General features: G+C 42.1%; 2 protein-coding genes across 3 annotated transcripts in view; one reads left to right on the top strand and one right to left on the bottom strand.

The window, feature by feature from the left end:
- Positions 1-74,682: 74,682 nt before the first annotated feature.
- On the bottom strand, positions 74,683-249,332 carry LOC139581109 (follistatin-related protein 5-like). 2 transcript variants are annotated; one of them, XM_071410529.1, is made up of 16 exons: positions 248,872-249,332; positions 235,804-235,954; positions 208,824-208,857; positions 177,931-178,182; positions 148,449-148,645; positions 143,099-143,219; positions 116,701-116,867; positions 109,030-109,150; positions 103,937-104,098; positions 102,841-102,975; positions 95,721-95,747; positions 95,255-95,373; positions 92,229-92,378; positions 89,856-89,963; positions 89,153-89,277; positions 74,683-77,154 (listed from the first exon to the last, which is right to left on the bottom strand). In XM_071410529.1, the coding sequence occupies exons 1-16, from the start codon at positions 249,051-249,053 to the stop codon at positions 76,452-76,454; spliced, it is 2,754 nt and encodes a 917-aa protein (XP_071266630.1). In that variant the 5' UTR covers positions 249,054-249,332; the 3' UTR covers positions 74,683-76,451. The 2 variants fall into 2 exon arrangements, with proteins under 2 accessions (XP_071266630.1, XP_071266631.1); XM_071410530.1 differs by having other exon boundaries at positions 208,824-208,854.
- Positions 249,333-280,489: 31,157 nt separating this feature from the next.
- LOC139581108 (dihydropteridine reductase-like) overlaps positions 280,490-288,358 on the top strand; it is an 11,467-nt gene continuing 3,598 nt past the window's right edge. Inside the window, exons 1-6 of the mRNA XM_071410527.1 lie at positions 280,490-280,689; positions 281,002-281,094; positions 281,471-281,567; positions 281,778-281,918; positions 285,455-285,563; positions 286,893-286,976. Coding sequence (XP_071266628.1) covers positions 280,606-280,689; positions 281,002-281,094; positions 281,471-281,567; positions 281,778-281,918; positions 285,455-285,563; positions 286,893-286,976 — 608 coding nt within the window. The 5' untranslated portion in view covers positions 280,490-280,605. The remainder of the gene's footprint in view (positions 280,690-281,001; positions 281,095-281,470; positions 281,568-281,777; positions 281,919-285,454; positions 285,564-286,892; positions 286,977-288,358) is intronic.

Here is a 288,358-nt window from a genome sequence, read left to right as displayed (position 1 = left end):
CTGGTGGACAAAAAGGCGGCTGCCGCTAAAATATATTATATATATATAGGACAAAACACACATCATGACAAGAGAGACAACACAACACTACATAAAGAGAGACCTAAGACGACAACATAGCATGACAGCAACAAATGACAACACAGCATGGTAGCAACACAACATGACAACAACATGGTAGCAACACAACATGACAACAACATGGTAGCAACACAACATTGTAGCAGTACAAAACAGGGTACAACCATTGTTGGACACAGACAACAGCACAATGTGCAAGGAGGTAGAGACAACAATACATCACGCAAAGCAGTCACAGCTGTCAGTAAGATAACTGCTTAGGAGCTACCGTGTCCTGATACAGTATCTACAGTATATCTACCTGGTCCATACAGTATCTCAAGCTACCATGTCCATATTAGGACAGCCTTAGTGTTACAAGGAGTGATTCTGACACCTATGTGTGACTCTGAGGCTGTCCTATTATGAACACCTTATTTGGGTGGGTATGGTAGAATACAGAAGTGAAAACTAATTTCTTGCAGCTATAACTTTTTTGTTCTCACCCCCTCCACTACCCCCCCTCTTTGGAGGACATCTTTCATTTTTTTTTTTTTTTTTTTTTTTTACAGCTTTTCTGATTCATGTACATACATTTTAACATATACATTTTAGATGTACATTTTAGATTTACATTTTGCATACACATTTTACATACATGGTACTTTTATATAAAGCAGCAGTCACATAACAATACATTAACAAACATACTGTAAGCTCTTTAATCCCAACCCTCGGTCACTCTCAGCCCATCCCACGTATCATCATGAACCACCCTCGTTTGGTTTCCATGTGCCATATATTTTTCTACTGTGCTATGATGTTTTATATAAACATGTGCTTTATAAAGGGTGACATGTTGTGCTGAAGGATGGCACACGCTGTCAAGTGATGACATGTTAGTGACATTCCCGAAATGCGCGGAAGATCTGGTGGACCATATTTGGCCTTCATTAGTTAGGGTTAGGTTTAAAATCTCATTGTAAGAAGATCAATTGTGGAAACGGGCAGGGTTTAGCAATAATTATGACTGCTTGGCTGTGTTTAGTAGTGACGATGACAAATACTTTACTCAGTACGGTCACTCCTATAGATTTCTATGGCCACTAAGGCCAACTTTGAATGGTTGATATCACAGGCTTATATGTGTTGTGCAATAGCCTGGGGACGATGTTACACTTAGAAACACTTACCTTGATGAAAGCCCCCAAACCTAAAGAAATTGAAAGTATCTTTCTTCTGGAACCAAGTTCCTCAGTACACAAACATTCACATAACAAAAATGACCCGTAATGCGTGGTGCTGGGCCCAGTCAGGTCTTTGACACATTCACCCACTCTCCCGCTGGAAGATCAGCTACAAAATGTCGGCACCATTGTAACAGGTAATAATCAAGTCCTGGTCCAACATGGGAACAGAAGAGGAACACCTTGTGTGTTAGTCTCAGGTTGGACTACTCCAAATCATCTTGGTTGTGACACACACACACATACAAACACAAGCTTTGCAGGTCCATCAACCCATTTAAATACCTCTCACACACTACAGTAACCTGTAGATCATGAGAGAACCTTCATAAATCAGTAGAACGTTAACAACCTATTTATTGACACTTTATATTCCCAATCTGGCCCTCAAACCATCACGGTCACCTAAGAATCCCCAGTTTACAATTGGCTCATTCATCCCCCTCCTTTCCCCTGTAACTATTCCCCAGGTCGTTGCTGTTAATGAGAATGTGTTCTCAGTCACCTTACCTGGTAAAATAATGGATCAATTAAAAATTAAACATTTTACATTAAAATGTAGTGTCCTGTAATGCTTAGTTTGAAGTGAGACACCTTTGGTCATTCATAACACATCCATAAAGGCGCTATATCACATGACACTTTACTTAATTTAAAGTAAGACCACTATGCTCATTCACTACACATACATAAATTCCTTATATAATATGATGCTGTACCTACCATAAAGTCAGACACCTTTGGTCATTCACAACACATACATCAATTCCTTATATAATATGATGCTGTACCTACCATAAAGTCAGACCACTATGGTCATTCACAACACATACATAAATTACTTATATAATATGACGCTGTACCTACCATAAAGTCAGACACCTTTGGTCATTTATAACACATATGGCCAGGGCAATACATTTCAATGTCCGTACTGTGAGACGCCTAAGACAGCGCTACAGGGAGACAGGACGGACAGCTAATCGTCCTCGCAGTGGCAGACCATGTGTAACAACACCTGCACAGAATCGGTACATCTGGACATCACACCTGCGGGACAGGTACAGGATGGCAACAACAACTGCCCGAGTTACACCAGGAACGTATCCCTCCATCAGTGCTCAGACTGTCCGCAATAGGCTGAGAGAGGCTGGACTGAGAGCTTGTAGACCCTGTTGTAAGGCAGGTTCTCACCAGACATCACCGGCAACAATGTCGCCTATGGGCACAAACACACCGTCGCTGGACCAGACAGGACTGGCAAAAAGTGCTCTTCACTGACGAGTTACAGTTTTGTCTCACCAGGGGTGATGGTCGGATTCGCGTTTATCGTCGAAGGAATGAGCGTTACAACGAGGCCTGTACTCTGGAGCGGGATTGATTTGGAGGTGGAGGGTCCATCATGGTCTGGGGCATTGTGTCACAGCATCATCAGACTGAGCTTGTTTTAATTGCAGGCAATCTCAACGCTGTGCGTTAGAGGGAAGACATCCTCCTCCCTCATGTGATACCCTTCCTGCAGGCTTATCCTGACATGACCCTACAGCATGACAATGCCACCAGCCATACTGCTCGTTCTGTGCGTGATTTCCTGCAAGACAGGAATGTCAGTGTTCTGACATGGCCAGCGAATAGCCCGGATCTCAATCCCATTGAGCGCGTCTGAGACCAGTTGGATCGGAGGGTGAGGGCTAGGGCCATTCCCCCCAGAAATGTGCGGGAACTTGCAGGTGACTTGGTGGAAGATGTATGTAACCTAACCCAAGTTATGACATTACCAACCAGAACGTTCACTAATAGGTCTGGTATTACATCATCAACTTGTATCGATCACATTTTTACTAACATGGCTGAACATTGTTCTAAAGCTGTATCAGTGGCACTAGGTTACAGTGATCATAACTTGGTTGCACTCTTTAGGAAAAATAAAATACCAAAGGCTGGCCCTAAAATAGTCTACCGCAGGTCCTACAGAGGGTTCAATCAGGACTCATTTGTGGATGAGATTAAGAATGTGCAATGGTTAGAAGTGTGTAGTAAGGATGATCCTGAAATCTCACTAAGTTTGTTTATGAAATTATTTATGAGTATAGCTGATAAGCACGCCCCTTTAAGAAAATGCACTGTGATGTCAAATGGTGCCCCGTGGATTGATGATGAGCTTAGAAATGTAATGATTCAACGTTATGATGCCAAAAAAGTAGCAGATAAATCTGGTACTTTGTTTGATAAGCAAAGTTATTGTAAATTAAGAAATCTTGTGACCAAACTAAACAAAGGAAAGAAGAAGGGATTCTATCAGCACAAAATTGAAGTAAAGGGTGATGGGAAAAAACTGTGGAGAATGTTGAACACTATTATGAGTAGGAATTCAAACATGTCTGCCTCTTTTGTTGAATCAGAGGGTATATTTATTAACAAACCACATGACATTGCAAATTACTTCAACTAATATTTCACAGGCAAAGTGGACATGTTGAGGAATGCTATGATTCCAACTGATGGCTCCTGATAGACCATATACCCTTATAACAGATTGTATCGTGAAGGAGAGGCAATGCAGGTTCCAATTTCATCAAGTAGAAAGGGAAGGGGTAGAAAAGATGCTGTTGTCTCATTCGGATGACAAGTCACCTGGTACAGATAATCTTGACGCCAAATTGCTTAGAGTTACAGCTAACAAAATATCTACCCTAATCTCTCATATTTTTAATACGTGCTTGATTTATGGGGTGTGCCCAGAAGTCTGGAAAGAGTCAAAAGTTATTCCACTACCTAAGGATAAACAATATGCATTCACTGGTCCTAATAGTCATCCTATAAGCTTGCTGCCTGTGTTCAGTAAATTATTGGAAAAAATTGTATCTGTACAAATCGAGGATTATTTCTCATGTAATGATCTGATAACGGGTTTCCATCATGCATACAAAGAAGGGCATTCTACGAGTACGGCCTAAGCACAAATGACAGATGATTGATTAAAGAGTATGGATGATAGGAAATTAGTTGGTGCAGTGTTGCCGGAATTCAGTGCTGCTTTTTGATGTAATTGATCATGAATTGTTACTAGGTAAACTCAAAAGTTATGGTTTTAAGTCTGCAGCTCTATCCTGGATGGAAAGCTATCTATCCAGGAGAAGGCAAAAAGTGTTCTTTAATGGTAGCTTTTCAAATAGTAAAGATATACATTGTGGTGTTCCTCAAGGAAGCTGCCTAGGCCCACTGCTCTACTCTATCTTTACTAAAGACTTACCTTCAGTAATCAACAAAGCAAGAGTGGTCATGTATGCTGATGACTCTACAATGTATAGTGCAGCATCAGAATGTACTGAGCTAACAGATGTACTGAGCAGTGAACTAAGAATGGTGTCTGTGGGTTGATATGAACAATTTGGTGTTGAACATTTCTAAAACTAAATGTATTGTATTTGGTTCAAGACATATGCTTGCTGATGACCCCCAATTGACTTTGTCAATGAATAGAATACATGTAGAGCAAGTGAAAAAAACAAAACTACTAGGCGTCATGTTGGACGCAGCTTTATCATGGTCAGAACACATAGATAATATTGTTATTAAGATGGGTAAGGGAATTGCTGTTACAAGAAAATGTTCAGAGTATGTAACATCTAGCACTCTGAATCAGGTGATTCAATCCCTGGTGCTATCACTCTTAGAGTACTGTCCGGTTATATGGTCATCTGCAGCAAAGAAAGATGCATCAGAATCTCTCATGGCTTCATGTTAAAAACAAATGACTATCAGTCTTCTGATTTTCTTTAGGAATGTTATATTTTTCAAAAAACCACAGTATTTTTCTGTCCAATTAGTACATACTGGCAACACGCATAACCACCAAACCAGACAGGCAAATTCAGGGCAGCTAAAACAACTCAAGCCAAGGACAAATCGCCTTAAATCTACAGTTTTATATAGAGCTAAAGCTGAATGGAACCTTTTACCAATCCATATTTCTCAGGCAAAAAGTAAATCCACCTTCAAGAAAAAAATACAAGAACATCTAATGTGATAGACCATATGACTGGACAGCAAAGAGAAAGTATCAACTGAATGTTAAATGTGTTTCCTGTCAGGTATTTTAATTATCTGTATTGTCTACTTGTTGAATGTTTGTGAAGTCTTGATTGTGGTTGTTTGTAATGTCTTGTTAATTGGTGTTGTTCTGCACTACAGAAAATGAATTAAAGGGTAACTACACTCAAAAAAAAAAGTATCTTAGACTTTTCCCAGACCTCAAAAGTCATCCCCTGATGTGGTTTAAGCATCCAATTTGGTTGTTTTTCTATTAAAAAAGTGTGAAAAAACTGGGGCAAACCAACGTTTTGGGGGGAAATCTGAAACCTGAGAAACAAAACCAAGATAACGGAATTTGGGAAAAGACAGATGTAAGCAAAAAAATTCAACATATTTTTAAGGGCCCTAACAACGTTTTTGCTGTGTATGACTGCAGAGTGTGTCTCATCCTGCAGCATAGCATTTTGGGGGAAGTTGAGGTCAGGTCGAATATTGATTATGCACCTAAGAGGGAAAGTGGTTGGGCCATGCTAGAAATGTTTTAGTGAAATATAATATAATATATAACATTTAGCAGACACTTTTATCCAAAGTGACTTACATTCATGCGTTAATCCATTTTTATGTATGTTTTATGTGTTTCTAAAGTGAACTCTAATACGGTGTGTGCATGCGTATTAATGTGTGCGTCTCCAGGGAATTCTATTAAGTTTACATCAAGGATATGCTGATTAGTAACAGAGGGTTGTGTTTTCTTAATCACATTTTCCATCACTGTGACTTGCATAATTTCGCCACTGTCACAATTTGGCTTCCCATTTATTTTTCTACAGCCCAGACCAGAGGTCATTTAAAAAGAAGATAAATTATAATTATCCACTGAAAGTACAAAGTAGCAAACAATTTACCAGATCACTACTTTTGCCCCTTTTGCTTGAAGATACAGTATCACAGGTTTATTATGGAACCTTTATGAATTGAAATATTGTTTTCTTATATTCTGTGTTGACTGCAGGTTGGGAGATATACATGATCTAATTAAAAGGCTTGTTCGGTAAAACATACAGTACATTAATAATAATAACCTCCATAATCTCATTTTAACGATATTTCCATTGCAAATCCTTAAATAATGGAATTTGTGCTTTGTTTGTCAGTAAATTGTTTGTGCCTTATCTCCAAACGATGCACATCTCAGCGAAACCGCTCTAGCATTACATGCTTCATTAAAAATGGTGACAGAAAAAGAAACAAACATATTTGTGAATGAAACGCTTCTCTGTATCTTGAAATATTCCCAAAGCAACTCAGCAAATATTCACTATGATTCTATTGGGTATACTATGACATCAGTCTCCAATATTATTAAGAGACCACTTCAGGCCACTGATTGAATGATCCAATGGCTGTAACCCCATTTGTTTCCCATATCTGTCTATTATCATATATCATATTTGATTCATAAAGACTTGCCATCTTTAGGAAAAATAAATAGTCCTTCCTGTGGTCTACAGAGCCAAACAAAAGTCCTAATTGAGTACGACAGTATGAATAAAACCTAGCGCTAAAACCTGGAAGTGGTTCCAATCATTTTTCTACCATTCATTTTTCCGTAGGGGATTTTAGGGGATTTTAGAACTACTTCACATAAGGTCTGTGTAGGCTTACCCTGGCATGACATTTTGATAACCACACAAATCTCTCTCGGACAAGGTCAATTATATCAATACCCCCCCAAAATATGAAATTAGCTAAATAGCTGCTAATGTGGCTATCATACACCTGTTGAAAGCTTAGAAAAGTCTGTCTACACGAACAGTGAACTAATGTCAATTAGCTAGCTAAGCAGGCTAGCTAGTTAGGCACCTGGGTTGGCTAGTTGACTACATTAGCAAACAATTGCTAGCTAACGTTGATCTCACCGTGGTGTAGTTGGACATTCCCGACATGCTAGCGAATGTTCCTAACGTTAGCGATTAGCACTAACTAGCTAACGCTAAATAACCCTGCCCTGGTGGACCAGCTAGTATGTCACCACCTGTGGGGAAAAGTCTGACTACATGAACAATGAGCTAACGTAACTAGTTAACTAAACGTTAGCTAAATATTTGTGTGCTGGTAGGCTAACATTAGCTAGCATGTCACCACGTGGCATGTGTGACTACGCGGTGATCCAATATTAACTAGCTGGCTAGCTAGCTCACAAATGACTTGTTTTCCCATAGAAAACACAAATGGTTTTGTTCCACTAGTGCGTCTGTTGTACATGTCTAATCAAATGACCTGTGAAGTCAGTTATACATTTCAGCAGGGATGGAAATTAAGCTAGCACCAAGACTAGTACTTTTCAGACTATGCTAGTAGAAGATGTGCCAAACTAGCATGACACAGTAGTAAAATTTTGCCTTTACAAACATAGCATGCCACAGATTTAGGACCTGAATGTTACTTGGGCTTATATAAATCGTGGTCTGCTGGCCAGTGCCTAAAATCCTTCTGTTCCATCCCTGCATATCAGTCCCTTTCAGACGATCCCCCTACTACTGTTGGTCCTCCTCAGTGCCCTCAAGGCTTAGGGTTTTAACTTTCCTCTTGAGAATTAGAATCAGAAGTACAGTAGTATAGCTCATCACAATACTTGGGCTCCTGAGTGGCGCAGCTGTCTAAAGCACTGCATCTCAGTGCTTGAGGTGTCACTACAGACACGCTGGTTTGAATCCAGGATGTATCACCACAGGCTGTGATTGGGAGTCCCATAGGGCGGTGTATAATTAGCCCAGCATCGTCTGGGTTTGGCTGGTGTAGGCTGTCATTGTAAATAAGAATTTGTTCTTAACTGACTTGCCTAGTTAAATAAAGGTTATGTCACGACTTCAACCGAGGCAGGCTCTCCTTCCCGTTCGGGTGGCGCTCGGCAGTCGTCGTCACCGGCCTACTAGCTGCCACTGACTCTTTTTCCTCCCCCTCCTTATGTGTTGATTTGTATCACCTGTGTTTAGGTAATTGTTAATTAGTGTGGCTTTATTAGTCAGCCAGCCCGTACGCTTCTTTGTGCGGGATTGTTCATTTGTAGTTTTGGATTTCGGGAGTGGTTATATGTATTGTGGACTGGGTTTTGTCTCCCGTGTTTTGGACAGTTGTTTATGACACCCAGTAAGTCCGTGTTGGACATTTTGTTGCCGGTTGTGCATTAAAGAAGAACCGTATTGAAGCTCTGCTGTTTCTGCGTCTGACTTCACACCCCCCGACACCCAGGGCGTTACAGGTTAAAACAATATTTTTTTTTTTTTACTTCACCTCTTCGGGCAAATAGTACCCTGGATGTCATGACCATCTAGTTGAGCATTCCAGTTAATTCCTCCATCCCAGCAGAAATGTTCTATCCACATAATAGGATTTTAGATGTGCAGATTGACCAAAGCCCCGTCTATTTTACCATTACTATAGTCAAGTCTTTCTGTTATGGCATTTTAATATAGATGTTACCATTTTAGTAATCAACTTAGCTAGCTAGTAAAAGTAACTTTTTTTTTCGTCTTTCAGATGGGCAGACCGGAAACCCAGTGTCATCACTCGGGTCTGTAGCTGCCGTTTTCCGGTGGGGAAGAGAAATGAACCTGTACTTACCAGAAAAGTTAGCTCATCCACCATGGCAGAAGAGGAAGACCAAGACTGTTGATTTGAAAACAATAACAAAACATGAGGCATAAGGATTGGGTGTTGAGGGACCACTTGTCACATTGTCCAAGGTGGGTTTGTGTTATGATAAACAATGCATTTTCTGTCCAGATTAAGATGATGAAAAAGACCAACCACTGACCAAATGTCTCTTTGTTTTCCAGTCCAACAGGAGTGCATCCCTAAGGCCACCCGGTGCATGGACATCCTGTGCCAGTGTGATCCGACTGCGAGCGTCCAGTTGTGGAGACTACAGCACATCGAGCCTGTGGACGGACAGGTTAGTAACTCATTAAATCATTTAATATAACACAATATTGTATATGCAACAAAATGTTTAATTTGGGTCCCATTTTTGGGGGGGGACATGAGGCGTGATATGCGGAACGTCAGGCTCACCTCACAAGAAGCAGTGCATGATCAACGCCACCCTCAGCAAGGAGATCTGCTGGAAGTGATGTACTCTCTCTCTCGCTATCGGGGTAAGACATAATTTAAACATCACAGATATAAACTGTTTTACTACTGAATGAAACTGAGGAGATGCATTCAGACTAGCCTTTGTGATTGAACTTAAGTTAACTATATTACTTTAGTTGGCTGCTTTGAGCAAAACTTGAATGTAATATAACATATTCTAGGAGCCTATTGTTTGTGTATGATCTTTATTCAGTGTTTACTTGTTTTTAAACCATGTCAGGTACAGGCAGGGATGACTAGTGTCTTCAGTATACATTTTTTAGACAGGTTAAATGTTATATCATATTGTATCATAGCCAACATACAATTTAATATAGCATAGGGTCAGACACTGTTTTGAGTATTGTTTTGTTCCACTCACCTCTGGTTCTAATCTGAATTAACGATAATCACCACTTACAGTTTTTACTGCCTTTAAATGAGTCAGTTGAGACAGTGTTTCAAAAACCTAACGTTTTGCTCCAAATGTGAATACATGTCCAATAAATAGTAATATATAATAATATGTAAATTATTTACAATTGCTCCATACTATGTGATAATGCCAATGTCACATATACATATCTAGGAGTCATGCTAATGCTAATGTCACATATACTGTACATATCTATGAGTCCATTGATTATCATTGTCTCAACTTGTTCCTTTTCCTTAATTCATCATATCTTAAATTATTTAACTTTCTGCCTTAATTTTTTCTATGCAATTTTTATGAAATGTGACATCTTCTTGACATTTATTATATTCTACACCTTTCCTTACTGTTACAGATCGTGGTGAAGGATTTGCACCCTGTGATGTGATCGCATGCACACTGTGTAGTATGTAGCTTGTACAGCTTTATGCAACCATACAGTTGCTCTGCTGTACCAGGTGGCACATTATTCACAGCTCAAAAACCCAGTGGTCCCCGCAGTCCTTAGCTGCACAGAGAGCGAGCAGTGTTGGCACAAGCCAAGAACTACGTTAAGTCTGTGTGTGGATAGATATCTTACAGGTATATATATATCAACATGTGAAATCAATATCTTAACAATTGGGTGTTAGACGAGGCCCTGTGAGCAAGAAGGTAATCTTATCAGCTAAACCGAAACAGAGGACAATGGCTGAAAAATAGAAGACAATGGCTGTAAAATATGAAATGTAAATCCCACAAAACATTTACAACAACCGCTACAGGAAATTATTTGACTGTGAGATGACTAATGATGTTTTACACAGGAGCACACTCTACAAAGGCCTCCAAGGGGAACTGCCTAACCTGTCTGTCCTGAATGCGTCCGAGGTATACAAGGACTTTCCCATTCATCACCCCAATGCAGTGTACACCACAATGTATTTAAGTAAAACTACTATGAAGTAGTTTTTTGGCAGTGTATACTTTACTATTTATAAATTGTTACTTAAAAAAAAAAATTGTTTTACCCCTTTTTCTCCCCAATTGGTAGTTACAGTCTTGTCTCATCACTGCAACTCCCATACAGACTCGGGAGAGGCGAAGGTCGAGAGCCATGCGTCCTCCAACACAATCCACACTGCTTCTTGACACAATGTCTGCTTAACCCAGCCACACCAATGTGTCAGAAGAAACACCTGGCGACCGTGTCAGCATTCATGCGCCCGGCCCACCACAGGAGTTACTAGAGCATGATGGGACAAGGACATCCCTGCTGGCCAAATCCTCCCCTAACCATGCTGGGCCAATTGTGCGCCGCCCCATAGTTCTCCCGGTCGCGACCAGCTGCAACAGAGGCTGGACTCAAACCAGGATCTCTAGTGGCACAGCTAGCAACTGCGATGCAGTGCCTTAGATCACTGCGCCACTTGGGAGGCCTTTCTGTTTAACTTTTACATTCCTAAAGAAAATAATATACTTTTTACTCCATACAACCAAAAGTTCTCCTTACACTTTGAATGCTTAACAGGACAGGAACATTTTCCAATTCACGCACTTATCAAGGGCCTGTTGTTCGAACCTCTGGCAGTCTTTATGGGGGTGCCACAGGATTCAATTCTCGGGCCGACTCTTTTCTCTGTAAACATCAATGATGTCGCTCTTGCTGCTGGTGATTCTCTGATTCAACTCTACGCAGACAACACCATTCTGTATACTTCTGGCCCTTCTTTGGACACTGTGTTAACAAACCTCCAGACGAGCTTCAATGCCATATAACGCTCCTTCCATGGCCTCCAACTGCTCTTAAATGCAAGTAAAACTAAATGCATGCTCTTCAACCGATCGCAGCCTGCACCCGCCCGCCCGTCTAGCATCACTACTCTGGACGCTTCTAAGAATATGTGGACAACTACAAATACCTAGGTGTCTGGTTAGACTGTAACCTCTCCTTCCAGACTCACGTTTAAGCATCTCCACCTTTCCTTCCAGTTCTCTGCTGCCAATGACTGGAACAAATTGCAAAAATCACTGAAGCTGGAGTCTTATAACTCCCTCTCTAACTTTAAGCATCAGCTGTCAGAGCAGCTTACCGATCACTGTACCTGTACACAGCCAATCTGTAAATATCACACCCAACTACCTCATCCCCATATTATTACTTATTCTCTTGCTCTTTTGCACCCCAGTATCTCTAATTGCACATCATCATCTGCACATCTATCACTCCAGTATTAATGCTAAATTGTAATTATTTCACCTCTATGGCCTATTTATTGCCCATCTCCCTACTCTTCTACATTTGCACACACTGTACATAGATTTCCCCCCCCAAAATGATATTGTGTTACTGACTGCACGTTTGTTTATGTGTAACTCTGTGATGTTGTTTTTGTCGCACTGCTTTGCTTTATCTTGGCCAGGTCGCAGTTGTAAATGAGAACTTGTTCTCAACTGGCCTACCTGGTTAATTAAATAAAGGTGATATATAAATATATATTTTTAAATTAAATTAAATCTCAAATCCCAAATTAAATCTAGAATCGGCTTCCTATTTCACAACAAAGCATCCTTGACTCATGCTGCCAAACATACCCTCGTAAAACTGACTATTCTACCGATCCTTGACTTCGGCGATGTCATTTACAAAATAGCCTCCAACACTCTACTCAGCAAATTGGATGCAGTCTATCACAGTGCCATCCGTTTTGTCACCAAAGCCCCATATACGACCCACCACTGCGACCTGTATGCTCTCGTTGGCTGGTCCTCGCATCATAATCATCGCCAAACCAACTGGCTCCAGGTCATCTATAAGTCTATGCTAGGTAAAGCCACGCCTTATCTCAGCTCACTGGTCACCATAGCAGCACCCACCCGTAGCACGCGCTCCAGCAGGTATATTTCACTGGTCATCCCCAAAGCCAACTACTACTTTGCCCTCCTTTCCTTCCAGTTCTCTGCTGCCAGTGACTGGAAGGAATTGCAAAAATCACTGAAGCTGGAGTTTTATATCTCCCTCGCTAAATTTAAGCATCAGCTGTCAGAGCAGCTTACCGATCATTCCACCTGTACACAGCCCATCTGTAAATAGCCCATCAAACTACCTCATCCCCATATTGTTATTTATTTTTTTGTTCTTTTGCAACTTTGTATCTCTACTTGCATGTTCATATTCTGCTCATCTATCACTCCAGTGTTAATGCTAAATTGTCATTATTTCGCCACTATGGCCTATTTATTGCCTTACCTCCCTAATCTTACGACATTTGCACACACTGTATATAGATTTTTCTATTGTGTTACTGACTGTACGTTTGTTTATCCCATATGTAACTCTGTGTTGTTTGTGTCACACTGCTTTGCTTTATCTTGGCCAGGTCGCAGTTGTAAATGAGAACTTGTTCTCAACTGGCCTACCTGGTTAAATAAAGGTGAAATAAAAATAAATAATAATGAACAAATTCAACAGAACATCCCTGGTCATCCCTACTGCATCTGATCAGGCGGACTCACTAAACACACATGCTTAGTTTGTATATGACTGTTGGATTGTGCCCCTGGCTAAAAAACAAGAAAACTGTTTGCTTTATGTAAGGAATTTGAAATTATTTATACTTTTACTTTTGATAATGAAGTATATTTTAGCAATTACATTTACAGTTGAAGTCAGTTTACATACACCTTAGCCAAATACATTTAAACTCAGATTTTCACAATTCCTGACATTTAATCCTAGTAAGAATTCCCTGTCTTAGGTCAGTCAGAATCACCACTTTATTTTAAGAATGTGAAATGTCAGAATAATAGTAGAGAGAATGATTTAATTCAGCTTTTATTTCTATCATCACATTCCCAGTGGGTCAGAAGTTTACATACACTCAAGTAGTATTTGGTAGCATTGCCTTTAAATTGTTTAACTTGGGTCAAACATTTCGGGTAGCCTTCCACAAGCTTCCCACAATAAGTTGGGTGAATTTTGGCCCATTCCTCCTGACAGAGCTGGTGTAACTGAATCAGGTTTGAAGGCCTCCTTGCTCGCACACACTTTTTCAGTTCTGCCATCGAATTTTCTATTGGATTGAGGTCAGGGCTTTGTGATGGCCTCTCCAATACCTTGACTTTGTTGTCCGTAAGCCATTTTGCCACAACTTTGGAAGTATACTTGGGGTCATTGTCCATTTGGAAGACCCATTTGCGACCAAGCTACTTCACTTCCTGACTGATGTCTTGGGATGTTGCTTCAATATATCCACATAATAGTCTTTCCTCATTATGCCATCTATTTTGTGAAGTGCACCAGTCCCTCATGCAGCAAAGTACCCCCACAACATGATTGCTGCCACCCCCGTGCTTCACCGTTGGGATGGTGTTCCTCGGCTTTCAAGGCTCCCCCTTTTTCCTCCAAACATAAAGATGATCATTATGGCCAAACAGTTCTATTTTTGTTTCATCAGACCAGAGGACATTTCTCCAAAAAGTATGATCTTTGTCCCCATGTGCAGTTGCAACCGTAGTCTGGCTTTTTTATGGCGGTTTTGTAGCAGTGGCTTCTTCCTTGCTGAGCGGCCTTTCAGGTTATGTTGATATAGGAATTGTTTTACTGTGGATATAGATACTTTGTACCCGTTTCCTCCTGCATCTTCACATGGTCCTTTGCTGTTGTTCTGGGATTGATTTTCACTTTTTGCACCAAAGTACGTTCATCTCTAGGAGACGGAACGCATCTCCTTCCTGAGCGGTATGACGGATGCGTGGTCCCATGGTGTTTATACTTGCGTACTATTGCTTGTACAGATGAACGTGGTACCTTCAGGCATTTGGAAATTGCTCCCAAGGATGAACCAGACTTGTGGAGGTCTACAATTTTTTTTCTCAGGACTTGGCTGATTTCTTTAGATTTTCCCATGATGTCAAGCAAAGAGGCACTGAGTTTGAAGGTAGGCCTTGAAATACATCCACAGATACACCTCCAATTGACTCAAATGATGTCAATTAGCCTACCAGAAGCTTCTAAAGCCATGACATCATTTTCTGGAATTTTCCAAGCTGTTTAAAGGCACAGTCAACTTAGTGTATGTAAACTTCTGACCCACTGGAATTGTGATACAGTGAATGATAAGTGAAATAATCTGTCTGTAAACAATTGTTGGAATAATGACTTGTGTCATGCACAAAGTAGATGTCCTCACCAACTTGCCAAAACAATAGTTTGTTAACAAGAAATTTGTGGAGTGGTTGAAAAACGAGTTTTAATGACACCAACCTATGTGTATGTAAACTTCCGACTTCAACTGTACTTTTGATAGTCAAGTAGATTTAAAACCAAATACTTTTAGACTTTTACTCAAGTAGTATTTTCTGGGTGACTTTCACTTTTCCTTGAGTCATTTTCTATGAAGGTGTCTTTACTTTTACTCAAGTAGGACTATTGGGTACCTTTTCCACCACTGCCACAATGGTCATCACCAGCGAGGTCCCGTTGGTCGACTCTGCTTTTGAAAAGTCCAGGCAGGAAGTCCCCTGTCCTACCAGCAACCTGTGGCAGCAAGCAGCCACATTGTCTCCCATCACGATGCCCCTCCTCTGCCACACCTGCCATTCGATAACTACTGGAGCCTGGACTGGAGCCATCACACTGCGTGTTTGTGTGCAGTGAGAAAGAGCAGCTGAATGTCAGATCGTTGGAGACCACGTGGGATATGGCTCACACCATTGAATGCGTTACCAAAGAGCAGAGCACCTCACTGGACTGGCATAAACTAAGAAGGCTATTTAGTGGAAAAATTAGAGAAGTTGACAATCGTGACTAGCTACTTGCAGGTTCTGAGACGCAGCATGAGGACTCGAGACATTGTTTAGGTAGATAGACATATATTTTCATCTCACGGGAGACATCCACACCTTATCAGTGGCAATCTTGGGGACAAGACGTTCGCACAGAAGTCCTGGGGTCATTGACGCCAGGAGAGGTGTGAAGACTGATGAAACATGAATCGACTAAATCAATGGTACTTTAAGTCTTATTTAATTGATATTAATTTACTCTGTTGTTCTGTAATTTATTGTGTATTTCATGTACACTGTAAATGTTTGAGTGTTAATTCTTTCGCTACTAATAAATCCTATTAGTTGAATTGAGCAAATCCATTCCTTGTTTTACAGAGTAATCCTTTGACTATACGTTCATAATTTAGTGGGTATATTGGTAAATATAATTTACACTACACATAGTACATGCTTTGGATTCACCTTGACATACTGTACCTGGTCGACATGACTCAACAAATGAATGCTAGAACATTGGTCTCCAGGATGAGCTATTTGTATCTAACTTCTTAATAATTGCTTAACGGTGCAAGATACAAACATGTTCATTATAGTCATAATGAGAGGTGATGCAAGGCTCGCTACCTTGACTAGATCCTCACATAATAATGAAGACAGATTGATGAATGTAGCTTATTATTATATTTAACATAATTTAGATTCAACTACAGCCACGTCTAACCTCCTTTCGCTTCAGGGAAGTCTGCCACGTCCGAGGGCAGAGCTCAGTGGAGAACCTGACAGACCGAATGATCAAAGGAACCACGGCAGCGATGAAGAGGGGTCTGGCCATGGAGCTTGCTGCTCTCCGTGAGAACTGCCACATTTTTTGGCTCCCTAGTGGCACAGCGCTCTAAGACACTGCATATCAGTGCTAGAGGCGTCACTACAGACCCTGGTTCATTTCCAGGCTGTTTCACAACCGGCCGTGATTGGGAGTCCCATAAGGTAGCACACAATTGACCCAGCGTCGCCTGAGTTAGGGTTTGGCTGGGGTAGGCCGTCATTGTAAATAAGAATTTGTTCTTAACTGACTTGCCTAGTTAAAAAAAAGTTACAAAATTAAAAACATAAAGAATATGAACTACATAACATGTGGGTATGTAATCCACCCTGACGCCCCTTGGCTAGGGTCTTCACCTGACAGGCTGATCTACGAGCCCACTGTTTGGCTTACTGGAGATCATGTGTCCAAACTCCAAGAGTTATGTTGACTGCCCCTACCTGAAAGCTCCAGCGTGGCAAACTGGAGCTAAAGCCACAGCCCACCTACTACTGGCCGGTACAGGGCCAGATGCTAATAACATGGCTGGAGTGGTGCGACTTTGTTGAAGAGGGCATGCTAATCCAACGCATCTACAAAGACAGTGGGGTGGCAAACACCATCAGGGAAAAGTTAGACCATTTCTTTTTTCATTTTTGCATGTCTAGATATCTACTTTAAATGATTTACTTCAAACATGGCTATGCCTGAGGGATGTACAGGGAAACTTGTTTTGATGTACAATTTGGGAATGCATCCTATTTTCATTCATGTTCGCTCATCATTGATGTTGACTGCTTAAACTTGTTAAACTGATGTCTTTACTCATTGAGCACATTGTGGAGCATACAGGTTACTTGTGTGTTCCAATTGTTCTAAACTGGTTGCCAAGTGAAGAGGTCTGACACAAGGGATAATGCAACTGTCATGTTTGCTCCCGCTCTTCCCTCCCCCTGGCGCTTTTGGGCGCCAGGTTGCCCTGCATCACGCACGCCTGCCATCCATCACGCACACCTGCCTTCCCTCGTCATGCGCATCAGCGTTATTGGACTCACCTGGTCTCACTTATCACCTGTTCAGTTCCTCCCCTATATTTGTCAGTTCCCCAGCTCTGTTCCCCGCGGCTGCATTGTATTGTTTTTGTCTTTAGTATTAGTTTTGCTGACGCTGTTCCTGTCTCGTTCCATGTCCGTCTTTATTAAATGTTTTACTCCCCGTACCTGCTTCGTCTCTCCAGCATCAATTCCATGTGACAGCAACAATATGAGGTTTAAGGCAAACAATAGCCTTAAGGCTAGTATTTAATTAGAACTTAATGTAGGCTAATAATATCAAACAGAATTATAAAATGAACTGATTCAATAAAACATCAAAATCAAAGGCACCTAGGGCATTGGAGCTTGTCGATGTCATGTTTGCTCCCGCTCTTCCCTTCCCCTGGCGCTTGAGGGCGCCAGATTACCCTGCATCACACGCTCCTGCCATCCATCACCCACACCTGCCTTCTCTCGTCACTCGCATCAGCGTTAATGGACTCACCTGGACTCACTTATTACATGTTAATTTCCTCCCCTATATTTGTCTGTTCCCTTGCTCTGTTCCCTGCTGCTGCATTGATTGTTTCTTGTCTAAGTTTTTGTTTGCTGACGCTGTGCTTGTCTCATTATATGTCCGTCATTTATTAAATGTTACTCCCCGTACCTGCTTCGTCTCTCCAGCGTCATTTTGCGTGACAGTCGAGATGCCCCGAGTGACAGTGCAAGGTGCTCAGGCTGGCTATGGGTATGGGGTGGCTGTCTAGGTGGTTCTGGGCTCACTTCTTCTTTGCCCGGGCTTTGACCAGAGTTCCATTCTGGTAGTTGACCAGGCAGCATGCGGCCGCGTACAGCTGGTTGATGCTACCTGTGATGGAGAGGGGGATGACGGTGTCAAAGAGTTTGTTCTCTTTTACCTTCCTGATACATCTTTCCACATGAACTCTCAATCGGGCGATTGACTGGGTCTGACACACATCTAAGGCTGGCATCTGAGTCCTCTTTGAGAGGAACGCTGGTCGGTGAACCTTACAAGGCACAATGTCATCCACAATAAACCCTTTGTCCACCATGTTGGCCATCCTCGGTGTGAGAATAGGCACAGTGCTGAACTACTTAAGCAGCTCTTTGCTGCTGATCGAGCCAGCAAACTGAGAAGACACAAATGTGATTGCATTATTTAGTGCCATCCCAATCATGCCTTTGAATGTGGAGTGAGACTTGTACGTGGAGAAGACCTCACTTTGTAGAAGCAGAGATTATGGTGTCTTGCAGCGCAACTCTGTGCAGTCGATGACAATTTAAATGTGTCCGGATAGCCCTCCTTGAACTCCTCAGTTTTTCCTCTGACATCCCGAGACACTTGACACCAAGCAAAGCGTAGAGAAAGACGATCCGACTCACAGTGGACAGGCTAATATTAAACCTGCGAGCCAAATTCCTCTGCTTCCGTCCCACAGGGAGGTGGATCATGAAGAGGAAGAATTAATCTATGGGCTGCAGGACTGTCTGTTGAAGAAAATGAAAACATTCATAAACATACTGTACATGAAATCCAATACTATAACCAAAAAAGTTTAGCCCTTAGAGCAGTGCTATTCAAAGTCGGGTTCCCCCCCCAAAAATATTAAAAAAATAGTACAGATTATTGTATGGGACAATATACAAACGTTTTAGGGAAAGATAAGCGAGATGAAGATGTAATGAATTTAAGGTTATTTTTTTATGTAAAAATCTAAATGTACCAATTTGAAGGTAGTGTCATCAGACTTGGGCAGGGGTGAGTTCCCCAGAAATTCTGGTGAAAGAAAAATGGGTTCCACGCTGAAAAAGTGTGCACACCACTGCCTTAGAGGGAAGCGAAACCATGCCTAAATAACAACCAGTCACAGTATTATCTCTCCTTAACCCAGGAGTTATTATCATGATTCCCATTGGCTTTGAATGAAAGATCGAACCAGGCTTGTGACAGTGATGCTGCTGTTTGTTAAAGATCTGTAGAGCACTGTAACATGTGCACTACATTATATGTGCACTACATTGCTGCTGCTGTGGCGTTTCTTTTAAAAGCAGTTCGGGAAAGATTGCAAGATTTACCTTTGCATTGCTTGGGAATGTGACCACGTTGTTATTGCTTGACACTACTCTTGCTCTCGTTACACTAATCACCTTGTGTGTGTCAGGTTTGATGAGCTTCGTGAAGGACATTAGGTGGGCATGAGTTGCAAACCTGTGCGAAAGTTGGAACATACTGCAATGAATAAGTTTAGAAATGGATTAGAAATACGTCCTACTGTGGCATAACATACAGAGTGATTTAGAGATAGAAAGAGATATATCTGTTTACTTTCCCTTTTGTACTTCAACTTTGTGCACATTGTCACAACACTGTACATCGACATAATATACCACGTGAAAGGTCTCTATTCTTTTGAAACTTTTGTGCTCATTTCTGATCATTTCCCTTTTGTTAATGATCTATTTCACTTGCTGTGGCAATGTAAAGATATGTTTGCCATGCCCTTTGAATTGAAATTGAATTGAGAGAGCGAGTGGGGTGGAGGTAGAGAGAAAGTGAGAGAGAGAGGAGAGAGAGAGCGAGCAAATGAGTGAAAGACAGAAAGAGCAAGGGAGAGAAAGATGGACAGGGCCTGACTGTGTTCCCTTCTGGTCCTTTACCTAGAGTAGCCCACAGAGACTGAAGGCCCTGGCAGCAGTTGTAATAGTGTAACACATACACACACCCCAAGGAACCTGCATCAGGTCACTATCGTAAACTACAGCTGGCATGCTCATAGCAAATGTTTATAAAGTGTATAGCTAATAGCATTATTTTAACCTACCGTACGTCGAACTGTATGTCGTCGTCGGAGGCTGCAAATCGCTCCAAACAGAAATGCTTGCTGACAGACAACTTTTCCACCTGCCTCCCTAGTCGCTGTATCTCCTTGCGAAGGTCTTTGTTTTGCCCCAGTGACATATCAAGGGCCGAGGGGTCAGGGGGCTGAACAGTAGTCACGATCCATCGCCATGGACACAACATCCGCAATGTCCTCAACATCCTCTGTCTCGGATGATTTGGTGGCGACTGATGATATCGCTAGCTAGCTACTGTTCACGTTGTGGTTTGTTTAAGTCTAGACCAGAACCGCATGGCCTGGTTAATATTTTTAGCGGAAGTACGTGGGCGTGGCATTGTTGTTCTACCCTATTCTCATAAATATCACTTAATTGTATGGGTCTATTCCACTCAAATAATAGACCCAAAATAAACATGACCTGTTTTCTAAACACTCATCCCCAGGGCCTGACTCTCCAGCCCAAATGAATGGTGTGGCAGCTGGAGCTACAGCAAGTTGGATAATGTTGTATCCACTTTCGCTGCTGTGTGCTTTTGAAGTGCCTTTCTGCTGCTCATGGATGTTTCTTGGTAGCAGCACTGTGAAGCACAAAGCAGCGGCACACCTTTCACACTGCTAAGCCTTTGAAGCTGCGACACTTGGAGCTCCTGTACAAGCCAGGCCTCAACCTGAGTGGATAGGGTTGGAGGAGAGGGAGACAGAAAAGAAAACAAAATAGTGATCAGAGACCTGGAGGGGGGATACACTGAGATTAGTAGGCGAGCAGCCTCTAGTAAAGATGAGGTCAAGGGTATTGCCTGCCTTGTGAGTTGGATGGGGAGTGGGAAAGGGTGAGGGCTGGGAAAAAAAGAGACAATAAGGAGAAAAAAAGAGATATAAATTAATTAATCGAAGGCACACGTCGGGAGGTTGAAGTCGCCCAGTTTACTTCGATCTATGGTTGTTATATCAATATTTGTGAATAAAGGTGTTTCCATTGCCATTTCTCGCATAATTAATGTTACAGACACAAAAAGATCCAACGATCTCGAACTAACATATTATCTGTCAGCATTTCTAAAATTGTACCAAAACTTCCTGTTTCCATCACAGCTGTCTTGATTTTTTTTTTATACAGTATAGCTTTACTCGCATAAAAACTGTGTATGGAAACAGTAAAAGTTTTAAGGAAGTTATTCAAAAATAAAACCTCCCAGGAAAACATTCAAGGAACCAGAGTAAAACATTCAAAGAACTTCCCTGTAACCTAAAAATAAATAGACGCAAACTTGCTTCGGTTTTGATGACAAAAAAAAAACGCTCTACGTGAGGTGTAGCAGGCGAGCTTCAGACGTGATTTTAGCTGCTAGTGCGACTCCCCATAGTTGTCTTGTACATCGTTTCCCACCCTTGGGGAACAGTAGTTATAGTCATAACGTTACTTTAATTGCGATACCATTTCTGACAAACCAAAACATTGCCTTATCTTGCACTAGACGACAGTCTTGTCCTAGAGCAGTGTTCTTGTTTATGTGTCAAGTGGCTGAGATGACATGTTTTCTATGTGTCTCTGGCCTGGTACTCAGGAGCTCTCCAAAGAATCTGGCAGATTTGTTAGCAGCAACAACAAAGTAATGTTCATGACAGTCTGTTTCTTTGAAATGTGGGGTAGAAAAAACTGGGGGACCTGATATCCTTTCCCTTCTTGAAAGACATTTGTTTAATTCACTGATCAACAGATTAACCTATGAGGGGGAGAATAGACATAACTGACACCAGTGGACAACAAACTCAAAACTACAGCGGGTGACTTGCAGTATTCAGACCTGCGATGTAATTAGTAAATGTCAAGCTAGCACCCCCCCCCCCCCTTCATGCTAATTTCTGTACTCAATGATTATCTCATTGGCATTGTGCCTCTTTCTCCATGATTTAAAATGATGTTATCCTTGAAAGGCAAACTCTGTATCATTGTGCATCAGCAATACAACTTAATAAAAAACAAATGGCAATCAACCTGCTGATAATCTGAAATGCACGAGGGTATGGTCATCTCATACAGATACACTTAAAGTTGTGTGTCATTGACATTCTGATTTAGCAATTAACAAGTAACTGAACGGTTTTAAAATACAATAGTGGCTCCGATATAGGCCAGGTAAAATATAACTTATGGCTTATGGTGCTAACACAGGGGACATATTTGTGATGTGTACACCTAGGGCTATTTCAGTTATAATATTATCGCCACACCGGCAGTCATGAATCATGACCGCAGTAAAATTCCATGTCACCGTTGAGTCGTGGTAATATTCTCTTATGCACTCTGGCCTTGCGTTGGTAGTACCCAACTCGCTAATGACCATCAGGTCGCTAATGGCCTGGTACTCAGGGCTCTATTGTCCCTCTAACCACTCTGACATCAACGCAAATTCAATCGTGAATCACATCAAACACTTGTCATCAAAACAGTATCCTTCTTTTAAAACTCATCTCACTATGATGATCAATTTGAAGAAAGAAATTCAACAACAGGTTGAAACTGAGTGGAAAACATGTTCGTTGTGAATGTTGTTTCAAAGCCTAACACAACAGAATGGACAGTGTTTTCTAAGGTGATGATTAATTCAAAACAATAATTTGCATATTAGAGCTTAGGCATACACATAGACCTATATATACGCCCCAAAAACCCTGAGTTAAAATAATGAATGTGCCGTTTTACAATATATAGCCTACCGCATATTACTCACGGCAGAAAAACATAAAAAAAAAAAATGATTTAAGATGTCTTTCGTACCTAATTGGTCTAGCCTATACTCCAAAATTAAACCAATTCTAGTAATCGTCATTGAGTGTGGACTGTATTATTATGCAAACTGGATGGACTGGTTACCTTATGCTATGCTCAACACTTTTTATCCATGAGTCTCGGAGAGAACTTATAGGCCTAGGCTAGGCTGTTGGTTCATCGATTGTGCAGGGCAGCTTCACTACAATTACAGTGAATTTGTATTTCATTTTGAATAACCTAGTAATAGGGGATTTTGTATATTTTCATATCTCACCACCGTGCGTATCCATATCCTTCTCTCTCTCCGTATCTCCTGCTCTCTCTCCTTTCTCGAGCGTACAGAGAGAGGGGCTGACAACAGTTTAATGAAATATGTTTCGTGGTGAAAACATGTTACTATCCATGTTCCCGAACGGATTTAACTTGGTTTCCCAAGATAAGCACTGGGTAGCTGCAGGAACATGGTTGGAGAGCCCGTGGAATACCAAGTTTGGGCTGAATATCACGCTGCATGCTCCTCAAACAGTGGTTGACGCGTGGATTGAAATAAGTGTTCTTATAAACCCAGACATTTCTCTATGCAATCCCATGTGAAAGCAACGTTTTGATGGTTGCCACTAGAAATAGGAGGATTCCAGATGCTACTATATTAAGAACATGGTCTGCTATAAAACCGGATTAGCCTACCCTGTGTGATTGAAAAATGAACCGGCAGGAAAGTGGCCTCCATTCGTTATTCAAGTGCATCCGGCTAACATGTCTTTTTTCCCCTGCCCCTGTTCCCCTGTTCTTGAACATTTGATAATGGGCCATTCTAAATCAAAACAAATGTTATATATTACTAAAGACAAGATTGCATGTAAAATAGTCTGGTGGGTGAAAATATGATCACTTGATGAGAGAACAGGGTGTGCAGCCTGAGGTCAAGGAACAGAGGTCAAGCTTTTTTAGCGACTTTCTCAAATCATGAATAGTCATTGTACTGTACCAGTCAAAAGTTTGGACACACCTACTCATTCAAAGGTTTTTCTGTATTTTTACTGAGATGGTTTGGGATGAGTCGAACCGCAGTGTGAAGGAAAAGCAGTCAACAAGTGTTCAGCATATGTTGGAACTTCTTCAAGACTGGTGGAAAAGCATTCCTCGTGAAGCTGGTTGTGAGAATGCCAAGAGTGTGCAAAGCTGTCATCAAGGCAAAGGGAGGCTACTGTGAAGAATCTCAAATATAAAATATAAAGGTTTAACACTTTTTTGGTTACTACATGATTCCATATGTGTTATTTAATAGTTTTCCTGTCTTCACTATTATTCTACAATGTAGAAAACAGTGAAAATAAAGAAAAACCCTGGAATGAGTAGGTGTGTCCAAACTTTTGACTGGTACTGTATGTTTTGATTTCTAAGACATTCTAAAGTTTGTATCATTCACAACTAAAGTTGCAAAATAACTCTAAATCTAGCGTATAGGACCTGTTTCAAATGATCACTTTTATGCTCAACATCGCCACTTCATATACGTACTCGCTCCGGAATGGGAAAATGTTATTTTCTATTTTATTCAGTTAATTTATATTCTTCTTATGATAAAATCACATAATATAAAAAGTTTGGAATGGGATTTATAAGCATATCTTGTCTGCTAAATGGACAAGCCTACAACCTATGGCATGGTCAGATAACATACAATAGGCCAACTCATATTCTGTTCTTCATATCATAATGTTTCTTTAGACCTGCCTAAAATCAATAATGGATTTTTTGTGATGGTGTATATTACATGTATTTATAAATCATTCCAAAGGTGTGCATCAGTGGCTAGATTATGCGGCTTGTACAGTATGCATGGAGGCCTGAAGATATCACTTTGAAGAGTACATATTTTGTCATGGATAAATGTGCTATTAGTGTGGCTGTCGATGCCACGGCTTTATAAACATGACAAAGATAACATGGAGATGAATCACAGTGTTGGCCAATCGCCTTTTTACACATTGTAAATTGTGAGGAATTCCGATTTTCCTTCCTTTCATACACCACAGTAGAGATAGGGTTGCATCATCAGGCAATACAAATGTGTAATCATGACAAATGAGATGTGAAACACAATCATTTTGAATAATACGAGGCATCTCCGAGGTACCCAAACATGAGAGGCTCTCGTGTCCCATTTGTATTGGCCTGTAATGGCGTCATAAACCATTATAAAAATGTAAAAAATGACAGTCATATTTGTGATGTGTGGAATAGATGGAGCTTTCTTTAATCCCAAATGAAGTTTGCGAAAGCAGCCTAAAGCTTTTTCAGAACCCGGGGCCAAGTACTTTACAGTTTGACGGCACTCCATTTTCATTCTGAGTTTGTAACCTTGAGCGCCACAATGTCATTACCATCCTCCGTTCTCAGCTCTTTAAGATGCACCAATTTCATTTGCATGGGGCATCTCTGGGAGTGGAATTTCACATTGCAATATCGCATTACAAAACTAAATGGGTTTTCGAGCGCCTTCGCGCACATTAGAGAGTCTTTGGTGCATATTACTGACACAGATATTGCCGGTTGTGAATGGATCGCTTGGACTTTGAGCTATCTTCAGCCGCTTCCGGCTGTTTACTGGTAATGAAGTCGGCGGTGGTTAAGTAAGTCATTGCTGTGTTTGTCACCAAACTAATGGCTTTTTGGCTCATTAAGCCTCATACTGTTGGCAGCCATTTTATCTAGAGCTGGGTGTCCTGTGTTGACTCCCACATGACACTTGTCGGTAATTGAAAACGCTGAGCTTTCAGGTTTTTAGGGTGAACTTTTGACACAGAAACTTTCCTTGCCAAGGGCATTGGGTTAATTTAATTTCTGGTTTATTCATCACTGTCAGTATCATATCCAAATTCATATTAGCAGGGTGGTGGCTAGCATGGTTCACTACAACAATAGACAACAGAAGACAATCACTCTCTAACTGGTTGTATTCATTATCCTGACAGCATCCGTATATCAGTGTTAATTATTTGTATGTACGCACCTATAAACTGTCCAAGGAGAAACTAAATGACAGAAAAATAATACATTACCTCCACCAAATCTTTTGTAAACAATGCCCTTAAACTAGTTCTCTTCCAGCATTGTTGGTCATTAAATCTTGTCGCTGGCGATACAGAGCTCATTAGTTTTAATGAATACATTGATGAATGAGGGGTTTTCAGCTGACTGATGAGATTAGGGAACAGTATCATTGTGGAAATGAGCCCCTAACGAAAGGTCACAAAAGTCAGTCTAGCGAATATCTTAAACCAAAAGGAACTCTAATCAACTCAAACTCCTTTCTTGAAAAGTTACTGTTGTCAAAGTTACACTTAAGCGGCCAGACTATTAGCAAATAAACACCTATTGTGTCAAGGCTAGATCTGATGTTTATACTCTCCTGGGATGATTCTTCATTCTGATATCATTGAAGATTGTTTCGTGTGTGTGTGCTAAAAGCTTATTGAACTCTCTGATTCAACAATGGACAGCCGGGGCCTTTATGAATAACATGCACATCTTAATGATGGTATACATTTCAAGGACCTGGTTATTCATAATATAAAAAGCTATCTAAAAAATATATGGTATTAATTATAGGAATGGTGATAGAAATTACCATTTCACTCAATTCTATTCAAAGCAGTTTCTCATTGCCCTGTCGTGTCCAATGAAGTACAATGTACAGTCTTCATTCACTCCAGTGTTCATTTATACAAAAATGTATCCTGTTATTTAGTTAACTTTGTTAACCTAATGATTTTCTGGAGATGATAGGCAGTTCCTAGATCTGTGGCAACTTCCCAAAGCAGTATACACTGACACTAATCTTCACACATTACTATGTTTGATTTAACAGTTGAGCTAAAGTTATAAGCCGTGAATAAGATGCATGGACTAAGTGGATTGCAGTTTGTTTGGTTTAAGATTCTGGGGGAAATAAGATTTCCATCGTTACAATACAACCTGAAGTTATTATTCTCCACTCTATCAAAACCAATTAGAAGATATTAAACCTACGTGGATATGATTTACTTGTCAGCATTGCAGAATATTAATATGTTTCAGTGCATAATCAAATACATATAAAATATTTGTTTTACAGTCACCCCATATAACCTAAAGTCAGTTACATACATACAAAATATTGGCTGATGAAAATTTTCTCAAATTCTCCAAATTCTCCAAGCTCCAAATGTAATGCTAAGCCCTTTATTTCAAGGTGTAACGCTCGTCTGAAGAAGTGGACCAAGGAGCAGCGTAATTTGTGGTCATCATATTTATTTAAATGAGAACCAGCAACAAAATAACAAAGTGAATCCAAAACGAACGTACTGTTCCGTGGGCTACAAGAGCTGTACAAAAACAAGATCCCACAACATAAGTGGGAAAAAAGGCTACCTAAGTATGATTCCCAATCAGAGACAACGATAGACAGCTGCCTCTGATTGGGAACCACACTCGGCCAAACACAAAGAAATACAAAACATAGAATGCCCACCCATCATCACACCCTGACCTAACTAAATAGAGAAATAAAACGTCTCTCTAAGGTCAGGGCGTGACACAAGGCTATGTTCACATATAAAAGGAGTAACATATTGTCCACTCTAACCAAAGATTATACACACAGACACTCATACATGTACAGTTCTTATTTAGCTTTTTCTCTGTGTTGAAGAGAGCGAAAGACTTGTTTAGCAAAGGGAAAATAAGCCTTCACTGTGTCTTTTTCAAACTGTTCTCTGCTGTAGAAGTCCCCCCTCCCTCTCTCTCTCTCTCTCTCACACTTTTTAACTTGTACTGTAATTTCGATGAATTTGAGTCTGCTTTTGGTCTCGCTAGCTCTCTATCTTCTCAGTCCCTCTCCCTGAGAGACCGATTGAAGGAAATCAACAATGGCTTAGTCAGGTTTCAGCATCTGCCGTTTATTGGCAACAGGAGGACACCTTCTCTACTAAGTGGCTTAACTCATATATTAGCCCCTTCAGCACTTTTACTTTATTGCTGCAGGTTTTCAGACATTGCACTGGGATGTGGTCATTAAGCACCAAACAGAAGAAAACAGACTGACACAGAGAGGGACTACATGGACATGTCCAATTATACACACCACCCTGATTTTACTTTAGTACATCGCTTTGAGTGACTTACAAAATAAACTTGAATTCTTGCATCTCGTTGTGTTGTTGTCCTCCGGTGGCTAAGATAGCTAGCTAAAGAGAGGAGCATGTCATTGTTGTTTCTCTACAAGTAGGGTGAGCCAACATGTTTTTTTCTATTTGCAAGCATGCACACACGCACACACACACATAAATCAGTACCATGGACAGCCACATCATATTTACCTCATGTTGATTGAACTAAATTATTTTTGGTATCTTTGAGTTGTAACTGTATTAGACTAGGCATAGGTGATTTGATGATGTTGAAATGTTAAAGTTGAAATGGTGCTGGCTGGAACAGTGGAGGCAGCTCCTGTTTTCTTTGCGACTTGCGGTAACTCTCGGTGGTTCTAAGTCAATAGTTGTTTAGTAGTTAGAAAATGTCGAAAACATGAACATGCTTGACCATGTTGTAGGTCATGTAACATGCAATATGGTTTGTGGACTTCACCGGACAGATGTTGCTCTCCGGTTTTGTGATGAAACAAAGGTGTGGTTGAATTTTATTTCTTGGCCTTGGCCTATATATCACAGTGGCAAGGCATATAAATAACAAGTTAGAGCAATTATCACAATACACATGAGGTAATATGTCTATTAGTTATTGCTCATCTTTTTAATGAGATACAGTGCATTCGAAAACTATTCAGAGCACTTTTCCCACATTTTTCACATTTTTGTTATGTTACAGCCTTATTCTAAAATTGATTAAATAATTTTTTCTCTCTCATCAATCTAAACACAATACCCCATGAATTTTACCCCCTTTTTCACCCCAATTTAGATCTCGTCTCATCGCTGCAACTCCCCAATGTGCTCGAGATGCGGATGGTTGAGCCATGCGTCCTCTGAAACATGACCCGCCAAACCACGCTTCTTAACACCCGGCCGCTTAACCCGGAAGCCAGCCTCACCAATGTGTCGGAGGAAACACCGTTTAATTGACGACCGAAGTCAGCCTGCAGGCGCCAAACACACCCCTAACCCGGACGACGCTGGGCCAATTGTGCGCCACCCTATGGGACTCCCGATCACAGCCGTTTGTGACACAGCCTGGGATCGAATCCAGGTCTTTAGTGATGCCTCTAGCACTGCAATGCAGTGCCTTAGACTGTTACGCCACTGGGGAGGCCCGCAAAACAGGCTGTAATACATTTTTGCCAATGTATTAAAAATAAAAACTGAAACATCAAATTTACATAAGTATTCTGACCCTTTACTCTGTACTTTGTTGAAGCACCTTTGGCAGCGATTACAGCCTCAAGTATTCTTGGGTATGACGCTACAAGCTTGGCACACCTGTATTTGTGGAAGTTCTCACATTCTTCGCTGCAGATCCTCCCAAGCTCTGTCAGGTTGGATGGGGAGCATCACTGCACAGCTGCACATTCAGAGACTTGTCCCGATGCCACTCCTGCGCTATCTTGGCTGTGTGCTTAGGGTTGGTGTCCTGTTGGACGGTGAACCTTCGCCCCAGTCTGAGGTCCTAAGTGCTCTGGGGTAGGTTTTCATCAAGGATCTCTCTGTACTTTGCTGTATTCATCTATGTCTCGATCCTGACTAGTCTCCCAGTCCCTGCCACTGGAAAACATCTTGGTTTCATCAGACCAGAGAATCTTGTTTCTCATGGTCTGAGAGTCTTTAGGTGCCTTTTGGCAAACTCCAAGCAGGCTGTCATGTGCCTTTTACTAAGGAGTGGCTTCCGTCTCAACCATAAAGGCCTGATTGGTGGAGTGCTGCAGAGATGGTTGTCCTTCTGGAAGGTTCTCCACTGAGAACCTCTGGGGCTCTGTCAGAGTGACCATCGTGTTTTTGGTTACTTCCATAACCAAGGCCATTCTCCCCCGATTGCTCAGTTTGGCCGGGTGGACAGCTCTAGGAAAAGTCTTGGTGGTTCCAAACTTCTTTCATTCAAGAGTGATGGAGGCCACTGTGTTCTTGGGGACCTTCAATGGTGCAAAAATGTTTTGGTACCCTTCCCCAGATCTGTCCCTTGACACAATCTTGTCTCAGAGCTCTACGGACAATTCCTTCAACCCCATGTCTTGGTTTTTGCTCTGACCTGCACTGTCAACTGTGGGACTTTATATACACAGGTGTGTATCTTTCCAAATCAGGTCAAATCAATTGAATTTACAACAGGTGGACTCCAATAAAGTTGTAGAAACATCTCAAGGATTCAGTGGAAACAGGATGCACATGAGTTCAATTTTGAGTCTCATAGCAAAGGGTCTGAAAACAAAGTTTCAGTTTTTTATTTGTAATACATTTGCAAACATTTCTAAAAACCTGTTTTCACTGTCATTATAGGGTAGATTTATGAGGGAAAAAACTATGTAATCAAGTTTAGAATATGGCTGTAATGTAACAAAATGTGGAAAAAGTCAAGGGGTCTGAATACTTTCCAGAAAGCACTGTATATGTGCAAATTCTTCAATGCAACACATCATAGGTGTAGCTGAAAAGCCTCCAAAAATATTTTTGGGGTAGGGCAAATATAATTGTCATATTGTGCCTTCCCAGTGTAGCCCATTCAAGCCTTGAAAAGCTTTAAGTGAACACACACACACACACACACACACACTGTACACTCCTCTGAGTCTGGCTGTTAGCGTTTGATGTCTCCTCCACAGTCCCCAATGACATCTTTTCTTCAACCAGTCACAGGCATCGAAAGACTCTATATGTACAGAGATTGTTACATTATGTTTCACATTCTTAGATTGACACAGCAGAGGTTTCACCCTGTATGTGCCATGTAATATTGTGCTCATTTAACTGCTTGGTTTTGGTTTTGTTCTGAACCTAAATAGCATTCAAGTAAGTCAGATTTGACCAATTGTATGTTGATTTACAGCATAAATGCAGTGATTTTTTAAATGTATCACAGCACATTAATACTGTTAATGAGATGCAAACCAATTTGTTAATGATGTATTCCAAGAAGATTGCTAGAGCCTTTGAAATGTAATGATTAGACTTCAAGTGGAATTGACAGCATTTTAACTACTTTGCAAATATGAAACAAACAGGCAATCGTAATATCAGTCAAAAATATCACATTTCCAGTTTATGCTACAAAATATACTTTATAAGAGGTTTTAAAAATAGATTATATTTGATTTAAAAAATCCCATGAGGTAGAGTAAGTTATTGTTGGCAGAAGCTAAAAACACGGAGCCTAACGTTAGCTAGCTAGCTAGCTTGCTGGGAGGATGTCATGTCATTGGGCGAATGGGTGAGTGGCCAATTTTATCTCCTTATATCGTTATTCGGTGGCTACAGCTAGAGATGCAGGTGTCATTTTGGTTCGCTAGCAAGACATGTGAATTGCTTTGCTAGCTAGCTAGCTATTCTGAACTTGAACAACTGTTATACAAAGTTAGCATGCACATCTCTAAGTTGTCAATCAAATGTATTTGGCATCGATCAAATGGGAGCGCAGGCAGTTCCCATTCAGTTGTCAAAATGTGGATTTGGACAAGCATGCATTAGCAGGCAAGCTGCAGAAGGTCGAGCTGGCTACTATTCCCCATCGTTTATCAGTGCAATTTTGATGGCAAAATACAATCTGAAAAGGTTGGGTTTATCTATTCTTGCCTCGTTAGATTTGAGCTCATCTCGCTCATTTACATATTTGCAGAAATCCATCAGGTGGCTTTTGGCGAGTGCGTTCTATTGGTCAAAAGTCACGCTGTTGCTACTGCCTGTAAACACACAGTCCAGTTCAAAGTGAATGATGGCAGGCCGGCGTGACAAATGGCTTACTTGCGTATAAGCTTACTGTAGCTCTGAGTGGTTATGGCGCACCGGTCTGTGTAGAGTCAGGTCCTGATTACCGTTAGCCGAGCAGCAGGATATTATGCTGGCCATACGACTGCGGATTATTATATATATTTTTTATATATATAAGAGTCCGTCTGCAAAGATGCTAAACTTTGGGGATATCGATGATCTTTTTTGTACTCTAGTGCAGCACAACTGTTTTTCACAGCATTGCAACCAACACAGAAAAACACATTTTTATAATATGTGTCGTTTTGGAGGGGGACTGTGTCATACATACCCAGCAGCACTTCGATCTCCACCCCCTCCATAGCCCCCAATGAATGATACTGTAATAGACAGTTTTATCTCTTTTCTCTCTACAAGCCAATATGTATCCAATGTACAGTCTATAACAGTAGAATTAAGATCCACTCCAAAACTAACTATATTTGGTTAATAGAGACCCTACTGAGTATTTTCCACCCCACTTTACCATAGACAAGTAGAACGGTTCTCTCTACAGGCCAATATTCTCAATATCAACATTGTCTTTTTTATTATACATTTTGTAAATGATTAAAACCATATATATATATTTTTTTTTTTCGTAATTTACTCATTGCATTTTCTTGTTGTCACAATATAAGTGGCGAATGATTAAAATGCAATATCTTTTGAATAAGTTATCCACATTGCAATGTTTTGAAATGAGGGCTTTTATTTTTAAGGTTTCCTCATTACCATACGAAAGCGTCTGTGCAGCTGTCAAAATACTAGTCCAGTCCTGGAAAAGACTGACACGTTTTTATGCGGTTTTGCATACTGCGGTGTTAATTAATTGTCCAAAAGCACGGCCGCTTTCCTACTGTACAGTGCTATATAAGTTTCACAAATGCCTTGCTCTATGTCATTCCCAAACATCCTATGAAAGTATGAAAACATGAAAATTACCATACCTAAGTGCTTGCTTGTCTGGAAAATGTAAAAAAAAAAGTGTCATATTCTTCCTGAGAGCGTACATGAACAGATTTCTGAAGATTTCATGTCGCTAAAAGGTTGTCAGTTCCACTTTAATGAACAGCAATAACACATCTTAATGAAAAGCAATTTTGCCGGCAGGCATATTGTGATTGTAAGAAACGTATTAAGTAAATGTAGAATGATTTAAATATGTTTTTTTAAGGTTAAGGTATTATATTGAATCATATACACATCACCATTCAAGATAATGGACTTGATATTCTCCCCTTCATGTATGGGTTGAGAGTGGGGTACATGTAGCTTGTTGATGCATGTACCTCTGCTGTTGTATGTTAAACACAATCAGTTCATAATGATCTTCAAATGTAACATAAGAACATATATTCCCTTCAGATAATATAGATTTCTTTTGGACATGATCATATCTTTTTGAAAACATAACCTCAAGTTTAAACAAACAAGTTTTAAACCATTTCAAAGTTTAGCAAAACAATTTCCCAGATTGTGACATAAGGATAATGTAGCTTGTGCAAATTAGTGCATGGATACTATATAGTTTCATAGTATTTACACTGTAACATACTACATGATCACAGTTTAGATGCTCCTACGATGGGAAATCCAATGCAATTGAATGCCTCATCCGTCCCTCACTTGTCAACGGTAAGTATGATCATGCTTATAAACAGCCTTAGTACTTCTGTTGTCATGCACACTTGTTTTTTTACGACTTGGATTCTGATGTTTTGTTGCTCAGCCTTGATTACAGCTGGAACCGTTCTCATTTCGCAACTTAACAGATCAGTGGACACTGGCTCTCGGTATATCATCTAACACACAGACAAATGCTCGCCGCTTTCCCCGCTACCCACAATCCCGTTGTGGTGGAACAGACACCACCTGTTCTCTAAATCTTATAGCCATTAAAGTGACATTGAATGGATGAGCATTTCTGTCATCGCCAATGTTTTGCAGGTTGCCTTGTGAAGATTCCGTATTACATTACAAAGTATAGTATAGACGAGAATTCATCTTTTTGTTTGTAATTGTAGGTCTAATGTTGTTGTGTATATCTTCTGGATGTTTGCTCTTTACTCAAATCAAATCAAATCAAATCAAATTTTATTAGTCACATACACATGGTTAGCAGATGTTAATGCGAGTGTAGCGAAATGCTTGTGCTTCTAGTTCCGACAATGCAGTAATAACCAACAAGTAATCTAACCTAACAATTCCACAACTACTACCTTATACACACACACAAGTGTAAAGGGATGAAGAATATGTACATAAAGATATATGAATGAGTGGTGGTACAGAACGGCATGGCAAGATGCAGTAGATGGTATAGAGTACGGTATATACATATGAGATGAGTACTGTAGGGTATGTAAACATAAAGTGGCATAGTTTAAAGTGGCTAGTGGTACATGTATTACATAAAGATGGCAAGATGCAGTAGATGATATAGAGTACAGTATATACATATGAGATGGGTAATGTAGGGTATGTAAACATTATATTAAGTGGCATTGTTTAAAGTGGCTAGTGGTACATTTTTACATAATTTCCATCAATTCCCATTTTTAAAGTGGCTGGAGTTGAGTCAGTATGTTGGCAGCGGCCGCTAAATGTTAGTGGTGGCTGTTTAACAGTCTGATGGCCTTGAGATAGAAGCTGTTTTTCAGTCTCTCGGTCCCTGCTTTGATGCACCTGTACTGACCTCGCCTTCTGGATGATAGCGGGGTGAACAGGCAGTGGCTTGGGTGGTTGTTGTCCTTGATGATCTTTATGGCCTTCCTGTGACATCGGGTGGTGTAGGTGTCCTGGAGGGCAGGTAGTTTGCCCCCGGTGATGCGTTCTGCAGACCTCACTACCCTCTGGAGAGCCTTACGGTTGTGGGCGGAGCAGTTGCCGTACCAGGCGGTGATACAGCCCGACAGGATGCTCTCGATTGTGCATCTGTAGAAGTTTGTGAGTGCTTTTGGTGACAAGCCTCCTGAGGTTGAAGAGGCGCTGCTGCGCCTTCTTCACAACGCTGTCTGTGTGGGTGGACCAATTCAGTTTGTCCGTGATGTGTACACCGAGGAACTTAAAACTTTCCACCTTCTCCACTACTGACCCGTCGATGTGGATAGGGGGGTGCTCCCTCTGCTGTTTCCTGAAGTCCACAATCATCTCCTTTGTTTTGTTGACGTTGAGTGTGAGGTTATTTTCCTGACACCACACTCCGAGGGCCCTCACCTCCTCCCTGTAGGCCGTCTCGTCGTTGTTGGTAATCAAGCCTACCACTGTAGTGTCATCCGCAAACTTGATGATTGAGTTGGAGGCGTGCATGGCCACGCAGTCGTGGGTGAACAGGGAGTACAGGAGAGGGCTCAGAACGCACCCTTGTGGGGCCCCAGTGTTGAGGATCAGCGGGGTGGAGATGTTGTTACCTACCCTCACCACCTGGGGGCGGCCCGTCAGGAAGTCCAGGACCCAGTTGCACAGGGCGGGGTCGAGACCCAGGGTCTCGAGCTTGATGACGAGTTTGGAGGGTACTATGGTGTTAAATGCTGAGCTGTAATCGATGAACAGCATTCTCACATGGGTATTCCTCTTGTCCAGATGGGTTAGGGCAGTGTGCAGTGTGGTTGCGATTGCGTCGTCTGTGGACCTATTGGGTCGGTAAGCAAATTGGAGTGGGTCTAGGGTGTCCGGTAGGGTGGAGGTGATATGGTCCTTGACTAGTCTCTCAAAGCACTTCATGATGACGGAAGTGAGTGCTACGGGGCGGTAGTCGTTTAGCTCAGTTACCTTAGCTTTCTTGGGAACAGGAACAATGGTGGCCCTCTTGAAGCATGTGGGAACAGCAGACTGGGATAAGGATTGATTGAATATGTCCGTAAACACACCAGCCAGCTGGTCTGCGCATGCTCTGAGGACGCGGCTGGGAATGCCGTCTGGGCCTGCAGCCTTGCGAGGGTTAACACGTTTAAATGTTTTACTCACCTCGGCTGCAGTGAAGGAGAGCCCGCAGGTTTTGGTAGGGGGCCGTGTCAGTGGCACTGTATTGTCCTCAAAGCGGGCAAAAAAGTTGTTTAGCCTGTCTGGGAGCAAGACATCCTGGTCCGCGACGGGGCTGGTTTTCTTTTTGTAATCCGTGATTGACTGTAGACCCTGCCACATACCTCTTGTGTCTGAGCTGTTGAATTGCGACTCGATTTTGTCTCTGTACTGGGACTTAGCCTGTTTGATTGCCTTGCGGAGAGAATAGCTACACTGTTTGTATTCGGTCATGCTTCCGGTCACCTTGCCCTGGTTAAAAGCAGTGGTTCGCGCTTTCAGTTTCACGCGAATGCTGCCGTCAATCCACGGTTTCTGGTTTGGGAATGTTTTAATCGTTGCTGTGGGTACGACATCGTCAATGCACTTCCTAATGAACTCGCTCACCGAATCAGCATATTCGTCAATATTGTTGTTGGACGCAATGCGGAACATATTCCAATCCGCGTGATCGAAGCAGTCTTGAAGCGTGGATTCAGATTGGTCGGACCAGCGTTGAACAGACCTGAGCGCGGGAGCTTGTTGTTTTAGTTTCTGTTTGTAGGCTGGAATCAACAAAATGGAGTCGTGGTCAGCTTTTCCGAAAGGGGGGCGGGGGAGGGCCTTATATGCGTCGCGGAAATTAGTATAACAATGATCTAGGGTTTTTCCAGCCCTGGTAGCACAATCGATATGCTGATAGAATTTAGGGAGTTTTGTTTTTAGATTAGCCTTGTTAAAATCCCCAGCTACGATGAATGCAGCCTCAGGGTGTGTGGTTTCCAGTTTACAAAGAGTCAGATAAAGTTCGTTCAGGGCCATCGATGTGTCTGCTTGGGGGGGAATATATACGGCTGTGATTATGATTGAAGAGAATTCCCTTGGTAGATAATGCGGTCGACATTTGATTGTGAGGAGTTCTAGATCAGGTGAACAGAATGACTTGAGTTCCTGTGTGTTGTTATGATGATCACACCACGTCTCGTTAATCATAAGGCATACCCCCCCGCCCCTCTTCTTACCAGAAAGATGTTTGTTTCTGTCGGCGCGATGCATGAAGAAACCAGCTGGCTGCACCGACTCCGTTAGCGTTTCTTGAGTTAGCCATGTTTCCGTGAAGCAGAGCACGTTGCAATCCCTGATGTCTCTCTGGAATGCTACCCGTGCTCGGATTTCATCAACCTTATTGTCAAGAGACTGGACATTGGCGAGTAGTATGCTAGGGAGTGGAGCGCGATGTGCCCGTCTCCGAAGCCTGACCACGAGACCGCCTCGTTTGCCCCTTTTACGGCGTCGCACAGGGTCGCCGGCTGGGATCAGATCCATTGTATTGGGTGGAAGGCAAAACACTGGATCCGTTTCGGGAAAGTCATATTCCTGGTAGGAACGATGATGAGTTGACGTTAATCGTATATTCAGTAGTTCCTCCCGACTGTATGTAATGAAACCTAAGATTACCTGGGGTACCGATGTAAGAAATAACACATAAAAAAACAAAATACTGCATATTTTCCAAGGAACGCGAAGCGAGGCGGCCATCTCTTTTCGGCGCCGGAAGTTCAAACTACTAGTCTTCTTTTATGAAGTTAAACATAAAATATACAGCACGACTTGAAGAACTTAACCTAAATAAATGATGATTTCTGACTGTGTGAAGTTGAGTTCACACTCACACATTAATTATGGACTAGCTATTTTGGACATATTGCCATTTCCTCCCTGTATTCTTTTGCCATCTGCTTTGGTTCCTTTGTGCCTAAATGGAATGAGCAGCCTCTCTTTCAAGATTCGCTACACTTATTCACAGTAATGTACTGTCACCCTGGATCCAATCTTACTGAGGGTGTTATCACCAAGTGGGTTGAATCTGTGTCATTGTCAGTCTAACTCTACCTACTGCATATCAATATATTCCTCACTTCACCAGCCAACGTATTTGTGATTTGCAGACATTTTCACATTTGAGTAGCTCTAATGCAAAAATAGGCCTTAAAATGACTATTGGTGAAAATAAATATAATTTCCCCTCAATTTACTCAAAAGTAGAAATATAAGGCCACAAAATAAATGGCTGAAAGCGTACATGCTTCCAAGTGATTTTTTAATTTTTAAAAATTCTTTATTTATCCAGGTAGGCTAGTTGAGAACAAGTTCTCATTTACAACTGCGACCTGGCCAAGATAAAGCAAAGCAGTGCGACACGAACAACAACACAGAGTTACACATGGAAAAAACAAGCGTACAGTCAATAACACAATGGAAGAAAAGAAAGTCTATATACAGTGTGTGCAAATGGCGTGAGGAGGTAGGCAATAAATAGGCCATAGTAGCGAAGTAATTACAATTTAGCAGATTAACACTGGCGTGATAAATGAGCAGATGATGATGTGCAAGTAGAGATACGGGTGTGCAAAAGTGCAGAAAAGTAAATAAAAACAATATGGGGATGAGGTAGGTAGATTGGGTGGACTATTTACAGATGGACAATGTACAGCTGCAGCAATCGGTTAGCTGCTCAGATAGCTGATGTTTAAAGTTAGTGAGGGAAATATAAGTCTCCAGCTTCAGCGATTTTTGCAATTAGTTCCAGTCACTGGCAGCAGAGAATTGGAAGGGAAGGTGGCCAAAGGAGGTGTTGGCTTTGGGGATGACCAGTGAGATATGCCTGCTGGAGCGCGTGCCACGGGTGGGTGTTGTTATTGTGACCAGTGAGCTGAGATAAGGCGGAGCTTTACCTAGCATAGATTTATAGATGACCTGGAGCCAGTGGGTCTGGCGACGAATATGTAGCGAGGGCCAGCCGACTAGAGCATACAGGTCGCAGTGGTGGGGGGTATAAGGGGCTTTGGTAACAAAACGGATGGCACTGTGATAGACTTCATCCAGTTTGCTGAGTAGAGTATTGGAAGCTATTTTGTAGTTGACATCGCCGAAGTCGAGGATCGGTAGAATAGTCAGTTTTACTAGGGTAAGTTTGGCGGCGTGAGTGAAGGAGGCTTTGTTATGAAATAGAAAGCCGATTCTAGATTTGATTTTGGATTGGAGATGTTTAATATGAGTCTGGAAGGAGAGTTTACAGTCTAGCCAGACACCTAGGTATTTGTAGTTGTCCACGTATTCTAGGTCAGAACCGTCCAGGGTAGTGATGCTAGTCGGGCGGGTGCCGGCAGCGAACGATTGAAAAGCATGCATTTGGTTTTACTAGCGTTTAAGAGCAGTTGGAGGCCACGGAAGGAGTGTTGTGTGGTATAGAAGTTCGTTTGGAGCTTAGTTAACTCAGTGTCCAAAGAAGGGCCAAATGTATACAGAATGGTGTCTGTTGGCCGGGGTAGGGGTAGCCAGGAGGAAAGCATGGCCAGCCGTAGAGAAACGCTTATTGAAGTTTTCGATTATCATGGATTTATCGGTGGTGACCGTGTTACCTAGCCTCAGTGCAGTGGGCAGCTGGGAGGAGGTGCTCTTGTTCTCCATGGACTTTACAGTGTCCGAAAAAAATTGGGAGTTAGAGCTACAGGATGCAAATTTCTGTTTGAAAAAGCTAGCCTTTGCTTTCCTGACTGACTACGTGTATTGGTTCTTGACTTGTATATCACGGGTACTATTCAATGTCATTGCAGTCTGCCACAGGATGTTTTGTGCTGGTCAAGGGCAGTCAGGTCTGGAGTGAACCTTAATTAAGGCTATATCTGTTCTTAGTTCTACATTTTCTGAAAGGTGCATGCTTATTTAAGACGGTGAGGAAATTACTTTTAAAGAACGACCAGGCATCCTCGACTGACGGGATGATGTCAATATCCTTCCAGGATACCCGGGCCAGGTCGATTAGAAAGGCCTGCTCGCAGAAGTGTTTTAGGGAGCGGATGCAGGCAAGGAGGCAATGATCGCTGAGATCCTGATTGAAAACAGCAGAGGTGTATTTGGAGGGCAAGTTGGTCAGGATAATATCTATGAGGGTGCCCATTTTTACGGATTTAGGGTTGTACCCGGTGGGTTCCTTGATGATTTCTGTGAGATTGAGGGCATCTTGCTTAGATTGTAGGACTGCTGGGGTGTTAAGCATATCCCAGTTTAGGTCATCTAACAGAAGAACTCTGAAGATAGATGAGGGGCAATCAATTTACATATGGTGTCCAGGGCACAGCTGGGTGCTGAGGGGGGTCTATAAACAGGCGGCAACAGTGAGAGACTTATTTCTGGAGAGATTCATTTTTTAAATTAGAAGTTCAAACAGTTTGGGCATAGACTTGGAAAGTATGACAGAACTTTGCAGGCTATCTCTGCAGTAGATTGCAACTCCTCCCCTTTTGACAGTTCTATCTTGACGAAAAATTATGTAGTTGGGTATGGAAATTTCTGAATTTTTGGTAGCCTTCCTAAGCCAGGATTCGGACACAGCAAGAACATCAGGGTTGGCGGAGTGTGCTAAAGCAGTGAGTAAAACAAACTTAGGGAGGAGGCTTCTGATGTTAACATGCATGAAACCAAGGCTTTTTCGATTACAGAAGTCAACAAATGAGAGTGCATGGGGACACGCAGGGCCTGTTTTTTTTAGACCTTATAGCCAAAATGTTCATCAGAAGCCAGCCATCAGAGGCTAACCAGCTAATTAGCTACTAGCTATTTAGTCATTGTTAGCCACTGCTAGCGGCCTTTACCCTCTGCACCAGCCATTTTTTTTACCTGGATAAGACCTGCCAGCCTCGGACTGACGGATTCCTGCCGTAAACCCTGGACCATTACTCCTGATCATCACAGCTAGCTAGCTGCCACCGAGTGACCCAGCCCCGAAAAATTGCGGATCCGTGTCACATTGAGTGAGGCGGGTTACCGGAAGGTATATTTAATTTAAAAAATGGAAAAGAGATTGAAAAATAAATGGAAATATATACAAAAAAGACGAAGAATACAAAAAGTAAACGAGAGGACGACAAACCACGTCTGCACTGCTACACCATCTTGGGAAATCTTGAAAATAGGTTTGCAGGTTTTGTCTCCTGTGGGCTTTCATAATGGTAAAGACAATGAGAAAGAGTTTGGTGGACAGTCTATAATTGGCCTGGTGATGTAACTGGTTGTGGCAGCTTTTCTAGGGGATACAAGCTTCCATTCCTTCTATTTGTTTCCTGCCTTGGCCCATCTTATTCCACAATGGATTTAGCTTGTCAATAAGGGACCATTAAGGCAGAAGGATTTTGCCCGGCATTCACTCGTCTAATTGTTTCATTTATTCCAAGTATCCCTCAGTCTCGGGCCTCTACAAATGTCAGCACATCCATATCAATATTGTCATATTCTGAATAGAAAAGCATGAGCCATCTGTCAGAAAGAGAAGGGCTGAGAAATATCATGTGACCTCAACTCTGACGCCATCAAGAACTGTCTAGCATGAAAAGCTAGTAACATAGCTTTAAATCCTATAGTATTACCGTATGCACCAATTAACTACTAAGTATAGTACGATTACTTATCTCAGAACCACTCAGGTATATGAGAGCACTGTTTACACCATGACATCGTACAGTGTCTTCGGAAAGTATTCAGACCCCTTGACTATGTCCACATGTTGTTACGTTACAACCTTATTCTAAAATGTATATATTTTTTTAATCGTCAATCTACAAACAATACCCCATAATGGCAAAGCAAAAATATGTTTTTAGAAATGTTTGCACATTTAAATAATAAAAACTAAACAGAAATATCACATTTACATTAAGGTTAGGGTCAAAGTGAGTCCAATTTTATGGACTATACCTTTAGCAGTATCTTATGGAGCAGGCTGGCAAGGCAATTAGCCGACAAAGGCCAGACAACTACACAGAGACCGGCATCACATGAAAGAGGTGTCAGGATCAAACGTTAAGGGCAGTGTTGGCAGTTAGCATCACAGACACTTTTCTGTTGATCTGCTTGTTGCCATTTTGCCAGAGAAATCGCCAGTACAGTACTGTATGTAGATGTCCGTACAAGAGTCTCCGGAGCCTGGGGCACAGTAAAGATGTTAAACATTTTAGGCCTGCAAAATGGAGGCACCTGTCAATATCGGTGGAAGATTGCCTACTTTGTGTGATTAGCATCTGCTGCCCAGCTCCCTTGGCACTGGCGCTAACACTTAGTCCGCGCTCTGCATGATCTCTATGGCGCAGTGGTGCTCTCAGCGGTTTTATTTGCATCTGAATTAGCTTGTCTCTGCTGGAGCTCTTTTAACAGCACCTCTCACACATGGAAATGAAGCCAGTGATCAGATGGATTCTCTCATTGTCTCAAAGAGCCTGTCGAGGCATGACTCCGGGTACGATGGGGAGATGGGCAGGGGATTGGAAAGTAAAGATGATGACATGAATAAATGTAAGATGATAAGATGTTTTTGTCTTTGACGAAACCTGAATATCACAGATCAAACTACACTCTTGCCATTCTGTTTCACCACTGCAAAAGACGCTCAAAGATTACACTTGCTTAGATTGTACCGACTTGTGAAAGGCGTATTGTCAAGTGGATAGGAAAATCTACAGCTCGTTCCTCTTAAAAATCTGCAGTCATTCGGGAAAAAAGCAACGGGGATACTCATTGTGCTCTTTCATAGGGAGTTGATGTAGAAAATTGTGAACAGAATGATACATCATATTGTGTGACAACACACAGTATTCAAGAGCTGATCATCACAATATGTTTTGTTTTATTGATAGGTCGAGGTTGAGCGCTCACTAATCATAGAGGACCAAAAGAGAGCTGTGGATAACACTCATGATATAGTGTGTTCTGTTTTGCCACCATTGTGGTTTACACAGTTGAAGTCGGACGTTTATATACACCTTAGCTAAATACATTTAAACTCAGTTTTTCACAATTCCTGTCTTCGGTCAGTTAGGATCACCACTTTATTTTAAGAATGTGAAATGTCAGAATAGTAGTAGAGATAATTATTTATTTCAGCTTTTATTTCTTTCATCACATTCCCAGTGGGTCAGAAGTTTATATACACTCAATTAGAATTTGGTAGCATTGCTTTTAAATTGTTTAACTTGGGTCAAACGTTTTAGGTAGCCTTCCAAAAGCTCCCCACAATAAGTTGGGTGAACTTTGGCCCATTGTTCCTGACAGAGCTGGCGTAACTGAGTCAGGTTGGTAAGCCTCCTTGCTCGCACACGCTTTTTCAGTTCTGCCCACAACTTTTCTAAAGGATTGAGGTCAGGGCTTTGTGATGGCCACTCCAATACCTTGACTTTGTTGTCCTTAAGCCATTTTGCCACAACTTTGGAAGTATGCTTGTGGTCATTGTCCATTTGGAAGACCCATTTGCGACCAAGCTTTAACTGCCTGACTGATGTCTTGAGATGTTGCTTCAATATATCCACATCATTTTCCTCCCTCATGATGCCATCTATTTTGTGAAGTCCACCAGACCCTCCTGCTGCAAAGCACCCCCACAACATGATGCTGCCACCCCCGTGCTTCACGGTTGAGATGGTGTTCTTTGGCTTGCAAGCCTCCCACTTTTTCCTCCAAACATAACCATAGTCATTATGGCCAAACAGTACTATTTTTGTTTCATCAGACCAGAGGACATTTCTCCAAAAAGTACGATCCTTTTCCCCATGTGCAGTTGCAAACCGAAGTCTGGCTTTTTTATGGCGGTTTTGGTGCAGTGGCTTCTTCCTTGCTGAGTGGCCTTTCAGGTTATGTCGATGTAGGACTCGTTTTACTGTAGATACTTTTGTACCTGTTTTCTCCAGCATCGTCACAAGGTCCTTTGCTGTTGTTCTGGGATTGATTTGCACTTTTCGCATCAAAGCATATTCATCTCTAGGAGACAGAACGAATCTCCTTCCTGAGCGGTATGACGGCTGTGTGGTCCCATGGTGTTTATACTTGCGTACTATTGTTTGGACAGACGAACGTGGTACCTTCAGGCGTTTGGAAATTGCTCCCAATGATGAACCAGACATGTGGAGGTCTGCAATTTTTTCTCAGGTCTTAGCTGATTTCTTTTGATTTTCCCATGATGTCATGCAATAAGGGGCTGAGTTTGAAGGTAGGCCTTGAAATACATCCACAGGTACACCTCCAATTGACTCAAATTATGTCAATTACCCTATCAGAAGCTTCTGAAGCTTCTGAATTTTCCAAGCTGTTTAAAGGCACAGTCAATTTAGTGTATGTAAACTTCTGACCCACTGGAATTGTGATACAGTGAATTATAAGTGAAATAATCTGTTTGTAAACAATTATTGGAAAAATGGCTTGTGTCATGCACAAGGTAGATGTCCTAACCGACTTGCCAAAACTATAGTTGTTAACAAGAAATTTGTGGAGTGGTTGAAAAATGAGTTTTAATGACTCCAACCTAAGTGTACGTAAACTTCCGACTTCAACTCTAGATTGAATGTATTACTGTTATTGAGAATGTTTTGGACTTTTCTATTGAAAAGACCCAGTTTCAATACTGTTTGTGGATCACGGTGTTGAGTTCTGATACATCACAGAAGAATCAAATGGCATGTCAAGCTTACATTAAGGGGTATAGGAAAGTGCAGCAATAGACCAGCTAAGATGATACATTTATGTTTGGGTAAATAGAGTTACCCATGTCATATTCCCCATTCTGCAATTTAACTCTAAAAGAGCCGACCATCAGTTAAACATAGAAGACTCAAGGCCGTAAAATGTGGATATCAAAGGGCATTGCACAAACCATCCGTGCACAAAATGACACTGTCAGTTACCTGGCTGACAGAGTCACATCAACTTTCTGATTAGCTCTTGGACCTGAAAAGAACAATATCCATTTGCAGTCTAGAAGATGGAATGTGAATGTTGTACTTGTAGATATTAGTTTGTTTCCTGTGTTGGTAACTTATGTGACTGGTTGAAAGCAAATCATTGTTGCACCGTTTACTTTAAATCTGCACAGCTAATCGCCACGTTCTCATCGTAAAAAGAGACATTTTGAGATGTATCCCACTGCAACGGTTGTGAGTGGCTGGGACTTAGAGTGTACTCCAATAGTTGTTTTGTGGACAGAGGATGCTGTACTGTGTTCATTTGGGCTTACTTCCCTCTCCTTTATCCTGTTTATTTGGTTTGCATATAGTGCATGCAACAGCTGAGACTGTTGTCTAGCCTCACACTGAAAACTCACACAGACCTTGAGTTTGACAGAATCGTCCAACTCAAGGTCTGTGAGTGCAGTGTGTTTCTGATCCACGTGAATGGCTTTTCTCTCAGTTAATATCTCTATCCGTTAGTACAAAGCTGTCTGTTACTTTGACACCGACCCAATTGACAAGGGAGGCAAAACAAGTGTGAGAAACTTTCCTTCTACCCTCTCATGATGAAAAGAATGGGCTACATCTGAGATGGGTGTTCTGCATGACTGGAGCTCCTTCGAGCACACGGCACATCCCTTCTTGTACAGGCAGACAAGTGGAGGGAGGCGGGTGGAAGAGAGGGTTATTATCTGTCAGATGGTAGCTAGCTAGCTCAAGATGAAAGAGCTGCTGCTCCAAAGAGCTGCCTGCAATCCTCAGAATGGGGCTGCCCCATTCACCTGCAAAAGCCAGAGCTGCCCTCCAGGGCTTCAAAAGGAAAAAGTTGAACTTACTTATGAGCTGCACCACGGTTCCACAGTCAGAATCCCTAAAGCCGAGTTAAATATAGAAGAGCATGGAAGAGCAAAAAGACCCAACTCCCATCTGCCGAGAAAAACCAAGCCCAAAAAAGCGCTCTGGGAGAGATGGAGGGAGCAGGTGGACAGATGATGGATGCAGTAAAAAAGGCGTTGGTGGATATTGAGGTCTCGATCGAATCAAGGTGTTATTGTGTGATTCATTTTGTTTTAGGAATATCACTTGCTCACTATATGAAAAAGAAATGACAGAAAATACACACATCGAAATACGGTCATTAAAAACAAACACATTCATCAGTAATAAGGTCCTCAATCAGCTTTCTGATTTGCCCTAGAGGCACCAACACATTACATTTAAGGACATTTTGAAGATTGTTCCACAAATAAGGTGCAAGAAAACTGAAAGCTGACAAAATGCATTTCCAGAGTTAGCCGTCCCTGAGACTGGGTGTGGCTAACATATGGAATTGTTTTAAGATGGTCATACTATGGATCATTTCGTTATTTGTTTTTGAATTTTAGGACCCTTTTAGGTATAAAAACAAAGATGTAAAAAATGTATTTGATAAAATATAGAATTTGTTCTTTACTACTATAGCCCAGAGAAATACATTCATAAATGGCAAAACAGACAGTCAAAAAACAAATGACGAGAAACAAGGTTTTGAAGTGTTTGTTATATATCTTGGAGAAAGCTCAGGAAATATATTTACAGTACCAGTCAAAAGTTTGGACACACCTACTCATTCCAGGGTTTTTTAAGTGTTATTATTTATTTTCTACATTGTAGAACAATAGTGAAGACATCAATACTATGGAATAACACATATGGAATCATAGAGTAACCAAAAAAGTGTTAAACTAATCAAAATATATTTTATATTTGAGATTCTTCAAAGTAGCCACCCTTTGCCTTGATGACAGCTGTGCACACTCTTGGCATTCTCTCAACCAGCTTCATGAGATAGTCACCTGAAATACATTTTAATTAACAGGTGTGCCTTGTTAAAAGTTCATTTGTGGAATTTCTTTCCTTCTTAATACGTTTGAGCCAATCAGTTGTGTTCTGACAAGGTAGGGGAGGTATACAGAAGATAGCCCTATTTGGGCCAAGTCCATATTATGGCAAGAACAGCTCAAATACGCGAAGAGAAATGACAGTCCATCAGTACTTTAAGCCATGAAGGTCAGTCAGTATGGAAAATTTAAAGAACTTTGCATGTTTAGTGTAGTAACAAATACCATCAAACGCTATGATGAAACTGACTCTCATGAGGACCGCCACAGGAAAGGAAGACCCAGAGTTACCTCTGCTGTGGAGGATAAGTTCATTAGAGGTACTAGACTCAGAAATTGCAGCCCAAATAAATGCTTTACAGAGTTCAAATAACAGAAACATCTCAACATCAACTGTTCAGAGACTGCATGAATCAGGCCTTCATGGTCGAATTGCTGCGAAGAAACCACTACTAAAGGACACCAATAAGAACAAGACACTTGCTTGGGTCTAGAAACTCGAGCAATGGACATTAAACTGGTGGAAATGTGTCCCTTGGTCTGATGATTTTTGGTTCCAACCGCCGTGTCTTTGTGAGACGCAGAGTAGATGAATGGATTATCTCTGCATGTGTGGTTCCGGCAGTGAAGCATGGAGTAGGTGTGATGGTGTGGGGGTGCTTTCCTGGTTACACTGTCTGTGATTTATTTAGAATTCAAGGCACACTTAACCAGCATGGCTACCACAGCATTCTGCAGTGATATGCCATCCCATCTGGTTTGCGCTTAGTGGGATTATCAATTGTTTTTCAACAGGACAATGACCCAACACACCTGCAGACTGTGTAGGGGCTATTTGACCAAGAAGGAGAGGGATGGAGTGCTGCATCAGATGACCTGGCCTTCCTAATCACGAGACCTTAACCCATTTGAGATAATTTGGGATGACTTGGACCGCAGAGTGATGGAAAAGCAGCCAACAAGTGCTCAGCATATGTGTATACTCCTTCAAGACTGTTGGAAAAGCATTCCAGGTGAAGCTGGTTGAGAGAATGCCAAGAGTGTGCAAGGCTGTCATCAAGGCAAAGGGTGGCTTCTTTGAAGAATCTAAACTATATTTTGATTTGTTTAACAGTTTTTGGTTACTACATGATTCCATATGTGTTATTTAAAAGTTTTGATGTCTTCACTATTATTCTACAATGTAGAAAATATAAAAAAATAAAATAAATGAATGAGTGTTTATTTAACTCCTTTTTTGGGTAGGCATAGAGTGGTCATCAAAGTCTCCAGGTCAAACCGTTCGGATGCTACTGATGTTTTCGTGAGAAGACCAATTTTCGGGATGTCTCATGGTCTGACAAACACCGCTCTAGTCCTGCCACCTTTCATCGCAGATGAGAAGAGCGACACTGGCGGATGTGGTGAATTGAGGCAGATCCAATGCAAAAAACAGATATCCCTAGTTTAAAGTGGCAGATTTTTATTGGGATTTTTTTGTTATGTGCGTCATTCGACTCTCGGAAGATTTATACATGAAAACATAGCAATGTCAACCTACGCGACACGTGCTTTCTCTAACTGAATGCTCGGCTATGAAAAGCCAACTGACATTTACTCCGGAGGTGCTGACCTGTTACGCCCTCTACAACCACTGATTATTATTATTATTTGACCCTGCTGGTCATTTATGAATGTTTGAACATCTTGGCCATGTACTGTTATAATTTCAACCCGGCACAGCCAGAAGAGGACTGGCCACTCCTCAGAGCCTGGTTCCTCTCTACGTTTCTTCGTTTCATTTCAATGATAAGAAAGATCTTAGCTGAGAATGAATGCTTCACATTTTTTAGCTTGGCAAAAAAGTTTAGAAATAATGATTTAGGTCACAATGGTCACCACCTTTGTGAAGAGGAGTACATGGGCCACCTTCCAAACCTTGGGGATACACAAGATATAATCGTCAGGTTAAAAATATGGGTTAATGATTCAGAGCGCTGTAGCAAAAACAGATCAAGCATTTCAGCCCCAGAGGATTTTTTTTTAACATCAATCTTAAGCAAGGAATTGCACATCACATGTAGATTTTTTTTTTAGTTTGCATCCAAATATTACACATCACAGAAGACTGAAATATAACAAAACCGTTTGACATAGAAACACTGGATTTTCGGCGTAAAAAAAATACAATAGTGTTCATCAATTATGGAATTATGAAAAATATGAATAACATTCCACCCATGTGGCCACTAGAGGGCGATTTGGTCATTTGACTACAGGAAAGAATCACTTATCCCATTATCTCAGTTATGATGCCAGAGTCAGACAGAACTTGCTTAGACAGGGAAGAGGAATTTCTACTATTTTACAAAAATTTAAGAGGATCACCCTCAGAGTCAGAGATAGAGTAGCTTGATTTAGCTTTCTTAAATCAAGATCGTACATCTGTTCATCAGTCTTTAAACAAGTTGACAGTTACCCTGAGGATAATGCGACAGTGTGAGTGAAAAAAAAATCCAGACAAGACGAAAAATTAGGGGTTAATTAACGTGTGACTACCCAATGAGGTCGGGCTACGTGATTTGGTTGGGCACCACTGTTAGCAACCTGTCACTGGGGCCAATTGTTAGCAATTGGCCCCAGTGACAGGTTAGGTGAATGACAGGTTAGGATAACTAAATTGGCTGGTTAGGATAATTAAAGGAGGAGGTTAGGTGAATTAACATACCAGGTTAGGTGAATTAGGTTAAGGTTAGTTAAAGGGTTAGGGTAAGGCGTCGCTGCAATGCATCCTGACCAAATCGGGTAGCCCGACCTAATCAGGGCATGACAAATGTACATTAAATTAATACTTACATCGCAGATTCCTTCACCTCCAGGGTCCATTTTCAGACTCACAAGTTGACAGTTACCCGGTGGATACTTCAGATACAGAGAGTCAGTGAAACAATTCCACACAAGACATAGAATTAGGGGTTAATGTTCATGAACATCAAATGTATACTTATTATGCAGATTCCTTAACCTCCGGTGTTCATTTTTGGACTCACAGGTTGACAGTTACCCGGTGGATAACGCAGAGACAAGGAGTCAGTAAAACAATTTCACACAAGATGAATAATATAACATTTACATAAGTATTCAGACCCTTTGCTCAGTACTTTGAAGCACCTTTGGCAGCGATTGCAGCCCTGAATCTTCTTTGGTATGACACTACAAGCTAGGGACACCTGTATTTGGGGAGTTTCTCCCATTCTTCTCTGCAGATCCTCTCAAGCACTGTCAGGTTGAATGGGGAGTGTCGCTGCACAGCTATTTTCAGGTATCTCCAGAGATGTTCGATCGGGATCGGGCTGGGCCACTCCAGGACATTCAGAGACTTGTCCCGAAGACACTCCTGTGTTGTCTTGGCTGTGTACTTTGGGTTGTTGTCCTTGTCGTAGCTGAATCAGAATTAGTTAGGTAACATAGATAAATAACATGTTTTGTTTACTTTATACTTGTCATTAGAATGTCTTCTTTTGGACTGTACTGTTGGCAGTTGCATTTTCCTTTCTCCTCTAGGGAAAAGTCACTTGGGGCCCAGAGAGGGGAGAGGTCAGGCTTGTATTTTACATGTCTGATAATATGCAGAATATCAGAAAGGGAGAAGTCAGGTTTGAACATTGTCTTGCATATGTGAATATATCTGTGAAACCATGTGAAGGGCTCCACTATGTCTGTACTCCAGTCACTCCCTCATTTTCCCATTGGGGGGGAGGAGTATGGCAGTGTCTGGAACCATTGTATTACCCCTCTGATGTTGCATGAATCTTGACCTAGTATATGACCTAGAGGCTCACTCCCCTCTGTGAGCTTGTCCAGGAGGGGGTGTATTTGAGATGGGAGTATCTAGAATTGACAATTGATATATGCCATTGGATGAGGTAATGTTTTGGTACTAGGAAGTACCAAGAACGAGAAGTAGAACCTCGTCTAAGAGACCAAACTGAACGATCATTTATAGCTAATGCTATCTGGCTATGGGATACTCCTCTTTCAAGTAAAAGGCCCTTTGTGAAGTTCCTAAGATCTGTGGTTCGTCATGTAAGTTGAGAGGGGTGTATCTTGGCTATAAAAGACACCAAGTATTCTTTTGTAAGCACTCTCAGAGAATTCATTTATAGACACTGAATTGATCTGAGAGTCAAAGGGCTATGGTGAAGCTCATATAATTAAAGATGGAGTTTAAAATATAACTCTGTCTTGTGTGTGGTTTGTAAACTCTCCTCATTTAGTAATAAAGGAAATTACCACAACATCCTTTTGGAAGGTGAACCTTCGACCCGGTCTGGAGCAGGTTTTTCCCTCGATCCTGACTAGTCTCCCTTCCCCAGATCTGTACCTCGACACAATCCTGTCTCTGAGCTCTATGGACAATTCCTTCGACCTCATGGCTTGGATTTTGCTCTGACCTGCACCGTCAACTGTGGGACCTTATATAGACAGGTGTGTGCCTTTCCAAATCATGTCTAATCAATTGAATTTACCCCAGGTGGACTTCAATCAAGTTGTAGAAACACCTCAAGGATGATCAATGGAAACAGCATGCACCTGAGCTCAATTTCGAGTCTCATAGCAAAGGGTCTGAAAGTAAATAAGGTATTTATGTTTTTTTTTTTTTTTTAGAGATTTGCAAAACTTTCAAAAAAACTGTTTTCGCTTTGTCATTATGGGGTATTGTGTTTAGATTGCTGAGATTGTTTTTGTATATGTTACCCATTTTACATTAAGGTTGTAACGTAACAAAATGTGGACATAGTCAATGGGTCTGAATACTTTCCGAAGCCACTGTGTGTACATATATTATTATACATGAGTTTGCGTATGGTTACATACTATGGGAGAATGATCACTGAGATCCAATGTACATACTTATTTATGGGGGTTATTAGTAAAAAAATAAATACATCAATGAGGTGTTAACAGGGTGTTTCACATTTATCATGGGGATTCTTTAGATCAATTGAGTCCGATTAAAGTCATGCATATACTCATAAATTGATCAGGGATAGCCAATCCAGATTAAAATCCCCTAAAATGACCAACTCTGAGGACAGAAAAGGTGTTAAACACTCAGATACAGCACCAATAGCATCCGCCATGGCAGCAGAGGGGCGGTAAATTCCAGCAACAAATACATTAGTGCTAAAAATTGATTTGGAACATAAATATTTTAAGATTGGGACGCCGTGAAATTCGATTTGACATTTGACATATATGGCTACCCCTCCCCCTTTATGTAATCTAAATACATTATAATCACTTACTTCAATGTCTTTATCAGAGACAGAACCATTTAACCATGTTTCCGAGAGAACCAGAATGTCAGGACACGAGTCCTGTACCCAAATGTCAATGGTGTCAATTTTTAAGTCATACTTCATACATTTAGGTGCATTAGCCAAAGTGTCCGATGAGATTTAAAGGCAGAGGGGGTATTCAGCTCATTCCCATAAGAGCTAACATGCATAGGGTCAGCTGCATCTACTGTATTTGTTGAGTGAGCTGAGAATTTGCCAACGTCCCTGGCCAACCACGTGAGAGCAGAGTTTTGGCTAGCTACCCTGTTACTGCAGTGCTTCCAAACCCCTTCTTGGACGTCAGGGATTCTTGATCAGCTGAGGCAACCTTTGCAAGGCAAAGGGGATGCTGCAAGTCATACAAACTATGACAGTGCGTCTCGGGTTGTATATCTGTGTGACTGATGAAGGCAGTAGATTTTAGATTGCCTTTCAAATTATCTGATATACTGCTGCGGCATTGCACAAGATAGCATTGCAGCATCATAGTATATCTGACTCAGGTTAGATGAGGACAAACCTTATCTAGTGACATGTCAGTGCTCTCTAGACCATATGTGTTCCGAGGTGAACTTATATATTTGAAAGCCTTCACTGACCATGAGAGTTATGAGAGTTATATTCAGGGGAAGTGAGTTTCTGCAGTCTATCTATATTGACCTTTAGCATTTTCCCTCTGCCTACTTGATCTGCAGTGAAACTCTGTTACATTAATTCATGACGACACGATCAGGTGCCTTCCCTCGAAATTTCCAAATGGAATCCAAAGAGTATTTCTTTTTCAAGAAAATAAAAATGGATTTCATGCCCGACTAAACTACTGAATTAAGAATTATAATGTACATGGCTCCTCTTTACTTCATAAATCTCAAATTCAATTCATTCAGCAAATATCGCATGCTAAATGCATTGTAATATCCCAATAGCTCATTAGTGAGAGTTGCAATTGTTCCCAAGAGGACATAGACAGTTCCTGCTGGATTTCAGATTTATCTCTCTGTCCCTGTCGAGCTTTCCTAGAGGAATTCACAAAAATGCAGTTACCTACATGCAAACAAATCCATTGTAGTAGCAGCTCTTTAAGTCTCCGTTTGAATCATTAAATCATGCATATTTAACTTTATCATGCGTTATTAAGTATTCTACCTCTGACACCAGTCAACCCAAAGTATGAATAGATCTTAATGTGGAGCTAGTAGCATACCATTGTGCAGGGTGTTCCATTTTTCTCTGAGGTTTCAGAGCTAATGTGAGCAGAAAAGATGAAGGTGAGTTTAAAACATTTTCTAATTGGTATGAAAGCAATTCAGTGCCATTCAGTGCATACCAGGTCTTGAACACAATAATATACAGTATATATATATATATATATATTGTTCAGTATCTCATGGCGATGCACTAGAGAGACAGAGTGTGAGTGACAGAAGGGAGAGGAGTGAAAGGTGGGGGTGGAAACCCCTTCTGGGAGTCAGGTGAGGGAGAGCTAAGGGTTCAACAGGAGGTTAACGTTCAACAGGAGGTCAACAACAAAGAAGACAAAACACAGGAAACAGCAGCCTGCACTAAATTAACTGTAACATTCTCTTGTAAAGACACCATGTAAAGTAAGTGTGACATGTACCTTGTAGGCCTAATACCATTTTCACTGAGCTAAAACCTTTAATCAGAAATAATGCATTGCGTAAACATGTGTTTTCACAGTTTCAATATATAGGGCAATATTTAAAGAGATATTCCGCATTCATGTCCTGCTCCAGGTGTGGGTGAATGGAGAGAGAAGTAATCAGGGATTTGAGTATCGGCGTGTAGTGTTTGACGCGGTAATGTGAAGTTTTGCTTGTTTCTCACTTTTCTCATTATCTCTGTAAATGCATTCTCTGTTTAGTAATTAAGATAAGTTCTCTGGTGGTGGAATGTAAATAAAAAGAAGGGGAAAGCGCAACAAGTTTGCGTATCTCCCTAGAGAGTCACGATTCAGGAAATAGTGATTCACATGCAACAAAGAACCCAAACGGTGTCCTCCATGTTGTCTGGTGACGAGCAACTTCCTTGTAGTTTACTTATGTATTTGTTGCTGGTGATAAGGAATTACTCAATCTCTTTGTGCCTAATGCTGGAAATACAGTGTGTGGAAATAAGCAATAAAGTGTGTACCTTAGCCTATGAATGCCTACAGGGCTGACAAGGATGGACTAATTGTTATATGGAGTGAGAATATGTCACTTTAATAATCGGTCAATTGTATTTGTCTGTGATGATAATGGAAATGTCAGGGAGTCTTCTTAGGAAGACGCTAATAACTCCAAAACAATACCTTACAAAATTCTGCTTAATTTGTTTGGTCTTAAATTGCTAAATGCCAATGAACCGTCTTTCATCGTGCTTCACTAATTGATTGCCAAGATACGTGCTTCTGTAATTCATTGCATGCAAGATGCCATGTGTTCGACTGCGGAACAGGGCAATGCATTTAACCTTTGTATGGGTGATATTTCTGATCTAATATTTGAAGAGTTTATTTCCAGAAAGCTATATCCACCAATGTTTTAACATCAGAAATGATTGCTTATGGGTAGCTTCATGTGTGTGTAATTATGATTATTTCTCATATCCATTGTTTAGCTGGAATGGAATGTTCATATCCTGTATATTTGATTGTGCTATGTGGTTTCCTCGCCTAATGTAGCTATTTTAAGATGAATGCACTTACTGTATGTCGCTTTGCATAGGAGCATCTACGAAATGACTAAAATGTCAAATGGAAATGTTTCAAATGTGTCATTTGTACAGTTCTTTATTAAAAATGTAGTTATTTGTTACTTTCGACTACGTTCGACTGTGCAAAACCTGAAAGTGCTACTTATTTCTCTGAGAGTGAGGCACACATATAGCATTCAGAAATGAAAAAGATAAATATTTGTCTCTCTGAAATTAAACCATCAAGTGATAGATTTTAAACAAATACATGTACAGTGCCAGTCAAAAGTTTGGACACGCCTACTCATTCAAGGGTTTTCTTAATTTTTTTACTATTTTCTACGTTGTTGAATAATAGTGAAGACCTCAAAACTATGAAATAACTTATATGGAATCATGTAGTAACCATAAAAGTGTTAAACTAATCAAAATATATTTTATATTTGAGATTCTTCAAAGTAGCCACCCTTTGCCTTGATGACAGCTTTGCACACTCATTCTCTGTCCAGGTAGTCCCCTGGAAGGCATTTCAATTAACAGGTGTGCCTTCTTAAAAGTTAATTTGTGGAATTTCTTTCCTTCTTAATGCATTTGAGCCAATCAGTTGTGTTGTGACAAGGTAGGGGCGATATATAGAAAATAACCCTATTTGGGATATTATGTCCATATTATGGCATATTATGAACAGCTCATATAAGCAAAGAGAAACGACAGTCCATCATTACTTTAAGACATTAAGGTCAGTCAATGCGGAACATTTCAAGAACTTCTTAAAGTGCAGTCGCAAAAATCATCAAGCGTTATGATGAAACTGGCTCTCATGAGGACCGTCACAAGAAAGGAAAACCCAGAGTTATCTCTGCTGCAGAGGATAAGTTCATTAGAGTTAACTGCACCTCATATTGCAGCCCAAATAAATCAAATCAAAGTTTATTTGTCGCGTGCGCCGAATACAACAGGTGTGCAACGGCTCTCGTTGGTGGTAGGAAGAGTAGACCACAGCGCAGCGTGGAAAGTGTTCATGATTCTTTTATTCAAAAAACACTCAAACAAAAATAACAAAAGCGAAAACGAAAGCGCACAGTTCTGTCAGGCTAAGACACTAAACAGAAAACAAGATCCCACAACCTAATGGTGGGAAAAAGGGCTGCCTAAGTATGATCCCCAATCAGAGACAACGATAGACAGCTGCCTCTGATTGGGAACCATACTCGGCCAAAAACAAAGAAACAGAAGACATAGAATTTCCCACCGAGTCACACCCTGACCTAACCAAACATAGAGAATAATAAGGATTTCTAAGGTCAGGGCGTGACAAGGTGTAGTAGACCTTACAGTGAAATGCTTACTTACAGGCTCTAACCAATAGTGCAAAAAAAGGTATTAGGTGAACAATAGGTAAGTAAAGACATAAAAACAACAGTAAAAAGACAGTGAAAAACAGTAGCGGGGCTACATACAGACACCGGTTAGTCAGGCTGATTGAGGTAGTATGTACATGTAGATATGGTTAAAGTGACTATGCATATATGATGAACAGAGAGTGGCAGTAGCGTAAAGAGGGGTTGGTGGGTGGTGGGTGGCGGGTGGCGGGACACAATGCAGACAGCCCGGTTAGCCAATGTGCGGGAGCACTGGTTGGTCGGGCCTATTGAGGTAGTATGTACATATGTACATGAATGTATAGTTAAAGTGACTGTGCATATATGATAAACAGAGAGTAGCAGCAGTGTAAAAGAGGGGTTGGGGGGGGCACACAATGCAAATAGTCCGGGTAGCCATTTGATTACGTGGTCAGGAGTCTTATGGCATGGGGGTACAAACTCTTGAGAAGCCTTTTTGTCCTAGACTTTGTCCTAGACACTCCGGTACCGCTTGCCATGCGGTAGTAGAGACTGGGGTGGCTGGGGATTTTGACAATCTTTAGGGCCTTCCTCTGACACCGCCTGGTGTAGAGGTCCTGGATGGCAGGCAGCTTAGCACCAGTGATGTACTGGGAAATACGCACTACCCTCTGTAGTGCCTCGGAGGCTGAGCAATTACCGTACCAGGCAGTGATGCAACCAGTCAGGATGCTCTCGATGTTGCAGCTGTAGAACCTTTTGAGGATCTCAGGACCCATGCCAAATCTTATTCGTTTCCTGAGAGGGAAAATGCTTCGTGCCCTCTTCACGACTGTCTTGGTGTGTTTGGACACTTCTAGTTTGTTGGTGATGTGTATACCAAGGAACTTGAAGCTCTCAACCTGCTCCACTACAGCCCCGTCGATGAGAATGGGGGCGTACTCGGTCCTCCTTTTCCTGTAGTCCACAATCATCTCCTTAGACTTGGTTACGTTGAGGGATAGGTTATTATTCTGGCACCACCCGGCCAGGTCTCTGACCTCCTCCCTATAGGCTGTCTCCTCGTTGTCGGTGATCAGGCCTACCACTGTGGTGTCGTCTGCAAACTTAATGATGGTGTTGGAGTCGTGCCTGGCCATGCAGTAATGGGTGAACAGGGAGTACAGGAGGGGACTGAGCACACATCCCTTGGGGGCTCCAGTGTTGAGGATCAGCGTGGACTGTTCTGATGCTACCTACCCTCACCACCTGGGGGCGGCCCATCAGGAAGTCCAGGATCCAGTTGCAGTGGGAGGTGTTTAGTCCCAGGATCCTTAGCTTAGTGATGAGCTTTGAGGGTACTATGGTGTTGAACGCTGAGCTGTAGTCAATGAATAACATTCTCGCATAAGTGTTCCTTTTGTCCAGGTGGGAAAGGGCAGTATGGAGTACAATAGAGATTGCATCATCTGTGGATCTGTTTGGACGGTATGCAAATTGGAGTGGGTCTAGGGTTTCTGGGATAATGGTGTTGATGTTACCAGCCTTTCAAAGCACTTCATGGCTACGGGCGTGAGTGCTACGGGTCTGTAGTCATTTAGGCAGGTTGCCTTTGTGTTCTCGGGCACAGGGACTGCTTGGAACATGTTGGTATTACAGACTCAATCAGGGACATGTTGAAAATGTCAGTGAAGACACCTGCCAGTTGGTCAGCACATGCCTGGAGCACATGTCCTGGTAATCCATCTGGCCCCGCTTGTGTATGTTGACCTGTTTAAAGGTCTTATTCACGTCGGCTACGGAGAGCGTGATCACACAGTCGTCCGGAACAGCTGATGCACTCATGCATGCCTCAGTGTTGCTTGCATCGAAGCGAGCGTAGAAGTGATTTAGCTCGTCTGGTAGACTCGTGTCACTGGGCAGCTCGCGGCTGTGCTTCCATTTGTAGTCTGTAATCGTTTGCGAGCCGGGCCACATAAGACAAGCGTTGGAGCCGGTGTAGTATGATTCAATCTTAGCCTTGTATTGACGCTTTGCCTGTTGGATGGTTCGTCGCAGGGCATAGCAGGATTTCTTGTAAGCTTCTGGGTTAGAGTCCCGCACCTTGAAAGCGGCAGCTCTGCCCTTTAGCTCAGTGCGAATGTTGCCTGTAATCCATGGCTTCTGGTTGGGGTTTGTACGTTCAGTCACTGTGGGGACGACGTCCTCGATGCACTTATTGATAAAGCCAGTGACTGATGTGGAGTACTCCTCAATGCCATCGGAAGAATCCCGGAACATGTTCCAATCTGTGATAGCAAAACAGTCCTGTAGTTTAGCATCTGCTTCATCTGGCCACTTTTTTATAGACCGAGTCACTGGTGCTTCCTCAATCAATTTTTGCTTGTAAGCAGGAATCAGGAGGATAGAGTTGTGGTCAGATTTACCAAATGGAGGGCGAGGGAGAGCTTTGTATGCGTCTCTGTGTGTGGAGTACAGGTGGTCTAGAATTTTTTCCCCTTTGGTTGCACATTTTACATGTTGATAGAAATTTGGTAGAACTGATTTAAAATGCTTCACAGAATTCAAGTACCAGACACATCTCAACTGTTCAGAGGAGACTGTGTGAATCAGGCCTTTCTCAAAGAGACCTCTAATAAAGGACACCAATAAGGACACCATCAAGAGACTTGCTTGGGCCAAGAAACATGAGCAATGGACATTAGACCGGTGGAAATCTGTCCTTGGTCTGATGAGTCCAAACTTGGTCTGATGATACAACTTCCGGCGCCGACCGTGATGGCCGCCTCGCTTCGCGTTCCTTGGAAAATATGCAGTATTTTCTTTTTTTATGTGTTATTCCTTACATTGGTACCCCAGGTAATCTTAGGTTTCATTACATACAGTCGGGAGGAACTACTGAATATAAGAGCAACGTCAACTCACCATCGTTACAACCAGGAATATGATTTTCCCGAAGCGGATCCAGTGTTTTGCCTTCCACCCAATACAATGGATCTGATCCCAGCCGGCGACCCTAAGCGACGCCGTAAAAGGGGCAAACGAAGCGGTCTCCTGGTCAGGCTTCGGAGACGGGCACATCGCGCTAAGTCAAACAAGCAATCAAACAAGCTAAGTCCCAGTATAGAGACAAAGTAGAGTCGCAATTCAACAGCTCAGACACAAGAAGTATGTGGCAGGGTCTACAGTCAATCACGGATTACAAAAAGAAAACCAGCCCCGTCGCGGACCAGGATGTCTTGCTCCCAGACAGGCTAAATAACTTTTTTGCTCGCTTTGAGGACAATACAGTGCCACTGACACGGCCCGCTACCAAAACCTGCGGGCTCTCCTTCACTGCAGCCGAGGTGAGTAAAACATTTAAACGTGTTAACCCTCGCAAGGCTGCAGGCCCAGACGGCATTCCCAGCCGCGTCCTCAGAGCATGCGCAGACCAGCTGGCTGGTGTGTTTAAGGACATATTCAATCAATCCTTATCCCAGTCTGCTGTTCCCACATGCTTCAAGAGGGCCACCATTGTTCCTGTTCCCAAGAAAGCTAAGGTAACTGAGCTAAACGACTACCGCCCCGTAGCACTCACTTCCGTCATCATGAAGTGCTTTGAGAGACTAGTCAAGGACCATATCACCTCCACCCTACCTGACACCCTAGACCCACTCCAATTTGCTTACCGACCCAATAGGTCCACAGAAGACGCAATCGCAACCACACTGCACACTGCCCTAACCCATCTGGACAAGAGGAATACCTATGTGAGAATGCTGTTCATTGACTACAGCTCAGCATTTAACACCATAGTACCCTCCAAACTCGTCATCAAGCTCGAGACCCTGGGTCTCGACCCCGCCCTGTGCAACTGGGTCCTGGACTTCCTGGCGGGCCGCCCCCAGGTGGTGAGGGTAGGTAACAACATCTCCACCCCGCTGATCCTCAACACTGGGGCCCCACAAGGGTGCGTTCTGAGCCCTCTCCTGTACTCCCTGTTCACCCACGACTGCGTGGCCATGCACGCCTCCAACTCAATCATCAAGTTTGCGGACGACACTACAGTGGTAGGCTTGATTACCAACAACGACGAGACGGCCTACAGGGAGGAGGTGAGGGCCCTCGGAGTGTGGTGTCAGGAAAATAACCTCACACTCAACGTCAACAAAACAAAGGAGATGATTGTGGACTTCAGGAAACAGCAGAGGGAGCACCCCCCTATCCACATCGACGGGACAGTAGTGGAGAAGGTGGAAAGTTTTAAGTTCCTCGGTGTACACATCACGGACAAACTGAATTGGTCCACCCACACAGACAGCGTTGTGAAGAAGGCGCAGCAGCGCCTCTTCAACCTCAGGAGGCTGAAGAAATTCGGCTTGTCACCAAAAGCACTCACAAACTTCTACAGATGCACAATCGAGAGAATCCTGTCGGGCTGTATCACCGCCTGGTACGGCAACTCCTCCGCCCACAACCGTAAGGCTCTCCAGAGGGTAGTGAGGTCTGCACAACGCATCACCGGGGGCAAACTACCTGCCCTCCAGGACACCTACACCACCCGATGTCACAGGAAGGCCATAAAGATCATCAAGGACAACAACCACCCAAGCCACTGCCTGTTCACCCCGCTATCATCCAGAAGGCGAGGTCAGTACAGGTGCATCAAAGCAGGGACCGAGAGACTGAAAAACAGCTTCTATCTCAAGGCCATCAGACTGTTAAACAGCCACCACTAACATTTAGTGGCCGCTGCCAACATACTGACTCAACTCCAGCCACTTTAATAATGGGAATTGATGGAAATTATGTAAAAATGTACCACTAGCCACTTTAAACAATGCCACTTAATATAATGTTTACATACCCTACATTACTCATCTCATATGTATATGTATATACTGTACTCTATATCATCTACTGCATCTTGCCATCTTTATGTAATACATGTATCACTAGCCACTTTAAACTATGCCACTTTATGTTTACATACCCTACATTACTCATCTCATATGTATATACTGTACTCTATACCATCTACTGCATCTTGCCTATGCCGTTCTGTACCATCACTCATTCATATATCTTTATGTACATATTCTTTATCCCTTTACACTTGTGTGTATAAGGTAGTAGTTGTGGAATTGTTAGGTTAGATTACTTGTTGGTTATTACTGCATTGTCGGAACTAGAAGCACAAGCATTTCGCTACACTCGCATTAACATCTGCTAACCATGTGTATGTGACAAATAAAATTTGATTTGATTTGAGATTTTTGGTTCCAACTGCAGTGTCTTTGTGAGACGCAGAGTAGGTGAATGGATGATCTCTGCATGTGTGGTTCCCACCGTGAGGCATGGAGGAGGAGGTGTGATGGTGTGGGCGTGATTTGCTGGTGACACTGGCTGTGATTTATTTAGAAATCATGGCACACGTACCCAGCATGGCCACCACAGCATTCTGCATTGAAACGCCATCCCATTTGGTTTGAGCTTAGTGGGACTATCATTTGTTTTTCACTCCCAAACTCCCAAATATCTGCCGATGTCAAGCATATCCGTACCGTGATGCAGCCACCACCATGCTTGAAAATAAGGAGGCAGTTACTCAGTGATGTGTTGTGTTGGATTTGCCCCAAATATAAGGCTTTGCATTCAGTTAGTTTTTTCTTCAGTATTACTTTAGTCCCTTGCAGCATACAATACGCATGTTTTGGAGTATATTTATTCTGTATATTTATATTCTTCTTTGCACTCTGTCATTTAGGTCATTATTGTGGAGTCACTACAATATTGTGGATCCACCCACAGCCATTGAACTGTGTAGCTTGGCCTCATGGTGACATTCCTGTGCAGTGTCACTCCGGTCCTATATCTCAGTTCAGAAGGACGACTGTATCTTTGATGTGTCTGGGTGGTCTAATACATCATCCACAGCTTTTAACTTGACCATGCTTAAAGAGATTTTCTTAAGGAGATATTCTTACCCATTTACCAACCACTGCCCTTCTTTATGAAGCTCCATGGTCTTTGTGGTTGAATATGTGCTTCAAATTCAATACTTAACCAAGGGACCTTATAGATGTTATATGTATGGGGGACAGAAAAAGGGTTAGTCATTCAAAAATCATGCCAACCCCTATTATTTCACACAGAGGAGGCATCTGTTGGTCACACACACACATACCATAGGTGCGTGGATCAGAAAACTAGTCAATATCTGGTGTGGCCGACATTTGCCTAATGCAGTGTGACATCTCCACATAGAGCTGATCAAGCTGTTGATTTTGGCCTGTGGAATGGTATCCCACTCCTGTACAATGGCATTGCAAAGTTTTATGTGATTTGTTAAGTCAAATTTTATTCCTGAACTAATTTAGGCTTGCCCAAACAAAGGGGCTGAATACTTATGCAACGACTACATTTTAGTTATGTTTTTTTATTTTTTAAACCTTGACATTACAGAGTATTTTGTGTATATCGTTGACGATAAATGACAATGTAATCCGTTTTAATCCCATTTTGTAACACAACATAATGTGAAACAAATCCAAGGGGTCTGAATACTTTTGCAAGCAGTGTGTAGCGTTTTGGAATGAAACTCTTCATTTGAATGTTCTTTGTAAGGCAGAAAGAACATTTGATGCAAAAGAGTCTCAAGTCCCAGGAGAGGACTGAATTTTACAGAGGGTTGTGGGTAGACAATGTGTGTTGAAAAAGGTGTTACAGGCATTCTGGTGGGGATGGGTTATTGGGGAAATATAAGCTTGCTCGCTCCATTGCATTGGAATTGCTTTCTCAATTCACCTGTGTATATAGAGCATAGTCTCAGAAAATAACCTGTTTATTATTGTGCTGCCGAAATTTGATTTCTAACCATGGCAAAAACAAACTTTATATTGAGACCAGTGGAGGCTGGTGGGAGGAGCTATAGGAGGACGTGCTCATTGTAATGGCTGGACTGTAATTAATGGAACGGTATCAAACACATCAAACATTTGGAAACCACATGCTTGACTATGTTCAATTTATTCCATTCCAGCCATTACAATGAGCCGTCCTCCTATAGCTCCTCCCACCAGCCTCCTCTGATTGAGACATTGTAAAAAAGAAGTTCTATTCCATTCTATTCTCCTTGCAAAAGTGGAGACTTTTCTTTGGTGAGGAGACTTTAGAGCGATAAAAATCTTGTTTCCATGGCAAACAGCACAGAGACATTTGACAGCTATGCCGGGCTGAATGTTAATTAATTCATCCCCAACTTATTCCTTTATCACACAATCAAATGTTGCTCTGTCACTACCCATTTTGCCGTCACACGATTTTTCCCTTTTAATTGTTCCTTATCCATTCACAATGCCAATAGGAATTATTTTGATTGATTATTGCCAATGGCAGCGAGCAAGAAAATAAGTAACCATTCAGGTTGTGTTCCCTTTGCTTTTCAGTCAGGTACATCATATTATGCTCCTACTTATGCCAAACCACATTGCTCACTCCTTCTTTGTAGCACTACAGCCATCCAGCTGGCCCTTTGTGTGTGTGTGTGTGTGTGTGTGTGTGTGTGTGTGTGTGTGTGTGTGTGTGTGTGTGTGTGTGTGTGTGTGTGTGTGTGTGTGTGTGTGTGTGTGTGTGTGTGTGTGTGTGTGTGTGTGTGTGTGTGTGTGTGTGTGTGTGTGTGTGTGTGTGTGTGTGTGTGTGTGTGTGTGTGTGTGTGTGTGTCAGTCTGGCTGCATTATGTTTTCCTCCTCCTCCTCTCCAGTGTAGCTCATCAGGGGCTTGGACACATCTTCTCCACATCTGCTAACCCGTGAGAGTGGCAGCACATCTGCTCCTCCACTGTGAAAACATCCACTCCAGTGGCACACGTGCACGAGGGACATTGTCCATGACTCCCTGGCTACGAGCCATGTCTGCGTTCATTGCTGTTCCGGTGTTTTGAATTGTGGGCCCATGTCCCAGTGCAAAGCATGCTTTCTTGATTTGTGTCACAATTAACACGGTGCTGGGTGTGTTGTTCAATAACTAGAGAGATGAGCAATGGCCGATGCACAGACACCTGTACCTCTCTCAAGCCATTATCCAAGTTATGTCTCATAAGAATAGGAGTCTTTATTATTCCCTGTGGGCCATTCATTTTGCAGCACGTAGTAAAAACACATTGAATACGACAATAAATATACACAAAAACAATATGTGCTCAACTAACAGTAGTACTACTTATTGAGAAAGCTGATAGCAGCTGGCATGAAGGAGAGTTCGGACCTATTAGTTTTGAACTTAGCGAACTTAGCACTCTGAGGGAAGCAACATAAATTCATCAAACAAGGGATGCTCGGAGTTCCTTAAATGGATTGCGCCTCACGTATGACTCGTGCGTCTTATCTACCCTGAAACGGCAGAGTTTCCCCAGGAAGAGCAAGCGCTGATTTCGCTTTGCACAGATAGCATCCACATTCCCCTCAAAACGCAGTTTGCTGTCAAGGAAAGTGCCAAGATATTTGTATTGATCCACGGTCTCCACTGGCTCACCATCTATCAGAATCTGCATAGGTGGCAGTGAGCTCCTCTGGAAATCAATAGTCATATCCTTGGTTTCCTTGACATTAAGTTCTAAGTAGAAGCTGTCACACCATCCAGCGAACTCTTCCACCACTGGGCCATGGCTCATCTCCTCATTTTGTGAAAGACTCACGATAACCAAGTTGCCTGCGAACGTAATACTATGTCCAGCTTCATGATTACTCTGACACTAATTAGTGTACAGTACAGACACGATGGGAAAGGATGCACCCTTGTGGTGAACCAGTGGAGGAAGATAGTGTGCTGGGTAGGGAACTGTTGACTCTCACCCTTTTGAGGTTTAAACCAGCCGACCGTGTTACAATCATGATCTGAATTGGACAACAGCCTCTCTGCTAAGACATGGTTGTATACAATTAAGAGAAGTCAACAAATAGCAGTCAGCCACGGGTCTTACTACCCTCAAGATGATTAAGGCCATGATTAAGAATAGTGATAGTTGCACCTTCCGCCCCGGTCCTGACCCTTTAAGCAAACTGCAATGGGTCTAACTGGTCCTGAGGGGGCTACATGCAACAATTTCAACAATTTTACAGAGTTACAGTTCGTATAAGGAAATCGGTCAATTTAAATGAATTCATGAGACCCTAATCTATGTACACTGCTCAAAAAAATAAAGGGAACACTAAAATAACACATCCTAGATCTGAATGAATGAAATATTCTTATTAAATACTTTTTTCTTTACATAGTTGAATGTGCTGACAACAAAGTCACAGAAAAATTATCAATGGAAATCAAATTTATCAACCCATGGAGGTCTATATTTGGAGTCACACTCAAAATTAAAGTGGAAAACCACACTACAGGCTGATCCAACTTTGATGTAATGTCCTTAAAACAAGTCAAAATGAGGCTCAGTAGTGTGTGTGTGGCCTCCACGTGCCTGTATGACCTCCCTACATGCTCCTGATGCCAACTCCTGGACAGTCTGTGGTGAGACATGATGTCCCAGATGTGCTCAATTGGATTCAGGTCTGGGGAACGGGCGGGCCAGTCCATAGCATCAATGCCTTCCTCTTGCAGGAACTGCTGACACACTCCAGCCACATGAGGTCTAGCATTGTTTTGCATTAGGAGGAACCCAGGGCCAACCACACCAGCATATGGTCTCACAAGGGGTCTGAGGATCTCATCTCGGTACCTAATGGCAGTCAGGCTACCTCTGGTGAGCACATGGAGGGCTGTGCGGCCCCCCAAAGAAATGCCACCCCACACCATGACTGACCCACCGCCAAACCGGTCATGCTGGAGGATGTTGCAGGCAGTAGAACGTTCTCCACGGCGTCTCCAGACTCTGTCACGTCTGTCACATGTGCTCAGTGTGAACCTGCTTTCATCTGTGAAGAGCACAGGGCGCCAGTGGCGAATTTGCCAATCTTGGTGTTCTCTGGCAAATGCCAAACGTCCTGCACGGTGTTGGGCTGTAAGCACAACCCCTACCTGTGGACGTCGGGCCCTCATACCACCCTCATTGAGTCTGTTTCTGACCGTTTGAGCAGACACATGCACATTTGTGGCCTGCTGGAGGTCATTTTGCAGGGCTCTGGCAGTGCTCCTCCTGCTCCTCCTTGCACAAAGGCGGAGGTAGCGATCCTGCTGCTGGGTTGTTGCCCTCCTACGGCCTCCTCCACGTCTCCTGATGTACTGGCCTGTCTCCTGGTAGCGCCTCCATGCTCTGGACACTACGCTGACAGACACAGCAAACCTTCTTGCCACAGCTCGCATTGATGTGCCATCCTGGATGAGCTGCACTACCTGAGCCACTTGTGTGGGTTGTAGACTCCGTCTCATGCTACCACTAGAGTGAAAGCACCGCCAGCATTCAAAAGTGACCAAAACATCAGCCAGGAAGCATAGGAACTGAGAAGTGGTCTGTGGTCACCACCTGCAGAACCACTCCTTTATTGGGGGTGTCTTGCTAATTGCCTATAATTTTCACCTGTTTTCTATTCCATTTGCACAACAGCATGTGAAATGTATTGTCAATCAGTGTTGCTTCCTAAGTGGACAGTTTGATTTCACAGAAGTGTGATTGACTTGGAGTTACATTGTGTTGTTTAAGTGTTCCCTTTATTTTTTTGAGCAGTGTATTTCACATGACTGGGCAGGGGCGCAGTGGGCCTATCCCTTATCCCCTCCCAGTCCCACCCACTTGGGAGCCACGCCCACCCACTGGGGAGCCAGGGCCAGCCAATCAGAATGAGTTTTTCCCCACAAAAGGACATTATCATAGACAGAAATACTCCTCAGTTTCATCAGCTGTCCAGGTGGTTGGTCTCAGACAATCCCGCAGGTGAAGGAACCAGATGTGAAGGTCCTGGGCTGGCGTGGTTAAACATGGTCTGCGGCTTAATGTATAGAAATTAATATTACATTCTCTGGCAACAGCTATGGTGGACATTCCTGCATTCAGCATGCCAATTCCGAGCTCCCTCAAAACTTGAGACATCTTTGGCATTGTGCTGTGTGACAAAACTGCACATGTTAGAGTGGCCTTTTGTTGTCCCCAGCACAAAGTGCACTTGTGTAATGAGCATGCTGTTTAATCAGCTTCTTGATATGCCACACCTGTCAGGTGGACAGATTATCTTGGCAAAGGACAAAGCTCACTAACAGGGATGTAAACAAATTTGTGCACAACATTTGAGAGAAATACATTTTTTTGTGCGTATGAAAAATGTATGGGATCTCATGAAACATGGGACCAACACTTTACACTTTGCGTTTATATTTTGATTCAGTATAGTACCCTTTGCAGTGACAGCTGGAAGATAGAGGAAAATATGCCACGGAGTTTTTAACTCTCTGCCTCCAATATCATCAGGGCCAGGGCTCTTTTTCTCTTTGATGTGGCTGAATATTTGAAAACCCTTCTGATGATCAACATGAATATTACATTCAGAGACACTCTCTTAAACCAGTTAATTCGTCATTAAAATAATGGGTGTCAAACCGTAGGTAAAAGTTGTTATTGGTTGGCCTTATTAATTATCTTCCCAGCTTTATACTGCAATTCAACCATCGATTTGATCCCCCTACAAGTAGAACAGGAGTTGCCTCTACTCAGTTCAGCCTCCACCTTGTCTTTATACTTCAACATAACCAGTTTAACCTCCCTCTTTACTCTTTGATGTGCTCCCCTACTCTGGGAGACATCACCCTGGTGAAAAGTGATATTTTTCATATTAAGGACAGTTTTGAGTGATTTGCTTACCTAAGGTTTGTTATTTGGGAATATTTTGCACGATTTCTGGGGGTATTACCTAATTTTCACAGAATTAAACATAACTGGTCACAGTGCCAGTCAATTAATCCAGGTCGGTGCAACAGCTAGTAATCATGTCCGAGTCAGTATTATCAAAGCAGTCCTGTAGATGTTCAGTGGACTCAGGACAGGTTTGTATGTGGGAATGAGGTAAATAGTACTATGGTCAGACGAGCCTATTGGAGCTCAGACGATGGATTTATACACCCTCTTTACTGTCCGATAACACAAATCCAACACTTTACCATGTCTTGTAGGACAAGTGACGTATTGGTAGATGTGATTGAGAGACTTTTTCATCGAACAGTGATTATTGTCACCCATAACAAGATGTGGAGCATCAGGGGAGATGTTCTGTAACTGTTGCACGGTCCGGGAGATGGTGTCCGTCATCTTGTCCACGTTAGCTCTAGGACGCATGTGACAAAGATTTGGGGGAACTCCTGTGGTAAGTAAAAGGGCTGAAGTGAGAGTAAAAGTTCAATATCTGGGTCACACAGACTCTCACGTATGAGCACATAGAGGCAGACCCCTACGCCTTGTGCTTTGCGTCACAGTCTTGACGTACAGGCACCCCAAAGCCGTCGATTTCTAAATTAGCGTCCCGGTCCTGCTCTTTCAGCCACGACTCAGTGAAGGCCAGAATGCAGGCATTTCTGTAATCCGATAATCACTTAACATTGACTTGCAGTTCGTCTGTTTTACGTCTCAGAGATTTGCACATTAGCCAGGATGATGGAGGGGAGTGGTATGCGGTTTAGTTGTAATTTCTTGAGTCTTTAATGCACGCTGCCACTGTGTCCTCTCCTCTTCTCCCGACTCGGCTTTTGGTTATCATACGTGCTCTCTTGTTGCCATTTTGTGAATATAGTGTTATCAAAAGGCATACTGTTTTAGTTCACTTTTATTTGACCAGGAAGGCCCATTGAGGTCAGAAGAACCCTTTCCCAAGGGAGACCTAGTGCCTGTTAATGCCAGTATTGAATGTGTCTACAATCTAAAACAATGCTTGTCGATATAAAAAGTATAATAGATGCAATAATCTGACCCTTGAGGAGAATCCGTTTGCCACATCTTAAAAACATGTAGTGTAAACAAAGAGCAGACGGATGGAATGTGGTTGGCTGTAGAAGAATGCTTGGCTTCTTTATCTCTTGCAGCATCACTCCAGTGCATCTCAGAGGCGAAACGGTGGCCGCATGTGCATCCCCCTGTCATTGATGTGTGTTCACTCACCTAGCGCGGCCCTGGTGTCATGCCCGACTGATAACAGCAGGCTCAGCATGACAATGGGGGGCCAAAGGAGACAAGGTGTGACGCCGCCACCATCTTATCACATACACAGGGCTCGGGCTGATACGTGTCATATCCTTCCAACATCCCAGTGAGTCTCTGCTATGAGTTTGACACAGGGCAAGCTAAGGGGAGTGTTCACACAGCCAGTTAAGATGCCAATGGGTGCACCCTGTTGACATTCAATCTATTTAGTAGGTTAGACACTACACAGACACACACACACGCACACATGCACACACACACACACATACACACACTGACTACCAATTTTGCACACAACTGAGGATGTTATAGTGCAGAAATTGATCAATCAATATGCACATTGATTAGTTGGTTTTCAATTAAGTAGGAACCAATTCATTTCTTTGTTGATGTCAACCTACCCCAATCGACCCTTACACGCAATCAATGCAGAAAAGATCCACTGAATGCTGTTGATTCCATTCAGACATTCAGAGAGATAGAAAACCAGTGAGTGTTAAAGCGTGGGAATTGAAGGCAGAGAGGGGACCGTTGGAGACTGGGTGAAATGTATGTTGAGTATTCAGGTCTGGCACAAAGCACAGCACACACGGTGGCCTCGATCAGTCATCAGCCTTGACGCGGGATGGACAGAGAAGTGAGGCATTACTAGTGCCCAGGCCTGGAACATGATTAAAATACTACATTTGACTCCGAGAGGTGAGGGGAGGGGAGAGTTCCACCCATGTGGCAATGCACTGGAAGATAAAGTGCTTGACAATAGATCATTTAAGGCACTTCCAGCCACCTCATTTCGCCCACCGAGTTATGTATTCTCCTGGCATTTTTATTATAGGGATCGAGTAAAGGAGACTATTAATGCAATGTATCAGTCTCACCGAGTTAGAGAGGAATGCGAATTTGGTCTGTTAGGAAAAACTAGCTGGGGATTATCAGCTGGGTGAAGGGAAGTGTGGCAGCGGGAATGGGCGATCTGTGATGAGGCACGGGCTTGCCTAATCACCACGGATCAATACGGAAAACCTAAATGGACGGTGTGCAAACTGAAGCTAGGCTACGAAACTCCTTGGAATGGCTTTGAAAATCATAGTGTGACCTATATGACATACAGCAATGTGAGAAACGTGGATGTCCTTGGGTTAGCTAGCTGGGGACTGGCACTATCAGGTAGGGCAAGCCGGTAAAGTGCCTTCAGAAAGTATTCACACCCCTTGACTTTTTCCACATTTTGTTGTGTTAAAGACTGAAAATAAAATGTATTAAATTGAGATTTTGTGTCACTGATCTACACACAATACCACATAATGTCAAAGTGGAATGATTTTTTTTATAAATGTTTACTCATGAATAAGAAATGAAATCTGAAATGTCTTCAGTCAAGAAGTATGTAAACCCTTTGTTCAGGAGTAAAAATGTGCTTAACAAGTCACATAAAAAGTTGCATAACAGCGTTTAACAGGATTTTTAAATGACTACCCCATCTCTGTACACCACACATACAACTATCTTTAAGGTCCCTCAGTCGAGCAGTGAATTTCAAGCACAGATTCAACCACAAAGACCAGGGAGATTTTCCAGTGGTTCGCAAAGAAGGGCACCTATTTGTAGATGGGTAAAACAAATTATATTGAATATTCATTTGAGCATGGGCCAGTTATTAATTACACTTTGGATGGTGTATCAATACACACAGTCACTACAAAGATACAGGCGTCCTTCCTAACTCAGTTGCCAGAGAGGAAGGAAACCGCTCAGAGATTTCACCATGAAGCCAATGGCTGTGATAGGAGAAAACTGAGGATGGATCTACTCCACAACACTATTTATTTAAAACTTGTATTTAACCAGACAAGTCATTTAAAAACAAATTCTTATTTACAATGACAGCCTAGCCCGGCCAAACCCAAACCCGGATGATGCGGGGCCAATTGTGTGCAGCTCAATGGGACTCCCAATCACGGCCAGTTGTGATACAGCCTGGAATCAAACCAGGGTCGGTAGTAACACCTCTATCACTGAGACGCAGTGTCTTAGACCGCTGCGCCACTCGGGAACCCTTATTAACATAAATTACAGAGTGAAAAGAAGTATAGCCTGTACAGAATTTAATAAAATCCAAAACATGCATCCTGTTTGCAATAAGGCAATAAAGTTATACTGCAAAAAATGTATTTTTGTCCTGAATACAAAGCATTATGTTGAGGGCAAATCCAACACAACACATCACTGAGTACCGCTCTTCATATTTTCAAGCATGGTGGTGGCTGCATCATGTTATGGGTATGCTTGTCATCGGCAAGGAGTTTTTTAGAATACAAATAAATGGAATAAAGCTAAGAACAGGCAAAATCCTAGAGGAAGACTTGGTTCAGTCTGCTTTCCAACAGACACTGGGAGATTAATTCACCATTCAGTAGGACAATTATCTAAAACACAAGGCCAAATATACAATTGAGTTGCTAACCAAGATTACATTAAATGTTCCTGAGTGGCCTAGTTACAGTTTTGACTTAAATCGTCTTGAAAATCTACGGTAAGACTTGAAAATGCCAGTCAGCAATAATCAACAACTAACTTGACAGAGTGTGAATCATTTTTTTAAAGAATAATGGGTAAATATTGTACAATCCAGGTTTGCAAAGCTCTTAGAGACCTATCCAGTAAGACTCGGAGCTGTAATCGCTGCCAAGGTGATTCTAACATGTATTAAAATTCTTTCTGAAGGCACTGTATTCCTTCAACGTAATATCTACCGACGTAAATGCAAGAAAAAAAAGTTTATATTTGCATCAGTCGTCATCTCTCACTCAAATGTCACTCGACATTACAATACTGGTATTCTGTTTCTAATACATTTCCTTCATTTAACTACAGTTAATTTCAGTATTTATACTCTCTGATTTTAACTCGCTTTATATGCAATTGACTTGTCCACTATTACCAGTGTTGGAGAGAGCTATTCTGAAAATATAGTTTACCAAGCTACCAATTACTTCACACTACAACAAGTTAAGCTACACTAAAGCTACCCTTAAGAAACATATAAACGTAACATAACAAAAATATAAATGTAGCATGAAACAATTTAAACGATTTTACTGACTTACAGTTCATATATGGAAATCAGTCAATTGAAAAAAATTCTATCTATGGATTTCACATGGCTGGGAATACAGATATGCATCTGTTGGTCACAGACACCTAAAAAAAAGATAAGGGCGTGGACCAGAAACCTGAAATTGTTGCATGTAGCCCTTTCTTCACTGACCATGAAAACTTTTGAACATATTGTTAAGGGTGAGATTATGGCCAAGGTTCAGGACCCTTTAGACACATTGCAGTTTGCTTAGACTCATTGCAGTCAGGACAGGGGTGAAAGATGCAACTGTCACTCTTCTTAATTATGTCCTTAAACATCTTGAGGGAAGTAAGACCCATAGCTGATCTCAGACAATCCTGCAGGTAAAGGAGCTGGATGTGGAGGTCCTGGGCTGGCGTGGTTACACGTGGTCTGCGGTTGAGGCCGGTTGGAAGTACTGCGAGAATCTCAAAAATGACGTTGGAGGCGGCTCATTGTAGAGGAATGAACATTCAATTCTCTGGCAACAGCTCTGGTGGACATTCCTGCAGTCAGCATGCCAATTGCACACTCCCCTAAAGCTTGAAACATCTGTGGTAAAAATTGTGTGACAAAACTGCACAGAATGGCCATTTATTATCCCCAGCACAATAAGCTTTTTGTGTGTTTGGAAAATATCTGGGATCTTTTATTTCAGCTCATGATGTCACGGATCCCTCCAGAACTGTCATTACGCACACCTGGTCCCCATTCCCAATAGTAATTGTATAGGTATGCCCTTTTTTCACCATTGTCCTGACGATTATTGTTACAATGTCCGTTGGTGCGTGTGAGTACCTGCGCTGTGTGTTTTGGCTTTCATGCCATTGATGATTACGGGTCTCGTCCCGTGTGTAATTTATTCGAGGTATTCCTCGCTCTTTTGTTTTGGGTTTCTACCCTGTGTTTTGCATAGTGTTTGTCTGGTCTTCGTCCCCGTGCCGTGGCAAGCCGTAATTTGGGTGCAATAAAAAAAAACTACATACCAACGTGACACATGAAAACATTGGACCAACATGACATGTTGCTGCATTTGTATTTTTGTTCAGTGTAGTTTACTTAACTATAGTTACTTTGAAAAAGTAGTTCACTACATCCAAACTACTTTGAGAAATATCATCATATCTAAATCTGAAATGTCATAGACTACAAATTGCAAGAAAGATCACCCTGGAGTCAGATGTTAACATCATGTGTAATTTTGTCTATTAAACATAAAAACTTTGTTTTAAGTGAAAATTAGGCTGGTCTTCCTGAAAAAGAAAGGACATCTTGCTTACTTTACTCATATTTTCTGTTATTTTTGCTAAAAAGTAATTGTAGTTCCAGAAGTTAGCTACACCACTACATGGCAAAAAAAGTAATTAAATACTGGAAACACAACCAACATTTGAATTTAGTACAACTACCACCAAGCTACAGCAAAATGTAATTCAACTGCTAGTTGAATTACATGTAGTTCACTACTCCCCGTCACTGACTATTACACATCATTTTGTAATAGCGATTGCAATTTCTAATGATGATCGCATTTTTTAAAATAAAATCATGGTTATGTGAAGTGCCCATCAATAAGTTATGTATCAGCACACCCACACCGTGTGGGTCTCCTTTAATCTCAAGCAGACACAATTGGGTGTGGAATTAGTTTTGTAAGAGTGACAAAAACTGCTGAATCAATATAGGGGTCGTTCAAATGAAATTTCCAATGCTCTTTCAAAATGATATTCAAGAACATTCATAGATATGTTCATATTCTCAGAATGCCATGAGCCTCATTTATACCTGGTGCTAACATGCATTCTTTGTCCTGATCTCATCCACATTCTGATTGTGCACACATTGTAGCCTGTTATATCTACACATGGTAGTAAATTGTGTCTCTTATCCATCCACTGTGTCCGCAATGTGACCGGATTTCCTGTTTACCTCTCTGTATGCAGATTATTTGACAGATATTCTTTGAAAATAATATGAATGTATTTATTTTCAAACAATTATTGATGCTATAAGTCAATGGTGCTACCTGTCAATGATTTTAGAGATCGGTATAACTATGATTTAAATGGTTTGAATCATCAGGGACCCAGTTACAATGGGTCCCTGACTACCTCTGGAGGTGGTCAGGAAGATCGGATCACAATCAGATCACAATGCATCTTTTAATTGTCTACACCTGTCTGAACATGTGAGAATGTGGACAATGTCAAGACAGAGGACAAATGTTACAACCAGGTATAAACGGGGCTATTGTGAGCAACAGAAGCATTAGTGAAGAAGCTTCTCTGAACTGTGTTGAACCTGGTTTTTCAACGGCGCTAGTAGAGTGTGGGCTGAAACCATGTTTGAAAGACATTTTCCACAGAAAGGAGGTATAGACTTTATTGTCAGGTAAAATGTCAAGTGTGTATTCTCTACATAAATAATAATCACATGAATCAACAAACAGTACATGGCTATAATGAAAACTACAATGTCTCAGGTAGGTGAAATCACAATGTACTTGGTCAAGGGTAGCGAGATGACAATGGTGCTCTTTCGTTTCTTAAAAAGGTTGGGTGCATATTCACTCAAAATAATGAACAGAGCCCTCAAAAACTGTATGAAAACTACCATGTTAAGGAACTCAGTCAACTCTGCTGCTATATACAGAAAACAATAAGAAAAGTCACAGGTAATCAGTACAGTCCTATGGGTATCAAGGGGCAACACCAAACAAAATGTGATATCATTTTTTGTTTTTTTGATTAATTGAAATTGAATTGACCAAATAAAACAAAACATCAAATTATATAAAAATGTTTCATCTTAATTGGGAACATAAAATGGACCTGTCCATAACAGGACAAGAGGTCCAACATTAGATTTGAAAAATAACACATAAACATATTCCTCATTGTGTTTGTGTTAGAGTGCTATGGTGAAAATGCATAGAATGTGTCCTTCGAGGAAATAATTTGTGTCCTAAGCACAACAGGCCACATACTTGCCAGGTTTCATAGGTACAACTGATTCATCCAACTACGCTCTGCCTTGTAGCATTTGAAAAGAAATGTGACTCACATTTGAAGCTTATAGACCAAGGTCTCTCACTATAGTCTCATTAGATCCACACAGCTCATTGTGCCTCTATTCTCTACAACTGCACAAATCCACTTCCAACTAAACAAATCCCTCTTTATTTCACTGTAATGATACACATCCAGCTGCTAAACTTTGCCAAAATTGACTGACAATATGTAAGTACATTCTAATATATACTATGACTCCTTTTGGGCCAGGGATATTCTTCAAATTTGAATATTTTTCTACACACACACGCACACACACATTGACCTTGTGAATCAAAGTGTGAAACTTTAATTAATTTATCCCACAAATATTAAGATGGATCAATCTATTAACATTGTCATTGAGACTTGGATTGTTGGACGAAATCACATTCAAATCACTAGCTCTTTTGAAGACTCTCAGAGATCAAAGGTGACCAAGCAGCACTACATCATAATGGACAACTCAATCTCTCCATCTCCACTTCAAACGAGACGGGGTCTCAGCAAGAGCTCATTTTAATTAGCCCAGAATGGGCTCCACGTTGGTCCGAGATGAAAATAAGACGAGAAACATGGATTTTTAGAGCATCTCTCACCACGAAGGAGGGTCAAAGAGAAGAAGGTGTAATCTGCAGCCGCAATGGGAATAATTATGTTAATTCCTCTTTTGGAGTTTGTTTTCCTTCAAGGCACAGGAAAAAAATGGAACGGGAGTAGACGAAACAGAGGAGGATAGTCTAGACCTATTTTCTCCCTCTTTTTAGCGAAATGCCAGTTGACGTGAATATCAAAAAACGTCCATCCAATTGAATTGGCAAGACTTGCAATCGAAAAATGCTAATATGATGCTAATTTGTCTAATTTTAACAGATATCCCCTAGAAGATATTGTGGAACCACCACGATTTCAACTCGGCTAGTAAACAACATCCAATACGATTTTGATCTGTGAATTTTGGTTTTGAGAATTGCTTACGTTTTTCTTCACACCCAATAAATTATGTATCTGCAGCCAAATTCAGTGCAACTGTACCTTAATAATAAGACAGGACAAGTCTAAACACAGACCGGCCTACGACTCGCCAACCCACGCCACTACGTTGCCTTTGACGACATCAGCGATCTCGCAGTTGAGCTTGTTGAGACGACCGTCCAGGATGAAAATAGACTCCCTGGACGGGGTCATGAGGTACTGTCCGAAAAGTCCACTGCCGGTCATCACGCGGTTTCTACTGCTCCACGGCCAATCGGAAGCCTTGGTGGCCTCCTTCAGACTCTTGATCATCTTCACATTGCCTGTGCTCAGCTCGACAAATAGAGAGTCCGTTTGGCTTCCCGAACTTCCGAAGACGTTGTACTGGTGGACCTCGGTGAACGACGGCTGGAAGGCCACATCAGACAGGTGAAGGTTGGTGTGGATGTCAAAGGGCTCGCCGATCTCCCCGCGCACCGTGATCTGCTGGATTCTCATCAAGCCGTTGCGGTCGTCCACCGTGACCAGGTAGTGACCGTCCGGAGACACGTACGGGGTGCCGGTGACGTCCCCGTTGTGTCCATTCACGGAGTCTGTCACACTGTCTACGATGAGCTGGGGCTGGGTGGCGCCCGTGGAATCAGGTTTGCAGTTGATGAAGTAGTAACCTCCCAGGTGGGTGTAAGCCAGGGACTTGGGAATGCAGTTGTACTTGAGCAGGCTGATGTTCTTCCCTGACGATGTGGTCTCCAGGTCGATCTTGTGGAGCGCCGGTTCATTTCTGTGGAGGACGATTCCAAATCTAGACAGAAAGAAAATACATTTTGAATGTTAGTATACCTGTTCACGTTTTTATGACACATATAAAACCATTAAAAGTACTGTTGAGGGTCGACACTAAAAAATATACTTTAAAATGTATTTTATGCTTATTTATTAATTAATTCATTCATGTTGCACATTACACCTACAGACTTGAATCAATTTGCTTTTGCTTCCGGACTTCACAATTCATAGTGGTGCTACATTAGAATGAAAGCCAACCTTCACCAAGACTACAGTTACATTTACAATTGTGGAGAGTAGAATTAAATGTATGATTTTCGAGAGAAGTCCGTTATCCTCACGACTATTGAATAGTTGCACATTTTCCCCGCTCATGCTGTGATTACAATCTTAACAGTGACAGGGACTTCCATTTGCATCACCTCTCCTATTATTATACTCTGAATTGACTGGGGTGTGTGACTCTTAGCTCCAATATTTCAGTTCCTCAAAGAAACGGCCTTAGGATTGGTTTGAGAAGAAGAGAGGGGTGGATACGGTCTACATTTTCACATTTCAGTGGCCATTTTCTTATCGCCTCAGATGAGCAATCTCAGCAAGCCGAGTTGAAATCGTCTGCCCTATGCTTCACAGTAATAGATTTCCATGGGCATATTAATCATTGAAAATATTATATTATGCATACAAAATCTAAAGAGGAGAGATAATGACACATTCGAATTCTGATATGCAAGACTGGAGGGAGAATGTGAGGGGCCGACATGGCAAAATTCAATCTGAATGCTGTCTGATCAATCCTGACCTGCACTTCAATCTCAGTATCATCCGTCTTCTTTTATGTGATTTTAAACACCCTGTCTGTTCATGTGGACAGAAAATTACTGTTAGAGAGTGATGAAGCACATTATCAGCACTGTGAAGTAAAGCATCGATCCAGAGATTGTATCGTCCATTTGAGGCGTTAGGGCTGGGGACTTGGACATCAATGGGCCTGATAGTGGACGTGATCTAGGTGCTGCATTGGGTCATGAAATCGGAGGGCCTGCATGGTCCATGACCATGGCCTTTATCTTTTGATATATAAATACCCTTGGATTTTGTGTAATTGTGAGTTTCTGGAATGTGTCGAACTTCCAACACAAAATCCACAGGATTTCTTCCCAGGGAGCTTTTGATCCCAACACAAGCACCTTCAAGTAATGAAAAGCATACCCACAGGGAGATAAATTAATTCAAAGCTAACACACTTAGAGAAAAGAACTATCATTTGATCTATGGGAGAATGAGAAAAAAGGAAAGTAGAATGATGTTGTGGGTGGACTCCTGATAGGGAGAAAGGAGTACTATATGTTAGTGCAAGCAACTGTAAATACCATCAAGTGCTATGTGAATGTATCACCTGTATGGTATACATTTTAGGACAACCCACTCCCCATGATAAATGTCCCTACTCTCTTACAAATGTGTACATTGAGACAGATCAGTGAATGTAGCACATCTACAGTGATACAAAGCAGAGTATTTGATATATGAAGGTCAATATGACAATTTTGCCTTCAGCCTTATTTCTGCTAAAAAAATGAGTAGTGCTGAAGTTTGTTCTAAAAAGTTTTTGAGAAATATGGGCTTGTTTGCGTTCTCTATGAACAGTAAAAGTATAATCTGGGCTGGCTTTGCTTGTAAACACATTGAGCAAAATATACACTGCTCAAAAAAATAAAGGGAACACTTAAACAACACAATGTAACTCCAAGTCAATCACACTTCTGTGAAATCAAACTGTCCACTTAGGAAGCAACACTGATTGACAATAAATTTCACATGCTGTTGTGCAAATGGAATAGACAAAAGGTGGAAATTATAGGCAATTAGCAAGACACCCCCAATAAAGGAGTGGTTCTGCAGGTGGTGACCACAGACCACTTCTCAGTTCCTATGCTTCCTGGCTGATGTTTTGGTCACTTTTGAATGCTGGCGGTGCTTTCACTCTAGTGGTAGCATGAGACGGAGTCTACAACCCACACAAGTGGCTCAGGTAATGCAGCTCATCCAGGATGGCACATCAATGCGAGCTGTGGCAGGAAGGTTTGCTGTGTCTGTCAGCGTAGTGTCCAGAGCATGGAGGCGCTACCAGGAGACAGGCCAGTACATCAGGAGACGTGGAGGAGGCCGTAGGAGGGCAACAACCCAGCAGCAGGACCGCTACCTCCGCCTTTGTGCAAGGAGGAGCACTGCCAGAGCCCTGCAAAATGACCTCCAGCAGGCCACAAATGTGCATGTGTCTGCTCAAACGGTCTCCATGAGGGTGGTATGAGGGCCCGACGTCCACAGGTGGGGGTTGTGCTTACAGCCCAACACCGTGCAGGACGTTTGGCATTTGCCAGAGAACACCAAGATTGGCAAATTTGCCACTGGCGCCCTGTGCTCTTCACAGACGAAAGCAGGTTCACACTGCGCACATGAGCACATGTGACAGACGTGACAGAGTCTGGAGACGCTGTGGAGAACGTTCTGCTGCCTGCAACATCCTCCAGCATGACCGCTTTGGCGGTGGGTCAGTCATGGTGTGGGGTGGCATTTCTTTGGGGGGCCGCACAGCCCTCCATGTGCTCGCCAGAGGTAGCCTGACTGCCATTAGGTACCGAGATGAGATCCTCAGACCCCTTGTGAGACCATATGCTGGTGCGGTTGGCCCTGGGTTCCTCCTAATGCAAGACAATGCTAGACCTCATGTGGCTGGAGTGTGTCAGCAGTTCCTGCAAGAGGAAGGCATTGATGCTATGGAGTGGCCCGCCCGTTCCCCAGACCTGAATCCAATTAAGCACATCTGGGACATCATGTCTCGCTCCATCCACCAACGCCACGTTGCACCACAGACTGTCCAGGAGTTGGCGGATGCTTTAGTCCAGGTCTGGGAGGAGATCCCTCAGGAGACCATCCGCCACCTCATCAGGAGCATGCCCAGGCGTTGTAGGGAGGTCATACAGGCACGTGGAGGCCACACACACTACTGAGCCTCATTTTGACTTGTTCTAAGGACATTACATCAAAGTTGGATCAACCTGTAGTGTGGTTTCCCACTTTAATTTTGAGTGTGACTCCAAATCCAGACCTCCACGGGTTGATAAATTTGATTTCCATTGATAATTTTTGTGTGATTTTGTTGTCAGCACATTCAACTATGTAAAGAAAAAAGTATTTAATAAGAATATTTCATTCATTCAGATCTAGGATGTGTTATTTTAGTGTTCCCTTTATTTTTTTGAGCAGTGTACATTTTTTGTTGTTTTGTTTTCAGCATGCCTCCCATAATCGGTACACTATACAGATTTTTACAAATACTGTGGAATTATGTGAAAAGTAACACTTGTGTGTTGAGTTATGAGCTGTATACTTTGTTGTGGTTTTTCTTGCATACTTTATAATAAGGCAGGAGTTAGCGTTTTGGTCCACCTGAACTCAATTCATAAACAGAGGAAAATAAGGATGTTTTCTCTGTAATAGGCGAAACGACTTAAACAATTCATCGGTTCAATTTTTATTTGTTAAATTCAGTGGCGACCCATCCTGTTTTGAGCCCCACATTTTTGGGCTTGCCTGTTTCGCTTGTTATTTTGACATTAATACATTCTCTATGAACAGTAAAAGTATCATCTGGGCTGGCATTGCTTGTAAAGTTTGCAAACAAAGTAAAAAAAAAAATATATATATATATCATTGAGTTGATAAAGCCGCATACAAACATGGTCTCTGTTTTGTTTTTTTGAGTAAGGCAGCTCCAAAATGAAGATGTTCAGCCTAGCTCAGTGCTTTCTGTGGTGGTGGGGCAAGCCAGCGGAAAATACGGAGCATTGCGCCGTGATTGGCTCAGTGTTCTGTCACTCATGGGGACACTACGTCACCGCCAAGTCTAACGGTAGACTTTGAAAATTCTAGCCCCTTGGGTGCTGCCATAGAGTTTGGGTGCTGCCACATTAGAAGAGCCCATCCAAGAAGGCTCAAGGTCATTGACCACAGATAAAATGACGATAAAAAATGACGATAAAGTACAGTAGCTTTGATTGGACTGATCATGTTAACATCACACTTTCAAAATCTTAGCTAGCAGTCATCATCAAGTCGACAATGTACTGGCAAATCCTTGTCATATGAAGATAAATAATGAAGAGAAATTATAGATAAAACGTATCGGTGCTCATCGGCCATTGGACATAAACATTACACAACAAGTTGGAAATCGCAAATTCAACTGTGAGTGGTTTGGAAGGAATCAGTGACAGTGGCTGTGTGGTCCCAAATCTGCGATTTAAGGGTCTCTTTTCCAAGTTTAAAATGAACATTCAACATTGGCTCAAAACAACTGTTAACTCGGAACTGCGAAAACTTGACTTCAGTGAGTTCAAGACAACTGGGAAGGAGGGAATAAATGAGCAAATACGTTTTGAACGTCATCCAAAATTGTCATCCGGAATTGTAAATCCGGCCTTTTTCTAGAGCTACGATCTGAAGATCAATGACGTCATCATGATTAGACCTTGTTTTTTTCAGAATTCTCAGTTGTTTTAAATGCAGCACAAATCCAGAGAATGTCAGACTTTGATGACAAAATTTGCACACGAAGGACCGTGAGCACAGTCCAAAAATGTACTGTATGCTGCTGCATAAATGATGTAAAGATTGCGCCGGAGAGGATGGCAGCTGTTTTATTGGCTCTTAACCAACAGTGCTATTTTGTTCGTTTTTTCACATTTTTAACTTATTTTGTACATAATGTTGCTGCTACCACCTCTTATGACCGAAAAGAGCTTCTGGACATCAGAACAGCGATTACTCACCTCGAATTGGACTAATAATTTTTCTTTAATGAGTCGGACGGGAAGGATATACTATAAACACCCGAACAGGCCCTCATCCCCATCAAAGAAACTGAGATTTTGCGGAAAGAGATCGAGGTGCCTTGTGAGGATCAGGCGATGAGTGGCTAATCAGCCTTTGCCATCCGTACTGTTAGCCAACGTTCAATCGCTGGAAAATAAATGGGACGAACTGAAAGCACTTATATCCTACCAACGGGACATTAAAAACTGTAATATCTTATGTTTCACTGAGTTGTGGCTGAACGAAGACATTAATAACATACACCTGGCGGGTTATACATTCTATCGGCAGGATAGAACAGCTGCCTCTGGTAAGACACGGGGCAGCGGCCTATGTATATTTGTAAACAACAGCTGATGCACAATATCTAAGGAAGTCTCTAGGTTTTGCTTGCCTGAGGTAGAGTATCACACGATAAGCTGTAGACCTCAATATCTACTTAAGAGAGTTTTCATCTGTATTTTTCGTAGCTGTCTACATATTACCACAGACCGATGCTGGCACTAGAACTGCACTCAATGAGCTGTATACCGTCATAAGCAAACAGGAAAATACTCACCCAGAGACGGCGCCCCTAGTGGCCGGTGACTTTAATGCAAGAAAACTTAAATCAGTTTTACCTCATTTTTATCAGGATGTTAAATGTTCAAACAGAGAGAAAAGAAAATCTAGACCACCTTTACTACACACACAGACGCGTACAAAGCTCTCCCTCGCCCTCCATTTGGCAAATCTGACCATAATTCTATCTTCCTGATTCCTGCTTACAAGCAAATATTTAAGCAGGAAGCACCAGTGACTTGGTCTATAAAAAAGTGGTCAGATGAAGTAGATGCTAAACTAGAGGACTGTTTTGCTAGCACAGACTGGAATATGTTCCAGGATTCTTCTGATGGCATTGAGGAGTACACCACATCAGTCACTGGCTTCATCAATAAGTGCATCGACATACCCCAACCAGAAGACATGGATTAACGGGCAACATTCTCACTGAGCTAAAGGGTAGAGCTGACGCTTTCAAGGAGCAGGACTCTAACCCAGAAGCTTATAAGAAAACCCACTATGCCCTCCGACGAACCATCAAACAGGCAAAGCGTCAATACAGGACTAAGATCGAATTATACTACACCGGCTCCGACGCTCGTCGGATGTGGCAGGGCTTGCAAACTATTACAGACTACAAAGGGAAGCACAGCCGAGAGCTGCACAGTGACACGAGCGTACCAGATGAGCTAAATAACTTCTATGCTCGCTTCGATGCAAGTAACACTGAAACATGGATGAGAGCATCAGCAGTTCTGGAAGACAGTTCTGTGTTCTGTGTGATCACGCTCTCCGCAGCCGATGTGAGTAAGACCTTTTAACAGGTCAACATTCACAAGGCCGGAGGGCCAGACGGATTACTGGGACGTGTACTCTGAACATGTGCTGACCAACTGGCAAGTGTCTTCACTGACATTTTCAACCTCTCCCTGTCTGAGATCCACAGATGATGCAATCTCTATTGTACTCCACACTGCCCTTTCCCACCTGGACAAATGGAACACATATGTGAGAATGCTATTCGTTGACTACAGCTCAGCGTTCAACACCATATTGCCCTCAAAGCTCATCAGTAAGCTAGGGACCCTGGGATAAAACACCTCCCTCTGCACCTGGATCCTGGACTTCCTGACGGGCCGCCCCCAGGTGGTAAGGGTAGGTAACAACACATCTGCCACGCTGATCTTCAACACAGGGGCCCCTCAGGGTGCATGCTCAGTCCCCTCCTGTACTCCCTGTTCACTCATGACTGCACGACCAGGCACGACTCCAACACCATCATTAAGTTTGCCGATGACACAACAGTGATCACTGACAACGAGACAGCCTATAGGGAGGAGGGCAGAGACCTGGCCGTGTGGTGCCAGGACAACAACCTCTCCCTCGACGTGATCAAAACAAAGGAGATGATTGTGGACTACAGGAAAAGGAGGACCGAGCACACCCCCATCCATTCTCATCGACGGGGCTGTAGTGGAGCAGGTTGAGAGCTTCAAGTTCCTTGGTGTCCACATCACCAACAAACTGACATGGTCCAAGCACACCGAGACAGTCATGAAGAGGGCACGACAAAACCTATTTCCCCTCAGGAGACTGAAAAGATTTGGCATGGGTCCTCAGATCCTCAAAAGTTTCTACAGCTGCACCATTGAGAGCATCCTGACTGGTTGCATCACTGCCTGGTATGGCAACTGCTCCTCCTCCGACCGCAAGGCACTACGGAAGGTAGTGCGTACGGCACAGTACATCACTGGGGCAAAGCTTCCTGCCATCCAGGACCTCTATACCAGGCGGTGTCAGAGGAAGGCCCTAGAAATTGTGAAAGACTCCAGCCACCCAAGTCATAGACTGTTCTCTCTGCTACCGCACGGCAAGTGGTACCGGAACACCAAGTCTATGTCCAAGAGGCTTCTAAACAGCTTCTACACCCAAGCCATAAGACTCCTGAACATCTAATCAAATGGCCACCCAGACTATTTGCATTGCCCCCCCCACCCTATTTTACACCGCTGCTACTCTCTGTTGCTATCATCTATACATAGTCACTTTAATAACTCTACCTACATGTACATATTAGCTCATCTAACCGGTGCCCCCACAGATGTACCGGTACCCCCCTGTATATAGTCTCGCTGTTGTTATTTTACTGCTGCTCTTCAATTACTTGTTACTTTTATTTTCTTATTCTTATTTTTTTAAATAAACTGCATTGTTGGTTAGGGGCTCATAAGTAAGCATTTCAGTGTAAAGGTCTACACCTGATGTATTCGGAGCATGTGTCTAATACAATTCGATTTGATTTGATATAAACATAGATGAAATGCTTCTGTCTACCACCACAAATGTATCATTTCAGTACTGTAACACAATGAAAACATCAACTTGCGGTGCCTGACATAAGCATGTAAGAAATTATTGCGCACACTACTTATGAATGTGTTATGTATGGATTATGAATGTATCATGAAGTCCTTATGTCATTATGTTTAACCATCCTCCAACATGAAAATAAAAATCACATTTTAAATAATGTTCTCACACTTCATTCATTTTATTGACTTGCTGGTGTATTGTTACCTAACATAGCTATGACATAAGCCAGCTTTCAGTACAGTGCATACTGCAATAACCCTACTGCTAAAACTACAAAGGCCTGTTGAAGCTATCAGAGTGGGGCTGGTTTACATCCTAGATATCATTGGTCTAAACCTTACTAGTGTACTGCTCGGATGGTCTGCCAAATGCATTATGCTGCTTTGAAATACTGTACGATATAGATGAGATATAGACAAAAATCGATGTTTATGTAAGAATAAACTTACTGTAGAATGAAGAAAGGCTAAGGAATATATACTTCCATGTTCAATCCATATGAACACTGGAAGATCTCCTCTTATTTTCCATTGTCCAGTCACTGACAGAAATGTAAAAAAACATGACATACAACACAGCCAGCAAAACTTTCCCCACTGTCAACTCCCCGCCAAGCGAGGTAGAAACAACAGTACAAAAGATTGGACCGGAATTTAAGTCCAAGACCTCTATAATAGAGTCAGCAAAAACATTCAATAGATGTTTGCGCGCCCTAAGAGCACAATCAAGGGCTCTTTTAAGCCGCGTTATCAGACGTTTAAAAGGGATAGGGCGTTTAAAAAGTCCTTGTGCACAATGCCATATCCTTGGCATTGATTCGCAGCTCCCCAAAGCCCCTGGATGGTTTTTCCCGATAAATCTAAAAGCCTCCAAAGCCTTTGTATATTGTGATGTTCAGTGCACTGAGACTCCTGTTTTGGGCTAGGAGATGCACTGACTGCATATTGGTTTGGTGGAGTTGTTGGGCACATCCGTAACGGATCGATCTTGCCAGAGGCTAAGGGAGTTATTACGCATGAAAAGCTATCAATAGGTGCGCTTGATTGAGTTTGATCTATGCAGAGTGGGCATGGTTTGACCTCTCTATTGGACCTAAAGGGTGGCAGTCTGCCTACCCATCACCCCAGGGAGATTCAATTGAGTACACCTAGGGCAAAATGAATGGTCATAGATTAAAGTCTATTTGTGGACTGAATGTAGATTCCATGTAGATTCTCCACTGAACATGCTTCTGAGTAGGCATAAGGGACATTGCTAGTTTTGAATCAGTTTTGAGTCTGGGTTTTTTATAAGCAGTGGTGTTATTTGTATCAAGTGCTGTTATTGTCACGACTTCCGCCGAAGTCGGCTCTTCTCCTTGTTCGGGCGGCGTTCGGCGATTGACGTCACTGGCTTTCTAGCCATCGCCGCTCCATTTTTCATATGTCCATTTGTTTTGTCTTGTTCCATACACACCTGGTTTTCATTCCCCAATCAATCTACATGTATTTAGTCCTCTGTTCCCCATCATGTCTTTGTGTGAGATGACCAGTTAACAGAGGAGTATAGAGTGCAGTGATGTGTCCTATAAGAAGCATTGGTGGCAAATCTGATGGCCGAATGGCAAAGAACATCTAGCCCCCCAAGAGCACCCTTACCTGCCGATCTATAAATTATGTCTCCGCATGCTAGCATGGGTAGGATGGTCATCTGAATCAGGGTTAGTTTGGCAGCTGGGGTAAAAGAGGAGCGATTACGATCAAGTCTAGATTTAACTTTAGCCTGCAGCTTTGATATGTGCTGAGAGAAGGACAGATCTAAAAAAGGTTTAGAGCGGCTAGATGTTCTTTACCATTCGGCCATCAGATTTGCCAACAATACTCCGTATAGGACACATCACTGCACTCTATACTCCTCTGTACACTGATCATCTCTGTATACCTGTCGCAAGACCAACTGGTTGATGCTTATTTATAAAACCCTCTTAGGCCTCACTCCCCCCTATCTGAGATATCTACTGCAGCCCTCATCCTCCACATACAACACCCATTCTGCCAGTCACATTCTGTGAAATGTCCCCAAAGTACACACATTCCTGGGTCGCTCGTCTTTTCAGTTCGCTGCAGCTAGCGACTGGAACGAGCTGCAACAAACACTCAAACTGGACAGTTTTATCTCAATCTCTTCATTCAAAGACTCAATCATGGACACTCTTACTGACAGTTGTGGCTGCTTTGCGAAATGTATTGTTGTCTCTAACTTCTTGCCCTTTGTGCTGTTTTCTGTGCCCAATAATGTTTGTACCATGTTTTGTGCTGCTACCATGTTGTGTTTCAACCATGTTGTTGTCATGTTGTGTTGCTACCATGCTGTGTTGTCATGTCTGCCTTGCTATGTTGTTGTCTTAGGTCTCTCTTTATGTAATGTTGTGTTGTCTCTCTTGTCGTGATGTGTGTTTTGTCCTATAGTTGTTATATTTATTATTATTATTATTGTTTTATCCCAGGCCCCCGTCCCCGCAGGAGGGCTTTTGCCTTTTGGTAGGCCGTCATTGTAAATAAGAATTTGTTCTTAACTGACTTGTCTAGTTAAATAAAGGTTAAATAAAAAAACAAATAAAAATGTATCTCCCCTTTAAATAAAGGACGAACCGTGGCTGCCTTCCAAGCAATGGGAACCTCCCCAGAAAGGAGAGACAGGTTAAAAAGGTTGGAGATGATAGGGGCAGCAATCTTAAAGAAGAAAGGGTCTAAACCATCTGACCCCAATGTTTTTTGGGGGTCAAGTTTAAGGAGCTCCTTTAGCACCTTGGACTCAGTGACTGCCTGCAGGGAGAAACTTTGTAGCGGGGCAGGGGAAAAAGGGGGTAAAACATTGGGGATAGGCGCATTAGAAAGGGTGGGAGATGAGGAAATGTTGGATGGGCAAGGAGGCATGGCTGAGTCAAATAGAAATCCTGACTTAATGAAGTGGTGATTAAAGAGCTCAGCCATATGCTTCTTGTCAGTAAACCCACATCATCAACATTAAGGGACATGGGCAGCTGTGAGGAGGAGGGTTTATTCTCCAGGTCTTTAACCGTTTTCCAGAACTTCTTGGGGTTAGTCCCACAGAGAGAGAACAGCTCCTTAAAGTAACTAACATTGGCCTTCCGGATAGCCTGAGTGCACTTAGATGCAGGGAGGCTATAGCCCCTGATAGGCCTACATCTTATTTAGATAGTCTCTACAGGCTACAGTAGACTGTAGACTGAAATGTAAGCAATACGTAAACTGAACAATTTAGCAGCTTGCTTAGTTCAAATTAACAGACACATTTATTCAACATGAATAGCGAGGCGATTGAGAATGAGGTCGTAATTTCAAATCACTGAATTAAATATGAATAATATGAATATGAACTGAATATGCTTGTCAACAACAGCCATTGATTATCTTTATCTGTAGCCTAATCTGACTGACTGTTAAGTCAATCTAATGCGTTCTAACAACTGATCGGCAATTGCGATAGAGCTTTGATAACTTCCAATTTAATGAATTAAACATGGCCAATAATAATTCCATAATAACACAAGGCTACAACAATACACTGAAGTTATAGGATATTTATTAAATGAGTTTGCCAGCTCAAGGTAGGCTACACAAGTCACACAATTTGATTAGCAATGACTCAAGTGAAATACCCTTGAATGAGTAGGTGTTCTAAAACTTTTGACCGGTAGTGTACATTCTCAGTACTTTGCCATGTTTTTTTAGCAACCCTATCAGACAAGTCTTAGTGGACCTAATTACAACTAGTGCTTGCGAATGCAACTCTCCGGGAGTCTGTTAACTTCCTTAAATCCCAGATACCTCCGGCTTGGCACTTGGCTTTCTCCACAACTCCAACTCCAGCTAAGCGTTTGGTATTGCGCTAGGCCTTCTGTATCAAGTTAAGCCCCGGTGTGTCAGCAGCTCGGGACTGAGTCTCGGTGAGTGCCCGTCAAAAGCGCAGGCATCAAATCGATCTGCTCTGCATATGTTGCTGAAGAGCAGTGGGTCGGTAAACTCACCTCCCCCTGCTTTTCAGAAGGCAGGGGGGCGAGGTCCGAGGAGGGGGGGGGTGTCTATATTTAAATTCACACATTTAAACATACTGACTCTCTCGCGCACACACACACAACCACCCACCCACAAACAAACACACTCTGACTCTCTTTCTCACACACACACACGCACACACACATACCGACACTGACGTACCTGATGTGATTAATGATGAGGCTGGCGGCAGGAATGAAGAAATCCTCCACTCTATCAAAGCGTCTGCCAACCGGCTGGGTGTGGACGGTATGGTGGGACACACTCCCGCTGGCCTGATTGATCACCTAGCACCACACCAGGAGAGGGGGAGGAGGGGAAAGGAGGAGAAGATGGGGGAGATATTTAACATGGCCCTCATGAATTATTCACTGTGTTTGCCTCCTGTATCGCTTCTGACATGAACTTACACTGGGAGGAGAGGTCCTCTGTGTTGTGTTTGTACCAGTGTGCGCATACAAGAAAGGTAGCCTTAATTATGCCATAATGCACTAGAGAGACTGGAACCTCCTAACAATCCAAAAGCAGTGCAGGCTAATAACTTGTATTGAGCTATAAACAGAAAATGCCACCTAGTACTGTGCCATTTGGGAAAGGGTTGTTGACCAAACTTGGATTGATAGTTGATAATGTATCCCATTGGAAGAACAGTAATGCATAGTAGTGTCCCGAAAATGTCACAACACAGTGTCTTTATGCCATATCATAACACATAAAATAGTATTGTCATTAAACAGTGAGTTTACACTAAATATTGCCTATTTCACATACTGTACATAGACCCACTTGTATAGATCATTAGTATCAAGACGAACACGTAACACTACTCTATATAGTGAATTTCGGTGTGATGTCAAACAGTTACCTGCAAAGTAGGAAAGTTTCTCTCCATGTCTCCCCAGCTGAGGACCCACACCTGGTCGTGGGATTTGTCATAGTGCAGCTTCACTGGGTAGGGGTCTGTGCTCACCGTCTGAAAGCACACACACAAAAACAAACCTCAAATAGCACACTCTACTTACCCAGTCCGATCGTTCGCTTTAGCCTTCCTGGAGTGCCAGGTGGACAGGGTTTGCACTTTTGGGACTTTTCTATTGGTTCCATCACATAAGGCAAGCTCTATCAAGCACAGCGTGAGGCAAGCACAACTATTTGAAGACAGGTCTGCACTTAAAGAGCAAATCAGGACAATTCAACACGGTTCTTAGACGGATATACCCTTTGACGCTGGGCACGGTGCATATCACAACTTTCCCCGTTCGCTAATGCATTGGATTTGACAGGAAGAGTCAAGTTTTCCTTTTTAACAAGACAACGGGGAGGCTCGACCTTTTTTATGTATGAGGTGTTTGGACGTCGAGCGGCTTTTCAAATCGAGTGGTGACAGTGCAATTGCTCTACAACACCGAAGTAATTGCTTTCAATCCGTATCCATTCCTTGACACCTGGCTACGATGTGTTCCAGCCGGCTCCGACAGATGAGTCATGTGTGTGGCACACAGTAGAAAACACACAGTGAGAAAAACAACACAACTCCAGCTTTTTACACCTAGCTTGGCACAAAAAAAGCAATTATTTTCTTTCTTTCTGGGAAATTAGAGCAGACATCAGAACAAGCTGAAGTATGGTGAAGTAGTGTTTTTTTTCTCCCCGTAAAAATCTTAATGGAGCATATTACCTGGCTGCTTCATGTTAAAGTGTATGGTATTACTGTGAGAGTAAACAACTCGAGGGGATTTATGGTACATGGAGATATGAGAGAGATGTGTTGAGTCATAACTAATCTCTGAGCATGTAGTCATCAGACGGAAGAGGTGTGGACATTGTTGTTGTTCTTCTCCGGCAACTTCTGCCTCTCGAGGACTTGACAGTATTATTCCATCCATATTCACATGTACCTAATCTGTGTCTGTGATAGTGGATATGCTATGAATTAGACAGAATCAATCCAGTAAACACATACAAAATTAAACAGTTGATGGATGATCCATACAATACAGTGGTAGGACATTTCTCACCACACTCATTAAAGCTACACCTAGCCAGTCAATATAAAGTACAACTCAATTTTGAAAGCGAAAAGAGAAGATGAGTAAATAAACTGAGACACCCAAATGAACCCCCCCCCTTTTCCTTTCCATGGTAGAGCTGAGCGAGGATCAGGTGGCTAATTAGCGTTAGCTCATCTAAAGTAATGAAGCCAAACCTCCAGGTGACCCAATAATGAGCCTGTGATGGTCGCCAGCGCAACAACCTGACGACCGGTTTGACCCTAGGGAGCCTTCAGCAGCAGAAATTGGGCGCCTTCTGGGCCCCATGCGGAGTCCTTTTACTCCGAGACGCACACACCTTTTTAACCCGGCACATACACAACCTGCTCTGCTCGAGGTCCTCTCCTACTGTAAGAACGTTGGAGCCTTTTTGTTCATCATGGGGTTAACCATTCCCAGCAGGCCAAACTGCAATGATGTCAGGCTGACATCATTTTTTGCGATGTCATGGTCAACAGTGGTAAAAAATAGGTGGGTAAACACTGATCGGCGTTCGCGGTAAATAAAGTACCTCTCCCTATGTTTTCAAGGAATTTTTCTGCGTGTGTAAATAAAAAAAGCATGTAAACAACTTTACCCTCCACTACACCACTAATAAGCTTATATACTGGCTGAAAAAGGAGGTAAAGTACGTAACACAATCACCTGTATCTATTTGAGCAACGGGACCAGCTTTCACAGTTTTTTTAGGATGTACACTTTTTTTTTTAAGAAGCCATACAAAGACTTTGCAGAGGTCGGTTGATGGAAAAGACATTGAAACAACAAAATCCAAATCTCTATCACAGAAAAGAATTGAGTTCCTAAAGTTCAGTGCATTTGTATCTAAATGAAGTCGGACTCAACTGAGGGTAGGTGAAAAAGTCTGTGTCCATCCCTTGACCAGAATAGCTAGAGTGCTAAATGATTGTCAGTTCTAGTGAATAGTGTAAGCCTCTCAGACTCATCAACTTCGTAATTTCTTCAACGACGTTCGGAAAAACAACATTTGCTTTATGAATGGTTCCAGATTCAAATTCAGATTCATGTGTTGTTTTGCATGACATGTAAGGGTCTTCCTAATATGGATGCCGTATGTGTGGTTCGTTATTGTGTTCACTGCATACCGGTACTCATAACACTCCACAGCAGGACCTGTCCAAAGGGGAAGATGATCTTGATTATCCAATTTTCATGGCCGAAATTACCTGGACAACCTTCTGAGACGTGATGTCGACCACAAGCACTCTGGCCAAGGTTGGCTGTGTGACATAAATAAACTTGTCCTTCACGTTAACCGCTGATGACCACACACACTTCTGCTTGACCTCCCCCACTGACATGGGGCAAACCTCAGCCTGAAAATAAAACACACACACACACAGTTAATACATGTATTGTGCAACATTTATCAAAATGACACATTAAAAAACAAATTATTTTTATCTCCTTGCTTCCCTTGTGTTGTTTTCGAGTCATTCCCTTATCAGCTAACTCCAAGTCCAAGTCCACACACCCACCCACCCACCCACCCACCCACCCACCCACCCACACACACAACCTCTCCCTATTGCCCGTGTGCAATCCACCACCTACCCTCTGAAACCCTGCCCACATGAAAAAATACTACTTCACTATAGAATACTGCGATACTTAGAATTCTATAGTCAACTGTAGACGACTATACTACACACTGTAGTATCCCTCGATCATGTGTAGTACTTACTATAGCATTTTGTAGTATACTCTACAATACTATAGTAAATGGTCTTTTAATATTTCTCCAGTAGGTTTCCCGAAGGAGAAAGCCTCTACTTCTATATACAAGATAATAAACCAAAAACACTATAGTAAATACTACAGTAATATCCGCCAAAATACTGTAGTAAATACTACACTATACTACAGTCCACAAAAAAAGTACAGTCATCAAAAACACTACAGTAAATACTACAGTATACTTATTTAAGTATATACTACACTTTTCTTTTACTACAGTATTTATACTATTATAAACTATAAAAACTACAGTATAGTACAGTATACTATAGTAAATACTACAATAGTGCTCAAAAATACTACAGCGAATACTACAATAAAGTCTGCAAAACACTACAGTGAATACTATAGTATTTATACCATAGTATGCTCTGTCCTTCTATCCCCTGCTATGTCCCTTTCTTCGCTCCCTGTCCCCTCCCGTGGCCTGTGAGCCTGGCTCAGCCCAGCGTCTGTTCTCTGTTCTGGACCAAGGGAAGATTTGTTTGAGGCCTCATGGCCTGGTTTGAGCCATGGCCTTAGGAGGATGAACTCACTCGCGCCCTACTGTCACAGAGGGGGGTTTTCTGACAGATGTCACACATCGCCACACCGCCGCGGGCCCAATACTCTCGGGAAAGAGGTGTGAAACCTTAACTCTGGCATCCAGTGAAGACTGTGAATGGTGGATTTTGTGTGTGTGCGTGCATGTGTGTGGCGTGTCTGTGGCTGTTGATTTTGTGTGTGGGTACTATTGGACAGAGAGGATGACTCTCAGAGGGAGGAAAAGATAATCTACTGTTGATTTGCCAATGTATCATGCCAATACTACACATAGGTCTTAATTCAAGGCTTCTGTTCATGTGGGTGCTCATGTTTGTGTCATCACATGGCAACTGTAGCTGTTAGACCTTTTACTTTAAATCACAGAATTGGCAGTCAACAAGATAAACAAAGTTCCATTTTCATGGACGTGTTTGTGAAGGAAACAATTAAAACTGTGGGATGTAATCATATTTTTAATTTCTGCCACTTTATCAAAGCAGAAGCCATCTGGAGACTGAATACCTCAGAGACTCTACCTCTACCCTCCTGTAGACAACACTGCAGTACGTCGCAACTGAGCATGTGCGAAACCCTAGGCAGGTAGGCAGAAGAAAAACTCTTGTTATTTTCTACCAACATTGTCCTTGGATCAAATGGAAAGCTTTAGAAGTATAGAAAACATGCTGTAAAGGTTGTCGGGTGAGGACAATTTGGGCTCTGTAACATACCAAGATCATATTTGATTTTGTGGTACGAGCAAGACTAGTTCTTAGCCTTGGACACAACAAACACAATCTAAACCTAAAACATCCCTGTTCTTTAGCCCCCCTTGCTTCCTGCCTCAGGAAATGTATCTGCCTCGCCACTGAATTTCGAACAGCATCGCTTCTTCAGCTGACATGTGTATCACAGTAAGACACCCATATAACACTTAAGAATAATTAATTATTGGGTCATTACCATGAATGATCGATCAAGAATGTGAGATGTGAGCACCATTTCCAGAATGGGCTTGATACATTGGCAAATCAACAGTAGATTATCTTCGCCTCCCTCTGAGAGTCATCCTCTCTGTACAGTAGTACCCACACACAAACCAACAGCCACAGACGCGCCACACACATACTCACACAACATTCTTCGTAGACAGAGCTTGTGCTGCTGCCATAGAGTTCCCCGTTATTGATATCCTAATACAGATGTCGTCTCTCCGAGGAGCCCGGGCATGATCGTTGTGCATTCATGGCTCGCCTTCGCACATAACAGCTGTGCAATAAACATAGGGGCTCTTTGATGAAAGGTAGAAAGGAGGAATGCACCCATTTGATTACATGTGTAAATCTGAGAGGCATCTATCAGCGACCGACTTTGAATAATACGCCGGTTCAAAAGGGAAGACGCAGCAGAGAGTGAGAACCATTTCGATGTCAAACGGCAAAATCAATGAGGAGCCTGACTTGAGAGAGAGACTTTTGGGAGTTGACAACCCTCCAGAAGTGCATGATCTTTCACTTAATCAAATATATGAGAAACAGTAGTGACGACAAGCGTGACAATGAACTCCCCATTTGTTATGAGATGCAACCATTTCACTGAATAAAAGATTGTTGACAGGTTTGCAAGATCAAATGTGAAATACACAAATAGTTATCAAAGTGTTGATAATACCAAAGCAGGTGGTCGGTCCTAAGCTAATTATATGAACACTGTTTAGCTAACAGCTAGCTAAAGCTAATTTGTTAGGCTAGCCCTCTATACCAAGCACAGTGCTACGCGAAGAGGAAGTGTTTCTGTTAGAAGGCATTTCACCTGAAGGAATCGTACTTCTAGGCGGTTGGTCCTCAAGCTAATAATGCTAATTAGCTAACAGCTAATCTGCCCTACAACGCTACATGAACTGGACGTGTTTCTCTCGTGGAAGACGTCTCACCTGAAGTCCCAGTAGTTTCTCACTGGGCTTTATGTGTCTCTGGATCTCACATGCCACTGGCTGGATGACTTTGATACCATCCTCGTAAAACACATAGAACATATTGGCAATTCCAAGACCTGGCGAGAAATGCAACCTTGTTACAAGTCGGACAGGTTTTATTACAAGGTTAACAACAAACTACTATGCTAAGTGGCACGGGAGCACGGATGTACAGCACGGTTAAAATGTAACAGTTGAGTAGGTAGGTAATTAGCTACTTCAACATAACCCGAAAACGGACCCAGTTATTAGATGTTCGTTAGAAACAGACTTTATAGAAGCAAATGCACGGTGTCTATATGAGGACAGCTTGACATGTCCATTGAAATTGTGTCAATCAGAATCATCTAATCTACTTTATAACATGTTATAGTAATCTACTATATGACATGACAGTCAACAAATGGTTTAAATACAAACATACCTTCCTCTCTCCACAGAATGTTTGCCACTGAAGGGGAAGACAAGAAAGGAAAGACAGAGAGTGTGGAATTAATGGTTATCCCTTTGTAAGAATTCACATACCGATTTAGACCAAACAAAATGTACGTTTGAAGAAAACCGCCTCTTTGATACTTATTGCAACAACCAATCAATAGAAACCCCCTGTTCTAGAATAATTGAATACCAAACACAATCCAGATGGTATATTGTAAATACATACAAACAAAAACCATTTGTTTGTTACCGTTTTGTTGTTAGCCCACCTAAAAAACCCTCTTTGTTTTATACCGCCAAAGCGTGTACCACATGCAATGAAAGATATGGAATGAAATAAATGTTCGCCTCAGGTAATTATCCGTCAATAAGTGTGTGTTTTATGTATTAGTTATTACTGTAGTTATCATTAAAAGTCGACACATATCTCCAGCGTAGATTAGTTCCATAGGTCATTAAAGGGGCTACGTGTTTTTCCGAACTAGAAACAACGTAATTGTCATTAAATTCACTTTGAGACAACTAATAACATGGAAATGGAAACTTGAGCTGCATAACAACCAAGCAACTTGAATGCATGACCTGGAATACAACCCTGCAAAGCCCTCAGAGCCTTTTGAGTTGAGAATGATATGCCTCTTATAAAGACGTGCTCATTTCGCCACAAAAATAGATGAACACTCAGAGCCTGCGTTCCGAGTGAGACCGGCCTATCACAGGAAAATGTAAGATTTGCTATTCAGGAGCAAAAATGCAAATAACAGCCTCATTTTGTTTTGACTATCCTTATTTTCCCACCGTATAAGCACGGCGACCTTCTCCTATCGTTCATCCATCCCACAACCCCCTGTTTCCATTCCATCTTCCATTTTCCTGGCTGTTGGCAAACCAATCTTGGGCCCCATTTCAGTTCCAATTCTAATCTTTCCCTCTTTTGATGCTGCTCATTCTCTCACCCTCTCTTCTGGTGTGTGGAGCGATTAGAGAAAGATAAGTACAAATAACTGCCAAAGCAGTTGTGCCACTGCTTTGGTAGTGGCACAACTCATGCATACATTTTGGTATTCATTTAAAAGAACTGAGTTAAAGTTACACAGAGAACTGCTGTAGATTAAAGATGAGCGTGGAAAGAAAAAGGGGAGTGGCAGGGGAACACTGAATTGTTCCAGTTTCTGGTGGTGTTGCAAAAAACGCCAAATTGGTACTGCTGGGGAAAATGGAGGAAGGAGGAAGGTTATGAGATGAGGTCTTGGTGCCCAAGTCTTTTCCAATAACGCATTAATATGATGCTATTCATCACAGGGCAGAAAGATTGCAATCGTTCTAAAACATACAAGGGGCACATAAATCATATTCGTCATCCATACTAAAAAACAGCTATGTGCCACTTTCAGCTGTGGCGGGGTTCACTATGCCGGGACTCCACATTCCCCACATAACAACACCTTCCCATCAGCAAGGTTACAACACAAACTTGCTCTGCTTACAAGGGCACACGGCTGCAACATTTGGGCACAGTGCCTGTGGATTGGAACATCCTGACATCGCAGCTAGCAGACTTACTGACTGGATTAACAGGTGATGCCAGGCAGCCCCAACTTAGCTAGGTCGGCAGATGCAAATGAAAATATGCTTCGCAACACAATCACCCTGGGTGTCTTCCTCTCTTTATTCTTCTCCCACTGTGATTCATTGGATTCATCAGCCTGTGTTTGGGATTGAGTCGCCTGGCAACATTGGCACGTTGTGTCTGCTGTGTGTGTCAGTTGTTATGCAAATTGACCTGGCAGCATAGTAAAATTGAGACAGAGGATATGTTTTAATTATAGCTGGTTATAAATACCTTTGTTCAAATACTGCCTGGCTTTATTGACATGATGATGACACAGATTTCAATTGGATTCATTAACATTCCTGTTTCACAGTCTGACCATGAAACATCAGTTATGGATGGATAGATAGAAGGTTATGGAAAGATTGAAATACAAGTTAATAAAATGCCACACAAAGAGCTTAGAGAATGTGGTCGTCCAGGCAAAGATGACAAATCAGTTCAGAGACACACACACAAACAAAATGGAATGTTGACAATATTTGCCCACCAACAACTATGCTGTATCACCATCGACTGAAGTGTACGTCAACTTAAATTCTTCCAGTTCCAATGCCATGAAACGCTGTAAATGGATTAATGTTCAACCAGGTTTTTATTTTTGCTGCAGTTGATTTTAAAAGCTTAATGCTGCCGATTTAAGGACGCGTCATTATTGGAAGGATAACTTTAGCTGGATTGAGAAACAACCCAGTCATACTATACCGGGTAATGCCGAAATGGAATTCTTCAAAGGTGTAAGACTATTCTATAATTGGAGGTGGAAGTCTGTGGAGAGAACTGACTACTGGGGGGATAGTATATCATCTTTTAAAAGAAAAAAATATCCAACGATTTAATCCTGGGAGGGGAAAATCCTAGAAAAATTCAAAAGCGCAAGTAATTGGTGGGACAGAAGTGTGGAGCTACCCATGTGATTTTACCTCGTCAGGAGAAAAAGCAGGATACATGTTTTAGATGGTTTCAAATAAGTACTTTCCCGACAGCAAGCTGTTAAGACTCCCAGTGATGGAAACTTTACTTTTAGAATTATAGCCTCACTATACTTTTTTAATCATATAACGTATATTTACGTCTGGGAGAAAAGTGCAGGTCTCCGACAGCCTTCCCCGAGACGTCATAATGTCACACACTGGCCTTACAATACACCGCAAGTCATTGGCAATGTCCTATGAAGCTGATTCAACTGATTCAAGGGCTTGATGATTTGTTGAAATTGTCAAGGTACTGTTGGGCCGTAACAAAAGCCTGTCACTCTCCCATTCACAATACCCTACAAGGCCTGATTCAACTAAGAGCTCAAGGATTTGTTGAATTTTGTGTGATAGTGCTTGGCTGCAACAAAAGCCTGCACACCCTAATGCACCATACAGTACAGGCTTGACACATGCTCAAGGGTGCCATGCCTTACAAACGCTTCACAATGGAGCCCCTGCAGATGCACAGCCAGACAGACAGGCCATGACACTGCTGTTGCTGGCACCACAGCTTAGGTTTCTGCATATGGACTGTGAACCGTGGCCAACACAGTGTGAAAGCATGACGTGATCGAATGTGATGGGCATCGATTGACACACACACACGCCCGCACACACACACACGTTGACACACACACGTTGACACACCTAAACACCCCGAATCAAAACCATGTATTTGTCACATGCGCCGAATACAACGGGTGTAGACTTTACCGTGAAATGCTTACTTACGATCCCTTTCCCAACAATGCAGAGTTAAAACGTTTTTAAATGTGTGTGTGTGTGTTTGTGTGTGGCGTCAATATGCATGTGTGCATGTGTTTTGTGTGTGTGAGCATATGTAGTCAGTGTGTGTGTGTGGGGTATGTATGTGTGTGTTGGAGTGTCAGTGTAGTAAGTGTGAGTGTGTGGGTAGAGTACAGTGAGTTTGCATAGAGCCAGTGCAAGAGAGTCAGTGCAAAAAAAGGGGGTCAATGCAAATAGTCCGGGTAGACATTTAATTAACTGTTCAGAAGTCTTATGGATTGGGGGTAGAAGCTGTTCAGGAGCCTTTTGGTCCCAGACTTGGCGCTCCGGTACCGCTTGCCGTGTGGTAGCAGAGAGAACAGTCTATGACTTGGCTGGAGTACATTTTTAGGGCCTTCCTCTGACACCACCTGGTATAGAAGTCATGGATGGCAGGGAGCTCGGCCCCAGTGATGTACTGGGCCGTACGCACTACCCTCTGTGGCGCCTTGCGGTCGGATGCCAAGCAGTTGCCATACCAAGCAGTGATGCAGCCAGTCAGGATGGTGCAGCTGTAGAACTTTGAGGATCTGAGAGCCCATGCCAAATATTTTCAGCCTGATGTGGACACCAACGAACTTGAAGCTCTAGACCCTACTCCACTACAACCCCTTTGATGTGAATGGGGGTGTGTTCGGCCTTTTGCTTCCTGTAGTCCAGGATCAGCTCCTTTGTCTTTCTGACGTTGAGGGAGAGATTGATACACACACACACACATGTTGACACACACACACACAATACTCACATGCGTAGGCTGTAGGCACATGTCCCTCTCTATGTTTTGGCCAAGGCACACTAAAACTAACGCCAACAAAGACCCCTGCCTCACGCTCCAGAAATAATTGGCGGCCATTTTTAAATGCAGGGAAGATATTCATGCCAGTTTAGCACCATTTCTTGTCAAAAATGTGTCATTTAGCAGACGCTCTTATACAGAGTGACTTACAGTAGTGATTGCCTACAATGTCCTAACTTTTTCTGTAGTGGTCCCCCCGTGGGAATCGAACCCACAACCCCTGGCGTTGACTCTTAAGGAGCACTCTGAATATTGTCTGCTCGCTTTTTTGACGGCGATGAAGTGCACCAACGGCTTCCAGAAAAACTATTGACTCGCACGGAGGCGAGAAGCAGGTTTTTTGACCTTGAACAAGCTCACGGTGAATCCACTGAGTGGGGCTCATTCTTCCCTCAGCGTATCATGTTTCTCACACTACTGTGTACTATTACTGTAACTATTTCAGTAATCTATCAACACTGTGTTGAATAAGACAGTCAAGATACGTGTATTTATTTGTACTAGATATCTGATGTATGAACCATGCAGCCTACTGAGCCATTTGCAAGAGTGAAAACTCACAGTGACAATATAAGACACGTGGTATGACATCACATCTACCTAAAAACACAAAGGATGATATGAAGGAGCTCCAGCAAACGATGGTCGACAGTATCGAGTTGAAAGTTCACACACGGCTCCAGCTGCAAAAGGGGTTGAGGTTGTATTGTTCCCGGTAAAGATGGGAGGTCGTTGAGGGATCGACAGCCACTGAGGCACAGCAGACAGTGATCCAATAGGAGGTAGGGACGGAGGGAGGTGAGGAAGGGAGGGAGGGAAGACAAGAGATGTCTAGGAATAGCTTGCCCAGGGACACAAGTTACACTGGTTATATGAAGGGCAGTTCACATGGACCATATATCACATGCATCAGCTGGTCACAAGTGTCTTTCACAAGTCTGTGCTAATATATGGATATAAGAAAGTAGGCTACAGTACATCATAAACAAAGTGGTGTTCAATACCCTACTGTAAGGCTACATCACTTTCCAGTGTAGGCTGTAATGCAGTGAATTTAGGTTAATTAGGGTATAATACATTATTTTGTACAAATCTCTCTCTCTCTCTCTCTCTCTCTCTCTCTCTCTCTCTCTCTCTCTCTCTCTCTCTCTCTCTCTCTCTCTCTCTCTCTCTCTCTCTCTCTCTCTCTCTCTCTCTCTCTCTCTCTCTCTCTCTCTCTCTCTCTCTCTCTCTCTCTCTCTCTCTCTCTCTCTCTCTCTCTCTCATGCAGAAGAGATGGGATGCATCAGTCGTGCAGCGCCTCAGCTTACACACTGACTAAGAGCGCTAACATAGCCTCAGGGCTAGAGAGGCAACCCGAGGCAGTCTGCATTGCGGTCTAGCAGCGCAAGCTAAGCTCCTGGATAAGTAGACAGCCCACAGGGGTAATAAGGGGAGACCAGACGAGGTCAAACATGCATTGGGGTGCTGCTGGGTGGTTATAATGTAGTGGTGGACTATTTCAACATCCACGCTGCTATCTCTTTGATGTTGACTATGGGCTGCGGATCCAAAATGGTCGCAAGTGTGCAGACCTCCTGAGCAGTTTCATCATACACAGTGAATTCAAAGCTTCAAAGGAGGAGACTGACTGAATTCTGACCCAAGAGTAAGTATGCTCTCTGGTTTGGGTATGATCCAAAATGGTCACCAGTGTGTGTGTCAAACCCCTGAGCAGTTTCAACATACTCGGTGGCTTCAAATCTTCAAAGGAGGCAACTGACTGACTTCTGAGTGATCCTGTGATATGTGACGGCACGTGGAGTGTGTCACTGTCGCTGGGACAGCAGCTAAACCTAATGCATCATCGAAGGGGACATGTGAGTGACTTGAGAGTTAGAGTTGCTCTGTTTGCTTTTTGCGTGCTGTCGTTACAACACATGCTCCAAATAAAACACCATCCCTCCCCGTAACTGCAGCAACAGAGATGTGGCACGGCTGACCGTTTTAATTATGGCACGTGGGGCCGTCTATAGATTAAAGAGTGCGCTACCGTTTTAATTACAGAATATTTTGCCCTATTTTAGCTGACAGTCAAACTGTGCAAAAGTGAAACTGAATCCTAAGTTTAGCTATTTATTCTGAGTAGTTAAGGTTTGGGATAGGGTTAAAGCAGGAAAACAAAAAATAAAAAAAGAGTGCCTAGCACTGGGATTGAACCCGCCATCCTCTGAGCCGTAGCTCGCGGTTTAAGCCCATCCTCAACCCCATTGCCAACACGCCTACTAAACGGTAAGAGACACTCACGTTGCCCCTTGTGGACGTTAGGAAATTGCCATGGAGATAAAATGCCACCCAGTGCCATAATTTCACCCTTTCAATGATGGCACTGGGTGTCGTAATCCACTAGAGTCTGGCCTTCCTTATTAGGAGAGAAGAGGATTAGCGACAACGTGGTTCGCTAATCAGGGATTGATCTCTTCTTTTTTTTTTTTTCATTTTGGAAAGTCCCATGATGAATAGGACTGTGTCTGTTCTGAACACGTACTTGTATCACAATTCTACTTCGTCCCTTAGGGCCACCCAAACATTTCTTCAATAAGCGGAACTATTTTCACACGCCTTTTGATGACGGGACCATCAGTGCAAATCTCCCTCAATTAAATAAGAATCTAAGATAAAAAATTAACAACACAGCCATTAACATAGTATTAGAATAGGTACTCTGTTACTAATGACAACCATTATCCTCCATAGCCAAACGACCAAACTACTAGATAGGAGACAATAATATTGTGTGTAGCTATCTATTATTTCTCTAGCTGAAGCTCTATAAATTTGCTATAAACTATTAACAAGTGACTGGATGAATTATTGAATGTTTTGAGCTGCGTGTCTCCATTATCCCCAGGGAAGGATACACACACGCAAAGGGGACATCATGACTTATACATACGGGTCTTGCGCGCCGAATCCTCCACAAACAGGGAGGAGATGTCCTCGTCCACCCCGGCATCGTTTTTGGCGATACAGGTGTACGCCCCCGTGTCCTCGAAGTGGACGTTGCTGATGTGCACCTCGCTTCCGTTAGCTGGTTGACACAAAAGAAAACATGAGCACACAGACAGACGCGCACAGACACACACGCACACAGACAGACAGGCAGACGGACGCATGCATGCACACACACACACACGCACACAGACACTGTCAGTAAGTGTGGCGCATGCAGATAAAATACCATTTGTGTGTTGCCAGTGACACTTAAGAGATGTTTGCCAATTTTTATCAAAGTCACCCCATAACATAACTGAGACTAATAGGATAGGAGACGGGAGAGTGAGGGGTCTTAACAGGATCTAGTTGTCGCTAACGGTAGGGTGTCTGCCCATCTGGGGAATGATTTTGGTGTCACACCAAAAGCACTAAGAAGAGCCACTGAACATGCCGATTGGCACGTGTGTTTTTCTGTTGCTCATAAGAAAAACGAAAGTTTCCTGACCGATTCCATGTTTGTCCACCATGAGACACTGTAGACGCGGAAGCCTGTTTCACTTCCTTAAAATTACCAGAATAAATCTAAGATAACTCAAGAAATGTGCAATAAATGTTGACGTTTTTGCTGAGGATCTTTTAGTTGTGCAATTTTACATCTAACTAAGGTGTTTGGTGCAGTAATTCTCAAGTAAGAAAAGCTGTTCAACCCATGTTAGTGGAAAAATGGACATTGTCAAATCAAAACACAATATTCCATTTACCCCTTGTGACGCACAGATGTTCCAAACTCCATTTTAGACGAGACTGACTTTATAACCAAAATTACCCAATTTCCACTTTGTAGTCAATTTTGACACTGGAATAAAACATTTTGAAATGGAGTGAAACTGGGAGGTACTAGCTTAACTTCTCCAATGAGAACACATATTTTCCATTTTCAGTTGCGAAAACGTTTTGATTCGGTATACCCTACTGAACATGACCCAGATGTATGTCAGCATTGCTTGATCCAATTTCTAATCCTATTCCCCACCTGCGACTAGATGGAAACCCACCTTGCAGGGTGAGCTGTTTGGACAGCTTGGTAGCGATGTCCATGCCATTCTTCAGCCATGCCAGTTGTGGGTTGGGGATACCCTCAGCATGGCACCGGAGACTGGCCGTCACCCCTGGCTCCCGGGCCTGGCTCTCTGGGTAGACGCGGATGACGGGAGGAACTGCATTGTGGGAAGAAGGAAGAGAAGAACAGATGAATGTAGGCCCACACACTTTGTTGAAAATGACGGGGCTTTTGAAGAATGAGGCAGCCTTATTGGATAAGAACTTTTCTTTTAGAGTGTCTGCCAAGTCCATTTAACTTCTCACCTCTGCATTAACATACTATCAATAGGATCAAGTGCATTTCCAGCATATGCTGAATGCCATTAGAAACATTGGTGTGCTCGGCGAGATCCGCGCAAGCCAAACAAATCAGCCTGATAAATAAGGGAGAGAACCTCGGTGGGACTGGCCATTGATTTTGTTGGGCGACCATTGATTTTGGGCAATCTTTTGTCAGGCAAGGGGATGAGGGGGAAAGGAGCTGCAGGAAGAGACACGACTTTTGTCTAACAGCTTTACTTAAGATGTGTTCAATATAAGAGATTCATAAGCAATGCACTATACCGAATGTTCAGGCATTTATAAGCAATAGACACAGAATTTCACAGGTCAACCTGCAGTTTTTGACAAGAGTCATTTTTATGCATTGCTTATGAAAGTGTGACATAGTTCTTATGCAGGGCCCCTGTTAGCATTTTCCTTAGTACAAAATCTAACTAATATATTTGAATAATCCTTAGAATGGATCGCACATTCTAAGCCTGATTGTCATAATACTAAGGTCAAAGAGAGCTGAAAAATGATTTTCATTATTGAAAAATTAGTTACAAGGTTTAATTGAATCAATGTGTGTCAATGCACTATTGAGTCATCAAGTGCACCTCCAATATTGTTGTAATTTTATGTGGAAGAATCCGTGTAAACAAAGGCAATATGGCAGTTTGTGACCGTATGTTTCTCGGTACTTCACTCTCCCTGTTGAATTTAAGAGTAATGACCTGCTAGAGGTAAATTGGAAACATTAGACCACTCCAACATGCTATCCAGTCATTGACATTTGGGTCACAGCAAATGTGCCCCAAATCTATGGCCTATTTACACACTTTAAAATAGAGGTAAAAACAATACCTGTCACGCCCTGACCATAGAGAGCCTTTTATTCTCTATGTTGGTTAGGTCAGGGTGTGACTAGGGTGGGTTATCTAGGTTGTTTTATGTTTATGTTGGCCTGGTATGGTATGGTTCCCAATCAGAGGCAGCTGTTTATCGTTGTCTCTGATTGGGGATCATATATAGGCAGCCATTTTCCCACTGGGTTTTTGTGGGATCTTGTTTTGCGTCAGTGCATGTGGCACCTCAGTACTGCACGGTCATTGTTGGTTTCTTGTTTTTAAGTTTTTAAGTTTCACAAAATAAAAGATGTGGAACTCAGAGCACGCTGCGCCTTGGTCCATTTATTCTACAGACGATCTTGACAATACCAGTAATACCATTTAACCTCTAAAAGCCTAAGCTAACATATGGAATTGTTTTAAGATGGTCATACCATGGATCATTTAGCGATTTGATTTAGAAATAAGTTAAATAATAATATTCAAAACAGTAAAAAAAAATAGCATACAGTGGCTGTTTGTAGGCCAAACCGTTTGGACGTTACAGACGTTTTCGCGAGAATAAATTTTTGGGGAGATCTCATGGTCTGACAAACACCGCTGTAACTTGACCACCTTCCACCGCAGATGTGGAAGGCCGCCATAGGAGGATGCTTAAACTGACAGTTTTTGATGGGGATGTTTTTATTATGTTACTTAGATTGGCGTACAGGCGCATCAATAGACTCTTAAGGATTAAAATAGACTTATAAAGAGCAGTAACATCAAGGCTTCAGAGAAGATTTCCACCTTGCTACCCTGGTAGGCTGGCATAGGAGAGAGAAGAGGAGTGCCACTAGCTACAGAGACTATTTCCTGTGGGCTTGATTAGGGAGAGGAAGCCTTTGGCCAGCCAGGTGAGTGTGAGACTCGAGAGTGATTTGGTGCCATGGCCATCTGCTCCCAGTAACACTCTGGTTCCTAGAACCTGCTGCCTACAACATGCCTCAGCTTGAAGGTATGCCACCCAGCAATGCCAAACATACCAACCGGAACGAGCCATAGCAGGTGTAAGATAAAGGTAGCCAGCTGACAGAAATAACACCACTAAAATCCATTAAATGCATAGTTTAAAATGTTGTTTGACTCTTTATGTCAAGCATCATAAAAACGATGGTTTAATGTAGCGGATTCCCACCGGTTACATCGATACCATTTCAGGAAAAGGCGGGCCGAACAGGCCCCCATTAACATTGACGGGGCTGTCGGAGCGAGTCGAGAGTTTCAAGTTCCTTGGTGTCCACATCACCAACGAACTATCATGGTCCAAACATACCAAGACAGTCGTGAAGAGGGCACGACAAAACAATTATTCCCCCTCAGGAGACTGAAAATATTTGTCATGTGTCTCGTTATTGTTATTCTTATTGTGTTACTTTTTATTATTACTTTTTATTTTAGCTTACTTGGTAAATATTTTCTTCTTCTTGAACTGCACTGTTGGTTAAGGGCTTGTAAGTAAGCATTTCACGGTAAAGTCTACACTTGTTGTATTCGGCGCATGTGGCAAATAACGTTAAACCTGATTTGATTAGGAGACAATTTTGGAGGTCATGCCGTCTTTACACAGTGACGGCCTTTAGACTCCACCGTTCCACTTCCAATTGATATACTACAGTCAGCACACATTGTATATAAGAGACCCTAAGGTCTTATTAACCTGGAACAAAAAAATATATATTTCTCTAAACACTTCTTATTTTCATGTGAGTGGCTTGGTGCTCCCTCCCTCCCTCCCTCCCTCCCAAAATGTCTCAATCTTCCGCTGTGCATTTGTAAAAACACTTCTTGTTCATGTTCGAATCACCATTTCCTTAAGCTCCGGACAGGCACAAAGTGAAATATAGTCATAGTGGTTTTCACACTCAAAACTAGATTCAGACAGAATTGGAGACGTGTTGTAGCCTGATGTCTTCCTAGGAGTGACAAGAGACATAGTGATACAAGTATAGGACACAGCAGGGTTGACAGCTCCATCATAAAACTCCCCAGCCTGCCGTCAATCACACAGCAAGTCTCCCTTCAGCACTGGTGGCAAAGGAAGTGTGTGTATCACACACACACACACACACACACACACACACACACACACACACACACACACACACACACACACACACACACACACACACAAAACACACATAGATACACACATAGACACTCATGCATGCATGCATGCACGCACGCACACGGACATACACGCATACACACAGACATGCACGCATACAAACAGGCATGCACGCACACAAACAGGCACACGGACATACATGCATACACACAGGCATGCACGCATACAAACAGGCACACACACGCCCTCCCCCACACACATAGCCCTTCAGGGGACAGCCTTGCCAGCACACTCAAGGGTGGTTTCAGACTTTCAACTTTTCACCAAATTGACTCGTAGCCCCTGTGAGTCCCCTGCCCTCTGTGTTTCATCTCAAGCATCACGACCAAGGCGAGCCCCATTATAGGGGCTGTCGGAGTGTTCTGGGTCCCCCACCATGGAAAACACTTTTTCTCTGCATAGTGATTAGTCTTTCTTCCTGCCTGTTCTCACAGCTAGCTCTGGGCCACCCATGAAGGTTTCCAAACATCAGAGAGAGGGAACCATACACGGATGCCCCACATCCCTACAGCCAATGAGGACCAAGACTGTGAAAGACAACTTCGTCAAATCGAGGGATACAATTTACGTGAATACATATACATACACCGAGTTAGAACACGAACAGCTCCGGACACAAGAATAATGCTCATGTGGCTTTTTTCACAAATTGTCACTGCAATTGCTCAGTGCTGATTAACAATGTCTAAAAATCCTGTAATAGCAATCAATGTAATACGCATGTAATAACATATGGAAAGCCTGTAGAGAGGAGATTTTGTTGAGTCATCTGGCTGTAATCAGTTGTTTTCCATTACTCAAGCAGCTATGGATCATAAAAATAAGAATTTGTTCTTAACTGACATGCCTAGTTAAATAAAGGTCAAAATAAAAATAAATAAGCATTTGACCATAATTAAATGCATTTCTATATAATACAGTGGTTATCAAAATATGGTATTTTTGGACCAAACCCTGAACTTTATTTCCAGAAAAAGGTGAACATTATCCCCTGACAATTCTGATATGAGTTTTTTTTCAATGTTTTGACACATAATTGAGCGAAAAATCAGTGAACCCTGATGGCTGTTCGCACAAAGATGAACTTTTTCGCCCCATCCATTTCAAGAATCATTTGCCAGGCTGCATTTACCCGGACCAGCCAATTTGTTTTTCAACCAATTAAAGCGATACATTATCATTAACTACACCGTGAGTGATACTGTGTGTGCTTTAAGGTCATCGTTAATGGAAACTGTCTGTTTCAAAACGATTGTCCTTCTGTCAGAAATTCGGCAGCAGTGAGTGTTTTAAGACAGCAGCAAGTACTATCTTTTCCTGCGTGCCTCAACTCATGCCTCTAATAGGAAAATGGCATCGACAAGACATGGCCTCCTTTCCAATTACAAATCTAACACTTGAAAGCATTTTCACACAACTAAGGGCTATTTGATTAGTTACATCTGACTGAGTGATCATCCTGAAAGAAAGGAAAGCAGTTTGATCACTCTGGTAGAATTATAGATCCAAAACAACACTCTCAACAAGCTCATGTCGCATTCCCAGTTTCCTTTCGGCGTATTTAGAGAAAAAAAGGAAACTTGACAGCCCCGTAAGCATTTCATTTCACCTCACATATCTCTGTCTCAATGGTGGCGTGTCAAAGTATCCAGGCGCACCCTCGGGTGTGATTTAACCGCATTTGGCGTGGATAGGCATTTGGCTGTGACGCAGCTGCGGAAGGAAGTGTGAGAGTGTACCGTTCTGTTCCCGCCGAGCGGAGGCTTACCGTTCACCTGGAGCGTGTGCGTCTGCGAGAGCTGCTCGTACCCGTCAGCATGGCAGGTGTAGTTCCCTGTATGGGTGGTGGTCACCTTGGTGACGTACAATGAGCCGTCATCTCCGAAATCCTGCAGAAGAAGAAAGAGGGACGTCACAATGACTGTGTGGGACAAAAAAAAACAACGAATGGGGTTGTTTTCGAATTCACCTCAAAATCGAATTCACCTCAGTGTGAATGATATTCAGATCTGAAAAAGGAAAATGTTTTGAGAATGTGCAATATGTGCTCAGGCAATATGGCTGTGGGGCTTGCAGCAGAGCGAATTGGTGTTCTTGGAACTTTTGTGAAGCAGCAAAGGAAAACTGGGGACGAGGAGGACATGATCAATAAAAGCACACTGTGACATACATTTCCATCAAAGACAAGCAGTTGTTCAACAATTATCTTCCACTTATTGTTTTTTGTATGCCTGCTACCATAATACCCAATACTGGGCCCTTAACGACATGTGATAGGAGTAAAGCTACACTTTAACATTTCTACGTATTATCTTATATGAAAAGAGAAAACCTGCACTGCATCTTATCAAAAACATGTCCAGGAAGCAACTATGAAAAACTGCTTTGTCTTTCGTTTAGGCCTGAAATTCACCTATAGTTGGGCTAGTTTTAATACCAGAGGTAGGTTAAAGTAAGTCTGTCTGTAATTTTATGGTAATCAAATCAAAATCAAATCAATGTTTATTGGTCCCGTACACAGATTAGCCGATCGCAGGTGCAACGAAATGCTTAACACACATAAGGAAAAATAAGGAAAACAAGAAATTACGAATAACAAGTCAACGTGAACTAATGTTCTTCGTGTTCAGCATAGTCAATTGAAAATGCCATTATGAGTAATCACTGAAAAGAGCCAAATGAGAGAATGTAATTCGTTTTTTTTTTTTTACATGAATGCAACACAAATACACGTTTCACTGCGCAATTTCAACTGACAAGCCGATCTGTGAGGCTACCAAGGTCATGATAAACAACTGGAACAAATGTAATGTATGCTGTGTCATGATCAAGCTGGTGGTGAAAACAAATAAACTCCGCAAAAAAAGAAACGTCCCTTTTTTCAGGACCCTGTCTTTCAAAGATGATTCGTTAACAATCCAAATAACTTTGCAGATCTTCATTGTAAAGGGTTTAAACACTATTTCCCATGCCTGTTCAATGAACCATAAACAATTCATGAACATGCACCTGTGGAACGGTCGTTAAGACACTAACAGCTTACAGACGGTAGGCAATTAAGGGCATAGTTACGAAAACGTAGGACACTAAAGAGGCCTTTCTACTAACTCTGAAAAAACTCCAAAAGAAAGATGCCCAGGGTCCCTGCTCATCTGCGTGAACATGCCTTTGGCATGCTGCAAGGAGGCATGAGGACTGCAGATGTGGCCAGGGCAATAAATTGCAATGTCCGTACTGTGAGACGCCTAAGACAGCGCTACAGGGAGACAGGACGAACAGCTGATTGTCCTCGCAGTGGCAGACCACGTGTAACAACACCTGCACAGGATTGTACATCCGAACATCACACGTGCGGGACAGGTACAGGATGGCAACAACAACTGCACGAGTTACACCAGGAACGCACAATCCCTCCATCAGTGCTCAGACTGTCCGCAATAGACTGAGAAAGGCTGGACTGAGGGCTTGTAGGCCTGTTGTAAGGCAGGTCCTCACCAGACATCACCAGCACCATGTCAACTATGGGTACAAACCCACTGTCGCTGGACCAGACAGGACAGGCAAAAAGTGCTCTTCACTGACAAGTCGTGGTTTTGTCTCACCAGGGGTGATGGTCGGATTCGCGTGTATTGTCGAAGGAATGAGCATTACACCGAGGCCTGTACTCTGGAGCGGGATCGATTTGGAGGTGGAGGGTCCGTCATGGTCTGGGGTGGTGTGTCACAGCATCATCGTACTGAGCTGGTTGTCATTGCAGGAAATCTCAACGCTGTGCATTACAGGGAAGACATCCTCCTCCCTCATGTAGTACCCTACTTGCAGGCTCATCCTGACATGACCCTCCAGCATGACAATGCCACCAGCCATACTGCTCGTTCTGTGAGTGATTTCCTGCAAGACAGGAATGTCAGTGTTCTGCCATGGCCAGCAAAGAGCCTGGATCTCAATCCCTTTGAGCACGTCTGGGACCTGTTGGATCGGAGGGTGAGGGCTAGGGCCATTCCCCTCAGAAATGTCCGGGAACTTGCAGGTGCCTTGGTGGAAGAGTGGGGTAACATCTCACAGCAAGAACTGGCAAATCTGGTGCAGTCCATGAGGAGGAGATGCACTACAGTACTTAATGGAGCTGGTGGCCACACCAGATACTGACTGTTACTTTTGATTTTGACCCCCCCTTTGTTCAGTGACACATTATTCAATTTCTGTTAGTCACATATCTGTGGAACTTGTTCAGTTTATATCTCAGTTGTTGAATCTTGTTGTGTTTATACAAATACTTACACATAAAAAATAAACGCAGTTGACAGTGAGAGGACGTTTCTTTTTTTGCTGAGTTTAGATGCTGAGTAAGAAGAAAAATTAAAAAATTGAATAAAAAAAGAATACTGCTGTTAACAGTACATTGAAATAAGCCCCAAAGCTAATGAATCCATCTGGAAATAACTTAAATTCACTTCCTCATTTAACGCCTATCAACATTTGTACTTTCACAGGTAATTTGATATTTTTTTATGGGAGTATTTCTTACTTCAGTTAGTTGATAAAAATGTATTCATTCTAATTTGATTAGGCAGCTTTCCTTGCTGGAAACCCAGACAGACCTGAAAAAAGATAGCAAATCTGTGTTTCATGTCATAATTCAATTAGAATTCCAATCATGTCTGATGGCATTGTTTAGGTCTCAGAGTCAGTACATGTCGTCCCTTACATAGACCTGCAAGACAGCTATAAAGAATAGCCATGGGCCACCATGTTTGGCAGGTGCAACCTCTATGACCAAATAAACAGCGATCAAGTATGAGATTGTGAGACTCAGGCTGTACTGGATCATCATACCGTCGCTGTGTGAAGGGAATTGATGGCACGTTTTTGCCCCTCTGCGGAAAGCATATTGTGTCACCCTTCTAAATGAAAAATGAATGGGAGGAGAAATGAAACTCAGAGGGGTGGAACTAGAGGCACTGGAGGCGATCGACCCCGTACCCTTCCTCCACTCCTCCTTCCCCCTCCACCCCTCAGACACAGCTGAGGGAAGGTGAGACGGTGAGACAGAGGAGCAAAAAGAGGAAAAGGAAGAAGATTTACAGGCCATCCTGATAGAAGAAAATGGCTGCCATACTCTCTCAGCAACCCTTTGCATGACCAGCTGACCTCTTAAAGAACACCAAGGAACTGTCTCATTGGCATCTAATACAGGGCAGGAGATGTGATCCTAATACAGGGCAGGACATGTGAGGCCAGGTGTATAAGCCGACTTCTTCAATATGAGGTCAAGGTCGGATGTATCCATGACAGGGAATTCATTAGCTTTGTGGGCTTTTTATTGTGGATGACTTCAGTTCCGATAAAACCTACCTGTGTTGGGATCTGCTGGGGAGAAAGAACACAAATTAAATATTTAGATGTTAGTTAAAAGGAAGAGTTGAGTAAAGGTTAACTTTGAAGGAAGACATGACACAACATATAAAGCAGGCAATGGCAACTATCAGAAGTTGGCACGCTTTCCACCATGTTACACTACTCCTCTTACAGCTTAATTTATGTCATGCATTTTGTGTTTCAGACAATGGATATGAATTGGAGTATTTACAGAGGAAGTATAGCGAATAGAGAAGTCTTATAGCTCAACATGTACAGTACCAGTCAAAGGTTTGGACACACCTATTCATTCAAGGGTTTTTCTTTATTTTTACTATTTTCTACATTGTAGAATAATAGTGAATACATCAAAACTGAAATAACACATATGGAATCACGTAGTAACCAAAAAAGTGTTAAACAAATCAAAAAATATTTTCGATTTTCGATTCTTCAAAGTAGCCACCCTTGATGACAGCTTTGCACACTCTTGGCATTCTCTCAACCAGCTTCATGAGGTACTCATCTGGAATGCTTTTACAACAGTCTTGAAGGAGTTCCCACATATGCTGAGCACTTGTTGGCTGCTTTTCCTCCACTCTCATCCCAAACCATCTCAAAGGGTTTGATGTCAGGTGATTGTGGAGGCCAGGTTCTGATGCAGCACTCCATCACCCTCATTCTTGGTCAAATAGCCCTTACACAGCCTGAATGTGTGTTTTGGGTCATTGTCCTGTTGAAAAACAAATGATAGTCCGACTAAGCCCAAACCAGATGGGACGGCGTATCGCTGCAGAATGCTGTGGTAGCCATGATGGTTAAGTGTGCCTTGAATTCTAAATAAATCACCGACAGTGTCACCAGCAATGCACCCCCACACCATCACACCTCCATAATAATAATAATTCATTCACCTTTGCGTCTCACAAAGATACAGCGGATGGAATCAAAAATCTCAAATTTGGACTCATCAGACCAAAGGACAGACTTCCACCGGTCTAATGTCCATTGCTTGTGTTTTTTGGCCCAAGCAAGTCTCTTATTATTATTGGTGTCGTTTAGTAGTGGTTTCTTTGCAGCAATTTGACCATGAAGGCCTGATTCACGCAGTCTCCTCTGAACAGTTCATGTTGAGATATGTCTGTTACAATCTGAGGTGCAGTTAATATCTGAGGCTGGTAACTCTAATGAACTTATCCTCTGCAGCAGAGGTAACTCTGGGTCTTCCTTTCCTGTACCAAATAGGGCTGTCTCCTGTATACCAACCCTACATTGTCACAACACAACTGATCGGCTAAAACACATTAAGAGGGAAAGAAATTCCACAAATTAACTTTTAACAAGGCACACCTGTTAATGGAAATGCATTCCAGGTGACTACCTCATGAAGCTGGTTGAGAGAATGCCAAGAGTGTGCAAAGCTGACATCAAGAAAAAGGGTGGCTACTTTGAAGAATCTCAAATATAACATATATTTTTATTTGTTTAACACTTTTTTGGTTACTACATGATTCCATATGTGTTATTTCATCGTTTTGATGTCTTCACTATTATTCTACATTGTAGAAAATAGTAAAAATTAAGAAAATCCCTTTTATGAGTAGGTGTGTTCAAACTTTTGACTAGTCATGTACATGCAGTGTAAAGTATGCCTATATAGATTAAAATCCTAGCTGCTTTACCCCACTCAGTACAATAGGCTCTTGAACATTGGGAGATAAACCACAATACGCATAAACCCTTGATCAGGGCAAACCAAGACTCTGAAGATAAGTGCAGAACCGAGACACACTGTCTCCTCTCTCCTCTATTACAATTACACATGAAGTCCTTAAGCTTCTATGCCGGATGTGCCGAGTAGGCAGTCTAGACACAAGACTCAATGTAGATACTCTCCCAAGCAGTGCACTCATCCTTGCAGTCTTCATCATGCTTCGGCCCTCTCCTGTCTGGAGCATCCTAATACCAGCCAACAGCTGAGGATGATGATGCAATGCCCAGCAACTGTCATATTCATGGTATTAGAGTAAGCTGCTTTGTCAAAATGGAAACCGGCTCTATTGAACTCCATAATAAGAGCACACCATTAGGATTAATGTGGGATTCACTGAGTCGGACTGTTGACAGATTTTTTTATTTTTATAACACCCATTCTTAAAGGGAAGTGGTCTGTTAAATTAGACAGTGTAAATCCTAGAAATCCATTTACTGAAGTACAACTCCAATTAGTGTTGGCAGTTCAGGCCTTGGCATACTAAAAGGCACAATTATACCAAAACTTCGGTGAAATTGGATAATTGGCCTTCACAGAGGGGGTTGGTGAACACCAGGTGCGCATAAATCCTCTCACTTTTCTATGAACAACTCTGTTGGCAATTAGCCACAAGACTAAGGGCAATAAATAATCTAGGGTAAGCCGGTTTTGGGTTTTTGCTGATGTACCATTAGCATTTTGCTTGACATTTCACTTAGTCTAGTTAGTGATAAAACACTTGGTACAGACACTTTTATGTTTAGTAAGAAATGACTGTCTGACTGACTAACTAGACTAAGCGACAATCTCTTGAGTCTTTTGTTGTTCTCATGGCTGGTGGGCTGTTCATAACAATAGGCCATCTGCGGTAATCATCTGCCCAAGGTCGTGGACGACCTTGTTAGACGACTGCAGGAAAATAAATCCAACGCTGACAGACACCGGGATCAAAGTTGAGCTCACACTGAGGGAAGCGGTGGGCAGAATACAGTTAACCTGAATGGCACGGAAACTGATGCTAACATAACAGAATGAAGGTATCCCTACTTGACTTCATTAGCCTGTGACTGAATTGAAATAGTGTACATACAGTACAGTGTAGTGTCCAAATCAATTGAGCTGTTGCAGTCCGTAACACTGCAACGCTGTGTAAGGTTGGTTTTCTGCTACATCACAGCACATCGTATTAGGAACCTGTTAGTACAATAACAGTTGATATCAACTAACTGTATGTCGATGCTAACAATAAAACATGTCTCCTTCAATTCAACAGGGAAATAAGTTATTCTATGTGAAGAGGATGAAACAAAGACCCCCCTTCAGGTTGCAAAACCTCTGAACTCCATTGGATGTCTTCAGCGGTTGCTCGATGCTACCCACATGGATCGAGTAAAGTAAAACAGAAAATATCTACCATATACAGGAGCCGAATGACATCGAAGTCGACCTAACTTGACCTGACAGGGCCGTTACTTTACCCAAGAGTTAAATCTAGCTCACTCACTTTAATCCAACTTGGCATAGGCTTGTTTTTACGCATTCCCATGTCAGTTTGCCGTACAAAATTATGAATCATTTATTATAGAGGGGACTGGGGGGGAAAAATGGCAGTGCGCCTGCTTTCAACATGCTAGTCATCAAGCACCTTGGAGAGTCGGCGATGGACGGGGCCAAGAAAGAAGAGGATTCTTCGTGTAAACGGAGGATCAGAAGAAGCTAAAGCGCTTGGAAACAGTTGGGAGAGAAATCCAATTCCAGGGATGATGGTGCTCGGTGATGATTGGCGGCAGCTGTGCAATTCCTCACACAGTTTTAAAGGTCATCAACATTTAATGTTACATTAGCGGCTTCGCTGGACCTCCTTTATCTAATGCGACAGTGTTGACTCAATTATGCATGGTCGAGTCAGCTATAGCTTGGCCAACCCTGAAGGGGGAGAACGTAGAGAGTGGGCAGTGTTGCCTGGTGACTCACTGAACCTCCAGTCTCTAAGTGTCCTGTCTTTGAAGAAGGATGAAAGCGGCATGGTGGTTGTCGGGGGCTACCGGCAGATTCAGCACACAGACAATGTCAGAGACGATGACACGCTCGGCGGGAAGTAAAAATAGGTGCTTCCCCATTGGAGTTGAACCCCTTTGGTATCCCTCTCAGCAGACTGAATATCTGACATTGTGAATAACTGTCAAACCCAAAATGTTGTTCAAAAGCTCTAGGTCAACCTTTTGATTTGTCCAGGTTAAAGAAAGTGTGTGTGTGTGTGTGCGTGCATGTGTCTTACAAAACTACAAGTTCAGCTGTGTTTCAGGTGAGGTTGCAGGCACCACTTACATTTATGTCCTCCAGATCCAGCGAGTTGAGAACCTGATTGTTGCGTTTCCAGATGATGGGAGGTCTCTGCTCCCCTGTGATTGCACAAGTCAAGATGGCACTCTGGCCAACGGTTACCGTAGTGATGCTCAATTTCTGGTCATCGGGCAGGGTGAGCTGGTACACTTCTGTAAAGAAAGAAAGCCAGCTGGTAATTAGATCACCCGTTAGTCATAGAGAGCGGTGAGACAGACACTTTTGTTCTACCAGGGTGCTTAAATGTAAGAATTCAAATGTGTGTGTGTGTGTGTGTGTGTGTGTGTGTGTGTGTGTGTGTGTGTGTGTGTGTGTGTGTGTGTGTGTGTGTGTGTGTGTGTGTGTGTGTGTGTGTGTGTGTGTGTGTGTGTGTGTGTAACTATACTTGCTGGGACCAACTGTAGTAAACAAAAATTTGACCAACTGGGGATATTTTGTTGGTCCCCACAAGGTCAAATGCTATTTCTAGGGGGTTTAGGGTTAAGGTTAAAATGAGTGTAAGGGTTAGAATTAGGTTTAGGAGCTAGGGTTAGGTTTAGGGTTAGGTTTTCGGGTTAAGGTAAGGGTATGGGTACGGGTACGGGATGAATGAAAATAGGATTTTGAATGGGACTGAATTGTATGACCCCAAAAGGTTAGCTGCGCAAGACTGTGTCAGTGTGTGTGTGCATGCATTTACTTCCACATATCAAAGAAGCATGCAAAACGATGTTTTGTGTGTGTGAGCACAGCACAATGAAAAGCAGAGTGATTATGGTGCAGTGTGTTTGTGCACATTCTTTGAATTAATCAAGCTGGAAAAAGTCGAATAGACAGAAAGAGTCTCAATTAGCCAGTGTTTTGTTGGCAAGGCACAACATTACTGCATGATATTGTTTGTTTTCTGGTAAAATATGCATAGGAGAAACATAATGAGTTCATACATCAAGAAAAAGTTTATGAAATTAGGAGCTATGTAAAAACATTGAGTAAACAAGAGGTTTAATGTACATTTCATTTAAACCATGCCCATATCTCCAAGGATTCCTTCCACCCAACTAGCTATCCATATTATCATGTGGACTTTTCCAAAGGGATTGTGGGTGTTCTATTCAATTTCCCACAACGCCACCATATTTATGTAATATTTACATAAAGAGATTATTTGAAATATTGCATATTGCATATTGCTATCGTCACTTCTTGCTCTATTGAAAGCATATTATTCTATAACAATATGCTGTATTATGCTGCCATAAATCTAAAGCCTTTATTAAAAAATATATATGTTAATGTTAACTTATTTTTAGTTTACAAGGGATTCAAGGCACAGAACTTTTGTGTGTGGCCCGTAAGGGTGTCGATGGTTAACGACTATTACGCTTCCAGTTCTTCAATAAGACAATGAATGAAAAAAAGAGTCTGTTACCCAAGCATCCCTTTAACTCTGTTATGTAACTAGATTTGTAACTAGTGTGAGCCTTTTAATTTTCCTCTTTGGCTAATGAGCAACAGAGCAAAAGGAAACACTGACTCAATTTGTTCTGCTCCTGAGAGCATGAAATACAAAACCTAATGAAAGAAAAGCCCAGTTCCGGAGACTAGCAATTAGCTTAGCGCACCGAAACACAACTGAGAAGGGGAAGACAGTACAGGTGCATCAAAGCTGGGACTGAGACTGATGAACAGCTTCCATCTCCAGGCCATCAGACTGTTAAACAGTCACCACTAGCCGGCCTCCGTCCAGTACCCTGCTCTGAACCTTAGGCACTGTTACTAGCTGGCTACCACCCGGTACTCCACCCTGCACCTTAGAGACTGCTGCCCTATGTACATAGAGTCATTCAACACTAGTCACTTTAACAATGCTTACATACTGTTTTACCCAGTTTATATTTATATACTGTGTTCTAGTCATGGCTCATCCTATATAACTACTGCTGTACACACCTTTTCTAATACATTTACTTTCCATACTGTCTATACACACCATCATATACATACTGTACACTAGTATATATATATATATACACACAATGCATTTGGAAAGTATTCAGACCCCTCAACTTTTTCCACATTTTGCTACGTTACAGCCTTATTCTAAAATTGATTAAAAATGTAAAAACAATCTCATCAATCTGCAGTCGTGGCCAAAAGTTTGGAGAATGACACAAATATTAATGTTCAAAGTCTGCTGCCTCAGTTTGTTTGATGGCAATTTGCATATACTCCAGAATGTTATGAAGAGTGATCAGATGAATTGCAATTAATTGCAAAGTCCCTCTTTGCCATGCAAATTAACTGAATCCCTCAAAAACATTTCCACTGCATTTAAGCCCTGCCACAAAAGGACCAGCTGACATCATGTCAGTGATTCTCTCGTTAACACAGGTGTGAGTGTTGACGAGGACAAGGCTGGAGATCACTCTGTCATGCTGATTGAGTTCGAATAACAGACTGGAAGCTTCAAAAGGAGGGTGGTGCTTGGAATCATTGTTCTTCCTCTGTCAACCATAGTTACCTGCAAGGAAACCCCTGCCGTCATCATTGCTTTGCACAAAAAGGGCTTCACAAGCAAGGATATTGCTGCCAGTAAGATTGCACCTAAATCAACCATTTATCGGATCATCAAGAACTTCAAGGAGAGCAGTTCAATTGTTGTGCTGAAGGCTTCAGGGCGCCCAAGAAAGTCAAACAAACGCCAGGACCGTCTCCTAAAGTTGATTCAGCTGTGGGATCGGGGCACCACCAGTACAGAGCTTGCTCAGCAATGGCAGCGGGCAGGTGTGAGTGCATCTGCAAGCACAGTGAGGCGAAGACTTTTGAAGGATGGCTTGGTGTCAAGAAGGGCAGCAAAGAAGCCACTTCTCTCCAGGAAAAACATCAGGGACAGACTGATATTCTGCAAACGGTACAGGGATTGGACTGCTGAGGACTGGGGTAAAGTAATTTTCTCTGATGAATCCCCTTTCTGATTGTTTGGGGCATCCGGAAAAAAGCTTGGCCGGAGAAGACAAGGTGAGCGCTACCATCAGTCCTGTGTCATGCCAACAGTAAAGCATCCTGAGACCATTCATGCGTGGGGTTGCTTCTCAGCCAAGGGAGTGGGCTCACTCACAATTCTGCTTAAGAACACAGCCATGAATAAAGAATGGTACCAACACATCCTCCGAGAGCAACTTCTCCCAACCATCCAGGAACAGTTTGGTGACTAACAATGCCTTTTCCAGCATGATGGAGCACCTTGCCATAAGGCAAAAGTGATAAGTAAGTGGCTCGGGGAACAAAACATCGATATTTTGGGTCCATGGCCAGGAAACTCCCCAGACCTTAACCCCATTGAGAACTTGTGGTCAATCCTCAAGAGGCGGGTGGACAAACAAAACCCCACAAATTCTGACAAACTCCAAGCATTGATTATGCAAGAATGGGCTGCCATCAGTCAGGATGTGGCCCAGAAGTTAATTGACAGCATGCCAGGGCGGATTGCAGAGGTCTTGAAAAAGAAGGGTCAACACTGCAAATATTGACTCTTTGCATCAATTTCATGTAATTGTCAATAAAATCCTTTGACACTTATGAAATGCTTGTAATTATACTTCAGTTTTCCATAGTAACATCTGACAAAAATATCTAAAGTCACTGAAGCAGCAAACTTTGTGAAAATTAATATTTGTGTCATTCTGAAATTTTGGCCACAACTGTACACACCCCATAATGACAAAGCAAAAACAGAAACCAGTTTTTTATTTCTAATACGTTTGCAAAATGTTTTAAAAACATGTTTTTGCTTTGTCATTCTGGGGTATTGTGTGTAGATTGATGAGGAACTGTTTTTATTTAATCCATTTTGGAATAAGGCTGAAAAAGTCAAGGGGTCTGAATACTTTCCGATTTAACTGTATATTCCGGACTCTGACATTGCTCGTTCTGATATTTCTCAATTTCTTTCTTTTTACATTTTTGGATTATGTGTGTATTATTTTGTATGGCTAGCTATTACTGCACCGTTGGAGCTAGAAACATAAGCCTTTCACTGCACCTGTGATAACATCTGCAAATTGGTGTATGCGAACCACTTTGATTTGATGAGCTGTAATTAGGCTAAACTCTGCGTGTGGTGTAGGTTACCTTTTAGCAAAAGTCGTGTTAATACATAACGATCTTCTAAGTCAATCTGTTTGTTGTGTCTGTACCATTTATGTGATTCCTGAACTGGAATAACCCCCATATGATCATTGCTTGAAGACTGCAGATACCCAATTCTGTAGGAAACACAAATAAAGATATACTGTACCTTGCTGCGCTCTTGCCCTAAGTCAAGATTGTATTGACTAGTGCTTTAAAATGGTTCATAACCCCAAGCAATGCATGTCCAGTTTTACTATAGGGTTTAAAAGATCACTAAAAAACTTGAACAGGATTGCTCTTTTCAAGATTAAGTGAAGCTGACTGTGTCATTAAGTCATGAATATGTACAATTCCACTTCTACGTTGTTTCAAGAATTCTTGGGAGATGTTTCGCGTGGAGAGAGGATTGCATACGATTGTCCTGGAACGATGTATTGTCCTTTGTGAAATTCCCATGTGGAACACTAAATCCAAGACACAAGACATAGAGTCGCTAGTGGAAGTCTACACTCCATTCTAAGTTTTCACATTTTGCTGCCTTAACCTTAAATCTAAAAATCCATTAGATTTGTTTCCTATCAAAGAAAAATTATGGAAAATGTTTGCGTATGTCTTCACACCCCAGAGTTAATACTTGATGGAAGGAGCTTTGGCAGCCATTACAGCTGTGAATCATTTTGAATAAGATTCTACCAACTTTGCACAACTCTTTGGGCAAGTTATATTATAATTTTTTATAGCTCAGTAAATTTGTTAGGGAGTCATTGATGCACAGCAAGATTCAAATACAGATTTACAGTGTGTTCAGAAAGTATTCACACCCCTTGACTTTTTCCAAATGTTTTTGCATTACAGCCTGACTAAAATGGATTATTCAACTGAAATGTTGTGTCACTGGCCTACGCACAATACCCCATAATGTCAAAGTGGAATTATGTTTTTGTAATTGTTTACAAATTAGCTGAAATGTATTGAGTCAATAAGTATTCAACCACTTTGTTATGGCACGCCTAAATAAGTTCAGGAGTAAAAATGTGCTTAACAATTTACATATTAAGTTGACTGACTACCTCATCTCTGTACCCCACAAATGTATCTGTAAGGTCCCTCAGTCGTGCAGTGAATTTCAAACACAGATTCCACCACAAAGACCAGGGAGGTGCTTGTTTCAAAGTTGGTTGTTGATCATTGCTAGACAGCCATTTTCATGTCTTGCCATATATTCAAGCTGATTTAAGTCAAAACTGTAACTAGGCCACTCAGGAACATTCAATGTCATCTTGGTAAACAACTCCAGTCTATATTTGGCCTTGTGTTTTAGGTTATTGTCCTGCTGAAAGGTGCATTTTTATCACAGTGTCTGTTTGAAAACAGACTGAACCAGGTTTTCCTCTAGGATTTTCCGTTTCTTTTTATCCCCCAAAAACCCTCTAGTTCTTGCCAATGAAAAGCATACCCATAACACCGTGCTTGAAAATATGAAGAGTACTACACAGTGATGTGTTGTGTTGGATTTGCCCCAAACATAACACTTTGTATTCAGGACATGAAGTCGATTTCTTTGCCACATTTTTTGCAGTATTACTTTAGTGCCTTATTGCAAACCAAATGCATTTTTTTGAATACTTTTATTCTGTACAGGTTTCCTTATTTTCACTGAGCCAATTAGGTTAGTATTGGGAGTAACTACAATCCATCTTCAGTTTTCTCCTATCACAGCCATTAACTGTTTTAAAGTCACCATTGGTATCATGGTGAAATCCCTGGCAACTGAGTTAGGAAGGACGCCTGTATCTTTGTAGTGACTGAGTGTATTGATACACCATCCAGTTCACCATGCTCAAAGGTATATTCAATATTACATTTTTTTACCCATCACCCATTAGGTGCCCTTCTTTATGAAACAAGCGACAGAGCTTGAAGAATTTGTTAAAGAATAATGTGCAAATATTGTACAATACAGGTGTGCAAAGCTCTTAGAGACCTACCCAGAAAAACTCACAGCTGTAACCTCTGCCAAAGGTGATTCTAACATGTATTGACTCAGGGGTGTGATTACTTACAGTATGTAAATTATATAATTCTGTATTTAATTTTCAATAATTTTGCAAAGAATTCTAAAAATATTATTTCACTTTTCCATTATGGGGTATAGTGTGTAGATGTGTGAGAATTCAGGCTGTAACACAACAAAATGTGGAACAAGTCAAGGGGTATGAATACTTTCTGAAGGCACTGTAAGTCGGGCCTGAGACTGGACCACTCAGGACCACTCAACACATCTTGGAAAGCCATTCTGGTGTGTCTTCAGTATGAAAATCTGTCCCTATGAAGAAAAAACGATATTATAGGATCAGATTTTCAGAAGACAGACAGGTTTTCCACTAATATTTTACCTGGGCTTTGCGAGTTTCATGTTTCTTTTGATCCTGACAAACTCCCAAGTACCTGCCTATAACAAGCACACCCATAACATGATGCCACCACAATATTAGAAAATACAGAGGGTTTCACCTGCTGTATATTACTTAACGGTCTTGTTGGAAACAGAATGGATGATTTTTTGTGGATTTGTAAACACAGGCTTTCCTCTTTTCACTTTGTCATAGAGGTCAGCACTGTGGAGTGAATGCAATGTTGTTGAACCTCTGTATTTGTAAGTATTGTGGTGGCAACATCATATTATGCTTGTCACCGGCAGGGACTGGGGAGTTTGTCAAGATGAAAGAAACATGAAAGGAGCAAAGCCCAGATAAAAAGTTGGATGAAACCCTGCCTCATCTTTTGAATACCTAACCTTGGGATAGTTATATTTTCAGCGGGACAAATACACACCCGAATGGCTTTCCAATAGGTGTTGAGTGTTCCTGAACGGTCCAGTCTCAGTCCTGACCTAAATCGGCATAAAAATCAGAGACAATGTTTGAATATAGTTGTCCATTAATGACCCACAACCCAAACAATGGATATATGTTGCTTTAAGAGTTGTACAAAGTTGGTAGAACCTATTACAAATGATTGAGTGCAAACTTAATCTATTGTGATGTTAAGAGCTTGTAAACAATGAAATAACTCATTTTCAGAGTTCAGTTCCGGTGTTATGGGTATAGCCGAGATAAAAAAGTTACTTGATGTTTTCCTAGAAGCAGATAGATTCATACAAGGATTTAATATTGTCATACGGGTTTAAAGATTGCATAAACACACTGTTGATCAAAATATTCCAAATAAATATGGTTGCCGAATGCAAACGGTGGTCATCTTTTGATATGCTCACTGAACTCCGTCGGCCAATATCACATAAACAAATGCAGATGCCTACAACGGACATCCTACTCCACAAACAATACAATATCCAAGTGGGAGCTTTCTAACCCTGGCTCTATTACGATCCTCCTACCCTTCGACACTGCTGGCAAAACAACCCTGATAACATCACCGTTAACACGACGCATGGGCGTTTCAAAACCCCAGCAGGCTTTATAGTGACGGGATATACCCACAAGATCTCCTCCAATAATATCCTCCCTAACCATTCAATTACAGTCCCTTGTATCTTAATGCTTTGGAAATGCGCTCCGAGCGATAAACTTGATTCACAGGCAATCTCGGGGGGATTGAAACGGGGGAAGTTATGGGGGAGTTTAAAAAGATCAATTGCCAGGCGGGGGGCTCCATCATCATCATACCGTCGGAGGGAAAACGATTTGAATGTGAAGTCACAGAATGGGCAATTCCTTATAGATCGAACTGGAGCACGGGCTGCTGGACATTTTGGCTCACCTTCTTTGGCCTCTGATTTATCAGATAGGCAAGTGGCCTGGCTGCTCCTTTCGTCTTGTTTTGGACTTCCATGGCTCTTCTCCTGGGAGGGAGCGAACCTTCAACATCCAGCCTGTAATTAGTGATTAATAGGCTGGGTCTGGCTTTTCATTTTCTCTCCGACTGTTCCCATAATGGGATGGTGGTCCATGCCCACCACCGGAGTCTAAATCACCTGTGGCACAGTAGAGGAACGGTGTTTGTCAAGGAAAATAACTGGGGCTGCAGGAAGTGTAGTAGCCAAAGGGGCAGGCAAGAGATAAATAGCTACCCACTGTCGTTTAGCTACTCCCCTGCTCACACAGCCCTTTCGTTTTCTGTTTCTTTCTCTTTCCCTCTCTTGTGCTTTCCCTCCGTCATATATTTTATACTTGTGGCACAACATTTTCAAAGAGGTGTCATCAGTCCTGTTGGGTGTATCCCCACCACTGCTGTTTTTTAATATATATTGTGGAGTACTGTTACATACTTTTGAACGACCCCTAAATCACTCCACTTGCGTATAGGGTTCCCTAGACTGATAGCAGGGTTAGTTCGACTTAATTACCTGCTCCAATATCAGTGTCTGCAGATATGAACAGCCTTGCCAATACCAGTAATACTTTGAACGAGACTTGAAGCTTCAGAAAGAAAACTGAATGTAAGGCCAATTGAAATAAAAACCTCTGCTCCAAGGTTATTCATGTGAGCGAAGCCTGTAAAAGTTGAGCAAATGGTCTTGCTGATTACCTTTGGCTGATAAGCACGGGGCCTTGTTTTCAGAGCAGCTGGGGACTGACCTCGTGGGACTGACCACACATCAGTTTTCAACATGGCTGAAGACCATTCTAATTGGACAAATTTCAAACTACTTTGTGAAAAAGGCATTGAGAAAAATGCGCCAAATCAAAGGTGTATTTGGGGTTGGGGTTTATCTTAAGGGGGCGATGATGATTTGGAGTCGGTGCCTCTCTTACTCATGCCGCTCCTTCTGATGCTCCCATATTTACCATTTGCTATTTGGTATTCGTTGAAGTCAATTCAGTTTAAAATAATTTGCTATTTCTTGAAGTAAATGTTGTTTCAAGTGAGCACCTATTCCTTATCATGCGGTTCACAACTGTGAATAATATTGAGCGATAGACAAGTGGGTGTTGTCTGTCTGTCTGTGTGTCTGTGTGTGTGTGTGTGTGTGTGTGTGTGTGTGTGTGTGTGTGTGTGTGTGTGTGTGTGTGTGTGTGTGTGTGTGTGTGTGTGTATGCCTCCGTGTGTGTGTGTGTCTCAAAGGCATGTTTGATTAAGGTGTGCCGGTGAGCCATATCAACAGCAGACTGATGAAAAGTGAGATGGAGTGAGTTCAACACACAGCTGAGTGTCCAGGGATGCATTAAGTAATTGCCTTCTAGCTTCACAGGAGGGTTCTTAATAGCACCGGTGTGTTCAAAGTACAACGTTGCTCCAATACCTGCGTACCGCTCCAGACTGCATTCCGAATGTGAGCATATCAACAGCTTACCCCTCCTTGACAAGAGCCTTGAAATGTTCAAGAGGGATGAAGCCAGTGTGTTTGTTTTCATGGAAATGCTTCCCTTCTGTCGGTTTGTCTGTCTTTCTGTTTGTCTGTTTGTCGACATTGACAGGAAGGAGGAGGAAGACTAATGTCTAGGGGTGGACCTATTAATCGGCATGGCCGATTAATTAGGGCCGATTTCAAGTTTTCATAACAACCGGTAATCGCCATTTTTGGACACCGATTATGGCCGATTACATTGCACTCCACGAGGAGACTGTGTGGCAGGCTGACCACTTGTTACGCGAGTGCAGCAAGGAGCCAAGGTAAGTTGCTAGCAAGCATTAAACTTCTCTTATAAAAAACTATCAATCTTAACATTATCACTAGCTAACTACACATGGTTGATGATATTACTAGTTTATCTAGCTTGTCCTGCATTTTTATTTTTCCTTTATTTAACTAGGCAAGTCAGTTAAGAACAAATCTTATTTTCAATGACGGCCTAGGAACAGTGCCTTGTTCAGGGGCAGAATGACAGATTTTTACCTTGTCAGCTCAGGAACCTCGATCTTGCAACCTTCCGGTTACTAGTCCAATGCTCTAACCACTAGGCTACCTGCGTTATCAATGAATCACAGCCTACTTCGCCAAACGGGTGATGATTTAACAAGCGCATTCACAAAAAAAGCACTGTCATTGCACCAATGTGTACCTAACCATAAACATCAAATGTCGTTCTTAAAGTCAATACACAAGTATATTTTTTTTAATCTGCTAACTTGCATTTATTTTAACTAGGGAAATTGTGTCACTTCTCTTGCGTTCTGTGCAAGCAGAGTCAGGGTATTTGCAGCAGTTTGGGCCGCCTGGCTCGTTGCGAACTGTGTGGAGACCATTTCTTACTAACAAAGACCGTAATTAATTTGCCAGAATTTTACATAATTATGACATAACATCGAAGGTTGAGCAATGTAACAGCAATATTTAGACTTAGGGATGCCACCCGTTCGATAAAATACCGAACGGTTCCGTATTTCACTGAAAGAATAAACGTTTTGTTTTCGAAATTATAGTTTCCGGATTAGACCATATTAATGACCTAAGGCTCGTATTTCTGTGTGTTCATTATATTATAATTAAGTCTATGATTTTATATTTGATAGAGCAGTCTGACTGAGCGGTGGTAGGCAGCAGCAGGCTCGTAAGCATTCATTCAAACAGCACTTTACTGCGTTTGCCAGCAGCTCTTCGCTGTGCTTCAAGCATTGCACTGTTTATAACTTCAAGCCTATCAACTCCTGAGATTAGGCTGGCAATGTTATAGTGCCTATAAGAACATCCAATAGTCAACGGTATATGAAATACAAATGGAACATGTTTCATTATTTATTTGAGACTAAATTGATTTTATGTATGTATTATATTAAGTTAAAATAAAAGTGTGCATTCAGTATTGTTGTAATTGTCATTATTACAAAAATATATATAAAAATCTGCCAATTCATCGGTATCGGCATTTTTTGGTCCTCCAATAATCAGTATCGGTGTTGAAAAATCATAATCGGTCGACCTCTACTAACGTCTATAAGAAAGATTATGGTACTCATGACATTACATTTTGTAGAGATGGTCTTGTTCTACCACATAGCTTTCCTACACACTGTGTGATTAATAAGCTGAATGTATCATACACTGCTCAAAAAAATAAAGGGAACACTTAAACAACACAATGTAACTCCAAGTCAATCACACTTCTATGAAATCAAACTGTCCACTTAGGAAGCAACACTGATTGACAATAAATTTCACATGCTGTTGTGCAAATGGAATAGACAAAAGGTGGAAATTATAGGCAATTAGCAAGACACCCCCAAAAAAGGAGTGACTCTGCAGGTGGTGACCACAGACCACTTCTCAGTTCCTTGCTTCCTGGCTGATGTTTTGGTCACTTTTGAATGCTGGCGGTGCTCTCACTCTAGTGGTAGCATGAGACGGAGTCTACAACCCACACAAGTGGCTCAGGTAGTGCAGTTCATCCAGGATGGCACATCAATGCGAGCTGTGGCAAAAAGGTTTGCTGTGTCGGTCAGCGTAGTGTCCAGAGCATGGAGGCGCTACCAGGAGACAGGCCAGTACATCAGGAGACGTGGAGGAGGCCGTAGAAGGGCAACAACCCAGCAGCAGGACCGCTACCTCCGCCTTTGTGCAAGGAGGTGCACTGCCAGAGCCCTGCAAAATGACCTCCAGCAGGCCACAAATGTGCATATGTCAGCATATGGTCTCACAAGGGGTCTGAGGATCTCATCTCGGTAGCTAATGGCAGTCAGGCTACCTCTGGCGAGCACATGGAGGGCTGTGCGGCCCCACAAAGAAATGCCACCCCACACCATGACTGACCCACCGCCAAACCGGTCATGCTGGAGGATGTTGCAGGCAGCAGAACATTCTCCACGGCGTCTCCAGACTCTGTCACATGTGCTCATGTGCTCAGTGTGAACCTGCTTTCATCTGTGAAGAGCACAGGGCGCCAGTGGCGAATTTGCCAATCTTGGTGTTCTCTGGCAAATGCCAAACGTCCTGCACGGTGCTGGGCTGTAAGCGCAACCCCCACCTGTGGACGTCGGGCCCTTATACCACCCTCATGGAGTCTGTTTCTGACCGTTTGAGCAGACACATGCACATTTGTGGCCTGCTGGAGGTCATTTTGCAGGGCTCTGGCAGTGCTCCTCCTTGCACAAAGGCGGAGGTAGCGGTCCTGCTGCTGGGTTGTTGCCCTCCTACGGCCTCCTCCACGTCTCCTGATGTACTGGCCTGTCTCCTGGTAGCGCCTCCATGCTCTGGACACTACGCTGACAGACACAGCAAACCTTCTTGCCACAGCTCGCATTGATGTGCCATCCTGGATGAGCTGCACTACCTGAGCCACTTGTGTGGGTTGTAGACTCCGTCTCATGCTACCACTAGAGTGAAAGCACCGCCAGCATTCAAAAGTGACCAAAACATCAGCCAGGAAGCATAGGAACTGAGAAGTGGTCTGTGGTCACCACCTGCAGAACCACTCCTTTATTGTGGGTGTCTTGCTAATTGCCTATAATTTCCACCTTTTGTCTATTCCATTTGCACAACAGCATGTGAAATTTATTGTCAATCAGTGTTGCTTCCTAAGTGGACAGTTTGATTTCACAGAAGTGTGATTGACTTGGAGTTACATTGTGTTGTTTAAGTGTTCCCTTTATTTTTTTGAGCAGTGTATATACAGTATCATATCTATCATAAGTGTTCCAGTCGTATATCGCAGAAAGATCTGATTTGTATAAATTCAGTAAATTGCAATGTTCTGGCATTATAGTGTAGAAATGCAGTCCACAAGACATTTCAGTCAATGTCTTCTTATTAATCAACAATCAATATAGTACATTACAAATCAAGTATATAGCAAAATGTTAAAGGAAAAATAAACACAAGAAACAGTGTCACTTGCCACATCGTCACGATGATGTGTTTTCATCGTCATGATCAAATGAAATACAACAAATACCTTACCGTGAAATAAGCATTAGCTTACTTACAAGCCCTTAACCAACAATGCAGTTCAAGAAATAGACTTGATGTGGAAACAGAGATCATGTGGAAACCGAGATAATGTGGAATGTGAAACTTTGCTTCTTGAAAGTCCAATATCTTGAAAACTTGAATGCTGACATGCAAAACATTGTTGGACTAAAACAAAATATACCAAAAGATCGTTTTGGAGTGGCGTTTTCTTTAAGTCATGCAATCTCATTTGACATCAAGGAAGACATACATTAATGGTTATACAAGACTACAAGATTCACTAACGGATGTGAATACGCATTACCTACAGTATATGGAGAAATAAAAACCAAGGCTTATTTGATAAAAGACCAAACTTCTGGAAGACGAGACATTCGTGTAACCCAAGGAGTTGTAACGGGTGTCTAGTTCTTCCTCCTCCTCGGACGAGGAGAGGAGAGAAGGATCGGAGGACCAAAATGCAGCGGGTTGTGAATACATAATTACGTTTATTAAAGTACAGACGAAAACCGAAAACACTTCAACAAACTACAAAATAAGAAAACGACGTAGACGAAACCTGAACATGGAACTTACATAAAGACACGAAGAACTCACGAACAGGAACAGACTACATCAAACGAACGAACAAACCGAAACAGTCCCGTGTGGTGCAACATACACAGACACGGAAGACAATCACCCACAAACAAACAGTGTGAACAGCCAACCTATATATGGTTCTCAATCAGAGGAAAACGTCAAACACCTGTCTCTGAGAACCATATAAGGCTAATTACAAGTGACCTAAACATAGAAACACAAAACATAGAATGCCCACCCCAACTCACGCCCTGACCAACTAAACACATACAAAAATAACATAAAACAGGTCAGGAACGTGACAGGAGTATTGTGAAACAGTGAGTACTCTTCTACAATGCTTTATTCTGTTAGAATTGGTTCCAATTTGCAACAATGCAATTTGTCATCGATTTAAGTTAGAAAGGATGTGAAATCCTCCTATGGGTTTTGTTAAGTCGCAATTGGCTATTATCTCAGTACCTCAAGTGGTATTGAGGATATTTCCTGAAAAAATAATAAGGAAAAGCTAAAAAGCTTTTTTTTTCTCAACTTTTCACATGTTCCAAATACATGAACACATTCGGCAAAAACCACACTTTTGGAAAATGAGACATGTATTATGGATCAAATTTAACAGCACTCACTGACGCTAGTGAGCAGAATGCTCTGCAGGAGCTTATCGTGAGAAAGCATGAGGATCCATTAATTGTCATTGCGCTGCGAGTGATGAATAATCCAAGAGTTGTTTTAATCTTGCCTCTGAAGCTAAACATTGTTGGCCCTGGTCGATCCCTGGATGGGAGACTAGATGCTTCTGAAAGTGGTGTTGGAGGGCCAGTGGGAGGCATTCTTTCCTCTGGTCTACAACTTGGAAATCCCATGACTTCAGTGCGTTCAAATCAACTGGGAACTGACTGGGAAGAATCAGTTTGAACGGTCATTCAATTCTGAATTCCAACTCGGGCCTCTTTCTAGAGCTCTGACCTGAAGATCCCTGATGTCATGATTTTTCTGAGTTCACAGTTGTTTTGATCATGTAATTTACCCCGGTGTCCTGGCTAAATTCCCAATCTGGCCCTCATGGCCACCTAATCATCCCCAGCTTCCAAGTGGCTCATTCACCCCCCCCCCCCCCCCCCCTTCTCTCCCCTGTAACTATTCCCCAGGTCGTTTCTGTAAATGAGAATGTATTCTCAGTCAATTTACTAGAAATAAAGGGTTCATAAATAAATACAAATGCAGGCATGCAGGCCCAGAAAGCAACCCGTCTTTGTCTGCCGCTGCCCTGAAGGAGACAAGGCTGTCGCCTTTGATAATCTAATTATGATCGATAGAAAAGAACCAGAGTTTAAAGTAACCCTTTTTTCTATCTCTGCAAATCCACACGCAGATCCAGGGATTATGAAGCCCATAAGAGTAGGTCAAATAAAACAAGAGAATAGGCTGCTCAGATCTTTATTATGTCCTAAATGGATCATTCTTGAACTGTTTACTTAACTACCAGCATGAATAACTGCAATCGCTGATGTCAATGTGGTTTATTAGATGATATGACATTAACTGGTATTACCCTCGACTTCTATAACTTGGCCTGACGTTTTCCACCCGCATCACCTTTCCCAAATGGCACCCTAATCCCTAGTTAGGCACTATATAGGAAATAGGGTGCCATTTTGGACGCACCCTTAGACTGTGCAATGCCCCAAGGGCCTCCCACTCAGCAAAACAGAAGTGACATGTTTCGCCTGTCGCCCACCATCACCCTCTGGATCGATACTTCAGCCACTGACAGACAGGCAGCCAGAAGGAAAATAAAGCATGTATACCACCAGCTGTTTCCCTCTCCTCATCTATTCAGAAGTGCTTGATACTGAAATCAAGATATAGCGAACCAGTGATGTCTGCTGCCTTGGTGCATTGACATCCCCACGCCCTAAAGTTAAGGTGACATTGAGTGTGCAGTATGTGGATGACATCTTTAGCCTTATCTGTCCTACACCTGAGGTATTCAAGGATGACAATACATGAAACTATCTGTGGTAAGGCAGGCTTCATTTCTATCAGAAACTTGATCTAATTAAAATCCATTACTCTTGAAAGATATTTACCTTACTTTTTTATATGGGACGGAGTCAATGAATTATGCATAGACGTTAGTGTCTTATCTTTAACAGTGACAAAACTTTGCTGTGCTTTGAATATTCCACAAAGCTGTATGCAAAACAGGCACACATCCTTAATAGTTCACCAAATAGCTACCCGGACTATCTGCATTGACCCTTTTTGACTCTACCCACACAATCACACTCCAACTCATACACACACACACACACACACGCACACGCACACGCACACGCACAAAAGCACAAAAGCACACTGTCACCACACACACACACTTATCACATACGCTGCTGCTACTGTCTATTATCTATCCTGTTGCCTAGTCACTTTACCCCTACCATTATGTACATACAGTATCTACCTCAATTTCCTCTTAACACTGCACATCAGCTTTGTACTGGTACCCCATGTATATAGCCAAGCTATCATTGCTCATTCTGTATCTATTCCTCGTGTTACAATTTTTTTATATTATTATATAAAAACATATATTCATGTATTCTGCATTGTAGATACAACTGCCAAAGGGGGTGGAGTTGCAATCTACTGCAGAGTTCTGTCATGCTATCCAGGTCTGTACCCAAACAGTTTGAGCATCTACTTTTAAAAATCCACCTTTCCAGAAATACGTATCTCACTGTTGCCGCTTGTTATAGACCCCCCTCAGCCCCCAGCTGTCCCCTGGACACCATAAGAGATTTGATTGCTCCCCATCTATCTTCAGAGTTCGTACTGTTAGGTGACCTAAACCGTCCTACAATCTAAGCTAGATGCCGTCAATCTCACACAAATTATCAAGGAACCTACCAGGTACAATCCTAAATCCGTAAACATGGGCACCTTCATAGATACCATCCTGACCAACATGCCCTCTAAATACACCTCTGCTGTCTTCAACCAGGATCTCAGTGATCACTGCCCAATTGCCTGCGTCCGTAATGGGTACTCGGTCAAACGACTACCCCTCATCACTGTCAAACGCTCCCTAAAACACTTCAGCGAGCAGGCCATTCTAATCGACCTGGCCCGAGTATCCTGGAACGATATTGACCTCATCCAGTCAGTAGAGGATGGCTGGTTGTTCTTTAAAAGTGCATTCCTCACCATCTTAAATAATCATGCCCCATTCAAAAAAAATTGAACTAAGAACAGATATAGCCCTTGGTTCACTCCAGATTTGACTGGGTAGCAGCACAAAAACATCCTGTGGCGTACTGCATTAGCATCGAATAGCCCCTGCGATATGCAACTTTTCAGGGAAGTTAGGAACCAATATACACAGTCAGTTAGGAAAGCAAAGGCTAGCTTTTTCAAACAGAAATTTGTATCCTGTAGCACAAATTCCAAAAGGTTTTGGGACACTGTAAAGTCCATGGAGAATAAGAGCACCTCCTCCCAGCTGCCCACTGCACTAAGGCTAGGAAACACTGTCACCACTGATAAATCTACGATAATCGATCATCTCAATAAGCATTTTTCTACGGATGGCCATGCTACTGATGGCCATGCTTTCCACCTGGCCAAAAGCTCCGCAGTCCCCGCAGCAACTTGCCCAATCCCCCCCCCCCCCGCTTCTCCTTCACCCAAATCCAGATAGCTGATGTTCTGAAAGAGCTGCAAAATCTGGAACCCTACAAATCAGCCGGGCTAGACAATTACATTTACATTTACATTTAAGTCATTTAGCTGACGCTCTTATCCAGAGCGACTTACAAATTGGAAAGTTCATACATATTCATCCTGGTCCCCCCGTGGGGAATGAACCCACAACCCTGGCGTTGCAAGCGCCATGCTCTACCAACTGAGCCACACGGGACCACGGGACCACAATCTAGACCCTCTCTTTCTAAAATTATCCGCCGCAATTGTTGCAACCCCTATCACTAGCCTGTTCAACCTCTCTTTCGTATCGTCTGAGATCCCTAAAGATTGGGAAGCTGCCGCGGTCATCCCACTCTTCAAAGAGGGATACACTCTAGACCCAAACTGTTACAGACCTATATCTTTCCTGCCCTGCCTTTCTTAAATAAAGTCCACCTGTGTGAAATCTAAGTGTCACATAATCTGTCACATGATCTCAGTATACAGTTGAATTTGGAAGTTTACATACACCTTAGCCAAATACATTTCAATTCAGTTTTTCACAATTCCTGACATTTAATCCTAGGAAAAATACACTGTCTTAGGTCAGTTAGGATCACCACTTTATTTTAAGAATGTGAAATGTCAGAAAAATAGTAGAGAGAATTATTTATTTAAGCTTTTATTTCTATCATCACATTCCCAGTGGGTCAGAAGTTTACATACACTCAATTAGTATTTGGTAGCATTGCCTTTCAATTGTTAAACTTGGGTCAGAAGTTTCGGGTAGCCTTCCACAAGCTTCCCACAATACGTTGGGTGAATTTTGGCCCATTCCTACTGACAGAGCTGGTGTTACTGCGTCAGGTTTGTAGGCCTCCTTGCTCGCACATGCTTTTTCAGTTCTGCCCACAAATTTTCTATAGGATTGAGGTCAGGGCTTTGTGATAGCCACTCCAATACCTTGACTTGGTTGTCCTTAAGTAATTTTGCCACAACTTTGGAAGTATGCTTAGGGACATTGTCCATTTGGAAGACCCATTTGCAACCAAGCTTTAACTTCCTGACTGATGTCTTGAGATGTTGCTTCAATATATCCACACAATTTTCCGTCCTCATGATGCCATCTATTTTGTGAAGTTCACCAGTCCCTCCTGCAGCAAAGCACCCCACAACATGATGATGCCACCCCCGTGCTTCATGGTTGCGATGGTGTTCTTCGGCTTGCGAGCATCCCCCTTTTTCCTCCAAACATAACGATGGTCATTATGGCCAAACAGTTCTATTTTTATTTCATCAGACCAGAGGACATTTCCCCAAAAAGTATGATATTTGTCCCCATGTGCAGTTGCAAACCGTAGTCTGGCTTTTTTATGGCGGTTTTGGAGCAGTTGCTTCTCCCTTGCTGAGCGACCTTTCAAGACTCGTTTTAATGTGGATAGAGATTATTTTGTACCTGTTTTCTCCAGCATCTTCACAAGGTCCTTTTCTGTTGTTCTGGTATTGATTTGCAATTTTCGCACCAAAGTACGTTCATCTCTAGGAGACAGAACGCGTCTCCTTCCTGAGCGGTATGACGGCTGCGTGGTCCCATGGTGTTTATGCTTGCGTACTATTGTTTGTACAGATGAACGTGGTACCTTCAGGCGTTTGGAAATTGCTCCCAAGGATGAACCAGACTTGTGGAGGTAAAAAAAGAAAGAAATCTGAGGTCTTGGCTGATTACTTTTGATTTTCCCATGATGTCAAGCAAAGAGGCACTGAGTTTGAAGGTAGGCCTTGAAATACATCCACAGGTACAACTTCAATTGACTCAAATGATATCAATTAGCCTATCAGAAGCTTCTAAAGCCATTACATTATTTTCTGGAATTTTCCAAGCTGTTTAAAGGCACAGTCAACTGTATGTAAACTTCTGACCCGAATTGTGATACAATGAATTATAAGTGAAATAATCTGCCTGTAAACAGTTGTTGGAAATATTAGTTGTGTCATGCACAAGGTAAATGTCCTAACCGACTTGCCAAAACTATTGTTTGTTAGCAAGGGATTTGTGGAGTGGTTGAAAAACACATTTTAATGACTCCAACATAAGTGTATGTAAACCTCCGACTTCAACTGTATATACCTCAGTATATATACCTCTGGCAGTCTCATTGGGGGTGTATACCTGTTCTGAAAGGCCCCAGAGTCTGTAACACAGACTAAGCAAGTGGAACCACTAAGCAAGCGGCACCATGAAGACCAACGAGCTCTCCAAACAGGTCAAGGACAAAGTTGTGGAGACGTACAGATCAGGGTTGGGTTATGAAATAAAAACAATTTGAACATCCCACAGAGCACCATTAAGTCAATTATAAAAAATTTGAAAGAATATGGCTCCACAACAAACCTGCCAAGAGAGGGCCGCGCACCAAAGCTCACGGACCAGGCAAGGAGGGCATTAATCAGAGAGGCAACAAAGATAACCAAAGATATCCCTGAAGGAGGTGTAAAGCTCCACAGCGGAGATTGGAATATCTGTCCATAGGACCACTTAAAGCCATACACTCCACAGTGCTGAGCTTTACGGAAGAGTGGCCAGAAAAAGCCATTGCTTAAAGAAATAAGCAAACACATTTGGTGTTCGCCAAAATGCGTGTGGGAGATTCCCCAAACATATGGAAGAAGGTACTCTGGTCAGATGAGTCTAAAATTGATATTTTTGGCCATCAAGGAAAACGCTATGTCTGGCGTAAACCCAACACCTCTCATCTCCCCGAGAGCACCATCCCCACAGTGAAGCATGGTGGTGGCAGCATCATGCTGTGGGGATGTTTTTCATCGGCAGGGACGGGGAAACTGGTCAGAATTGAAGGATGGCGCTAAATACAGGAAAATTCTTGAGGGGAACCTGTTTCAGTCTTCCAGAGATTTGAGAAAGGGACAGAGGTTCACCTTCCAGCAGGACAATGACCCTAAGCATACTGCTAAAGCAACACTCGAGTGGTTTAAGGGAAAACATTTCAATGTCTTGGACTGGCCTAGTCAAAGTCCAGACCTCAATCCAATTGAGAATCTGTGAAATGAATTAAAGATTTCTGTACACCAGCGGAAGCCATCCGACTTGAAGGAGCTGGAGCAGTTTTTTCTAAAGACTGGGCAAAAATCCCAGTGGCTAGATGTGCCAAGCTCACAGAGACATACCCCAAGAGACTTGCAGCTGTAATTGCTGCAAAATGTGGCTCTACAAAGTATTGACTTTGGGGGGGGTGAAAAGTTATGCACGCTCAAGTTTTCAATGTTTTTGTCTTATTTCTTGTCTGTTTCACAATAAAACATATTTTGCATCTTCAAAGTGGTAGGCATGTTGTGTAAATCAAAAGATACAAACCCCCCAAAACTCCATTTTAATTCCAGGTTGTTAGAAATCAAAATAGTAAAAATAGCAAGGGGGTGAATACTTTCGCAAGGCACTGTAGGTATTTGTAGTTGTCCACATATTCTAAGTCAGAACCGTCCAGAGTAGTGATGCTAGTCCGGCGGGGGGGGGGGGGTACAGACAGCGATCGGTTGAAGAGCATGCATTTAGTTTTACTTACATTTAAGAGCAGTTGGAGGTCACGGAAGGAGTGTTGTATGGCATTGAAGCTCGTCTGGAGGTTTGTTAACACAGTGTCCAAAGAAGGGCCAGAAGTATACAGAATGGTGTCGTCTGCGTAAAGGTGGATCAGAGAATCACCAGCAGCAAGAGCGACATCATTGATATATACAGAGAAAAGAGTCGGTCCGAGAATTGAACCCCGTGGCACCCTCATAGAGACTGCCAGAGATCCGGACAACAGGCCCTCCGATTTGACACACTGAACTCTGTCTGAGAAGTAGTTGGTGAACCAGGCGAGGCAGTCATTTGAGAAACCAAGGCTGTTGAGTCTGCCGATAAGAATGTTGTGATTGACAGAGTCGAAAGCCTTGGCCAGGTCGATGAAGACAGCTGCACAGTACTGTCTTTTATCGATGGCGGTTATGATATAGTTTAGGACCTTGCATGCACCCCATGACCAGCTCGGAAACCAGATTGCATAGCGGAGAAGGTATGGTGGTATTCAAAATGTTCTGTGATCTGTTTGTTAACTTGGCTTTCGAGGACTTAACTAATTATGTGACTTCTGAAGGTAATTGGTTGCACCAGATCTTATTTAGGGGCTTTATAGCAAAGGGGGTGAATACATATGCACGCACCACTTTTCCGTTATTTTTTTAATTTCACTACTTTATGTATGTCCATTACATGAAATCCAAATAATAATTAATTAAAATGACAGGTTGTAATGCAACAGAATAGGAAAAACGCCAAGGGGGATGAATACTTTTGCAAGGCACTGTAGGTGTCTTGTTAGACTGTAAACTCTCCTTCCAGACTCACATTAAGCATCTCCAATCCAAAATTAAATCTAGAATTGGCTTCCTATTTCGCAACAAAGCCTCCTTCACTTATGCTGCTAAACATGCCCTCGTAAAACTGACTATCCTACCGATCCTTGACTTCGGCGATGTCATTTACAAAATAGCCTCCAACACACAACTCAGCAAATTGGATGTAGTCTATCACAGGGCCATCCATTTTGTCACTAAAGCCCCATATACTACCCACCACTGTGACCTGTATGCTCTCGTTGGCTGGCCCTCGCTTCACATTCGTCGCCAAACCCACTGGCTCCAGGTCCTCTACAAGTCTTTGCTAGGTAAAGCCCTTCCTTATCTCAGCTCACTGGTGGGATCATCTGAGACCAGCCACCTGGACAGCTGATGAAACTGAGGAGTATTTCTGTCTGTAATAAAGCCCTTTTGTGGGGGAAAATGTATTCTGATTGGCTGGGCCTATCTCCCCAGTGGGTGGGGAGCCAGGCCCAGGCCCACTCATGGCTGCGCCCCTGCCCAATCATGTGAAATCCATAGATTAGGGCCTAATTAATTTATTTCAATTGACTGATTTCCTTATATGATCTGTAACTCAGTAAAATCATTGAAATTGTTGCATGTTGCGTTAATATTTTTGTTTAGTATAGTTTACATCACAAAACGTGGTAATTAACTACAATGACCACAATGTTTATTTTACGACTGCTACCGAAGAGAGATTAGTGTTAGATCGTGAGGTGATACAGAGAGCAGCTGGTGCTTCGTGAAGGATCTCTACCTGAAAATACATGATCTAAGTGATTGATAGTTTGTATTCATAAAAGTATGCTTGATTTACTTTGAAGTACAAAGTATTGATTTTGTCAAACAGCATAGGAAGCAGCTCTATAGAGATGAGATGATGACTTGGAATGAAATAATAAAGTCATCAAATAAAACAAATATAATATACACAACAACTGATATATTTTATTAAAGTAAAGTAATGTGAATAAATGTTGGCTAGTAAGTGATAAGCAGCAATGGGCAGTCACTACTATCATGACTTTTATTAATTGGTTTATATTTTGTAATAATCTAACCGAAACCAACCTCAAAAATAACAAATCGCTCAGCACTATTTGCCATGAGTATTTACTAAGTAAAATAATCGTATGCTCCAGCTGGCACAGAAAGACAAAACAATTGAAAAGAAGAGGAAAGGAGACAGGTAAAGATAAATGCTTAACCAACGAGGAAAGACATTTCCTTTTCTTTTTCAGTTTCAACCTGAAGAAGCTTGGGGGGGAAGTAAAAAAAGTGAGTAGTTGGAGCTAGTGCATCACAGCTCTTCAAGGATGTTGAGCTCTCCACAGATTTTACCCGTATCCTTTCTTGATTTGATTTGCCTGAAGGGCTACTCCCCCGCTTAAGCCTGACTGGGAGAGGAACAAGACAAGAAAAATACTATGCCAGTTTGCCATTTACTCTTGTAAATTTTCTTGTCTCACCTAGAAATGCTTCGCATACAAAGTGCTGATGAGTGAACAATTTTACTGGGAAATTCATTATGCATTATTTTTCTTGCCGTGATGTGTCAACCCCAGTGAAATGTCAGAGGATATTGAGCCAGTTGGAAATGTCAGACTGGGATGATTTGAGAAAGGGAATTAGGCAAGAAAAGGTAGCACAATATGTGTTAGTGTTTCTTAGTTTGGCGAAGATTAATTTACATCATTATGTTGTACTAGAGATTGCGGGTTTGGTTTTAGCTCTTTCACTATTTGCTCTGTGTCTAGTTTTATACAGCGACATTGACTGACTTTATAAACTACTGCATTTACCCATCTCTCACTACCGGGTTGCCATGTTGGGCCCAATTTTTCAAGAATATAGATATAGTTGTTCAGTGTGTATCTGGCAACCACACAAGTAGTTTTAAACTTCAGCGAAATAGCAAAGTAAAGGACTATACTGAACAAAAATATAAATGCAACATGCAACAATTTTAACGATCTTACTGAGTTACAGTTCATATAAGGAAATCAGTCAATTGAAATAAATTCATTAGGCCCTAATCTACGGATTTCACATGAATGGTCAGGGGCGCAGCCATGGGCCCACCCGCTTGGGAGCCAGGCTCAGCTCTGGGGAACATTCCTGAAGTCAGCATGCCAATTGCACGCTCCCTCAACTTGAGACTTCTGTGGCATTGTGTTGTGTGACAAACCTGCACATTTTAAAGCGACCTTTTATTGTGCACAGCACAATGTGCACCTTTCAATGTGCACCTGAAATGAGCTGTTTAATGAGCTTCTTGATATGCCACACCTGTCAGGTGGATGGACTATTTTAGCAAAGTAAAAATGCTCACTAAAAGAGATGTAAACAAATTTGTACAGTCAGGGAGAGGTTGAAAATGTCAGTGAAGACACTTGCCAGTTGGTCTTTGCATGCTTTGAGTACACGTCCTGTTAACCCATCTGGCCTCGCGACTTTGTGAATGTTGACCTGTTTAAAGGTATTACTCACATCAGCTACGGAGAGCGTAATCACACAGTCGTCCAGAACAGCTGGTGCTCTCATGCATAGTTCAGGGTTGCTTGCCTTGAACCGAGCATAAAAGGCATTTAGCTCGTCTGGTAGGCTCGCGTCACTGGACAGCTCACGGCTGGGTTTCCCTTTGTAGTCTGTAATAGTTTGCAATCCCTGCCACATATGATGCGCGTCAGAGCCGGTGTAGTAGGATTCAATCTTAGTCCTGTATTGACGCTTTGCCTGTTTGATGGTTGGTCTGAGGGCATAGCAGGATTTCTTCCGGATTAGTGTCCCGCTCCTTGAAACCCGGCAGCTATAGCCTTTAGCTCGGTGCAGATGCTGCCAGGAATCCATGGCTTCTGGTTGTATATGTACGTACCGTCACTGTGGGGACAATGTCGTCGATGCACTTATTGATGAAGCCAGTGACTGAGGTGTTATACTCCTCAATGCCATTGGATGAATCCCGGAACATATTCCAGTCTGTGCTAGCAAAACAGTCCTGTAGCGTAGCATCCGCATCAACTGACCACTTCCGTATTGAGCGAGTCACTGGTATTTCCTGCTTTAGTTTTTGCGTGTAAGCAGGAATCAGGAGAATATAATTATAGTCAGATTTGCCAAATGGAGGGTGAGGGAGAGATTTGTATGCATCTCTGTGATGTGGAGTAAAGGTGGTGTAGAGTTTTTCTTTCTTCGGTTGCACATGTGACATGCTGGTAGAAATGAGGTAAAACGGATTGAAGTTTGCCTGCATTAAAGTCCCCGGCCACTCAGAGCGCTGCTTCTGGATGCTTATGGCCATATACAGCTCGTTGAGTGTGATCTTAATGCCAGCATCGGTTTGTGGTGGGAAATAAATGGCGACGAATAATATAGCTGGGAACTCTTTTTTAGACAGTGTGGTCTACAGCTTATCATGAGGTAGTCTACCTCAGGTGAGCAATACCTCGAGACTTTAATATTAGACATTGCGCACCAGCAGTTATTGACAAATAGACACTCACCCCCGCCCCTTGTCTTAGCAGACGTAGCTGCTCTGTCCTGCCGATGCACGGAGATGCCAGCCAACTCTATATTATCCGTGTCGTCGTTTAGGCAAGTCTCCGTGAAACATAAGATATTACAGTTTTTAATGTCCCTTTGGCAGGATAATCTTAATCGTAGATCTTCCTGTTTGTTTTCCAATGATTGCACATTGGCCAATAATACGAAGGATAGCGGTGGTTTACCTGCTCGTCTGTGAATTCTTACAAGTCACCCAGCCCTCCTCTCCCTTTTTCTCCGCCTTTTTTTCACGCAGATGACGGGGATTTGGGCCTTGTCTCAACAAACACTATATCCTTCACGTCGGACTCATTAAAGAAACAAATCTTTGTCCAGTTCGAGCTGAGTAATCGCTGTTCTGATGTCCAGAAGCTCTTTTTGGTCACAAGAGACGGTAGCAGCAACAAAATGAGTTCAAACAATGCGAACAAACTAATAAAATAGCACAGTTGGTTAGGAGCCCGTAAATGGCAGCCATCTCCTCTGGTGCCGTTAAGTAGTCTATGATGAGGTTTAAATCTCCCAGATGGAGAGTTCTACTGATGAGTACAAGTGTCTTGCCATTCACAGAGATATCATCAATGTCAACTCTAATTGAAACTAAATTAGACTCCATTTACTTTTATAGCTCCCATAAGGATAATAAGTTGATCCGTTTTCAGAACCTTATGCTAATAAATAATAAGGACCATAGAAAAGCCTTACATGTTCTGTTTAGACCTACCGGCATAATGATGGTCACTTGGTTGAGTTATTATTAACATCCTATTGGGGGGATGGCGGGCAAACATAGACAGAGAGAGCCGGGGGCTAATGCTGTATCTCAATTGGGAATTGTTTTGCCCGAGATAAAAATGAAGAAAGAATTGCCTACCTGCAATCAACCCATGGTAACTATTGTAAAGGACTGTATAGAATAGTGTCGAGTAAACATGGTTAAAAGTTTTATCCACTTTGCTGTCGCATAAAGGCAGAGATTTGTTATAAGGCTTTTAGCAATATGTGCTTGAAAGCATGTAATGTCTATTGGCCAAGTCAACACAACCGGTGGAATGTATGGTTCTTTGAATGTCCTTGCCAAAGAAAATGCAAGCAGGGAAAAGTAAATGATAATGTGTAGAAAATAAAAAGAGTGGACATTCCACTCAGGACTCAGTTGGTCCTGTCACTCACCGAAAGCTGTGTAGAACTCGTCCTTTGTCAGGTGCTCGTCGTCATTGATGTCGTTGTATTTGAGAAGGTCAAACAGGGTGCACTCAGAGACATCCTTGGACAGACCTTCCTGCTTGATGACCTGCAACAGAAAAATGCATTTAGACCTTGCCTTTTAAGTGGGCCAGTATATAACTTACAGATAAAGCTAAGTCTAGGCCTTGATTTTTCTGGGTCTGGGGTTTCTTTTTTCTTGTACTTTTTCCCCCCGCCGTCTCCTTTTTTGGGGGGTTGCCGAAACCGGGAAACACTCAAGGATCTGGGATTTCTAACGTTACAGCATAGAGCATGCAATGCAACCCAATCAGTTTTCTGTCTAAATATAGCACGTCAAAGAAGACATTGATTCCTCAGTAATAAGATGATTGAAATAGAGAAATACCACAACCTCTCCAGTATTGTTTTCCAATGTCAGTCATCGTAAGACCTGAATGCATTTCTTTGTATGACACTGTAGGTTAATGTGCATTCAATTACACTGGAGAAGACCCACTGAGGTGTAAATTGTGTGTGCAATACATGGTTTAGTGGAGAACAGGTGCCATCCTAAAAAACAGCCCAGATTTGATCATCTCTGCAGACATAACAATGACGACAAACTTCGAAAATGATGTTTCTAACCTAAACTCAATTTCACATTAAAAGCTTAACTCTCAAGCCCAATTTCATTCTTTGTCCAATCCCTTAAAAAATAAAATGCATTCAGGTGAGAAGTTGTGGGTTGGGGGAATTGCTTATTCATATTCATTTTGGGGTGGGTAAACATAGCTGTATCTGATCCCAACCTTTTCTTACTAAAGCAAACTTACCAGAAGTCCACCGGCATGCTCTGATAATAAAACGATATGCATCACAAGTGAATTCAGCTCTGGACAGTTACCTCAGAGTGGTAAGGTGATGAGTTCCTGACATCTATTGCCACTTGCAGTGGAAGTTCAAATCCCCCATGGGACACAAAATACATCTTTGAAATGTGAACTCACATTTATTGTGTTGGGAAGAAAAGTGCAGTCATCACCTTGAAAATGAAGATTAGGGGCTCAATTCAGTCCAACCCGCATTGCAGTATTTACGCAGTAGCTATATTCCCAATTGTCAAAGTAACTCACAGATTGGTCTTGGGTACTGTATAAACACCTAGAACTACTATCAGAGTGATCCCTCTCACAGCAGGTATGCTTTCACTTTCAGAATTAGAAGTGTGTGGGCATGGGATGAATATTGTAAATATATAATTAATTTTTCATATCTGCGTGGGATTTAAACTCACAACCATTGAACTGTAAACCAACTGCCATAACAGACTAAGCCACCAATTAATGATAGCATTGGGGGAATAAAATACTACAAGTTGACCTGACCACCATTGTCATTTATTTCTTGTCGTGATGGATGTAGCTACCGATATAAATGGGAATCCACATGTTCATTTTCTTCGTATTCGTAAAAGCACATATATTTGTATGAAACGGTAAGCAAAAACATTGAATTTGGAATGTTGTGTAATGTCAGTAGTCCAGTCAAGGAAGCATCATGCAAAATATAATGGCACATTCCACTTACCAAGACCATTGCCAAATAAGGTGCGCTGTCACCCGCTTTTATAGTTAGCCTTGAGGTGGTACCACCCAGCACATCTAGAAGAGAGTGTATTTCATACTGAACCCCTCCCTTGAGATGACGTGAAATTATTATGTTTTAGTCATTATATCTGTTTGGGCTTCTTGCGGTCCATTTGCATTCTACAAATGATTTCTAATTCTAATGACAAATGATTTGTTATTATGTTCAAGGCCCCCTGACCATCCGTTCAAGAAAAGATCGGCCTGCGGCTAAATCGAGATGATCCCTGACGTAGAGGCGCCTTCTCAAGATGTCACGCCTGCTCCCGCTCCCCCTCCCTGGCGCTCGAGGGCGCCAGGCTACCCGTCTTTACACGCACCTGTCACCATTACTACAGCGCTCATTAGACTCACCTGGTCTCCTTCACGTGGGTTGATTGCCCCTGTATATCTGTCTGTTCCTCGGTGGTGTTCCCTGTGTCCGCATTAATTGTTGATACGTGTTCCTGTTCCATGTCCGTCAGTTATTAAACCTTCACTCCCTGTACCTGCTTCTCATCTCCTGCGTCGATCCTTTCACAAGAGGCCTCTACATGATTTCAAATGGTACAGTCGAACCGCTAGGGCCAATAAGAGCAAGATTTACTACTGAAAGACCAAAATATATCACTTTTGCAACAAACTTTCACAATGAAGACCAGCATTGACGTGTTTCACTATAACTAAGCCTAAAACATCTGGTTTTCGATTAACATTTATTTTTTCAGTAAAGTTACTCTTTAAGTCTTACCTTGGCCTAGATTGTCTATAGATCTCTTATTTCTGGAAGTAAATAGTATTATCCCGAGGAAACCCCTTTTCATGCTGCAAAGACTCTCTTGTTATGTTTTATATATGGTTTGAAATATGACAAGTTGGATCTACAGTATCTCACCTTCAGGCTGACTTTCACTCATCCATCATTCTAGATCAGCTGTCATGAAGCTTGACAAAATATGACAGTGTTGGGGAGTAGTGAACGACTGTATTTTGCAGTAGCTTGGTGGAAGTTGAACACAATTCAAATCTTGGTAGTGTTATCTGTAGTTAATTACTTTTTGGGGCAAAAAGAGAAGAAAATAATGGAGAAATAGGCAATAATTTATTTATAATTTATTTTTCAGCTTCAAACCTGCCTAATTCTCACTTGAAACCGTTTTTGCAATTTGTAGTCTATGACATTTCAGATTTAGATATGATCATTTTTCCCGAGGTAGCTTGAAAATAAAAATATTCTTAAAAATGATATAGTTAAGGGTAGCTTTTGTTTAGCTTAACTTCTTCTAGTGTGAAGTAATTGGTAGTATGGTCAACTATGATTTCAGAGTAGCTTCCCCAGCACTGCTGCCTAATGTATCATCATCAAGTATGTCTTGTTCTTTGCAACTTTGGTCATGCTTTCTGAACTCTTACTGAACTAAATGTGTAAACTATAAAGAATTATCAAAATGTTTGTGATGATTCAACCTCGTATGTTGAATTCAAAAACGTTCTTAAAGCCATCTGTGTATGATAATGTACTAGAAATGTATTTCCATTGACCTCTATCACTTCACAGTACTTTACAACACTTGCTATAAGCATTCCTAAAAGTTTATCCATCCTTTAAGACAATTTATAAGAATTGGCAATTGAATGCATTCATAATACATTAGACACAGTTGGTTCAGAGAAAATGTTATAAAAGAACATGGTATTCCAAAGTATTCCCTGTTTTTCTGAACCACCCCATGGCGGATGGTTTGATTCGGGGAGATGGTAATATTAGAGGGGGCTGTGAATCACCACAGTCTTTGATGATTCTCACACCATCTCTTAAATGTTTCATGTCCCGGCTAGAAATCAAACCATCTTTCCCTTGCTCTGTAGTTGATGTTCAGGTTTGATGTACTGGAGGAATCGACACTATCTAATTGCGTCAACATAAAGAAGGGGGTCAAGTGTCTGAAGATAGAGTGTACCCACCTGCCCCTTCTTCCACTCAGATCTGAAGACACACACACATACGCATGCACACACACATTGAACACACACACTATCCCAAGCCTTAACCTTTGAACTGAATTAACTAAATTATTCACATTGTGTTTGGAATGCCGCCAGAGTCCGTGTCAAATTAACACCCCATTTACAGAAGCCTCTTTTACAATTAACAATTATTTTATGTATTTTACTTAACCTTTATTTAACTAGGCAAGTCAGTTAAGAGCAAATTCTTATTTACAATGAACAATTACACAAATAGCAGACTCGTAAATGAGGCCTGAAATGATCGGTCACATCAAATTTGTATAATTTAACCTGGCAAAGCATGAAGAGCGAAGAAATTAGGATTTCACTGATTGAATTCTCAGCCATGAGTGACTTCTGAGATGTGGCATAGTTTTGAGGACCTCTGAGATGTGGCATAGTTTGAGGACTTCTTGAGATGTGGCATAGTTTGAGGTCAATTGTGTCAACGTCTGATATTCAGAATTAATGATTGCAGTGCTTTTGTAGACAAGACAAAAACGTTAAGCTTAGAATAGCTACTACATACAGTATTCTGCATTTAATACCAGTTTGTACTGTATATGTACTGTGTCACCATTGCCATATGTTTCAAGGTTTAAGAGAGACCGTAGCATTTTCTGTGAGGAATGACTTAAAACCAACATGTCGTTACTCAATCTGTGCAGTGGAAGTTTGTGGACAGACGTTGACATTAAAACACCTGGATAGATGATGGCTCATAGCTTTGTGTCTAGCCCTTAGTGTCATCCGTAATGTAATACTTTTGGTACCTATGGTAACTACCTGAAGCAACTTACCAATGTATCAACAGGGAATATTTGCATAGTCAAATAAAGCCCAACACAACATCACAATTTCTCTTTCGTTATGTATTTCACCCACTGTTCATCGATTTATGCTCTCATCCCCGAGCTGAAAGCATTGCTGTTATGTAAAAACAAATATATATATATATATATATATAGATAGTTAAATATCAGTTGTTGGCTGTAATCAAATGGGGCACTTTGGATTCAAAAGAGTGAATGCATAAGAATATGAATCAAGCTTGTTTTCTATCTCACATCAGTCTAATAGAGACAGGAGTAATCAGAGTGCCACTGGATATATTAATATGAAACTGAGAGCAGTTGAAAGGTTATTTAAACCAGCAGTGGCTGCTTACTTATTCAATTATTTAAATGCATGGCATATAAACCAGTCCTCGGGTATTGCGAAACATAAATTCATTATGCATAAAATGTCTTCCTTTGTCATGAAAGTCACATAATACTCCATATTCAACCACACTTTCTGGCCGTAACAGTCAAAGCCGACATTCTACCACGAGCGGAACGTTCCTTTGACCTGGATTATTACATTTCTAAGTCGCCTCGCTTTCCGAAGCAAAGACCAACTGAAAAGGGAATAATATTGAAAATAATACATCAAGATGGCTCCTATAATAAATTCCTAAGGAGGCTATAGTAAACACAATGTTAAGGTTCTGTTTGTTGACCCTTTCTTCATTTCAGGGAAGGGTGTGCTGGTATGGCTACTGACATGTGGGAGAGACATTTACTGTGGCTTTATTGTCCACCCTCATGTCCTCACCTGTGATAGTTCACTACTCCTTGGTGTGTAGTGAACACAATGTTTCGTTGGTTTTCCCGTTTTCTTTCAAACACTTAGTGACACCCAAGTCCCGGCCTCCTCACCTGTGATAGTTCGCTGCTGTCTACTCTCCCGCTACCATCGGCGTCGAAGCGCTTAAACAGAAGGTCGACCAGCTTCTTTCTGGCGGCCATGTTGTCTTTGTGGCTCCCACGGTTGCCAGTTTCCGTGTATCTCTGGTCATGCAGGTTCAGAATTTTGGTCTTCAACCTCCGGTAGTCACCCAGTCTGCAGTTGTCATCTGAGGAACAACAACAAGAGAGAAGAAGTTAGAATCTAAAATGGCTTAGTCATGTCAAGTGAGGCCCGTATAAAGTCAATGTGCACACCCAGAGGCGTCATACCCATAGGGGGTACAAGGACACTAACATCTCAGATTTCTCCTGTTTTAATTTTATTTTCAGATGTTCAATTATTTAATAAACCATTTTTAAGCCCACATTTGATCAAAATGATTTATAAAAAGTGCTATTTTGCGGAGGGGGCACACTAACTGAACCATATTTTACCTATCAACTAACCACATCATACGTTTAAGCAATCTCAGTCGATGACACAGTCGATGACGTGGCACACAGCCATTGGTTGATGCATGCAACGTCTAAGCAGTGGAACATGACTAGTATTGTTAGTGGAGGAGGAGAGAGTGTCAAGTGACACACCCAGCATCTGATTTAATTTTAGCTGCTGGTGAAGGGCAGGACCCGCAGGAGGTATGTTTGTAAATTCATTTGATCAAGCTATGTTGCCTATTGATTCTTTCTTGGTGGCCCAGCGTCGTCTGGGTTTGGCCGGGGTAGGCCGTCATTGTAAAAAATAATTTGTTCTTAATTGACTTGCCTAGTCAAATAAAGATTACATATTTCCATTGGGCCCAAAATAATCTGAAACACAACCAAAACAAACAGAAAATGCATCCCCAAAATGTGTAGAGACACTAGCTTGATGTAGTCATTGTGTGTATGGGACTAAATACTTAACTTTTTACTACTTTAATACACATAAGTGAATTTGTCCCAATACTTTTGGTCCCCTAAAATGGCGGGAGGCGGGGGGGGGGTCAATGTACAAAAAGTGCTGTAATTTCTAAACGGTTCACCCGATATGGATGAAAATACAGTCTGCACTTTAACCGCATAGTCATTGAATTATTTAAAATCCAAAGTGCTGGAGTACAGAGCCAAAACCACCAAACATTTGTGCCCCTTCTAAAATAATGGGTACATGACGCCCGTGTGCACACCTGTCTGCAGCACACTTTCATAACTTGTAGTGCTGTGTGGGTTGGCAATGATGGAAGGTGTGAGCGAATTCATTATCAAACACCAACAGTAAGAGAAAATATGATGATTTGTATTTGCAATCCACCATCAAAGCAGACATCAAAAGAGTCAACTACATGAAATATTCAGCATAGAAGAGTTACGAGCAAAAATAATGACTGGAACTTGTCATTCCAATGCATGACATATTGTAAAACTTATTTTTTCTAATATCTACAGAAGTGTTAGTGACAGTTCTGTAGTGACAGTTCTGTTGGCTGTTGTGAATTACACCTGAGTAGACTTTGCTTTCTCCAGACAAAAATAAAATACTAAAGCAGGAAAGAAAGTTTGAGGGAATTTTTTGAGTTGCTTTAGACAGTTGTTCTCGACAGTGGCATAACACAATTAGTGACAGACAGTCGTCTCAAGACAAAGCCTCTCCAGGACTGTGGCATCACCTTTTACAGGGTGTGACCGTGCACCATTTTGCCGCCAAGCGCTGCACATCATGAAATGGCCTCTGTTTTGACAAGCCTTGGTGACAGAAAAGCTGCCTCAGAAATGGCTGAATGAATAAAAGATAAATGGCTGCTAGCCCTAGCCCAGGGGATATGAAGGTCAGTGTTATCAAAAGCCCTGGACACACAGGGACAGACAGACAGACACACACACACACACATAAATACACATGCACACGCACACACTGCAGGCACGTACTCACACACTCTTACGGACAGACACACGCACACTCTCTCTCGTTCTATAAAATACGCACACATACAGGTACATGTACAATTAGTGAGCATTCATTCAACAGCCTCGGCAGCAAATAATCTATTTTCTAAAACAAACTAAAAAATATATACTTAAGCTGTCAAGTAGGGAGCTTTGAAAAGAACGGCAGCCACTCATAGTGTCTGTTTGACTAGTATAGTGTCTAGTGCTTCAGCTATGTTGTGAGAAGAGTGCCGTTGTTTACCCCTACCTAAACTCTTTGTGAAACACTCAAATGGCTTGATGAGTGCATCTCTTCAATACAGTGTGTTATGAATGGCTGGGAATCCGTCTTGAATGGAAACACCCCTACATTCAACCAAATTGTTCATGTTAGCTACAACAACAAGCAAACTTCACGAGGGTCAAACACTGGCTAAAGTAAGTTTGTTTCAATTTCAACCAAGGTTTTCTGAAACATCTCTTCAGCAATGCATTCGGAAATGCAAAAAGACTCCTGGAGAGACTTAACTAGGTTGTAATAGACCCATCAGCGAGACGCTTTCCCCCTGGCGTGCCTCTGTATAATGCAAACTCCGGCAACATTGTTCATGTCGGAAACGTATGACCACTCCTCGAGGCCCGAGAGACTCCATGTAAAGCAGTCGCCATGGCTGACTGGCCCTTCTGATGAGGATTTTTTTCACCGCCGCCACGGACTCCCATTCCGATATTGTTTTAAAAAGAATATTCTGGTCACGTCAGGCGGGTGTGACGCTAAGTGGCTCGCTAAGCACGAAAGACCCGTTGCGTGTTATTAATTGTAATGGACTGGTGAAATAATTTGCAGGTCAGCTCCCCATTCGAGGATGAGAATATATGGGCGAGCAGACGCACGCATATTGGCCAGAAGGGGTTGAAGGATACGATTTGGATCCATCACGAGAGCCCCACGCCACAGAGGTATTACTGTTGACAGCAGAGTGGAATATAGCAATCAAACAGAGTAATTGTTCACAACACTCGTGGTCCTAATGCTGAGTCATGGAATCATGCCTTGTGCAATGGCTGTGCTGCATGGCGAATCTGAAGGAATTTATTTTTCTTTATTCTGTCAAGTCATCCTTGTTTTTCATTCCCGCAATGATAGATAAAAAGAGGGTCCCAGTGAAAACGATAAGATGAAGAGACGCAATGTCATTTTATCTGCGAGCGGTTAAGATCAATCAATTCAAATTAAAATCCTTTTTAAACTAATGCTGTAAAGCTCTCTGGAGAATATATGATAGATGATCATTTGACGGTCCATTCACGGCTTTAGTCTCTTGCTTCCTCATATTTGATCTGAAACTAATACGTTTATTGATGTTATTCCAATTGACATGTTTGAGTTGTCAATACATCAATTATACTGAACAAAAATATAAATGCAATATGCAACAATTTCAAATATTCATAGATGGAAATCAGTCAATTGAAATAAAGTCATTGGGCCCTAATCTATGGATTTCACATGAATGGGCAGGGGCATAGCCATGGTTGGGCCTGGGAGGGCATAGGTCCACCCACTGGGGAGCCAGGCCCAGCCAATTAAAATTCGTTTTTCCACACAAAGGTCTTTATTAGAGACAGAAATCTGCCTTAACCCCCCCCCCCCAGACAATCCCGCAGGTGAAGAAGCCGGAAGCCGTATCTTTGGTAATGTGTTGTGTGACAAAACTGCACATTTTAGAGTGGCCTTTTCTTGTCCCCAGCACAAGGTGCTCCTGTGTAATGATCATGCAGTTTTATCAGCTTTTTGATATGCCACACCTGTCAGTTGGATGGATTATCTTGGAAAAGGAGAAATGCTCACTAACAGGAATGAAAGTACATTTGTTCACAACAATTTACAGAAATACGTTTTTTGTGCGTATGGAAAATGTCTGGGATCTTTTATTTCAGCTCATTAAAAATGGAACCAACACTTTACATATTGCGTTTATATTTTTGTTCAGCATAGTTTACATTTTGGCCAAAATCAAGTGGCAAAGCATTGCAATAATCTATCATTACTTTCCCACAACCTGACTTAACAATATTACATACAGTTACACATTATAATCGCATGTGATCAATAACAACAATCCATGGATTACAGTGTACACTGATTTTACATCCCTCTTTAGCATATTTCCACTACACATTTTGTACACAGAAAGAAACGTTTTCAAAGTCAATTTGTACAGCAAACAATTCAGTGCTCATTTAGGAACCCCCTCCCCCGGTCCATATAATCATATGCATTATGATAAAACATGTGAAACTGATTCTAGAGCAGCACCTCTACTCTAGGACATGTTATGAATATGGGCCCTGGTCCTCTAGGTCCATCGTGTATGTTGGTTTTCATCCTTGCCTTTAAGACACTGTATTATACACGGGTAACCAAATGTGTGAAACCTATGTCTAATTAGTAACATAAACAGATCAAGCTAGAGGGACATAAAAGTCAGCAGTACTATGGCCCTTGAGGATTGAGCCTTTGTAGCCTTGAATCCAAACTGACATGATCCCTTTTACCAATGTTTTGGAGAATATCACTTTAAATTATAGCCAAGGGGGTTCTGCACCCCTCTTATAGATCTATCAGCCATTATTCCAAAGCGTAAACATGACATTATGTATGTACAGGGAGGAGTTGCACTGAGACAGTTCATTAAGGTAGATTAAACATCCACTTCACCACAAACCACAGTTCACTGTTAAAGGGACGGTGAATGCCGCTGAACTCTGTCCCCTGCTCAAAAAGTATTGCTGTTTTATTTATGTAGAGAAAGAGGAAAGAGGCTGCTCAGTGGAATAGCTTGTGTCACATCCCCCCCGTCCCCGTTCCCCCCCATCCGCCAGGTACTGCCTCCGCCCCACCATACATCAAACCACCACAGCGTGACAACTCGGCTACCCAAATCAAAGGTCACTGATTGCTATCTTAAAGACCAACTAGAGGTGTCACTGGTGTAACACCTGACTGGATCCGAAATGGATCTCTGGGCAGTGGGCCGCAAACTCCCCACAGCTGCTCTGCCGAGCCGGGGGACTGCATTGCTGCAGCCGTAGCCAGCCCACTACCGATTTGCTGTTTTTCTGAGATGCAGTCAATGCAATAAATTAGACTCTGTATATTCCTATAGACATTCTACACCAAATTGGACATAGAACATTCTCATTCTAGCAACCGAGCTAGCTTTCAGAGTCCAGATCAAATTAAACGATCCGTTGCAACCTGTTATTTTGCCAGCTATAACAGAGGTGTAGTTGATACCTCACTCAGCTCCAGGTGAAAAATATTCTTATTCTGTCTGTAGCTCTTCTCTTCGCTCAGTCTCTGTCTGTCTCTGTCTCTTTACCGCCTTACTGCTACCTCCCAGTGTGTATTGGCACCCCCAGTTGCACCTCTAATTTGCTTTTCTCACTCCTGTGAGCTGGGTCCACTGTTCCTCTCCATTCCTTTATCTTCACACACACACACACACACACACACGAGCGCACGCTCATGCACACACGCACACACCCCAACCTTTGAGGAGATCATTATTTGCCAGGCGTCTTGAATCTACTCATTCTCTAAGAACTAGCTTTAGAGAGCCAGTACCATAGAGATCCTATTAAATTGCTGTTAGTACTCTAATTCCTAATTCTATGGCCAATACACTCCCTCCCTGATTAGCTCAACTCAGCTCTTATGCATTTTAGTGTACCTCACCTTTTCTTCACAAAGTGAAAACTGTTCCAATTATGTATCCGCTACGGGATTCACATTCCAATGGATCTCTTTGAAAACATTATGTTTGCATCTGTGCTATTGAAATACATTCACATTCCATCGTTATTCCACGATTTAGAAGACCAAACCCATTTTTATCATAAGAGGATATCTTTTTTTATTGCTATTGCTATTACAGCAGATTACATGACTGGCATTCATATTCCATTCACCAAGCTTAATGTAACATGGATAGGTTTAGGCTACTACATGATACTCAAATTTGACCTCTACCCATCATGAGGTTGCTACAACCTAGCCTATGAATGAAAGTTTACAACGTAAACTGATCTACGCACAAGTCGAGAGAATTATGAGTAATCAAGGTGACAGACAGGTCACATTCAATACTGTGTTGCACACTCTTGCCTGCATTCAGCTGATCTACGGTATAATCATTAGTCCAACAGTTACAAACGAGAGTTTCTATTAGACAAATTAAGGTATGTCTATCCCTGTTTCGTTGAGATTGCTTCTGTTTAGGATATATATATATATATTTTAATCGGAACAATGAATACACACACCCCTGATCACACGCAAACATAGTTCACATTCATAGCAGCCACATACAAACAGCTCATTGCATATATAATTCCTTCTTGCATCTATCTTATTGACTTCAGTGCACAACACATCAGCTGTCTGTGACCAGGCGGGGAAAAAAATCCAAGCAAAACCTTCATATCATGACCACTACCTGCTACACACAGCCTACATCGTTGTCACCATATTAGCTAACGTCAAGTCAACATTGCTACTAGAGCTAACTCGTTAGTAAACCCACTACAATCATGTAGTACAGTGTACCGTCAGCAGCAAGCAGTTTAGCAGTTACACCGGTGGGCCTCAGTGGCAATAAATTAATAAAACCAAAAGCTTACCTTGACTTCCAGTGTTGGATAACCATAGTCAGCTAGCTAACATAGCGTCCTTCTCTGTTTGAGCTGGGTGTTTGAGAAGACCAAATTAGCTAGCTGCGTTCCATGGTAGCTAAGTGAAAGAGAAAGTGAAAAAAATATATACTACGAAATATAGCTAGCTCTGTCTTTCTCTCTCTCTCGCTTCTCCTTAATTTTGGAAGAAATTAATTTGTTCAAAACTGTTCAACTGTTGTCTTTCTCTCTCTTTGAGGCAACTACTCACCACATTTTATGCAGTGTTAGCCAGCTGTAGCTTAAGCTTTCAGTAATAGATTCATCCTCTGATCCTATGATTGGGTGGACAACATGTCAGTTCATGCTGCAAGAGCGTTGATAGATTGGAGGGCATAAGTCTTTGGAAAGTGGTGAGAACCATGAGCCTCCTAGGTGTTGTATCAATGTACCCAGACAAGGACAGAAGCTAGCTGTCCTGCGGCTACACCACGGTGCAACCCTGCAGAGTGCTTCTGAGGCTACTGTAGACCATTGCAAAACAGTGTTTTAATCCATTCTTTGGTGACATGTGAATGTATTTAGTATTAGTGGTGTAAAGTACTTAGGTAAATATACTTGAAAGTACTACTTAAGTAGTTTTTTGGGGTATGTGTACTTTACTTTAGTATTTATATTTTTGACAACTTTTGTTTTACTTCACTACATTCCAAAATAAATAATGTACTTTTTACTCCATACATTTTCCCTGACACCGAAAAGTACTCGTTACATTTTGAATGCTTAGCAGGACAGGAATTGGTCCAATTCACGCAATTATCAAGAGAACATCCATGGTCATCCTCTGATCTGGCGGACTCACTAAACACACATGCTTCGTTTGTAAATTATGTCTGATTGTTGCAGTGTGCAACTGGCTATACAGTGCATTCAGAAAGTATTCAGTCGCGCTTGACTTTGTCCACATTTTGTTATTTCATAGCCTCATTCTAAAATGGATTAAATAGTTTTTTCCCCCTCATCAATCTACACACAATACCCCATAATGAAAAAAAACTGTTTTTTAGGAATGCTTGCAAATTTATAGAACATATCAAATTGAAATATCACATTTACATACAGTACCAGTCAAAAGTTTGGACACACCTACTCATTCTAGGGTTGTACTATTTTCTACATTGTAGAATAATAGTGAAGTCATCAACACTATGAAATAACATAGGGAACCATGTATTAACCTAAAAAGTGTTAAACAAATCGAAATATATTTTATATTTGAGATTCTTCAAAGTAGCCACCCTTTGCATTGATTACAGCTTTGCACACTTTTGGCATTCTCAAAATGTGGCAAAAGTAATGGGGTCAGAATACTTTCCGAACGCACTGTACGTAAATAACAAAAACAAGAAAATTACGTTGTTTGGTTTGCTTAATATAATGAATTTGAATGAATTTATACTTTTACTTTTGTACTTAAGTATATTCAAATCAAAAATCGAATCAAATTTTATTTGTCACATGCGCCGAATTCAATTCAACCTTAGTGAAATGCTTACTTACAAGCCCTTAACCAGCAATGCAGTTTTAAGAAAATATCAAGAAAAGTAAGGGATAAGAATGACAAATAATTAAAGAGCAGCAGTAAATAACAATAGCGGGGCTATTTACAGTGGGTATCGGCTCAGAGTCAATTTGCGGGGCACCGGTGTCGAGGTAATTGAGGTAATATGCAATGCAAAAAGTCTGGGTAGCCATTTGATTAGATGTTCAGGAATCTTATGGCTTGAGGGTAGAAGCTGTTTCGAAACCTCTTGGACCTAGACTTGGTGCTCCGGTACCGCTTGCCGTGCAGAGAGAACAGTATGACTAGGGTGGCTGGAGTCTTTGATAATTTTTAGGGCCTTCTTCTGACACCGCCTGATATACAGGTGCTGGATGGCAGGAAGCTTGGCCCCATGATGGACTGGGCCGTACACACTACTCTCTGTAGTGCCTTGCGGTCGGAGGCCGAGCAGTTGCCATACCAGGCAGTGATGCAACCCATCACGATGCTCTCGATGGTGCAGCTGTAAAACCTTTTGAGGATCTGAGGACCCATTCCAAATCTTTTCAGTCTCCTGAGGGGGAATAGGTAGTGTAATGCCCTCTTCACGACTGTCTTGGTGTGCTTGGACCATGTTAGTTTGTTGGTGATGTGGACGCCAAGGTACTTCAACCTCTCAACCTGCTCCACTACAGCCCCGTCGATGAGAATGGGGGCATGCTCGGTCCTCCTTTTCCTGTAGTCCACAATCATGTCCTTTGTCTTGACCACGTTGAGGGAGAGGATGTTGTCCTCGCACCACATGGCCAGGTCTCTGACCTCCCTATAGGCTGTCTCATCATTGTCGGTGATCAGGCTAACCACTTGTGTTATCGGCAAACTTAATGATAGTGTTGGAGTTGTGCCTGGCTGTGCAGTCATGAGTGAACAGGGAGTACAGGAGGGGACTGAGCACGCACCCCTGAAGGGCGTGGCGGATTGTTACCTACCCTTACCACCTGGGGGCGGCCTGTAAGGAAGTCCAGGATCCAGTTGCAGAGGGAGGTGTTTAGTCCCAGGGTCCTTAGCTAGTGATGAGCTTTGAGGGCACTGAGCAGTAGTCAATGAACAACAATCTCACATAGGTGTTCCTTTTGTCCAGGTGTGAAAGGCCAGTGTGGAGTGCAATAGAGATTGCATCATCTGTGAATCTGTTGGGGCAGTATGCAAATTGGAGTGGGTCTAGGGTTTCTGGGATATTGAGGTTGATGTGAGCCATGACCAGCCTTTCAAAGCATTTCATGGCTACAGACATGAGTGCTACGGGTCAGTAGTCATTTAGGCAGGTTACTTTGGGCACAGGGACTATGGTGGTCTGCTTGAAACATGTTGGTATTACAGACTCAGACAGGAAGAGGTTGAAAATGTCAGTGAAGACACTTGCCAGTTGGTCAGCGCATTCTCGGAGTACACGTCCTGGTAATCCGTCTAGCCCTGCGGCCTTGTGAATGTTGACCTGTTTAAAGGTCTTACTCACATCGGCTGCGGAGAGCATGATCACACAATCGCCTGGAACAGCTGATTTTCTCATGCATGTTTCAGTGTTACTTGCCTCGAAGCGAGCATACAGTCAAAGTTATTTAGCTCATCTGGTAGGCTCGTGTCACTGGGCAGCGCTCAGCTGTGCTTCCCTTTGTAGTCTATAATAGTTTGCAAACCCTGCCACATCTAAACGAGCGTCGGAGCCGGTGTTGTATGATTCGATCTTAGTCCTGGATTGAAATCTAGCAGGATTTCTTGTAAGCTTCCGGGTTAGAGTCCCGCTCCTTGAAAGCGGCAGCTCTACCCTTTAGCTCAGTGCGAATGTTGTCTGTAATCCATGGCTTATGGTTGGGGTAAATACGTACAGTCACTGTGGGGATGACATCATCGATGCACTTATTGATGAATCCAGTGACTGATGTGGAGTACTCCTCAATGCCATCGGAAGAATCCTGGAACATATTCCAGTCTGTGCTAGCAAAACAGTCCTGTAGTTTAGCATCTGCTTCATCTGACCACTTTTTTAGACCGAGTCACTTGTGCCTTCTGCTTTCATTTTTGCTTGTAAGCAGGAATCAGGAGGACAGAATTATGGTCAGATTTGCCAAATGGATGGCTAGGGAGAGCTTTGTACGCGTCTCTGTGTGTGGAGTAAAAGTGGTCTAGAGTTTTTTTCTCTCTGGTTGCACATTTAACATGCTGATAGAAATGAGGTAAAACAGATTTAAGTTTCCCTGCATTAAAGTCCCCGGCCCCTAGGAGCGTCGCCTCTGGATGAGGGTTTTCCTGTTTTCTTATGGCGGTATACAGCTCATTGAGTGCGGTTTTAGTGCCAGCATCGATCTGTGGGGGTATATAGACAGCTACGAAAAATACAGATTAAAACTCTAGGTAGATAGTGTCTTACCAGAGGCAGCTGTTCTATCCTGCCGATAGAGTGTATAACCCGCCAGCTGTATGTTATTAATGTCGTCATTCATTAATGTCGTCGTTTAGCCACGACTCGGTAAAACATAAGATATTACAGTTTTTAATGTCCCGTTGGTAGGACATACTGTACGTGCTTTCAGTTCCCCCCTTTTCTTTTCCAGCGATTGAACGTTAGCTAACAGTACGGATGGCAAAGGCAGATTAGCCACTCATCACCTGATCCTCACAAGGCACAAAGTATTTGAGCAATTACATTTCATTTTATATTTAAGTATATTTTAAACCAAATACTTTTACTCAGGTAGTATTTTACTGGGTGACTTTCACTTTTACTTGAGTCATTTTCTATGAAGGTATCTTTACTTTTACTCAAGTACGACAATTGGGTACTTTTTACACCACTGTTTACTATAGTTTTATCTAAAAAGGAAAACTTTTTTTATTTGGTATTTGGTGTTTTATTAGGATCCCCATTAGCTGTTGCAAAAGCAGCAGCTACTCTTCCTGGGGTCCACACAAAACATGAAACATAACAGAATGACATAATACAGAACATCATTATACAAGAACAGCTCAAGGACAGAACTACATTCATTAATGTTTCACGATTTAAATTTTTTATAAATTCCCAGAGGATTAGGGTCTTCCCTTTCCTCCTCTGAGGAGCCTCCACTGCCCCATACTCCATTGACAGCATGTTTCAACATCTCTGCATCAATCCACTCTAATAATTATCAAACAACAAGCCCAGCAAAGGAAGTAGGGATTCCTTCCTTTAGATCTGCCAGTCTTAACTAGTTCAGAACGCCAAGTGCTGTCTCGTGGCTGCTGTATCTCTCTAGGCAGTGTGTGTTTGAGAGTGCCGAGAGTGTGGTGTTGTGTATGATTCCGTTTACAGGCACAGGCTGATCCCCCTGGTGTTCATTAGGTACAGCTAAACTCCTTTGGTGGCGAGGTTTGTTGACATGATGGAGGACAACCAACCTCAAGGCTCAGGAAGAAGATCTAGAGCTATAACACAGTTATCCAACAGATCAAATCAGCACCAGAGATCCATATCTATATACGGACTCCTGGAAAGATGGTAGGGGGTAGGGGAGATAACAAGACCACAACTCTGTGGATCAGCCAAGCCCCCCCTCAATAACAAAAAAACATCCTCACAAATGTATTCTACAGTGACTGGTGAAATTGAGTTATTTTAACTGTGCAACTGTCAGGGAACACTCAGACCACGGAAACTCTTGCACACACAGAGACATTCATGGGCACACATTTTCTGATAACCAGACATTTACCAGGGTTCTTACACACTGTACAATCTTTCTTTTTCAAACACAAATATGAACATAGCCTCTTCGTCCTCTGATGGCTCGCAGTACACATCGGACTACAGCTCCTGTGAAGAGATCTTCTATGAGACTACTGTCAATCCCCAATAGGGTCACAGACAGGGCACAGTACAGTACAGCACACCAACACCTTTTGAACCCAACCAGGGAACTACAGACATGATTCAAATAAAGATTATACAGCACTCTTCTGGCTCCGTATTGATCGAGATGAAGTCTATCAAGGGTCACAAATATCAGTTCCCAAGGGAATTGTGAGTTTATATAGAGAATTCAACGAGTATCAAACAGTGACTCAAAAGTGGTGTTAAATACAGTGAAGAGAAGATCAGTATGAATGAATATGTTTGAAACAGTTCCAATTCAACAATACTCAAAGTCCAAGTTCGTTGCGGTACAACCCTGTTCACTTTGGACATAACCCTCTTGGGGACTTTAAGAGTAAACACACGTAACACATTGGCTTGGGTCTTATGGGTCAGCCAATATTTATTCTGTGTCCAAAATGTGCATTGCTCTTACTGATGGTTTGTGTGAAATCTGACTGGCCTTGATATATGATGTAATCTGCGGTATTGGCAGTCCGCTCAGTCATTTTCGCACAGACAGTCTTGGCAGGGCTCTTATTCAAACTGATAGAGGACTCAGCGGGGGGGGGGGGGGGGGGGGGGATCTTCGACCAAAGTCTCACAGGAGAGGCCCTTATGTACAGATCCAGGATCAGATGGTATTTGATCCTGATTCTTCTATATTTAATATCTATATTTTTATCTATATCTATATATTTATTTTTATATCTATATTTTTTCTTATTGAGGGCGATTACAGTAGCAAATCAAAGGGCTTGTCCTGCGCTCTATACGATATCGATCAGAGTTTCTTTCACAGTGCCTTGAGATAAATATCCTGGTAGGGGAAGTAGCCATTGTCCACAAATGAAATGCATTTCTCTGTGTCATCAAGCTGGGGTTAGATGTACTGTACATAGTTTGAGGTTTGTGCTTTTATACTACAACACATTTCTGCCGAATAAAACGCTCTAACTCCACTCAGACACACCGCTCTGTCCCTCTCTCTCCTTTTCTCTCTCTCTCACAAAACTCAAGACACAGCTTCAAGCAATCTTGGCAGCAATTGTTTTGTTTATTTCTCCAAATTGTTCAGTGAGGATAAAATCAAGAAAAGGAGGTGGAGGGGGATAGAGGAAGAGAGAAAAACAGAGAACTGTAAACTTTTTTTTGCAATTGAGGCTGATAAATGAGTGAGAATACCTTTGCAGGTATTTCAAAGGAAACGTGTTAAGATGGGTTGACACATGGTGAGAATAGCTCTGCAGGTATTCTCACCACGGACAAATAAAAAAGGACATTTAGACAATTGTGTTTGTTCCTAGTTTGGCAAAGCAATATCATTTTGTACTAAAGAATATATATCAAAAGTACCAATGATATGATTTTTCCATGACACTTACTTGTTAATGACATTTCGCAGATATACTTACTGTACAGTAGCCCTTCATTCTCTAATCAATTACCACATACATACCAGCAAAGCATAAATTAAATGAATACCCTTCCTTGCCTTTCAAAATGATTCATAAAAAAATCACCTGTTTCAGCATTATTTTTTCAGTGAACATCAGATAATGACATTTTCATTCTGTCAACATACTATTCTGCACATCAGAGGGCCACAACATCAAAAGAAGTCTAAATGGACAATTTGGCATATTGTTTTGTGTCCGGCCTCCAACTTTCTACACGCATGTTTGATGGAATAAGTGCCCATTTTAGGTACAAAATGAACATGAAAAGAATAAGGGCAGGCTTCGATGCTTAGCCTGCTATAAAGACACGCACCAATCAAAAACAATGGTTATTTGTTTGTCTTAGAGTGAAACCAGCGGGGCTTCTGTCATATTTGACTTCGCTATGACAATAAGCAGCATTGACACACGGGTGTATATGCAGCCCACGCTTTTAATATGCATTTACAATTGATGTGGCGTGCTTCTGTGAGGTGGTTTCTTAAACGTGGGAGAGCGGCCTAGCCTGGTTAGATGGCCTGCTGGAGAGCATAAATGGAAGGAGCTAGACGGTGCGTAAACAAGGCCAGAACCTCTGAAGTGAAATGTTCATCATTATTGCTTTTCATCTCACACGGAATAACCTGAATCATCTGACTGTGTGTTTTATGATTTTATTTGGCCCAGTCCTCGCACCTCGATGTGTGGATCTGTAGAGTTCTGAATAGCTAGGGGTAAAACATTTTTTTCCCAACCTCAATCTAGCAATATGTTTTATCACAATGGGAATACAACTGTGATTGCCCTGTGGTTAAAGTGGTGAAAGTGTGGGTACACTCTGATGCAGCAGTCCTCCGAAATACCCACTTGAAGACGTCTGGTTGAACAGTAGAGCTTGGGTAGCACTGTACCTAACATCTTAAGGACTTCAAGCATTGCTATTAAATATTTGTGTGCTTTTCAAAGTCTCAAACTCTCCCGGTCTAATTCCATTCATTTCAATTCAACACAACAATGAGACCACCAGCTGTTCAAGACGAATCTGTTATCACTCTCTGCATAGCCGATGTAAGACCTTTAAACAGATTGACATACACAACAGATTGACATGCAGGGCGGCAGATGGTTTACTAGTACGCATTCTCAGAGCATGCGCTGATCAGCTGGCAAGTGGACCCAATCCAATTCGCATACCGCCCCAAAAGATCCACAGATGATGCAATCTCTATTGCATTCCACACTGACCTCTCCAACCTGGACAAGTGGAACACCTATGTGAGAATGCTGTTCATTGACTACAGCTCAGGGTTCAACACCATGGTGCTCCTCCAACCTTGTCACTAAGCTAAGGACCCTGGAACTGAACACCTCTCTATGCAACTGGATCCTGGACTTCCTGAAGTGCTGCCCCAGGTGGTGAGGGTGGTGAGGGTAGGCAACAACAAATCCGACACGCTGACCCTCAACACAGGGGATTCTCTGGGGTGTGTGCTTAGTCCCCTTCTGTGCTCCCTGTTCACCCACGACTCCAACACTATCATTATGTTTGCTGACGACACGGCGGTGATAGGCCTGATCACTGAAGATGAGACAGCTATAGGGAAGAGGTCAGATACCTGGCAGGCTGCCAAGAGAACAACCTCTACAGGAGGGCCGAGCACCCCCCCCCCCCCCCCCCCCCATTCACATCGACGGGCTATAGTGGAGCGGGTTGAGAGCGTCAATTTCCTCTGTGTCCACATCACTGAGGATCTATCATGGCCCACACACACCGATACAGTCGTGAAGAGGGCACGACAATGGCTCTTACCCCTCAGAAGGCTGAAAAGTTTTGGCAAAAAGTTTGACAGCTGCACCATTGAGAGCATCGTGTCTGGCTGCATCACCGCTTGGTATGTCAACTGCTTGGCATCCGACAGCAAGGCGATACAGAGGGTAATGCGTATGGCCCAGTACATCACCGGGGCTGAGCTCCCAGCCATCCAGGATCTCTATACCAGGCGGTTTCAGAGGAAGGCCCTAAAAACTCTCAGACTCCAGCCACCCAAGTCATAGACTGTTCTCTCTGCTATCGCACAGCAAGCGGCACAGATGCACCAAGTCTGGAAGCAACAGGACCCTGAACAACTTTTACCCCCCAAGCCATAAGACTGCTAAATAGTTAGTTAAATATTTAACCAAATAGCTGCCTTGACCCTTTGTGCAATCTGTTTTTTTACTCATCACAAACGCTGCTGCTACTGTTAATTATAAATCCTGTTGCCTAGTCACTTTATTCCTAGTTATATGTACATATTTACCTCAATCACCTCATACCCCTGCACATCAACTTGGTACTGGTACCTTGTGTGTATTGCCAAGTTAAAGTTACTCATTGTGTATGTATTATTACTTTAATTAATAATTTACTTTTCTATTATTTCTCTATTTTATTTCTCTCTGCATTGTTGGGAAGTGCCCTTAAGTAAGCATTTCCCTGTTAAGCTACACCTGTTGTTTACGAAGCATGTCACAAATCAAATTTGATTTGATTTAAGTTCAAGTCTTACATCAACTGTTTGTTTGCACAACTTTAACTACATTCCAAAAGAAAAGGCTGGCAAATAAATAAACATCCTATGAAACACTCCTCTTCCCCGTTCCTAAATGAAGTTATTATATTGCCTGTGGGTAGGCTACCTGTCACGGCTGTCTTCCTCTTCGTCGTCTGAAGAGGTGTAACAAGGATCGGACCAATACGCAGCGTGGTAGTTGTCCATGTTTTAATATAGAAAACTGAACAATGAACACCAATACAAAAACAATAACCGTGAACAAACCGTAACAGTCCCGTGTGGCACAAACACTGACACAGGAAACAATCACCCACAAAATACCCAAAGAACATGGCTGCCTAAATATGGTTCCCAATCAGAGACAACGATGAACACCTGCCTCTAATTGAGAACCAATCTAGGCAACCATAGACTTACATAAACACCTACAATGAACACAACCCCATTACTCTACAAAACCCCCCTAGACAGTACAAACACCCTAGATGAGACAAAAAAAACACACAAACCACCCTCGTCACACCCTAACCTAACCAAAATAATAAAGAGAACAAAGATAACTAAGGCCAGGGCGTGACACTACCTTCAAAGAACGTTGCTGAATTTTTTCACCTTCTGATGCAACACATGACAGTGAGTTTTTACTTCTAAGAATATAAAAAGAGGGGATATCGTACTGACTCTGTCAAAGCTGGTAATCTTCTTCCTGGAAGTGTATGGCAGGCTTTGGCATGGACTGAGGGGGACGAGCATGTCTCGGGGCCCTTAGCATCGCTTTATGGTTGGGAAAGTGGTGGATTGTTGACTCAACCTTACACTCCACTAGCATGTCTAGGCCAGAGTAGCGGAGGGGTGGTTAAGTGGATTAAACTCACCGTCACATGATGGCTAACTTTGACTGAGAACTAAAGAAGCATTATCCTAAAGAAACATATTAGCTCCCCAAGCTAATTCCTAGACTTTAACTCAGTGGAATAACAGTCTGGAGACATGCATATGACCCAGGTCCGATACCAACTCTTTAGTACATGTACGTGACTGCAGAGGACTAGACAAAGAAAAATGAGATCATTTGAATGCAAATTTCTCTTAGTATATACATTTTCGACAAATGGGCCATTCCCTGTCCCCAAAGCTATGCAATAAATCTGCAACGTCCTCCTACAGCATCTGTCTTTATTTTGCCATAATAAGACAGGCTGGCTATGCCATCCAGTGATATGTCTATCATTATGCGTTGTTGGGATCTCAGAAAAAGCCAAATGAAGAGCAATAAAAGACAAGAAAATCTATACTGAACCTGATAGCTCCATTCCAACACACAAAATATTGATCTTAGAGTCCCAGTAGTAGAAATGGGATCATGTCCCTCAATGTTACCTAGGTTACTCTTTAAATCTATTATCATGGCAACAAAATAAAATCCCTGTTTGGGAAGCTCAGCTGAATACTCTTTATGACTGAATTACCTGTACAACTTTTCAACACGACTTACTGATCTTCCTCCTGTCAACAGCAATTCAGAACCTACTAAAAGTCCAGTGGCTGGTCTTCCATTACTCACTGCATAAATTCCCTCACAGATGTTCCTGTGACTTTGCTGAAACATACTAAATGCTCAGATCACGAACTGTACATCAGAGAGTGACTAAAAGTGATTGATTTCATTGCTGATAAACCTTGGGTGTAATGTCCCCTTTTGTAAAACATTCTGACGACCTCCGTACTATTTTTATTTGACAAATCATGATTATTGACTGACTTTCCTTCAATCCCAGGCCTCTCAGAACCGAAATGCACTGCACAAATATAATACCCCCAAGACATGCTTAGCTCTCACCATTACAATAACAAGGGAGGTTAGTATTTTGGGGGGGGTATGATATTTGTACGTTACTTTCTCAATCATCATTATTCACAATTCATTAGGGATTATCTATTATCATGGTAGCATCCACATTAATGTATACTGAACAAAAGTATAAACGCAACCATTTCTAGGATTTTAATGAGTTGCAGTTCACATGAGCAAATCAGTCAATTGAAATACATTTACATAGATATGCATCTTATATTTATTTATTTTTATTTAACCTTTATTTAACTGTTAGTCACGGATACCTTTAAAAAGAAATGTGCCTCAGGATCTTGCCACAGTATTTCTGTTGGAAATTGCCATTGATAAAATGCAATTGTGTTCGTTGTCTGTAGCTTATGTCTGACCATACCATAACCTCACCCCCCATCATGGGGCACTCTGTTCACAACGATAACATCAGCAAACCGCTCGCCTACACAACGCCATGCACATGGTCTGCAGTCGTGAGGCCAAATTATCTAAAACAACATTAGAGGCGGCTTATGGTAGAGAAAATAACATTAAAATCTCTGGCAAAAGCTCTGTTGGACATTCCTGCAGTCAGCATGCCAATTGCATGCTCCCTCAAAACTTGAGTCATCTGTGACATTGTGTTGTGTGACAAAACGGCACATTTTGGAGTGACCTTTTATTGTCCCCAGCACAAGGTTCACCTGTGTAATGATCATGCTGTTTAATCAGCTTCTTTATATGCCACACCTGTCAGGTGGATGGATTATCTTTGCAAAGGAGAAATCCTCACTAACAGGGATGTAAAGAAACTTGTGCACAACATTATTGAGAAATAAGCTTTTTGTGTGTATGGAACATTTCTGGAACATTTTCTTTTATTTCAGCTCATGAAACATGGAACCAACACATTATATGTTGCGTTTATATTCAGTTCTTATTTACAGTAAAAGTTACTCCAAAATTACACAATACATTATTTACCATAAATTTCTATTGGACACAAAATAATCTGACCAAAAAAAACAGCAAATGCATCTAACAAATTTGTAGTCACAAGCTTGATGTATTCATTGCGTGTATTAATTGCGTGTATTCATTGCGTGTATTGATTGCGTGGTCCCAAGTGGCTCAGTTGGTAGAGCATGGCGTTTACAACGCCATGTGGGTTGTGGCTTTGAAAATGTATGCACTCACTACTGTAAGTCGCTCTGGATAAGAGTGTCTGTTAAAATGAATATGGGAGCAAATACTTTACTTTTTAATAACCATACAGTATAAGTGGCTCCCGAGTGGCGCAGCGGTCTAAGGCACTGCATTACAGTGCTAGAGGCGTCACTACAGACCCTGGTTTCATCCCGGCAGGTATCACAACCGTCCGTGATCGGGAGTCCCATAGGGCTGTGCACAATATGTCCAGGTTAGGTTAGGTGAGGGTTTGGCCGGGGTAGGCCGTAATTGTAAAATACGATTTTGTTCTTAACTGACTTGCCTAGTAAAATAAAGGTAAAATAAATAAATACAGGTTAAAGACGTGAATTTGTCCCAATAATTTTGGCTCCTAAAATGGGGGGACTACAGCAAGTGCTGTCATTCCTAAACGGTCCACCTGTTATGGATGAAAACACACTCAAAATAAAGCTGAGTACAGGGCCAAAACAATAAAAAAATTGTCACTGTCCCAATACTCACTGTATTTCTTAATAATTTTAAGACCAAAAGCAAACATTTTCATTTTCAATTTGTGTGAGGTTTTGTTTCAAATGCAGGGTTGACTGACGGCAGATTTTTTGAAGCAGAATTTGAGTAACACCAACATACAGAAATACTTGTTCTGTATGATTTCAAGGCAAGTGTAATAGGAGTCTTCATCCTCTTCATCTGAGGAGTAGGAAATGTCGGACCAAGATGCAGCGTGGTGAGTATTCATATTTATTTCGAATACTTTTAAGCAAGAACAAAACAATAAACAAACGAAATAAACGAAGACACTACAGTCCCGAAATAGTGAACATACGAACATGAACAACATAACAGGAACAATCACCCACAAAACACACTACAAAACATGCTACCTAAATATGGCTCCCAATCAGAGACAATGACAAACACCTGCCTCTGATTGAGAACCATATCAGGCCAAACGAAAACCCCACATAGAAACACAACACATAGAACCCACCCAACCCACGCCCTGACCAACTATAACAAAGAAAATACAAAAGAACTAGGGTCAGAACGTGACAGTACCCCCCCCCCCCCCCAAGGTGCGGACTCCGGCCGCAAAACCTGAACCTATAGGGGAGGGTCTGGGTGGGCATCTGTCCGCGGTGGCGGCGCTGGACGTGGACCCCACTCCACCATTGTCTTAGTCCGCTTTCGTAGCGTCCTTTGAGCGACGACCCTCGCCACCAACCTATGACTTGCAACCCTACTAAAGGGCCCCACTGGACTGAGGGGCAGCTCCGGACTGAGGGGCAGCTCCGGACTGAGGGAAAGCTCCGGACTGAAAGCCAGCTCCGGATTGAGAGGCAGCTCAGGACTGAAAGGCAACTCCGGACTGAAGGGCAGCTCCGGACTGAAGAGCGGCTCCTGACTGGCGGGCGGCTCTGGCGGCTCCTGACTGGCGGGCGGCTCCTGACTGGCGGGCGGCTCTGGTGGCTCCTGACTGGCGGGCGGCTCTGGTGGCTCCTGACTGGCGGGCGGCTCTTGCGGCTCCTGACTGGCGGGCGGCTCTGGCGGCTCCTGACTGGCGGGCGGCTCTGGCGGCTCCTGACTGGCGGGCGGCTCTGGCGGCTCCTGACTGGCGGGCGGCTCTGGCGGCTCCTGACTGGCGGGCGGCTCTGGCGGCTCCTGACTGGCGGACGGCTCTGGCGGCTCAGGACAGACGGGCGGCTCTGACGGCTCAGGACAGACGGGCGGCTCTGACGGCTCAGGACAGACGAGCGGCTCTGACGGCTCAGGACAGACGGGCGGCTCTGACGGCTCCTGACTGGCGGGCGGCTCTTGCGGCTCCTGACTGGCGGGCGGCTCTGGCGGCTCCTGACTGGCGGGCGGCTCTGGCGGCTCCTGACTGGCGGGCGGCTCTGGCGGCTCCTGACTGGCGGGCGGCTCTGGCGGCTCCTGACTGACGGACGGCTCTGGCGGCTCAGGACAGACGGGCGGCTCTGACGGCTCAGGACAGACGGGCGGCTCTGACGGCTCAAGACAGACGAGCGGCTCTGACGGCTCAGGACAGACGGGCGGCTCTGACGGCTCAGGACAGACGGGCGACTCTGACGGCTCAGGACAGACGGGCGGCTCTGACGGCTCAGGACAGACGGGCGGCTCTGACGGCTCAGGACAGACGGGCGGCTCTGACGGCTCAGGACAGACGGGCGGCTCTGACGGCTCAGGACAGACGGGCGGCTCTGGCGGCTCAGGACAGACGGGCGGCTCTGACGGCTCAGGACAGACGGGCGGCTCTGACGGCTCAGGACAGACGGGCGGCTCTGACGGCTCAGGACAGACGTGCGGCTCTGACGGCCCAGGACAGACGGGCGGCTCTGACGGCCCAGGACAGACGGGCGGCTCTGACGGCCCAGGACAGACGGGCGGCTCAGGCGGCGCTGGACAGACGGGCGGCTCAGGCGGCGCTGGACAGACGGGCAGCTCAGGCGGCGCTGGACAGACGGGAGACTCAGGCCTGCTGAGGCGCACAGTAGGCCTGGTGCGTGGTGCCGGAACTGGAGGTACCGGGCTGGGGACACGCACCACTGGGCGAGTGCAGGGAGCAGGAACAGGGCATACTGGACCCTGGAGGCACACAGTAGGCCTGGTGCGTGGTGCCGGAACTGGTGGTACCGGGCTGGGAACACGCACCTCAAGGCGAGTGCGGGGTGCTGGAACTGGAGGCCTGGTACGTGGCGCCGCCACCGGAGGGCTGGTGCGTGGGGCTGCCACAGGAGAGCTGGTGCGTGGGGCTGCCACAGGACGTGCAGGGCTAGGGAGGCGCACAGGAGGCCTGGTGCGTGGGGCTGGCACAGTCTTCACCAGACGGCTAGCACGCACCTCAGGACGAGTATGGAGAGCTGACTCAGGTGACATCAAATCCCGGACACGCTCCGTCGGGCGGATGTCGTGCCTCATGCACCAACATAGCAACTCCCTCATTACTCTCTCCTCCAATCTCCCCATTAATTCCTTCACTGTCTCTGCTTCGCTCCCCCTGCTCACCTCCAACTCCACCCCGACTGGCTCCGGTTCCATCCTCGGCTCCTTACAGTAAGCACGGGGAGTTGGCTCAGGTCTCCTACCTGACCCAGCTACACTCCCCGTGTGCCCCCCCCCCCCCCAATAAATGTTTGGGGCTGCCTCTCGGGCTTCCATCCGCGCTTTCGTGCTGCTTCCTCATACCGCCGCCTCTCCGCTTTCGCTGCCTCCAGCTCAGCTTTTGGGCGGCGATATTCACCAGCCTATGCCCAGGGTCCCTTACCGTCCAGAATCTCCTCCCAAGTCCATTTCTCCAGATATCGCTGCCGCTCCTGCTGCTGCCCGTTACCACGCTGCTTGGTCCGGTTTTGGTGGGTGATTCTGTAATAGGAGTCTTCGTCCTCTTCATCTGAGGAGTAGGAAATGTCGGACCAAGATGCAGCGTGGTGAGTATTCATATTTATTTCGAATACTTTTAAGCAAGAACAAAACAATAAACAAACGAAGACGCTGCAGTCCCGAAATAGTGAACACACGAACAACATAACAGGAACAATCATCCACAAAACACACTACAAAACAGGCTACCTAAATATGGCTCCCAATCAGAGACAATGACAAACACCTGCCTCTGATTGAGAACCATATCAGGCCAAACGAAAACCCCACATAGAAACACAACACATAGAACCCACCCAACTCACGCCCTGACCAACTAAAACAAAGAAAATACAAAAGAACTAGGGTCAGAAGGTGACAGCAAGAGGCTACTTTAGCGTCTCTATCTTTTCTCATATGTGCCTGTGTGTGCTGTTCTTAGTTACAAATGCACCAAACTGATCCTGCATCATTAATTTGATATACAGCAGATGAGCCTCATAATCTGTCTGGATTGAGCCGGAACGTTTAATATCGACTACTCGGAGTGTTAGTGCACTTTAGCATTGAACTGTTAGCCACTATTAAACACTGTAGCAAAACCACACAAACATTTGAAAATGGAGCATTGAGATACACATACATACTGTAGGTAAGATGCATGCAGACAGACCCTGGGGGTTGATTTACACCCATAGCCTTTGAAAACGTAATGATACACAGGTCAGGATTTAATGAGGAGCCTTTCTGTAGGTGACAATGCAGGTTTATGGGGTTGGGGGGGGCTGACACACCCAGGGTCTCACGTGGAGGTCGCTGCATCCGTGCCAAGCCTAGTCATTAAAAAAAGAAAGAGCGCACAGAGCTTCTGAGGTCTTACTTCTGAGGTTTCAGGCAGGCAAATCCCACTGTGTCGTCTCACTAGAATTGAAAAGCACAGAGACCTCATTTAGATAGAAGGTCTCCTGGGAAAAGATGCCATGATGGCTTCATAAGCATGTTTTTCTGACGTACAGCAGGCCACCAGGGAACCATCCACACGGAAGGGTTTTGTTGTGAGGCACACTGTGAAGGCCATCGGGACACTGTCGGTTGTGGTTGACAAAATATGTTATTTTTACCGCGTATTCGCTGATAATAAATTAAGATGCTGCCTTTTTTGTAAAGGTAATCTATCGTTCACTGTACATAGGAAATCAAGATGTGTCTCTTTTATTCATGGACTTAAGAATTGTTACATTAAATGTCTCCCTCAACAACATAAAAATACTTCTTAGAGGAAAGCCCAGTCATTTATGCTAATTTAATCAGTGATCCTCCAAAAGTGGAACAGATGTCTTCTATCAGAAGATTCAAACTTGGTTCCTGAATGAAACATATTGATATTCAAACAAAGATTCAGCACTTGAGATGATTTACTATGATAAAAAAAAGAATACTTACTATGTATGATAAATGACTTCCAGTATGTTAAAGAGCTCGACGGATAGGGCTTTTTTGTTAGTTCAGCAAAACAATTTGTTGAGAGATAGTAAAAAAAAAAAAAAAAACATAATTGAGACACTGTATTTCCACAGAGAACTCAGTCCATATCACCACAAACCTAGCAACAGGTAACATTGACAGTTGACTGGAGGTTGGCGCAAACTATTCGCAGTGAACTTTTGCCGGAGACTAATTCTGTTTCTAAACAACATTTAATTGGGGATTTTGAAGCGAGATGAAACACTGAAACCTTAATTGCTTCCTCTACATACATATAGTTGACGTGAAATTGTATTTCTTGAATATAAATAAATGCAGAGAGCACCACGAGTACTAACTCACTGTAAATTTCCCTGGAGGGAAAATCTTATAAAAGAAAGTACTCAATAACAGTGTAACACATACAGTATGAAAACATGCACAATAAAGGTGAGACTGAAGATGTTGCACAATCCCCCTATAGACATATGCCAAAGCATTTGATTAATAAAACAACCGTACACGGGCGAGACCAAACAACTTACAGTATTTTGGTTTTATTAAAGTAGTGCATCTTTGTCACACAGGAAACATGGGACTTTCTCTGCAGTTGCACGATAATGCAATGCATGTTTCATTGACTCCATTCCCTATTCACATACAGTATCAAGACATACATAACCAAATACTCCTTAGGGTATTGTAATTAAGCATCTCTTACCTTAAGGTATCCTAGGCTAATCTTAAAACGTTGTCTTTGTCTTTCTAGGCACACTGAAATCACACGGATATGCTATATCACCACTCAACATCCAAATAGTCAAAGACTAAAGCAATAGGGCTGGTTCTATGATTGAATTCTTGCTCCGGATGAGTGACATCATTGATTATCACATGAAAACAACAACACAAACTAAAAATCTCCTCCTACTGGTACATGGATGTGTTTCTGAAGCACAGAGAGCACTTGGCTGGAATGCCAGGAAGTCATTGTTAATTGTCTATGGTTGTGTCAATTGTCTGCTGCTGAGATTGCCCTGCTTCCATCCATGAAACTTCCCCCTTGGATTGGACAAGCTTTTGTTCTCCACTCATGTTTCAATCAAATCCAATCCCGACTCGGTTTCCGAGCAGTAGAGGAGGGAGTGGGGGGGGGGGGGGGGGGGTGGAAGTAGACGGGGGTCATATGTTATCCAAAGTCCTAATGAGAACCTTCAGTCAACGCATTGGCTGTCATTTTTTATCCTGTCCTTCCTAGGAGATAAGAGCGCTGTGCAGATAGAGGCTGTCCATTTCCACATGTACTAATTAAGCTGAGACCAACTCAGAAGGGCCCTAGCAGGTTTTTTTCTTCTCACATTTGAAAACAATCATTGCTGCTAGGCAACCCAAGCCCCTGGTACTAATTGTCCCTCTATCAACTTAATCTGGCATTTGAAACTTGACTTAAGTCTTTTCGAGGCCTGGATGTCTGTTTCTTGTCTTACTGTGACATTAGCATGGCATTAGTGTGATGCTATACAAGGCAGCTCTACTCTGTGGTCCGTGTCTGCCAGACACAATAAAATATTTGCGACATCTGTAATGGAAATGGAAGATATATGAGAATTCTTTTTATCCGTTCAACATCATTTCTATCCGTTCGACAGGCGTGGATTTTTCTTTAGTGCGTCAAATGATGATGGAAATGGTGTTTTTCAAATAAATGATGACTGCCGATGATTGCCTACTGCTTGCAAAAATGAATTTTATCAGCTATAAAAAGAATGTTTCTTTGCAGGACAAGGATTATCCTGACTTTGAACAATGCTTGAATTGCTTCACCTTGCTTTTCTGGTTGGTTTGATGCAAGTTTCACCATCCAATTACTTCAGATCTACAGGAGTGCAAGTATCACCATGGCACGAACCGTGGCGATTCCTTGGCACATGAATTATTAATTATTAGAATATGGCAAATATTAGTCAAGTATTGCATTCTATCCATGCTGGCTGTTGCGGGCTACCTGATACAGGAAACAGATAGGTGGGCAGGCATACAGGCTGTCACCAATTTATTAATGCTCAATTTGCCTAAATGGGTGATGGAAACACTTCAACCACTACTGTTTCATTCAACACTGTAGATTTCTGTGATGTCATTACGTCCAACTGTTATCGAAACAAGATAGTCAAATGGGAACTCACCCTAGCAGGTAATTGTCGCATCTATTTTATAATTTTTTTTAAAGCAACAAAACATAGCTAATGATCGCGTGATTTAAGTACGAAAAAGTTCAATTGGTTAATTTCCTTGCCAAGGGTGTAAAGATAGTAGGGGTCATGTTGGATATCAAGGACTACATGCTCTGATTTGGTCGGTCCATATACTCTTCGGAAAAAAAGGTGCTATGTAGAACCTAAAAGGATTTTTCGGTTGTCACATTGGAGAACCCTTTGAAGAACTCTTTTTGGTTCCAGGTAAACCCATTTTTGTTCCAGGTAGAACTCTTTTGGGTTCAATGTAGAACCCTTTCCATATAGTAATCAGGTATTATACTTCTATTATAGAAATGGCTGAACCTGAGTTCGTCTGCATTTACATTGACACTACCAAAAGGGAAAACAATTTTAGAGTGATATTGAAATGATTGGAAATCACGATTACACTAAGGAAGTATTTATGCCCATTAACTCAAGGTAAATTGAAATCAGGGTCTGCATGGACTATAAATATGTGAATGACATGTTTTATAATATGACATTTAGGCACATTCCATTTCACCACTAATAACCCCCAATCACAACACGTTATAATTATGTCTGGATTCTAGCTGTAAGCGCCACTACACATTTGCCTCAATTATCTATTTCCCACCATTTTAACTGTGACTTTTGTATGTGCTGCAATGAACAAATCCTCTACAGTCATTTGCCGCCAAGACCTACGCGGGCACTAATGTAGAAGAAAGACAAATGTTGTAAACATTAGTGCTTTGCCCTATCAGGGAAAATACTAATGGAATAGCAGGAAGTGGCTACAAGTGCAGTAATACTGCAGTCTATTTCTAGAGAGTAAAACAAAGCTTTTAAGGGGCCATGAATATTTTAAAAAGGAGAGGGCTCTAATTGGACCAACAGGTCTACGAGCAGTGCCTATGCTGCTCACATCGAATAAGAAATTGATTACAAATCAGTCACTGTAAAAAAACAATTCTGGGCACAGACAAAGAGCAACTAAAAGAAACCATTTTCAGGCCGAGAGCCTTTTTGATTTGGCTCATGTTGATCTTGTATTGATTCAGCCTACGTTGGTCAAATATCACAATCCCACTTATGAATGCTCATTGATTGAGGCTTGATTTTCAGATGGCTAGGATGGAAGGTTGACCAGACAGGACACATGGAGAAGTTGATTAGAGCACCAGACAACCAGGGACAGATCATTGATCCAAATGTCTTTGTCTGATTGGGATGAAAAGGATTGGTACCCTTTGCGTATGCATGCAGACAAGGCCCTACCCTGACTGAATTGCCTCAGACTCATGCATGGGAGGAAAGTGATAATACTTTCATTACGGATGGGTTTTTATACGCAGTTCTATGACGGGGTCTTTTGTTCCGCAAAATATACAACCTTTGATTATATTATTCTTCCAATTCCAAACTAATAATTGTGATGGAAAATGGGAAACATGAGTTTTACATTTACTGTTTTCCTATTTTCTTGTGTAGCTTATCATGTAGTGGATAATTCACTTGCAGCAGTTCGCTTGCACAGGAATCATGCAATTGTGCATCCTGCAAAAGGAAAGGTATATTGAAACTCTGTTTCCCAGAAATCCAGGTAAATCAATGTTTCTCTCACTAATATTATAAGAAATCACATAGCTTTGTCATGTGTACCAATTATCTCTCCTTCCTCCCAAAGTGTGCACTTGTTTACTTCCCTTCACTGATTTGAAAGGAAATAACTGGTATAAGATGGTGGAAACTCCCACTAGTCCTTGCCTCCACCAATCCAATGCTTTTCGATTTGTGTAAAGTAGTGAACAAGTGCACACTTCACGAAAAACAAAGATATTATTGAGACCCACTCCATGGTCTACACCCTACATACTCAACTAGCGGACCACGGACCGGATCCGGACCTAGAACAGGGTTAATACTCGGTCGGGCTTCGAGGTCGCATGGTTTGCTAGGTGGGGGTTTGTTATTAAGCCGATAAATTACAATGTCCATCCGGACCTTTGCCACCTAGGACTTTTTTGTGACTGGACCTATTCAAATAGGACTTGAGTATCCCTGGTCTACACCATAACACCTATGAAAAGCCCATTTTTTACCATACAGGAAAAGTAATTGGTGTCTTTGTACAATCAATGTTCCAGAGCATCTGAAATTCTCTGGGGAAATCAAAGCATTGGTGTGTACAGTATTACCACCTGCTCATGATATAAAAACAAGCAATGCTTTGCATCAACTGAGAAACTAATAGAGATAGCAGGGTATAAGAAGTAGCTACTGTATGCTGTATCAGGTTCATAAAGTGAGAGATGGCTCCATCACTGTACAAAACCATTCTTTCTAACAACAAAAACATTCCGTGTCAGATATGAATTTCTGAAAACTGCAATGAGGCAGGATCTCTGGTGGCTTCTCCAAAGCTCTGATTTAGACTCTTATAGGAAAAGGTGCTATCTAGAACCTTAAAGGATCCACCCCTTTTTTTAAATTTTCGCCTAAAATGACATACCCTATTCAAACTGCCTGTAACTCAGGCCCTGAAGCAGGGATATGCATTTTATTGGTACCATTTGAAAGGAAACACTTTGATGTATGTGGAAATGTGAAAGGAATGCAGGAGAAAATAACACAATAGATCTGGTAAAAGATAATACAAAGAAAAAAACAACAGTTATTTTGTATTTTGTTTGTACCATAATCTTTGAAAAGCAAGAGACAGGCCATAATGTATTATTCCAGCCCAGGTGCAATTTAGATTTTGGCCACTAGATGGCAGCAGTGTATGTGGACAGTTTTAGACTGATCCAAAGAACAATTGCATTTCTGTTCAAATTGTTGTATCAAGACTGCCCAAATGTACCTAATTTGTTTATTAATAACTTTTCATGTTCAAAATTATGCACTCTCCTTTAACAATAACATGGTATTCTTTCACTGTAATAGCTACTGTAAATTGGACAGTGCAGTTCGATTAACAAGAATTTAAGCTTTCTGCCAAGATCAGATATGTCTATGTCCTGGGAAATGTTCTTGTTACTTACAACCTCATGCTAATCGCATTAGCCTACGTTAGCTCATCCGATCCTGAAGAAGTTAAAGGGTTCTTCGGCTGTCCCCATAAGAGAACCCTTTGAAGAACCCTTTTTCCTTTTTTAGTTATCTTTTTTTAGTTCCATGTAAAACAGAGGGTTTTACATGGAACCCAAAAGGGTTCACCTGGAACCAAAAAAGGGTTATCCTATGGGGACAGCCAAAGAACCCTTTTTTTAAAGAGTATAGAGCATTTTGATCCCATAATATGATCTTGCACATTCCATGACAGACATTTTATGACGTTATGAGATGTAATTCTTACCTTTGTAGAAGCATTCCTCGCTGTGCATGATAGTTATTCTCTGTGCACCCAGACAGGAGGCACGGTGGAGCTCACAGTGGTTCTGATACAGCTTGCCGTCCGAGCCACACACCGGTTTGTAGTGTGGTTTACAGCGGTCCAGACAGTTGCACTCCCCTTTACCACTCTCATGGTTGACCACGCAGTGACGCCCAAGGCCACAGTACTTGTGCTCACAAGGACTCTGGAAGCCATTGTTATGGCCCAAAAACCCTGCAAGGAAAACACAAATAAAGAAACGTTTAAAATCAGAAAATAATAGGAGTAATAGGACGATAGTTTGTTAGAGTTTGAAAGTTGACTTAAAGTACAGATGTAGGATCTTAATTTGATCAGTTTCTCACAGGATAAAAATAATCCTGCAACAACAGGAAATGTGAATTATTGTGTGGATTATAATTAATATACATTTTTTTGTATAGGTTGATAGATTTTTAGTGAGGGCAAATCAAGTCTGACATTTTTAAATGGAAATGTCAAACGTTAGAAGCCTTTTTAAACCTTGATTACACTGCAAGTTCGCATTTCCTGCAACAACAGGGTGATCAAATGAAGATCCCATGTAGCTGTAGGTTCTACAAGAATGTAAAAACATTAACATCAGAAACTAGAAAAGTAATAAGATGATAGTCAGTGTTTGAAAAGCTTTTGAAGTTTACTTATAGTAACTGCCTAGGTTTAATACGAGTAAATCTCGTATTGAGGCAAAAAATGTGTGTTTTATGTGATTTTGTACTACTTTTCAGGCAGTGTGTTATCGTGTGTTTAACAAGTCAACCTCCACAAGCAGTAAGTATTCTTGACAGGGCAAGGAGCACGATAACCTCTCATCCGTATCAAATGTGTTGGGTCTCAAACGAAAGGTTGCTCTCTCTTAGGTCCCCTATCCACCAGTTCCATTGCCCTTTGGAATCACTCTCAAGGGCAGTGTGCAAATTACTTTTCATTATTTGTTTCAAATGCAATTTTGTACTGATCTCTCTCTGTCTGGCTTAAGCTTTCGCGAGCAACATTGTTTCAGCTGGGCACTCAGTTTCCCGCACCGATGAGCTCGGGACTGACACAGCTCCGTTTCAGGTGTTCTGACTTTTCTTTTTACTAAAAATGTTCATTTGTCAGCAAGACGCATCAATTAGGCTAATTCGGGCTACAAGAGTGTAGGCCTAATGACAATCGCTGAATGTAATTACACTTTTTGGTGTTTTGTAACAGAAATCTCCTTCCATTAATCAAATGGCGGGTTCACACTTCACGGTGCACTTTTTGGATGCTGGAATCATTTGTGTTGATAAATGTGCGTAGGTAGCCTACTTTTTGGAGAGATTTGTTTGACAGTCAGATGAAAACGTCATGAAATGAATAGGGACCCCCGAATATCACGGTATAATTGGCACTGCTCAAGGGGAGTAAGAACATGGCCACCAACGCTGGAAAAACAATCCCACTGAGACGAATGATGGCCACTGAAATGATGGGAACATTCACTCAATAAGCATCATTTATCTGCTGGAGGTCTATTTAGGTTGCTTTTTGGTTGCCTACCGGCATAATTATTAGGGCACCATTTCACTACGTAAGCTAAAAGCATTGTGAATAAAGTAAGAAGAAAAATTTGTATACACAACGTTTTGACCTGTAGTGTGAGCGCTGTCCTACTTTTCACAAATCCACCACCATTTTGAAATGTTTATATTTATCGGGCAATCCACTGCTCTAGTGAGCTATATAACATGAAATATACATTAGGATCAAAGTATAAACCAGGGGCTACCATACTCTTCTCTGTAATCATCTTTGAGCTTTAGTATTGGCCATTGAATAAGGAGTGGTGCATCATAATGGTACGACGCTTCAGTGCCTCAGATGCCTTCTTTACAATGACCAATGCATCTGCTCCACTAGGTGCACATGGTGTTCTAATAAACAAACGCGCTATAGAGGAAAATAAAAACACTCTACTCTCATTGGTCGACGAGGGAATCCGTTGGCAGGGAACCTGAATACAGTAACAAACAAACCACTCGTAAAGAGGCTTCGTCACCCTGGTAGCGACTCCCCGTGGGTGCATTAACCCCTATCTGTCAGAGAGGATTTAAACGATACAAGTGTCTACATTGTGGCCTGATTCGAGCCAATCAATGGCCATGGTTCGCTGTGATTTATTCATCCCCCTCGGTGCGGTGGCATAATGATTATTTAATGTGACTTTGTGTTGCACAGCAAGGTGCCCAAACGTCACCGACGGGGTCATAGGAGGGCAGAGGGAGTTGGTTATTGGTATGCACGCCCAGTCTCTGGGTGATCCAGTGACATCAAAGACAAATGAATAATTCTCTGCAATGATTTGTTTATTGATGACTGGCCGTTTCAAAGTGAAAGGCGTGCGGCGGGAGGGAGGGAGTATCCGATTCTGGGCGCTAGTTAGCGTTACTGCATTTGTAATTGTTGCTGGCTTTATCCGATGAAAAAAATATTTTCTTTGGAACTTTCACTTGGAAAATGTTCATTCATTATTCATAACTGTATTGTACAGCAATGAGGACGATTTTCAGAAAGACAGATAGAGTTGCGTAGATGAACGGCTATATCCAAATGCATGGATAGTGTATAAAGAAATGTCACAGGGAACTGTCTTGATTTGAAGGCAACAACAATAGTGGAAAAGACTGAGGTAAACAATATGCTGAACCAGGGGAAAATAAGTAACGCTCACTGGGATACAGTGAGTGTCAGATTTATTCAGCCCATGTGCTCAGTCTGATGGTCTAGTAAGCATTTCACCTGTTGTTTATGAAGCATGTGACAAATAAAATAAAAGTTGATTTGAACACATGTTGACCCCAGTGTACATAGTTTGAAGGGCAACGCCCTTCTATGTATTTATAATGAGATGCATATCATGTTTAACTCTAAAGAGTTACATGGATTCAAAAGACATGACCAGAATGACATTGCAGGGGTTCAAAAACGAACGCATTTAGGATGGAAAACTCAATAATGTCCCTGTGCACCACTCGTTGCATCATACTCTGCTAAATCATTATAATACATAAATATCTAGTGCCTTCTGGCTACCAGAAGCATTTACCTCTTCGGTATGCGCCACCTTACTCGCTTTGCGATGCCTTTCTGAATCTGAAGCCTTCAAACCCATTACAAAGCTGAATCTAACTGAATCGCTCCCATTCACATTCATAAGCATGCCCCCAAAGCATGCTATTTACAGCACTCTCTCAGATATACAATGCATGCTTTTTCCCCAGCAATATCCCATTTGCCGTCTCCATTTGTTCCATAAACCCAGGATGCAAGTCCCGGCCCATGTGATGTTTTTCGTAACAGCGGCTCTGGGTCCTTGGGGAAAGTCGGGAGTGTAGTAAACAACAGTTTGGAACCTCTCAGATCATCTCACCGTGGTGAGTTAAGATTCCCCAAAAGACCCACATGCGAGAACAAGATGATGCAAGTGTGAATAAACAGCACACTAAACAATGCAAAAACTTTACATGACACGGCGCACAACACGACTCGCTCGCCACACGTCACCCCGCTTGGATTAGTTCCTTGAAAGTTGCACCAGTAACATATTGTGTTACCACGGTCTATGGAGAAGCGACATACGTAGAAAGTGGGTAAAACCGGAAAGGTGTCTGCACTCGAGAAAAGCATTAACATTAACGCTAGCAGGAAAGACTGTGTATTTTTACTAGCATATCTGCTGTCATGGAAACAAAGAGTAATATATTCACGGTGGCAGGCCCGTTTCATTTAACCTGCTACCTTTCAATCCCGAACAATTGTAATTCATTCCTCCACATTGGCTTAATTAAAACCTGATAAGAGTGTTTTAGGCAGAAGAGAGAAACCTGATTACTTCTCGCCAGTGTGTGTCATCACTAATCATTTGTGGCATTTTTGTATTGAGAAAGACTTTAACATTAATAATTTATTAATAAATACCCAAGAAAGGACCCCCTGCTAAGAAATCACAAGGTTGTTGGCTCTATTCTTACATCACTACATTGCAGGGCATATGACTATGTCACGCCCTGACCTTAGAGATCCTTTTTATGTCTCTATTTTGGTTTAGTCAGGGCGTGAGTTGGGGTGGGCATTCTATGTTTTGTGTTCTAGGTTTCTATTTCTGTGTGTTTGGCCGGGTGTGGTTCTCAATCAGAGGCAGCTGTCTATCGTTGTCTCTGATTGAGAACCATACTTAGGTAGCCTTTTCCCACCTGTGTTTTGTGGGTAGTTGTTTTCTGTTTTGTGTTGTTGCACCTGACAGGACTGTTTCGTTCTTTCGCTTTGTTATTTTGTTTAGTGTTCTGTTTTAATAAATTAACATGAACACTTACAACGCTGCGTTTTGGTCCGATGATTCCTCATCTTCAGACGACGAACATTACAGACTACAAGGGAAAACTACATGTATATAGCACTCTGTTGGTGGCAAGAATTTGATATAATAATTTAAATTGGAAAAACTAAGTGTTGAAAATCTCTTCCCATTTATTTGGAACCTGTATGGCACAGCTGTCAACATTTTTGTCCTCAAATGAAACAGGTATATTTTTCTATTTATGCCAATTCCTTTCAGCCAATTTGTATCTTAAATATATGGCAGGTGAACAAGTTCCCTACTTTCTCCCTTTTCCACTTGCCTCCGCCATTTTTGTGGTAGTGCTGCAATCAATTGGTTGTAAATTAGGATTGAGCAGATATTCCCATATATTTTCGATAGCTGCATATGTGACATAACTCCTTCTATTCATAATGTCATTAATAAATATAATACAATAAAAATAAAAAAAATCCATAAAAAATGTTTTTCTATTAATCAGTATATTTGAGTTTCACCATAACATTTGTTGTAATATTTGTTCTATCTATTCTGGTAGATAAAACTGAAATTGTAACCAGCTTTGTATGGCTTGTTTAAGCCAGACTGATACTTTAAACAAAATGTTATTTTCAATTAGTCGGAAATTATAAATTGTAATCTTAGTTAGCATCTCTTGACACTGAACAATATCCTCTGTGAAACGATTGCAAAGTTAATTTTATTGTGTTCTGTACGAGGGGACTGAAAATGTATTTACCAAAACGAATGTATGTTTGTACAATATTGAGTTCCACAATATGGAAAGGAGTTGTAGGGAAGATGGAGAAATACTGTACATACTATTATAGACACATATGAATGAATTCATGTTGAGCGTGGGTTTACCTGCAGTATGAAATTGACACTCTGTACAATTACATACTGAATGGGAAAAAATTGACAATTATAGTGAATTTCTATTTCTAAAAGCTCTAGGATCAAGATGTAATTGGTTTGATTACACAAAATGGTAGGCTGAACGCAGTGCCAGTGGTCTCCCATTGTTACTAAAAGCATGTGTTGGCACAGACTTGCTCTGAACTGAGTGAAGCCCAACTGTTAAAACATTGTTCAATATAGATGCCTCATGACATTTTTGGAACGGTAAAAAAAACATACACGCTTAAACGTTTTGCTACTGTATCTTCATTTCAAATTGTGTGATGCATCTCTCCAAATCCTCAATGACTTGGATAGGCCTATACCTCTTTATGGGAGAAAGATTCCCAAATATTTTAATGCTGTTTCTCTGCCAACACAACATTGCTAGGAATGCATCCAATAGGTAGTCACCACGTCACATTAGAGATGATCAGAGGGTTGATACAAGGTTGTCACTCAACATTTTCCAATGGTACCGATATTGCACAAAGTTGTAGCCTATGAAGTTTCTGAAATGTTGTATTGGCACCGAAGCTTACACTCTGAAAAAGGTGTTGTAAAGTCCATCTCATCACAACCTACATTACAGTAATTGCAAAATTGCGACAATTTATTGTGCTTGTTAGTGTTGCTTAAACAACTCATGAAAATGTTTAATAAGTGATTATTTAAGGCGCAAAAGCTTTTGCCGCCATTTAAAGCAGCCTCAAAAAGTTTTAAAAAATTGATGTTCCCCTTCCACGTAAATGACTCCATCGCACAGGCCTTCGGGTTCCTCTCGATGAAGCTCACAAGTGAAGCCTGAAAAGAAACAGGTTGTCAAGGGAGATAGCTAAGTATTCAACAGGAACGCACTGCTGTCGGCACAACAAGCTAAACCTTTCCAAGCGTGCTCAGCCAATCGATTGACTGCAAGTGAGCATTAGTCCCCCTGTTCTAGACCAAAGCACACAATTGGGTGTGTAAAGGTGCTGCTTGTGCGATCCACCTGCACGTTCACTCATCCAGGATTGAACTTTCCATCCCATTACTCTCTTTGGCCTGATCAGTCAATAGGGGCCCATGCTTTTCTCTCAGCGTGTCCATATTAGAATGCATCCCTCATCCCATGTCAGTAAATGGTGCAATTTGTCAGAGCGTGCCATGCTTGACTAATTGTCAACTCCTAACACTACTCCCAGTGTTACTTCACAGAACATTAGGTTGTCTTGCTGGTGGCAGCTAGCCACAGCGTGTGTTTGGTGACATACGATATCTTGGGGAGTTTTGGTACAGTTGTTATTTTGGGCTTTTTGACGGCTGGTTTTCTGGTCGAAGGGGACAGAAACACATGTCCCAGTAATGTGTTCATATTATGATGTGGAATTAGTTCATTTGAGGATGGATTTTGTTTGTTCTATTATAACAGCTTGTCAATAGTGTGTCAAAAGAACACAAGAACATGCTGCATGTCACATTTTGTGTTTGTGTGTCTGAGTCGGTGTGTTCTTTAGAATCTTAGTAACAGCAACTATTGAATCTGAAACAGGGGAATTACCATCAGAACCCAAATTAATCAAAGAATCTCCCGTTTCTGTAAAGAACCTTTACACCTCTGATTGTAAATCCAAACTAGTCCTTTCTAAAATAATTAACAACTCCTCTTCTCTCAAAAGAGGAAGCCACCTCGCTGGGAGCCTAAATCACTCTCAATGAACTCAAATGGGCATTGGATAGCATATATAAAGGCAAAACACCTGGATGGGATGGTATAAGTTCTGAATCAATTAGGTCCACTAGTACTCTAAATTATTAATACAGCCATTCACAGAAGTACATTTGGGAGAGATGTGAATACAGCACTAATTTGGCTTTTATGCAATAAAGGTAAGGATGCCAACCAGTGTTCTCACTATCTCCCCTTATCTTTGATGAACACAGATATTAAACCGTTTTCTAAAATATTGTCGTCCCGTCTCAAAACTTACTTACCCAAATTGGTCCACACAGACCAAAGCGGGTTTGTTAAAAAGCTTTTATCCTCAGATAACCTCTGTTGACTATTACATATCTTAGATGCTTCATCAGACACAACAGCTCCTTGGGCTGTATTTTCCCTCGATGCAGAAAAAGCTTTTGATAGACCAGAGATATGACCATTCTAGTCTATCTTGTAACATATGGGAAATGGCTCCCATTTCATTAATATGATTAAAATACTATGATTAAAATACTATATGCCAATCCCTCAGCCATAGTTTTAAAAAGCAATATCTGCTCAAATCCATTCAGAATCACTAGAAGCAATTATTATCCATGGAACCTCTGGCCTATGCAATTCGTTAACCTAAGGAAATAACACCAATTTCCCTAAAATCGACTGATCACTTCATCAAAAAATATATATCATTTAACTAGGCAAGTCAGTTAAGAACAAAGTCTTATTTACAATGACGCCTACCCCGGCCAAACCCCAACGACGTAGGGCCAATAGTCCCTATGGGACTCCCAATCATGGCTGGTTGTGATAAAGCCTAGAATCTAACCAGGGTTTGTAGTGACACCTCTAGCACTGAGATGCAGTGCCTTAGACCGCTGCGCTACTCGGGAGCCCCATTATATGCCGACAATATTTTACTGTATCTAGACAATGTACAGTTGAAGTCGGAACTTTACATACACTTAGGTTGGAGTCATTAAAACTAGTTTTTCAACCACTCCACAAATTTCTTGTTAACAAACTATAGTTTTGGCAAGTCTGGTAGGACATCTACTTTGTGCATGACACAAGTAATTTTTCCAACAGTTGTTAACAGACAGATTATTGCACTTATAATTCAATGTATCACAATTCCAGTGGGTCAGAAGTTTACATACACTAAGTTGACTGTGCTTTAAACAGCTTGGAAAATTCCAGATAATGATGTCATGGCTTTAGAAGCTTCCGATAGGCTAATTCACATAATTTGAGTCAATTGGAGGTGTACCTGTGGATGTATTTAAAGGCCTACCTTAAAATGCAGTGCCTCTTTGCTTGATATCATGGGAAAATCAAAAGAAATCAGCCAAGACCTCAGAAACAAAATTGTAGACCTCCACAAGTCTGGTTCATCCTTGGGAGCAATTTCCAAACGCCTGAATGTACCACGTTCATCTGTACAAACAATAGCACACAAGTATAAACACTATGGGACCACGCAGCCATCATACCGCTCAGGAAGAAGACGCGTTCTGTCTCCTAGAGATGAACGTACTTTGGTGCGAAAAGTGCAAATCAATCCCAGAACAACAGCAAAGGACCTTGTGAAGAAGCTGGAGGAAACAGGTAGAAAAATATCTATATCCACACTAAAACGAGTTCTATATTGACATAACCTGAAAGGCTGCTCAGCAAGGAAGAAGCCACTGCTCCAAAACTACCATAAAAAAGCTGCTTGCAAACCTAAGAACACCATCCCAACCGTGAAGCACGGGGGTGACAGCATCATGTTGTGGGGGTGCCTTGCTGCAGGAGGGACTGGTGCATTTCACAAAATAGATGTCATCATGAGGTAGGAAAACTATGTTGATATATTGAAGCAACATCTCAAGACATCAGTCAGGAAGTTAAAGCTTGGTCGCTAATGGGTCTTCCAAATGGACAATGACCCCAAGCATACTACCAACATTGTGGCAAAATGGCTTAAGGACAACAAAGTCAAGGTATTGGAGTGGCAATCACAAAGCCCTGACCTCAAACCTATAGAAAATTTGTGGGCAGAACTGAAAAAGCGTGTGTGAGCAAGGAGGCCTACAAACCTGACTCAGTTACACCAGCTCTGTCAGGAGGAACGGGCCAAAATTCACCCAACTTATTGTGGAAAGCTTGTGGAAGGCTACCCGAAACGTTTTACCCAAGTTAATGCTACCAAATACGAATTGAGTGTATGTTCCCACTGGGAATGTGATGAAAGAAAAAAAAGCTGAAATAAATCTTTCTCTCTACTATTATTCTGACATTTCACATTCTTAAAATAAGGTGGTGATCATAAGTGAACCTAAGACAGGGATTTTTACTAGGATTAAATGTCAGGAATTGTGAAAAACTGAGTTTAAATGTATTTGGCTAAGGTGCATGTAAACTTCCGACTTCAACTGTATCTCAATCGCTCTCAAACGCACTGAAGATCATAGATACATTTTGATAAATGAATCTAACCAAATCAGCCCTACTGCCTCTCAAGACACGATGACACGACTCCATCTCCAATCTTTTCCCATTGGGAGTAGCTAAGGTTCCTTCCTTAGATGAAACCATTGCCAGAAATGTTAACAGAATGCTAAAATAATTTCAATCCTACCTCAGTTCATGAAATAATATCTTTGTTGCTTTAACCGGCAGAATATCTATTGTCAAAATGAATATATTGCCACGGCTGAATTTCTGTAGTTCAATGCTTCCCATGGCTCATCCTTCTGGATATTGGGGGAAAAATTCATAGTGCGGTTTGAACATTTATATGGCAAGGTAAATGATCCCAGATTAATTTTGATAAATTAACACATTTACAAAGAGGGACCGTTGTAAGACAACTATCCGTACCAAACTTTAAATTGTATTTCCATGCATTAGCATTTCGCCCAATCCTAAATTGGTTTCGATAAGATTCTTCGGCCCTCTGGCCTACTATAGAGAGAAATATGGTGTCTCCTATTGCCTTGGAAGAGGTGGTATTCACTGATATATCCCTTAAACGATGTAAACTATGCTTTGGCCCTATTATTGCTTGCAACAATTACTATTTGCCGCAAAATTGAAAGACAATAGAATGAAAATGGCATGCCCATGCTCCAATATTTCACAATAATGCCTTGTGATCTGGAGGGCGACCCTGTGCATCACCCTAATGGTCCAAATGTGGAATCTGTATCCTTACCGATATCATGGACAGTAATGGTTTGAGAACATTCCAAGATTTGAAAGATACAGTATGTACACATTACCCGGCAATTCCTTTTTTCTATGCTGGCCTATGGAGTCCCTTGGAAAACTCAACCATCCAATGATGGGCTCCCAAAACAACTGATCTCTATAATATATAAACACCTTTTGGAAAGCTCATATTCTGAGCTAGCCATTAAAAAAGTATTGTTCACAGATTGAATCTGAACAACCCTTTAATTGGAACAGAATATGGAAAAATATGACCTTAGCATACTTTTTAAGTTTATTCACAGACTGTATTTAACACCAAGGAAACTGGCCCCAACTGTTCACTGTGTCCCCTAAATCAGGTAGGCACATTCCTTCATATGATGTGGGAGTGCACTGCAGTTATATGCTTCTGGGGCAAAGTTACAAAAAACATTTCAAGTGCATGAATTAAAATATAAAATGCTTTGCATCTTTTACGTTACTTAATGATGATAGGCCCTTGAATCTTGAATACAAGCCAATTAGATATATTTATTTAGACTTTTCTTTGCTTTCAGGCCTACAGGAATGGTGGTACGGAGGGGGGGGGGGGTCTTTGGTCGTTGTAGAGGAGGGCAGGGGAGATTGCGGTGGGGGGGTAAAAGCTTTGTATTAAACTTGAAGCTTTTCCTCTGTCATATACTCAGAATTTCTGATTACCAGTGTTGTCTGGAAATAGCACACAAAGGAGACATGACTGTCAGGCTTTAGCTGTGCAAGACTCTGAAGCCATGTCAAGCAAAAAACAAACAGAGGTGATTGACAGAGGTGTGTTTGAAAAGACAAAAAAAAATCCTTGGGTGGTAACTGTTTCTTGTTGGATCAAACAATTTCCATAACCATTGACCTGAATGGAAAAAACCAGAAGGGAAATTAAATATGCATCTATTCAAAGAGCCTTAGAGGCGACCTAAGAAAAAGTGAGAGCCTGCAATGTTGTCTGCTCTTTTTTTATGCAGTTTCTAGGACTCCAGACGACACAGAGTGTGCTGTCGATACGATGAGCACAAATCCAATCCGGTCATTCATTATTTAAAAAACTTTTAAGTGTTCTGTCCGCTGCTCTTTGCTTTGAGATGGGCAGGGATATAGCCATTAAGATAGGAAGATAAAGGGAGATGAACTTGAAAAAGTGAGGGTTACTTATTTATTAATCCCTAGATTTCTCTGTTGATTAATTTATAGATACAGTAGGTAGCAGGATGTAGAACCAAGTGCCCTTATGGTTGTCTGCATCCTCACTGCCCCAAGTCAAAAGCATTGTGAATGCATAAATGCATCAGTGCCTTGTCAGAATCGCCCAAGGAATATTACTTATTTTGGAGGGAAACATCCATGTGTCGCGAAACAAATGAGTCACAGAATGACAACTGATGAGATGAAAGCGAGATAAACTAAGCTCCTGTAGGGACTGGGGTTATACAACCAGGAACATGTGTTCCAACTCTGTCATTTGGATCTTTGTATTTATGCTCAGCAAGTGCCTTATAATAATCCCAAATGAGTTTAGGAGCATAATCGGGGGGGGAGGGGGTACTTGAGGAGTTACATTCCTAAGAGCATTATTCATCTCTCGGGACGCAAGATCTTTGCACAGCTCCCTACTTTAGTTTCACCACAACACTGCTGTCTTCGTTGCAATTCTAATCAAACTTTGGAGAGAGTCAAGTGAGATGTTTCCTCTTGAGGAATGCTTATGAATAGACATTTGATTAAACTACTGTAGAATTACAGGAACTTGATTCTCGCCCTCTCAGCCACGGAGTTGTGTAGCTAAGTCTAGCTACTTAAGAACTCATTTGAAAGCTTGAATCCTGATCTACTCTTGGTGCCCAGATTAATAATGCATTTATGGGGGGAATATTGGTCAAAAGCTAGGGTCTTCAAGATAATTACAGTGTTGACCTTCAGTGGGGAGGGGGAGAATAGAACTTTATCACCAATCCAGCCTTACCATTGTAAGTAGTCCTACCACAGATCTTTGTTGATCACTGAGAGTAACGATAATGAATAATGAATCTTCGATTTGTTTCACTTTGTTTAATCCCATACATCTTTCGCCTGATGTCGTTGGCCAAAAATGTATAAGTGCCAACGTACAGAGAGTATCATCACTTAAAAGTAGACCTCTTGGTCTTCGAAACCTCTTGGGTCTGTTTGATCTTACAGATGTAATAAAATCAAATCAAATGTTTTTGTCACGTGCTTCGTAGACAACAGGTGTAGAGTAACAGTGAAATGCTTAATTACGCCTCCATTTCCAAACTTTGCAGAGTAAAGATAAGATAAAAAACTGAGATAAAAAAAAAAAAAGTGATACGAGGAATAAATACACAGTGAATAACGGATAAAATTAATGAGCAAAAGTAACATGGCTATATAAATGGAGTACCAATACAGAGTTGATGTGCAGTGGTACGAGGTAATTGAGGTAGCTATGTACTATACATACAGGTAGGGGTAAAGTGACTAGGCAACAGGATAGATAATAGACAGTAGCAGCAGCGTATGTGAGTGTGTAGAAGTGTGTACATGTGTTTTATACATGTTTTATTTAACCCTTATTTTACCAGATAAATTGACTGAGGACACATTCTCATTTACAGCAACGACCTGGGGAATAGTTACAGGGGAGAGGACGGGGGATTAATGAGCCAAGTGGAAGCTGGGGATGATTAGGTGGCCATGATGGAATTTAGCCAGGACACTGGGGTTAACACCCCTTCTCTTACGATAAGTGCCTTGAGATCTTAAGTGGCCACAAAAAGTCAGGACACCCATTTAACGTCCCATCCAAAAGACAGCACCCTACACAGGGCAATGTCCCCAATCTCTACCCTGGGGCATTGGGATATTGTTTTACACCAGAGGAAAGCATGCCTCCTACTGGCTCTCCAACAACACTTCCAGCAGCACCTGGTCTCCCATCCAAGGACCAACAAGGTTGGTCTGCTTAGCTTCAGAGATGCTTAGCTGCTTAGCTTCAGAGATGTGTGTGTGTGTGTTGGGGTGTCAGTGTAAGTATGTGTGTGCATAGAGTCAGTGCAGAGAGTTAGTTCAAAAAAGGGTCAATGCAGGTTGTCCGTGTAGCCATTTGATTAGCTATTTAGCAGTCTTGTTTAAAAGTGTTATGGCTTGGGGGTAGAAGCTATTCAGGGTCCTGTTGGTTGTGCATCGGAAAGAGGTGTTGTCGTGCCCGCTTCACAACTGTGATGATGTGTTTGGACCATGATAGATCCTTAATGAGGTGGACACCGAGGAACTTGACGCTCTCAACCCGCTCCACTACAGACCCATTGTTGTGAATGGGGGCATGCTCTGCCCTCCATTTCACCAAAAGGTTGCTAGATCGAATCCCCGAGCTGACAAGGTAAAAATCTGTTGTTCTGCCCCGGAACAAGGCAGTTAACCCACTATTCCTAGGCCGTCATTGTCAATAAGAATGATGGTGTTGTTTGTGGCCATGCAGTTGTTGGTGAACAGGATGGGACTAAGCACGCACTCCTGAGGGGCCCCTGTGTCAGGGGTCAGCATGATGTATGTGTTGTTGCCTACCCTCACTGTCTGGGGGCGGCCCGTCAGGAAATCCAGGATCCAGTTGGAGTGCAATAGAGATTGCGTTATCTGCGGATCTGTGGATCTGTTGGGGTGGCATGCAAATTGGAGTGGGTCCAGGGTGTCTGGGATGACGGTGTTGATGTAAGCCATGACCAGCATATCATGGCTACAGATGTGAATGATTTGGGGTAATTTAGACAGGTTACCTTAGTGTTGTTGGGCACAGGGACTATGGTGGTCTGCTTGAAACATGTAGGTATTACAGACTGGGTCAGGTAGAGGTTAAAAATGTCTGTGAAGACACTTGCCAGCTGGTCAGCGCGTGCCCTGAGTATGCGTCCTGGTAATACGTCTGGCCGTGCCACCTTGTGAATGTTAACCTGTTTAAAGGTCTTACTCACATCAGCTATGGAGCGCATGAACACACAGTCTTCCGGAACAGCTGATGCTCTCGCGCATGGTTCAGTGTTGCTCGCCTCGATGCGAGCGTAGAAGTAATTTAGCTCGTCTGGTATGCTCGTGTCACTGGTCAGCTCGTGGCTGGGATTCACTTTGTAATCCGCGATAGCTTGCAAGCCCTGCCACATCCGACTAGTGTCAGAGCTGGTGTAGCAGGATTCAATCTTAGTCCTGTATTGACACTTTGCCTGTTTGATAGTTCATCGGAGGGCGTTGCAGAATTCCTTATAAGCGTCTGGGTTAGTGTCTCTTTCCTCGAAAGCGGCATCTCTAGCCTTTAGCTCAGTGCGGATGTTTACCTTTAATCCTTGGCTTCTGGTTGAGATATATAAGTACGGTCACTGTGGGGACGATGTCATCGATGCACTTATTAATGAAAGCGGTGACTGATGCGGTAAACTCCTCAATGCCATCAGATGAATCCCGAAGCATATTCCAGTCTGTGCTAGCAAAACAGTCCTGTAGCTTAGCATCCGATTCATCGGACCACTTCCGAATTGAGCGTGTCACTGGTGCTTCCTGTTTGAGTTTTTGCTTGTAAAGAGGAATCAGGAGGATAGAGTCATGGTCAGATTTGCCAAATGGAGGGTGAGGGAGAGCTGTGTATGGAGTAAAGGTGATCCAGAGTTGTTTCCCCCTCTATTTGCACAGGTGATTTGCTGGTAGAAATAAGGTAAAATGGATTTCAGTTGAACTGCATTAAAATCACCGTCCAATAGGAGCGCTGGAACTGGATATGCATTTTCTTGTTGGCTTATGGCCCTATACAGCTCATTGAGTGTGGTCTTAGTGCCAGCATCGGTTTGTGGTGGTAAGTAGACAGTTAAGAAATATATAGATGAAAACTCTCTTGGCAAATAGTATAGTCTACAGGCTTATCGTGAGCTATTCTAAACCAGGCGAGCAGAACCTCGAGACATCCTTAATATTGGAGCGCTGCATATGGGTCCCCGCTGCCACTAGGGGGCTCCGTCGGGGTTTCAACTTATTGTTGAGAGTTAGAAAAGTTGAACACACAAGGTGTAATTTCGAAATTTGGTAGGGTATCCACAGTTTTCCTCTTATGTCAGTTATTCACAGTCACTCAATTAGCCCATTTTTGAGCAGGATTGCTAGTAAGGTAGTCTAGCCAGCTATCTAAGCCTTGTAGTATATTAGCCAACCGGGCATGCAGGGCATTTGCCCAGGGGGCCTGACCTAAAGGGGGCCCCCATTGATCACTGGGCGAAAAGGGTCAACATCAGGGCATGTCTTTATCTATATATTTCCGGATATCTGACATTTTATTAGATATAAGGAGTTGACATGCTCCAGATACGCATGTCCTTCATTTCATATACGGTGCTAGGATATGCTCCGTAACTGGACAGTTTCTACATTTATCCAATCCAGCCTCTGAAATCTCCCTGCTACCGTATGAGTCCAGGGAGATATCTGGGGTGAGATGTGTTCAAGACACGCACATGCTTATATATTTCAGACATACTTAAGCCTTTATACTCAGGCATGAAATAATCCACATATTTTCAGAAATGTATCATAACTGTTGTCCTTACCACACGAAGGTGACATATCTGAGCACACATTTGCACTATATTCAGAAGTAGGCTATACAAGCCACGGAAAGGCAAACATCGTCAGATTTAATCCAAGTTGTTATTTCCAAGGATCATCTCTGATATTTCTATTTAAAAAATGCAGCATAGCAAATCCAGAGCTCCAATCACAACACGTGTTTTCTGGAAAGATACAAAAGGTAGGCCAATCTTTGAAAAACATTTATTTTATTTTTTTAACAGTTGCGCACTCTCAATGTTAATATCCCTGCCTGCCCTGTTTGATATAATGGACAATGAGATGAGTGCAGATTGGGTTGTCCGCGGCGGTCCCTCACAGTCCAGAACCAACGTGGTGGCAGTGTTGGTCTGTGATCCACTCCAAACTGTCAATGCATAAATCTAAATTGTGTCGATATTGCAATAAAATATTTCACATAACCATACCACACGGTAGCTAACATTAGTCTGCCTGTTTCATTCATGACGAAAAAACGAATTGTGACTAGCCAAGTTAATAGTTAACAGCAAGTTAGCTAGTTAGCTTATATTAACCAGTAATACAAAATCTGTCTAAATGTTTTAAAACATTAGCTGTTACCTTGATGTTTGATAGGGGGTAAAAAAAGGGAAGTCAATTTTGTTATTTGTTAGCTAGGTTGCTAGCTAAGTTAGCTAAACTACCACTTAACTTTTACCCCCCTATCAAGCCTAGCTAGCTAGCCCTACTGGCCACTGGCAAAATTAGTTAACGTTCTTGATTCCAGTTACTAAGATAAATAAAACATCTCAAATTAGCTACTCACTTTAGCATTAACTTCTTCGAGGTATTTTCAGTACAGCTTCTCACTTCTTTGTTTCTCCATTGCCAGTTCAGCCACACCGATTACACACTCTTTTGTGGTGCCCAAATAAAATAATGACAGTTGGAACTTTACTCACGCCTTTATACAGAGGCAATTAAAAAAAAAAGAATGATATGGATTTAATATTTGTCAAATTATTGAGCATGTCCTCAAATATCAAATACGCATCAGAAATGGTTTATTATTTACGTTAGGGGTGTGTACGGGAGGCGAAGTCAGGTGCAGGAGAGCAGAATGTCGTGAACAGGCGCACTTTAATTCCGTTCCACAAAATACAGCACATAAAAACAATAACGTGGCAAAAACACGGAACATGGCAAAAGTAAAGCGCCCGACAATAATCCACATCACAAACAAACAATTACACACAAAGACATGGAGGGGAACAGAGGACTATATACATGCAGTATTTATGGAATGAAAACCAGGTGTGTAATGGAACAAGACAAAACCAATGGACATATGAGAAATGGAGCGGCGATGGCTAGAAAGCCGGTGACGTCGATCGCCGAATGCCGCCCGAACAAGGAGAGGAGCCGACTTCGGTGGAAGTCGTGACAATTTAGCAAATCAAAATCCTGATATGGACCTCAGCCAAGAGCATATGAATTGTATGTGCTGAGGAAATATACTATATTGTCAGTCAGTATTTGTCAACCTAGAAAAAAATAAGATGTAATAAAATGTCCACATTGGCCTATTTCAGGATATCTAATGAGTTCATGTCCGGCCATATAATGTATGATATCTGAAGGGAATCCAAAACGTACATGTGCATGAAAGAATATGGATTCCATAGTTGTCAAATGATTGAGCATTATGCTGAAAACTCAGAAATGCATCAGAAATCGTTCTTATTTTCAGCATATCAAAAGCATATCAAGATCCAGTTATGGAACACAGCCAAGAGATGCATATCTGGACTTAATATACAGTAGCTTCCTATCTTGAATGTGCTGAGAAAACACAGATGTGCTATGTATACAGTCAGTACTTGTCAACATGAAGAGAGAAAATAGGATTTCACATATCTCTGGATATGGAGTCCATTCGGAGTAATCCCAATATCATATATGTCTAAAAGACACATCTGGATTCAGAATGTCAGGATATGGTGCATATCCATAAAACTCAAAATACTGTATGCATTGGAAATGGTCTGTATTCTTTACAACAGTGGTCACCTTACTGGTCAATCGCCATCGATGGGTCCATCTTCAAAGCATTCCTAATCGATCGCCAAACATTTCTGTAAAAAACCCAATGATTAGCCTTGATTTCCTATTTTTTTAATTCCTCTCGCGGTGTTGGCAGTAGGTGCACCCGATTCAGCTGCCCTGAGCGCCAGGTAGGCGACGTGTTCCCATTTTTTATGATTTCATATGTCTGAAGGTACAAACTCCCTTCCCAGTGGGCCTGGAGGGAGAAAATCAAGGGCACTATAGGCCTACCGCTGGCCAATCGGATGGCTCAGATTATCATGCCTGCAGTAACGTAGCAGGCGTCAAAGAGAGCTACAGCAAAGTTGATACTGTAAGATTTCTTAACTTTTAAAACCCTGACTAGAGAGAGAGACTGTCAACGACTGTTTAAGTTTTTACTCAGCACTGTCAACACTTTCTATTCAAACTTTTATAATCCATAAAATGTGCCTTCTCCCTACTTCCACTCGCGTTACAACCAGCACTAAGCTGCAATGAATAAGTAGGAAATTGTATCGATAGGTTTTCGTTGTTATTGTTGTGTGCTTGGGTCTTTTTTTAATATCGAGGAATATTTAACTTTCTCTAGTCATAAGAATAACAACGTGGATTTGTGCATGAGGCAGAAAAAATGCCGTGCGAGTTTTACCATCAGCTGGAAAAGGGTGTCGCTTTTTGGTCAGTGTCAGCAGAGAAAAGGGAGATTTTTTTTAACGTTCTGAGAAGAACAACAATGCACTAGCAGGGCAATTCAAGCAAAGCCAATACGCGGCGATAATGTTTTGGGCCAATAGCCTACTGGCCTAACCTCATTACTACTGTACTGTTTTTAATAGGTTAATGTTGCATAGGCTTACGTTTTTGAAGTAATGTAAAAAAAATAAAAAAATAAAAAGGAACGGTAGCTTGCATTTTGACTCAGAAAGTGATCTCGACTCAAAAAAGGTTTGTGACCACTGCTCTAGAATATCAAAAACATTACACGTAAAGATATACCCTGATATGGATCTGTTTTACCCAGTGGATTTTCTTAGTCACTTAGTCAAAAGTCATGGCAAAATGTGTAGAATTGCAGGATATTACCTTTGAAAACTCAAAATGATCTCCGCCCAATTGCAAAATCTGAAGAATTGCATAAAATTAGTTTTAAACCCCCCCCCAAAATCTGCCAAATGGCAAAATGTGAGAAAAAATATATATATTTGCAATTGGGCAGAGATAAGGCATTCTACATTTTCTGTAGGGTACCCAAAAGGAGAGGGGTTGCCCTGACTCCTAATTTTAGGCTGTCCTAATATGAACACCATATAACGATGAGAAAGTCAGTCAGCAAGATGATAATGGCTATCAATCGAACCGTGATTTGTCAACTGCAACAGCTGCATTTCAACACTCGTTCTGCCATGCGAAATTTCCAGGAAGTTTGAAAAACACCTCGAGAGTTGCTAATTAGTTTCATGTCTATGCAAACACCATCCCATTCTCAATGAATATGTAATCTCCCTGTACACATTACCTTAGAAACACAGAATCCTTTTGTTTAAAGTGTACAGTCCCTCCCGTACCGTATTCACACCATGAATATTCAACAAATGCAAATATTGACTTTTCTCATGTAGAGTGAATCCTTTCCTAGAGATTTAAATAAGGAAATACCAGTCAAAGCATATTTTTGGGGGGAATAGTTCTGATGAAGGTGACCTTTGGCCTACTATGATCGGAACATTAGCCACTGTAGCATTCATCTGTAGCATTCACTCTAGCATTCATTCAGATTATTTATATTATCTTGTTGACCACACATATGGCTCCCACAAGACCATTGGAAATGGAGGGTTTATTCACAAGGATTTTTCAAGTGCTTCTACAGTACGAGCTACTGTGTGTACATTACAGATAGAGACGGCAAGCTCTTGAGGCAGCTTTAACTAGTATTTAGGACATGCCCACCTGTCCGCTAAGGTTTTGCCGGTCAAAGAGTCACCGTTGTCCATGAGAGGGCCTTATGTCATCCAACTCTTACCCCAGGCCTCTTTACTGCTCAGTATATCTTCTGGCGATTTCTCAACTTCTCTCCATAACGGAGTGCTAATAAAAGCATAGTACACTCTGTGAATCTTAATTCCCGGTAACCTGATTAAGACTTATGGAAGCTATTACATATTAACTCATTGGGAGACTGTGGGATGTGATTAAAACAACAGGGAGTCTTCCGCCAATAAGTCTGTCAGAGGAAAGTGCAGTGCACTGCGAAATGTTCAATGTTCCGCTCTTACATACTGCTGTGCTGCAAAGCTATTAAAAGTGTAACCCAGTCTCATAGCGGGGGCATATCATTTTAGGATTAATACACATTTTAGGGGATAATGTTTGCAACCTTTGAATTATTCAAATGTGCCAGAGTCTGGGGTAGGGTTGGGATGTGGTGGCGGTGGGATGCTGAGCATTCAAAGTAGTAGATAATATCATCATATCAAAGTTGTTACTTGTTGTACAGATGGTAGTACATATAGAGGAATTTATACCCTGGTTACAGGTAACTTAAAAAAACAAATGTCTGCTTTTATATAGAATTAAAAACAGAAGGCAGACTACATTTGACACAGCAACAGAGAGGATTCTGTGATTGTTATTCAGGGAGTACCGGCAACTTCCGATTCTGATTTTTTGTTGTTGTTCCAAATAGTACCACAGCATGGCTTTGAATGCACCAAATGTCATGCATTTGGGACATAATATATATTTGACATGTGTGTTCCACCGGCTTTTCAATATTGTAAGTTGGAATAGCCTATTTACTCCTGCAAATGGCATTTTCCTGACAACATCCCAAGGTATTTTGTACCAAGCCGAACAGCCAGAGATATTGATATGGTCCCAGACTTCATTTGGTACTCCGATTACACTGCGTTCTGGCATGAGATGGGTGTATTCTGTCAATTTTTGTCCGTTCCAGTCCGACATCATTTTGGTTTATTCTGGATCTGTCCTTAATCATTTTATGTGCACCACGAACCAATGACTAAATGTAAAAATATAACAATCTGTCTGTCTGAAAATGTGTGAGACAACAGCATGCATAGAAACTCCCTTTGTATACTGTAATGATATGTTATGTCTATCCAATTACTCTTAACTTACTGTTTTGAAGATTGAACTGGAGTCTCAAAATATTGGAGCTAGGGCATATAAGGTCACCATAACAATTGATTAATTCCTTTGGATTTGACTACACATTTGACCCCCCCAAAAAATATTTGGATATCAAATCAAATCAAAGTATATTTGTCACGTGCGCCGAATACAACAGGTGTAGACCTTACAGTGAAATGCTTACTTACAGGCTCTAACCAATGGTGCGGGGAAAAAAGGTATGTATGTGTGTGTGTGTGTGTGTGTGTGTGTGTGTGTGTGTGTGTGTGTGTGTGTGTGTGTGTGTGTGTGTGTGTGTGTGTGTGTGTGTGTGTGTGTGTGTGTGTGTGTGTGTGTGTGTGTGTGTGTCTGTGTGTGTGTGTGTGTAGGTAAGTAAAGAAATAAAACAGTAAACATACATTTGAAAAAAGAGTAGCAAGGCTATATACAGACACCTGTTAGTCAGGCTTATTGAGGTAGTATGTACATGTAGGTATCGTTAAAGTGACTATGCATATATGATGAACAGAGAGTAGCAGTAGCGTAAAAGAGTGGTTGGCGGGTGGTGGGACACAATGCAGATAGCCCAGTTAGCCAATGTGCGGGAGCACTGGTTGGTCGGGCCAATTGATCCAATTTAGTGCTAGCTATAGCAAAAAGTAATACGAAAGGTTTTAACTTCCTGTTTTGCACTGTTCATAACTTCAAATAACCATTAACGCTAGACAAATCGGGCCTCAGGGGACCCCCTTATAAGCCAATGAGCAGTCATTTTGACTCAAACATTCTAACAGTCTAATACCACATTTCAAATGGTCCTTTGGTTGTGTTTATGAAGGTCTTGGGTAACATCAGTATACTGTACGTGAACATTATTATTTCAAAACATATATTAGCATTTTCATTAGTTCATGTTGCCGTAGGCTATCTGCTCCAAACACGAAGCGCATGGAACAGTGGTTATTCGTGGCAGAAGTTATATTTTGAAATGCAGTTCATCTCTTCAATTCTGAGAGTTATTTGGGTAAGGGTTTTTGAAAACTCAAAATCTAAATGTCTTACCTGCATGTGACTCTATAGGAGGATTTGAAAAAGTCACTTTGTGGCACTTGGGGACAAAAAATGACACATCCTCTAAAAACTGCTTATAACACAAATTCTGTTTGTGATATTGAAATTCTTACAACATACTTTTGTTAAATTAAATGATTTAGGAAAAGTCAAGGACGGAAGGGGGCATGACTTAAAAAATGGCAGCGATACACTACATGACTTAAAGTATGTGGACACCTGCTTGTTAAACATCTTATTCCAAAATCATGGGCATTAATATGGAGTTGGTCCCGCGTTTGCTGCTATAACAGCCTCCACTCTTCTGGGAAGGCTTTCCACTAGATGTTGGAACATTGATGTGGAGACTTGCTTCCATTCAGCCACAAGAGTGATAGTGAGGTCGGGCACTGATGTTGGGCGATTAGGCCTGGCTCGCAGTCGGCGTTCCAATTCATCCCAAAGGTGTTCTATGGGGTTGAGGTCAGTGCTCTGTGCAGGACAGTCAAGTTCTTAAACACCGATCTCGACAAACCATTTCTGTATGGACCTTGCTTTGTGCATGAGGGGCATTGTCATGCTGAAACAAGAAAGGGCATTCCCCAAACTGTTGCCACAAAGTTGAAAGCACAGAATTGTCTACAATGTCTCCGTCAGACTCCCAGATGGTGAAACGTCATTCATCACTCCAGAGAACGCGTTTCCACTGCTCCAGAGTCCAATGGCGGCGAGCTTTACACCACTCCAGCTGACACTTGGCATTGTGCATGGTGATCTTAGGCTTGTGTGCGGCTGCTCGGCCATGGAAACCCATTTCATGAAGCTCCTGATGAACAGATTTTGTGCTGATGTTGCTTCCAGAGGCAGTTTGGAACTCGGTAGTGAGTTTTGCAAACGAGGAAAGACGTTTTTCATGCGCTACACACTTCAGGACTAGGCGGCCCCGTTCTTTGAGTTTGTGATGCCTACCACTTTGCGGCTGAGCCGTTGCTGCTCCTAAACATTTCCACTTCACAATAACAGCACTTAAAGTTGACCAGGGCAGCTCTAGCAGGGCAGAAATGTGATGAACTGACTTGTTGGAAAGGTGGTATCCTATGACGGTGCCACGTTGAAAGTCACTGAGCTCTTCGGTAAGCCCATCCTACTGCCAATGTTTGTCTATGGAGATTGCATGGTTTTGAGTGCTCGATTTTATTCACCTGTCAGCAACGGGTGTGGCTGAAATAGCCGAATCCACTAATTTGAAGGGGTGTCCACATACTTTTCTATATATAGTGTATATGAATTTTAAAAGGACTCACTTGGCTCTTCTAGTCTTATTACAACTTTTGCATTGCAGCCACATGGTCTAACCTCACCTCTCTATAGAAAATGTTACTATAAATCGACAATAGTTTAATTATTTATGAATCTCCTTAATTTTACTCACACCGTCTAGTTATTTGGCTTGAAATTAGTTTGTTGAAAACTAGCCAAAATCGGATACATCTTCTCCTTGCTTACAGAGAATAGTAATTTATAATACTAATAATTAAATAATATTGTTTGATATTTTGTAAAGTGCTTTTCATTATACAGAATAATCGCAAAGTGCGTAATTACAAAAAATAACAAATAGAACAAAAATTGGCAAAATTCGACAGGGTAACTGACACAAAGAACACAGCTGATGCTACAAGGGACAATGACACCAATGAGCACAGCTATCAACAGAAAGCCTTCCTAAAGAAAAAGCTCTTTAGGCCCATTTTAAAGGAGCCCAGAGTCTCTGGTGCCTTCAGGTGGTCCGGGAGGGCATTCCAGAGGCTGGGGAGAGGTCGAGCTAAAAGCCCGATACCCCAAGCAGCAGCGCTTGGTTCTGGGGGTGTGGAGGAGCAGGCTATCGCTTGACCTGAGGGTGGGGGTGAGGTTATGGAGGGAGAGCAGTTCTTTGAGATAAGGAAGGGCATTGCCATGAATTCACTGGAAACTCAGCAGGAGGGTTTTTGAATTCAATCTGGAATTAGACGGGGTACCAGTACAGAGATGCCAGGATGCCAAAGAAGGGTTCATTAAACTGAATCGAAGCCGACAGCTGGGGACCGCCCTTTATGATAATGCCCCCTCTGCAATTTCAGCTTTGACCTTCCCGAGGTGGAGAGAAAAAATTGAGAGGCATCCATTACCAACCCTGCATAACACTTAGTGGCAGACATCTTGGTCACTGCATCACCTTACCTACCTCCTGACATTGACTTATGTTTGTGTGTGTGTGTGTGTGTGTGTGTGTGTGTGTGTGTGTGTGTGTGTGTGTGTGTGTGTGTGTGTGTGTGTGTGTGTGTGCGTGCGTGCGTGCGTGCGTGCGTGCGTGCGTGCGTGCGTGCGTGCGTGCGTGCGTGCGTGCGTGCGTGCGTGCGTGCGTGCGTGCGTGTTGAAGGGTCTCCACATTACAAAGGTGACAGAGTGTCGGACGAGATGCATCTGTCAGACAACGTGGGAGAGCACGAAGACATTTGTCATGCCGTAGTATTGTGTTGTCTCATGCCACATCGGTGGACGATTAGGTGCCAGGGTAATGTTGTGCACAGGAGATATTAGAGGTACTTTCTATCACCTGTGTGTTGGCCTCTGTAAGAGGTTTTGGTTTTTCCATTTATGTTTAGAGGTTAGACCTTTAGCACGTAGAGCACATTAGCACGTAGAGCACAACGATGGGTGTCAATTCGTTAGTCAGTATATGTTACACCAGTACTGGCTTGTCCATCTTGTTCGGCGGAAGGTGTTTCACCTGTGCTTTTCATTTGTTTGCCACTTCTTGGGTAAATTTATGGGGTGCTCATTGTGGGTGTCCAGTTGTTGTTGCTAGTTAACTTTCAGTGTACACCCCCATGAGTGTCTTTCAGAACCCCTCTTAAAACACCACCTGTTTCAATTTAGTTGTCAGTGACTCTTTGTTTGTTCCCCCTTCTGTTTGAGCGATATTATTTGGTTTTCTTGCTGGGGAATGCAACACCTCTTTTAAGCATTGACGTTTACAGAAAAAGACACTATATATACAAAAGTATGTGGACACCCCTTCAAATGAGTGGATTTGGTTGTTTCAGCCAAACCTGTTGCTGACACGTGTATAAAATCGAGCACATGGCCATGCAATCTCCATAGACAAACATTGGCAGTCGAATGGCCTTACTGAAGAGCTCAGTGACTTTTAACGTGGCACCGTCATAGGATGCCACCTTTCCAACAAGTCAGTTGATCAAATTTCTGACCTACAAAATCGTCTGTCCTCGGTTCCAAACTGCATCTGGAAGCAACGTCAGCACAAGAACTGTTTGTCGGGAGCTTCATGAAATGGGTGTCCATGGCTGAGCAGCCCGCACACAAACCAAAGATCACCATGTGCAATATAAAGCATGGAGCGGTGTAAAGATCGCCGCCATTGGACTCTGGAGCAGTGGAAACTCATACTCTGGGGCGACGAATCACGCTTCACCAACTGGCAGTCCGACGGACAAATCTGCCATTGTTCGGACTAGGCCCCTTATTTCCATTGAAGGGAAATCTTAACGCTCCAGCATACAGTGAAAGTCTAGACGATTCTGTGCTTCCAACTTTGTGGCAACAGTTTGGGGAAGGCCCTTTCCTGTTTCAGCATGACAATGCCCCAGTGCACAAAGCGAGGTCCATACAGAAATGGCTTGTTGAGATCAGAAGAACTTGACTGGCCTGCACAGAGCGCTGACCTCAACCCCATCGAACACCTTTGGAATGAATTGGAATGCAGATTGCGAGCCAGCCTTAATCACTCAACATCAGTGCCCAACCTCACTAATGCTCTTATGACTGAATGGAAACATGTCCCTGCAGCAATGTTCCAACATCTAGTGGAAAGCCTTCCCAGGAGAGTGAAGGCTGTTATAGCAGCAAAGGGGGGACCAACTCCATATTAATGCCCATGATTTTGGAACCAGATGTATATATGTACGACATACTTTTGGTCATGTAGTGTAAGTAATGTACCAAGAATAGTGTGATTTGGGCTTGATATACACTACTACTGTATCTATGAGTCTGTGTAATAACATTGAAAGTATTGGTGACACTTGACGCTGACAGGTATAATGCATTATGAAGCATTTATAATGCACTGTAAGACTTGTCAGAAGCGGGTATTACACCTTTATAACATCGCAGGATTATCTCCTAATATTCCTGATTAAATAACAGCGATTTTGAGTCAGTTGTCAATAAGCCTTGCAATAAGATATTATAACAACCAATACATGCTTAAAACATGTAATACACAGTACCAGTCAAAAGTTTGGACACACCTACTCACTCCAGGGTTTTTCTATATTTTTACTATTTTCTACATTGTAGAATATTAGTGAAGACATCAAACTATGAAATAACACATATGGAATAATGTAGTAACCAAAAAAGTGTTCAACAAATCAAAATGTATTTTATATTTGAGATTGTTCAAAGTAGCTACCCTTTGCCTTGATGATAGCTTTGAACACTCTTGGCATTCTTTCAACCAGCTTTGTGAGGTAGTCACCTGTAATACATTTCAATTAACAGGTGTGCCTTGTTAAAAGTTAATTTGTGGAATATATTTCCTTAATGCGTTTGAGCCAATCAAGGTAGGGGTGGTACACATAAGAAAGGCCCTATTTGGTAAGAAACCAAGTCCATACTTTGGTAACAGCTCAAATTAGCAAAGAGAAACAAGAGTCCATCATTACTTTAAGACATGAAGGTCAGTCAATGCGGAACATTTCAAGAACTTTGAAAGTTTCTTCAAGCTCAGTCGCAAAAACCATCAAGCGCTATGATGAAACTGGCTCTCATGAGGACCGCCACAGGAAAGGAAGACCCAGAGTTACCTCTGCTGCAGAGGATAAGTTCATTAGAGTTACCAGCCTCAGAAATTGCAGCCCAAATAAAGTTCAAGTAACAGACACATCTCAACATCAACTGTTCAGAGGAGACTGCGTGAATCAGGCTTTCATGGTCGAATTGCTGTAAAGAAACCACTATTAAAGGACACTATTAAGAAGAGACTTGCTTGAACCAAGAAACTTGGTTAGTCTGATGAGTCCAAATTTGAGATTTTTTTCGCAGAGTAGGTGAACGGATGATCTCCGCATGTGTGGTTCCCACCATGAAGCATGGAGGAGGAGGTGTGATGGTGTGGGAGTGCTTTGCTGGTGACACTGCCAGTGATTTATTTAGAATTCAAGGAACACTTAACGAGAATGGCTACCAGAGCATTCTACAGCAATACGCCATCCCATTTGGTTTGCGCTTTGTGGGACTATCATTTGTTTTTCAACAGGACAATGACCCAACACACCTCCAGGCTGTGTAAGGGCTATTTGCCCAAGAAGGAGAGGAGTGCTGCATCAGATGGCCTGAGAGAAGGAAAAGCAGCCAACAAGTGCTCAGCATATGTGGGAACACCTTCAAGACTGTTGGAAAAGCATTCCTCGTGAAGCTGGTTGAGAGAATGTCAAGAGTGTGCAAAGCTGTCATCAAGGCAAAGGGTGGCTACAATGTAGAAAATAGTGAAAACAAAGACAAATTGGTGAGTAGGTGTGTCCACATTTTTGACTGGTACTGTAAGTAAAATAAACCATTATACCAGTTTTAGTAGCCTAAAGTTTTAACAAGTATCATTATGAGAGAAGATGGAATAACCCATGAAATAATGAATTATGTATGTCATTACCCCTGATGGTATTCTTTTATTTAGTTTGCTCATATTATTATTCACTTTTTTGAGGATGACAAGCGGGATATGAAAGACAAACTCATTCCCTGAGATTCAAATCCCCTGGCTTACTCTTCACACCTTCCCGTCTCAAAGAGATGAGAGGGGTCAACACTGCAGTGAATGATAGACATCCACATTGATGGCTTAAGTAGATAGGATAGTCTCTTTCATGCAATGCAAAGGGAGCGGATTCACTTTCAGTGGTTCGACTCATGTTCTACCACTCTGAAGTACTTTGTACAAACCTAAAATAGAAGCCTTTTGGAATGACTAGTGGATTTCTATCAGACCTGGGTTCAAATAGTATCTTTCAAATGCTTACCAGAAAAAGCAAACCCCACCCATCTAGCACTCCAGGCAGGCTTAAGCAAACACTACTTGAAAGATATGCAGTACTATTTAAACACCGACTTCGTACCACCAGTGTGTGGTACGTACTGTAACACACCTCCTTCAGAACAGTACATACAGTATGTTATGTCTTGATAGCCTGTTTACTTCTTACTTATCTTGCCTGTGTCGGGACATTTTGCTCACAGTGAAGGGAAAGTGCTTTTTCTACCTCCAATTCCCCTTTCCAACAACTTGGTCGATATATCCCAGCGAAGGATTCTCATCTTCCACAACTTATTGATGTACAGGTTCCCTTGTGGTTACAGTGTCTGCCCTGAGGAAGGTTGTGAGTTCGATCCCCGGGCCTAGTCATACCGAAGACTGTAAAAATTGGACCTGATGAGTGTCTGCTTGGCACTGAGCATGAAGGAGATACACTACATGTCCAAAAGTATGTGGACAATCTAGAGGCAAAAGAAACGCACACCTATTTAGGTGAGGTGTTGGCTAGCGGAGTGGAACACTTAAAAAAATAAAGGAGAGCCGCACACTCTAGGAGCTCAGATCCAAAAATATTTATGTCCAACGTTTCGACAGACAAGCTGTCTTCATCAGGGTATAAAAGCATGTGGATACCTGCCCGTAGAACATCACATTCCAAAATCCTTTGCTGCTATAACAGCCTCCAATCTTCTGGGAAGGCTTTCTACTAGAGGGTGGAACATTGCTGAAGGGATTTGCTTCCATTCAGCCATAAGAGCATTAGTGAGGTCGTGCACTGATGTTGAGCGATTAGGCCTGGCTCACAGTCGGTGTTCCAAATCATCCCAAAGGTGTTCATTGGGGTTGAGATCAGGGCTCTGTGCAGGACAGTCAAGTTCTTCCACACTGATCTTGACAAACCATTTCTGTATGGACCTCGCTTTGTGCACAGGGGCATTGTCATGCTGAAATAGGAAAGGGCCTTTCCCAAAAGTTGGAAGCACAGAATCGTCTAGAATGTCATTGTATTCTGGAGCGTTAAGATTTGCCTTCACTGGAACTAAGGGGCCTAGCCCGAACCATGAAAAACAGCCCCAGACCATTATTCCTGCTCCACCAAACTTTACAGTTGGCACTATGCATTGGGGCAGGTAGCGTCCTCCTGGCATCCACCAAACCTAGATTCGTCCGTCGGGCTACCAGGTGGTGAAACGTCATTTATCACTCCAGAGAACACTTTTCCACTGGTCCAGAATCCAATGTTGGTGAGCTTTACACCACTCCAGCCAACGCTTTGCATTGAGCATGATGATTTTAGGCTTGTGTGCAGCTGCTCGGCCATGGAAACCCATTTCATGAAACTCCCGACCCGACGAACAGTTCTTGTGCTGACGTTGCTTCCAGAGGCAGTTTGGAACTCGGTAGTGAGTATTGCAACCGAGGACAGATTATATTTACAACATTCTTCAGCACTCGGCAATCTCATTCTATGAGCTTGTGTGGCCTACCACTTCACGGCTGAGCCGTTGTTGCACCTAGGTGTTTCCACTTCAAAATAATAGCACTTATAGTTGACCGGGGCAAAAATGGCCGGGCAGAAATTTGACGAAATCACTTGTTGGAAAGATGGCATCCTATGACGGTGCCACGTTGAAAGTCAATAAGCTCTTTAGTAAGGCACTTCTACTGCCAATGTTTGTCTATAGAGGTTGCATGGCCGTGTGCTCAATTTTATACACCTGTCAGCAACGGGTTTGGCTGAAATAGCCGTATCTACCAATTTGAAGGGGTGTCCACATACTTTTGTATAAATAGTGTATTTTATACAACAACAAAAAAACAAATAATATCGCTCAAACAGAAGGGGGAACTAACAAAGAGTCACTGACAACTCAATTGAAACAGGTGGTGTTTTAAGAGGGGTTCTGAAAGACACTCATGGGGGTGTCCACTGAAAGTTAACTAGCAACAACAACTGGACACCCACCATGAGCGCCCCATAAATTTGCCCAAGAAGTGGCAAACAAAAGAAAAACCCACACCAAACCTAATGACAGTAAGTAAACCAAAAAGGTGAAGCAAAACAAAATCAGCGAAGATCAAGTTGTTTGTCTGGAAATCAAAATAGGGAGCGCCAACTAAAAGTGTTAACCCTCCACATCTCTCAAGACAACTGCAGCACTGGATCAGCCACTCTCAAATAACATCTGGGCTAGCACAGGTGAAGCACCTTCCGCCCGAACAAGATGGACAAGCCAGTACAGGTGTAACATATACTGACTAACGAGGTGACACTCTACGTGTCCACATACTTTTGTCTACATAATGTAGATTGGGGGTAAGACCCTGCGATGGATTGGTGTCCTGTCCAGTGTGTGTACTTGTACATCAAGCTGCCTCACGCTATAGAAACAGGAGATAGGCTCCTGCCCTATGAGCTGTTCCAGCTCGCACAAGCCAAGGCTACTAGTAGACTTCTTGAAACAAAGTTATTGCAACACACTCCACCAACCACACAGGTTCTCCTTTAAAGTTCTGAAATCCTTTTCCATAGAAATAACAGAAGTCCGTTTATTTCTCAGAACATTCCTTGTTCATTCAATGGAAACGTGTGTTATCTAACTGTTTAATTTGTCGACCGTTCTACTCAACTGTCCAATAACAGTTCTGTCGTCACCCCTGCAATAATATTCATGAAAGTAAAAAAAAAAAACAGGTGTTGTGAGAGAGAGAGGAAGAAATGAATAACGGAGACATACCCTTTATCTGCAAACTCCCTGGGAGCCCATCCTGCTGAAACAAAAACAAACAGAAAGACAAAGTCGTGAGATACAACACAATCACACTTCCGTCAAGATAATGAAGCCAACAGAGTAACAACACCAAGAGGAATTTCACTTTTACGGTGGAATCTCAACCGCTGCTACAAATATGAGGGGATTCGTGTCGAATGCTTATACATTTATTTTACTGTGTGAAGCACTCAATTGAGGTGGCTATTGAGGAAGGTCTGTTGAGAATAGAAGGATACGATAGAGAATATGCTTATTGTGTCATATAGTTGCAGTGGCAACTTGGCTTTTCTGTGACGTTTTTCATATTCATGAGTCACTGCCAACTCACTGAAGAACATTAACATATGCAGAGTGTTTGACAGTGAAAAGCTAAGAGGTGCCGTATCTCCGTAAAGGGGTGTCTTTAAAGGTTAAAAGAAGGTACTTCAGAGGACTGCCAAATGATTTACTAGTGAATCATGGGTGTACTACGGTATAGGACCCGAAATAAAAGGTACAAATTTACAGTAGTGCTACCATGTATGGCTATTCGACAGCTGTTGAAGACCGCAAATAGGAATGGTATAAGTATTCCATTCCACCAGCGCAGTCTCCATTGCTTATCGTCAATGTGGAGAATTCCTCCTTTTGTATTCCAGCTACTGGCAGGGTGGTATTACGAAATGAATACACAGTGTAACAGGTCCAAAGTCAATAACGAGAGCTTTTCTCTTTTCTCTGACAAACACCACACAGAAGGTAGCATACTGTACTTATCATTCATCTTATCTAACATATAGATTGACATGGTAAAGTGCACAGAGAAGCTATAGAACAACGCCTGTTTTCATGTAAGTCCCCAATAGACTTACCTAAATCAATGGCATGTAGGTTAATGCGTGAATCCTGTGACGGCCGGGTATCTAGAAATCTTTTTTAGAAACCTGTTCTAGCTCTGTGTGTGCAATTTGATGCTTCTATCGCCAAAGTTATAATCCAAAAACACAGATGCCCCACTACACGGAATTCTATGGCTAAGCTTCCAGCATTCAGCCCAATATGGGACATTTTTAAGCAATAGTTGTAGCTGGTGCTTTCAAAGGGAGTTATATTGTATATCATTTTAAAGGTAAATGCATGACCTTTCAGAACCACTTGTCAAACAGAGTTTAAAATGTATCAGGGTTTCCTTTTTAAAGTAATTCATACAGTTCATTCTGATTATGCCCCTAGAGGATCAAAGGTCAAAGTTCTGCTGACCTGAACATGTGTCTGGTGGATAACTGTGAATCAAAGGTTTCCAATGGTATGATTAAAGGGTATACGTGAGCAATGACTTGATGTATGCTAACATTGTTTGTTGTAGGGTCAAATCCCAATGGGAAAAATGAATGGCATGGGGGGATGAAAGAAAGAATGATAACACACAGTACGCTACCATTGTTGCATTGCTATCACACATTTTCCAACTAGGGACATAGACCTTAAAAAAAAATCACTGTGAACCCAACTGACTCTCCTGGCTCATAAGGCCTACAAATTCATATATATATTTTTTTATCAGCGTGTGTGTTTGTGTGTGTCTATGACTATGCAAGTGTGTACATTTCAATGTGTGCTTGTGAGTGTGTGTGTTTGCAATTGGTGGACGGCGGTATGTGGCGGGCCGTTTGAATAAAGAGAAAACAATGCATAATAAAATCCATAAATGTATGATTCTTGTCCAATTCATATCTATAGGCTACATTTAGGTTTTTCTTTCATTATTTTTATCTGGCATTAGTGCGTAAACCTATAAGCTTTAGCGCCTAACCGTAGACTTTGCGTGCCAAATACTTGAAAATCGGCAAATGCTTTTGGTAACTTGGGCAGAAAACGTTAACTGAATGGAGAGTTGAATTAAAGAGACGGGAGGGTCCAGAACAGTAATGTTTGGGAAAGATTTTGTGAAGTGGTAAAAGAGGATGATGGCAGTGCCGACTATGTTATGTGTGATGATTGTGAGGAGCTCTACAAAGAAGTTCAACAGTCACAAGACGGGGACTTCAAATATGTCAAATATGCCACGTCAAGGGAACTGCACTGTTCAGATGGGTTGAATGGAATGGTAACCAACCTGAAATGTGGACACTGACTATAGGTCTATAACCTTTCACATAGCCTAATATGATATTAACTCCTGTAGAATCAAGCATTTATTTACTGCAGTGAATGATAGACATCCACATTGATGGCTTAAGTAGATAGGATAGTCTCTTTCATGCAATGCAAAGGGAGCGGATTCACTTTCAGTGGTTCGACTCATGTTCTACCACTCTGAAGTACTTTGTACAAACCTAAAATAGAAGCCTTTTGGAATGACTAGTGGATTTCTATCAGACCTGGGTTCAAATAGTATCTTTCAAATGCTTACCAGAAAAAGCAAACCCCACCCATCTAGCACTCCAGGCAGGCTTAAGCAAACACTACTTGAAAGATATGCAGTACTATTTAAACACCGACTTCGTACCACCAGTGTGTGGTACGTACTGTAACACACCTCCTTCAGAACAGTACATACAGTATGTTATGTCTTGATAGCCTGTTTACTTCTTACTTATCTTGCCTGTGTCGGGACATTTTGCTCACAGTGAAGGGAAAGTGCTTTTTCTACCTCCAATTCCCCTTTCCAACAACTTGGTCGATATATCCCAGCGAAGGATTCTCATCTTCCACAACTTATTGATGTACAGGTTCCCTTGTGGTTACAGTGTCTGCCCTGAGGAAGGTTGTGAGTTCGATCCCCGGGCCTAGTCATACCGAAGACTGTAAAAATTGGACCTGATGAGTGTCTGCTTGGCACTGAGCATGAAGGAGATACACTACATGTCCAAAAGTATGTGGACAATCTAGAGGCAAAAGAAACGCACACCTATTTAGGTGAGGTGTTGGCTAGCGGAGTGGAACACTTAAAAAAATAAAGGAGAGCCGCACACTCTAGGAGCTCAGATCCAAAAATATTTATGTCCAATGTTTCGACAGACAAGCTGTCTTCATCAGGGTATAAAAGCATGTGGATACCTGCCCGTAGAACATCACATTCCAAAATCCTTTGCTGCTATAACAGCCTCCAATCTTCTGGGAAGGCTTTCTACTAGAGGGTGGAACATTGCTGAAGGGATTTGCTTCCATTCAGCCATAAGAGCATTAGTGAGGTCGTGCACTGATGTTGAGCGATTAGGCCTGGCTCGCAGTCGGTGTTCCAAATCATCCCAAAGGTGTTCATTGGGGTTGAGATCAGGGCTCTGTGCAGGACAGTCAAGTTCTTCCACACTGATCTTGACAAACCATTTCTGTATGGACCTCGCTTTGTGCACAGGGGCATTGTCATGCTGAAATAGGAAAGGGCCTTTCCCAAACTGTTGCCACAAAGTTGGAAGCACAGAATCGTCTAGAATGTCATTGTATTCTGGAGCGTTAAGATTTGCCTTCACTGGAACTAAGGGGCCTAGCCCGAACCATGAAAAACAGCCCCAGACCATTATTCCTGCTCCACCAAACTTTACAGTTGGCACTATGCATTGGGGCAGGTAGCGTCCTCCTGGCATCCACCAAACCTAGATTCGTCCGTCGGGCTACCAGGTGGTGAAACGTCATTTATCACTCCAGAGAACACTTTTCCACTGGTCCAGAATCCAATGTTGGTGAGCTTTACACCACTCCAGCCAACGCTTTGCATTGAGCATGATAATTTTAGGCTTGTGTGCAGCTGCTCGGCCATGGAAACCCATTTCATGAAACTCCCGACCCGACGAACAGTTTTGTGCTGACGTTGCTTCCAGAGGCAGTTTGGAACTCGGTAGTGAGTATTGCAACCAAGGACAGATTATATTTAAAACATTCTTCAGCACTCGGCAATCTCATTCTATGAGCTTGTGTGGCCTACCACTTCACGGCTGAGCCGTTGTTGCACCTAGGCGTTTCCACTTCAAAATAATAGCACTTATAGTTGACCGGGGCAAAAATGGCCGGGCAGAAATTTGACGAAATCACTTGTTGGAAAGATGGCATCCTATGACGGTGCCACGTTGAAAGTCAATAAGCTCTTTAGTAAGGCACTTCTACTGCCAATGTTTGTCTATAGAGGTTGCATGGCCGTGTGCTCAATTTTATACACCTGTCAGCAACGGGTTTGGCTGAAATAGCCGTATCCACCAATTTGAAGGGGTGTCCACATACTTTTGTATAAATAGTGTATTTTATACAACAACAAAAAAACAAATAATATCGCTCAAACAGAAGGGGGAACTAACAAAGAGTCACTGACAACTCAATTGAAACAGGTGGTGTTTTAAGAGGGGTTCTGAAAGACACTCATGGGGGTGTCCACTGAAAGTTAACTAGCAACAACAACTGGACACCCACCATGAGCGCCCCATAAATTTGCCCAAGAAGTGGCAAACAAAAGAAAAACCCACACCAAACCTAATGACAGTAAGTAAACCAAAAAGGTGAAGCAAAACAAACTCAGCGAAGATCAGGTTGTTTGTCTGTAAATCAAAATAGGGAGCGCCAACTAAAAGTGTTAACCCTCCACATCTCTCAAGACAACTGCAGCACTGGTTTCCAATGGTATGAAGCATTTATTGCAGTAAAATTGCAGTAAAATGATACACTAAGTGTACATTTTGACTGTGGAACAGGAGTGGAGAAATATGATTTCTTTCTTTCAGCATCTTGAGAGAATGAATGTATTTTTGTATTTTATTTAAGTAGGCAAGTCAGTTAAAAACACATTCTAATTTACAATGACGGCCTACACCGGCCTAACCCGGACGACGCTGGGCCAATTGTGCACCGCCCTATGGGACTCCCAATCACAGCCGGTTGTGATACAGCCTGGATTTGAACCAGGGTGTCTGTAGTGACTCCTCTAGCACTGAGATGCTAGTGAGATGCTAGTGCATGGTTAGGCCCTTTCTGTAAATGGGCTATCTTTATCAGCATTATCAAAGCTGATAGTATTTCAACCACATAAAATATGCATCCAAGCCAAACCAAAATCTTATCAGAAACATGTTGGGTCATTTTCACCGCTTTTCATTTCCTTAAAACCGATCAAACTGATGTCATTTGAAAATGTTGCATAAAAATCGTTCCTTTTTTGGGAGTTATTGCATTTTCTCCCTGGTCTCTGAACGCCTCGATCCGAGAGAGAAGCGAGCAGGGATAAAAGAGAACTTTACCGATGTCAACTAGATTGAAGCTTTCATTCTACCGATTTATGACATTCTCGTGAGCAAAGGGTTTGTTTAGACTTCTCGGGTAACACGTGAGGACAGAAGAGAAGCCGCATGTATCTATGTGTAGACAAATTGACTAACAAATAGCCTACAAACATTTCAGAAATTAAGCAGAAACATGTCAAAATTAGGCTTTAAAAAATCCTGCACCTCCTGTCAAAAAATCGTTACGCCATCCCTGACTCTATACAGCACATTTTCTCTATATTAGCTAGAGGGTTAGTGTCGGGTACCGGCCTCAGAATTTCACATTATCACATATAGTCGTGGTTGCAGATGGGTTATTAGCAATTGCGGGCGGGTGCGGGTTAACAAACAGCTGACCTGCGCATCACTAGCACACACACACAACTAAACACACAGGCTCGCACACACACACAACACTGCTCCACTCTCGGTATCCAAGGGACACTGTTTCACTAAAGCTTGCCTTTCAACCTCAATGACTTTGAGCTCTCTCTCGCTCTCTGTCGCTCTCTCTCTCTGGTTCTCTCTCTCTCTCTCTGGTTCTCTCTCTCTCTCTCTGGATCTCTCTCTCTCTCTCTCTCTCTGTTCTCTCTCTCTCTCTGGTTCTCTCCCCCCCTCTCTGTCGGCTTATCTGCTTCTAATCTAGATTTGCCATGTGGACAGGCCAGCACATGGTGGTTGTTGCTCTCATCAGCCTCCCTCTCCTTGCCTCCATTTTGTGATGCCACAACCGGTACAGTAGATAACGTCACAACAAACTTATGTAAAAAAATATATATATAATAATTTCTTTGTTGTTTTGGAACCATATCTTTTGGTTGTCCTATTACATTTACATTTTAATAATTGAGCAGATACTGTTATTCTGAGTGACAGTTAATGCATTCATCTTAAGATAGCTAGGTGAGACAACCACATATCACAGGCATATTAAGTACATTTTTCTCAATAAAGTAGTTTTTCTCTGAAAAACATTCTCCAAAAGATGAACAGAGTAAAATGACAATTCCCTTATCTATTGGTTATTTAATAGACTTTAATTTATATGGACAAAGGATATTCTTGATAAGGAATACAATTAGAACATTTCGTATGTCGTATGCCCATCCATACACACTCATTTGGGCATTTGTGGAATGACATCATGGACAAGGCAGCGATTTGGCTGTCGATGACGATGACTACAGAGACAAAGCTCCATACTATAAGCTGAATGGCTCTGTATGATTGGAAGTAGCCTGGTCTCATAGATTAGACGTAACATAGTACATTTAAATCCGTGATACTCAAATGAGTAATATGTTACATTTGGTATAGTTGATTGATTGATTTTATTTATTAGACAATTTAAAAAAAATACATACATAAGGGCGCTCCAGCCGGTGATGCCTCCACATACAATTTAAGAAAATCATCAAGGATAACACAAAGTTGAAAAGCTTATTTCCATTGTGGTCCTTTTGGAGGGGAAGGTGGGATGACAGACAATGACAGACACAATTGTTGTTTGTTTCATAGCATGAGATAATTAGTACAGTTCCATTTCCTAAAAACCGACTATGGACAGGTACATCCCCCTTGTCTCAATGATTATACGCAACAGGCACCAAAAGGCCGACCATATGCTATCCCAGGCATTTCCTACTCAGCCACAAACTATAACCTTACGACTCACTTTTGAGACATGCTACTATTTAGCCCTTTTTTTCAGTGAGAACTTGAAACTACCTAGAGGTTATAAGTTTCAAATTCCAAAATGTTTATTTTCCCATACCACTATTAAATCTAAGAGGAACAATGTCAGTTTCACTCCTTCTAGTGGAATAGTTATGGTTGTCCTGGATCAAGTTAAAGTAGCTACTTAGCTACCTGGGGTCCATACTGTGGACAATCTGATGTACAAGACACAATTTCATCTGAAAGACTATCTGTCACACCCTGATCTGTCACACCTGTCTTGTGCTTGTCTCCACCCCGCACCAGGTGTCTCCTATTTTTCCCCATTATTTATACCTGCGTTTTCTGTTTGTCTGTTGCCAGTTCGTCTTGTCAGGTCTTACCAGCATGTTTCCAGTTTCTCCTGCTCTCAAATTAATTTTTCTAGTCTGACCTTTCTACATGTTCTGACCCTGAGCCTGCCTGCCGTTCTGTCCCTGTTCGACCCTGCCTTGGATTATGAACCACTGCCTGCCCTCGACCTGCCCTTTGCCTGCCCCTTTGTATAATACATATTCTGAGTATCGATCGATCAACCTCCTGTGTCTGCATCTGGCTCATTTCCTGAGTTGTGATACTATTCTCCACTTTGAACCATCAAAGGCTTTCAAAGTGAGAATAGTCAAGATGAGTAAGGGCTGTTAGTTTAAGAATAATCCTGACTAAGTTGTTCTGAGATGTCTGCAATTTATTTTAAATGATCTTGGGGGCACTATTGTACCAGGTAGAGCACGTATAGTCAAAGTGCCACTGAACAAGAGCCCCAGCAAATGCCACAATTGTATTCCTATCCAAATATTTGGAGGTTCTTGCCAGAAACCACTTTTTATTGGTCACTTTGGAGATAACGTTTTGTGCCATGCTCTCCCTTGTCAGATGGTTATCGAGCACACATCCAAGATAATTAACTAAGTATTTTGCTGTGACTACTATTCACCTACTACCACCTTAAAATCTGGGGATTTCCTCAGTTTCACTTTGGACCCGAACAAGATGGACTCTGTTTTTCCAATGTGAAATCACAGCTTATTATCATATAGCCATTTACTGACATTCAGAAGTTCAGCACTGGGGGCTTTCTCAACCACATTTTTGTCTTTATGGGAAACCAACGGTTCAGAATCATCTGCATAGAGGAAAAGGTCACATGTAAAGGCAGATTTCAGATTTCAATTTATATATAACAGATAGAAAAGTGGACCCAGGACACTCCCTTGGGGTACCCAGCAGTTCAGGATTTTGGATTTAGACAGGGTCCAATCCACATCCACCATCTGTTTTCTTCCTTGCAGATAAGAGCTAACCTATTTTACGGCTAAGTTGTTAAAGCCCATGGCTCTTAGTTTGATTAACAGAATCTCACGATCCACTGTATCAAACGCCTTTTGGAGATCTAACATAACAATACCACAAAATGTCCATCCATCTACTTCCTTTCTGATGTGGTCAGTTAAATATAGTAGGCAAGTGTGGGTGGAATGGGATTTCCTAAAGCCAGATTGGAGCTCATATAGTAGGTTATATAAGGAAATATAACTGTCGATCTGCTCGAACCTAATCTTTTCCATGGCCTTCGATAAAATGCACAGGATTGAGACAGGCCAATGGTTTCCATGATCTAACTTATTCCCTTTTTTATATGGAGCAATGACCCTTGCTAGTTTTATTTCACTGCGGGGAAAAAACAAGTTCAATAAACAGATTTACAATGTGAGTTACACAGGGGGTGATAATTACCGCAGCGTCCCTTAGTAACTGTCACAAGGCCAGTTGCTTTGGAAGTTCTTTCAGCTTCTTTAGAGCAGTTGACTCAGACACTTTTTCAAATGAAATAGCATTTACAGTACTTGAATCCCCTGCTGTGAGTACAACTGTTGGACTTGACTTTCCCCGTAGCAACCTAATTGATAAGGTTACTTGCTAACTAATGTATTAGCTATAGTTGTAAAATAGCTATTCAGACTGTCTGCAACCACGTTCTTGTCTGATTGAACCTTTCCTTCAATGTCCAAGCTAAAATGTTGAGCTTTGGTCTTTCATTTGTAACCTAACAGCTTCAGACACGTCCATAAATAATGTACTCGGATTGATCCTATTCTAAACTATTTTGTCATTAAAAGAATCTTTCTTGGCCTTCTCTATCATCCTGTTAACCTCATTTCTGAATTTCTTATAGTCTATAAAAACATCATCTGCCCTGGATATCCTGAACTCCAGATCATTTCTACACTTAATTGTCTTTAAAATGTTATTGTTTATCCATGATTCTGTTCTTTGCTTAAATAAAAAAAATATCTGGAGCCTGCTTGTCTGCACCATCTAAAAACAATGATTTAATATTGCCCCAGTCATTTTCCGCCTCATTACATTTCAATACAGCAGACCAGTCAAATTTGCTCAAACAATTAACAAAAGTATCTGCACTATAGTTCTTCATAGACCTCATTTTTATTGAGTTATGACAATTAAAAACAGCTTTCTGGACCTTCCTACTACAGAAAATGATGGAATGATCACTGTGCCCATAGTTTACAACCCTACTGTTTGGGAATCGTTGATCTATCCGATAACAACACAAGGTCAATGGCGGTTTGGGTAGAAGGACAGACCCTTGTGGGCTCATTAATCAGTTGGTGTAAGGCAAACAGATAAAGCGAACGTCTAGCAAAATAAAGGTTGCGCGTTCAAATCTCATTACGGACAACTTTAGCATTTTAGCGCAATAGCAACTTTGCAACAACTTACTACTTTGCAACTACTTAGCATGTTAGCTAACCCTTCCCTTAACCCTAACCTTAAACACTTTAACCTAACTCCTAACCTTAACCCTAACCTTAACCCCTAGCCAAGCTCACGCTAGCCGCCTAGCTAACGTTAGCATTAGCCACCTAGCAAACGTTAGCCACAACAAATTGTAATTAATAACAGATCATACAAATTGTGATTTGTATGCATATCATACGAAATGAATGACGGACATCTACAAATGAATACATACCATACGAAACGTAACATATCATACTAATTGGAGTGTCCCGGATTACTTTTACTATGTTATGCCTACCCCTGAGTCCAGGTTGTTGGAGGTGGTCTCTATAGTGAAGGCTATTGGGGTCAAAGTTTATTTCAATGGCATAAACAAAGCAGAAGCAGTGTTATGACAGAATACCAGCTCACTCCAGCCCGTTACCCCAATCAACCTTTGCTCTGTCCTAATCCAAGGCTGAGCAAAGGCATGGACAAATAATAAAAGTACACGGTCTTTGCTGTGGCTTGTTGTGGCCTACAATACAATGAAAAGACCTCACCTCACAGCAATTATAACTTTAAGTGCACTTTTGTAAGGAAATTGAACCTCTTTGACATGATGTTGTGTGTGAATGGTCCTTGACTCCCCTCAAAACAATTAACCTCAACAAGAAAAACATCAAGGTGCATGAAAAAGACTTGAGTTAGGAATTTATTATCATGCGCAATACATTCTCACAGACCTGTTTGACAAATAAACCAAGCTCACCTTTCTATCCCCATAAGACAAATTGTACGACATGCAAAAGCCGTAATGGCATTTCTCTGTGTCATTATTAAGGCACCTAGCTAATGCATACATTTTAACCGATAGGAAAGTACATTAATTCCTTTTTGTGAGAATACTTTTCCATTTAGCAAAAGTATAACCGACAGTCCAGCTAGTCTAATCTGTTTTATCGTGGAGTTGTGCTCATCACAGGGTAACTCAATATGTGGATGTCAGTAAAGGGAGAGAATGGAGAGACTGTGCATGATACACACATTCTACATTTCTCCACGGGTGCTGAGCCAAAAAAGACGGATAATAACAGAAGAAAAGCTTGCACACCAGATACGCTGCTCCAATGTTTTATTCCTGCGCCCACTTACGTGTGTAGGCTTTTGCTTTATTTGAATGGAGATGGGATCCTATACCCAACTCTCTCCATTCTCTATTTTTAGAGGCCTTATGTCACCATTGACAAGGCTGCAATTTGAATTAACATGTAAGGGGGTTTTTCCAGTGTTCTTGTTGGAGTGGCCTTCACGGTTTTGTTCATATGTGACATCCTTTCAGAGCGCAAAATTGCATCTTTAAAATTCCATTGAGCTTCAAAGGACAATTCCAATCCAACTTGATGACATTCAAGGTAGAAGAGCGCACAAAACTGTACGAACACCGTGATTAACGAATGCAAGGTAGCCTATGTATGCTGTCTACTACGGTATTGCTACTTCATCAACATGATGAATCGTCAAATAATTCCCATTTAAAACTCTGACACAAATGTTCCCGAGTGAGATCGTGTCATCAATATGCATCAATGATGTAATTAATCTAGCGTGTTAGCATCACGTTCCGTATAATGAAAGTCATAGCGACAATGTTGGGCCCGCTCAGCACAAAGTCACAGCATACAGAGGATAGGGTACACCACTCTGGGAACGGTTAATTTATCATAACAGATCAGGGTTCATTTACTACTCAGCTTCTACACGTCTACTGCGGTCATAACTCATATTGGATATTATATTAATAAAAGGCAAGTCCACAACAGAGAAGAATGTCTCACCGATATTAAATTCAACATAGATTTGATTATACAGTGGCCTCTGTAATTATTGGGACTGTGAAGCATTTTTTCTTCTTTTGGCTCAACACTCCAAAAGTTTGGATTTGAAATCAAACAATAACTATGGGGTTAAAGTGCTGACTGTTAGCTTTCATTTGAGTGTATTTCCATCCATATTTAGTGAACCGTTTAGAAATTACAGCACTTTTTGTACATAGTCCCCCCATTTTAGGGGTCAAATGTATTGGGACAAATTCACTTATGTTTATTAAAGTAGCCAAAAGTTAAGTATTTGGTCCCATGTTCATTGCATGCAATGACTACATTAAGCTTGTGACCAATGCTTCCAAAACAATTGGGGCACTGAGGTCTGCTGAGCGCAAACTTAAAAGTTCTGTGCAACTTCCCGTGCGAATTTACTGTGAACACTGTACCTGCTTTAAGTTACAGTTTTAACAGAGGCCAAGTAGACTACTGTGGCTATTTTATCATAATGTAGGCCTACCAGAGTGGTCTACCATTAAAAACAATGGAGAAAAACACATCCCATAACATTTTAATATTGAAATAGTTGTTCTATTATTCAGCCTAGAGTAGCAGCCAATGTGTGATGTTCAATGTAGGCCTACATTCCATGAGATGTTTGAAAAAAAACATGCATTATGAGGTGACAGGTAGCCTAGTGGTTAGAGTGTTGGTCCAGTAACTGAAAGGTTGCAAGATCAAATCCCCGAACTGCCAAGGTACAAATCTGTTGTTCTGAACATGGCAGTTAACTGTTCCTAGGCTGTTATTGTAAATATGAATTTGTTCTTAACTGACTTGCCTAATAAAATAAAAACATTAGCCTGTTTATCCACTTGTCCTTCAGACAAGGAGGTGACTGAAAATGTTGTGTTTGATGCAAGAAACCACTTCATAAAATGCATTATTATTCCCATACCATTATTACAGAGAATCAGACAAACTATGCTACACTCTTCCTATTGGCTACTTAGCTTATTGAAGACTGTCTCAAAATACAACAATGCCCCTTTAAGACATAAAAAGCTATTCACCTGAAGCTTTTCAAAGATGGTTAAAAATGCACACATTTTGTGCTCTTGTTAGAAGCAACCACTTCCCCATTGTCAGTGGTGGAAAAAGTACTCAAATGTCATACTTGAGTAAAAGTAAAGATACCTTAATAGAAAATGACTCAAGTAAAAGTGAGTCACCCAGTAAAACACAACTTGAGTAAAAGTCCAAAAAGTATTTGGTTTTACATATACTTAACTATCACAAGTAAATGGAATTGCTAAAATGTACTTAAGTATCAAAAGTAAAAGTATAAACCATTTCAAATTCCTTTTATTAAGCAAACCAGAGGCCTCAATTTTATTAAATTTATTGGCAGATAGCCAGGGGCACACTCCAATACTCAGACACAATTTACAAATGAAGCATTTGTGTTTAGTGAGTCTGCCAGATCAGAGGCATTAGGGAGGATCAGGGACGTTCTCTTGATATGTGTGTGAAATTTTCCTTTCAAAATGTAACGAGTACTTTTGGTCGTCAGGGAAAATGTATGGAGTAAAAAGTACATTATATTCTTTAGGAATGTAGTGAAGTAAAAGTAAAAGTTGGCAAAAACATAAATAGTAAAGTCAAGTACAGATACCCCAAAAAACGACTTAAGTAGTACCACTGCCCATTGTTGAATAGAAATGTGCTGAAACTGGGCTAATAACTCACTAACTAGCAAAGAATATGAACAAACGTGCAGACGTGGCTACATGCAGCTCTCGCTCTGATCTCAAAACAAGCGCATCTACTCGTACCGCTCATACTTTAGCCTAAACAGAGTCCAGTTCAAAGTGAGTGGCACAGATCCATATATGGCAATGACTATTTGAATTTAGGCCTACTGCAGCTCTAATTGGTTATGGCGCACTGGTCTGCATAGAGTATGGGCCTGAGCATGCCTGTCAATGCAATAGAATCCTACTCTAACGCGCTCTGCCTACCAAAAAATATCTTGCACAGTTAGTTTTGCATGTTAAGTAGTTTAGTTTGTTTTGTTTCGGTATGTTACATTGAAAGTGCCTAATATTGCGTTGATTCGATCACAATTCCCACAGTAGAGCGAAACGTTGATAGTGTTAACTAAGGGGGAAAACTCTAGAAAGTTGAGTGAAGTTCAATGTCATGCTTCTCTGTGCGGGCTGATAGCGCCAGTTGCACACCACAGTTTAGAGGGAATATTGCTCGTGACTTTACACATTTGTTAGATGCATTTTCTGTTTGTTTTGTTTTTGTTTCAGATTATTTTGTGCCGCCCCAGGCCAGACGGATTACCCGGGCGTGTACTCAGAACATGCGTGGACCAAAATGGTGGACCAACTGACAAGTGTCTTCACTGACATTTTCAACCTCTCCCTGACCGAGTCTGTAATACCTACATGTTTCAAGCAGACCACCATAGTCCCTGTAACCAATAATGCAGAGGTAACCTGCCTAAATGAAAATCCACCCTGTAGCACTCATGTCGGTAGCTCTGAAGTGCTTTGAAAGGCTGGTCATGACTCACATCAACACCAACATCCCGGAAACCCTAGATCCACTCCAATTCGCATACCGCCCCAATAGATCCACAGATCTGAATCGCAATCTCAATCGCACTCCACACTGCCTTTTCCCACCTGGACAAAAGGAACACCAATGTGAGAATGCTGTCCATTGACTACTGCTCAGTGTTCAACCCCATAGTGCCCCTCAGGACACTGAAAAGATTTGGCATGGGTCCCCAGATCATCAAAAGGTGCTACAGCTGCACTATCGAGAGCATCCTGACCAGTTGCATCTCCGCCTGGTATGTTAACTGCTCGGCGCTACAGAGGGTAGTGTGTTCGGCCCAATACATCACTGGTGCCAATCTTCCTGCCATCCAGGACCGAACAGTATATACTAGGCGGTGTCAGAGGAAGGCCCAAGACTCCAGTCACCCAAGGCATAGACTGTTCTCTCTACTAAAATAGTCTAGGTCCAAAAGGCTCCTTAACAGCTTCTACCCCCAAGCTATAAGACTGCTGAACAATTAATTAATTGGCCACCCGGACTATTTACATTTACCGTCCCCCCTTTGTTTTTACACTGTTGCCACTTGCTGTTTATCTATGTATAATCACTTTACCCCTACCTACATGTACAAATTACCTCGACTAACCTGTATCCCCGCACATTGACTCGGTACCGGTACCCCCTGTATATAGTCTCATTATTGTTATGTAATTTTATTGTGTTACTTTTTATAAAACATTTACTTTAGTTTATTTAGTAAGTATTTTCTTAACTCTATTTCTTGAAGTGCATTGTTTGGTTAAGGGCTTGTAAGTAAGCATTTAATGGTAAGGTCTACACCTGTTGTATTCAACGCATGTGTGTCAAGCTCATGAGGAAAGACGGACCAAGGCGCAGCGTGATTAGAGTTCCACATCTTTTATTTAAGTGAAACTTACACCCCCCTCACCCCCCAAGGTGCGGACTCCGGCCGCGAAAACTGAAACCAAATGGGGAGGGTTAGGGGGGGTGACTAGCGTTGGTGGCGGCTCCGGTGCGGGTCTTAGCACCTGCCCAGACCACGGATCCGGCCATGGAGCGGGACTGGACGCAGTGCCTGGACTGGGCACCGGAGCAGAGGAAGGATCCAGCCATGGAGCGGGACTGGACGCCATGCCTGCACTGAGCACCGGCGCAGAGGAAGGCTCCAGCCATGGAGCGGGACTGGCCGCCGTGCCTGGACTGGGCACCGGCGCAGAGGAAGGATCCGGCTATGGAGCGGGACTGGCCGCCGTGCCTGGACTGTGCATCGGCGCAGAGGAAGGCGCCGGCCATGGAGCGGGACTGGACGCCATGCCTGGACTGGGTACCGGTGCAGAGGAAGGCTCCGGCCATGGCACCGGCGCAGGAAGCTCCGGGCTGTAGACCGTCACTGGTGGACGAGTGCGGGGAGCCGGCACAGGATGTACCGGGCTGGGGAGGTTCACTAGAGTCCTGGTGCGTGGAGCCGGCACAGGTGGCACCGGACTAGTGACACGCACTTCAGGGAGGGTGCGGGGAGCAGGCACAGGATGTACCGGACTGGGGAGGCGCACTGGAGGCCTGGTACGTGGAGCCGGCACAGGTGGCTCCGGACTGGTGACACGCTCTTCAAGGCGAGTGCGGGGAGCAGGCACAGGACGTACCGGACTGGGGAGGAGCACTGGAGGCCTGGTGCGTGGAGCCGGCACATGTGGCACCGGACTGGTGACACCCACTTCAGGGAGGGTGCGGGGAGCAGGCACAGGACTCACCAGACTGCTGACAGGCTCTTCAGGTCGAACGTTGTGCAGAATCAAATCAAATGTATTTATATAGCCCTTCTTACATCAGCTGATATCTCAAAGTGCTGTACAGAAACCCAGCCTAAAACCACAAACAGCAAGCAATGCAGGTGTAGAAGCACGGTGGCTAGGAAAAACTCCCTAGAAAGGGAGGAAGAAAACCTAGGAAGAAACCTAGCTGTGCCGGGTGGAGATTATAACAGAACATGGCCAAGATGTTCAAATGTTCATAAATGACCAGCATGGTCAAATAATAATAATCACAGTAGTTGTCGAGGGTGCAACAAGTCAGAACCTCAGGAGTACTCACAGGGACAACTTTAATATGGAATCTTTATAAAAATGATTTAACCTTGATTTAACTAGGTAAGTAAGTAAAGAACAAATAATTTTTTGCAATGACGTCCTACCAAAAGGCAAAATGCCTCCAGCAGGGATGTGGGCCTGGATTAAAAAATAAAATAAAATACAATATAAATATAGGACAAAACACACATCACAACAAGAGAGACAACACAACACTTCATAAAGAGCGACCTAAGACAACAACATAGCAAGACAGCAACACATGACAACACAGCATGGTAGCAACACAACATTATAGCAGCATAAAACATGGTACAAGCATTATTGGGCACAGACAACAGCACAAAGGGCAAGAAGGTAGAGACAACAATGCATCACACAAAGCAGCCACAACTGTCCGTAAGAGTGTCCATAATTGAGTCTTTGAATGAAGAGTTTGAGATAAAACTGTCCAATTTGAGTGTTTTTTGCAACTCGTTCCAGTCGCTAGCTGCAGCGAACTGAAAAGAGGAGCAACCCAGGCATGTGTGTGCTTTGGGGACCTTTAACCGAATGTGACTGGCAGAACGAGGGCTGCAGTAGATATCTCAGACATTGGGGAGTGAGGCCTAAGAGGGTTTTATAAATAAGCATCAACCAGTGGGTCTTGCGACTGGTATACAGAGATGACCAGTTTACAGAGGAGTATAGAGTGCAGTGATGTGTCCAATAAGGAGCATTGGTGGCAAATCTGATGGCCGAATGGTAAAGAACATCTAGCTGCTCGAGAGCACCCTCACCTGCCGATCTATAATAGAGTTCAGTGTCAAATCGGAGGGCCTGTTGTCCGGGCCTCTGGCAGTCTCTATGGGGGTGCCACAGAGTTCAATTCTTGGGCCGACTCTCTTCTCTGTATACATCAATGATGTCGCTCTTGCTGCTGGTGAGTCTCTGATCCACCTCTACGCAGACGAGACCATTCTGTATACTTCTGGCCCTTCTTTGGACACTGTGTTAACAACCCTCCAGAAGAGCTTCAATGCCATACAACTCCTTCCGTGGCCTCCAACTGCTCTTAAATACAAGTAAAACTAAATGCATGGTCTTCAACCGATCGCTGCCTGCACCTGCCCGCCCGTCCAGCATCACTACTCTGGACGGTTCTGACTTAGAATATGTGGACAACTACAAATACCTAGGTGTCTGGTTAGACTGTAAACTCTCCTTCCAGACTCACATCAAACATCTCCAATCCAAAGTTAAATCTAGAATTGGCTTCCTATTTCGCAACAAGGCATCCTTCACTCATGCTGCCAAACATACCCTCGTAAAACTGACCATCCTACCGATCCTCGACTTCGGCGATGTCATTTACAAAATAGCCTCCAATACTATACTCAATAAATTGGATGCAGTCTATCACAGTGCCATCCGTTTTGTCACCAAAGCCCCATATACTACCCACCACTGCGACCTGTACGCTCTCGTTGGCTGGCCCTCGCTTCATACTCGTCGCCAAACCCACTGGCTCCAGGTCATCTACAAGACCCTGCTAGGTAAAGTCCCCCCTTATCTCAGCTCGCTGGTCACCATAGCAGCATCTACCTGTAGCATGCGCTCCAGCAGGTATATCTCTCTCATCACCCCCAAAGCCAATTCCTCCTTTGGCCGCCTCTCCTTCCAGTTCTCTGCTGCCAATGACTGGAAGAACTACAAAAATCTTTGAAACTGGAAACACTTATCTCCCTCACTAGCTTTAAGCACCAGCTGTCAGAGCAGCTCACAGATTACTGCACCTGTACATAGCCCATCTTTAATTTAGCCCAAACAACTACCCCTTCCCCTACTGTAATTATTTATTTATTTATTTATTTTGCTCCTTTGCACCCCATTATTTATATTTCTACTTTGCACATTCTTCCACTGCAAATCTACCATTCCAGTGTTTTACTTGCTATATTGTATTTACTTCGCCACCATGGCCTTTTTTTGCCTTTACCTCCCTTATCTCACCTCATTTGCTCACATTGTATATATACTTATTTCTCTACTGTATTATTGACTGTATGTTTGTTTTACTCAATGTATAACTCTGTGTTGTTGTATGTGTCGAACTGCTTTGCTTTATCTTGGCCAGGTCGCAATTGTAAATGAGAACTTGTTCTCAACTTGCCTACCTGGTTAAATAAAGGTGAAATAATTACAATTAAAATAAAATAAAAATATATATTTTTTTTAATTCTGTAATCTAGAATGGGTAGGATGGTCATCTGAATCAGGGTTAGTTTTCAGCTGGGGTAAAAAAGATACGATTACGATAGAGGAAACTAAGTCTAGATTTAACTTTAGCCTGCAGCTTTGATATGTGCTGAGAGAAGGACAGTGCACTGTCTAGCCCTACTCCCAAGTACTTGTATGAGGTGACTACTTCAAGCTCTAAACCCTCAGAGGTAGTAATAACACCTGTGGGAGGAGGGGCATTCTTCTTACCAAACCACATGATCTTTGTTTTGGAGGTGTTCAGAACAAGGTTAAGGGTAGTGTCACGTTCCTGACCTTATTTCCATGGTTTAGTCTTTGTTTAGTTGGTCAGGACGTGAGCTGGGTGGGTGTAGTCTATGTTTTGTGTTTCTATGTTGGGTTTGTTGTTTGGCCTAATATGGTTCTCAATCAGAGGCAGGTGTTTTGCATTGTCTCTGATTGGGAACCATATTAAGGTAGCCTGTTTGCACTGTTGGTTGGTGGGTGATTGTTTTCTGTCTTTGTGTTCTGCACCAGATAGGACTGTTTTCGGTTTTCACATTTATTGTTTTGTAGCTTGTGGTGTTCACGTTATTATTCTTTATTAAACATGTTGAACACTAGCCGCGCTGCGTTTTGGTCCTCTCCTTCATCCCAGGAAGAAAGCCGTTACAGGTAGAGAACGTTTGTTGAACACTAAGAAAGCTTTGTTGTAGAGCATTTAACACAAAATCTGGGGAGAGGCCAGCTGAGTATAAGACTGTATCATCAGCATATAAATGGATGAGAGAGCTTCCTACTGCCGGAGCTATGTTGTTGATGTAAATTGAGAAGAGTGTGGGGCCTAGGATCGAGCCTTGTGGTACTCCCTTGGTGATCTACACCAGCCTGTGTGCCCAAGTGATAAGGGAGTTGGCCCCTGAGAGAAAATGTGGGACCTATTATGTTTGCCAGCCAGAAAAGATCTGTGATTATTGCATTAAAAAAATGCTTTACTCGTTTTCACCAGAGGCCTGCATAGCTGAATATTTAAAAAAAATCTAATTTCATTACATTTGAAGGAGTAATGAATGAATACAGTGTATGTCCAGGATGAATGGTTGGTTATTGGGCCAGTATCTAAAGTATAGAAAGTCCTACTGACCAGACTTGGGTTCGAATACTATTTAATATCTTTCAGCTACATTAAGTAAATTTTAGCCTGCCTTTGTGCCAGGTGTGCGAGATTTGCTCTTGTGGAACTTCTCTAATTGTTCCGTTAAGCCAGGCGAGCTCAATTGAACAAAGTACTTGAAATGATTTCAAATAGTATTTGAACCCAAGTCTGTACTGCTTAGCATCATAATGTGCAGCTCACTAAACTACACAATGGTTTAGCATGAGACACATCTTAATTCTGAGAGACAGACACGTGACAGAGAAAGAGAGTGCTGAGCAGTAGACAGCAGAGCAGAAGCTGTTCAGTCCTGCTGCTGAGAACGTGATTGATGAAGTCATTACATGGCCAATGCAGTTAATGTCCCGCAGTTTAAAGTGGTATACCTACACTGAAAAAAATACAGGTTCTTAAATGGTTCTTCCTCAGCTCTTAAGGTTCCTTGGTGAACTGTTGCCCGATAAAGAACCTTAGGGTTAAGTGTGAGGTTCTAGACGTGGCATCTACGGCCTGAAGATGTGTCCCTTTCATAGCACACAGCAAATAGGCGTTAAAACCTTTCTGGCGCAGGGGTCCCGCTAGCGACCCACCTTGACAACATCCGGTTAAATTGCAGAGCGCCAAATTCAAAATACAGAAAACGTAATATTAAACCTTCATGATAATACAAGTGTCATACATGATTCTTTAGCTTAGAATCTTGGCAATCTAACCGCCACGTCGGATTTCAAAAAGGCTTTACGGAGAAAGCACAGCATTCGATTATCTGAGGTCAGCGCCCCACAACAGCATATTATCCAAACAAGCACAGGCGTCACAAAATCCCAAATAGCGATAAAATAAGTCACTTACCTTCGAAGATCTTCCTCTGATCGCAATCACAAGAGTCCCAGGAACACAATTAATGGTCGTTTTGTCCAATAAATTCCTTCTTTATATCCCAAATAGTCTGTTTACTAGGCGTCATTGAGTTCAGTAATCCACCCGTTCAGAATGCAGACATAGGAGTTCCAAAAGTTACCAGTAAAGTTTATCCAAACAAATCAAACAACGTTTCTAATTCATTATTAGGTACTCTAATATCTAAATAAACGATAATATTTCATACGGAGCTAACTATTTTCAATAGGAAAGGAAAAGAACGCGCGCCCTCCCTCGGTCACGCGCGCAATGAGACTAGTTTTGCCATAGGACTTCCTGAGGATAAACAACTATTCCTCGTTGGTTTTTCAGAATACAAGCCTGAAACCATGTATAAAGACTGATGACATCTAGTGGAAGCCATAGGAACTGCAATTTGGGAGGTGGAAGTCTTTGGTTTCAATAGCTTAAGCTTGGAATTGGCTGGCAGGTCAACAGAAAAAAAAATGGTCCTCGGGTTTTCGCCTGCCGAATCAGTTCTGTTATACTCACAGACATAATTTTAACAGTTTTATAAACTTTAGAGTGTTTTCTATCCAATACCATGCATATGCATATCCTAGCTTCTGGGCCTGAGTAACAGGCAGTTTACTTTGGACACCTCAGTCATCCATACCAGAGTTGAACCAAAACAACGCCCATCATTATCATATTTCCCAGCATGCTCTATTGCGGATAGATTTTTAGAATTGTTTGTTTCAATATCAATGTTTTTGTATTTACATTGATTGATGAATTAATCTTTTTCTACTGGAATATACTGTAAAAAAAAAATGCAATCTGTTACTTGGACTTATTGCACTTGTTCCAGTTGAGATGTTTAAGGTAGTCTCATATCTTAGTCATTCTGAATTCAGATGAATAAACATTCTAAATGTTGATTATCCAAACTCTTGGCTGGATTCTCGTAGGAATTACACATCACTTTGCAAGCCAGCATAATGTGACTTGCAGGCCTGATGAGGCCTGTAAACTCTGAGTTTCAAGACACTGTGTTAGGGTAAAACTAGGCCCTTAAAATATGTATTGTAATATCTTAAATAATACAATTTTAATGACAACATATTAAATTACGATCTCACTTGGTGAAAATGTATTAATGCAACAATCATGTCTCTGTCACTAGCAAACACAGCCATGGGTGGTACTGGTAACTCTAAAATTGAGAAATATGCAAATAAGGCTTAAAGGTGGAATCTGCAGTTGCTACATTTCATTTAAGAATGAAAGAGGCCACTGTGTTTTTGGGGACCTTCAATGCTGCAGGAATTTTTTGTTACCCTTCCCCAGATCTGTGCGTCGACACAATCCTGTCTCGGAGTTCTGCGGACAATTCCTTTGAACTCATGGCTTTGTTTTTGCTTTGACATGTCCAATCAATTGAATTTACCACAGGTGAACTCGAGTCAAGTTGTAAAAACATCTTAAGGATGATCAATGGAAACCGGATGCACCTCCATTTCGAGTGTCATAGCAAAGGGTCTGAATACTTATGTAAATATGGTATTTCTGTTTTTTATTTTTAATACATTTGCAAAAATGTCTAAAAAAACGTTTTTTGCTTTGTCATTATGGGGTATTGTGTGTAGATTGTGTGTATAATTGAATCCATTTTTGAATACGGCTGAATACACTTTGTTATGGTTTCAACCACTGATTGCCGCTTTAACGCCTACAGCAGGGCTATTCAATTCCGGGCCTTGAGGGCCAAAACATTTCAGGTTTTGGATTTGTGTAGGGTTCTTCAAAGAACCATCCCATTTATGGTTCTTCAGAGACCATAAAATGGATCCCATATGGAATAGTTCTTAAAAATCTTATTTGGATCCAACTTCCACCTTTATATTTAAGAGTGTAGGAAAATATACTCTGCTTGCTTTAGAAAAGAAATGGACATTGAAAGATGTTGCTATTTCGTCCTCCCGAAGGATCTGTTATGGGACTTTATGAATGTTTCAATAGAATGTTTATAATGTCACTGCAACAACTGTCGATAGACTTAGTTGGTAAATTCCCTTTGGCTATCTACTCCGGTTTCAGAGCACTCTCGTCTGAGTGTGTCAAAGCGCAGAATAACTGACGAATTTACGAATGCTCAAATATGGCCGGTGTCAGTAAAAGTTGGCAAAAAATAGTCATTAAATTGTTGCCAGCAGCATCGTTGCAGTCACCAACGCTCTGGATAACATAAAAACAGCCTAACCAGCTCTGCTAGGGCGAGTAAAAATGGTCAGAGTGAGCTGTTCTCTCATTTGTGTCTGGGAGTAACTAGCAAGCTAGCCAGTTAGCTTGGGTGCTCGACTGCTGTTGTTGGGTCAGTACGCTCGGATCAACTCTACTCCTCGGCCAGAGCTTCCAGTGTGCGCTCTGAACGCTCTGAGACCGTTTATGAACGCCCAAAGCACACTCTGGCACTCCAGATTAAATTTACAAATTTACGAGTATAAACCAGCCTATAGTCTTGAAATATTTGGTTGTTAAGTACATAGCCTCACATGTGAATCCTTAAAGAGATGGGTGGGGCTAAAGCTTAAGAGGTTGTGAACGATTCTGAATGAGTGTAGACAAAGAAGAGCTCTCCAGTAGGTATCAAAACATTCAAGGGCCATTTTCTCAAAAGTGAGTTTACAAGTTTATCAACTTTCAAAGCAGAATTACTTTCCCATTGTTCCTCAACTGTAGTGTATGATATACCATTTTCTAGCGCTGAGTCTACTTTTATTCAATTAAAAAAAAAAAAAAAAAAAAAATCTAATTTTGCTACATAAGACCGAATCGAGTCGGTCGGTCACAAATGTGACATTTCTAAAAACCTATGTTTGCTTTGTCATTATGGGGTATTGTGTGAAGATTGACGAGGGAAAAAATCCCTTTTAGAATAAGGCTGTAATGTAACAAATTGTTGAAAAAGTTCAGGGGTCTGAATACTTTCCAAATGCACTGTATGTAATGTATTGTCATAAAGAGTTTAATTTTAAATCAAATCAAATCAAATCAAATTTTATTAGTCACATACACATGGTTAGCAGATGTTAATGCGAGTGTAGCGAAATGCTTGTGCTTCTAGTTCCGACAATGCAGTAATAACCAACAGTAATCTAACCTAACAATTCCACACTACTACCTTACACACACACACAACAAGTGTAAAGGGATAAAGAATATGTACATAAAGATATATGAATGAGTGGTGGTACAGAACGGCATGGCAGATGCAGTAGATGGTATAGAGTACGGTATATACATATGAGATGAGTACTGTAGGGTATGTAAACATAAAGTGGCATAGTTTAAAGTGGCTAGTGGTACATGTATTGCATAAAGATGGCAAGATGCAGTAGATGATATAGAGTACAGTATATATACATATGAGATGGGTAATGTAGGGTATGTAAACATTGTATTAAGTGGCATTGCTTAAAGTGGCTAGTGGTACATTTTTACATAATTTCCATCAATTCCCATTTTTAAAGTGGCTGGAGTTGAGTCAGTATGTTGGCAGCGGCCGCTAAATGTTAGTGGTGGCTGTTTAACAGTCTGATGGCCTTGAGATAGAAGCTGTTTTTCAGTCTCTCGGTCCCTGCTTTGATGCACCTGTACTGACCTCGCCTTCTGGATGATAGCGGGGTGAACAGGCAGTGGCTTGGGTGGTTGTTGTCCTTGATGATCTTTATGGCCTTCCTGTGACATCGGGTGGTGTAGGTGTCCTGGAGGGCAGGTAGTTTGCCCCTGGTGATGCGTTCTGCAGACCTCACTACCCTCTGGAGAGCCTTACGGTTGTGGGCGGAGCAGTTGCCGTACCAGGCGGTGATACAGCCCGACAGGATGCTCTCGATTGTGCATCTGTAGAAGTTTGTGAGTGCTTTTGGTGACAAGCCGAATTTCTTCAGCCTCCTGAGGTTGAAGAGGCGCTGCTGCGCCTTCTTCACAACGCTGTCTGTGTGGGTGGACCAGTTCAGTTTGTCCGTGATGTGTACACCGAGGAACTTAAAACTTTCCACCTTCTCCACTACTGACCCGTCGATGTGGATAGGGGGGTGCTCCCTCTGCTGTTTCCTGAAGTCCACAATCATCTCCTTTGTTTTGTTGACGTTGAGTATGAGGTTATTTTCCTGACACCACACTCCGAGGGCCCTCACCTCCTCCCTGTAGGCCGTCTCGTCGTTGTTGGTGATCAAGCCTACCACTGTAGTGTCATCCGCAAACTTGATGATTGAGTTGGAGGCGTGCATGGCCACGCAGTCGTGGGTGAACAGGGAGTACAGGAGAGGGCTCAGAACGCACCCTTGTGGGGCCCCAGTGTTGAGGATCAGCGGGGTGGAGATGTTGTTACCTACCCTCACCACCTGGGGGCGGCCCGTCAGGAAGTCCAGGACCCAGTTGCACAGGGCGGGGTCGAGACCCAGGGTCTCGAGCTTGATGACGAGTTTGGAGGGTACTATGGTGTTAAATGCTGAGCTGTAATCGATGAACAGCATTCTCACATGGGTATTCCTCTTGTCCAGATGGGTTAGGGCAGTGTGCAGTGTGGTTGCGATTGCGTCGTCTGTGGACCTATTGGGTCGGTAAGCAAATTGGAGTGGGTCTAGGGTGTCCGGTAGGGTGGAGGTGATATGGTCCTTGACTAGTCTCTCAAAGCACTTCATGATGACGGAAGTGAGTGCTACGGGGCGGTAGTCGTTTAGCTCAGTTACCTTAGCTTTCTTGGGAACAGGAACAATGGTGGCCCTCTTGAAGCATGTGGGAACAGCAGACTGGGATAAGGATTGATTGAATATGTCCGTAAACACACCAGCCAGCTGGTCTGCGCATGCTCTGAGGACGCGGCTGGGAATGCCGTCTGGGCCTGCAGCCTTGCGAGGGTTAACACGTTTAAATGTTTTACTCACCTCGGCTGCAGTGAAGGAGAGCCCGCAGGTTTTGGTAGGGGGCCGTGTCAGTGGCACTGTATTGTCCTCAAAGCGGGCAAAAAAGTTGTTTAGCCTGTCTGGGAGCAAGACATCCTTTTAAAGGCTAATAAGGCTGGTGGAACCGTTCATAGAGGGTTCTAGGAAGAACCCTTCATAGAGTTCTAGGTAGACCCATTTACAGGGGGTTCAATGAAGGTTTTAGGTAAAACCCTCTGCAAAGGGTTCTAACCATCACCAAAAAGGGTTCCACTACAGGGACAAACCAAAGAACCCTATATGGTTCTGCTTAGCACCTTTTTTTCGAAGAGTGTAGATTAGAGTCCCTTCCTACTTGAAGATACACGTGTGACCTTGTCTAGATCAATGTAACAAATGTAGATGCATTTGCATATGCGTTGGCACCACTTCTATAAATAATTATGTCTCAAAAAAGCAGCACAGCAATGCCCAGAACTGTCCATACTTGTATTTTTCCTAAGCCACTCTGAACACAACATGTTCCACATTAATGAAAACATTGCCAATATTAGGCTTTTTTTAACACTCCCATGCCAATGTGACCTTCGAGTCGGTCTACAGACAGCTTCCAGCCTCTGGCGCAGTGTAGCCGACTAGCCGGTCTCAAGTTCTGTTTATACCAGCTGTCCTCCTACTTCCTCTCTCTCTCTCTTACTCGTGTTCTCTCTCACACAATGTCATAATCAACACTGATCCCTGGGCTTAAAATGACCATTGTTTCTCATGTTTTTTAGTCACATGCCAACATGACTTAAGCTAATTGAAAGAATCTCTATGCAAAAAAGGATAACGTCTCTATTTGGAGATGGCAGAAGACTGGCTCAAAGTAATGGGGTATAATATGGAAATCAGTGAGCAAGTTTTATCTCTGTTCTTACAGAGAGGCTGAGGAGAGTGTATTCCAATGCTTATCACTCATGGGGGATTTACAGTAAATGTGTGTTCGGGGGAAAACACGCACACACACACACAAATGCCTGCAGACAAAAGAGCGTGCGTGTGCCCATCAAACTGTTTCCTTTGCCAAAGTATAATCCATTACAATTGGACGTAATTGATCTATTACGTAATATGGATATCGCACAACCCTCGTCTTTGTAAGTATGAAAGAGAGAGTGGGGGAGAGAGAAAGCTTGTTAGTGCTTTGGAAATACTTTTTTCTTGGAATCTGATTGTGCTTGCAGAGCTCGGCCTGCGCTGTCGAGACGATAAATGTTCAATTACACTTTCAACTTGTATGTTTTTCTAAAAAGGCAATTCACTTTTAGCAAAAATGCCCCCTCTGATAACTTCCCCTTCTCTTCCTCTAAATTTCAAAATGTTATGTTATGTTAACTTGATGTTCAAGTCTCCCTGGCAAAACACCAGTAATAAATCACTGTATTTTTGTGAGCCTGAGAAAACCACAAAAAAAAGTTGCTCGATGCACTCTGGGAAAACTCCATTGTGATTAGCTTCATAATTGGCAACGCTGCAGAGTTCTCTTGTTACGAAAAGGCTAATGGAAGAGGAAGGAAATCAATACCTTATGTCGGAACCTCATGACAGGTCGATACGGTGGCGGACCGAATCCCTCCTCCTTGCCCGGTCTCCCCTCAATGACTCCCACTCCGAGGGAGACCACTCCCAACAAGAACGCCAGCGAGCACCATCTGGATGTCCTCATTGGTCTGTTTCTGTCAAAAAAACAAAACAAAAATAGTGAGCAGTTCGGCAGACCCCTTCGACGTGGCTGCAGTTCAATATCAGTTGGGGGGCTGAGACCATACATTAACCAAGGGGCTATTAGTGTAGACAAGGTACACCCCTCAAATCTGTCGTTGGTTTAAACTAATGCTATCAATAAGTGCCTCACAATCAGCAAAGAAGATCAGATCTGCTTTGGAATTAATTAAATGGAAATAGGCATCAAGAGAAAACAAAGATAAAGGAAGACAAAGGAGTCGATGTATTAGGATAATTAAGGCGGTGATTTTGCATAAATTACGCATTAATTAGGTAGCAGTACAGCAGTACAACATCCAATACAATCAACTCAACTGTGAGACAGAAAGTATGGCTTAATACAATCATTTTCATCAGTTACCTCCAAATGCTATTTACATAAGGTATAGTGGCAATGAATACATCACACTGGAAAAGGATTCCTATCTATTAAAGCAATAACGACACACTGAATATAACTCGCCTTCAATTATTCATCACACAGTGTGAAAACAAGTTTGACCTTGGCACGACGCCAATTAAACAAACATCATTGAGAAACAATGATAATTTCCTTGAAAAGCTATTTCTGTGGCCCGGATAATGCGGGAAAACATGGAAAGACACAGCACATGCTAACGTTATACTGCCTCAACATGCGTTAGAGTCACTGGTTTACAATTCCGCCTCTCCTTTTTCGATAGGACTGCCTGAAAACTCCACGAATGTTGCTGCTTTAAAGTCCTCCTCACACCGCAAGCGTAGGACAACTGACATCATGGGTGTGACCCTGTTCCCCTGTTGCTCTGAGTAGTAGACATATCTCGACAACTCTGGCAGTGCTTGTTCCCATAGGTGAAGGGTCAAATTCGCAAAAACAATGTGTCACCAAAATCTGCTGTAAGACAAGGAAGTGTTCATACTGTGTGCCTGTGACTTCTTGGCTTCCTCTGCACTTGCTGGGCCCTGTGCTGACGATGCCACTCTTTCTCTGTTGTTTGGGGACAGAGCAGATCCGGGTTCAAATACTATGTGAGATCATTTTGAATACGTTAGCTGGGCTTGACTGAGCTTGTCTGGTGCAATGGAACCAATAGAATCGTAGCAAGTGCAAACCCCACCCATATGACACTCCAGGCAGGCTAAAGCAAATGCTAAAAGTATATGAAAGATTTTAAATAGTACTTGAACCCAGGTTTAGGCCTGCCAGTGGCATCAAAATCTACTGTTTCCCACTGGTGTCTAATTGTTCAACGGAATGGCATTTATTTTGGATCTTGTGTCACAGACTGAGGCATATCAATGTGAATGTATATTATTTTCCTACTGTCATGTTTTGCAGTGGGGGATATACATCAATATGCAATGATAATAATAAATGATTGTGGGGGAAACTCACTTCATCTGCCACCAATGTCATAATATGTTGCATAAGCCTGTATATCCCTTGATACTCATCACTTAGTGATGATATGGTAATACTGTGGTTGCTGGTTAGAGGATTCATTGATACAGTATATTAAATGAATCATCGTGGCAGTATGGATCATTCTTGTTGTACGCCACTGGTTTGATGTGCAGTATGAAATCAAGTGTATTACTGACTGAACCAATACATTTGTTAGAGGGCTTGGGTTTGAATAAGATTCGTTATGTTTCTTTTCATGCCAATGAAAGTACAGCTGTCCCACGACAACTTCGCTAACCTTTGATTTCTTCCACAAAAGATGGCAAACGAAGTGCAAACCTTTTCAAGTAAAACCCACATCTGCTTTTAAATCAACCAGGGGCTGCATTTGAGAGACAGATCGCAAGGCTTCAGAGCAGTGGGTGTTTGCGTGGGGGAGCAAAGGGAGAGAGACTGAAAGTGGCGGTATGGCAAATGCAGTTTGAGACTTGTAAAACACCGAGGGAGGTTTTCTTCCGTTGACATTACTAAGAGCTGGGCTCCCGAGTGGCGCAGCGGTCAAAGTCACTGCATCTCAGTGCTTGAGGTGTCACTACAGACACCCTGGTTCAAATCCAGGCTGTATCACCAGCTGTGATTGGGAGTCCCATAGGGTGGCGCACAATTGGCCGGTGTAGGCCGTCATTGTAAATAAGAATGTCTTCTTAACGGACTTGCCTAGTTAAATACAAAGAGGCAATGGCATTTGTTTGACTGGCGGATTGCCTTCTCAGTGAACCTGACTTCATATACTACATGTTTATGAGTCTATGTGGATCTACATGTGTGCAGCTATGCTATGGTTGTGCTTTGTGTGATGACTAGAGAGAATCTCTTGACCATGTGACCTGACCAGGAAAATAAGTTGCCCAGTTCTAGTGCTCTACACTCCTACTCCTCCCCACTCATATTTTCTACATTTAAACAGATGCAAACCCCCAGGTGCATAAGCAGATCTCTTTAAGCATGCTCAGTATCCATTTCCGGGTTGGAGTTACTGCAGTTTGTCTCCAAGATGTCTTCTACATTGGAAACATCTGCTGTGCTGTGTATCTGCCACACAAACAATACCCCGCGTCTTCTTTCCCGAAAGTTATCGTGGCACTTCTCTTACTCCCACTGCCCGACAGCATTGTAGCCTACACAGATAAAGTGATGGGAGAGATCCTTCAGTTTCAAAGCAACACCGAACCTTCTGCACTACTGCTGTGCTCTTAACTCTCACAGGAGTTGAGCTTATTTTGGTGTCTTGTTCTCCCTCCTAACAACCTACACATAGAAGACAGACAATAAACCCACTGATATCACAGTTGTGGGGAAAAAAGTATTATATTTTCCGATTATGGTGCCCAAACTTGTCCCTGCTCTGTGTCCATCAGCAAACCTACTTCACATCGGAACCCAATGTTTCCTTTAGCCTACCTGCAAATTGTCTGTTCCTTCTATTCATATTCCTCACACTACACCAGTCAGAACATATAAAACTCATATTGTTGCTTAGCATAATTACCTTGCCACATACCATATACTTGCGAGATGGATCATGTGTTGCAAATTGCAGCCTCTAGGCAATGTAGGCATGGTTCCTATGGGAACTCTACACCAATACCAATGTGTTCCGCTGACTACATATGGAAAAAACATGAACCTCAAATATCTCAATATATTTCCCAAAATAAAAAGCATTGTGGAGTAAAATAGAAAATTTCCATGTTGACATGTCATTTTTACTTGGAAACTATTCATCTCCATGGACATGACAACAGATGTTTATTTGAGTCTATGGGTAGAAATAGCGTCCCTCTCGTGTGATGTGTTGCTTTCAATGCCTGACTCGCATTCTCTGACAACTAATGTGGATTCGGCCCAGTTGCAGCCTTTAGATTGTCGGTAATCTGAACAAGACGGAGGGCACATCTGGGATGTTTTAAACGGTATAATTAGAACGTTTTGATGCTGCAGAAGATGAAACAACTCTCAATAGTTATGGTCCCACGTTATATCGAAGGCACAATCCTTCTCTGATATTCATCAGACGCTGTATTAAGTGGTTTGTGTTGCCTCCCTCATACAGCATCAAGAAAACTACACTGACGGAACTCTAATGTAACATTTCCAAGTTCAGCGCTTCTGCTCTTTTCTATAACCTGTTTGGAACACAATCTGATCTATACTTGGCATGTATGTTTCCCTCTTATGAGTGGCACAAATCAGGATAATGGGGAGGGGAATGGGAAGGGTATATCCAAATTAAATACTGTAGTATTTACTATAGTTTTTAAAAAAGTGTAGTGTTTTTGCAGACATTACTGTAGTATTTACTACAGTGTATTTTGGGGGGATGATACTGTAGTTTAGTAGTAATACACATGATCTAGGGATACTACAGTGTGCAGTATAGTGTTCTACAGTATACTGCAGTTTACTACAGAATTCGATAGTAAGTAATGTGATATTCTATTATAAACTGTAGTATTATTTTCATGTGGGGACATAGACACATATAGACTGTCCCTGAGGGTGGCAGGTAGCCTTAGCGGTTAGAGCGTTGGGCCAGTAACCAAAACGTCACTGGCTTGAATACCCGAGCCGACGAGGTGAAAAATATGTCGATGTGGTCTAGAGGAAGGCACTTACGCCTAATTTGCTCCAGGGACACCATACCACTATGTCTGACCCTGTAAAACAACACATTTTACTGCACCTACATATCTGGTGTATGTGACAGTAAAACATATTTATTTATTCTTGTTTTCTTTTAGTTCCTCTACCTAGAGGGCAATTATCAACGTCTTTCCAGTATGTCTGGCAGTGGTCACATGACCTAAGCCATGTAAACTGTTGGTCACGTGCCCATCTTAAAAGGATAAGAGAGGAACCAGAAGACTAATCCTGGCCTAGGGACAGATGTACGGTGCCCATTGTAGGACACCCTCAACCTCCAGCCTCATGCCTCACCCCTCCTTGTGAGGAACAAAGCCTCCAGATGCCAGATGGATGGAACAGCGTTGCACGCTCGCCCTCTCACCACTCTTTGTGAGGGGTTAGCCGTGAGGCTTGAGCCCAAGGATGTTCACCCTCTGAGGGGCTAGGGCTTAGGGTGTCCTAAAGTGGACACCGAACAGCTGATAAATATCCCTGACTCATTACACAAGGAACACAGCTTCCAAATGCCAGGCGGATAACACCGGCACACGCTCGCCCCACCAGATAACAGATGAGCCAGGCGGATAACGCCGGCGCACGCTCGCCCCACCAGATAACAAATGAGCGAGGAGTTAGGCCCTTGTGTACATTTGTCGTCTACATGTTGCATCAGAATTATTTATTATCCCAAATCCTTTTTATGAGGCTGTTATCTGGTTTCATTCAGATATCCATCCCAATGCATTAAATGTGAACCCATTGAGCTTTGAACTTATGCTTTGTGTGTTGTATCTTTCCCCCTAAATCCCTTGTGCACTGAAGATACATGCCTATTGTGTGTGTGTGTGTGTGTGTGTGTGTGTGTGTGTGTGTGTGTGTGTGTGTGTGTGTGTGTGTGTGTGTGTGTGTGTGTGTGTGTGTGTGTGTGTGTGTGTGTGTGTGTGTGTGTGTGTGTGTGTGTGTGTGTGTGTGTGTGTGTGTGTGTGTGTGTGTGTGTGTGTGTGTGTGTGTGTGTGTGTGTGTGTGCATGCGTCTGCCTGACTGGCATGCCTATCAATCTGTCTGTCAAGAAAGCCAGCCTTCTATCAACTGCACACACAAAACAAAAACATTCTTACAGATAAATATAACTGTTTTCAAACGAATTACTGTATCCTTACGTGAACTAAAGTTACCCTCTATTCTCCAAGTAAAATAAAAACTAACACTCGTACTTGACTTTTTCCCCCTTTACTAGTTCTGACTTTGCAGATAGCCACTTTGAGGAAACATCTACTTACCGTGACTGTGATGTGTGGTTGTCCCACATATCTTTATCTTAAGATGAATGCAGAAATTGTATGTCGCTCTGGAGAAGAGTGTCTGCTAAATTACTCAAATGTCAAATGTATTTAGTTGGTTATAAAATAAACCAGCACAGATGAATGCTTAGATCACAGCATCACGTAACACTGTGGCGACAAAGCCCTCCGAACTAAATCACTCTTAAAACGTAATCCCTCATAAATCATCCTAGGAAGTCCATATCCTGAGAAGATAAACACTTGAAAATGAAATGTGGAATTTCAATGATGGAGAGGCTCAGCAGTGACTCTCTCTCAGCTCTCAGCACCACCGGCAGAATGCATCAGCAGACAACGAGGTATTACCGTCAATTCAATTTTTTATAAAAGCACCATTCAATGTACTAGAAGTCTCATTATACTTTATGGTACTGGGTATGAATGCACTACAAGCCATTTAGAATAATAAAACTCTCCATGGTTTGCTTTTGAGAGACAAAGGGTTTTATTGGTGACAAGTGGGCGACAAAAGACAAAAACAATATGGCTGCCTCATAGCCTGTAGGAGTTAAGAGGTAAGAGAGAGTTCAGCCGGTCACTCATTGCACTGTAATGAGTCTCCAGTGTTTTCCAAGTTAGCTGTCTGCTTTGCTCTCAGTGGGACTTCCGAGCCCGGGCGCTTTTCAAAGGTTTCTAGCTAATCATTTTCGAGAACATCCAACAAGGTGTGTTCCCCTCAGTGTACGACCAGACTGGCAGTCTTTCTTTCATCTAGCAAGGCTACCTTTCCTTGGTCTTACACTGTGATCAATGACTTGCTATTAATTATTCAAATGTAACCTAATTTATCCTCAGAGAGTGTTGCATTATTCAACTGGCTTTGGACAACCACCTGTAATAACGTTTTCAGTCACTGGCCTTGGGAACAATAACAATCCATGTATCAAAGGAATGAATGTATGTCACGCCTCCAGGGGGATTGTTGCAACCATCTATGCTCATTTATACAACGGGTGGTTCTAATCCTGAATGCTGATTGGTTAAAACAGCATTCCAGCCGGTGTCTATTCCACAAGTTACCACCGTCTAAATCTATTATATTAAAATGCCTATTTACTCTGTTAGATCTGACTGCGCAATCCACTGTCTCATCAGCCCAGCCAAGCAATTTATAAACTTCATCACCACTATAAAATTCATCTAGACATTATCTCACATTTATTTAAGACTAACATTTAGTTTTCAACAGCAGAGATTTGTTTAAACCTTGCTGTCTGTCTCTCTGACATTCGATCTCCAACTGTCCCATAGTAATGAACGTGAAGGAAGTAGGGACGAGACAGACAAGCAGGCAGCATTTCTCAGTCAGTCTAAATCATGAATCAGCTGGTATCATTTTTATGGATATATACAACGAAATGTCAATTGAAAAAAAGGTCAAACGAAACCAGTCTTTCCAGCTTCAGATTGAAGTGTTTGTGTTAGCTGTGTTGTTGGCTAGCTCCTCTGAACAACAGGGTCTTGAAGAGTGAGCCCATTTTCTATACCAGGTGAAATCGCTCCTCATTAGATCATTGTTATGGATGTATGCAAATAAATGTCTCTAGAAAACAGCTTATGCAAATGCAGCTACTTTGCTATTATTCTGGCTGCACTTTTTGACATGACTATAAGTAAGCTGTAGTTGGCTAGCTAGTAAGCAAGGGATAAGAACATTTCCAGACAGTATGGCAAATGGAACATTTTAGAACGAACGACTGGGTCGCGTCCATATATACAGAACAAAAAGACTGAATGACTGGGTCGCGTCTCTAGCAACCAAACCGATAGAAAGAACGTCCAGCCAGCTTGGATACCAGCCCTAGATTTGTGTCGAGACTATATCTTGTGGAAGGACAAAATAGTATGAATAAATTAATCAAAATAAAGTTTTTAATTAAAATATGTCAATCATTATTTGAATATGGTGGTAACCCGTTGTATAAAAGTGATAATGCTTGAGAAGCCGGTGTTTGGAGGATATATTGGCTTCTACTTCGTCTCGGGCCTAACAACACCCGTGCCAATATATCCTCCAAACACCAACTTCTATGGCATTATCACTTAAATATTGTACTGTAGATACAAGAAAATCCCATGACTTTCTCTCTATAACTATAGCTGAGAGAAGAATTGAAGAACTGGACAATGAAACTAATGTGAAATATCAGGGCAATAGAAGCAGGGCTTTCCTCAATCGCTACACAACATTGCATAAACACAGTGATGTTATCTAAGGAGGGCCAGAACAATGTGGCCACACTTGGCCAATGCTGTGATGTGGGGCGAACTGTGACCTTTACGTCCATTAAAGTGCAATGCATGGGCAGACTCCTCCCACATAATAACCAGAGAGCAAACCACAAAGACAATAACAACAACACTTAGTGTTTTGATCTCAACCCCCGTAACCCCACATAAGTTGGCATGAACACACACACACACACACACACTGACACATGCACACACACACTCTGCTGTACACGCAGGATTACCACACAGCCACAGTGGGTGAGCTTGTGATAACCCGTTAACCCTCAACCATCCTGTTAATGAACTAGATAAGTGACCTGACCATCTGCCTTCAAGACCAAAAGGATCAACCCCACAGGGTTAAAGACACAGTAATTTATAACGAATGCGCTGAGAGTCGGTAAGCAAGTACAGGGACTGACTGTTTTAAATATATAAACAAAACAATAAACACGAAACACAAACAACGCACCGACATGAAACTGAGTCAATAACACCCGAGGAAAGAACCAAGGGGAGAGACAGATGTAGGGAAGACAATCAAGGAGGTGATGGAGTCCAGGTGAGTGTCATGAGGCACTGGTGCGCTTGACGATGGTGACAGCAGCCTGATGACCTAGGGAGTATACGTGACAGTACTGCACCCAGCAAACATCTTTAGCCATATGTTATACATGCCACGTTTACATCAGTAATGTATCCTTCAAATGGGGATACTGTTACACTAATGAAAGTGTTATGCCATGGCTGAGATTCAGTCAAAATTGCAATATCCACACTATGGGCATATAGCATTGCTGTGCCACAATGAAATGCACTTTAAATGAAAAACAACAAATATTGAACCATACTATTACAATTGGGTTCCTAATCACTCGCTAAGCTAAGTGCTAACATGTTATTGAGATTGTAAACGCCCTCGTCTGTAGCTACCCCTCTATTTGTGCTACATTAGCAATATTAGGCTAGACTAGCCCACTGTCTGTGTATTCACTGGTCTCACATAGACCTAATGGAGACAAAGTCATTCAAAGTCGATGAGATATTTCGCACAGCCCATAAAATAGCCGTAGCCATGAATAGTGGTGAATCCCAAATCAAAGCCAAACACCTGTCCCAACCCGCTGTGCACTAACGTAGATTTGCCAGACATGACTAGAACTGAGGACTCTGCTGAAATCAATCACAACAAGTGCTAAATTCCCAATTGACCCCTAACCCCTTAAACCTAAACACTTTGGCATGTTTCCCAGACAGATTAAGCACTGAGGATCAGGGTACAGTATGATACAAGTATTTACAGAACGTTTACTCCAACACTGTGGTATTCCATTCATATTTCATCCATTACCTTTCGAACATCAATATATGTGCAACACATTGCCAGAGTACCCCTGTCAGCTCTCTAATCTCAATCGAATCTTAATCCATTTTCCAGGGGCTGTATTCATACATTTCAAAATAGAAGTGCTGATCTAGGATCGTTTTTTCCCTTTTTAAATTGTAACAATAGGACAAAAAGAAATAAGCCACTTTGTCTAGCAAATGAGCACGCGTCGGTTCGGTCCCCAGGGTGCTTGAAGTCATTGTAATGAGAGGCGGAGCGCACATTAATTCCTGCTGTTCCGTTAATATGAGAACCTTTTCCCCCGGCACAATCTCATACCTGTTGCTAAACAAATTTAATTGGGTACATTTAGGTCGGGAAAATAAGACGTGTGAAAAATGCCTCTTTCAAATAGCAAATGTCCTACTGAGCTGGATAATGTTTGGCTGAAAGGTTTTGTAATCACACCTGGGCTCAAAATCGTTTGGTTGAGTCTGCCTGGAGTGCCAGATGGTGAGGTTTGCAGTTTTGGTTGGTTTATTAACAGGCCCAGATAAAGTATTTGAAATTCATGTCTGTTTGTTATGCATGGGATTCAGTGTGGCCTAGCTATCATATTTATTCTTATACCACATCGTTGAATAGTCATTTCTGATTGGCTAGAAGGGCTTTCTAGAATGGACATTAAAACCAGATAACGGGACAGTTGGGAAAGAAATTGGGACACCTTGCAATCATGATGCAATATGTGCCTACACATGCAGACTGTACTTGCTACAAAGTTACAGGAAGCTGAACCAACAACCACACAAACCAAAATTGGATACATTGTAAACGAAGGTCCAAGGAGGGAAAAACTTAGCTAGCTAGCTAGGATTTATTTGTTTTTGCAGAGACATCTTTTTGGAGCATCTGATGATGTTACATTGTGAGTGATGAACATGAATTTCCCTGGTCCCTACTGTTGCAGTCATGACGCAAGTGGCGCTATGCTGTCAAATCCTCCCACGTTTCTAGTTTGACCAGCTGTTTTCAGCAGCTAATATTTTTTAAATTCGGTAGCCATTTTGGCAGGTTTGCTAGCAACGAACTATTTAGCTAGCTTCTAGCCTAGTGTTGATATGCAGTGCGATCTCCTCGTAATGAACACTGTCGTGTGTCCTGGCGAGAAGGCAAACTTTTCTAGCTATGCCAGGCAAAATCAGGCATTATCAGTTCATTGTTATGGATGTATCAAAGTATATCGGGCCGTTTCCGTCTCCCGGAATTCAGCCGCTTACCGGAATCCCCCCAGAAGCGGCCCGATGCTATTTTAAATAAGTGTATACAAAATTACCCGATTTAGTCATTTAAAATATTACTATTATACATTTTATACATACAAATTATACCCATCCACCCCAAAAATGTTTTATTGTATTTATTTATTTTTTACGGCCTCTGGAGGGGCGAAGGTCGAGAGCCGTGAGTCCTCAAACACAACCCCGCCAAGCCACACTGCTTCTTGACACAATGCACGCTTAACCCAGAAGCCAGCAGCACCAATGTGTCCGTGTCAGCGTGCATTCGCCTGGCCCGCCACAGGAGTCGCTACAGCACGATGGGACAAGGTCATCCCGGCCGGCCAAACCCTCCCCTAACCTGGACGATGCTGGGCCAATTGTGCGTCGCCTCATGTGTCTCCCAGTATCAGCCAGCATCTGTAGCAATGCAGTTTGCACTGCGATGCAGTGTCTTAGACAGCTGCTCCACTCGGTTGGCCCCATCCACAAAGTTTAATGCTTATCAATTTCCCTGCACAAAAATACTACTTAAATAGCACTCTTAAAGAATTTAATGTAAACAACAACAAAAAATTGATGACAGAAGAAATTACAAAATATGGAAAAATAAATAAATAATGAAATGTTAATTATATAAAGCAGCCCTTGTAATCATCTGCCAGAGAGTAACCACAATCGGCCAAAACCTCAAGTTATACATTTGGGCCAGGTAACTCACACCGGAATCGGCCCGATCCCCAAGTAATACATTTGAGCCAGATAACTCACACCGGAATCTGCCCGAACTCTATCCCCGCATAGTAGCCATAAATAATACTGCCGAAGGCGGCCCAGACTCCGGCCACATGACGTCGGCCGAGTCTGACTCTCATCCGAATGCCCCGACTCTCATCCGGAATCGGCCCAGATCCACTGGGTTGCCACTGAGCATGGCAACCGAACATAAATAACGAACGAATGGGTCGCGTCCATAAATATCGAACTAATCGAACAAACGATTGGGTTGCGTCCCTAGCAAACAAAATGTGAGAAAGTATGAATTTGCTTTTTTTTAAATGATAGTGGTAAATGTGTACTTTCATATTGTTTTCTTTGGCAACTTTGGTATAAGCGGGTGAAACGCCTCGGTTCTGTACATTACCTTGGAAAAATAAACTCCGAAAAGGGACTTGGCTCCGCCTTGTCCCGCTGCGTCATTATTTCCAAGGTAATGTACAGAACGTCGGCGTTTCCCCATTTACATATAGTGACATTTCCAATGGATTTATAGGGTATCAGTCACTCCATTTTTATTGTAAAAGATGCATTTTCGTTGTTATTGTAGGTTATGCCGGTCCACTGAGGAATGTATTGTGTTGGGTATTCCATCAATGCCTTGGCTAACAGCATTTTTATGTCAACGTGTATGTGTGTGTCAAATTCTCTCGGATTTAGACAGAAGAGGTGTTGTTCCCCTCTGATGTTTAAGATTAGGGGGCACAAACCCATGAAGTGGAAGAGACACGATTAGTAAAATCTAATCGATACAGAGTGAGTGGACGGCATGGGCGATGCTTGAATAGTAATAGCCTAACTGGTTGAAGGACTGTTAAACGCAAGTTCTCCATATTCAGCACCTTCAGATGAATTTGAATCAAGGTGGCCCTGAAAAGGGAGGTTTCTAATGACTGTTATCTTCAAGTTTGGATCGCAAGGGGCTGAGAGAAGTAGAGGGGTCATTAGGCCTGCCAGAGGCAGACAATACAAAAACACATTGGGTAGATTTTCTCCAATCAACCCATTTATCAACAAATAGTTCATTTGAATTCAATTTAAGAGTTTTTAAAAAAGTAGGAGTTTATTCAAATCGATAACACTATCCAGTCGGATTTAAAGACTTAACGGGACTAAAGTCCTACATCTACTGTTGATGAGATACAGTACGCAACAATTCAGAGTAGCGGAGAATTTACAAATAAAATTAATGTCCATCACAGTCTCTATAAAGCCAAATGAGTCACGCGCAGCGAGAGAGCGGATGAAAAAAACTCGAGTATCCCGTAATCCTTCCGCCGCTAACAGTGTCACAAGGATTAGCATGCTAAAGAAAATTAACACGCTAAATACTATGCAGCGAAATTAAACGCTCCGAAGTACCGGAGTGGAGCGTCACTGCCATTCCCAAATATATATATATATTTTTTTTATTCCCAAACATTGATTTCGCTTCAGAACTATGTTACTCATCACGGCATTCTAGCAGCACAGTCACCTATAGCGCACTTACAAAAAGCATGCACTCCACTCGCAACTTCATTGGCATCAACTGATGCAGTTGTATTGCCTACAGTTCAGAAAGCATAGCTTGGTTTATCAAGTAAGTAAACTAAATGCCAAACCCCGATACATATATGCTTTGAATAAGATGACATATTTCCGGTGATGGAAAATAGTTGTACAGAGGGATTTGCTTTTGATGTCGATTAAACTGCAGTTCGATGCTAAAATAAACACGTTTATGGAAGGTGCACTTTCAGTGGACTATGGTTTGTTTTTCTATTCACATTCCACCTTTTATTTGTGTTATTTAACAGTAGAAACACTATGAATATCCATGTATATTGTGTTTTACCTGTATGTCCAGACGCAAACCATCCAGAAGGATAATCCGAACGAGATTGTTTTTTTAAACAGTAGTTCACAACAACTATATGTCAAACTGGTCCGATCAAATCCACCGATTGTAACTCGACATCCACACAATAGCCTAGAAGTTTGTAAACGTGAAGTCTGTAAATCCTTTTCGAATACCATCAACCATCCGGTAGGCTACGAAGAGCGAATATCTGACGTTCAGCACCACCAGAGGAGTGGACAGCTCCGTTAGAAACTGCGGGTCTAACCTCTCTGGATCGTCTCCTGTGCCACTGAAGCACAAGCCACCACCTACTGGATGCGTCCGGATCCGATTTACATACAGTCACAGGAATAACCAATCAAAAGCCCAGCAGAAATCTCCAGCGCGAAAGTGGAGACAGACAATCTGCCTTGTCTGATTCCATCCACTGGAATGAATTGTCCTTGACTGAGATGAAAAGAGTTGGGGGCTGTCGAATGTCCCCCTTCCCATTGTTAAGAATTTTGAGTCAGTGAAATCCGTCAGTCAAGTCCTGCAAGCGTCATGCAAGCAAGCGTCATCCACGAACAGACAAGGTTTTGACAAATATGGTGGTCCTCCAAATACATACCAATGTAATAATCTATGTTTTCATCAATATGCACATTATCAGGTGGTACAGCTTTTCTTTCCTTTTATAAACTGAACAGTGTCATAAAGGCATATTCTTTCAAGTTATTCTACCAAGCACACATAACCTTTTCAATGGAAATTAAGATGAATTAATCTCCAATACATTGATAGGGTAAGAGCCAATGTATGCTTGATCCTAAAATGTGGTCGGAGCACCTTATGGATGGTGTGACGCAATTGCGAAGCCTCTGGAGGCACGCAGCGGCCAAATTGAGCTATGTACCTTATAGCAGTGCGCCTTTCAAATGTTGAAACAATGTATATGTCACGTTCTGACCATAGTTCTTGTGTGTTTTACTTGTTTTAGTGTTGGTCAGGACGTGAGCTGGGTGGGCATTCTATGTTGTGTGTCTAGTTTGTCTGTTTCTATGTTTGGCCTAATATGGTTCTCAATCAGAGGCAGGTGTTTTGTGTTGTCTCTGATTGGGAATCATATTTAGGTGGCTTGTTTTGTGTTGGGGTTGGTGGGTGGTTGTTTCCTGTCTTTGTGTTCATTTCACCAGAGAGGACTGTTTCGGTTTGCCACGTTTGTTATTTTTGTATTTTGTAAGTGTTCACGTTATCGTCTGTCATTAAATCATGTTGAGCACTAACTACGCTGCGTCTTGGTCCGATGCCTGCTACACCTCCTCTTCAGACGAAGAGGAGGAAGGCTGCCGTTACAGTATATCTCCGCATTGACACGATTGGTTGACGGTAGGTGAAGGCGGGAGTCCTGCATTAATAACACAAACTCCGACGACTTCCTTCACAACAGCTCTGCGCTGCTTGGCGAAGCGCAAGAAGTATGAATGCCCTGACTCCTGCAGAGGCTATATCACCGTAAATTTTGCACGGCCAAAGATTGACCATGTAGCACCTTTTAAGCCTGGAACCTTAACCATCTTGAAACAGTAGTGAAACTGAACAATTCTGTTTGAATTCCAGGCTAAGAAGGCTTATGCATACAGGCGTATTAAAATGCAATTTTCTTCTAAGTCACCAAACATGGTCAATATTCATGCCAAACGAGCTATGTTATTTGCAGGAAGTGTCACATATATATCACCATAATCAAACATGATGCCCATGGATAGTCATACAGCCCCATATGCCAACCATGTCATTGCCACAGACAAATTAACTTAAAGGGAGATTTATGGTCGGGAATACGTGGAAACCCTCCATATAACATTTTCTCCATGACTGGTGTGTATCATGGTACATATGTGTACAGAACACCTATCTCACCAAGGTATTGCTGAAATTTCACCAGTTAATCATATTGGCAATTCCTGTCTTGCATATACAGATGAAGTCGGAAGTTTACTTATGTTGGAGTCATTAAAACTAGTTTTTCAACTACTCCACAGTTAACAAACTGTAGTTTTGGCAAGTCGGTAGGGACATCTACTATGTGCATGACACAAGTAATTTTTCCAACAATTGTTTACAGGCATATTATTTCACTTATAATTCATTGTTTCACAATTCCAGTGGGTCAGAAGTTTACATACACTAAATACACTGTGCTTTTAAACAGCTTGGGAAATTCCAGAAAATAATGTCATGGCTTTAGAAGCTTCTGGTAGGCTAATTTACATCATTTGAGTCAATTGGAGGTGTACCTGTGGATGTATTTCAAGGCCTACCTTCAAACGCAGTGCCTCTTTGCTTGACATCATGGGAAAATCAAAAGAAATCAGCCAAGACCTCAGAAAAAAAATTGTAGACCTCCACAAGTCTGGTTCATCCTTGGGAGCAATTTCCAAACGCCTGAATGTACCACGTTCATCTGTACAAACAAGAGTACGCAAGTATAAACACCACACCACGCAGCCGTCATACCGTTCAGGAAGGAGACGTGTTCTGTCTCCTAGACATGAACGTACTTTGCTGTGAAAAGTGCAAATCAATCCCAGAACAACAGCAAAGGATCTTGTGAAGATGCTGGAGGAAACAGGTACAAAAGTATCTATATCCACAGTAAAACAAGTCCTATATCGACATAACCTGAAAGGCCACTCAGCAAGGAAGAAGCCACTGCTCCAAAACCACCATAAAAAAACAGACTACGGTTTGCAACTGCACATGGGGAGAAAGATCATACTTTTTGGAGAAAAGTCCTTTGGTCTGATGAAACAAAAATAGAACTCTTTGGTCATAATGACCATCGGTATGTTTGGAGGAAAAAGGGGGAGGCTTGCAAGCCGAAGAACACCATCCCAACCGTGAAGCACAGCATCATGTTGTGGGGGTGCTTTGCTGCAGGAGGGACTGGTGTACTTCCCAAAATAGATGGCATCATGAGGGAGGAAAATTATGTGGATATATTGAAGCAACATCTCAGGACATCAGTCAGGAAGTTAAAGCTTGGTCGCAAATGGGTCTTCCAAACGGACAATGACCCCAAGCATACTTCCAAAGATGTGGCAAAATGGCTTAAGGACAACAAAGTCAAGGTATTGGAATGGCCATCACAAAGCGCTGACCTCAATCCTATAGGAAAGTTGTGGGCAGAACTGAAAAAGCTTGTGCGAGCAAGGAGGCCTACAAACCTGACTCAGTTACATCAGCTCTGTCAGGAAGAATGGGCCAAAATGAACCCAACTTATTTTGGGAAGCTTGTGGAAGGCTGCCCAAAATGTTTGACCCAAGTTAAACAATTTAAAGGCAATGCTATCTAATACTAATTAAGTGTATGTAAACTTCTGACCCACTGGGAATGTGATGAAAGAAATTAAACCTGAAATTAATAATTCTCTCTACTATTATTCTGACATTTCACATTCTTAAAATAAAGTAGGGATCCTAACTGACCTAAGACAGGGAATTTTTACGAGGATTAAATGTCAGGAATTGTGAAAAATTGTGTTTACATGTATTTGGCTAAGGTGCATGTAAACTTCCGACTTCAACTGTATATACATGTGTGAAATAGGGTATAGAAGAAAACAAGGGAAATATGTCAATGTCAATAACAACTAAGCATGATAATTTTGTATATTGAGTAGGTAAATAATCAAGTCTTATTTGTCTCTTATTTGGAGAAGGATTGTGATGGTACTCTAATGAAACCCAAATAAAAGGTGTCACATGGTACATACATAGTCAGTGATTGGTAAAAGTAGCCACTGATGATTTTGTGAATGGAGTTTCACGTTCCATTACAGATTAAAGTGTTCTGCAAAGCTCCAGATTGCATTGTCAACCTAGGCTACACCCACTGTGACAGGCTGAATTACCAGGCCTTGGCGCATGGGAGTGACCCCCGCACTCAGACTGTGTTGGCACTTATGGTTCTTAGAGGATTGTGTAAAAAGAAAGAGAATGATGTCAGATCAGTCCAACTTCTCAGCATTTTGACCTCTCGACTCCACTACAAAGCTCTCAGGGTCAGGCCTTTGTAAAATAATCTTACGAGTAACACTTTCTATGAGTTACCTTTGTCTTTGTCGAAATAGCATTTTTATTGGCTTTTACAAGAAGCCATAAGGTATTTTAGTGTGCCTTATAATGCACTGCAAGTAGCCTACTGGTTAGAGCGTTGGGACAGTAACCGAAAGGTTGCTTGTTTGAATCCCTAAGCCGGCAAGTTGAAAAATCTGCCGTTCTGCCCTTGTGCAAGACAGGTTACCCCCACAACAACTGTTCCCCGGCCTGGATGTCGATTTAAGGTAGCCCTCCGCACCTCTCTGATTCAGATGGGTTGGGTTCAACGCGGAAGACAAATTTCGTTGAATGCGTTCAGTTGTGAAACTGACTAGGTACCCCTTTCCCAATCACAGTTTGTGAGGCTTTACCCAGCAAACAAGGGATGTCATGAGGACACTTGGTGATGGTCCCTTAAGGGTTTCGGTGTGACGTTATCCATCTAATATTCTAAGAACATTGCATGATGGTCCCAAGGGAATGTTCTTTGGGGGACCTTTGTCTAGTTCCTAGGATGTCACTAAGGAAGCTCTCCTGATTGTTCCAGGTTTCCCAAACCATTATAAGTGTAAGGGAGTGTGTACACTTATTACTGTGAAATTAGTAACGGGGCACCACTTGCTGTAAGTCAGCAAGAAACTATAAAATAGTTACATTTATAACTATAGTTAACTTATACTCCTGAAGAACTCCTGAATTCAGTTCTTAAAGTGACAAGGCAATGTATTCTTGGAGACAGTAGATATTTCACAAAAACAAAGATGTATTTAGAAATAACCAGGGTAAAGCAATGAACATACAGGATGAATGAATAATGGAGATTGTGATGGCAAAATTATGTACTAATATGATAAGCTACAGAATCAGAGTCACACACAGATAATGGGGATTAGAGGGCCTAAGGTCAAGCAGTTATTCTTGATGTTTCCGAATGAAACAAGGCAGGGATTATAGGATAAATGTAGAAAGAAATATTAAAAGTAACAGATTCAGGTTACATTGACATCAGAGAAAAAAATAGGTGAGATCGAGCTGGATATACTCTTACGTATATCTGTCTGGAACCAATGGTCTTCAGAGAACTCTCAATACACGCAGTCCAGAAGCAATTTTAGAATGTAAATCTTCGTGGGGCTCCCCCTAAAAATGTTAGATGCATGCCAGCAATTATTAGGGTTAGGCACATGTGCTTCTAACAGCTTACTACACAACATACACTTAGTATTACTTTCTTAGCTACAGTATACAGTCGTGGCCAAAAGTTTTGAGAATGACACAAATATTAATTTTACAAAGTCTGCTGCCTCAGTGTCTTTAGATATTTTTGTCAGATGTTACTATGGAATACTGAAGTATAATTACAAGCATTTCATAAGTGTCAAAGGCTTTTATTGACAATTACATGAAGTTGATGCAAAGAGTCAATATTTGCAGTGTTGACCCTTCTTTTTCAAGACTTCTGCAATCCGCCCTGGCATGCTGTCAATTAACTTCTGGCCCACATCCTGACTGACGGCAGCCCATTCTTGGAGTTTGTCAGAATTTGTGGGGTTTTGTTTGTCCACCCGCCTCTTGAGGATTGACCACCAGTTCTCAATGGGCTTAAGGTCTGGGGAGTTTCCTGGCCATGGACCCAAAATATTGATGTTTTGTTCCCCGAGCCACTTAGTTATCACTTTTGCCTTATGGCAAGGTGTTCCATCATGCTGGAAAAGGCAGTGTTCGTCACCAAACTGTTCCTGGATGGTTGAGAGAAGTTTCTCTCGGAGGATGTGTTGGTACCATTCTTTATTCATGGCTGTGTTCTTAGGCAAAATTGTGAGTGAGTCTACTCCCTTGGCAGAGAAGCAACCCCACACATGAATGGTCTCAGGATGCTTTACTGTTGGCATGACACAGGACTGATGGTAGCACTCACCTTGTCTTCTCCGGACAAGCTTTTTTCCGGATGCCCCAAACAATCGGAAAGGGGATTCATCAGAGAAACTTTACCCCAGTCCTCAGCAGTCCAATCCCTGTACCTTTTGCAGAATATCAGTCTGTCCCTGATGTTTTTCCTGGAGAGAAGTGGCTTCTTTGCTGCCCTTCTTGACACCAGGCCATCCTCTAAAAATCTTTGCCTCACTGTGCATGCAGATGCACTCACACCTGCCTGCTGCCATTCCTGAGCAAGCTCTGTACTGGTGGTGCCCCGATCCCGCTGCTGAATCAACTTTAGGAGACGGTCCTGGCGCTGGACTTTCTTGGGCGCCCTGAAGCCTTCTTCACAACAATTGAACCGCTCTCCTTGAAGTTCTTAATGATCCGATAAACGGTTGATTTAGGTGCAATCTTACTGGCAGCAATATCCTTGCCTGTGAAGCCCTTTTTGTGCAAAGCAATGATGACGGCACGTGTTTCCTTGCAGGTAACCATATTTGACAGAGGAAGAACAATGATTCCAAGCACCACCCTCCTTTAGAAGCTTTCAGTCTGTTATTCGAACTCAATCAGCATGACAGAGTGATCCAGCCTTGTCCTCGTCAACACTCACACCTGTGTTAACAAGAGAATCACTGACATGATGTCAGCTGGTCCTTTTGTGGGAGGGCTGAAATGCAGTGGAAATGTTTTGGGGGGATTCAGTTCATTTGCATGGCAAAGAGCAACTTTGTAATTAATTGCAATTCATCTGATCACTCTTCATAACATTCTGGAGTATATGCAAATTGCCATCATACAAACTGAGGCAGCAGACTTTGTGAAAATTAATATTTGTGTCATTCTCAAAACTTTTGGCCACGACTGTACATATCTCCCTGGCATATTACATCATTTCTGCAGCAGCATATATTACATTTTTCGTCATTTGTTCTCTGGCCAGTGAAGAGACGTGTATTCTCCTTGTGGTTGATGTCTGGCGTGTATGTGTTAATTCGACACTCCTCTGCAATAGGTAAAACCAGAGGTCTCCAACAGGTTGATCGCGAAGCCCACATATGAAAAGCTTGCCAAACAATTCTGAAACTACTTGCAATTTTTCATGTTTGACACTGCAAGCTCCCAGCTACTATCTAATCAAAGCAACATTGATATTATCCCACCCCTGGTTAGCCACTATTGGTTTAAAAAGCCAAACCTAACACTATATCTGCCAATTAATTTCCAGTAATATTGCCACTGTCTGTCTGTCTATCACTCTGTGTGTGAGTTGATGTGATAATGGTCTTGTGCGTTGACAGAAATACTGTCCTCCAAACTCTCAATTCAATGTCAACTGCAAAGTAGGCTTACATGGCAGAAGTATACCATGAGTAAGTATATCATTTCTATATATCTATTGTTATTTGCAAACTTTGCAAATAACAGCAGCAGCAGTACAGAACCAAAGCTAGACCTGCACTTTAGATGGCACAGTCCTCACTCGCTAGATGCGCAATTAAAGGGGAATTACACTCAAAAATCTAAATGTGTTGGTTTTCTTCCAGACCTATTTATTTTTTCTTCTGTGATTTAAGCATTGACATGTACTCAGAACATCCTATTTAGTTTTTTCTTTATGAACAATTGTATTTTTGAGAGTGAAAAATTAAAATAATCACAGTTTATGTAGGGCCACCCTTAGAGTTCTTTGTTATCCCATATTTGACCAGGTATATCGACAGAAAATATTGTGGACTAACTTTCTCTTGTACACTAAGGACGCAGGGAAGAGTTGCATGGGAGAGGAGAAGAGAAGAATGTGCCTATTTGAAAGCAACAAAAACTAATTGTAGCTCAGGATATGTAAAAAAAAAAAAATATGTTTAAGCACTGTAGCGCTCACGCTAGAAAAAGTTGGAGACCCCTGGGTTAAAGCATTGCTTTGCAAGATTAGCACTACGGAACAGAAGAAGGGCACTTTAAATTCCATTCATAATGCATAACACGGATCACAGAGTGCGGTACCAAAGCATCAGCAACATTGAAACAAACTAACCTAAGATGGAGACTGAAAAATGATATAGGACTCTGATACCCTGGGCCAGTATTTACATTTACATTTACATTTAAGTCATTTAGCAGACGCTCTTATCCAGAGCGACTTACAAATTGGTGCATTCACCTTATGATATCCAGTGGAACAACCACTTTACAATAGTGCATCTAACTCTTTTAAGGGGGAGGGGGGGGTTAGGAGGATTACTTTATCCTATCCTAGGTATTCCTTAAAGAGGTGGGGTTTCAGGTGTCTCCGGAAGGTGGTAATTGACTCCGCTGATCTGGCGTCGTGAGGGAGTTTGTTCCACCATTGGGGTGCCAGAGCAGCGAACAGTTTTGACTGGGCTGAGCGGGAACTGTACTTCCTCAGAGGTAGGGAGGCGAGCAGGCCAGAGGTGGATGAACGCAGTGCCCTTGTTTGGGTGTAGGGCCTGATCAGAGCCTGAAGGTACGGAGGTGCCGTTCCCCTCACAGCTCCGTAGGCAAGCACCATGGTCTTGTAGCGGATGCGAGCTTCAACTGGAAGCCAGTGGAGAGAGCGGAGGAGCGGGGTGACGTGAGAGAACTTGGGAAGGTTGAACACCAGACGGGCTGCGGCGTTCTGGATGAGTTGTAGGGGTTTAATGGCACAGGCAGGGAGCCCAGCCAACAGCGAGTTGCAGTAATCCAGACGGGAGATGACAAGTGCCTGGATTAGGACCTGCGCCGCTTCCTGTGTGAGGCAGGGTCGTACTCTGCGAATGTTGTAGAGCATGAACCTACAGGAACGGGTCACCGCCTTGATGTGAGTTGAGAACGACAGGGTGTTGTCCAGGATCACGCCAAGGTTCTTAGCGCTCTGGGAGGAGGACACAATGGAGTTGTCAACCGTGATGGCGAGATCATGGAACGGGCAGTCCTTCCCCGGGAGGAAGAGCAGCTCCGTCTTGCCGAGGTTCAGCTTGAGGTGGTGATCCGTCATCCACACTGATATGTCTGCCAGACATGCAGAGATGCGATTCGCCACCTGGTTATCAGAGGGGGGAAAGGAGAAGATTAATTGTGTGTCGTCTGCATAGCAATGATAGGAGAGGCCATGTGAGGATATGACAGAGCCAAGTGACTTGGTGTATAGCGAGAATAGGAGAGGGCCTAGAACAGAGCCCTGGGGGACACCAGTGGTGAGAGCACGTGGTGCGGAGACAGATTCTCGCCACGCCACCTGGTAGGAGCGACCTGTCAGGTAGGACGCAATCCAAGCGTGGGCCGCGCCGGAGATGCCCAGCTCGGAGAGGGTGGAGAGGAGGATCTGATGGTTCACAGTATCAAAGGCAGCCGATAGGTCTAGAAGGATGAGAGCAGAGGAGAGAGAGTTAGCTTTAGCAGTGCGGAGCGCCTCCGTGACACAGAGAAGAGCAGTCTCAGTTGAATGACTAGTCTTGAAACCTGACTGATTTGGATCAAGAAGGTCATTCTGAGAGAGATAGCAGGAGAGCTGGCCAAGGACGGCACGTTCAAGAGTTTTGGAGAGAAAAGAAAGAAGGGATACTGGTCTGTAGTTGTTGACATCGGAGGGATCGAGTGTAGGTTTTTTCAGAAGGGGTGCAACTCTCGCTCTCTTGAAGACGGAAGGGACGTAGCCAGCGGTCAAGGATGAGTTGATGAGCGAGGTGAGGTAAGGGAGAAGGTCTCCGGAAATGGTCTGGAGAAGAGAGGAGGGGATAGGGTCAAGCGGGCAGGTTGTTGGGCGGCCGGCCGTCACAAGACGCGAGATTTCATCTGGAGAGAGAGGGGAGAAAGAGGTCAAAGCACAGGGTAGGGCAGTGTGAGCAGAACCAGCGGTGTCGTTTGACTTAGCAAACGAGGATCGGATGTCGTCGACCTTCTTTTCAAAATGGTTGACGAAGTCATCCGCAGAGAGGGAGGAGGGGGGAGGAGGGGGAGGAGGATTCAGGAGGGAGGAGAAGGTGGCAAAGAGCTTCCTAGGGTTAGAGGCAGATGCTTGGAATTTAGAGTGGTAGAAAGTGGCTTTAGCAGCAGAGACAGAAGAGGAGAATGTAGAGAGGAGGGAGTGAAAGGATGCCAGGTCCGCAGGGAGGCGAGTTTTCCTCCATTTCCGCTCGGCTGCCCGGAGCCCTGTTCTGTGAGCTCGCAGTGAGTCGTCGAGCCACGGAGCAGGAGGGGAGGACCGAGCCGGCCTGGAGGATAGGGGACATAGAGAGTCAAAGGATGCAGAAAGGGAGGAGAGGAGGGTTGAGGAGGCAGAATCAGGAGATAGGTTGGAGAAGGTTTGAGCAGAGGGAAGAGATGATAGGATGGAAGAGGAGAGAGTAGCGGGGGAGAGAGAGCGAAGGTTGGGACAGCGCGATACCATCCGAGTAGGGGCAGTGTGGGAAGTGTTAGATGAGAGCGAGAGGGAAAAGGATACAAGGTAGTGGTCGGAGACTTGGAGGGGAGTTGCAGTGAGATTAGTGGAAGAACAGCATCTAGTAAAGATGAGGTCAAGCGTATTGCCTGCCTTGTGAGTAGGGGGGGAAGGTGAGAGGGTGAGGTCAAAAGAGGAGAGGAGTGGAAAGAAGGAGGCAGAGAGGAATGAGTCAAAGGTAGACGTGGGGAGGTTAAAGTCACCCAGAACTGTGAGAGGTGAGCCATCCTCAGGAAAGGAACTTATCAGGGCGTCAAGCTCATTGATGAACTCTCCAAGGGAACCTGGAGGGCGATAAATTATAAGGATGTTAAGCTTGAAAGGGCTGGTAACTGTGACAGCATGGAATTCAAAGGAGGCGATAGACAGATGGGTCAGGGGAGAAAGAGAGAATGTCCACTTGGGAGAGATGAGGATCCCAGTGCCACCGCCCCGCTGACCAGAAGCTCTCGGGATGTGCGAGAACACGTGGGCAGACGAGGCGAGAGCAGTAGGAGTAGCAGTGTTGTCAGTGGTAATCCATGTTTCCGTCAGTGCCAAGAAGTCGAGGGACTGGAGGGACGCATAGGCTGAAATGAACTCTGCCTTGTTGGCCGCAGATCGGCAGTTCCAGAGGCTGCCGGAGACCTGGAACTCCACGTGGGTCGTGCGCGCTGGAACCACCAGGTTAGAATGGCAGCGGCCACGCGGTGTGAAGCGTTTGTATGGTCTGTGCAGAGAGGAGAGAAGAGGGATAGACAGACACATAGTTGACAGGCTACAGAAGAGGCTACGCTAATGCAAAGGAGATTAGAATGACAAGTGGACTACACGTCTCGAATGTTCAGGAAGTTAAGCTTACGTTGCAAAAGTAAAATAAAATCTTATTGACTAAAATGATATAGTACTGCTGGCGGTGAAGTAGGCTGGCTAGCAGTGGCTGCGTTGTTGACTTTGTTTGAACGTGTAGCTGGCTAGGTAACCTCTAACTGGCTAGATAACCTCGACAATTTCTCAAAACTACACAATTATCTTGGATACAAGGACAGCAAAGACAACTATGTAGCTAGCTAACACTACGCTAATCAAGTCGTTCCGTTGTAATGTAAGTTGTAATGTGAGTTTCTACAGTGCTGCTATTCGGTAGAAGTTGGCTAGCTAGCAGTGTTAGCTAGCAGTGTTGACTAGGTAGGAGACGGCAGCGCAGCGCGGCGGACGAAAATAGCTGGCTAGTTAACCGAATAATTACTCTAACCAACTCTAAGCTACACAATTATCTTAGATACAAAGATAGCAAAGACAACTATGTAGCCAGCTAACACTACACTAATCAAGTCGTTCCGTTGTAATGTAATCGTTTCTCCAGTTCTGCTATGCTGCTATTCGGTGGCTAGCTGGCTAGCTAGCAGTGTTGACTACGTTACGTTACGAAAATAGCTGGCTAGTTAACCGAATAATTACTCTAACCAACTCTAAGCTACACAATTATCTTAGATACAAAGATAGCAAAGACAACTATGTAGCCAGCTAACACTACACTAATCAAGTCGTTCCGTTGTAATGTAATCGTTTCTCCAGTGCTGCTATGCTGCTATGCTGCTATTCGGTGGCTAGCTGGCTAGCTAGCAGTGTTGACTACGTTACATTACGTTCGGACGAAAATAGCTGGCTAGCGAACCTCAATAACTACACAATTATCTTTGATACAAAGACGGCTATGTAGCTAGCTAAGATCAAACAAATCAAACCGTTGTACTGTAATGAAAATGAAAATGGTAAAACTACCTGTGGAGCGAAGCGGAATTGCGACTGCACGCTCCAAACCGGAAGTAACCTTCATAAAGCGTCTCAGAGTACGAGTGCTGATCTGGGATCACTTTTAGATCAGGGATGGGCCCTGCAATTCTACACATTTTGCTATGGGGTGGAGAGAAGATTTAGGAATTGTATAACTCATTTGATGCAATTGTACTCATGTTGCCACGTGGCAGAGAGAAACATTTCAAGTTTTACAGCTCATTTCCTGCAATTCTACACAATATGCCATAGGGTGGAGGTACATTTTTCAGTTTGTAATATGATAACTGATGATCAATGCCGGTCGGTAATTCGACCATGCTTACTACAAGTTTAGAAACTTTCCATAGCTGGCCGCTAGACTAACTTACTAATATAGCTGACATAGGCTAACTGAGTGACTGCTGAGGCACAACCAAATTATATTATTCTAAATGAGACATCGCCCAAACTTAAAATGAAGACGGGGCACTGACTTGGCAGTGATATATTACCATGAGAGTTGACACTGACTGCTGAAGTTTTGGGTGAGTTGGAGAAACTCCTTCGCTCGATTCCACTTCCAGTCCCTGGAAACTGCCTGAAAGAGAAATCATTACTCACCAGCTGTAAATAGGAGTCCAGTCTCAGGGCACCACAATCCAACCAGAGCCCACTCATCTCAGCTGGCAGCCTGGATATCCTTCCACCAAGTCTGGGCGGCGAGAGTCTGAGAGAGGCAAAAACAAGGATTTATATTAGTTGGGTCGGTTAATAAGCTCTAGCTACCCGGATGTTTAGCTAAACGCTCTAAGACATTCTAAGAAACAATAGGAAAATCAAGTAAACAATACAATTTTGAAGTAGAAAAGAAGGCCCACATATGAACTGGGGTGATAATAGGATAAACGTATGCAAACTTGATCCAAGCACGTTTGTAATTGGAATGATGTTGAAAAAGCACACACATGCACACACATCCAAACACACAAATGCACACACATCCAAACACACAAATGCACACACATGCACACATACAAACACACACACACACAAAGTAAGCTGTTTTTTGTTCTATAACAGTACCTCATCGTCTTGCTAGTGGGAAGGATTACCATTTTTTTCTGTAGATGGCATTGTGTTTAATTAATATAGAAAAGACAACATGCTAAATTGTGTCAGAGTATAAGGCAGGACTTCTTTTCAGTTTCACATCATTTTATTTTAAAAGTGTTTGTTTTGTTACACGTACATGTTTATTCTACACCAGTGGTTCCCAAACTTTTTATTGTCCCATACCCCTTTAAACCTTCAACCTCCAGCTGCGTACCCCCTCTAGCACCAGGGTCAGTGCACTCTCAAATGTTGTTTTTTTGCCATCATTGTAAGCATGCCACACACACACACTATACGATACTTTATTAAACATAAGAATGAGTGTGAGTTTGTCACAACCCAGCTTGTGGGAAGTGACAAAGAGCTCTTATAAATAATAATATAATAATAATCAATAATTTTGCTCTTTATTTAGCCATCTTACATATAAAACTTTATTTGTTAATCGAAAATTGTGAATAACTCACCACTGGTTAATGAGAAGGGTGTGCTTGAAAGGATGTACATAACTCTGCGATGTTGGGTTGTATTGGAGAGAGTCTCAGTCTTAAATCATTGTCTGTATTTAGTTTTCATGCTAGTGAGGGCCGAGAATCCACTCTCACATAGGTATGTGGTTGCAAAGGGCATCAGTATCTTAACAGAGCGATTTGCCAAGGCAGGATACTCTGAGCACAGCCCTATCTAGAAATCTGTCAGTGGCTTCTGATTCAATAAAATTTTCAGAGAACCGCTTGTTGCTATTTCGATGAGGCTCTCTTGTTCAGATATCGGTAAGTGGACTGTTGGCAGGGCATGAACGGGATAACGAATCCAGTTGTTTGTGTCGTACATTTCGGGAAAGTACCTGCGTAATTGCAGACCCAGCTCCTTCAGGTGCTTCGGTATGTCACATTTGACATTGTCCGTAAGCTTGAGTTCATTTTCACACACAAAAAATTCATACAATGACGTAAAGACAGTGTGTTGTCCTTGTTAGACAGAAAAGAGCTCCAACTTCTTAATCATAGCCTCAATTTTGTCCCGCACATTGAATATATGACCACTATTGTTTTCACTATATATTTTACCTCTTGGGGATGTCATTCGAAACTTTCACTGCTATGCGGATGACACACAGCTGTACATTTCAATGAAACATGGTGAAGCCCCAAAATTGCCCTCGCTAGAAGCCTGTGTTTCAGACGTAAGGAAGTGGATGGCTGAAAACGTTCTACTTTTAAACTCGGACAAAACAGAGATCCTTGTTCTAGGTCCCAAGAAACAAAGAGATCTTCTGTTAAATCTGACAATTAATCTTGATGGTTGTAAAGTCGTCTCAAATAAAACTGTGAAGGACCTCGGCGTTACTCTGGACCCTGATCTCTCTTTTGACGAACATATCAAGACTGTTTCAAGGACAGCTTTTTTCCATCTACGTAACATTGCAAAAATCAGACATTTTCTGTCCAAAAATTATGCAGAAAAATTAATCCATGCTTTTGTTACTTCTAGGTTAGACTACTGCAATGCTTTACTTTCCGGCTACCCGGATAAAGCACTAAATAAACTTCAGTTAGTGCTAAATACGGCTGCTAGAATCCTGACTAGAACTAAGAAATTTGATCATATTACTCCAGTGCTAGCTTCCCTACACTGGCTTCCTGTTAAGGCAAGGGCTGATTTCAAGGTTTTACTGTTAACCTATAAAGCGTTACATGGGCTTGCTCCTACCTATCTTTCCGAGTTGGTCCTGCCGTACATACCTACACGTACGCTACGGTCACAAGACGCAGGCCTCCTAATTGTCCCTAGAATTTCTAAGCAAACAGCTGGAGGCAGGGCTTTCTCCTATAGATCTCCATTTTTATGGAATGGTCTGCCTACCCATGTGAGAGACGCAGACTCGGTCTCAACCTTTAAGTCTTTACTGAAGACTTATCTCTTCATTAGGTCATATGATTGAGTGTAGTCTGGCCCAGGAGTGTGAAGGTGAACGGAAAGGCTCTGGAGCAACGAACCGCCCTTGCTGTCTCTGCCTGGCCGGTTTCCCTCTCTCCACTGGGATTCTCTGCCTCTAACCCTATTACAGGGACTGAGTAACTGGCTTACTGGTGCTCTTTCATGCCGTCCCTAGGAGGGGTGTGTCACTTGAGTGGGTTGAGTTACTGACGTGATCTTCCTGTCTGGGTTGGCGCCCCCCCTTGGTTTGTGCTGTGGTGGAGATCTTTGTGGGCTATACTCGGCCTTGTCTCAGGATTGTAAGTTGGTGGTTGAAGATATCCCTCTAGTGGTGCGGGGGCTGTGCTTTGGCAAAGTGGGTGGGGTTATATCCTTCCTATTTGGCCCTGTCCGGGGGTATCATCGGATGGGGCCACAGTGTCTCCTGACCCCTCCTGTCTCAGCCTCCAGTATTTATGCTGCAGTAGTTTATGTGTCGGGGGGCTAGGGTCAGTTGGTTATATCTGGAGTACTTCTCCTGTCTTATCCGGTGTCCAGTGTGAATTTAAGTATGCTCTCTCTAATTCTCTCCTTCTCTCTTTCTTTCTCTCTCTCGGAGGACCTGAGCCCTAGGACCATGCGTCAGGACTACCGGGCATGATGACTCCTTGCTGTCCCCAGTCCACCTGGCCTTGCTGCTGTTCCAGTTTCAACTGTTCTGCCTGCGGCTATGGAACCCTGACCTGTCCACCGGAGGTGCTACCTGTCCCAGACCTGCTGTTTTCAACTCTCTAGAGACCGCAGGAGCGGTAGAGATACTCTTAATGATCGGCTATGAAAAGCCAACTGACATTTACTCCTGAGGTGCTGACTTGCTACACCCTCGATAACTACTGTGATTATTATTATTATGATTGAGAACCCTACCCGGCCAAAACATAGAAATACAAATAATAGAACTAAAGAACATAGAATACCCACCCCAAATCACACCCTGACCAAACCAAATAGAGACATAAAAAGAATCTCGAAGGTCAGGGCGTGATATTGATTCTACAATACAATCTGATACAGACAGAATAAAGTCAAAAGCAGGCAGCTGTCAAAGTGGTTTCATAACTGAAACGTTTGAACTAAATCAAAATCAAAAGTTTAAAATACTTTTCATCTTGAATAATTTGTATAATGATGTACACATTGAACTTTTTGCCTGTAAATTCAAAAATCCAATGTAGATGCATGTATCCATGACAATCGAGTGACATGAATTAATCATTGTGTTTATTTCACAGCATTCTTTAATTTAGAGTCACTACCATACACTCACGAAACATAGTATCTCAGCTTTCTATTTCTGTCGCTCCAACGCAAAATTTGATTTCCCTCTTCCCTTTTAATTGTTTCTTCCATTTTTCCCACCATTTTTCTTCTTTTTTTCCCACTCTCATAGAGCACCCACGGGAATTTGTTTTATTCCTTGGAATCTTCCCCCGCTCTATCTCTGATCACATTGCAGTCCGCTGCAAACCCCTCAGCCACAGACAAGTACAGTGTCATCCAGCCTTATCCAGGCAAGTTACTTTTATCCCACAGCAGCTTTGGGAGACTCATCTCTTTCTACAGATGTCATTTCAATGTAAAAGGACCCATGAGAATCAACAGGTGAATTTCATAAGAGCATGTAAATGTGGGTGTTAAATGAAAGCTAAGATTCTATATTTTTTAGGAAGTAAGGCATATATACATTTTTCAACCATTTTCCATCCTAAAAATTAGGAATAAGCAAAGGCTTTGATTTCTGGTCAAACAGATGGAAAGGGGTCTTAGAAAATATCTACCAGAAAAAGTCTTAAAAGGTATTAAAAATACATGAAAACACAATAATGTTAAAGTAAAGACCCCTGCCAACAAATATCAACACATATATTTTGTTTTTGGAGAAATGTTTCTGCATTCTCTAAGTTTAAGGAACATTGCCTTGAAATTCCATTACCAAAAACGTACATATCTTAGATTTCTTTAGATTTCTCTCTCATGAGGGAGGATAATAAAGGCTCACAGAAGTAAACATTTATTATCAATTAGTTAGTGTTTTTACTGATATGAATTTTGTTTATTAATTATTAAGTGATTAAAACTCTAAATTCCGTAAAAAAAATTGAATTCAATGGGAAATCATAGTGGTCACAAACCACAGTTGGGTTCACAAGTAGAACACAAGAGTTGAGTACACTATAATGTACTGTGTTGTACTGTACTGTACTGAACTATGATGTACTTTATTGTAGTCTACTGTAATCTAATGTACTGTACTCTACTGCACTCTATTGTACTGTACTGTACTGAACTCTACTCTACTGTGCTGTGCTGTCCAAACTTGTGAAACATAGATGTCTATGATTGCTTCAAATTTGGTCAGGTCCAGCCCAACCAAATTTGATCTTGTTTAGGGGCATAGCTCATTAAAATAATAACAAAATAAAAGTATGTAGAATAATACCCAAATATGCAAAGGGGGATATTGCATATTTATACCTTTGTGTACATATTTAGGATACATCCCCATGAAGAGAATGACATTCATATCCATAATTATGCATTTCTGTGTAGTACAGATCAGGAACCACAATTCCGTTACCTGGTGTAAATCCAGTATCACATTTATTTGGAAAGTCCATCTGTAGATGCTCTACAGACTATCAGTGATATTTCAACTAACTGTCTACTAACCCTAGCTCTAACCCTTACCCTAACCCTAGCCCTAACCTTAACTATTTTAAATGTCAACTTCAATGGGGTAGGGACGTACCAAGGACCCGGATAGCATGGACCATGAGAGTACGTTATGACAAGCACAAGCTAGCTGTTCATTAGGACAATGTTTTCTTACAGAACCCATATGTACATTAGACTGTTATTCAATACAACATATATTGGCTATGAATTTCAACTGCAAATGGCATTAGCTGATGACTGAAATCATTTATGCTTAAGTGATAATGCCTGAGAAGCCAGTGTTTGGAGGATACATTGGCACGGGCGTTACGCCCGAGACTATGTCAAATTTATTCATACTTTTTCATCCTTCAACGAGATAAAGTCCCAACACAAGTCTTTGGTTACCAGAGACGCGACCCAGTCGTTAAGCCTTTTTGTTCTGTATCTATGGACGTGACGCAGTCGTTCGTTCTAAATGTTACATTGCCATACTGGCTGGCAACGTTCTTATCCCTTGCTTGCTAGCTAGCCAACTACGGCTAACTTACAGTCACGTCAAACAGTGCAACCAGAATAACAGAAAAAGAGCTGTATTTGCATTTGTTTAAGCTGTTTTCTAGTGACATTTATTTGGAGATATCCATAACAATGAGCTAATGATGCGCAATTTCCCCTGGTATAGAAAATGTGCTCTCATCAGGACACTGTTATTCAGAGGAGCTAGCCAACAACACAGCTAACACAATCCCTTCAAACTGAAGCTGGAAAGACTGCAAACTAGCTGCATTTAATTTTGTTTTACCTGTTTTCTATTGACATTTCTTTGTAAATATCCATACAAATAATGCTGATTCATGATTTTGACTGGCTGAGAAAAGCTGCCTGCCTGTCTGACCACTACACTTTCACTACTATGGGACAGCTGGAGATCGAATTTCAATATTGAAACAATGTTGCCAATATCAGAGAGACAGACAGTAAGGTTTCAAATCGCCGCTATTGAAAACCAATTCCTATTCTAAAAGAAATGGGAGATAATGTCTAGATGCAGTGTTGGCACATAAGTAGCACATATTGCTAGCTAGCTAGCTAAGCTAACTACCTTGCTGGCTAGCTAGCCAGCTAACGTTAACGAAGTGAGAATGTGATGAGGACAGGGCTGCTTGCTTGGTGAAGAGTACTTTGATTATTTACTTATTAAAATACGATGGCTGTGACAAGTTACTCACTGACAAACCACCATGCCTACTCCTTCTCACATTGTGACCTAGGGCTGAATGATGTTCAACGCAGGCAAGCATTGAAAATGTCAAAAAAATGTCAAAAACATGTCCACAAATCAGCAGATTTTTTAAATTCTATGTATATAATATTGGTGCTTTATTTCTGGAATAAAGGCTGATAAAAATATTTATGTGAAAGGCTAATATATGACGATAATATTGGTCAACCAATTTATCGGTCGGGCTCTACTCAAAACACAATTTAAACAGAAAGAATGATATACAGGAAATACTTATCCTATTCCAGAAATATATAATATTACAAAGGAAGAAGGTAAGAAAATTCAACTTACCTCTTATTGGGTCTGGCTAAGAACCCACAAACCAAAATATCCTCAAGAGTGAAGACTTGGAAATTACAAACTTCAGAAAATATTTTTAAACCTCAAATACTCAAGTTCTCCTGCAACAGGGTTATGAAATTAAGATCCTGGGTAATTCCACAGTAACGGAATTGTGCTGAGATTCAGATGTTTCACTTAAAATCTATGCCAAACAAAAAACATTGATTTCAAAGTTTAACTAACCATACAACTCTATGCAAAATTTACACTGAACATAAAAAAAAAAAACATTTACTGGAAGAATGGGGTGTCAACTATCACATGACACCTTGATCACATCTATACTAATGCTGCAGAAATATTATTTAAAGCTGTATGGTTGAGAGGGAGGAGGCCAAAGGAAGGGCAAATAAGTCTGGCTGCACGAACGTACTGCAAATCGAGGAATTATGTGACTAAACTGAATAAAAAGAAGAAACGATACTATGAAACAAAGATACATTATATAAAGAATTATAGTAAAAACTTTGGAGCACCTTAAATAAAAAAATTGGCAAAAAAGCTCCATCATTCATTGAATCAAATGCCTCATTCGTCACAAACCCACTGATATTGCAGACTACTTTCATTATTTTTTTATCGGCAATATTAGCAAATTTAGGCATGACATGCTAGCATGCCACCGACACTAGACATCCACGTATAACTGAGGAAATTATGAAAGACAAGCATTGTAATTGTGATTTCTGAAAAGTGACTGTGGAAGAAGTAGCAAAAAATATGTTGTCTATCAACAATGACAAGCCACCTGGGTCTTACAACTTGGATGGAAAATTACTGGGGATAATAGTGGCCAATATTGCCACTCCTATTTGACATATCTTTAATCTAAGCCTACAAGAAAGTGTGTGCCCTCAGACCTGGAGGGAAGCAAAAGTAAAGCCCCCTGTATTGGCTCAAATAGCCGACCAATCAGCCTGTTACTAACCCTTAGTAAACTTTTGAAAAAAATGGTGTTTGACCAGATAAAAATGCTATTTTACAGAGAAATTGACAACATAATTGCACCACGCTTATAGGTAAGGACTTTCAACATACATGGCACTTACACAAATGACCGCTGATTGACTGAGAGAAATTTATGATAAAAAAATAGTGTGAGCTGTTTTGTTAGACGTCAGTGCGGCTTTTGACATTATCAATCATAGTCTGCTGCTGGAAAAACGTACAGTACCAGTCAAAAGTTGGGACACAACTATTCATTCAAGCTGTCATCAAGGCAAAGGATGGCTACTTTGAAGAATCTCAAATTTAAAATATATTTTGATTTATTTAACACTTTTTTGGATACTACATGATTCCATATATGTGTTATTTCATAGTTTTGATGTCTTCACTATTATTCTACAATGTAGAAAATAGTTTAAAAAATTAAGAAAAACCCTTGAATGAGAAGGTGTGTCCAAACCTTTGACTGGTACTGTATGTGTTATGGCTTTACACCTCTGCTATATTGTGGATAAAGAGTTACCTGTCTAACAGAGCACAGAGGGTGTTCTTTAATTGAAGCCTCTCAAACATAATCCAGGTAGAATCAGGAAATCCCCATGGCAGCTGTCTAGGCCCCTTACTTTTTTCAATCTTTATTAATGACCTGCCATTGGCTCTAAAGCCTGTGTGCCTATGTATGCCGATGACTCAACATTATACACGTCAGCTACTACAGTGAGTAAAATCAGTCCGTTTCAGAATGAGTGGCAAGAAATAAGTTAGTTCTAAATATTTCTAAAACTGAAAGCATTGTATTTGGAAAGAATCCTTCACCAAAAGCCTAAACCTCAACTAAATCTTGTAATGAATAATGTGGAAATTGAGCAAGTTGAGGAGACTAAATTGCTTGGAGTATCCCTGGATAGTAAACTGTCATAGTCAAAACATGTTGATCCAACACTAGCTAAGATGGGGAGAAGTCTGTCCATAATAAAGCTCTGCTCTGTCTTCTTAACAACACTATCGACAAGGCAGGTCCTACAGGCCCTAGTTTTGTCGCACCTGGACTATTGTCCATTTGTGAGGTCAGGTGTCACAAAGAGGGACTTTACAATTGACTCAGAACAGGGCAGCACAGCTGGCCCTTAAATGTACACAGAGAGCTAACATGAATCATACGCCTGTCAGTCTCTCATGGCTAAAAGTAGAGGAGAGATTGACTTCACCAGTACTTGTTTTTGTAAGAAGTATTGACAGGCTGAATGCACCGAGCTGTCTGTTCAAATGACTAGCACACAGCTCGGACAACCATGCATACCCCACAAGACATGCCACTAGAGGTCTCTTCACAATCCAAAGTCCAAAACAGACTATGGGAGGCGCACAGTACTACACAGAACCATGGCTACATGGAACTCTATTCCTCATCAGGTAACTGATGCAAGCAGTACAATCAGATTTAAACAACAGATAAAAATACATCTTATGGAACAGTGGGGACTGAAGAGACACAAACACAGGCACAGACACACGCTTACACATACACATGATAAGACACACACTCTACACACATGTATACATGGATTTTGTATTGCAGATAAAGTATGTGGTAGTAGAGTAGTGGCCTGAGGCTACACACTTAATGTTGTGAAATGTGTTATGAAATGTAATGTCATGTAATGATTTAAATTGTATATAACTGCCTTAATGTTGCTGAACCCCAGTAAGAATAGCTGCTGACTTGGAAGCAGCTAAATGGGGTCCTTAATAAATACACAATTACAGATTTGTCCAAAATTAAACATAAAACATTACTTTTCTGTCCTTGCAGTTATGGCAGTGTAAGTTGTATTCATATCATAGATTAAGCATTAATCAGTTAAATTAGACATTGAACTTGAACCCTGTAAGAATCCTGGATCCAGCTGTCAGACAGTTTTCGTATAGAGATCTCAGAAATGCAGTGTAACCACTTAACATTTTTAGCCTCCTTATGTTGGTGAAAACAGTTTTCATGGGCACACAAATCTATAATAATAAATGAGATTGAACAATCAAATGCTTCTAACCAAAAGAGTCCCCTTACATTGATACTTAAAACCTAAATCGAATACTGTCATTAACGTAATTGTTTAATTATTATGCAGAATACTTGTTGGATGCGCATTTGGTGTCGAGCTGTTTAATTATGCCATGATATTTTCACACATCATCATCTGATCCAGACATGAATTAGCGCATGCAATCCAACAACAGCCCAAGTGCTGGGAAAAAAAGGTGTTGCAAGGAATGTCCAGAATATGTTGGTGTCTCATTCGTTACGCTGGTGAATACTTAGATTGTGCCTGGATCCACGTCGGGTCTAATATCTCTAGCGAATTGAGGTTGATCATCTGTTGTTGTCTGCTTAATTTACAGAAAGGGTCTCATTAGATTTAACAGAGAAAGCATCAAGGTAATGAGTTCATGTTTTCGTGTGTTTTTGTGCCTTGGACACTTGCGCTCAATTGTGAAGGATATACTATTGCGCAACACCCAATGATCTTCCTGATCAAATCACATGGCCTAGTGGGTTTATTCACACTATGATCTGGTAATGAAATAACATGAGAAATACATTTTGTTTTCCATGTTACACCTGCCAAATACAAGGGGCTTGAAGTAACCTACTTGAACTTGAATTTGGAGCTCAGAAATTAAAATACTGGAATACTGTAGGCCTACCTTGAAATCAGACATTTCCTCAATTTGCTGCTTGACAAGTCCTTGTAATTATTGTAGCCAATTTATAAGTTCCCCTGCTCCCTTATAATTATCTGTAATGTCATTTTTGACCAGTTTTTGTGAGCGATGTGGCCACTTTTGTTTTTTTCCCCCGACGCTTTAATTGAAGGGTGGTCTTAGTTGCCATACAACTAAGTGAGGTCATTATGAGGACAACATCTAATGTTGGCTTGAACTTGGCTTTCCATACAAATCCTTCCATTAAAGGAACCTGGTTTTTGGTCACTTTCTCATGATAAAAACAGCGACGGTGAGATTAATGCTACCGCTATTCATGCCTTAATTATGTGTGCCTGCCTCGGCCATATAGCCTACAGAAGAATCGGCACCCATGCATCCAATCTATTTAGTCAAGCAATGTCCACATTATTCTCACATATTTTAGAATTTAACAATAATTGTCATATCAAGGCCTAAAAAAAATGATGATTCTTAAAGTGGTAATGGCCTACTTTTTCTTTTACACTTTTTGCATGCTTTTTGGGGGGAGGGGGGGGTGTTTGGGCCTATATGTACAATTACTTAAATTATACATTTGTATAACATTGGTCCTTGAAAAGTACAGTAAAGTTATTGAAAAAGACCCTAAAGTCTTTGAATTTGACTTGCCAGTCAGTATGAATCCTGCTTATGCTTATCCTGCTATGGTGTTGTATAGGTGGTGTTATGGGCCAATTTGAATTTGTTATTATAATTTACATTTAAAACATTTTGAAATGTTGATCCCAATGTCATACATTGGCCCCAATTTTTTTAGAAAGACCCTTGTTTAGAATGACCTTTGACTGTTGTAAACACAGTAGTAAATCTACTCAAGCCAAATGCTAACGTTGACACCTAGTGGTGACATTACAAAGGGCATGTTACTGCATTTCAATGCTTATTTGTGAACAGTGCAGTTTCAGATTTACTTTGAGACAAAGTTTAATTTATTCAGCCAGCCACCCCTTTTGGTGGTTTAGCACAAACACTTTTGCATACTTCTTATCCACTGGCATAGACAGACACATCTTTAGACACGTGTCAATGTTAGCACTCATGCTGCCAAACATACCCTCGTAAAACTGACTATCCTACCGATCCTTGACTTCGGCGATGTCATTTACAAAATAGCCTCCAACACTCTACTCAGCGAATTGGATGTAGTTTATCACAGCGCCATCCGTTTTGTCAGCAAATCCCCATATACTACCCACCACCCAGACCCGTATGCTCTCATTGGCTGGCCCTCGCTTTCGTCGCCAAACCCACTGGTTCCAGGTCATCTATAAGTCTTTGCTCGGTAAAAGCCCCGCCTTATCTCAGCTCACTGGCCACCATAGCAACACCCACCCGTAGCACGCGCTCCAGCAGGTATATCTCACTGGTCATCCCCAAAGCCAACTCCTCTTTGGCTGCCTTTCCTTTCAGTACACTGCTGCCAATGACTGGAACAAATTGCAAAAATCGCTGGAGTCTTATATCTCCCTCACTAACTTTAAGCATCAGCTGTCCAAGCAGCTTACCAATCATTGCACCTGTACACAGCCCATCTGTAAATAGTCCACCCAACTACCTCATCCCCATATTGTTATTTATTTTTTTGCTCCTTTGCACCCCAGTATCTCTACTTGCACATTCATCTTCTGCACATCTATCACTCCAGTGTTAATGATACATTTTAATTATTTTGCCACTATGGCCTATTTATTGCCTTACCTCCCTTATCCTACCTCATTTGCACACACTGAATATAGACTTTTTCTACTGTATTATTGACTGTATGTTTGTTTATTCCATGTGTAACTCTGTGTTGTTGTATGTGTTGCTTTATCTTGGCCAGGTCGCAGTTGTAAATGAGAACTTGTTCTCAACTAGCCTACCTGGTTAAATAAAGGTTAAATAAAATTAAAATAAAACATTTTGCAACACACAGTTTGAAAAACCATGTAATCAAACGAAGCTTAGGACATGATAATGTTACATTGAAACGAGCATCGGTGCATTAAGTCGGATCAGTAGTGCTTTGAAAAAAGCATTGGAGAACTCTTGCCTGATAAAGAACCTTTAAAGTTAGGTGGGGGGTTAATTATCATATTCCCCAGCATGCTCTATTGCAGGTTGATTTTTAGCATTGTTTGTTTCAATATCTATGTTTTTGCATTAATTAATCTCATGACACTCAACTATAAATAACATACATTTTTCTTGCAATTCTATACATTTTGCCATGTCTAATTTGTATTCATGTGATATTTAAGTGACAAAAAAATTACAACAAAATCTATGTGCTAAAAAAACGAAATAAAAAAACGTTCGCTGACATGGGCTAGTTGATCTGGACATTTCTGACAAGTTATAAATAGCTCTCTAAGGTAAGGAATGACTACCATGACAAGAGGAACTGATGATGCACTAGCCAATTTCGAAATTGCACCTTGTGCATTCTATTATTACAACTTTTAAGAGTATGTTTAAAGCCGGACTTAGTTCCTTAAAAAATACATTTTTGTTTTTTGGGGAAATAATGAAAATAATGTATTATTGAATTAATGTCAGTTGGTTATTGTTTCAACATCCTGTTTGTTATTTTTGTTGTATATATCTTGCACAGTCGCCACTGTCTCGTCAGCTCATTCCCCTCCTTAGCTGTTAATATGTTTTGAGATATCCATCGTGGGGATTTGCACCGGCTTTCCTTGCCTCCATACTGCGACGGCCTAGCTCACAATATGAAAGGTCAATTCACCTGTGGGCCTAACTAGCTTGACAGAATTCTATCTATTAGTAAGTAATCTCTATAAAACTGGTAGGGCCTAATGCTTGGTTTATATATAGTATGCCAGCATAAGACAAAAGCTATCAAACTGGAAAAGGTTATACACTTTTTTATTTTTTTATTAAGTCCTTTGATCCCTGAGGCCATTTTTATCTCTTCTTAACTTGAGAGTTAACACTTTTTTTTGCCTTTGTTGATCATGAAATCCATATTGTGCTTACATTCTGAATAATTGTATCAATGTCTTTTGATGACATCTAGTGGTCAAACTGAAGAAGTGGTGGTTCTTCAAAGTATACAATTTCATATCTAATTATTGTCCATTTAATTGACCCTTTAACGGTGTGTCCGGACTTAAGCCTACTGACAACCACATACGGCTATTTAACCTGGATGAACGATAGCCTGGGTGGAAGTCTGTTTGTGCTTTAGTTGTTGTGATGACGCAGGACTTGGCTAAAGCAGAAATAGACTGTTACCCCCGCGTTTGATAAGATGGAGAGGAAGGATGGAGGCACGCTGAGCATGATAACAGGAACAAAAGCAGATGTGGATTGAGGGGTATCTAACTGTCGGGAAAGCAGCATTGATAGTAATGGTGAATTCGGCCTTCATCGACGCCTTGATAAACGACGTCTGGGTGGAGGGAAACCAGCTAATCCGGCCTCCTAACCAGGGGCGGAGCCAGAGGGGTGTCCGGGGTGGCACTGGACACCCCTAACATCTGACTGGCCACCCCGGGTGCCACCCCAAAATGTAATTCGCTACTGGCAATTTGATGCTGAATGACATCTCATTTCACCTCTTGTTGAAAGAAGCATTTATTTTGACGTTTTCAGATCGAGGACGAGGAAGAGAGAATATTAACGTTAGTCGCGAGATACAGAAGAATCAGAAGAAGAAGAACATACAGAAGAAGAAGCGAGAATATTTCCACAGCTCCACGAGCTCTTTTCACAATTGGCGAAAGCATCATATTTGATGTAAGTTTTAAGGTTTAGCATCGGGTTTAGGTTTCCTGAACAACTTTTACGAAAGTTGAGTCACTGTGTAAGTTAACGTTAGACCTTTGGCTCCATTAACAGACAGTTAATCAGATGAGAGAGATCGGTTCCCAATTTAGCATAACATTATGTTTACATCTGTGCTAGTAATACACACATACACAGTGCAGTGTCATAAGTTGCAGCATACGAATGTTTAGCTAATGTAGGGTAACTAGTAGGCTACCGCTCTCACTGTTCAGAAAGTTAACCTTCGGCAATTGGAAATGCATTTACTCAGTTAGATTTTCGTACTTGAACTCAAAACGAACAATTGCTATTATCAATCTGTTAACGTTACTCAAAAGATTACCACAATTTTCAGATAGACTGTTTGCTATCGTAAAGGTGTGAGAAAGTATAGCTAGCTAAGTTACTGCAGAGTAGGGTTAGCCATGATCTAACTAGTAATTTAGGCTGGTAGTTGTTTTTAAGGAACAGTTATGATAATGGGGATTTGTAATTAAGACTAAAATGTGGGCAATTGGATGCTTAGATGCAACCATAGACTGTCTTATTTTTGCATAGGGTCAATTAAACATGAAAAGAAAGGGAGAGATATCATACTTATTTTTAAAGAAGCACAAACAGACCCCAGCCCTTGCATCACCACCGGACCACAGAGCAGCTCCCTACCTGAGACTAGTCAGAGTCAGTGTGGTCAGCACCCAGTCTACCACCACCAGGTGAGCCAGAGCTGCCAGGAGATTTCATCGAGCCCCTCCCAACCGCATCAAGCATCAGATATGGACCCAATGGTAGGCTAGGCCATATACTTTAAACTACACATTTTAGTTACAGTAGTAGCTGTTAGTATCTAATCTTGTGGATCCCTTATTTGTGGATCCCATTTCCATTGAGATATGACACATTATTTAACGTGTATTTCAGACATTTCAAGATCCAGAGAAGAGGGTCCTGTACAGCCGTGTGAAAACATTTCCCAGAACTCAGCATGGTACTAGGAAAAGGGCTTTCAAACAGAAGTACTTACATTAAAACAATTGCAGATGTGCTCCTATTAACTGCCACTCAAAATATAGCGCAGAGAGGTCATCGAGAGTTTGATGACTCTCACAACAAGGGTCATTTTTTGACAACCTTAGAAGAAATAGCAAAGCACGACCCTCTCATAGAGAAAAGGATGAATGCATGTGGCAATGCTAAGTACACAAGCCACCAAATCCAGAACAAAGTTATTGAGGGTTTAGCTAAAATGGTACAAAGTGAAATAATAAGAGAAGTAAAAGAAAGTGAAGTGTTTAGTGTAATTGCACATGAAACCAGAGATGTAAAGAAAAAACAACAAATGTCTTTAGTTGTGAGGTACTATTACAACAGGGCCATCCACGAAAGCTGTTTACACTTTCAGTCAGCTGAAAGCTTAGATGCAGCAGGTCTCACTAAAATGATAGTTGATTGCCTTGAAAAACATGGTCTGGACTACAGAAATATTCTTGTGGTGCAAGGCTATGACGGTGCAGCCGTCATGAGCGGAAAGCATTCTGGTGTGTCTGCACGGATTAAAAACTGTGCAAAATTTGCATTTTATGTGCACTGAAATGCACATTGTTTGAATTTGGTTCTTGTCGATGCTGTAAAATCAGTGTCTGAGGCAGTTCCACTTTTTTGCTCTCCTGCAGAAGCTTTATAACTTTGTATCTGGCTCATACGTTTATCTCAAGTGGCTTGCAGTTCAGAAAGAGCTGTATCCACACCAGCAGCCCAGGGAACTACAGAGACTTACGAATGTAAGGTGGGCATGTAGATACATGGCATGCCGTAATCTGAGGGACAGGCTTCCAGCAGTTCCGAGCGTGCTACAGGATATCACACTTGAAAACAGTGGTGATAGATCAGTGGAGGCAAGGGGCCTTCTTTCTCAGATAGATTTGCATTTCATAGGGCTTTTGGTTACCTTTTGTACAGTGCTTGGTGATGCCAAATGTCTTTCTGACATGCTCCAATCAAGCTCTCTTGGCCTAGCAAGGGTTGTGGATCTAGTAGGTGCCCTTACAGACACATTACAGGACTACAGAAGTGAGGGTTACTTTGGAGAACTATGGAAAGAGGATGAAGAGATTGCGGAGCACTGCAAAATAAGTGTACGAACAGTGCGTAAAAGACAGCCTAAAACCACCTTAAGATTTCACGACTCATTGATGATAAGCACTGTAGGACAGAAAAATAGTGACCAAAGTGATGGTGGGAGCTTCCAAAGAGCTATCTTTTATCAGGTGCTTTACAGTCTCACAGCTGAGCTGCAGAGGCGTTTTTCAAAGAATTGCGAGATAATGCAAGGGGTCCAGTCTCTCAACCCAAAGAGTACAACATTCTTGAATGAGGAGCCTCTGTTTGCCTTCGCTCAGACCTTTGAGTCAGATTTAGAGGACCTCAAACATGAGGTTCATCAAACCAAGCGGCTTCTTGATAGGAGAGAGAAAAGTGGAAGGGACAGACCGTCTACTCTCCTTGACTTTGTTGTGTTTCTAGAACCTTATAAAGAGGTCTTCCATGAGCTATTTCGACTTTGTAAGATTTCTGTTGTTACACCAGCCAGCAGTGCTTCTTGCGAGAGTGTTGTCGTGCTTCAGAGCAGTGCTTCAGCTTTAAAACTGATTTAAAACACACCTTAGGACAACAATCGTTGATGACAGATTAAGTCACCTCAGAATTCTCGGTGTTGAGTCAAGGAGGGCACGCTCCCTCAACGTGGATGAGTTTGTGGAACATTTTGCCAGTTCTCACCAGAACCGCAGAATTATTCTGTTTTAAATCTACCTAGGATAATTTGACACTTAGGCGGTCCCTCTGCTCATGATTAAAACCTGCGCTGTGTACTAGCTAGTACACTGACATTCTAAAATGATAAATCCAAAGGGTATCATGTCACACAGATTTAATTTGGTCTTGATTAGGCCAATTCCAAAACTTTTCTTTGCTATTAGTTAACATAATATATATGAGCATAAATATGATACTGGAAGTTTGTAGTATTGATGGACACCAAAATAATTTATATTTTTCAAGTCCATTTCTGCTTGATACCTGGTATGTCAAATTGCAGTGTTTTTTAATAAATGTACTTTTTTGTAAATAAACAATGCAATTTATGTAACACACAAATGCTATCTTATCTCCTTGGTGCTTGAGCTTTATTTTCTGAAAATATTTTGATGTTCAACACTTATAGACCCAGATTATATATTCATGAAAACAGTGACCCAAGTCTCTCCAGTGTGTGTGTGTGTGTGTGTGTGTGTGTGTGTGTGTGTGTGTGTGTGTGGTTGTGTGTGTGTGTGTGAGAGAGAAAGAAATTGAGCTGCAGTTCTGAGGTAGAGACACTGACTATTCATAGTATGTTAAATAATTCTAGTGAAGTAACCTTCTGGACCACACTATCTGCCTCATTGAAGAACTCCGGGTTAAGTGAATTATCACTTCTTCCTCTAATCAGGAATCATAGGATTCATTCATGCTCCTTAGATGCCAGGTTAGGGTTACACACTAATTTTCTGTCATGGTCTATGGACACCCTGAAGTAGCCTTGGCCACCCCCTGGCCACCCCATGTAGAAAACTCTAGATCCGCCACTGCTCCTAACAATAGCTGAAGTCTAGAAGTGCAACTACAATGATCAACTCCGTTTGAGCAGTGTGTTCAACATCATAATCGTCACTTTACGTAATAGTGCATCCTACAAAAACCACATGCTATTTAATAACTGCACAAATCATGGAAAAATGCATGGGGAAATGCTTTCATACCATCATTGGATGTGTCGTGACAGACATTACCTGGTCAAAGTGGCGTGAGATCAAGTACTAGTCGATGCGAATAATCATTTGGAATTTTGCGGTCTCATTTTCTGGTGTTGATTCAAATGTGTATTCCTTGGATGTGCAATTTACTGCAGAAGCTAGGCCATACACCATCAGCGTGCAATGATACATCTAGTATGTTTGACTGTGAGTGAAATCCCAGAGCATGAAAATCCTTTGATGACATTACGATGAGCTGTGTTGCTGTGACAGATTCCGACACGCTGTACTCGGGATGACAAGGACGTGTTCCCACACAGGCCAAGCTGGTGTCATAAGATGTTGCTGTCTCACTGCTACCGTATCCAAATACTGTATGTTGATTTTTATCTGAATACATAAGTACACACATAATCGTGTGTTTGTGTGTTTACCACTGGATTAGATGCATGATTCATTTCACAGTTTGTCACGGTGTGGTGGCTTTCTTTGTGCATGTTGGAGCCTGGTATCAATTAACCCATACTCATGATTAGTATTGATTACATTAAATCATGTTATTCATGTGTCATTTTAAAGGCACTTATTAGTGTCAACCCCTCCACTGAGTTTCAGTATGGTGTAACCTATGCACTCAGACTTTTCTAACAGTCTAACTAATTTAGAACACTATTGAACTAGAGGATCCGCCTCTTGATGTGCTGAGTGTGTCTCTTTAAATCTTGTGGGTGGGTGTAATTCTTTCCTTCCTTCTCTCTCGTCCGTTCTCTCTCCCTCTATATATATATACTGTATATATCTTTCTGTCGGCGTTAGCTGTCGCGTTTTGTGAACTAATCATCATTGCTAAAGCTTATAGTAAAGAACGCATGGCAGCCAATCGGGTACTCGTTTACGGAGGAAGAGGCGCACTAGGTAGCAAAATTGTTCAGCACTTCAAATCCAAAGGATGGGTGAGTAGCGTGCTATAGTTAATTTTTTTTTTTTATAAAGAATACATATAGAATATAAATACGAAAGATTGTGCGCTGTTGCTTGCCACGGTGTCTATTTGCAATAACCACATGTTAAGTAGATGATATGGTAAGAAGCAAGGGAAAGGAAATGAATCCATATGAAAGTGTCGTCATTTAACGTTGAACGATGCCAGCCCAGAACTTTCAGAAAACATATCATCACTTGCATGTTGAATAAATTGCCTACTTTGCAGGATAGTTCGATACCATCATCCTATTTTCAATTGCTTCTTTCTTTTCCAACAATAGTGGGTAGCCAGCATCGATATCGTTGCCAATGAGGAGGCAAACGCGAACGTGCTGGTGAAGTTATCGGAGTCATTTACCGAGCAAGCAGGGCAGGTAGGAGGAGCGCGCTTTCACCTGCTCTCTCTGTGATGTTGACAGTGTTGACTTAGGCAATGATCCAGTGTCAAGGGAAACGATCATTGACTTTCCATTTGCAAAACGCTGGATAATTACTGTAATATCTATGCCACGATCGGAAACTCTACTCAGTGGTTATGCTATTGCAAAGGCCTATAGGGGGCTATTCTATTCATTGCCATATTGAATGTGTCTTTTTAAAATGCAAAATTAAATTGATTTCTTTGTTGTGGCAGCTAGATGTCAACAAATTGTAAACACAGGAAGTGGTGACATTCCAATTGATAAAATATATATTCAAATAAAATGTTATATTAGCAAAACAGCCAGAGCCCTTTTTCTCTTGCTGCAGGTGACAGCAGATGTGGCACAGTTGCTAGGGGACCAGAAAGTAGATGCCATCTTGTGTGTGGCAGGTGGATGGGCAGGAGGAAATTGCAGCTCAAAAGGTCAGAGTTCACCAGCATTTTCCTGAGATATCATCAGTTCATTTTGAACACACACACTGATATGATTACTTTAAAACCAATTTCCCCTTAGGCTGAATTCTCAACAGGGATGTTTGTTCGTGCCATTGTATAGGTTTCTATTTAGTTATGTGTTCATTCATTATTACTATGTTGCTCCTCAAACAAAATGTTCTTGTATGTATGTTTTAGACTTGTACAAAAACACAGATATGATGTGGAAGCAGAGTGTGTGGACCTCTACCATCTCCAGCCACCTGGCTGCTGTGCACCTGAAGCAAGGGGGACTGCTGACTCTGGCTGGGGCTAAAGCATCACTGGGTGGCACTAGTGGTAAGATGCCACATACCTCTACTCTCTACTGCTATTCTGTTCTTCTGGTGTTCTAAAATATTCTACTGGTATTGTAATTTATTCTATTATGCATTCTATTTTCTCATGTAATGTTGTCATACTGACCCTGTTAGATTGTGCCTCTGTTCCGACCACCCTTTCATTCCGACGTTGATGTCCGAGGGACTTTGGCATACATCTACTGCCGTCACGATTTAGGCAGCCAAAACAAATAGCAGCTTATGTCATCAAACACTTTGTAAAACATGTAACCCATGGGTACAAATAAGCCTATGACATAGGAACTAAAATATGAGCAACATGTTTATTATGATATACATAGTGACATTTCACGATGTCGGACAATTATGAGGAGAGAAATTGTTCCTACTATTATTTTTTTTCACACAACGCTGTCTGATATTTTAGACCCTGTATGCATGTGAAGGTACCTATAGGACCAAGGACTCATGCCATTCCCTGTGTGGTGGGTTACCCATACGATGGCCTTGACAACAATACAACTCCTGACACTGGGGCACCTAAAATCCCTGATTAGCAGTCGCTACAAAGCTCCCGCTCTCATTGGCTGTCAGATTGGGGAGGAGAATGAGTCAGCAGAATTTGGGTCCTGCACATGTGGACATGGTTAGAGTGTGCTGTGCTATTCTCCTATTGCAATGTAGCTTACTAGTGATAATCTAGACAAAGGCCAGGAAATTGCAGAGATTTCCCTGAGGGGGGTTGGTTTATTTTGACAGTGGTATGTCTAATATTAATGGGAGATGTTTCCTGTAGTTTAACTCCTCTGTATGCCAATATTTATTTTTATTAAAAAAGGTTCTACAGTATTTTCCCTCAGGTAATGCTCAGAGCTGCCTTTAGGTGAAGTGTGTGAGTTTTAGAAATACATCTTTTAAAACTACTTTTCATTTTATAATGTAGGGAAAGCATTTACCTCATGCCTTATCAAACATTGATTGCCTTAGGCCTGTTCAAAAGACAAATGCTCTGTACTATTGACAAAAAAACAAGACAGTGGAAGACCGTAGTAGTAGTGCTTAAAGATTGTGTGTGTTTAGGGGTTATCTGTGCTTATATTTTAACTTTATTTTAGCTTTAATACTTTACCAGCTACTTGTGTGTCTGATTTACTGAGTTCTCAATATTGATATACTGCCTTTGGGCAGTTTGGGTTCCAGTGGTGTCTTAGTCTTACAAAGCCAGATGCAGACGAAGAGTAGGCTACATTGTAAACATTCCATTGTGGACTAAAAGCTTATGGGTTGATTTGGGGTTAAAGACTGAGGTTAGTTAACCATGTGAGCACCCTATGACCCTTATCCTTCACCCTAGATTTAAAAGAGAGGTTGAACTGTCAAATAACATTGATTTAACTTTGGGTGATTCAGCACGCAAGTCTGTTAATCCTCTTTGGGGAAATAGATTCTCAGCACACTTCCTATGAACCATCCTAAATGCAATTTGGAGCACATCTATGCAATCAAATACGATATTCTCTCCCCAACGAAAGACTGTGTTCCATTTCATTTCAAATATGTTCCAGTTTAGTAGTACAGTATCTTGGAGAGAGAACAACAATTTAAGGAAGAGCTAACTCTCCACCCCTTTCTCTCATTGGTCCATTCTTCAAATGTAGCTGTGGCATGCCTCCACTGTTTTATATGAGGGTGGGGAGAGCATATTACGTTCTTCAAAGAAGTGTTTCTACGTGGAAAATGCTGCGTATTGTTTCCAGATGCTACAAACACAAACATTGAAGGGAAGTCAAAAGCAGTCATCTCTCAATACAACTGTAATGGGCAAATTCTGGGAGCCAAAAGCACCTGGAATATTTGTCCATAGTATATGAACAGGAAATGTGTTGTGAATGTATGTTACATCATAGTATATTTTGAGGTCACCAGCTGAGGAAACTATGTTTGTAATATCACATATAGTACCAGTCAAAAGTTTGGACACACCTACTCATTCCAGGGTTTTTCTTTATTTTTTTTTATTTTTTTACATTGTAGAATAATAGTGAAGACATCAACTATGAAATAACACACATGGAATAATGTACTAACCTAAAAAGTGTTAAACAAATCAAAATATATTTTAGATTTTAGATTCTTCAAATTAGCCGCCTTCATGACAGCTTTGCACACTTGGCATTCTCTCAACCAGCTTCACCAGGAATGCTCTTCCAACAGTCTTGAAGGAGTTCCCACATCCTGAGCACTTGTTGGCTGCTTTTCCTTCACTCTGCGGGCTAACTCATCCCAAACCATCTCAATTGGGTTGAGGTCGGGTGATTGTGAAGGCCAGGTCATCTAATGCAGCATTCCATCACTCTCCTCCTTGGTCAAATAGCCCTTACACCGCTTGTAGGTCTGTTGGGTCATTGTCCTGTTGAAAAACAAATGATAGTTCCACTAAGCGCAAACCAGATGGGATGGCGTTTCGCTGCAGAATGCTGTGGTAGACATGCTGGTTAATTGTGCCTTGAATTTTAAATAAATCACTGACCGTGCCACCAGCAAAGCACCCCCACACCATCACACTTCCTCCTCCATGCTTTACGGTGGGAACCACACATGCAGAGATCATCCGTTCACCTATACTGCATCTCACAAATACAAGGCGGTTAGAACCAAAAATCTCACATTTGGACTCATCAGACCAAAGGACAGATTTTCACCGGTCTAATGTCCATTGCTCGTGTTTCTTGACCCAAGTAAGTATCTTCTTTTTTTTGTGTCCTTTTGTGGTCGAATGCAAAGACCACCACTAAGGCCTGATTCACCCAGTCTACTCTGAACAGTTGATGTTGAGATGTGTCTGTTACTTGAACTCTGTGAAGCATTTATTTGGGCTGCAAATTCTGAGGCTGGTAACTCTAATGAGCTTATCCTCTGCAGCAGAGGTAACTCTCGGGTTTCCTTTCCTGTGGCGGTCCTCATGAGAGCCAGTTTCATTATAGCGCTTAATGGTTTTTGCAATTGCACTTGAAGAAAGTTCTTGACATTTTCTGGATTGACTTACATTCATTTCTTAAAGTAATGACAGACTGTCATTTCTCTTTGCTAACTTGAGCTGTTCTTGTCATAATATGGACTTGGTCTTCTACCAAATAGGGCTATCTTCTGTATACAACCCCTACCTTGTCACAACATAACTGATTGTCTCAAGATTTGTTTAACACTTTTTTGCTTGCTACATGATTCCATATGTGTTATTTCATAGTTCTGATGTCTTCACTATTATTCTACAATGTAGAAAATAGTACAAATAAAGAAAAACCCTGTAATGAGTAGGCGTGTCCAAACGTTTGACTGGTACTGTGTATTACGTGTATTACTTTGTAACACTTATTGTGTATATTTCATGTCCCTTGTTATAATGGTGAGATTTATTGGTGTTTTTCCTCTGCTTATCTGATTTGGCTGTTTGTATAAATGACAACTCACCTATCCAGCCATCTCTCCTAGATCACCCTCCCTCTCTTCATCCCTCTGTCTTTCTCTCCTCAGGCATGGTGGGCTATGGCATGGCCAAGGCAGCAGTCCACCAGCTCTGTCAGAGTCTAGCCGGAGAAGACAGTGGGATGCCCCCTGGAGGTGTGGCTGTAGCCATACTACCGTGAGTCATCTGATCGCCTGCCAAGTTTATTTCCTAATTAGGAATAGGAAAACCCTGCGCTCATTAGAAAGTCGTTGGGAGTTGAATTTTTTTTGCAGAAACAGAGGTCAAAGGGTAAATAATGAAAAGAAGGAAATCCTTTATTTTGTAAGCGATGTCACAGTTGTAGGTGTACTCAGATACAGATTTGCCTGTGCTAAAAGGAAGAAGACTCCCTCGGTCGCTCTTGTATTCACCTCGTGAGCATCTATCTGTTTACACTGTTTCATTGATTAACTGATGCATGTAAAGCCCTTTTTTTGCAATGTCACTATGAGAAGCCTGTATCTGGGTTTCATTGTCAATATTCTCAGGGCTCTGTTATGGTACATTCCAATTACATGAGGTTGGGCTGAGGCCACCTGCCAGGCTACTAATAGCTGTCACATATGGTTAGCATTACCCCCGTGACTTGCAGTTCTTCTGCACTACCAATACGTATAGGACGAGAGTTGCTTAGTTCACTGCAACTGTGTGCACATTGAATAGACTGTAGACTGCAACTGTGCACACACATGAAAGACTGTAGACGGCAACTGTGCACACACAAGAAAGACTGTAGACTGCAACTGTGCACACACAAGAAAGACTGTAGACTGCAACTGTGCACACACAAGAAAGACTGTAGACTGCAACTGTGCACACACAAGAATAGATTGTAGACTGCAACTGTGCACACACAAGAATAGACTGTAGACTGCAACTGTGCGCACACACAAGAATAGACTGTAGACTGCAACTGTGCGCACACACAAGAATAGACTGTAGACTGCAACTGTGCACACACAAGAATAGACTGTAGACTGCAACTGTGCACACACAAGAATAGACTGTAGACTGCAACTGTGCACACACAAGAATAGACTGTAGACTGCAACTGTGCACACACAAGAATAGACTGTAGACTGCAACTGTGCACACACAATAATAGACTGTAGACTGCAACTGTGCATACACAAGAAAGACTGTAGACTGCAACTGTGCACATTAAAACATGCAACTAATACAACAGATGTCTAAAATCATATTTCAATATATGTAAGTGTTTATGTAGCAATTATCTTGCTCATCTCAAAATGTAACTGTGAAATCAAAGAGGTTGTTGGATGCTCGCTGGCAGTAAATAAGACAATAGAGATATCATCTCTACGCTTTAGCTTTGCTTTTGTGTTTTAATATGTAGACAGGGGGATTACATGAGGCTGTTACAATCAGTCCAGGGCAAGATCCTCAGGCCTCAGGTCAGTTCCTACGACTGCCAGATCACTATCATTTAACTTGATTACACAGGGTAACCTTGGATACGCCGATGAACAGGAAGTTCATGCCTGATGCAGACTTTGGTTCCTGGACACCGCTGGAGTACATTTCAGAGTGAGTGCGATATGGTGGATGATGGGTTGTTAACATTACTGTTTGAGATCAACTAAATATCAGATAAAACAAACTTAAAAATTAAATGTACAGTATATTTCTGCTTTAAGACCATCATTAGGTGCATTCCAGGGTAAAGAACACGTATCTCTTGATCAATGTATGACTATAATTATAGACTATCTTTTTATTTAAGAAAATTGCTGTATACCAGTATTTCGCCAGAAGATGGCAATGCTGGAAAATAGCCTACTCAATTGTATTGTTAAAATCAACACCTTGCCAAAATATATGTAGAGCCAAATGTCTGGTTTGAATAAAACTGTAATGTGATAAAAATATGAATTTGATGGACATATTAATCAACTAATTATCTTAAATGATTTGGACACTCTTGGCTTCTATTACTTACAAATCCTCTTCTCAGGATTTGCCCAAATGTCTTGTAAATGCGATGTTAACTATATGAATGTAATTTACATACACAAACATAAATGAGCTATACTTTCTTTGTGGGTCTATTCTAAGCTAGCGTATGGAGTACCCTAAAGTTTGTGTTCCTCTATTCATGTCATCTTAGACACAGACCGCTGAGTCTCCAGTCTCTCCTCTGTACCGTGGTAGAGACTAGATGGGATTTTATCCAGTTTTATAATCCCAGAATTGTTGGATGTCATTAACCCTGCAGATTAACAGTAGGAACAGATGAGGGTCAGGAAGTATAAATAGAAGCAATGGGAGAGGGCAATTCAATTATCACTTTGATACAGTCTCTGCTGTTTCTCAAATGTCCGCTTGATGGCCTGGAGTATGGATGTTGACTGACGTCCGAGTAGGCCAGTGTTGTAGTACTCGAGTCCAGGACTCAGGCTTGACTCGGACTCAAGTCACGATTTTTATGACTCATGACTCGACTCTGACTCAACCAGTGATGACTCGGACTGTGCTCCCTGTTCACTCATGACTGCATGGCCAGGCACGACTTGGACTCAGACTTGACTATTGGTGACTTTGTTGTCAGAAATAGCTGGTACTCGCTGTTTATTATCTATGCATAGTCACTTTACCCCTACCTACATGGACATATTACCTCGACTAACCTGTATCCCTGCACATTGACTCGGTACCGGTAATCCCTGTATACAGTACCTTCGGAAATCGAAAATGGATTCAAAAATATATATTCTCAGTAATCTGCACACAATGGCCCATAACAACAAGGCAAAAACTGTTTTTTAGAAATGTTTGCAAATGTATAAAAAAACACCTTATTTACATAAGTATTCAGACCCTTTGCTATGACACTCGAAGTTGAGCTCAGGTGCATCCTGTTTCCATTGATCATCCTGGAGATGTTTCGACAACTTGATTGGAGTCCAGCT

The sequence above is a fragment of the Salvelinus alpinus genome, chromosome 7 (genome assembly GCF_045679555.1).
Source record: "Salvelinus alpinus chromosome 7, SLU_Salpinus.1, whole genome shotgun sequence".
Taxonomy (NCBI): domain Eukaryota; kingdom Metazoa; phylum Chordata; class Actinopteri; order Salmoniformes; family Salmonidae; genus Salvelinus; species Salvelinus alpinus.
Note: the sequence above shows the minus strand (reverse complement) of the source record. Positions and strands in the feature narration are given on the sequence as shown.

Excerpts from the sequence above, each read along its gene's own strand:
- LOC139581109 (XM_071410529.1), bottom strand. The coding sequence starts at position 249,053 with ATGGTATTCGAAAAGGATTTACAGACTTCACGTTTACAAACTTCTAGG. Across the intron at positions 178,183-208,823 it reads AGGGAGTTTGCAGATAAAGG|GGTTTTTGGGCCATAACAAT; the intron begins GTATGTCTCCGT and ends TTTTCCTTGCAG. Across the intron at positions 89,964-92,228 it reads CGTCTCAGAAGGTTGTCCAG|ACGGTGAGCACAGACCCCTA; the intron begins GTAATTTCGGCC and ends GTGTGCTTTCAG.